The sequence below is a fragment of the Protopterus annectens genome, chromosome 13.part0 (genome assembly GCF_019279795.1).
Source record: "Protopterus annectens isolate FY-2018-M chromosome 13.part0, PAN1.0, whole genome shotgun sequence".
NCBI lineage: Eukaryota > Metazoa > Chordata > Ceratodontiformes > Protopteridae > Protopterus > Protopterus annectens.
In genome coordinates, this window is record NC_056747.1 from 183,757,079 (window position 1) to 183,994,578 (window position 237,500).

At 39.9% G+C, this 237,500-nt stretch overlaps 1 protein-coding gene across 1 annotated transcript; it reads left to right on the forward strand.

Annotated features, from left to right (window-relative positions):
* Positions 1 to 22,350: 22,350 nt before the first annotated feature.
* On the forward strand, positions 22,351 to 192,216 carry IFI30 (IFI30 lysosomal thiol reductase). Its single transcript, XM_044090760.1, has 7 exons — positions 22,351 to 22,569; positions 91,902 to 92,072; positions 112,017 to 112,094; positions 136,982 to 137,077; positions 172,217 to 172,369; positions 183,846 to 183,914; positions 190,298 to 192,216. The coding sequence occupies exons 1-7, from the start codon at positions 22,441 to 22,443 to the stop codon at positions 190,328 to 190,330; spliced, it is 729 nt and encodes a 242-aa protein (XP_043946695.1). The 5' UTR covers positions 22,351 to 22,440; the 3' UTR covers positions 190,331 to 192,216.
* Positions 192,217 to 237,500: the final 45,284 nt, after the last annotated feature.

Consider the following 237,500-nt stretch of genomic DNA (forward strand, 5'->3'; position numbering starts at 1 on the left):
CTGTCCCAATATGATAAAAGCTGATTTGGGTAGTCTTGCGATGGTTCAAGGTCCCAGAAACATTGGTAGAATTGGTGCAGGCTTTGTACAAAGATCCAATGACTCAAGTACAAACAGTGTTTGGACTAACATAGGGGTTCCCATTGGGAGTAAGTGTGCATCAGGGTTCAGCTTTGAGCCCACTGCTGTTCATGCTGTAGATGGACTACATTAGCAAACAGGTCAGAGGGGACAGGTCAACAAAGTTGCTTTATGCAGACAATGTAGCATTACAGGTAGACCAAGCAAGAACGTCAGCAAAGGATAGAGGAGTGGAATGTAAAACTGAAGGCACATGGGTTGAAATGGAGCACAGATAAGACAGCTGTAATGGCAGCAAATGGGGAAATCAGAAGAAGGTGAAAACTGAGATATAAGGGAAAGTAGTGGAATAGGTTAACAGTTTCAAGTATCTGGGAGCAGTGGTTAAGGAGAAGGGAAGTGTGACTGAGGAGGTCAAACCTAGAATCAGAGGGGCTGCAGCCAACTGGCACAGAGTGTCAGGGGTAGTGTATCACAGAAGAATGCCAAAGAAGCTGAAAAGTAAGGTGTACAAAACAGTGGTGTGACCAGTACTATTGTATGGTACATAAACTTGGGCAGTAAAGGTACAGCTACTGAAGAAGCTAGGGGTCATGGAGATGAAGTGCCAGAGACAGGTGTTAGGATGCATACTGTGGGACAGATGAAGAAATAAGCACATCAGAGCAGATGACAAAGTAGCCACAATTGCAGACAAGGTCAAGGAGAACAAATTATGGTGGTTTGGGCATGTGCAGAAAACCAGAAGACAATGTGGTGAAGAAGATTTGGGACAGACAGGAAGAAGGTAAGAGGAAATGAAGACATCCAGCAAACAGATGGATGGACTGCGTATGAGAAGACCTTCGACCATGAAGGCATGAGTGCTAAAGATGGTAGTGGAGTGGAACTAAATCAAGAGAGGTAGTGACGGTTGACATGACACCCCAACCCCATATAGAAAATGGGAAACAAGGGGGTCGATGATGATGTTGATATGGGTGTCTATCATTTCTTTTAAAAGATAAAATAACTAAGCACAATTTATCAAACAGCTACTTCATATAAACCAGCAAAAACTCAAAAAAAAAAAAACGGAAACATTTTTTTTTTTTTAATTTTTTTGCAAGGGGGGCAAGCTCTCATGCATCCCCAAACATATAAACAACAATTCCTTTCTTGCACTACAGTAGAATAAGGGGAAACACTGGAAATGTACAACTAACTCATGCAATCCTGTACATTGTTGCTTTATCCAGGGCTGCAAAGCATATGGTAATATAATATATATATATATATATATATATATATATATATATATATATATATATATATATATATATATATATACACATATACACACACACACACACACACACACACACACACACATATATATATGGATTTACTTTATAATCTCGAAATACTGAAATGTTGAATTTCAGTATATCGAGACCATAAAGTTGAATCTGCAGTATTGCAAAAGTGCATAACCGGGAATCAGGATATGTCGAATTCACGGTTATGCTTTAATGGCATGTGACGAGGAGTGTATGTGTGGGTGGTGTGCAGTTTTGTGTGTGAATTTAGGTGGAATTTAAGGTAAGTGACTAGTTTGTAAGGGTTTTGGGTAAGTGTTTGAGTGTATGTGAGATTGTTTGAAAGTTGTACGTGTGGGTTGACTGTGGTGGTATTTGTATGTATGTGATATGTGTGTGCGAGGGACTGTAGAATGTCTGGTTGTGAGTTTGCTGTCTTTTACTATTTAGTGTGATCTCGGAGTTAGAGTATATAAGTAGGGGAGGTGTGGGGGGTGCAAGGGGGGCTTGTCCCCCTGCTTATTTGTAGTGTAGGTTTGTATATGTGTGCTGTTATGTTTGTGTTTTTTTTTTTGGTAGTGTGGGTAGTGTAGTGTATGTGTAGTGTGGTGTATAGTGCGTTAAGGTTCAGGAGTTTAAGTTTCATGGTTTTAAGTTTCGTAGGTTTGACTTTATAGTCTCGATATACTGAAATTCGACATTTCAGTATTTCGAGATTATAAAGTGAATCCACCAAATCACCTAGAGCCATATTTTACACTGTCGAGTGGCTAGCCTTGCCATGGCGCGCAGTCTGTGATCCGTGTTCTCTATCTTGAGGATACTGCGCACCACAGTAGATGCCCAAAGCGGTTGGTCCGTACAACTCTTCCCCCTATAGGGCACCATGTAGAGTCTGTGCTGCTGCCCACAGCTTCATTCATTGGTGAGTTTGAAACACTCAGCATGTTTTTCAGACATGGGAGAAACCCCACAGAGACACAGGGAAAACATGCAAACTCCAACCAGGCATTGGTCGGAGGTCAGGATTGAACCTTGTACCTTGTGCATGGGAAAGGAAGACTTTAACCACTAAGCCATCTGGACTCTCATATATGGGTCTACTTCAGACCATCAAAACTCGAGATCGTCGTAGCACATATCACTGAGACTAATTCAGCAAAAACGGAAATCATTGAAACCTGACATCATTGAATCTGACTTCCTCGAGCTGCAGGTACATCTTGCTTCTTTGTAGCAACATTATTAAACAGAAGGAGATGTTGTACATGTATACCTCACTGGGCAGCTCTCGGGTAGATGTGGGCATGCCATGGGTGTTTACCCTCATCTACAATGTAGTGCAGTCTTGGATTTGGTATATTTAATTTGCAGGGGGTTTGGGGAGGTGCAGGGAGTGCAGCCCCCCTGCAAAAATGTAGAATAGGATACGTTAGATTTCCATTGTTTTGGGCGGTGGGTATAGTGTAGGTGGAGTTTGTGTACGTTTCTTTTATAGTCTGGGGCTGTTTTTGATGATGTGAGGATCGATGTTTACAGTTTTTGATGATTTCCGTTATTGCTGACTTGGTCTCAATGATGTGTGATTGGACAATCTGGGGTATCAGTGGTATGAGGTAGACCCATAAATATACATGTGTATTATATATATATATATATATATATATATATAGAGAGAGAGAGAGAGAGTTTTCCTCAGTTTGGTCAACTGATATAAATGTCAACAGCATTATTGCCTGCCCAGTTTGGTTGACAAGAAAGTTGTTGACAGTGATGCAAGATCACTATAATTCTGGGGATGGGAAGTTTGTTCTTGAAGTTGGTATGTATATAGTTAAAGGAGAGCAGGAGGTGCAGAGGTGCTTGCTCCCCTATGAAAACATTTGTTTTTTAATTTGATGATCTGAGATTGTGTCTTGGAACATGCACTGTGTGTGGTTGATATAGTTGACATTTTTTTTTAGATTTTTTTCAGTCGATGTTTATGTCAATGTTTTCCGCTGTCAATCTTTTTAAATAGATTTATTAATAGATAATATTTAAATAAATATAATAAAATTTATAAATATATAATATGTCTTTCCCCTGCTATTGTGAAATCTCTGGCAAAGTAATAAACTAAGAAAAAGAAAAGGAATGGAGAACTGGAAGATAAAACTTCCCCACTTTATTCACAAAATATTAAGCACTTTCATCCGAGTGAGCAAGGACTTTTTCAGACTAAATCACAAGCCATACCAGCACCTTTTCATAAATCTATTTAGTCACATGTTCTAAAATCAATTAAGCCAGTTAAGAAAATAAAACAATATCAAAACCTGAATAACAATAGATTTCACCGTACGTATACATATAAATATATCCTAATAGGCTTAAATAAAACCTTTAATTTGCTAAAATAATATCTCTGCCCCTGAAAACTAACTACAACAAAAATGCAGCTTTTAATTTTAAAATGCTGCTAATAGATACTTGTTCGTTGAGCCCAGGGGCTTTTGCGACATTGCTTCTAATCTGCCACCTCAGTTCTTTATACTCTAAAAAATCATCAGAGGGGCCTTGAAAGTAAGGATCTATCAGCATTGCTATGATATTCAGCAAAGAGATTAAAATAAACGTGAAAAATCATCCTGATCACAGTTTTCATTTTTTTGTCTTTGATCATGTTGATTTGGGACCCAGGGGAGGAAATATTATTTTAACAAATTAAGGGTTTTATTTAAGCCTATTAAAATATATTTATATGTATATGTACGGTGAAATCTATTGTTGCTCAGGTTTTGATATTGTTTAATTTTCTTAATTGGCTTAATTGATTTTAGAACATGTGACTACCTGGGTTTATATAAAGGTGCTGGCATGGCTTGTAATTTATTCTGAAGAAGTCCTTGTTCACTTGGATGAAAGCACTTAATATTTTGTGAATAAAGTGGTAAAGTTTTATTTTCCGGTTCTCCATTCCTTTTCTTTTTTTTTAATTAGCAGAGGGTTTGTGGTGTGCAGCCACCCACATGGGATGTACAAGGGGGACAAGGAGATTTACCCCCTTACAAAAAAACAATGTTTTTTGGTGGGGTTGATTATGTCTCAGAGAATGTATGCTTTAGGGTCAATGTTCTGAGTTTGATTTATATTTGTTGATATTATTTATAAATAGACTCTAAATAAACATATTCTTACCTACAGTGACCCACTCCAGTCCCACAATGCATTAGCTTCTAAAGGCAGGTAGAGATATTCATCCTTCTTGGGAGTTCCTTTACAGACATGAAGACCCACCTCCAATAGAGGCACAAGGACAGTGTCCAATCAAACTTCAGTACGGGACAGTAATCCTCCCACTTGAGACTCTAAGGACCTAAATGCTCTTAAAAAAACAGTATTTTTACTTACTATTTGCATCACACAATGGCCATATAGCAATATTTTAATAGCCCAAACATCTAAAATATAGCCTTTTTTACAATATTTGTATTACATACAGTAGACAATATCCCAAAATGCTGCAAGGTCTACAATGACAAAGCCAAGGAATTGATAATTGTAGTTTGGAACAACACATTCAGGAAATGGTCGCAAAGTAACTATGTATTGATGGTAAACAGACAGATCTTAATCTGTAGCTATGTTTGTGTAGCTGTTTTATAGATGTGCACAGATTATAGAATGTAAATCAACATTATTTTTACATATTGTCCTTTATGTTCAAAATGCAGATTAGGTGATGAGATAAATTTCATTTTAAAGGGTACATCTGTAGAGTATGCTGCCTTATTTAGCTATAATAAGACTGTACGTAGTTGTGCTATCTGGAACAAGTTTTATATTACTTAAAAAAATGGAAGAAGATTGACAGTCTGGAAAGACAGGACATGAAACTTAAAATCTTGCATTACATTGCTTCATTTTCAGACCAAATTAATTATCTTTTATTTTTCACCTATGAAATTATCAAGCAAACAATTCATGTTGTGAATAAACACACACACACACACACACGCGCGCGCGCGTGCACGTGTGCGCGTGCACACACACACACACACACACACACACACACACGCACTACACAGATTTAGTTTAGTTTGGAATTCACTTAGGTTATACACCATATTATAACTTTAAAAATGTTGCTGAATGCAACTGTATTGTTGAGTTATGCAGCTTCTATAAAGCATGTGTGATGGATAGCTGGTAAATGCATGTGATGAAGCTATAATCAAAAGCAACAGCACAGCACTCTGTTACTGTTGTTGCTGTAGTGAGAAGTAATGTATTACTAGATGAAGCACCTACAACAATCTGAGCCAAGGTTAAATAGTTAAACAACAACTTATTAAGTTACACAGTTCATGAACTCTGCAATTCATTACAGGTAAAGTCTTGCAAATTTAGGGAAAGATGACCCTTCAAAACAAGGAAACAGGTACAAAATATACATATGAGCTTTCTGTTTTGTTTTTAATGTAAAAACTAAATAAATAGAAAGAAACATACTTAAATCATAGCTCCACACCAAAATATACATCTCAAATGATGGATGACATTGGCATCCAGGGTACAATGGTTCAGATACTTGCTGGAAAGTTGATAATGTAAGGATATGCACACTCAATTCAAAGCGTTTCTGCATTCTGAATGACTCTAAGGAAGTTACTTAAAGCATACTGGTCACTTTCAGAAGCATCTTTGTTTTACAAATAATTTAATTTAATTTTTTTTTACTTTTACTGTTTTTGTCTATCATTACTCTCACAAAATGACATCATGGCAGGTACTGTGCAATTATTTACATATGACTGCAAAACATTATGGATAAGAAAAACAACTTACCTTCTTACAAGAGCAACTTCTCATTTCATTTGTGGTTTTACTATTCTGTCTTTACATATGTTAATTTTTAGCATAAGGTGTTGCACCTCCAAGACTTGTTGGCAACTTGTCTTTCTATGAAAATAAAAATCCACTACTGATGCATTTATCATGGAAATATTGCAGCTTATGCATTTAGGTTTAAGTAATGAGGAATTGTGGGTCCAGTCTTTTATGATGTCATAACAGGGAATTTTCAGCTCTGAGAAAAAATTCAGGGGGCTGCCCTCATCAATAAAATAATATATATAAACAACGTACTTGAGAGGGCATTGGCTGCTTATTTCTCCCTCTTTCTAGCTATCACTACTATCCCTAAGCAACTAGTCAAACACCTACTGCCAGTGACACACCTGTAACTGTGCCGATGAGTTGGTCAGATGCAGTTTATTTGATGCTTACAAATTAATTTTCAAACTGAAACCTCTGCATTTTTTACATGTCAAAAATCAGTTTTAACATTCTCTATGAATCCTTTCATTGCAAGCAATGGAAACGGGGCTGTTGCTGCAGGACACCATCACTTTGAGACTGTTAGAGTGCCTGTATCAATCAGACAAATGCCTTCAGAGATCCAAAACGATATTGAGGCATCATACCATGGTTGCCCTTAATGAGATCTAGGTACTATAAGATGCTCATACTTGGAGCTCTGGGACAATCATTTTCTTATTTTACAAGCTGGTCCTCATCAAAGCTATGACAAGTCTAGACCATAGCTCTCAACCAGTCAGGGACAAATCTCAACAGAGTTAAGGACAAATCCGGAAATAATCAGGGGCAATCAGGAACACATTTAAAATGTTAATACTATTAACTTGAGATGTTTACAGAATAAGAGAATGTAAATTAATACACATTTTCGGAAGTAAAAGAAGTCTATAACTCTTAATTACTGTCATTATTTATTAAGTGTAATTCACCACTTTTTTCCAGAGGTCAACAGTTTTAGCAGAGATTAAGAGGGATACAACTAAAATTTGAGTCAAAATCAGGGATTTGCATGAAAATCAAGAACAGTTGAGAGGTATCTTCTAGTCTGAGTTAGAGTACATGAATGAGGGCAAAAGAGTCGCACATAGCTGGCCGCTTAATGGGATATGTTATATGCTTCAGTCATTTTCTTCAATGACAAGGCAAAATATTCCCCTGCAAATTCAATTTTATTTTCATATGAGGTCTGCTGCACTCTCTTTTAGTGTTCACTTTTAATCATTAAAATTATTATGATTTCAGATGTAAAATCTTTAAACACTATTATAACTGTATATTTATTCAAATAGTATGTGCACTCAAAAGACAGAATGGACATTTTTCTTGTTGAAACTTTGGCATTGTCATCATCTTCTTTCGGCAGTTCCCGTTAGGGGTCGCCATAGTGGATCATCTGTTTCCATTTCTTCCTGTCATCTGCATCTTGCTCTGTCACACCAACCACCTGCATGTCCTCTCTCACCACATCCATAAACCTTATCTTAGGCCTTCCTCTTTTCCTGTTACCTGGTAGCTTCATCCTTAGTATCTTTTTCCCAATACACTCAGCATCCCTCCTCAGCACATGTCCAAACCAACATGATCTTGCCTCTCTGGCTTTGTCTCCAACCCTTCCAACCTGGGCTGACCCTCTAATATACTTATTTCTAATCCTGTCCACCCTCGTCACACCCAGTGCAAATCTTAACATATTTAACTCTGCCACATCCAGCTCTAACTCCTGCCTTTTTGTCAATGCCACTGTCTCCAACCCATATAACATAGCTGGTCTCACTACCCTTTTGTAGACCTACCCTTTCACTCTTACAGGTACTCGTCTATCGCAAATCACTCCTGACACTCTTCTCCACCCACTCCATCCTGCCTGTACTCTCTTCTTCACCTCTCTTCCACACTCACCATTACTCTGAACTATTGATCCCAAGTATTTAAACTCATCCACCTTCACCACCTCTACTCCTTGCATCCTCACCATTCCTCTATCCTCCCTCTCATTCACACACATATATTCTGTCTTAGTCCTGTTGACCTTCATTCCTCTTCTCTCTAGAGCATATCTCCACCTCTCCAGGGTCTCCTCCACCTGTTCCCTACTCTCACTACAGATCACAATGTCATCTGTAAACATCATAGTCCACGGGGACTCCTGTCTGATCTTGTCTGTCAACCTGTCCATCACCATTGCAAATAAGAAAGGGCTCAGAGCTGATCCTTGATGTAATCCCACCTCCACCTTAAACGTATCCATCACTCCCGCCGCAGACCTCACTGCTGTCACACTGCCCTCGTACATATCCTGTACCACTCTTACATACTTCTCTGACACTCCCGACTTCCTCATACTATACCACAATTCCTCTCTGGGCACCCTGTCATATGCTTTCTCTAAGTATACAAAAACACAATGTAACTCCTTCTGACCTTCTCTGTACTTCTCCATCAACACTCTCAGAGCAAACATCGCATCTGTAGTGCTCTTTCCCAGCATGAAACCATACTGCTGATCACTAATCATCACGTCCCTTCTTAACCTAGCTTCCACTACTCTTTCCCATAACTTCATGCTGTGACTGATCAATTTAATCCCTCTGTAGTTACTACAGCTCTGCACATCACCCTTATTCTTAAAAATCAGTGCCAAAACACTTTTTCTCCATTCCTCAGGCATCCTCTCACTTTGCAAAATTTCATTAAACAATCTAGTTAGAAACTCCACTGCCATTTCACCTAAACACCTCCATGCTTTCACAGGTATGTAATCTGGACCAACAGCCTTTCCATTCTTCATCCTCTTCATAGTTGCCCTTACTTCCTCCTTGCTAATCCATTGCACTTCATGATTCATTATCCCCACACCATCTAACCTTCTCTCCCTCTCATTCTCTTCATTCATCAACCCCTCAAAGTATTCTTTCCATCTGCTCAACACACTCTCCTCGCTTGTGAGTATGTTTCCCCCATTATCCTTTATTACCTTTACCTGCTGCACATCTTTCCTAGCTCGGTCCCTCTGTCTTGCCAGTCGGTACAGGTGCTTTTCTCCCTCCTTAGTGTCCAACCTTTCATACACCTCTTCATACTAAATATGTCTATGTTGAAGGTTAAGGACCATTATAACCCACATCTGTTGCACATTTGCAGACTGCATCTCACAGAGTAACTTTAAGTATTTGCATTCTTTTTTGTTTTCCTTTGTATATCATGATTCCTCGACAACTATTTAGCCGTCTGTTTTTATTCCGATTAAAGTATTTTAGCGTTAATCGATGTCTTTACCAGACATTATACTGCTGGGTAACCAGTAGTGGAATTAGGTCTGATTATTCTCTCATACATTTTTTTTTTAATTTTATTTTTCATTTGTTAACAAGGTCAGTGGGCTACTTCAAGGGAACCTGTCATGTATTCTTTGCATAGATTTCCTTTCACACTGGCTATGTCTAAGCATTCCCTATGGTGCTTATGGACAGCTATACTAAACCATTGCGTTGGGTCCACAGTGGGCAACTTTTTTATATTTAAAACGAGGGTATTTTGCAAAACTGGAAGGCTGCTGATTCTTATCTTTTCTGAGAATCTCTGGGTTTTCAGATAGTGACAACAACCTGAAATTAATAGCTATCATTGTAGCTGAGGTAGATGATTACTGGCAGGTAGGTATTTTATTTATTTATTTTTATTTATTTATTTTTATTTATTTTATTTTACATTTATTTACCAGGATGGTCCGACTGGGACAGTGCCCATTTTCAGCGGAGGCCCAGGGAGAAAAGCTGCAGTCTAAGCTTACATACAAATTATCACAACAAGTAATAGAAATTATAAATAAAATTGACAAAAAAAATGAGTGTTAACACATTTACAAGATAAAAGTGTAAAAACTAAAATATATACATAGTATCAAATAGAACAAGACTTTAAATACTTGAATATAGACAAATATGTGGTTGAATTTATATATGTGGAGGAACACAACATTAGTTAGGAAATTAAGCAGGGAGAATCACTTAGGCAAAGTAGTGCATAGTTAGTAATACTTCCATGGTGAGAGTTGCAGCTAGTAATGTAACTACTTATAGAGAAACAGTGTTGTTAGAAGGGATATGTTAACAGAGCTAATACGTACAGACAAATTGTATAAGTAATGCTAAGTTAATAGTTAACCTGGAGTGTTACATGTGCAAAGCCAGGATTCAAATAAGTGTCTTTTGAGAGATATTTTGAAATGATTATTGCTTATGGATCTAATACTATGTGGAAGGGTATTCCAATTTTTAGCAACAAAGTTAGAGTAAAGAGAGTTGCCTGCTGTATTGGATACTTTAGTTACTTGGAGAAAGACTTTGTTAGATGATTGAAGATTACAAATGTTAGAGTAGGGTTGTAGAAGATTTTTTTAGGGAAGGTACGTTGTCAGGATTGTGCATTATTTTGAGAGCCCTTATTCACTGGTTATAGTTCATAATATGAGGTAGTTCCAACCAAGAAAGATTTTTGAGGCATTGACAGTGATGGGTTGAATATGTGGAATCTGTTGCAAATTTGGCAATCTTATTGTAACATGATTCTAATTTACTTAGTTCTGACTTTGAGGTTGATAAGTATGGGGGATGCATGTAAGAGTGAGGAGAGAAGGTGGGTTCTAGCTATGGCTATTCTTGCAGCATCTGTTAAGAATTTTTTTGTTTCTATATATTGTTCCCATTTTCTTGTGAACCTTTTTGATTGTGTTAGAAATGTGTAGGTCAAATTTTAGTCTGTTGTTGATTATGACACCTAATAGTTTTGTTTGGGAATCTGGGAAAATCCTAGTATTATTACTGGCAGTGATAAAAAAGTTAGATGGGAGGTTAGGTTTAGATGGAAGAAAGATCATAAGTTTAGTTTTATTAGGGTTGAGAATGAGTTGTGAGTTTGCTAGCCACATTTCAATATCAGAGAAGGCTTTTTGTGTGACTGTAAGAAGTTGAGTTACTGTGGATGCTGCACATATTAGGGCTGAATCATCTGTGTATTGTATGACAGATACTTGAGAGGAGGCAGTATTAAGATCATCTATGAATATGCTGAAGATGATAACTTAACTTCATTTAACTCTGATCAAGGCTAAGTTATACTGACTGATGTATATTAGACTGGTCTGCTGAATGATGTATATCAGACTGGCCTGTTAAAACAGTGCAGCACACCTTACATTCATTTCTCTAGATATGGCAAAGAAGAAATGGTGTCCTTAATAGTGCGTCAGTATATTTTATGTGCTTATTCCAAAGCTCTTAACTTTAAAGTTGATAATATAACTAGTCTTTCTCTCCTTAGTACATATTTGGCATCAGGTGATATGGTTAAGCCATGCTCACAACTGACATAATACCTTAACCCTTTTACATTGGGTGCCACGTTGTCTCAGCACCTGATAGCACTACCAGTACATTAAGTACAGCTATAACTCTGTTTTCACCCATTGACAAACTGGCAGTGAATTTCTTAAACATTTATTAAATTGGCCCCAATATTTCAATTATGGAGTAAACTATTTGGCAGAATTAGCTAAATAATTTATCCTGTAATTAAGAAAGCTGAAACCCAACATAGAAGCAGGACTGCAGTGCAACCAGTCAGCACTGTAATTCTTCTTCTTCTGTGTCTGACACACAGTAGCATGTGATGTGTGTTAGGCATGCCACATGCTACTGCTCACTACTGCCACTAATGACTGATGATGTGTGTTAGGCGTGCCACATGCTACTGCTCACTACTGCTACTAATGACTGATGATGTGTGTTAGGCGTGCCACATGCTACCACTCACTACTGCCACTAATGACTGATGATGTGTGTTAGGCATGCCACATGCTACTGCTCACTACTGCCACTAATGACTGAGATATTGTGGAAGCCTGGGAAGGCATGACAATTCATGGGAATAGGCTCAGTTATTTTTTTAAGAGATCTTCTGATTTGGGGCTGGAGGATGTCCTTTATGCTTACAATGAACAACTAGTGGGTGTGAGGAGTCTGTGTGTGAAACAAAATGAATGCATTCTTGTGGGAAGAATTTAAATCTCTTGGGTACAGTAAAATACTGGATGTGACCAGGCTAAAGGTGGTAATCTGGGAAAATTAATCTGTATGTTTATGCAACTGAATTATTATCCCTTGAGGAAATTAAACAATCATGGTGGAAAGGGAGCTGTGTGTGTATGTGTGTGTGTGTGTGTGTGTGTGTGTGTGTGTGTGTGTGTGTGTGTGTGTGTGTGTGTGTGTGTGTGTGCACATGCGCACGTATGTATCAAGATGACTACATCAGATATGGGAGCATTTCTTTCACTTGATCACAGTCAAATTTCAGAGATTTATACAGTGAGAAAGTGGCCAGTATATGAGTGTGAAAAATGGTGCTTGAGTGTCCCCTGATCATGCTGAAATGATAACTGGTGGGGGATGTAGGAGTTGTTTGTGTTCATGTTTGCAACAAGCTGAATACATTAGTATTTCTTTCACTTAGTCACACTAAAAAAACTGGGGTCACAAGGTAGCAATTCAGGGAGTTATGGAGTTGTCAGTGTGTTAAAGCAACTAATCAACTGTCACTTGATCACAATAAAATTATTACAAGCCAGAAACATTGTGTGTATTTGTGTGTGTCTCTATGCACAAGCATGCCTGTCAGATTATCTGTCTGTCTCTCTCTCTCTCTGTTTATGACTCTTTGTGAAACAAGCTGAATATATGAATATATGACTGGGAATAGTTTCTATTATGATCACTGTCAAACAACTGAGATGCAACTAATCACGAAGTGGTCTTTGGGAAGTGTATGTGTATGCATGAAAGTAGCTGCCACAACTGTAACTTGGTTGCAGTTAAACAATCTTGGATTTGGATTGTTTGTGAGAGAGAGTGTGTGTGTGTGTGTGTGTGTGTGTGTGTGTGTGTGTGTGTGTGTGTGTGTGTGTGTGTGTGTGTGTGTGTGTGTGTGTGTGTGCATGTGTGTGTATTTGTGTTTGGATGTATATGTGTTTGTGTGAGTATGTATATATGTGCATGACACAAAAAAGTTGAAATACTTTCCAAACTATAGGAAGAATTTAATTCATGCAATCACAATAAAACATTGAAGATGTGCCCACCCACTCACTAACGTGGCTATTTTGGAAAGGTGGGAGCATTCCCCGTGTGTATGAGAAAACAGCTGAACTACTTCTACTTAATCAAAAAACAATATAGCTCTAGATTTTCAGAGACAAAGTGTGTACATGAAACAAACATAATACATTACTATGGGTAGAATTTGTTTGACTTGATCACTGGCAAACAAGTCAGACAGCTGAGCTTTAACAGTCAAAAGGTGGTAATACAGGGTAGAAGTTAATATATCTGAAAGCAATTAACCATAACTGTCATTTATACAGTTAATCATAGCTGTGGAATGTCAAAAGCTTTTTTGTGAGCATGCATGGGGTGCATATGTATTTGTGTGAGAAACAAGCTAAATACAGCACAACAGGTCCAATTTATTTTACCTTATAACATTCAAGTATTGGTGGTGTACCCATTAAAATGGTGTATGGTTGGGATGAAGCAATAAACACAACTGACCAACTGACATTTTTTTAACTTTATTACAGTTAAATGACAATGAATCTGGATTCTTAGAGCCACATGTTTGCAAAATTATCTGTAATGCATTACTATGGACAAAGTTTACTTTTCTTAATCAAAGTAAAGCATTGAAGGTGCAACTTAGTCAGGAAGTAGTTAATCTGTGTGTGAAAGCTGAAATACTGCCTTGTAAAAGAAAAGTAATCTTCACAGCTTTCTTTTGTAGACATTGTATGTGATTTCTTCACAGTCTAATGATATGCATCTAATAAGACAGTGCTTATTATAGGACAGTCTGTGTATGAAAGGAGCTGAAACAATTGTTTAATGGTATTTTGTGAAAGAAAAAAAGACAGAGACTACTTTGGCTTTCATTATTTCTTTATTGTAGTTGCATGGCATAGCTAATACAGTTTTTTACCAATTAAAATCTAATAGCCTGAATTTTTTTCTTTAGATCTGGTTCACAGCAAACATGCACATACACTTTTTTGTTGTTGTTAAAGGAGCAGCTCTTCCATTTTGTTTGAATCAAAAGCACAAGTAAGTGTAATTTATAAATGAATATTCAAATATTCAAATATCCAAATATGCTGTCCAGAAAATTTTACAAGAATATATCAAATTGTTTTAAACTGCCTCTTTGCACTGGTGAGACCTCCCTGTAGACATGTATGGCCATTAGAATGTGTATGGTGACAAACTGTATTATGCTTGATTCTGTAAAGTGTGATATATTTTGCTTGAAAATTACCTTTTTTTGTCTGTTGGAAGATGTCACCAACAAAGCATTCTGTACTGACAAAGGCAAAATGGACCAGCCAATATCACTGCTGAGTTACATATAAGTCTTTATGGATAGAATCATGGCCATAGGTGCAGTATGTACCAAATAATCCATGTGTGATTCCCATCATTCCCTGGGTAATAGGATCATAGGTTACTAGGCTATTGGCCCTGAGGCTCTTATAAGCCTAGCCAAGAGTTTAGCTCATGTTTAGACAAATCATCATCCAATGCCTCTGTCCAGCATGGACATGGGTGGAATCCCAGGGGTATATTTTCTGTTTCCCATCGAGTTATCCAGGTTACGCTTAATAAGGGGTAAAGAGGTATTCTGCTTGATGTGGAGAGGGTGTCTATTCCATAGATGGGGGAGTCTCTGGGACACAAATCTGTCCTGCCAACAAGTCTTGTTGAAGTCACAGAGCAGATTGAGGCTGCACATGTGGGTTACTTGAGTGGAGCTTGACTTGCTGATATGCAGCAGTCCCATCAAGGTGGGGTCCATGATCGCCTTGTATGCAAGACAGAGGTCACATATGAGGAGTCTGTATGACACTGAGTAGAGGAGTAGGGCTTTTAGCATATCTATGTATGGGTAGACGTTTGAGGACCTGGATTCTCTTGGTGAGGAACCTCTGTGGTCTCTCCAGCTGCTGCATGTGCTTTGTGAGGTACATGCCGAAAGGGGCATTGTACTCAATAATGGGCCTTATAAGGGAAGAATACAGGGATGTTATGACCTCCTTGTCCCTGGATGGGATACCCTTACTTATGAAGTGGGCCATGTAGAAGGCTTTCTATACAACGGAAGCAATGTGGTGGTCAAATGTCAGGTTGCTATCAACCTGGGTGCCCAAAATCCCTCATGACTGATTGTGTGCTTAGGATGTTGTTATTAATGTGATAATTTGTGGGGACATCACTCTCCCCAAAGGGGATGATGATGCATTTTTTGGTGTTCAGCTTGAGGCCATGTTTCTGGCACCAGTCATTTTTCTGAGTGAGACCCTCTTGGAGGATGTCCACATCACTAGGGGAATTGAAGACAGCACACAGCTTGCAGTCATCTGCAGACTTGGTCAGCCATAGCCCACCGGTTTTGGCCTATACCTCAGAAAAGTATATCCCAAATAACAGAAGCCCCAAGACTAAATCCTGGGGTATGCCACTTGTTATGGGTCTACTGCTTGAGGTGGCTTCCCATATTTTGACTAGGTGGGTTCTATGAGTGAGCCAGTTTGTTACTCATCTGGTAACATATGGATTGATGCCTAGTTGAGAGAGTTTATCTATTATGTTCAAATGGGGAATAGTGTCAAAGGCTTTGGCCAGGTCAAGGTAGGCAGTATGCACCATCTTCCCCTCATCCATGGCTTTGGTGACTGTCTCAAAGAAGTCGAATAAGTTTAGTAGACATGACCTCTCCTTGATGAAGCCAAACTGTGTGGGATCATGTGTTTGGAGTTTGCCAATGTCCTTGTTAATGAGGTCCATTATAATCCATTCCACGGCCTTGCAGATCAGGCTAGTTAGGCTAATGGGTCTATAATTTCCCAGATTGGTGGATGCTCCACCTTTGTATAAAGGGATGACAGTGGCTGCCCTCCACTCAGCTTTGATTAAGCTAGTACTCAGGCTTTGGTTGAATAGGGTGCCTAATGGTGCTGCAAGTTTCTGCCTGAGTTCACGTAGGATGGAGCCTGGGATGTTATCAGGTCCCATGGAGGCTGTATTTTTTGGCTTTGAAAGAGCAGTGATAACCTGTTCCCTAGATATAAGGGGAGGCGGGACAGGTACTGGAGATGTTCTGATTTACTGGGGGGGGGGGGTCAGAGGGGTAAGGTTTTCACTGAACCTGTCTGCCAGCAAGTTTGCTATATCTATGGCATTTGTATATGTGGTGTTCTTGACCACCAATTCTGAACAGATCTGGGTGCTTCCTTTGAGGTTGTGGACATATGTGAAGTAGGCCTTATGATTGTCTCTAGTAGATGTGGCCAATTTGGACTCGAAGTTTGCTTTGGAGGATTTCACTAGTGCTCTTATTTGCTTGTTCAGGCTAAGGAGACGTTGTTTCCAATTGGGCACCTGCTCCTTCTTGATTTTGGACAACAATTTTTTCCTTTTGTTATAGAATTTATTTATTCCAGATGTCCACCAGACAGGTTTACTCTTCCTTGCAGAGGATGATTTAGTTCTGTTGGGTATTCCTGATTCCATCCATCTATATAAATGCTTGTATAGTGCCTTGGTGTAGTTTTGGATATTGTTGCCAGTTCCTACAGAAGGGGAGGGGGCTGTGAAGCTGTTTATACCATCCCTCAGGAGGCTGTAATCAGCTTTGGAGAAGTTTTTATGTCTGATCCTAGCTAGAGAGGGGTTGGGGGTGATGGTGGCTTTGAAAGTGACTGCTTTACAGTCGAATCTTACCAGGGAGGATGATACTATAGGGATGCTGCAGTGGTTACTCATGTTGGTTAATACCAAGTCCAAGATATTGTCAGCTCTTGTATGGATATTGACTAGCTGTTCCAAGGCATTTCCACTGACAAAATCAAGAAATCTCTGGGAATTTTGTGTTCTGGCATGAGTAGGTCTTACAGTCTATGTCTGGGAAGTTAAAGTCACCCAGGATCAGGATAAAGGCTTGAATATTGATAGATTTGAACAGGTCCAAATAGGCGGATTGGGCATCTTAAGTCAGATTTGGGGGCTGGTAGCTAGCTATGATTTGAATGGGGGTCTTGTCAATGGCTAACTGCACCTGGAGTGTCTCCTATGTGTCATACTGTTTGACCAGCCTGGAGGTGTGCATGTCTTTCATGTATATTGAAACTCCACGTCCTTTTGCTTTACTGCCCACAGTTTCGGGTCTGAATGTATGATAGCATGAGTAACTAGGTAAGGCTGGGGTGGTCTCTGCAGCTTTGAACCAGGTTTCTGTGAGTGCATAGTTGTCAACATTTTCCAGGGTTAGGAATGCTTGCAATGAATGCAATTTCATGTTTGGACTCCTAGCATTTAGCAGCAAGACCTTTAATTTGTGTTTTGTTGAAATGTTTATGTTGGTAGCTTTAACCTCATCACTTTTCCTAAAAAAGGTACTATAGGGGAGACAAGAGCCTTTGCCAGAAGCCTGAAGCCCAGGTGAGACAGATGTAGGCGTTGTGGTCTATTGATCATATCTTCCGAGGCTGTCAGGTACTGGATCCCCCTGGAATGACACCAGAAACTAAGGCAATTGTTAAAGTCAATCATTTTCTTTAATTTAATTTTTAATTCAAAATTTTCAAAGAGTAACTGAGATATTGCCGCATGCATAGGTATGCACAGGTATTTAAATGTGTCATTCTACTTCATGAGCACTAATTTCTGCACTGCATTCAGTTTCCATTAGGGGTGACTATATGGCTTCTGATCAGGGTGGACAATGTAATATATACCTGGAATATATCTGTAATGAATTGACATTTTAATTACATAGATCATATGCTGCTACAAAAATCATTAAATCATTTTTAGACAGCTTTTTAAAAAAGTACTTAGCTAAGATTCCTTCACATATTAAAAATATTCATGATTTGTCTTCAATGGTGAGAGGCATGGAGTGGAAGGAAGAATTTTATTGGGCCACAATAGACATCAAATCTTTATACACCAACATTAGGAGAATATGGGGTCCAGAAGCAGTACATAAACTGTTGGGAGAAGGATCCCATACTTCTTTTTTGATGAAACTGTTGGAATTTGCCTTGACACACAAGTATTTAATTTTCAATAGCGATATTTTCTTACAAAAAGAGGGTACATCAATAGGGGAAAATTTCCACCCCCTCATATCCCATCATTTTTATGTCCTATTTTAAAAACATGTATGTAATCTATGGACTTTTTTCTAAGTTTGTTTTAAGGTACCAGTGTTATATTGATGACCTCATTTTCATCTGCAAAAGTGATATGAAGGACTTTGCAGGATTTGTACAACAGCTGAATAGTAACCCATTTGGGTTAGAATTTACTTTTTTTGTTAACAGGCAGACAATACAATTCTTGGATATAGAATGATATGCTGATAGTGATAACAGAGTGCAGTTTAAACCTTTTAAAAAAGTGACTGCAGTTAATCATTTTTTGCATGCCAGTAGTTCTCACCTCCCCATCTGTTCGAATCTTTACTATATGGAGAGTTCAAACGTGTTTTGAACATACTTTTGAAAAACATTTGTTAGATAGTGAATTTATGCAAGTAACTGAAAGGTTGTTACAAAAGGGTTAGTCCGAAGCTTTAGTAGAAAATGACAAAAATAGAGTAAAATATGGTAGTGGGGGGGGGGGTTCACTACCACTAGGTTGGATAGGATTAGGATTTTTAGGGGAATGTATCAAAAGAAAAAACATTTTTGTTCCCAAATTCTCCCCCTTTTCTACCATAATGAAGCAATCAGTAGAGAGTTTATGGCCCGTGGTTTGTTTTGATGAAATATTGGGGGATTTTATTCCTAAGAAAGTTACCTTTTCTTATGTTACAGGAGGGGGAAACAAGGTATGCATATTTAAATGTGGTAGATGTAAAGTATGTGTAAGGGTAACGAATATTTTGGGTTCTAAGATTAATGGCAGGAAATATGCTGCTACTGACTATTTCAACTGCTGTTAATGTGGTGTAGTTTATATAGTGAGATGCGTTTGTGTTCCCACCACGTATTACATAGGTCAAACTAAAAGAATGGTAAGAGTCGACTTGCTGGAGCAGTTGGGTGATATTAGAAGCAAACATCTGGATAGCCCGATTGCTGATCATTTTTATAGGGTACATGGAGGACTTGATGACAGTCTGCTCTTTTGTGTGTTGGCTAAACCTCATTGGATGGGTGGGAGCAATTTTATATCAAAAATTGTTGGAATCGGAGAGTAGATTTATATTAAATTATGGGACATTAACACCTAGAGGGTTGAATTTAGATATAAATTTTAATTTTGTATAGCATTTACAAATGTTTATGTTTTGTTATTGTTGCCATCAGCACTTTAAAAGTATTTCAAATGCACTTTTATGAATTATTGCTAATCTATTAGCACTTTAAATATGTTCAATTATTCAGTTATTTAATTGTTTGCATTATTTAATTGATGTTCATTTAAAAATGGGGCGATATTGTAGTTGAGAGCCTCACCAGTTCCTTTCACGCAGAAGTGGGCATGTCGCAAATTGAGTGACAAACCCAATCTGCATATTACTTGGGGTTTTCGACAAACTGGCAATAAATTCCATATATATATATATATATATATATATATATATATATTTTTTTTTTTTCACATTTTAGGTCGAATAAAACTTGCCGTTATACACAATATGTGCATATCAAAGTTCAGTCATGCTGCAACACCCTGTAATACTTAAAGACGTAACCCCACAACTGAGTGAAAGAAAGAAGAAGCAGTTACACTTCCGTTACGACTGCGTGCTGTACTGACAGCACATATCCGTTCAAAGTGTCAATATGAGATTTTGGCGACTGTTTGGCTATTAAAAGCACTGTGACAACGGAAACACTTTAGTTTAAATAAGAAGCTATTACGTTGTACCAAATTCATAATTTAGCGGATGGCAGTCCTCTTAAAAAAAACTGAAATACCCCAAGGTCGAGAAAGTGTTTTATTTTTTGTTTAAATGTCGGTTCACGCCATACCGGTAATTTACTTTCAGTTTACTGTTATATTTACTGTCCACAACATCAAGTGCACTTTTTTTTTCCTTCAGTTGTACATTGGGAGGGAATGCATATTCATGAATGACATATCACGGGGGTGGGTTTTGGGCGTGGCTTACTACTGCGCATCTGGTGAAGCCCTCAACTACAGTATCGCCAAAAATGGTTGCAAGGTGTGTTGAAAGTTATTTCTCTGAAGGCAATCAGTCAAGGTACCAGAACGCTAGTAAAGCTTTTTTGCAGCAATTCAGTGGGTCCATTTCACTGTGTTTTTTGATATTCTAATTACACAAATGATATGCTGCTAAAAAAACATTAATCAAAGTTGTCTTCTTAAAAAGATCAATGATTTTAAATGATTGCATTAATTAATGTCTCTAATAACAAGACAGAACTGATGTTCAAATACAGTTAAATGAATAACTTTTATGAGATTTATTGACAAGAAAACATGGGACTTCCTCATTCTGCTGTCTAAAATTGGAAAAAAAAAACTAGGAGAATATAATGCTTCTGTTATTGAAATGTATAAATCAGAATGTTACTGCAAGTTATCAAGTGTCAACAGTCATGCTTACCCCCTTAGTGTAAGAATTCTGAGCAAAGACAAAAATAAACAGGGGAGTGAATAAATGTCCAAAATGCGTCGTTATGTTTTAAATATCGTTCTAATAAACACAGAAAGTTGCTAGATTAACAGGTTTTGCTTGAACATAAATTCTCTGAAGGATGTGAAGTCATATTTTCAAATATCTTGTCGTTATTTAGTGGCATAAGTCCTCAATGATCTTGCCAGAAAACCATAAATGTTATGAGGAGCATACCAAACCCATGAGGCAAAAATATGGACAGTTGAGTGGTAGGTATAATAGTGTCACAAAAACTAAGCAGAGAAATCGTTAAGGTGTAAACAAGTTCAATGGGAGTAAATGCACGATGATAAAACTTTTTTTACATAGGGCTGCCACATTTTCAAATGCCCCAAGTGGGTCATTATTTGTAAAAATGTCAGATTTTGCAGGGCAAAACATACCCACGGCCAGTATAAAGGACAGAACTTCACTTTTTGCCAAAATAAAAGCTTATTCTTGTAGCATTTTAGTCTGTTTCTGATAACATTTAGGTGCTTCAGATACAAAATAACTGTTTTATGCAACTATATAGGAAATATTTTTGTCCTAAAATCTCAAAAAAATTGCCATTTTTTCACTTTTTGTCAGGACACAACTGCCCAAAGAGGGACTGTCCCTCGCAAAGTGGGACAGAAGGTAACCATACAAGTCTCACAAACTAGTTGCGGCCATACGTCTCAATTGTTCATTACGAGAAACGTAAAATGCGGACATTTTGCGAAAATCTGGACAACTGGGCGCTATGAATGGGTTGGTCCTCCTCATTTTGGTGATGGAAGATTGAGCACTGTGGTTGCGGAAAGATCAGCCAGCGCAGGGCTTTTCTTCACCCATATACCATATAACCATCTAGTATACCTTTACTTTATATTTACAGCAGCGATATTTTTACACAAACATACACACATATACAAACTGCCATTCACATCACGTGAGATACCAAAGCTTCCCTGCTGATCACAGCATCACGAGATGCTGAGTTATTCTTTAATCTCATACTTACAAGTTCAAGGGCAAACATTAGTAAACTTAAAGCAGTTTGAAGTTGGTGCTTGTTAAGCCAAAACCACTGTAGTTTACAGTTTACTCATAGTGACTTAGAGACACGTGACACGGTAGTGCGCCAAGTTTCAATTGGCTGCCTAATAATCGTCTGTGTCATTTCTACATCTCCATCCGCTCCCCCCCCCCCCCACGGCCTGGAAGCACGATGCCAAAAAATAGGGTTTTCCGATACTTAAATATACTATTAATAACCATGAGAATATTTTATTCTTGACGAAAACTTGTCTAATTGAGGTTTATTATCTTCATTTGTGTGTCCCCATGGTCACATGATTTTTTCTCCAGAGTAGGCGGGGCGAGAAGTGGGCGGGCTGTAATACTTTTATGTATAAATGTAAGTTTCACTTTATGTTATTTCTTCATTGTGGCATAGTGTTGAAGTAATTTTACCGGCGATATGAAGATTGCTTTGACGCTGCTTGTCGTCTTCTTTTGGGCATGGTGCCCAAGCGATGCCAAACACGTCCCTTGCCCATTCCCAGAGGAGCTTTGGTGCAGTTCCAGGGAAATAGCAACAGCTTGTCAGGTGAGCAGGGTGGTTTCTGTGAAATACCTGCTGTGAGTGTGCCACTCTCGAGTGGACCAAATGTTGGTAGATTAAATTTTGGGACGCATGTTTCATCAGGTTGTTTTAGTGACTGTATATTTTAACATCCTGCCACACTGTTTTCAGTAACACTAATAGGAGTTAAAGGAAGAAATAGGGGTAGGTGTATGGACCTGTACTGTCTTGAAGCAGGCTGTATTTCTTCATTTTGTGTACTTTGAAAGTATAATTGGGATGCTGCTGTACTAAACACCAGGGTAAATTCTCTGGCTTTATCAACAGGAAAAAGACCTTTGGGAAAATGGCTAATTTTGCTATAAACATAAGTGGTATACTAGAGGCTTGTGCCAGGGTCAATAACTTTGATGTTGCCTGTACCAGTTTCTAACTGGGTAACACTATATTTTACTTCCATGCATTCTGGGATACCTCTAGAATAAGGGCTAACACCAAATATAATTGATGAATTTGAATATTTCTGTTCCCTGATTCACTTTCAGAGGTGCCTACTGGCACAGAATTAAGATGTTGCAACATTGGAAATTCTTTTTAATTGTTGATAAAGTTAATGCAAGTGATTTGAATAAAGCTTGCATTCCATGATTAACTTGACACTACAATTACATTAAAATGTCCTCCTCCACTGTACTAAAATCCTAACTTGCATCAGTGTGATGTGTACTGTGGTGCTTTGCATCCACTAAATGATTATATGCTGCCTTCCCTTCATGTATTAGAGAATTCTTTTTTCCAGCAGATTTGATCTGTTGGAAGGTGGGAGACAATGCTAGGACTGGTGTTGTACAGAGTTAAAAATTCTTTCTCCTTGTTTTTTTTTGTCATATTTTTCTTTCCTTTTTTTTTTTGCATGTTATGTATTATAGGAACCAATACTACTCATGTCTGTCTCGCTGCAGCATAAAATTATAACATATTTTTCTTCATTTGTAATTGGAAGTGGACCACAGATGTTTGATTGATCAAGTTGCATTTATTATTTAATTATTTTTTTCTTGTAAGACAATTCTAGATCATTCAAATGGATACCAGAGTGGAAAAGTTGTAACAGCTGAAGCTTCAGGAAAGCTAATAGTTTGGCTAAACTTATCAGTTTATATTTGCAAGTCACCTGAAGTTCATGCATAGATTATTTATTGGGCGATATTGTAGTTGAGGGCCTCACCAGATGCGCAGTAGCAAGCCACGCCCAAAACTCACCCCCATGATATGTCATTCATGAATATGCATTCCCTCCAAATGTACAACTGAAGAAAAAGTGCACTTGACGTTGTAATAGGACAGTAAATGTAACAGTAAACTGAAAGTAAATAACCGGTATGCATGAATGACATTTAAACAAAAAAACACGTTCTCGACCTTGGGGTATTTCAGTTTCTTAGAGGACTGCCAACTGCTAAATTATGGATTTGATACAACGTAATAGCTTCTTATTTAAACTAAAGTGTTTCCATTGTCACAGTGCTTTTAATAGTCAAACAGTCACCAAAATCTCATATTGACACTTTGTACGGTTATGTGCTGTCAGTACAGCACGCAATTGTATGGAAGTGTAACCACTTCTTTCTTATACTCAGTTGTGGGGTTAGTCTTTAAGTCTTAAGTATTACAGGGTGTTGCAGCATGAGTGAACTTTGATATGCACATATTGTGTATAACGGCAAGTTTAATTGACCTAAAATGTTAAAAAAAAATATAGAATTTATTGCCAGTTGTCGAAAACCCCAAGGTAATATGCAAACCGGGTTGTCACTCAATTTGCGACATGCCCACTTCTGCGCGAAACGAACTGGTGAGGCCTTCAACTACAACATCTCCATTGATTGATTGATTGATTGATTGATTGACATTTGTTTACTGGGGAAGTCCAGCTGGGCCAAATTGTACTAATTTTCAATGAAGACCCAGGGTGAAAAGCTGCAATACTATTACAGTGCAATTACAAAACATACAATGAGCACTGTTTCAGTATTGTTACAAATAACCTAAAAAATGACTGGAATACGATCTAAAAATGGTTGAGATGCACAATTAATATCACAATATTTACATTAAAATAATTAAAATACATATTTAATGTTAATAATGTTCAATATATAAAATGTGCAAGAATAGGCATTTGTATTGAGGAGATATGTCATAAGCATCAGAATTATGCAGCTATTTCAGTAAACCCACAAGGTGATTGCTGTATTTTTTAAGTTATCTTTGCATACCAGGTAAGTGGGACCCTTTGGGCCATTGGCAATAAGTATGAAAAAGTTTTTTTTTTTTAAAGTTTGCATTACTACACAAGGTTTTCTGATATAAGTAAGAACTGTAGTTAAATGTCCAACTGTCACTACATCTAACCACATGAAAGTATATATACAAAATGAGAAGTGTGCTCTGATTCTAGATATCGATTCTTTTTTTTTACTTTTAGCAGAAAAAATAATTGAACAGAATTGTTTTCCCTTTTAACTTAATAATACATTTATACCAAGATGTGTGTGATATATTAAGTTACATGGCTGATTATATTGTGTTCCATCTAAAGCTGAGTGGCTAATGGAAAAAAAAAAGAGTGGAGGTGAGCACCAGGTAAAATGTGTTAAAGTTGAAATGCAGCACATTTTAATAATTAGTTATATAAAACAGCATATAGCTGAGAAAGATAGTAATGGTATGTACTTAGCATAATGTTTCATGATTTGGAGTGTGTATAGTGTACAGATTGTGGATAGCTTCAGATTTTATTATTTTTATGTATTATTTCTGACATTGAGAATGTTAAGCCTAGAGAGCAGAGCTCCGAATATAAACAATAGCATGTAGCTGTAAGTTAATAATAAATTATTTAAATGTAGTAACATTTGAAAGAAAAAAATACTTATATAAGAAGGGAACAAATACATTTACAGTAGGTAGTAGCAGAGATGGTAAAGGTGGAAGTAGATAAATATCATGGAATTAAATATAGTACAGAATGAAGCTCAACAAAACAGGGTAGTAAAAAGTCAGATTTTGAGAAATAGGTACAGGCAGACAGAGGGACGGATCCAAAATGGTGGTAGTAATGCAGAAAGAAGAGGTGTAATAAAATAGTACAGGCCAAGGAAATCACAGAGGTTGAATGAAATAGATGTCAGTGTGGCCTTAGGGGTCGTTGTATGTGAAAGGAAAGAAAGTAAGAAGAAAGTCATGATAGAAGATGGCAAAAAAGAAGCACAGCGATTAGTTTGAATAAGGGTAAGGTAGAAACACGTTAGATAGGGCAGGGAGGGAAAGGGGGAGAAATAAACATAGAGTTAGCAGTACTAATTAAAAGCAGCAGGCTAACTGATGCCAGAGAGGCAGCTAGCTTAGGTGCACAGATTTAGTGTACAGAGGTGCTGGAATCATAGTGATATGCAGTCAGTTGTCCAGATCAATCTGGAGGCCCGGAGTATTCGCCTTTTTTCCACAAAATGCAAGTCTCCATGTGGTGACCTAGACAGTCAGCTGTTTTACCAACTGCAGTTAAATGCTTAGGTATAAGGTGCCAGGGTCCTCTACCTGTAGACTTATTAATTCTTACGGTCATGATTACCTGTTGTGCCAGACCGAACAGATTTGTTTGAGGATATAAGTAGTGAGCAGAGTTACTGTATTACTTATATCCTAAAATGAGATGTTTTGAGTTTATATTGGTTATAAGCCGTTGCAGAGAATCTTCTACAAGTATGAAAGCATGTAGTGATGGAACATACAGGCAGATTATTTTAAGTTGTTTGGATGGCTGTATTTGTAAAGACGTAAGGAATGTGTTCTCCAGGATAAGTATTTGAGTAGTGTAGGTGAACTTGATCTTGTATGTCATGGTAACTCTACCTGGAGAATGTCATATGCTGTCAGAGTTAGTTTGTGATTCATAATATGAAGCTTTAGCCAGTTTCAGATAAACTAGGATATCCAGGCGTAATTTTCTGTCCAGTCATGGATACTGGTCACTTTTTTAAAGATGTCTTGAGAAGGGCAAGTTCAAGTGAACTCGCATAAGATTATGGGATGTGGGTGATAAAATTAGGTAGTTGGGTGAGGGGACTGAAATTTGGGCGAATATCACCATAAATTATAATTAGTTATAAGAGTGATAATAGGAATGAGTGAAAGGAAGCGATTCGTTAAGGAGTATACAGAAAAGAGAAAGTAGATTTGAGGCCAAGTGCTTTTTGCAGAAGGGGGGGTGTAGTTATTTATGAAGGTTTGGATGGGAGATGACTGTAAGAATGGTGAGAAGAGAGTCTGAGTTAGCAAGAGAGGCATTTTCAGTTTTGTACTGAGCTGGGTAGAGTTTAGGAACATGAGTACAGGAGTACAGTTTATCCAGATGAGAATATAGTGATGCAGTATGATTATGGTAGACCTGTGGCGAACATGAACTGTAATTGTATGAATAGTTTTATTATAGGTGAGATGAGGGCTGTGTATGTGTTACAAAAGAGTACAAGGAGTAATAGTGTGTCTAGAGATGGGGGAGTTTCATAGTCGCTAATCCACGTGTGATTTGGCTCAATGACTCTGTTTGGCTCATTTAGAGGCATGGCCTAGTTCACTTTTAGGTTCATAGATTAGTACTAAGCTAACTGCCCTTGCGAGCCATTTTAAGCCTAGCCAATTATCTGTTGTAAGACTCAAACCCTGCACCTTGTGCTTGTAAGGCAAACACCTTAACCATTAGGCCACCCTCCCAACCCTATGAGGGTTTTATGAGGGGATGACTCTGGGTGGGCAAGTGGCTGGGGTAGGTGGGAGGACTCCAGTTAAAACATTTTTCTCCATGGAAAACTATCTCCTTTTGACAATCAAGAAAGATCTGTACTGGCTTCATGCAAGAAGCTGCATGAAATAAAGTCAGGACCAGCAAAGACAAATGTAAGGACTGTAGTCCAATATGATATCAGGTTAGCAATCAGCTAAGTGCAAACAATAAAAATAAAAAGCCGGTCCAATTTTGCAATTTAAATCAGTTTCACACAAGATGTATATACACACTCTGACTTTGGAAATAGCAGAAAGTAATGCTTCTTAACCAAGAGGGAGGAAGAGGAATTCGAGTGCAAGCCTGTGTCTCATGTGGGTGAGGACTTCAGGTTTCAGTGATTTTTCGGGATGAGCTTTTTTTTTTGTGAAGGGATGGTACTGATTGCTACTTTTTATCAGAGAAGGAGCAGTAGCCTTATTGCCTGTTCCCAACTTGCCTGGGCTCCAAGCTTACCTGTTGAAGACATTTCTGATTGACTGTTGCCTTTTTATTCAGATATATTTAAAGACAGTTCTGCAGAAAGCTGCACATTCCTGTATCTTAACCAAGAAGGAAGTACTGTACAAGACCTTGTTTCACGTGGATAAGGCAAGCTGTGCTACACAATATTGCAGCACCAGCACTAATCCTGTTAGATTCTCTCCACAGTCATATCCTTTCCTTCTACTATAAATATCTAGTAGTGGCATATGCTACCTCTTAGCCAGTGTATGTTTAGCTGCATAGTAGCTGTACTAACCACTCATCTGGCAGCAAGCTTCCACAGATCAGCTGGCCCACAGCTACCAAACTAACCAAAGGTAAGCATTGTATTTTCACTGACATTCCCTTCAGGATATAGCGGATTCCAATAAAAGGTAAGCATGTTGCATTTTATGACCTACATTAAGACTTCTCTTTAGCACTCTGCTTCCTGTTCCCCTATTTTAGGTTCATAGGTTCATACTAGGCTATCTGCCCTAGGGCATTTATAAGCCTAGCCAGAATGTGTTTGGCTTTCGCCACCCTTTTTAAATTTATTTTGCTATGCCCTTTTTCGAGGTTAGTATACTGTGCCTCTGTCTAACAGTGACACAGAAGTGATACCTGGGGTAAACCTACGATCTCCCATCCACTCATCAAGATTCGTCTTGAAGGGAGTCAATAAGGGACTCTGCCTAACCTGGACTGGGATTTTATTCCAGAGTGAAGGGAGCCTCTGGGTTATGAATCTGTCCCTCCAGCATGTCCTATTTATTTTAGTGCTGAGGTTCAAGTCTCGAGCGTAGCTCGATGGGATTTGGATTTTCTGAGGTGCAGCATGTCCATTAATTCCGGGTTGGACATGGCTTTATACGTCAGGCACAGATCGCCTCTGAACAGGCAGTATGCCACTGAGTAGAGCTGGAGTTTCTTTAACCGGGCAGCATATGGCATCTGTTTGAGCCCTTTGATCCTCTTGGTGAGGTACTTTTGGGGTCTTTCCAGTTGCTGCAGGTGTCTGGTAAGGTACATCCCAAAAGGGGCATTGTACTCAATTATGGGCCTGATGAGGAATGAGTAAAGAGGCACGATGACCTCCCCTAATCTAGATGTGAATCCCTTCATGATTAGGTGGGCTATATAAAATGTTTTTCTAACCACTTTGGCCACGTGGTTGTCAAATGAGAGATTGCTATCAACTTGGGTCCCCAGGTCCCTAATTACTTCTTCTGTACTTAATGGATTACCACCTATGTGGTAATTTGTGGGCACTTTGTTTTTGCCAAAGGGGATGACTATACACTTTTTGGCATTTAGCTTGAGGCCATGGCTCTGGCACCAGTTGTCTGTTTCTATGAGGCCCTTTTGGAGGATGCTTGTGTCAGCTGGAGAGTCGATTATGGCGGCGCCCAGTTTGCAGTCATCTGTGAACTTGGTCAGCCACAGTCCTTCTGTGTTGGCCTGTACCTCCGAGAAATATATACCGAACAAGAGAGGTCCCAGGACTGAGCCTTGTGGGACACCACTTGTAACTGGTTTGGTGTCTGACATGGCTCCAGCAATTCTAACCATGTGGGTTCTGTCCTTGAGCCAGTTTGCAATCCATCTAGTGACATAGGGGTTTATATTTAAGCTGGTGAGCTTATCTATAATGCCCGAGTGGGATATTGTATCGAAGGCTTTTGCGAGGTCCAGGTAGGCTGTGTGGACCACCTTCCCCTCGTCAATGGCCTTGGTGACTGTTTCAAAGAAATCAACCAGGTTTAAGAGGCAGGATCTGCCCTTAACAAAGCCGAACTGGGTAGGATCCAGTGTCTGTAGGTCCCCAATATCTTTATTTATGAGGTCCATGATGATCCTTTCCATAGCTTTGCAGACCAAGCTAGTCAGGCTTATGGGGCGAAAGTTTCCAGGATCCGTTGAGGCACCACCTTTATGGAGAGGGACCACTGTTGCTGTACGCCACTCTTTGGGCACATATCCTGTAGTAAGGCTGAGATTGAACAGTAGTTTTATGTTTGGGTTTAGCTCTTCTTGGAGTTCATGTAGGACACAGCCCGGGACACTGTCTGGTCCCATTGATGCTGTGTTTTTTGCTTTGGAGAGGGCGGCTCTTACCTGAGCATCTGAGGTGTCAGGGGGGCAGCACTCTGCTGGGATAGATATTTGCCCTTTTGGTGGGGAGGGTGGGGAGAAGTTTGCGCTGAACCTGTCAGCTAGGATGTTGGCAATGTCTGTGGGTTCGATGTATTTTTTTGTCATTTTGGACTAATTCTGAGCATGTCTGGGAATTACCACCCAGGTTCCTAACATAACTAAAGAAAGCCTTGTGATTATCCTTAGTGTCCTGTGCAATTTTTCTCTCAAAGCTGGCCTTAGACAATTTTATGAGTGCCCATAGTTTTTTGCTAATACTGATCAGTCATGCCTTCCCTTTTTGGGATTTTGCTCTATCATTTAGTAGCTTCCTCCTTCTTTTGTATAGTTTGTTTATGGCTGGGGTCCACCAGACAGGACGTCTGCCTTTGGAGGATTGGGTCTTGGTTTTATTTGGGATCGCATGATCCATGCATTCCTGAAGGTGTTCATAGAATGCGTTTATAAAGGATTCTGCAGTCTGGGCCATATTTTCCATAGGCCCGGGGGCATTGAAGGATTCCACCTCGGTTTTGAGGAGTGTGAAATTTGCTTTAGAGAAGTTTTTCACTGTGGTTTTCTGGGCAGGGGGTGGGGTCGGGATGTGAATATCCAGTGAGATTAGTTTATGGTCTGATCTTACCAGTGAGGGATACACATCTGGAGCATAGAGTCCCCATGTTGGTGATGATCGGGTCCAGTATGTTTTCCCCTCTTGTGGGAGTGGTAACAAGTTGTTCCATAGCATTTGAGTTTATAAATTCTAGGAACCTTTGGGCTAGGGTGTTGGAGCTAGAGTAATGCTCCCAGTCTATGTTTGGGTAGTTGAAGTTGCCCAATATAATGGTGTTTGTAGAGACCTTCATATTTTCCAGTGTTCTCAGGAAGGCCGAGTGGGGTTCCTGGGTTTGGGAGGGTGGTCTGTAGCAGGCTATAAACTGGAAGGCAGTTTTACCCACTGTTAGTTGCACATGGATAGTCTCTGATGCTTTGTGCTTTGCCACCAACCTGGAGGTGTGGGTATCTTTGATGAATATCGATACTCCCCCTCCTTTTGTGGTTCGGTCCAAGTTTTGGGGCCGAAAAGCATGGTATGAGGTATAACCTGTTAGTGCTGGGGTGCTCTCGGGAGCCCTGAACCAGGTTTCTGTTACTGCACAGATATCGATGTTCTCCATGCTAAGGAGAGTTTCGAGTGCATGCATCTTGAGGTTTAGACTTCTGGCGTTGAGTAGCATTACTCTTAGTTTCTTATCCCTTGTGATACCTATGGAGGGTGGGTTTGTCTTTTGAGCCTTGCCTAAAAAAGGCACTATGGGGGTAGCAAGAGCCTTTGCCAATATCCGAAAGCCCAGGGGTGACAGGTGCAAGCCGTCCCTAGCGAAGCATCGTGGCTTGTCGAGCATATCATCCCAAGCTGACAGGCATTGGATCCCCTTTGAATGACACCAGTACTTAAGCCAATTGTTGAAATTGATCATCTTGTCTTCATATTGTGGCATCATTCTTGGTGAGGGTAAGATGCTACTCAAGGTCAGGGTCATACCAGCCTGGGCTACATGCTCAGAGAGCTCCTCTATGTCTCTTTTCATGTAGTCCAGGGAGGTACGTCTCAGGTCATTCACACCAGCATGGACAATGACTGAGTCATATTTGTACTTGCCTTGGAGTGACCTGAGTGCTTGTGTTATGTGGCGGATCCTAGCGCCTGACAGGCTGCTCACCGTGACCCTCTCCTTGTTCAGCCTGGTGAGCGGGACGTCAGTGTGCCTGACGATAGAGTCACCTATTACAAGTGTATCAGGTGTGTTGTTTAGTCTTAAGGGCTGTTCGGCACACTGGCTTTGTGAGATATGTGTTGCACGTGTTTTGTTTTGGGGTAGCGGTTGCTTGGGTGTCTGCTTTGGAGGTCTCTGCTGCTTAGGCAAATCTTTATTTAGAGCCTCCGAGTGTTTTTGTGTGATTATGTGTTTGGTTTGCTGTCGTGGTAGGTCTATGTGAGACTAGAATTGTAGTGATTGTGGTTTCCTTCTCCTCCTGACTGGTTATGCCAGTACTGAGTTGAGAGAGCTTAGCCTCCAGTTTGGCTATATGGTTGCATCTCTCACATGTGTTGGAATTTGTTGGGAGGAGGAGAGGGTTGTCTGTGTACATGAGGCAGTTGTAACATTGCCTCAAGATTCCCAGATTCACCAGCTGGACCGGAGAGGAGATTGACAACTGACCTTTGGACATGCTAGAATAATATTGGGAATTCCTTTATAATTGAAAACAAGGGCCAGTGGGGAGTGAGGGTGTAGTGCTTTTAATTTTTAGTGCTGATTTATGTAATTGCTTTAGTGAGCAAGTGCCAGGTAACTTAAATGCAATGTGTTACAGGTATCTTAAATGCAAAAACGACAAACAGTAACTTTCTTTCAAGTGAAACAAGGAAATAAGTACAGTAAGCAATGCAGATATCACTAGTGATCCACAGAAGTGCTGAGAAGCCGCGTATTAGGTGGAATTAGCGTTCCAGGGAAATAACAAGCAAACAAACAACAAGCATATAAACAAAGCTAGATTCAGCAGGCCTGGATCTAGTCTATGCTACAGCAAACAAGGTGTACCAATTTCAGTAAGATACAGTTCAAATATTCAGGCACTATAAACCTTTAACCAGAAATTCCCAGCTCAGAAGGGCAGAGTCCAGCCTCTTCTCTCACAAGAGTGCAGACCACAAACCTTCTTAATGTAAAATAACTGGCCTGAAGCCCAAGTGCTTAAACCAGAACTAATGCACTTTAAGAATAACAGACACTGGGCTCTCAATCAGCAGTTCCCAACTTAGAAGGATGAAAGCTACCTGTCCTGCCACCACAGTGCATGCCACAAATCTTCCTAATGTAAAACAACTGGTCTGAAGCCCAAGTGCTTAATCCAAAAGACTTAGAATGATAGCTACACTTTAATCAAGTTACTACCAAGCAGTAATAAATACAATTGAATACTTTAGAGAATGCCTGGATTAGTGCTCAAGTTACACAAACAAAGCTAGATCCAGCAGGCCCGAATCCAGTCTATGCCACAGCAAACAAGGCGCACCAACTTCAGTAAGAAGCAGTTCAGATATGCAGGCACTATAAGCCTCTAACCAGAAATTCCCAGCTCAGAAGGGCAGAGTCCAGCCTCTCCTCCCACAAGAGTGCAGACCATGAACCCTCTTAATGTAAAATAACTGGCCTGAAAGCCCAAGTGCTTAAACCAGAATTAATACACTTTTAGAATAACAGACACTGAGCCCTCAATCAGCAGTTCCAAACCTAGAAGGATGTAAGCTACCTGTTCTGCCACTACAGTGCAGACCACAAACCCTCTCAGTGCAAAACAACTGGTCCGAAGCCCAAGTGTTTAAACCAAAAGGCTTAGAATGAGTTACACCAAGCAGTAATAAATACAATTGAGTACTTTTAAGATGATGCAAAAGTAAAAAAAAGTAGGTAGAAACACAAGTACAGTAAAAGCAGATTACATTTTTTTTTCTGAACAAGTGCTGAGATCAAAGAAACAGATTTGAGTGCTGAAACTAGAAAACTGGCTAGTTATAAGAAAAAAAAACTAAGCTAGAAGGCTTCCCTCCAACACAGAAGGGCTTGGGGGCTCAGAAGCCTACAAATAATCTATACCACTTAACAGGAAAGGCAGGAAACAAGCTTAAATTTTTTTTTTCTGTTTCTCAGATGCTCTCGTTGTACACAGTAGGAGTGCCTGAAATCGGAATATGATCTCACTGCACTCAGTTGAATGAGCAAATGAGATGGTCCCAGGAGTATCCAAACACAAATTTACAAGAGGGGCGGGCAGTTTCAAGGCCACTAAGATTAACACCAAAACAAAAACAGGGAGGGTGGGTGGGACTAACTGAAGAGCAGAGTCAAAACTTCCAGTTCAGTTAATATTCCTGCAACACAGTTAAAATCAATTTAAATACTGTATTTTTGAAAAAAAAGTGCAGATAAAGGTACTTAAATTCTGTTATACGTCCAGTTGAATACAGCTAGTTCTTAGCCGGCCAACGCTGAGGTTTTTAAGCAGAAAATATTTCACACTGTACCACTTAAATAGGCAAGGACATGAAATCAAAGAATGTGGCTACCCCCACACCTGTAATTACTAGCAAATAACAAAATTCAGCAAACACTGACTAACTTCCAGTTCAGTTAATATTCCTGCAACACAGTTAAAATCAATTTAAATACTGTATTTTTTGAAAAAAAGTGCAGATAAAGGTACTTAAATTCTCCAGTTGAATACAGCTAGTTCTTAGCCGGCCAAAGCTGAGGTTTTTAAGCAGAAAATATTTCACACTGTACCACTTAAATAGGCAAGGACAGGAAATCAAAGAATGTGGCTAACCCCACACCTGTAATTACTAGCAAATAACAAAATTCAGCAAACACTGACTAACTTCCAGTTCAGTTAATATTCCTGCAACACAGTTAAAATCAATTTAAATACTGTATTTTTTGAAAAAAAGTGCAGATAAAGGTACTTAAATTCTATTATACGTCCAGTTGAATACAGCTAGTTCTTAGCCGGCCAAAGCTGTGGTTAAGTATCATCTACTGCCAGCAGTCTATCATTGAATATCATTGGCTGCTCAGTTGCTGCTACTTGATTAACTCATTGTTGCTATTTGATTACAATTTTTACTATTTGTTTTACTCATTTGTTTCTATTCTGTTTCTATTTGATTACTATTTTTATACTTTGAACTCTGTTATATTGCTGCACAACTATCAGAAGATGCTAGTAGATTTGCTATTTTCCTGGATTAATTGTTGACATTAATTACCTTGCTCTAATTTATTTTTAGTCAGTGCTTCTGTTTAAACTAGTATCACAAAACTAATAAAATGCAAATTTTTATTTATTTATTTACCGGGTATTGTCCGACTGGGCATGAGTCCCATTTTCAGCAGAGGCCAATGTGTAAAGCAAAAAATCAGTACGATTGACTAAATACAATAATGAAAAACACTTTTAACAAAAACTTGATATTGAGATTAACAGCGTGATTTAGTGAGAAAACTGTGCTATAGATTGTCAAAGAGCAGTGCAGTCAGTATAAGAGTTTAAAGACCAAAAGTAGTATTTGTGTTTACATTTACTAACTGAACTAGAGTGTAGAGCCACACTAGCCTTCAGCAGAATATAACTGTAGTTGAGATAGTTAGCCAGTTAAGGGTGAGATGTAAGGGAGTAGTAGATGGACTAGTCTGGGTGGGATATGACAGGAGCAGAGCCATTGTTTTGCTAGATGCTCCTTGAGGAAGTGTTTGAACTTGTGTATGCTTGGCTTGTTACCTATAGATTGACTAAGAGTGTTCCAGAGTTTTGCAATTTTGTAGGAGTAGAGTGTGGTGCCTTGAGAGTTGTGGGGTTGAGTTACTTTTAACATTAGTTTATTTGAGGACCATAGTGTTCTAGGATTGTTGTTATGTTGTATTAGGTTACTGAGTGATGGGCAGGTTACTGAGTGATGGGCATTTGTTTGGTTTGTGAATTACTTTGTGGGCGAAGGACAGTTGGTTTAGTGTAGAAGGTATGGGAGTTCCAACTATTTGAGTTGTGTGAGAACTGAGCAGTGATGTGCTCCGTAAGGGGGACCTATAGTAAATCCAGCTATGTTGTTATAGCATGTTTCAAGATTATGTAGGCCAGATTTACGAATATTTGTAAATACTTGGGAGCCCTAGAGGAGGGATGAAAGTAGGTGAGTGTGGGCAGTGGTTAGTCTGGCAGTTTCTGAAAGGTAAGGTTTAATTCTATATAGGGTGCCTAGTTTGGAATGGAGTTTTTTGATGGCGAGGGAGATGTGGGTGTCAAACCTTAGGTTTTCATCAGGTGTGATACCTAGAAGTTTTGTTTGGGTAGTGGGTTCTATTATGGTTCTGTTTGTGGACTGGATTGACAGTGGGCTCAGACATGATATAGTAGATGCCCAGTAGAGTAGATTTTCAATTATGGGTAGGTTGTTGCCAGAGGGAAGGTAGGTAGTTATGATGATAATATTTTTGTTTGGGTTTATTACTAGTCGAGTTGTTAGGATTTCGGCATTGAGTAGGTCAGGAGGGACGCAGTTCGCTAGTTCTACTTTGATTGTGCCTTTGTACGTGATGGTGACACCACCTCCCCTTTTGTCTGGTCTGTCTTGTCTAATTATGCTGTATCCATTAGTAATAATTTCATTGTCTTTAATGTGGGGTTTTAACCAGGTTTCTGTTATAGCTGCTATGTCAGGTAGGTAGGTAGGTGCTAAGGGTTGCATGGAAGTTAGTGATCTTATTTACGATACTGTGGAGGAAACCCAGCAAGAGTGCGGTTTCTGTTATAGCTGCTATGTCAGGTAGGTAGGTAGGTGCTAAGGGTTGCATGGAAGTTAGTGATCTTATTTACGATACTGTGGAGGAAACCCAGCAAGAGTGCGTGCCAACAGAGACTATCAGCCGCTCTGAGCCAGTTGGAGGATAATACAATTCATGGTACAGTTTCACAAAAAGAAAAAAAACTTTACTGCTTAATTTAAATTATAGAGGTTGTTGCTACAACTGCAGGAAACTTTACTGCTTAATTTAAATTATAGAGGTTGTTGCTACAACTGCAGGAGTTCGTAGCACTGTCTCAGTAAGTTGTTTGGTCCAGGCTAATTTGAGGAGACCTACTAGCATTGGGTATGCTTTTGTAGCATTACAAATCCTACAACTGGTGGCTATGCAAAAACAATGCTCAACTCTGTGTAATGTGGTCGGTTGCACAAAAGCCAATAGGGGCTGAGTGAAATTGGCAGGCAACAAGAAAAACAGGTGATATGTGGGGTAAAAAGATGAAGGATAAAAAAGGGGGGGACTGAGGGATAAACAGCAGGGCGTCTCGGGCAGCATGCTCACCCTAGAGTGTACAATAAAGTACAATGGCTAGTTACATTTTTGCACAGCACTATGTTGTAACATAGCATCATTGTAAATGTTGTAGATGAATGCTCCCCTTTGCGTTGTTATTACAAGAATGGTATTTTCAACAATTCCATAAGTAAAGATTTTTGGATATACAAGTATGCCGATGACTGCAAAATTGGTTTCATGTTGCAAAATGAGAAAGATTACTTACTATGCTTTGAATGCGTATATGAACACTCTGAAGATATGGGCTACATCCATTGGTCTAAAGATTAGTACTGAAAATATATCCTCATGTGCTGTACTAACAGGCTATTACATGTCCTTATTTATTTGTCTGTGATATCGTTAAAGGAAGCAAATCAATACAAAAATGCAAGTATTATGATTTCCTCAAAATTAACTTTTGAAAACCACACCAAAGTTGTTTGTAATTAGGTTTTGAAGATGATGTGCCATATTTTAACATTAACAACAAATGATGAATAATGCCTTATATCATTATAGTTAGTTTTATAAGACTAATCTTAAGAGTATAACAACATTTTTGTGTGTATACTCTATATGTACTATGTAAACTTGAAGGTGTACAGAGAAAATGTACCACAATGATAATCTTCAGTTAAGGACTGAGGCTATGAGAATAAAAATAGACGGTTAAAATTTTACTCAATAAGTTATAGATATATTTATGGAAAGCTTATATTAGCTTATAATATTTTTCTTGATCCAGTTTTGGAAGCAGTTTTTAATATGGATATATTTCGATGGAGTAAGACCTTAAGACATAATGTGAATTGACAGAAAAATTTATTTGACTAAAATAAAATTTTCATATTGTTATTAAAATGGTCACTTTATGGAACAATATTCCTATTCATTTTCATTTGTCAAATTACCTTGGACACTTTTAAGGAATCATTAAACTGTTGGATGAAAGAGAAAGAGTATGTACCTTATCTAAAGTAATCCGTGATTCTGGCTGGCTTAAGGCCTAAACACTTTTAAACCACTAATGAACATCGTACTTCACCTAGTAGCTGCACTGAATTAATTGTCTTTAAAAATTCGCCAAGATTACTGACAGCTTTTGTTCCTCTCCTTCTATTCCTCACTGTATAGTGGATGCTACACCTGATAGCAGATTGGTCTAGTTCCAGTTTGTACCTACTATAGAGATCATAGTAGCTATGTCTATTCTAAAACTAGATAAAACTTTACACTTCAGTTAAGTTACAGCCTTGTAGCTGTAGAAACATAGTATTCCATTTAAGATTTTTAACTTAGTTACAGAAACCTAGTGCTATTATGCCTGTTACTAACTAAAAGTAGCCTTTCCTATATGTGTCAACTAGTACGCAACGTGTAGTAGTAGTCCACTAATCCACCTTGTGTGAACCCCACTAGTACTGCTGATATTAGCTCATTTGCCTACCTAGTTTACCACAGTTTACTATCATAATCCAGGAGTGCACGCCGTCGATTATTCATGTCGCCAAACTGGAATGTCGAAATGAAAACGTCTTTACATCCCCATTTTGGACCATGTTAATATCGATGGTTCGACATTTGCTGGTATGGAAATGTGGCTGTTGGATTACATGTGCTGTTCGATATTCATTGATGCCAGTTCACTACGTTTCCATTCGTTTCGCCATTTTGAAATGACTTCAATGTTGCACCATTCGATGAAGTGCACTTCTGATTTATGATAGTAAACCATTTACCACATATTACCAATAGCAGGGAAAAAGCCGAAAGACACAACAACTAATGGCATGGAATCTCAGTCTGCTCTAACCCCTTTTGTGGCCTTTGCATTTGCACTTGGCAAATTCAGTCTGCAGTTGATGAGTCGCGTACGCAACCTGAGCAACAAACGTATGCTGAGGTAGTTAAGTAACTCTTGTCTAACCCTCCTAGGCATCATGCCAAGAGACCTCAACTAGCTGTCAAACATACCCCCACATCATATACCTCTCCATCATTTACACACAGTCACAAGCTGACCTGTCTGTTGTGTCCTTTCTCAAAGATACACTGTGTGGCCATTTGATGCGTGTCGGTTTCGTGGAGATCACCATGCCAAGACTGCACAGACCAACTTGTTCTTTAGCTTGATGGCTTTTGTCAGAATTGATTATCTCCACGAAGAGCACCAAACATCTTTTGGCTAGACGGATTTCAAGGAAACTTGGAAAGGTATTTGAAAACTTATAAATGAAACAAAACTGGATGGAAATTACGATATCCTCTCGATAGTTTTGACTCCAATACAGCACCAGCACTACGACATAGAACAACACTTGTGTTGACCAGATGTAAACTTTTTATTATAAAAACAAATTAAAACCATTCGGTTAAGCGCTTTCATCAATTAAGACTTCCTCAGAACAATACTACTACATTAAAACCTTACTTAAATACATTCTGTTTTAGTCACATGGTAGTTCCATTAATGCCTTAAAGTGCTAGTGCATATCTTGAATGAAATAAAAACATTTTTTCCAATTATACACTTCATATCCCTATATTGGTACAATTCTTTCTAAAAAATTATGCTACATTTTATATACCCTAACATAACTGTATATGAAAGACAGAATTGCTATGCATGCATTGAACAAACTTTTACTATTAAACTTATGTCTATGTGTTGTTATTTTAATTTATGTGGGCTTCTAATATAGGTTTTATGGAAAGATATTCATTTATACCTGGGGGGTCTGAGGCATTTAATTTAATTTGCCAAATAACCTCCTTTTCCCCTACTTTCTTCTTTATATTTCCACCCTTAGGATTGGCTTTAACCAATTCTAATATTCCAAAAAGAAACCCCGTGCATTCAGTGTTTTCATTTATATGTCTCCAAAGGGCATTTCTGTCATCTTTCCTTTGTATACCATAAAGATGCTCGTATATTCTATTTCTAAGGCATCTGGTTGTTTTTCCCACATAAAAGGCAGTGCATTTTGTGCACTTAGCAAGGTAGATCAGATGCCTAGACCTACAATTGCCCTTTTCAAACCATACTTTAGTTCTATTAATATCCATTAATTCTATACTAGGGACTGTTATAATGTGTTGGCACTGTCTACATGTCCCACATTTGTACGTGCCTTTAGTATTGAAATCTGTAGGTTGTATTTTCCTTTCCAATAATTTCTTCATGTTGTTCCCATTCTTGTATACACATAATGGTTTCTCCCCCATTATTTTTGAAATTTCTCCGTCAATCCTAGTGATGTTCCAATGCTTATCTAATATTTTCCTGATTTCTCCACTATGCTTGCTGTATTGTAGTACGCAAGCCCTACTATATTCTTCCCCTGATTTCTTATTATCTAAGCCCCCTTCTATTTCTACTTCCACATTGACATCATTAAATGGAATATCCCCATTACCTAATAACGGCTTATACTTCCTACCCCATTCTCTCGTGACATACCATATTGCATCTTCCACTTGTGCTTGGGGGTATCCTCTATCTAAAAAGTACTCCCCTACTTTTTCTAGTTCTCTTTGTAAGTCCTTCTTGGCTGATGTCATCCTAGCCACTCTTATGCATTGGCCCCTAACCAGATTCCTTTTCTGCACTAAAGGGTGGCTACTTTGATAGTCCAAGTAGGAATTGCTGAAAGTTTTTTTCCTGTAGATATTAGATTTAAATCTCCCCTCCTCTAATGTTATCCTTGTATCCAAAAAAGGTATGGAATTTTGATTTTGACTAAAAGTGAATTTTATTTCTTCACTACATCCATTTAAGTAAATCTTAAATTTTTCCAGATCTGCTTCATTACCATTCCAAGTAACAAAAATATCATCAAGGAAGCGTTGGAAAGAAATTGAAAATTTTGAAAAGCATACAGTTGGACAATAGTTATCTAAAAAAATGTATGGATGATGGAATAGTCCCTATGGGGCTAAGATTTTTTAAGATTCCCATGGGAGTCGATTTAGATGACAGTGTCAAGGATGAATGTGCAGAAATGTTTGATCAGTTTGGATTTACTTTCATGAAATTTATCATAAAATGTAATGATAAAAAAATATGTGCACTGTTAATTGAATTAGAGGAGCTAAATAATGTGATACAGAATGATTTAATGTACGAAGAATGTGAAATGATTTTGGAATCACAGTACACCTGGGTAGAGACACAGGTAGTTAAACAGCATGAACGTAAGAGTAAAAAAATGCAAAGAGATGTAGAGCAATATAAAAAAGGCTCCGCATATAGGTGGGAGAAAAGAACTAATAACACTAAAATTAATGGTACATATAGGAAGAATGCCTATAATAGAAGGTATTCTACCAACATGAGTAAACAAGGGTTAAGAGAGGAAGTCCATACAAGACGGGAAGATAAGGAATTTCATCAGGGACAAGGCCATGAAAATGCAGATTATTTTTTAGGAGAGGAATGGGAATGGAACAGAAAAGATCCATTAAGGATAGGAGACAGATGGGAGAAAGTGAGAGGCAACCGGAAAAGACAATATACGGATTAGTGGACAGGAACGATGATGGTATTGTTAAAATCAATGAAATAGTTAGTAAAAGTAATGAATTTTATATATATAATTACACTAATATGGTGTTAAAAAAACAACACTTTTCTTTACTAGCTAAGGGTATGAAATTTATACCGGATGAGAAGTTGAATGTAGTAGACAATATAATAGAGGTAAAAAAATTTGTGAGGAAATTAAATTTAAAACTGTTCTTTAAGGACAAACCTAGCATACAGAAACATGAATTTAGGTTAATGAGTTCATTTACACCCCCCTTGAATAATTTGTTAGGCATATATGAAAAAATGGTGATTGATGAAATCTATAAATATGGAAAGGAAAAAGGAAATAGAAAATTTGGACATAATTTGAGTGAACAGGAAAAAGAAGTATTATATGAAATGCAAACAGACCACTCCCTAAGAATCATGAAACCAGATAAGGGAGGGGGGGTTGTACTTTACAATAAAGAAAAATATATAAGTAAAATGAATGAAATATTAACAAATTCAGGAAATTACGACATCATATCTTTAAATGAGGTGAATATAGGACATCATAAGGTGGATTTGATTTTGGAAGACCTATTAATAGAAGAAAGAATCGAAGGTGAACTTTATAAATTTTTAAAAGTGGAATACCCGATTATAGGGACTATCATAGGGATACCAAAGGTCCACAAGGATATCCAAAACCCCCCTTTTAGGCCGATAATCTCAGGAAGCTTTTCCAAAACATTCCCATTTGGAAAGGTGATAGACAGTTGGCTAAAACCCATTTATAGGAATATCCCACAAATTATAATAGATTCATGGGATTTCCTAAAGAGGTTAAAACCGGAAATAGCAAAAGGAGCCAAGTGGTTGGTCACCATAGATGTGGTAGACCTCTTTTCAAGTATACCTAAAGAAGAGGGAATGGAAAGGTTTCAGGACATTGTAAAGAGAAAAAGTAGTTTATCATGGGAAAGAACGTTAATACTTATGGAGTTCATGGATATAGTATTGTCCTATAATTACATCATGTTTGAAGGAAAATACTATAGACAAAAGAAAGGGGTGGCCATGGGGGCAGCATGTGCCCCCATGTTTGCAAACTTGTTTTTGACAAGCTGGGAAGAAGAGTACATACTGAACTCTGAGTGGTCATCCTTCCTTGGATGTTATTTCCGCTTCCTTGATGATATTTTTGTTACTTGGAATGGTAATGAAGCAGATCTGGAAAAATTTAAGATTTACTTAAATGGATGTAGTGAAGAAATAAAATTCACTTTTAGTCAAAATCAAAATTCCATACCTTTTTTGGATACAAGGATAACATTAGAGGAGGGGAGATTTAAATCTAATATCTACAGGAAAAAAACTTTCAGCAATTCCTACTTGGACTATCAAAGTAGCCACCCTTTAGTGCAGAAAAGGAATCTGGTTAGGGGCCAATGCATAAGAGTGTCTAGGATGACATCAGCCAAGAAGGACTTACAAAGAGAACTAGAAAAAGTAGGGGAGTACTTTTTAGATAGAGGATACCCCCAAACACAAGTGGAAGATGCAATATGGTATGTCACGAGAGAATGGGGTAGGAAGTATAAGCCGCTATTAGGTAATGGGGATATTCCATTTAATGATGTCAATGTGGAAGTAGAAATAGAAGGGGGCTTAGATAATAAGAAATCAGGGGAAGAATATAGTAGGGCTTATGACTACAATACAGCAAGCATAGTGGAGAAATCAGGAAAATATTAGATAAGCATTGGAACATCACTAGGATTGACGGAGAAATTTCAAAAATAATGGGGGAGAAACCATTATGTGTATACAAGAATGGGAACAACATGAAGAAATTATTGGAAAGGAAAATACAACCTACAGATTTCAATACTAAAGGCATCGCACAAATGTGGGACATGTAGACAGTGCCAACACATTATAACAGTCCCTAGTATAGAATTAATGGATATTAATAGAACTAAAGTATGGTTTGAAAAGGGCAATTGTAGGTCTAGGCATCTGATCTACCTTGCTAAGTGCACAAAATGCACTGCCTTTTATGTGGGAAAAACAACCAGATGCCTTAGAAATAGAATATACGAGCATCTTTATGGTATACAAAGGAAAGATGACAGAAATGCCCTTTGGAGACATATAAATGAAAACACTGAATGCACGGGGTTTCTTTTTGGAATATTAGAATTGGTTAAAGCCAATCCTAAGGGTGGAAATATAAAGAAGAAAGTAGGGGAGAAGAAGGTTATTTGGCAAATTAAATTAAATGCCTCAGACCCCCCAGGTATAAATGAATATCTTTCCATAAAACCTATATTAGAAGCCCACATAAATTAAAATAACAACACATAGACATAAGTTTAATAGTAAAAGTTTGTTCAATGCATGCATAGCAATTCTGTCTTTCATATACAGTTATGTTAGGGTATATAAAATGTAGCATAATTTTTTAGAAAGAATTGTACCAATATAGGGATATGAAGTGTATAATTGGAAAAAATGTTTTTATTTCATTCAAGATATGCACTAGCACTTTAAGGCATTAATGGAACTACCATGTGACTAAAACAGAATGTATTTAAGTAAGGTTTTAATGTAGTAGTATTGTTCTGAGGAAGTCTTAATTGATGAAAGCGCTTAACCGAATGGTTTTAATTTGTTTTTATAATAAAAAGTTTACATCTGGTCAACACAAGTGTTGTTCTATGTCGTAGTGCTGGTGCTGTATTGGAGTCAAAACTATCGAGAGGATATCGTAATTTCCATCCAGTTTTGTTTCATTTATCAGTTTGACTGTTCACAACTTATTGGCAATATTTGGTGGTCGAGGGATGGATTCGTTGGACGAATTACCGTCAATCTTTTCTCCAAGGCAGGAGGAAATAAGGGGTTTGCAGTCCGAGATGGCGATCATGCGTGGGGAACTTACCAGGCTGATAGAGATGATGTCACAACCCAACGCTGGAGCCGTTAGAAGGGACGCGATGACATCAACCCGTACATGCGTTCGGAATGGAGGAAGTGAACGGAATGGTGAGCGCGGATCTAAAGAGGCTAGTGCTCGTATTGATTCGCAGGGTAATGAAAGGGAAGGAGACATCGAACCTGGTCAAAGAATACGAAATGAGAGTGTCCTCAATTCACCTTTGGATTATAACATTTCTGGGGCTAAACCGAGGAGAACAGTTCCAAAGAAGACCTATGCATTTGCTACGAATGAGCATTCTACAGGTATGGTGAAAAGGGCCTTGGACAAACCATGTAGAACAGCAAGGTACAATTTAAATGCATTTATAACAGCAGCCTTAGATTTTGAAGGAGGACATAAGAACAGTACCACAATTAGGGTACCCGAGGCGGAAAAAAGGAATGATAAAATCTTAAGGGACATAATATATGATTTTGGAAAGAAATTGAAAATTTTGAAAAGCATACAGTTGGACAATAGTTATCTAAAAAAATGTATGGATGATGGAATAGTCCCTATGGGGCTAAGATTTTTTAAGATTCCCATGGGAGTCGATTTAGATGACAGTGTCAAGGATGAATGTGCAGAAATGTTTGATCAGTTTGGATTTACTTTCATGAAATTTATCATAAAATGTAATGATAAAAAAATATGTGCACTGTTAATTGAATTAGAGGAGCTAAATAATGTGATACAGAATGATTTAATGTACGAAGAATGTGAAATGATTTTGGAATCACAGTACACCTGGGTAGAGACACAGGTAGTTAAACAGCATGAACGTAAGAGTAAAAAAATGCAAAGAGATGTAGAGCAATATAAAAAAGGCTCCGCATATAGGTGGGAGAAAAGAACTAATAACACTAAAATTAATGGTACATATAGGAAGAATGCCTATAATAGAAGGTATTCTACCAACATGAGTAAACAAGGGTTAAGAGAGGAAGTCCATACAAGACGGGAAGATAAGGAATTTCATCAGGGACAAGGCCATGAAAATGCAGATTATTTTTTAGGAGAGGAATGGGAATGGAACAGAAAAGATCCATTAAGGATAGGAGACAGATGGGAGAAAGTGAGAGGCAACCGGAAAAGACAATATACGGATTAGTGGACAGGAACGATGATGGTATTGTTAAAATCAATGAAATAGTTAGTAAAAGAAATGAATTTTATATATATAATTACACTAATATGGTGTTAAAAAAACAACACTTTTCCTTACTAGCTAAGGGTATGAAATATATACCGGATGAGAAGTTGAATGTAGTAGACAATATAATAGAGGTAAAAAAATTTGTGAGGAAATTAAATTTAAAACTGTTCTTTAAGGACAAACCTAGCATACAGAAACATGAATTTAGGTTAATGAGTTCATTTACACCTCCCTTGAATAATTTGTTAGGCATATATGAAAAAATGGTGATTGATGAAATCTATAAATATGGAAAGGAAAAAGGAAATAGAAAATATGGACATAATTTGAGTGAACAGGAAAAAGAAGCATTATATGAAATGCAAACAGACCACTCCATAAGAATCATGAAACCAGATAAGGGAGGGGGGGTTGTACTTTACAATAAAGAAAAATATATAAGTAAAATGAATGAAATATTAACAAATTCAGGAAATTACGACATCATATCTTTAAATGAGGTGAATATTGGACATCATAAGGTGGATTTGATTTTGGAAGACCTATTAATAGAAGAAAGAATCGAAGGTGAACTTTATAAATTTTTAAAAGTGGAATACCCGATTATAGGGACTATCATAGGGATACCAAAGGTCCACAAGGATATCCAAAACCCCCCTTTTAGGCCGATAATCTCAGGAAGCTTTTCCAAAACATTCCCATTTGGAAAGGTGATAGACAGTTGGCTAAAACCCATTTATAGGAATATCCCACAAATTATAATAGATTCATGGGATTTCCTAAAGAGGTTAAAACCGGAAATAGCAAAAGGAGCCAAGTGGTTGGTCACCATAGATGTGGTAGACCTCTTTTCAAGTATACCTAAAGAAGAGGGAATGGAAAGGTTTCAGGACATTGTAAAGAGAAAAAGTAGTTTATCATGGGAAAGAACGTTAATACTTATGGAGTTCATGGATATAGTATTGTCCTATAACTACATCATGTTTGAAGGAAAATACTATAGACAAAAGAAAGGGGTGGCCATGGGGGCAGCATGTGCCCCCATGTTTGCAAACTTGTTTTTGACAAGCTGGGAAGAAGAGTACATACTGAACTCTGAGTGGTCATCCTTCCTTGGATGTTATTTCCGCTTCCTTGATGATATTTTTGTTACTTGGAATGGTAATGAAGCAGATCTGGAAAAATTTAAGATTTACTTAAATGGATGTAGTGAAGAAATAAAATTCACTTTTAGTCAAAATCAAAATTCCATACCTTTTGGATACAAGGATAACATTAGAGGAGGGGAGATTTAAATCTAATATCTACAGGAAAAAAACTTTCAGCAATTCCTACTTGGACTATCAAAGTAGCCACCCTTTAGTGCAGAAAAGGAATCTGGTTAGGGGCCAATGCATAAGAGTGGCTAGGATGACATCAGCCAAGAAGGACTTACAAAGAGAACTAGAAAAAGTAGGGGAGTACTTTTTAGATAGAGGATACCCCCAAGCACAAGTGGAAGATGCAATATGGTATGTCACGAGAGAATGGGGTAGGAAGTATAAGCCGCTATTAGGTAATGGGGATATTCCATTTAATGATGTCAATGTGGAAGTAGAAATAGAAGGGGCTTAGACAATAAGAAATCAGGGGAAGAATATAGTAGGGCTTGCGTACTACAATATAGCAAGCATAGTGGAGAAATCAGGAAAATATTAGATAAGCATTGGAACATCACTAGGATTGACGGAGAAATTTCAAAAATAATGGGGGAGAAACCATTATGTGTATATAAGAATGGGAACAACATGAAGAAATTATTGGAAAGGAAAATACAACCTACAGATTTCAATACCAAAGGCACGTACAAATGTGGGACATGTAGACAGTGCCAACACATTATAACAGTCCCTAGTATAGAATTAATGGATATTAATAGAACTAAAGTATGGTTTGAAAAGGGCAATTGTAGGTCTAGGCATCTGATCTACCTTGCTAAGTGCACAAAATGCACTGCCTTTTATGTGGGAAAAACAACCAGATGCCTTAGAAATAGAATATACGAGCATCTTTATGGTATACAAAGGAAAGATGACAGAAATGCCCTTTGGAGACATATAAATGAAAACACTGAATGCACGGGGTTTCTTTTTGGAATATTAGAATTGGTTAAAGCCAATCCTAAGGGTGGAAATATAAAGAAGAAAGTAGGGGAAAAGGAGGTTATTTGGCAAATTAAATTAAATGCCTCAGACCCCCCAGGTATAAATGAATATCTTTCCATAAAACCTATATTAGAAGCCCATATAAATTAAAATAACAACACATAGACATAAGTTTAATAGTAAAAGTTTGTTCAATGCATGCATAGCAATTCTGTCTTTCATATACAGTTATGTTAGGGTATATAAAATGTAGCATATTTTTTTAGAAAGAATTGTACCAATATAGGGATATGAAGTGTATAATTGGAAAAAATGTTTTTATTTCATTCAAGATATGCACTAGCACTTTAAGGCATTAATGGAACTACCATGTGACTAAAACAGAATGTATTTAAGTAAGGTTTTAATGTAGTAGTATTATTCTGAGGAAGTCTTAATTGATGAAAGCGCTTAACCGAATGGTTTTAATTTGTTTTTATAATAAAAAGTTTACATCTGGTCAACACAAGTGTTGTTCTATGTCGTAGTGCTGGTGCTGTATTGGAGTCAAAACTATCGAGAGGATATCGTAATTTCCATCCAGTTTTGTTTCATTTATCAGTTTGACTGTTCACAACTTATTGGCAATATTTGAAAACTTAGGTGATGTGTGTGCCATTGTCTGACAGCAGCTACGGAGAACTGCATAGAATCTTACAGTTTTTTAAAAAACCTTGTAAGTCAAAAATGAAGTATATTTATGAGTTTTGTCTTTTCCATTTTTTTTACAAATAACAGTTTTTTGGTCTCAATGAGGAGATCTCAAGAAATCACTAGGTGACCATCTTTCTTTTTGACAAATCTGTCAGATACAGTGCTTAGTATATGGTTAATATGTTGAGTGGGAAAATACAGCATTAACTGATAAACAGGCTTTCAAAATTTTAATGATACCATCCACTGGCGCTGCTCTTCAGAGCTTTGTAACTTTATTACACTGTACCTTTTTCCTTCTGTATTTTATATTTTATTTTCAATACTGTATTCTAAACATTTTTATGTTAAATAACCGATTCAGAATATACATAGCTGTAGAGAGTGCAGTGCCAAGAAAGGTGTGTATGTGTTTTTTCTTTGTGGTGATTTAGATGGCTGGCGCACGGAAATTTAAAAAGTACACTCATTGAAGAGTGTTCATTGTAGAGATGCCTCATAATGCCACTAGAATCCCATGCTGCATTAATAGCCTAGGCAGGTCCTGGTTTGCTGACTGAGTGGCAGCTTTGAGAGTCTGTTCTTAGGAACCAGGGTGAGTCAAAAAGGAGTTGGAGGATGAATCACCAAGCATTTCTTTGTCCTGCTTGGGGCAGGGTGAGGTGTGATATTAATAAAGTTTTGCTGTCTGAGTTGACGGGTAGAGTCTTGCAGGCCGCTGTAATTGATGTTTAAAATCCTGCTTTATTTTAAAAATCTGACACAGTAAACTACTGCTGTTTGTCACAGCAGGAAAGTTTATTTTACATTAATCTATAAGATGTTAGTAACCTCATGGCTAACTTGGTACAGCTTGTACATCCATCCTAAAATATGCTGACTGTTCATTTAAAAAAACAATCTAGTATATTTTCTTCACTCCCCAGTCTTGTATTGATGGCTGTTATGTTTCTATAAGGATGAGAATGACTGACTAATCCATGTTGTGATGGAGAACTATTGTGGAGGGCATTATAAAGTAGCTGCCACCCAGAGGAGACACGTGTACAGTTTGTGTTTATGACTTAAATCTTCATTTTCTACTACTGCAAATTGTTCTGCAATGAACTTGCATTGTTTTAAATAAAAACATGGTCCTCTTCATAAGTTTTTCCATTCCCCTTAGTGAACTGTGTCTGAAATAATAGTACTGTGTAATGAAACTTTCCGAGTATCACACGTTGCTGTGTGCTGATGAAGACATGTACAGTTGACTAATACGAGAGAGCTCATTGACTTGTTGTGTAAGTAGTGTCTTATCAGTTGTACCGCTGCTGTGATGAAGTAAAAAATTGTAGAGGTTACGCACTCCTTCTAGTGTGAACCGGCAGTTATAAATTCCTGCATTTCAGCAAATATATATTGTGGAATATTTAAAAGCAGTAGAGACAAAATTATTAGAAAAGCAACTTAGTTTATTCTCCAAAACATAAAGCTGCAGGCTCTTCCCAAAATAAAAGTGTTATGCCTTAATAAAAGTTCACAGCAAGTACCTTCAATACTGCTCCATACAGCTGTGATGTAGTCTCTTTCAGTAGGTTCCACTCTGTTTCTGTCTCTGTCTCATTAGTTTTTTCTTCTGTATTTTTATTAATAGCACAATCCGCTTTCTCCTGTTTCTTTTCCATGTCTTTTTTTTGCTGTGCTGGCTTGTCTTCCAGAGCTATTGCTGGAAACAAATTATCTCATCCAAGAGGGGCAAACAACACTCTTTGAATAGGCTTACTTTAGCAATTCTTATTATACAGCATTAAATGTATTTTGCTTTGTTAAGCAAACATATTGCAGCCATACAACCAAGTATCTTGTGTTAAAGCAACTCTCTAATTTTAAGTTGATAGCAGCATTTTTTATGGCAAAGACAGCAAAAAATCTTAAAGCACTTTAGTTTATATACGTAAGGGAAGTACTACTTTTTTAAATTAGTAGTTCCATTTGCATACTCTGCACACAAAATACAACGCTATTTACAATATTTATATTAATTTGGGCACTTTTTATTTGGTGATATCTTGCCACACTGTGGTACACCTGACCATCAGTTTTATGCCCATTAGATGGCCTGTATCCCCCTGAAAGGTGATCTGTATTGTGGTGTGTCGAGTCAAGCTTGTGCTGTAGTTTACACGGCTTTAGCTGATTTACTGCAGTTCTTACCTTCTCCAGTCCGTGTAGTATTTCCTCAAGTATAGGCATTGTATAGCTGTCAAAGTCCAAAATGCTGTTCATACTCTTAAAATCAGTACAAACCCTGATTGTGTAATTAGGTTTTGGGGCTGACACTATGGGTCTGTTACACTCACTTTTTGACTCCCATACCTTCCTTATTTTATGCCATTTCTTTACTAAATCCTGAAAAGCCTTTATTTGTAACTCAGGACTGAAATTGAGGCACGCAGCACTTGTGTAATAACAAGTGTGAATTTAGCCAGTCTCAGTTTTTGCTATCTTCCTCAATATTTTTTTCTGCATAGACTTTAATATTTGATATAATGCTCTGCTAAGCCTTTTGTCTTGGGGATGATACATAGCAGGTTGATGGGCCTGTAAGTTTTTATATTGTACTTAATTATTTTATTCTTATATTAAGAGTTGACTATGGACCTTGTCCAGTCTGAGGAAATATTACATTTTGTGAGACTTGTAATGAACAGCAGATGATAGGGGTCCTATCAGTTCTTCACACAGAGTTTTTAAGTACTTGCTAGTAATGCTATCTTGAGCAGATACTTTATTCACCCTTAACTATCTAATTATTACTGACAGATTAGTTACCCCAGGTGTGGCTTCATTAGAACTGTTTTATTTGTGTTGTGACTACTCTATTGATTATAGAGCATAAGACAGAAGACTGTACCAAAAGTATTCCTAAGATGTTTTGTTTGTTCACAGTTCCGTAAATTGTCTTATCCTTTTCAGCTAATACCACAGGTGTTTGCTGATATGATTTAGCTTTCTTACTTTACTCAAAGGATTTCTTGTTCTGTTTAATATTTGCAGCTACATCTGTTTTAAATTTTACTGTCTTTCTTTCTTACCTTTTAATTTCTTTAATCATTTATATCCCATTTATATTCTTTGTGATTAAAGATAGCTTCTATACAGTTCTCCCGTCTTACCTAGCTCAATCCTACCTGCTTCTGGCTTTCTTAAAACACATTTTCTTCTTCAGGATTTGCCATGCCTTAGTCCCTTTAGTTTTATATACAGGTCAGCCATCTTGTATCCACAAGAGAAGAAGGTGTGGATAGTAATTAATAAATATTTGAAGGAATTTATCTGGGAAGGAAGAGGGCAAGGATCTAGTGGGATAAGCGGATCCTTCCAATAGAACAAGGTGGTTTAGGATTACCTGATTTGAAGGTTTATTTTAGAGCGACACAATTAAGGCTGATATATATAACATAAGTAGAAATCTATAATTGAGAGTGGAGAGGGATAGTGATGATGAAGCAGGGGGAGATTCAGTAAATTAAGAAGAGAATGGGATTTTGGATGCAGATCCTCAAGGAGAATAACAACAATACAGACTATTACTTTCCTTAAGTAGAAGAAAGTATTCTAAGGACCAAGTCAACTCAAGAATGGAGAAAGGTGATTTTGCCGATAGGAATGACTGCAATTACAATAATGAGAAGAGGCAAGAGAGGGCTGGAATGTACTAGAAAAAACTGGCAAAGGAACTCTGGTATTTGGAGCAAATAACTAGAGAGGATAAGGTAACAGAATGAGACTGCAAGCTAGAGACTGCCTTCCCTATCAGGGATTTATATCGGAGTATAGGCAAAGAGAAAGGGATAGGGGAATCCTAAGTAAAATATCTGCTTTGTTAGAGTTTTTAGTTGAATCTAGAACAGAAGCTGCTGTTAAAAAAGGGATAATTAGCAGAGCATATAAAATATTGCATGATAACTAATGGAACCAATCAGAGGTGGTTAGAAAAGATTGGGAAGAGACTAGATATGAAAGTCACGACAAATTCTAGAAGATTTAGGATTTTTTTGTTTGCAAGTGTTTGCATGGGTATTTTTGTACCTCAAATAGACTCCAAAGAAATTTTCCTCATTTAGATGCTAAATGTTGGAGATGTGATTGGGAAGAAAGAGGTAACTGGTAATATGTTTTGGGAATGTAATGAGTTGGCATTCTTTATACTCTGTCAAATATTGGGTGGGAAATGGATGTAACCTACAAAATTATTTTTGAACTGGGATACAGGATCTGAATTTCCTAGACTTAGTAAGATCCTGTTAAGTTTAATTGTGGAGGCTGCCAAAAAGCAATTACAAGAAAATGAAAATAAGTCTTAACAAACTGTATTTGCACTATTGAAAAATGTAACAGATAAAAGAACTGGAAGTGGGAGCTTTCAGAAAAAGGGTAGGAGACCAATTAATTAGAAAAAAATGGAAATTGTGGGCACAGTACATGCAGAATAATGTTTTGGAGGAGGAGTGAGGTTTAAGGGAAGGCAGGAATTGAGCAATTTATGTAATATTGGATTGATAGTTATACAAAAGAATACATGTGCTATATAATGTTTGTGACTGGGAGCATATTAATATGGTTGTTTTCTTTTTATAAATGTGTATGTTTGCCAATGTCTGAAGTGAAAATTCAATAAAGTTGTTGAAAAAGATTTTGTATCATCCGCTGCATTTTTATTCTGAAGAGATTCATTTTATGTCTTTGGTTTCTCTGTAGTCTCTGTTCTTTTTGCCAATAAACATTTGCTTTTGTTAATGCAATGACCCATATAGAAATGATGCAGTGTCATCATAGACTTAATATGAATTAACATTTTAATGAAATTTAGATCACCAGCTACAGTTTTAGGTTTCAGTCAGCTAAACAAAAGGGAATTCATAAATGAATCCCTGGGATTCGATAGCACCTACACTTAAGTGTATACCATGTGTACACCATTTTGAGTGAACAGACAGAACAGGTATAACTCACACCTTACTTTTAATTTTAATTTTCTTACTGATTTTTTTGCAGCTTTAAATATTGACAGGGATGCATATTGGTTACCTCAAAGTGTAGACTACATATACATTTAGGGTAATCTTTCCGAGTGATTAGAAAGAACAAAAGATGTAGTAGGGATGTTCTTGAATGCAAATCATGTATACTTAGTGTTAGACATTGATGAATCTGGTCCAATATATTTTAGTAGAGCATTTAAGAGTTATATGAATACCAGCTAAAGCCAATTTTTATTTTAAATAGTTTTAATCCATGTGTTATAGTGTCAGTATTGTTTCAGCTATTGCCTAAACATTTAATGTTCAGCACTTTTAAATTAAGCATGCACACTACCTCTGTGATGTATTTTAAAGTTCTTACAGCTATAGCTTTTTTAGGTTCTTTGCCAACCCACTGAAAATGTGTAGATTTATGCCTGATCCAAAGGATGTGAGTTCATGAGTGGCTAAGGATTACTGGAAGTGTTAGATTGACAGGAAAGGGCCACATTTGATGGGTCTGCTGTTTTGATGATTGAATGAATTTTTTTTTTCTTAAAGAGGAAGCACACATTAGACAGTCAGCAAGACTAAAGGTAGTTTATTTTGTTTTGTTTTAGTTGAATGTGTTTACTGGACTAGAGAAGTGTTCCAGATGTACCAATTTCTGTCTGTGCCTCTGGAGGTTACTACAACTTGCTGATTCAAACCCCATCCACCTTCCACATTAGTTGTTAAATGAGAGGTGGGATTTTAGGCTCATACCCCTGTCCATATCTCTCAACTGTCTAAATGTCCAGATGTTTGCCTCTTATTTGTGTTCTGTTCCCCATAAAATTTGTGGTTTTTCTGGCAAATCACTGATAACTGAAGTCACTAAATAATGACAGAGTTGCAGACTTCATATCCTTCATAAAGTGCATGTGGATGTAAAACCTGTTCTAGCAACTTTTTAAGTATACAAGAGCAATATTTAAAATTTGTCCATATTTGGGGCCTTTGTCCCCCCACCATTATTTTTGACTTTGTCAAGATTTCTTGACCTTAGAGGTTGAGAGGTATGCCTCTGTCTGTTACAACAGGTATATACTAGCGTTACTGTTTTTTTAATCTTTGATATTTAATAGTTAAAGTATTTAAAAAATAATGTACAGTTAAAACCAGCATATTGTATACTACAAGATATATGACAGAATACACAATTCAGATAAATTGATTAAAAAATCCAAAGACCGACAAAAATCTTCTTCTTCTTTTGACTTTTCCCGGTTAGGGATTGCCACAGCGGATCATCTGACCGCTCATGATTGGCAGTGGAGTTTTACGGTGTCGAGTTGCTAGCCCGGTGCCCAACCTTCCACAGAAGGCACACACTTACACCAATTTAGAGTGTCCAATCCACCTACTGCATGTCTCTGGGCTGTGAGAGGAAACCGGAGTACTCAGAGGAAACCCATGCGACCACAGGGAGGACATGCAGACTCTGCACAGAAGGCACCCCAGCCGAGAATTGAACTGGAGAACCTCTTGCTGTGATGCAACAACGCTAACCACTGCACCACCGCGGCCTCCCCAAAGACCTCCAAAAATAACAAGCCTAAAAGTCTGAAGCAGACTAGTTTACTTTTTTCTCTTATTGTTTTTAATAATAAGTTAGATACTTGGTTTGAGAGTGTCAGCCACAGTGGTGCAGCGGGTAGCCTTGTCCCCTCACAACAAGAGGCTCTCCGGTTTGATTCTCAGCTGGAGCAACTTCTGTGCGGAGTCTGCATGTCATCCCTGCAATCAGCTCAATTTAGAAAGACATGCAGGTAGGTGCGTGAGTGTGTGTGCCTTCTGTGAAGGTTGGGCGCCGGGCTGGCAACTCGACACCGTAAAAGCTACTGCTAATCATAAGCGGACCGGTGATCCGCTGTGGTGACCCCTAACTGGGATAAGCCACAAGACTTGGTTTGGGAATAAAATTTATTCCTGGAATTTGAAGCCTATGTTCTGATGATCTGTGACCTGTATGCAGTATAGTTAAACTATAAAACTATGGACTTTTAATCCTGGAGACTATGAATTATACAAGCCAGTTGCACAAGCAAACAGAAACTCATTCATGTGTTTCCATCCTTATTCTGAGGCTCACTTGCTACCCTTCACTGGTTGAATGGAGCTTACTGTCAAGCTACTAAGGCATTCATAGCTCCTTCAAATAGGCAGGGCACTAGCTATGTAGGGCATGATAATTTAAGGGAAGGGATTTTAATGCTGACCTTGCAGCCCCAAGAATACAGCTAATATAACTAAAGGCGGGGATGTTAGTCAGAACTCTGGCTGCAGAATTTTGTACCCTATGCATTTAGACAAAGTCACACTCCTGTAGCCCTTGGTAAAGAAAACTACAACAGTCTAGCCTGGAAGAGATTAGTGGAGCTACTAAGACACCAGGTGATATAGAGATATTTAATTTTGGATATACATTGAAGACAGAAGTTTGAAGACTTTATTCTACGGCTCTATAGGTGCTACTTGCTCCCTTAGAAATGGCGTGCTGGCAAAATGCACCCCGCAACTTTTCACCTAGTGCAAACAAGCCAGTGTGTTGAGGGAAGGGCTAGAACACTGTCTTCTGAAAAAAAGAAAGCTATTTTATGTCGAAGTATAAACATTTCAGCCATTAGGTTTGAATGTGAAGCTGGACTGATTTGTTCTTCTTTAAAAGTAAAGACTAATTGTACAACTGTTATTGGTTTGTTTTAGAATTCTGTTTGTGATATTTTCTTTTTTGTGTTTTGTCCACCTGGAAGGCTATTATCCAAAGTACCAGGGACTTTTATTATGCATTTAATAAAAGCTATAATGTTTTAACCTTGCACTATTTCAAAGTGTGCTAGATCAGGGTCTGGTAACATGCGTTACTGTTTCTTCCATTTTGGCTGGCTCAGACCATAGATGGCTATGCAACGTCCCCAGTAGGATACTTTCAGTACAGTCCTGTGTTGTAATAAGGTCAGACATCTGCTTCTAATAAATCATTTACACAGTAATCCTATTTTAGTCTTCTCTTACAGATAGATGATTTTTCATGGTGGAAGCATGTATACAGTAAACATAAGATGTCACAATCATGCCCAGGGAGTATTTTAATAAAAAATCAATCCAGAAACCATTCACTGGCTGCTGACTATATGTTAAGAGGTGAGAGGCAAACCACTTGGGGGAGTGTGTTAAACCACAGTTTAACTGAAGGCATCTTATCAAGCCTCATGGTGCACAATATCAAATGTAGAATACAGATCAGGAAGTACCATACCCCACTAAGGAGGGTTGCTTCATTGCTGTGCATGAATCCAGATTAGTCTTGGGGTTGATGTAATGGTTAAAATAACAAGGCACAGGGTGTGATTCCCTCCTTTGGAAGAAGCATGGCTAGACTTTGGACTGCCTGAGGTTGTTAGGTTCATAGATGATTACTAGGCTATGAACGGTTTGAAGAGACAGTGCGTTGACATCAGTTACGTCTCCAGGTGACTGTAGATTACTTTATCCACAGTCGTTTCAATAAACGAAAGGCTAAAGATTGGCCAATTTCCCGGATCATGAAAATGTAGAGTTAACTTCTTAAAGACTGGAGTTATGGTAACTTCTTTTAAACATGGAAGGACCTCAGTCCTTAGACGTGCACATATGATCTGGAAAATAACAAAACCAACTGATTCACGGTAAGATTGTTGCTGGAGTTATGGTAACTTCTTTTAAACATGGAAGGACCTCAGTCCTTAGACGTGCACATATGATCTGGAAAATAACAAAACCAACTGATTCACGGTAAGATTGTTGCTTTTTGGACCAGCTGACCTTGTCAGATAAACAGATGAGATCAATCACGTTATTTACTCTTAGTCAAAATAATTAAACTGGACTAGCTGCATTTAGGAGGAGACATAAATGTACCATTACTAGAGTTTGTGTAAACATTTCCAGGGTAGATCTTGACTAGTGTGTGCTGCCTCGTCTGTAAAGTCATGCTGCTGCCTTCCATTCTGAGTAGGAAAAGAAAAGCTTTCTGATTCCCAAGATGTGCTGGAATGCATAGCGTATTCATGATTAAGAAAAGTGTAGCATGTTGATTAGCTGTTGAAGAAATATCAAAAGAAAATAAATTGTCCCTTTGTGACAATTTGCCAATCTAAGCCTATCCTCAGGTGTTGTCCTCTTTATATGCATTCCTGACTGAAGTTTGTTTATGCAACCCACAGAGACCTAGGTCATATCAGTACTTTAAAGCTAACTTAGGAACAGGATGTATGTACAGTAGGGTAAATTGCTCCAGAATACATGAAGTTGCCTTGTTATATACCTTCACTTCTGAATCTTCTGCATACTTGAGATGTGCATCAATCATGAACGTCTGTGTAGAATGCATATTTTTCATTTGAACATATATTTGTTATTTTTTAATTGCAAGATAAAAAATGTATTTTGTTGTTCTCCAAGGAAGTAGGAGAAATTATCTACTGCATGTGATATCCAGAGGGACCGTTGCTAATACGCTGTTACTGAAATATCAAGGAATGGATGTAAAGCATATTTTTTTTTGGAATTGAGAAAGAAGCTTCTCCTGATGTCTATTGCAAAGGCCAGAAGAGACTGACATCTGAGGTTAGTGGGGTGGTAGGCCGACAATGAGTCCTTAGGTGGAAGCTTGACCCTACTTGGAGTAACAAATGTATCAATAGAACTGCTGACTGTTACTTTCAGCATTCATTCTTGATGAACCGGGGTAATTGTAAGACACCATAAAGAGTTCTGGCTGTGTCCAAAACCATAAAAAAAAAAAACTTGACAAGATGCAGAAGGTTACTTTTTACACATGTAGTATCACCACTTCCTTTTGGTTATCAGACGTAAGCCTGTTACTGTTGCAGAAATGTATTGCTTAACTAATTTGTGCAAGCTTGTTTATCTGACTTAAAAAGAAAAAAAATGTTTGTGCACGTGTGTATGTGTGTTTATTTCTCCATTATTTTGTTTTGAACAGGTGAATGGGGTTAGCCACAACCTTGTTACACTGAATAAGCAATAAATGTAAACACTGCATTATTTATCCTACATATTTTAGTGCAGGTATGTCAGCGTATAGTAAGAAATTATTTGGGGGGGGGGATAAATACACACACACACACACCTGGTACAGAGGAAGCTTTGCACATATTAAAAATGTAGGAAGAAATACTGCTTTTGTGTTTGCTGTGCATCACCATAGTGTTCTAGAAAAGTTTTTTTAAAGCTAGGCAGCCTATTGACCAATGTCCACTGGCCTACGGGTATAAGTACACAAAGGAAAAAAAATGTTAATATGGAGATTACGAGGCAGATGGACAGGTGATCGGCCTTGTCTAACATTTTGCTGTGGTGCTTTGTCTTTGGATGACTAGCATGTAAAGCAGTGTTTCTTAACTGATAGGCTTTATGTCCTGCTTTGTTATATGATGGTTCTTATTAGAAGATGGAAGTACTTAGACTGAAGGTATCTGAAGACAAAACTACACGTTTTAAGGATGTTGGGCAAATCTCTCCACATGACTACCCCCAATCTCCAAAGCATCTGTAATACAACCTCAGATCCTCCATTCAAGATTCAGAGCTTCTTCCACCAAACTTTAGTTTTATTAGATCTGACCTTCAAAATAGAAAAGGAGGTGGTGTGGCCCTGATCTGTCCAAACTCCCTCAGTATTACTTCATACAAAGACCAGATCCCACTATTCCGTAATGCTGAGATACTGATCTCTCTCTTTTTTAAATTAATTACTCAAAAAACGTTGTATTGTTGTCCTATACATTCCTCCTGGAAACAACATCCCAACTTTAGAAAGCATTTTATCTTGGATTTCCTTCACTATAAAGAATGAAACAATTATCCTTGGGGACATGAATATTGATTGGTCCTTTTTCTCTTCCAATCAGTCCCTCACTTGTATAAACCTATTTAATTTCACCCAACTTATTAATACTCCTACTAGGTACAACACCAAAACTAATGTTTGATCCATCCTAGACTGGATCTTAGTCTCAAATCCTTCTAAATTTATAACATCTGAAACAATGTCCATCTCCATCAGTGAACATCTCCCCGCATATGCTGTCCGAGCATGCTCAGCAATCCCTAAAACCCAGAGTAACAAATCAGTCCAAAATCTTTCCAAATTTGACCCCATCTCCTTCAACAGTATTCTGAATAGCTTTGACTGGAATATCCTTAAGACTGTCCCCCTGGATGATGCTTTGCTGTACTTCAATAATTCCTTTCAAAACATATTAGATACTCTAGCTCCTTCAAGAACTAGAATAACCAAAGCTAATAATGCCTCCTGGCTAACTAAACCTACAAAACAAATTATGACTAACAGGGACAAAGCATGGAAAGCCTGGCTTAAATCTAAAAATACATCTGATCTTATTCATTATAGACAGCTCCACAACCTAGCTAAGAAGCGCATCTCTAAAGATGAGTAGCATTTTTTCTGGAACCAGCAAAATACCAGAAAAACAAATCCAAAGGCTTTCTGCTCTTTCAATAACCTCCTAAACCCTGGTACTAAACCCAACCCCTGCCCATACCCTGATAAACCACCAGAAGAAATTGCAAGTCTCTTTGATTCTTACTTTATTGACACTATCACCAACATTACCTCTGCCATGTCACATCCTGTCCCCAATACCAACACAACTTCCTCACCATCACTCTCCATCCACTCTCTAAATGGCATGCATCTGTCTCCTCCACCACTTTTTGCACTCTCTCATATCCCTACCTACCAGATCAAAAAACTGCTTCTAAAACTAAAGTCATGCTCAAATCCTGCTGAGAATATCTCTGCTAAATTTCTTAAATTAGCAGCAGACTCAGTGGCCTACCCCATCAGCATCTTGATTAATAGATCCATTCAGGAATCCTATGTCCCTGTACTCTGGGGGGAAAAAGCTATCATATTACCTCTTCATAAAGGCAGTCCTTCAGCTGACATCTCCAACATCCGACCCATAGCTCTTCTCTCCCCTATCTCAAATTTCTAGAAAAGTGTGTTCAAAAGCAACTTCTAGACTACCTTCTAAAATATAGTCTTCTCTCTCTCCTATTCAGCATGCCCAGGACATAGCACATCTAATGCATTAATGTCATTCTTAGACACTGCCAACAAAGCTTGAGACTCTGGTAACATCGTCTCAGGCCTTTTCCTGGACTTATCTAAAGCTTTTGATACTATCTCTCACTCTATCCTTCTCTCTCAATGCTCTAGTATTGGCTTATCCCCCCAGTCTCTTAACTGGTTCAAAAGATATCTCTCGAACAGAGAGCATGCTGTCAAATGGCAATACTCCATTTCCCCTTACATCCATAACCCTGCAGGTGTTTCACAAGGTTCAATTTTAGGCCCACTTCTGTTTAACATTTTCATTAATCATCTCCACCAGACTATTCAGCAAGCCTCTCCAGTCCAGTAAGCCGACAATTCTACAATAGTCTGCTCTTCCCAGAACCCAAACAACCTAAAACAAATAACCCAAGCTGGTTTTACCACAGTTGAAACCTGGCTTCGTAATAATCACCTCTCTCTTAATCCCCAAAAAAAAAACAAAATTTATGATCTTCACTCCCAAGAGAAATTCAACCATTAACTTAGCTGACTTTCATATTCTCTCACTAAACTCTACTAAAATTGAGTTAGTTACACACACTAAGCTATTAGGGATAATCATGGATGAAAATCTTAAATTTGATCATCACATTCAAAATAACATTAGCAAAACCCATAAGAAACTGGGGCTACTATATAAACATAGCAAATTTCCCCCCCCTCCCTTCTAAACAAGCACTAGCTCTTTCATACCTTCTTCCCTTACTTACTTATGGTGCTCCCCTATTAACTAATCTGCAGTCCTTCTTAATGACTAAATTAGAAACATGCTATAATAAGATTGCTAAATTTGCTACTAATAGTCACCACTCCACTCACCATTATTTTTCTCACAAGCAAATACAATGGCTCGAACTCCCCCACTACCGCCTCCTCCTCCAGCTCTCAGTCTCTCATAAACTTATATATAAACCTCAGGACTGTCCAGCACTCAGCTCCCTCCTTACCCTTTATACCCCATCTCATTCCCTACGCTCTATGAACCAATACCTCCTCCAAGTACAAAAACCCAAACTACCTGCAGGTCAACTCTTGAACTCCTGGACAAGCTCCAAAACTTGGAATAACCTTCCAGCATCTTTACACCTTCAACCATGACTTTCTATCTTCCAATACGCACTGCATAGTCACTTCTCTTCCATGTGGATCTGTAATTGCTCAGTTCTCTCCTCAGCCATTACCTAAACTCAATCCTCCAATTTTTCTATGTAGACTTATTACACTTCTCTCCTTAATCGTAATATATAATATGAAAGTAATTTTGTTCTGTAATTAACTTTTTGTATCTTCTGTAATTTGAATTTCTTTATCCTAAAATGTCTTTGTAAAAAAAATGTTTTATCCTTTGTTCAAACTTGCTTAGTTTGTTTTGCTCTTGTTTTGTATTCTCTGTAAATTCTCTGGGGCTTTCCCCCGGGCCTCCACTGAAAATGGACCAGCCTGGCCCAGTGGACTTTCCCAGTAAACAAATGTCAATAAATAAATAAGTTCTCCTGAGAATTGTTCACATGCTGTGAAAAAGAGGAATGGATCCATCCCGGTTATTCAGAGCCTAATTCAGAAATGTAGAATGCATAAAATTGGGGAAAGGACATATTCCCCAACCTGAGAATTGTCTGATCTTGCCCACCTGTCAGTCATCTGTTTACTGGACGAAATGTGGTCAAGTAAACAGGTGACAACCAAAAACAAGACTGGGTTATAAATTGACTCTAGATTTGAGTGAGCGTGCAAGTGTATGGTGTGGAAGAACAAGAGTGGCAGGGCTAGCTACCCAGTGGTGCAAACCATGGCTGTAGATTTTTACTGTTGAAGTGACACCCTGACGTGTGAAAAAATGGGAGAAAAAGGGGTAAGGGGTTCTGGGTGTGTGTGTGTGTGTGTGTGTGTGTGTGTGTGTGTGTAATATATATATATATATATATATATATATATATATATATATATATATATATATATATATATATATATATCTCTATATATCTCTCTCTCTCTCTCTCTATATATATATATATATATATATATATATATATATATATATGTATGTGTGTGTGTGTGTATATTTATTTATTTATTTTTATTTATTTATTGCAGTTGGTTTACCAGGATAGTCCATTGGGCCATTGAAGAACCCTTTTTCAATGGAGTCCTGGGGAGAAAAGCTCCAAAAAGAAAAATAAATGTACATTACAGTAAATATAAAGGCACATGCAATGAAGGAGCATGAGCTCCAAAAAGATAAATGTACATTACAGTAAATATAAAGGTACATACTATAAAAGAACAAAAACAAAACATAAATGTAATTAACATTTGACAGTGACAATCTTGGTACAGGCAATGAGGGAATAAAAGCAAAAAACATAAATGCATTTTGATGAACAGACATAGTGGATAATTAGAGTAGAGTGCTAGTACAGGGAAGGTAGAGTTGGTTATGTGGGGTGGGTACAAGAGCATTCCCATTGAGATGCTAGGTGTAAGAAAAGTGACTTCTTGAAGGCAGAGTGGTTGGAAGTAGTGCGGATGTTTGGTGGTAGGGAGTTCCAGAGGCGAGCAAGGCTGAAGGAAAGGAGGTTTTTGCCTGGGGGATGATTTGGTTTGTGAACCTCTAGTAGATTTTGATTATTAGACCTTAGAGCTCTATTTGGATGGTGCATTTTAAAGGCAGAGGAGAGGGAGGGACAGTTAGAGGGGTTTAGAATAAGCTTGTGGGCTAGATTTAGTTGAGTATAAGCAAGATAGTTGGGAAGTTCTAACCATTTTAGTTTATGGAGGGAGAGACAGTGGTGAGTGGAAGACTTATGGGTGGTAGCTTAATCTAGCAATTTTGTTATAACAAGAGGTGAGCTGTTTTTTTAAGGAGCACTAAAGATTAGTAAGTAGTGGGGCACCATAGAGGAGGGAGGGAATGAGGAAGGAAGTAGCTAGGGTGATTTTAGTGGTAGGTGTGAGGTAGGCATTCTGTCTATATAGCATGCCAAGTTTTTGATGTGTTTTTTTGATGTTCTTTTGTAGGTGGGAATTAAATTTGAGTTGGTTGTCTATAAGGACCCCGAGAAGTTTGGTCTCTGACACTATTTCAAGGGGAGAGTTGTTTTGACTGGTAACTAAGAGTGAGTTTATGTTGGGGGGAGGGAGTTTGGAGGGAGTAAATAACATTAATTTGGTCTTGGTGGCATTGAGAGCTAGATGATTACATAGCATCCATTGCTCTGTGGCAGAGAAGGCGTCTTGAGTGAGTTTTTGTAGGGTGGAGATAGAAGAGGCAGAGCAGATGATAGTAGAATCATCTGCATATTGGATAATGCTAGAGAAGGGGATAGATTTGTGGAAGTCATTGATAAAGATGTTAAAGAGAAGAGGGCCCAATATGGAGCCTTGTGGGACTCCGGTAGGGGTGTTTAGGAAGGAGGAAGTTGCTTTTTTCCATTTTACAGCTTGTTTTCTGTTGGAGAGATAGCTGGAGAACCAGTTCAGAGAGGAGGAGGATAGGTAGAGTTTTGAGAGTTTAGTTAGGAGCAGGTTGTGGGAGATAGTATCGAAGGCTTTGGAAAGATCGAGGAGTAAGGTGGAAACAATTTGTCCAGAGTCTCGGGCTTTATTCACTATTTCCAGGAAAGAGAGAATGGCAGTCATGGTGCTGTAATTAGGTCTGAAGCCATGCTGTGTGGGGGTTATAAGGTTGTTGTCTAGGAGATGAGGGAGGAGTTGGATTTGCACACATTTTTCAAGGATTTTTGAAATGGGGGACAGGATGGCTATGGGTCTAAAATTGGTTGTGGTATTATTGTTACCTCCTTTGTGTAATGGTATAATAAAGGCTTGTTTCCAAATTTGGGGAACAGTGCCTTCTAGTAGGGAGCGGTTAATCAGGATGCTAATTGGGTAGGCCAGACTTTCGGCAGCTATATTAAGAAAGTAAGAAGGGATATTATCAGGAGCATTGGTACATGGTTTCAGTTTCTGGAGGAGTTTCTTAGTAGTAGTAGGGATGGGATTTAAAGTGAAGATAGTGCATTTGTGTGGTGTTGAATTTTGGGGTGGTATGGGTGAGGGTAGAGTTTGTGTGGAAGAGGTATTAGTGGATTGGAAGTCGGGAGTAGATCGAGAGATTGTGGGGATGAGTGATGGGGTATTAGAAGATGGGGAGGAGGTGGAGAATGAAGAGGTTAGTTTTGAAATAGAGTCAATAAAGAAGGAATTAAATTGGGTGGCTAAGTCTAGTTCTGGAGCATTTGGATCTGGGGTAGGAGTATCTGGTTTGCTGGGGTGGAGGAGAGTGGAGATTCCTTTCCAGAATTTTTGAGGGTTGTTTTTGTTTTGGTTTTGGAGTGTAGAGAAATAGTTTTGTCGATCGAAAGAGATAAGTTTCTTAGCTTTATTGCGGAGCAGTTTGTATTCATTGAGGAGTGGGGTTGTCTTATGTTTTTGGTAGCGTGCCCATACTTTGTCTCTTTGTCTCATGAAGGATAGAGTAGTTTTAGATAGCCAGGGGGCTGATTTGGTTTTTATTCTCTTAGTCCGTAGGGGAGCTTGTGAGTCTAGTAATTTTAAGAATGTAGAGTTGAAGAATGAGACTGCGTTGTCTAGAGGTAATGTTTTCAGACATGTCCAATTTACAGCATTTAGTGAGTTTGAAAAGGTTATTGGGTTGAAGTTTTTTTGGTTGCGGATAGTAATGATGTTGTGGGTCCGTTGAAGGATAGTTGGAAGTCGGTGGGTAAAGGTGGGTAAGTGGTCACCTAGTGGGTCGGGAAGGATGCCACTTTTGGTAAAGTAATGGGGATGGGAGACTAGGATCCAGTCCAGTATACTCCCATTAGAGGGGTTTTTGGCTGGGTGAGTAGGCACGTTTATCAGTTGTGAGAAATGGTAGAGGTTGATATTAGTGTTGTTTGAAGTTTGTTTGTTTGGAGTTTGGATAAGGGTCCAGTTAATGTTTACGTCTCCAAGGATTATGGTTTCATTGCTAATGTTACTGGATAGCCAAGAGAGAATAAGTTCAAGTGTAGAGATAGTCACCTGGAGGGATATAGAGGGAGGCTATACATATTTGTTTGTGGTTATTGATTTGTAATATAGTAAGGAGAAGTTCAACGTTGTTGAAGTGTGGGATAGGTTTATTGTAGGGGGAAACTACTAGGGAGGAGGAATATATAAGGGCTACTCCTCCGCCTTTTTTGAGAGGTCTGTCTTTTCTTATGATGGAGTAGTTTGGGGGAACTACTTCAGAGTCCTTAATATGTGGTTTTAACCAGGTCTCAGAAATAGTCAAGATGTCAGGTTTGTTGTGTATAAGCCAAGCATGAAGGTTGGGGACTTTGTTAACGATACTTTGTGAGTTTAATGAGGTGAATAGTAAGGATTTAGTTGTGCTGGTTGAAGTGGCAGGTCCTGGGTTGGGATGGATGTCACCTGATAAGAGAGTACTGATCAGGTGTTGTATGTAATAGTTTAGGTTAATAGACAGCAGGGTTGTGAGATTGGGGTTTGTTGTGAAGTGTAGGGATTTGCTAGTGCCTATAGGAATTGAGATTGTGTGATGGGGGATAAGTTTGAATCGAAAAAGAAGTAGGTTGTTTGAGTGATAAAGATAGGAGGAAATGGGAGAGTATGATTGTAGTGGAGGTGAATTGTGGTGGTTAGTTATATGAAAGGAATGGGAGTTGAAGCAAATAGTAGGTTGGGAGAGATGGTGTAAGTAAGATAAGGAGAGGAGAAGTAATAGTGAAGGGAAGATGGAGGAGTATTTAGAGATCATGTTGTGAAAAGTAACAGTAGCACAGTGATAGCATATAGATGTTGGTGTAAGGGAGCTAGTGTTATATAGAGAGAGTGTATGATTTGTTAGATGTGAAAGGAGAGGGGTATTAGCTATAGAGGGTGTGGTCTAGTAGAGGGAATGGAGAGGGGTATTAGCTATAGAGGGTGTGGTCTAGTAGAGGGAATGGAGTACAATTGGTTAATTAGATAGAATGAGGAGGAGAAATAAAGTTAGTTTTGGCGGGAAAGGAGGGAAGGTGTGGTTAGAGAACTGAGTAGTGATTGGAGTAGAATGGAAGTGGGAGTGGATTGTTGGAGGGATAAATGTAGAGGTGCTGGGGGCGGGTGGGATTTGGGGGCAGGGTAGGGGAGCTGAGTGAGCCCGCAGGGTGAACGGAGCGGGTTCAGCCCAACAGCAGAAGATGAGCGAGAGACTATCAGAGAAGCAATAAGAGTGAAGTGTAAGTAGTAGAAGGTGAGGTGGAGTGGGTCTGGACAGAGTGTAAGGAGTGGGCTAAAGGAATGGACGAGGGAGTAGTTAGGGTCAGAATTTCTTCTAGCATAAGGAGAATTGTGCGGTAAACCCTAAGCCCAGAAAGAATGGAGAAGGGGTGTGTACTATTAGACTATGCAGGAGTCCAAGGCTCACCAGTGTAATACTTGGACTAATGGGATGGAAGGAGAAGGGAGCAATAGTAGCAAAGAGCAGTGAGAAGTATGGAAGATGGAGGAGTATAGTAGAGTGGGTTTGGCTGCTGGCAATCCTGACAGGGAGTATACTGCTACTGCTAGGAGAGCTAGAGTACAGTAGTACTAGCTAGCAGGTGTACGTACTTTATGTTCTTATAGAGTCTCTTAGGTATACTTTGTCTTCGAAGGGAGCTGAAGCAGCAGAGAATATTTCCTTGGCAATAGGGAGTATGGCCCTAGTTAGGTCCAAATATCCACCCAGGCAAGAACACAGGGGGAAGAGATTCAGGCAAAAAGCTGGAGGAGAGAAAAGATGGAGAACAAAAACACAGTTAGTAACATTTAAGAAGCACTTTATCTACTATTACTGTATCTTCTACTATTGTTATGTAAGGAGGAGGCTACTAAGTATATGTGACACTAGTATATATGTACAGTCTACATAGAAGGCTAGTGTGTTTATACAATCCACATAGAGGCAGTAGAACATGTAAATGAGGCTAGTGACGCTAGATAAGGCATGAGCATATATTACATATTCTAGTAATGTAAGTAGAGCTAGGTCTAATAGACAATATCTCACAGCAGCGTTCTACAGAGCACGTGTAGGGAAGCACATTGTTTTAAATAAATACAGTTGCTGGCTTCTAAACAGCTAACATACAGCAAAATGCATCAAAGTGGTGAAAACATCCCTTAGCAGTAGCTAATCAGCCTTCAGACATCTGGTAGAGGTAGTCACAAGTGTAACAAAACATGCACAAGTCAGTCGCTATCTAATTTTAAACAAATCAGCCTTTAAAAAGGAAGAAACCTCTAGTACAGTTATCTATACACTTTATGGCCAAAACCCAATTCAAGGGAGCGGAGATAGCGTGTACTTGGGAAGGCAGTCGCTATTTGGATAAAACATTGAACGACAAAATCTAGGCAGCTGTCATACAACCAATTAAACAGAGTGGTGAAAATATCCCAAATAATGAGTTAATAGCTATCAGGCAACCAATAAGGCAGTCGCAAGTATAAATAACATTCATAAGCCTTAGTCGCTTATTCAACAAAAAATAACAGCCTTTGAATAAAGGTAAACCACTGGTGAAGTTAACTATACAGCATAGATTATTGTTGAAGGTAACAAGTAAACAGCCGTCAGGCAAATAATAAAGCAGTCGCAAGAGAAAATAACTTTCACAAGTCTGTCGCTGTTTAACATTTAGCGTAGCAGCCTTGAATACAGGTAAAACCACTAGTAAAGTTAATTATAAAAACCAATTTAGGAAGCAGAGATAAAGTAAAAGTTAACTATAAAAAGTGAAAAGTTAACTAAAAAAACAATTTAGGAAGCAGAGATAGCGTTTGACCTGTGTAGGCAGTCGCAATTTGAGAAAAGAACATTTAGGACAAAAAGCACGGCAACAGAGATTCTGCGAGGAAGGCAGTCGCTAATTAAAACATTGGCAGCTACATCCAGGCAGTCTACCTAGTGCAAACAAACAGCAGCATAATCGGAAGATATGCGTGAAACCAGCATATAGACCGACAAGGGAAAACAGGCTAAAAACGAGTCTAACACAACAGGTACAAGCAGGCACATACAGTTTAGAGCACATATATATATATATAAAAGTAGCATATATATATATAAAAAAGTAGCATATATATATATAAAAAATGTGTGTGTGTATGTGTATTTGTGTGTGCATATGTGTATACATATATATAGGGTCTATGTTAAAACAACGAACGGAATAAATTGCGAATGCTCTGATGAGCGAAAACCCATATGCTCAAAATTGCTATTGTAGGGGTCTGTGCCCCCCCCTAAAAAATATATTCCAACTCCGAGATCACACTGCAGTGAGGAAAGGGCAAATTTTCCAATCTTCACTGTACTGCAGTCTCACAATAGCGATGTCGATCATATGCGTTTTCGCTCATCGGAGCATTCGCAATTTATTCCATTCGTTGTTTTAACATAGACCCTGTATATATATATATATATATATATATATATATATATATATATATATATATATATATGATCTTGTATTAGATCACTGTTTCATAGAAATGTGCTGTAATGAATGAAGAGTTGAAGCTGGCGGGCACCCCGAGATATTTGTTATGCTTGAAAACCAACTTACAACTGTCCAGGATTGGCTTTTTAGTTATAAGAAATACAGTTGGAAAACTGCTATTGAGTGTTTGAAATGTGAGGAGGTTCCGAAAGGTGATGTATTGTTTGATTCTAGGAGGGCACAGTATAATGCGTTGTTTATGTTGATAAAATTATTTCTGGCCTTATGTTGATAAAATGATTTCTGACCTTATATTTAAAATACTAAGAAGCTTTTAAGTGACAAAAGGGATTACGAGGCTGGACTAGCCTATCCTGCACCTCCAATAACAGACAATGATCAAAGCTATAATAAATTGAATTGTCGATACACATTTGGTTAATGAACACACTAATACCTGTCCTCCAAATCATGAAAATGTTAATCAACCTGACCCTTTAGAATTACCCCTCTGAGGAGATCAGAGAGGTTAATGAACCAGAGGGGTGTAAACTGTGGGGTGAACAAAGGGAATGTCAGTCACCCACCACAAGCATATCAACAGAGAGGGAGTGGGAGGGGGAGATGGAATTCCAAGCAGAATAACAATTAGATACGTTCTCAGTGATTTTGAATGCTATTGCAGATTTCAAGATTTATAATTATAGTGATGTTTTAGTTACCCAGGAGTGGGTTGATTTATTTGATAAAGGACAGACCTTGTATTATTCAATTAAAATTGTTTGGGAGAAAACTTAATGTCTCATTTTATTTTATAGATAACAACTTTCTTATGCCATATAATCTACCTACTGACATAAGAAGACCCAGCATGTCTAATCCAGTTTTGCATCCTATGGTTAATTTATATGAGAAATTATGTGCAAGGGATACAAGAAAGTTATTTTGTGGGAGTAATAATGGTATGGGGGACCTTAATTTAACATCTGAAGAGGTTCAACTTATCCGAAATATTATTGCTAACAAGCAAATTAGAGTCATGAAACCTGATAAGGGTAGAGGACTAGTGATTATGAACACCAACGATTATATAAATAAGATGTTGACTGTGCTTTACAGTGATACATACGAGGAAGTATCTAAAAATTAACTAAATATTGCATACCGTAATGTTTGTTTAATTTTGGAAGCTCTGTTATTGAATGACCAAATAACCCGTATGGATTTTGAATTTCTCAAGGTATCCCACCCTAGAACCCCAGTCATTATACGGGATCCCAAACATTTATAAAAAATCTTTAGGATCTCCTCCTTTATACAGTTGTGGATGCTAAAGCATCCAAAACCTTCCCTATTGCAAAATTCATTGACCAGATTTATTAGACTCCCGTTCACAGTTATTTAAAGACTTTTGGGATTTGTTAGCTAAAGTCAAGAATGAGCTCTATCAAGAAGATTTAATTTTTGTTACTATTGATATTTTCCATTTTTTTTTTGTTATCCCACACCAAGAGGGCCTGGATTGGTTTTATGAATTTCTTTGCTTAAATTCTAAATTTGACTCTAAGAACATCCCTGTCAGGACACTAATGGTGTTGGTTCTTGAAAATAATTTTTTCATTTTTGAAAACCAGTTGCTTAAACAAACTAAAGGTGCAGCTATGGGTTGTCTTGTGCCTCCATCTTTGCCAGTATAGACCTTGCTCAGTGGGAGGATGTTTTTCCAAAAACTCTGAAGTAAAAACAAATAGCTGTTTCATGTACGGCTGATTCTTGGATGACATTATCTTTTGGAAAGATAGTTATGCAAGGTTAGCACAGTTTTTTGATTATTTTCATTCGACCACCAATTTCCTGAAGTTCACCATGGATTTACATAGTTAATTTATTAACTATCTTGATGTCACCATATCCAAGAATAGGACACAGCAAAAGTCTGAGTCTAGAAAACCTACCTACTCCAATTCATTATTACACTTCAATAGTTGGCACCCCTTCACCAAAAAAAGTTAGATTAGCCAGGATGATCTCTGATACCCTGTTTTAACAAGAGTGTGACAAGTTTAAGGAAATGTTATTGAGGAGAGGATACCCTGGTTTATTCCTTCAAGATATACAAGAAGTGGTTAGGAAAAGGAATTATGGACAATATCCCCTTTGTTGGGTTATGTTGATTCAGCTAATAATATTTTTAACATTCCTTCTACAACAGATGTAAACAATTGTATGGATTTTCAAAAGGCTATGATATTACCATTTAATATGCATTTCTATGATATTCGGGGAAATTATTTTTAGGAATTGGTGTTTTTTGAGCTAGATCAAGAATCTGTTTAAGATGGTGGGGTAGAAATGCAAAGTTTTTTATAAAAAAGATCTATGTTGTAAAATGTTATTGGAAAGATCTATATTGTTGAGTAAGAAAGGGTATATAGCAAGTGTGGTAGCAGTTCCCAATGTACATTTATTCTAGAGGGGAATAGCTTCAATATAGGAAATGATGGTTCTGTTAATTTGAAGAACAAATATTATTGTTTTTTTTTTCAAAAGGGGTCATATGTTGCTATGTGTCAGGAGTATGATGTCCTTTTACCTAGGTAAGACCAAAAGAGCCTTTAACTCCAGAATAGCTCAATGTATGTATTACATCTAGAAACAGGATGAAAGTAATGCTTTGTTTAATCATGTGAAAATTCACCCAGACCATCATTCTAAGTTTTTTGTCCTTCACCATGTTGATTTGAGGCCCAGAAGTGGACCATCTGATGAGTTCTTGGAGAATAAAGAACTCAGGTGGCAGATTAGATTCAATGCCACCTGTTTTCCTGGACTCAGTGAGCAAGTGTCCATCAGTAGTGTGCTTAAACCAAAATCTGGGTATGCTCTTTGGGGGGGGGGGGGTTATATTTATGTCCTTTTGTGTATATTATGACTAGTATTTTCATTTTTTACTTGGGTAATATAAGTATAAAGAATGGAGGTGTGGTGGTTTTTTAAAATTTTATAATCAAAAAATATGTTGTGGCTTGTGTCTTTAAATCTGATCCTAATTTTCATTGAGTGAATATTCATTGTATTGTTGATTCTGAAGAAGTCTATTGTACCCTGACAAAAGCGCTTAATTCATCTTATTAAAATTTCTCTGTTTCTTTGCTTTCTCCTGCTTGTTTTTGTTATATCAAATGTAGGAATGCATCCCTCCCAGTTGGGGATGCAGGAGTCTGCCCCTTGAAAAAAACATTGTGTTTTGTGTGTATGTGTGTGTGTGTGTGTGTGTGTGTGTGTGTGTGTGTGTGTGTGTGTGTGTGTGTGTGTGTGTGTGTATGTGTTTGTTGCATAGAGATCATGATATATTATTTTGTGTAGTTTGATTCAGACCATCTGGTTGCCATCTCCTGGACAATGCAGAGGGTTAGGGGTGTTTCTTCTGTGCCCCACTATTGAGAGATCTAAGTGTTGGTGTATTTAGAGGTGCAGGGGTGTGGAGGTCTTGTTTGGTGTATTTAGCATTTCAGGGGTGTGGAGGTCTAGTTTCCTTTGTATCTTTGTACGCTTTCAGTGGTTCAAGTTGGAATTTGCAATTGGTGTAACTCCAGACATTCACACGCACATATGTATGCACCCACACATGCGTGCACAGAGTTTGTACTGTAATTTCAGGATGTGGAATATTTGAGAATGTATGCAGCTTATGCGTACACTAGAGTGTATGTTAATTGCTCCCAAACAGAACAGAGCACTTGCACTTTAGTGATCTCTGAAGTATTTGCTAAGACTGCTGGCTGAAGAATGTGGGTTGATTGCCTGTATTGTTTGCAAACAACAGGTGTCCAATGGCATTCCTCTCTTCCTTTACTTTGTCCAAAGGGAAGTGGTGACATGCTCTTTCTTTCTGAAGACAGGGAACCTCTCGGTCAAATGGTTGTGATGAATATAGCAAATGAATATAGCGAAGGAAACTTGGGGGACAGTAGCATCTGACTTTAAGGGTCACAGCACAGGATATCAGAAGGTGGGAGCAGCAGAACAGATCATTTGTAAATATTTGCTTTGTAGTAGCAGTTGCTTGATTGGCTTTGAGTTTTTGTGCTGTCTACCTTAAATTAGATTTGCAGTGGAACCCATCAAGGTTATTTCCAGTGTTTTACTTGGGGGTGGGGTGGGGTAGCAGATAATTCTTCCTGATGTACTAATGTTTACAAGAGGTATACATTTAGCTTCTGTGTCCTATATGCAAGTTTGGCTCTATTGTTTGGCCACTCTGTACTCTACCTTTAATAAACCCATTAGTACTGTTTAACTTTTTTACTGTTATGGTAGAAATAACAATGCACTGCTCATTTTAAGCTTGTATAAAAACAAACCCAAACCTATCACTGCACTTTTACAGTTATAGGTACAGGCTACACATAAACTGTAAAGAATAATACATTGGCAATGTTTTCTCTGGTCCTTACTGTAGGCCATATTTTGAGCCTAACTGATATTATGATGGCAGCACTGTGTGGGCATGTCTTTTTTTGGACCCCTGGCAAACTGTCATGATATAGAACTGCAAAATGTTAAATCAGGTAAATATGGGAGTACCAATTGTTAGAAAGTACCAGGCCTGGATTTATTCCACCAGTCTATATTCAGATTGATTTGCAGTCCTCTTAAAAATGACAGTGGCTGTTATTCTACTCCTCTGTTGTGAAAGCTTGAGTGTTAATACAGAAAAAAAAAACAGTATTATGATTTTGTTGACTTGTAACCATGTGAGATTCTTGTTTTGCTGCTATAACCACAGGCCCAGTATGGTCTGCTTTGTTAATTTGTGTTTTTTAACCTGTTACCAAACACATGAAAGTAATGAAAAAAAGTGCATACATGAGGTTCAAGGCTCCTGAGAGCACCCCGGCACTATTAGGTTTTACCTCATATCATGCGTTCCGGCCCCAAAACCCGGACCACTCCACAAAAGGAGGGGGTGTATCCATATTCATAAAGGATACTCACACCTCCAGGTTGGTGGCAACGCATGAAGCTTCGGAAACCATCCAGGTGCAACTAACAATAGGCAAAACTGCTCTACAAATTGTAGCATGCTACAGGCCACCCTCTCAAACTCAGGAACCCCACACAGCCTTCCTGAAGACACTGGAGGGTATAAATGTATCTCCAAACACCATCATATTGGGTGACTTCAACTACCCGAATATAGACTGGGAACATTACTCAAGCCCTAACTTTCTAGCCCAATGGTTCCTGGAGTTCATAAATTCAAATGCCATGGAACAGCTAGTCACTGTTCCCACGAGAGGAGAAAATATACTAGATCTCATTGTCACAAACATGGGGACAAAATGCTCCACACCGAAGTATATCCCTCATTGGTGAGATCTGATCATAAACTAATCTCACTGGAAATCCACATCCCGCCCCACCCCAAACAAAAAGACCATAGTGAAGAACTTCTCTAAAGCAAACTTCACACTACTCAAGACTGGTGTGGTATCCTTCAAGGCCCCTGAGTCAGAGGAAACCACAACCCAAGCTGGAAGCCCTTACAAATGCCTTCTATGAACACCTCCAGGACTGCATGGATCAGGCAATCCCAAATAAAACCAAGACTCTTTCCACAAAGGGCAAACGTCCAGTCTGGTGGACCCCAGCCATTAACAAACTTTACAATAAGAGGAGAAAGCTATTACATGATAGAACAAAATCCATAAAAGGGAAGTCACCCCTGATCATTATTAGTAAAAAATACGAGCACTCATAAAATCAACTAAGGCCAATTTTGAGAGAAAAATTGCCATGGATTCAAAGGACAATCATAAGGCCTTTTTCAGCTATGTTAGGAACCTGGGTGGAAACTCACAGATATGCTCAGAATTAGTCCAAAATGATACAAAAATCACTGAACCCACAGACATTGCCAACATACTGGCAGACAGGTTCAGTGCAAACTTCACCCCTCTCCCCTAAAGGAGAGATAACTATCCCAGCCGAGTGTAGCCTCCCGGACATCTCAAATGCGCAGGTGAAAGCTGCTCTCTCTAAAGCTAAAAACACAGCATCAATGGGACCGGATGGTGTCCCCGGCTGTGTGCTACACGAGCTAAATGAGGAATTAAACCCGCACATAAGGCAGCTGTTTAATCTCAGCCTTACCACAGGATACGTGCCCAAGGAGTGGCGACGGCAACTGTGGTCCCACTCCACAAAGGTGGCGCCTCACGGACCCTGGTAATTACCGCCCATAAGCTTAACAAGTCTACTCTGCAAAGCTATGGAGAGGATCATAATGGAGCTCATAAACAAAGATATAGGGACTTGCAGACATTGGACCCGACCCAGTTTGGCTTTGTCAAGGGAAGATCATGCCTTTTGAACTTGGTCGACTTCTTGAAATAGTCACCAAGGCCATTGATGAGGGAAAGGCAGTCCATACAGCCTACCTTGACCTTGCAAAGGCTTTCGACACAATACCCCACTCGGGTATTGTAGAAAAACTTACCAGCTTAAATGTAAACCCATATGTCACAAGATGGGTTGCAAACTGGCTTAAGGACAGAACCCACAGGGTTAGAGTTGCTGGCGCTGTGTCAGACTCCAAGCCGGTCACAAGTGGTGTCCCACAGGGCTCGGTCCTTGGCCCCTATTGTTTGGCATCTACTTCTCAGAAGTACAGGCCAACATGGGAGGACTTTGGCTGACAAAGTTTGCAGATGACTGCAAACTGGGCGCCATAGTGGAAAGTGCATCGGACACTGATATCCTTCAGAAGGGACTCACGGAAACAGATAGCTGGTGCCAGAGCCATGGCCTGAAGTTAAACGCCAAAAATGTATAGTCATACCCTTCGGGAAAAACAAGGTAACCCCAAGCTACCATATAGGTGGCAATCCACTAAGCACAGAAGAGGTTATCAGGGACCTGGGGACCCAGGTTGACAGTGGCCTTTCTTTTGACACTCACATTGCTAAAGTGGTTAGAAAGACTTCTACATTGCCCACCTGATCATGAAGGGATTCACATCCAGATCTAGTGAGGTCATTGTTCCCCTGTACTCTTCACTTATCAGACCAATGATCGAGTACAATGCCCCATTCGGGATGTATCTCACCCGACATCTGCAGCACTTGGAGAGACCCCAAAAGTTCCTCACCAAAAGGATAAAGGGACTCCAAAATCTGTCATATGCTGCCAGATTGAAGAAACTCCAGCTCTATTCAGTCGCATACCGTCTGCTCAGAGGTGACATGTGCCTGACATACAAGGCCATGTCCAACCCGGAATTAATGGACATGCTCCACCTCAAAAATCCAAATCCACCAAAACCACTAGAGCAAGCGACTTAAACCTTAGCACGGATATAAATAGGACGTGCTGGAGGGATAGATTTATCACTCAGAGACTCCCTATGCTGTGGAATAAAATCCCGGTCCATGTGAGGCAGAGCACCTCGCTGACTCTGTTCAAGAGAAATCTAGACCTGTGGATGGGAGATCGTAGGTTTACCCCGGGAATCATCTCTGGGTCACTGCTGGACAGAGGCACAACAAACTAATGGGCACAGTATTTTTTCATATAAGGGGTGGCGTAAGCCACAATAATTTGGGCTAGGCTTATAAATGCCTTAGGGCAGATAGCCTAGTATAAACCTATGAACCTATGAACCTATGAACACTGAAATAAAAAAAGTGTATAAGATAACTTTACTCAAAGCAATTGCATGAGGCAATCTGCATATGTGAAGTAATTCCAGAACTTGCACATTTGCATTTGTTGCAGAGGGTTTGGCAGTGAGCACAAAGGATTAAGGCTTTGAGTGTTAAGTGAGCTGCTTTCTGTACTCCAGGGTTGGATTCCCTCAGGCACTTTGAGCAAGACAGTCAACCAGATGTTCTGGGGAAATTGGGCTAAGGTCCTAAATGGTTTCTTGGAGTGCATGCCTAGTAACTACCTTTGAATGTATACTGCAATCAAGTGCCCTTTGCTCTCGTTAAATGGGCAACTAGGTTTTTGTCATCGCTTCTGTTTTTCTGACAAACTTAAAATATGTCCTCTTGCACTATAAAACACAGAGATGGTACCCACACATCTGGACATAGCTCTGTTAGTTAATAATAATTTCTAATTGCTAAAAATAATGTGCTTAACATTACTGTCATCCACACTGATTTCTACCTCTATTCTTGTAACTTTTTTTCAAGGGAAAGTGATATACATTGATTTTTAGTAACATTATCTAACAAGACTCGTTTATGTTTGGCTTTTCCGATCCCCTGTTTGCACAAATATTAGCTGTGGTTCATACGCCATCTTAATAAAATCTCATTCACTATGAGTGAGACGACTTATTCTAAAAGCTTGACTATTCACAATTTTTCCATTCATATTCCTAGAGTGTCCATTCCTTTAGTACAACAGTTACTGTAATACTCTTTTCTGCATAGTCTTCTTCCATGCTTATACCATGCACATTCCTTGAAGATCTCCACGTCAAGGAATTGGACAGTTCTTTGTGAATTAATGATCTTTAATTCAAATAATTTTGTACTTTGATTACTGTATTCTGAAAATTGCAGCAAGGTTTTTGGTTCCTTCCACAGCTTGGGTATCTAATCAGTAAGACAGGAATAAAGCAATCTTCATTGGCAGGGCTAGCTACCCAGTGGTGCAAACCATGGCTGTACTGTCACTGTTGTAATCGTCATTGGCATTGATCCCCTTGTTCCCATGTTATACATCAGGTTGAGGTATCACATCAGCAGTGACCAGCACTTAGAGCCAATGTTCATACCACCGGGTGTGTGTATCATTCATAACTGCTGACAATTTCATCCTCCCAATCAACCATAAAAAGATTGTCAAACATTGTGGCCGTCATGGTCTCTCTAACTCCCTACCTTGCACTTTGTTTAAAAATGTGTACTTGGAACATGAAAGACTTTCAACTATATTCGTAGTGTCAGTGATCAGCCATTTATTTTTCTTTGTAAATTACTTGACTCGACAAATACTGTCTGTCTGAGATGTCGCTGTATATAATGTTTTTTTGCATCTTAGGTTAATAAAAACATTTTTGGGTCCACTCTTGACATTTCTCAGATTATTAATAAAATCAAAAAGAATCCTTCAGAAATGATGGTTTCAGTTCTAATAAGGGATGCAACTTTTTTTCTTTAGAACAATAACCAGTGGCATGTTTTTTTGAATACCTAGCTGAAGTAATGGGTGTAAACTGAAGACTGAAAGAATCCACACAAATCTTAAGTATTCCAAAAACTTTGGGGGAAAACATAGCTGTTTTTTGCGCAAAAAAATATACATTTCTTTAGATATTGTTTTCAATCAACACTTGGGCATTCAGAATTTCAGTATGTTTATGTACCCTATTGACTTCAAATCTAACATTAAGCATCCTTTCAACATACATAGAAAAATTCCTTACTAGAATAGCACCTCTCTTATCCACCCTTGTATACCGCCCAGAAACATTCATTAATACAGTGTGCATTTCTTCTTTCTTCACTTGTTAAATTAAAATATTTAAATCTGGCAAAACTTGACACTTTTTGTAATTTCAGGCTTGCATACATTTTCAAACATTTCTAGCTATAAATGCACTATTAGATTATATGCATATTTTTTTCAATTTCATAACTCCCACCATGATGTGGAGCATTACTTTTGTTCATTAGTTTGAATCCAATTCTCTGGTGAAGAGGATAAGGACTGTAACTGTTTAAACATTAGCACTATTCATTTTAGCTGCACATACTGTCCAGTGACACTACACCCATAATTACACTACACCCATAACTGCACTGTCCAGTGACACTACACCCATAATTACACTACACCCATAACTGCACATACTGTCCAGTGATACTACACCCATAACTGCACACTGTGCCCGATTGCTGTATAGCCATAGCAGTACTCGGTGCCACATGATACTACACCTACAGCTGTTAGCACCATTTAGTGACATTTCCCCTACATCTGCTAACACTGCCCCATTACACTACACCCATAGCTGCATATACTAATGCATGAAACTGCATCCATAGCTGCACACACTGCATTGTGACACTGCACCCATAGCTGCTATCAGTACCCTGTAACACACTACATCCATAGCTGAACATACTGCTCAGTAACACACGACACACACAGCTGCACACAGATTTCAGTGACACTATACCTATAGCTTCACACAGTGCTTAGTGTCGCACTGCACATGTAGCTGAAAGCAGTGCCCAGAGACACTACACCCATAGCCTTACACGGTGCCCAGTAATATGCTGCACACACAGCTGTACACATTGCCCACTGACACACTGCACCCATAGCTACACAAAGTTCCCATTGAAACACTGCACACATAGCTTCTAACTATGACCAGTGATGCTGCAGCTGTTGGTGTTAGCTTGCTCAGTAACACTACATCCACAGTCTCACACACTGACCAGTGACCCTGCATTCATTGTTGATAACATTGCCCAATGGCACTACACTACTCACTGTGACGCTACAACTATAGCTGGGCACACTGCCCAGTCACAGTATAGCCATAGGTGCACACAATACTCAGATAATGCCATAGTTGCTAATGCTGCCTAATGATACTATAACCATAGCTGTACATACTGCCCAATGACAGCATAGTCATGCTGCTCAAACTGCTTAGCAACAGTATAACTATAGCTGTAAACACTGCAGTGTGACAGTACTGCCATAGCTGTAAACATTGCCAAGTGATAGTATAGCCATATCTGTAAACACTGCACTGTGACAACACTGCCATAGCTGTAAACATTGCCAAGTGATAGTATAGCCATAGCTATATACACTGCCTTGGTGTACATCTACACAGTTGGGGTAGAAGGCAGTCTTGCTCCACATGTCACACAGGTCAGGTCAGTAGGGATTCATTACATTGTAAGACAGTGACTGTGCCCACACAATACAAAGGCTTAATGAAATTCAAATGCTGGCAACTCTTGAATGAGTAATGAGACAAATACACTAAAATGATTTCTCAAATTTCTTCTGTCCCGTCAGTGACTGCAGTGCATCAGGACAACAGTCCCAGTCCGTACATTACATTTTTAATGTCTTGAAGCTGCAAAGGTAAGGAGAGACAAACACACACACACACACACACACACACACACACACACACACCCTTCTGTGCAACCTCTTATGTGCATGTCTCACCTTTTATACATTTCCCCCATATGTTACATTTGCTGACCACTGAAACTAGAAGGGCCATTGCTGTCAATGTCTTCTTGTCATGTTTAGATTATGCATTCCCTTGCTATCCTCATAGAGCTCATTTTTGTTACAAAAAACATAACATTCTAAATTGTTTTCTTTTTGAGCCCTATTACTAAACATCACTGTTTTACCCTGGGAAGTCCGTGGTGGTGGTGCTGCGGTAGCGTTGTCGCCTCACAGCAAGATGTTGTCCCGTTCGATTCTCAGCTAGAGCGTCTTCTGTGTGGAGACATGCGTGAATGGGTGTACCTTCGTTGAAGGTTGTGCATCAGGGCTGGCAACTTGGCACGTAAAAATCAACTGCCAATCATTAACGGACCGGAATTCTGCTGTGGCGACCCCTAACCGGGAAAAGCCGAAAGAAACAACAACTGTTTTACCCTGGGAAAAAATCAAAGTGGTAACCTGTAAAAGACAGAGCATCCCTCTTATTAAATAAGTTGAGCTTTTAATTCATGAAAGCTGCAGCCTTTCTTTGCAAAGTAAAGTTCAGATAAGAAGTCGTCTGGACTCGCTCAGAAATCCATCAATCCATCAAGTACAACACTGCATAGACCACCATTTACTTTTGCTAGTGCAAAAAAAAAAATTAATTAAAAAAATGTTAGCATCATTGTCCTGGCCTGTTCACTACAGGTGTCACCATAGCAGTAGTCTGTTTTGTAAATACACACTTTATGAAATGAAATAGCAGTAACAGTACTTCAGAATCTGTGATGCCCTGTGGTGTGTTTTCAAATGATTGTTGGATGCATGCCGTTAGTTGTCATACACTTGTTTGTAATGGTAATGTCATGGGCCTGAGCAACTTTTGTGCCTACAGAGCAGATTTTTATTAATTTATTTTGCTTTAGTTTACCAAGTTTATATAACTGGGTTAGTCAAAAATCCTCTTTTCAGCTGAGATTGGGGAAGGAAAACTCCAACGTACTCCAAATATTTTTAAACAGACACGTGGTAATATACATGTACAGTTAAGTAATATACATAAACAATTACACATTTGCTAATTAGATTACTTTCATATGAAATAAAGGCAACTGTCATAGTTTAAAATATGCTTGTGTATTAGTAGATGTTAATCCCTAAGCACTGAAAGAGGTGTATTTGTGGGCTTGTGAAATAGATAATAGATCAATATATAATAGATCATTTGATTAGTGTGTAGATGTTCAAAGAAATGGAGGTGAGGGGAAGGAACTAGATAGGACAGAATGTTAATAACGTAGTTAAGAGGTTGGGTATAAAGCAGATTCGGACAATTATATATATACGGCTGTTATAAGGTCAATATTAGAAGGATAAGGTCAATATTAGAAGGATAGAGGTGGGGAGGAGTGAACAATCTCAAAGCTGTGTATATGACTGGGAGATGCTAGTAAAACTATTCAGGTGTTGAAGACAGGTTCAGGGGCATAGGATTCTAAAGAGAAAGGGTTTGACAATATAGCAGGCTGAAGTTAACAGAAGCATTTATCCTGGGGATAAACTGGAACAGATCTAGTAATCTGATAGGTGAAATTTTAGTTGTGTTTAAATGAGTTTGCATTTTGGATGGATTTCATTGGTAGTGGGATGTGGTTCCATAATTTAGCTACACTATTTGAATACAGAGAGTCACCTGCAGTATTAGATGATTTGGTTATAGTGATTAGTGATTTTTCTCTAGAGTGTAAAATTCTAATGGGGACTAGTGTCGTACCTAGTTGTTAAGGGCTGGGCAGTTCTCTAGAATACAGAGTAATTAGTCTGTGTGTTGTAATTGATACACAGTGGTGTGTGCTCTGTGGCATCAGCCTGGGCACAATCGATGTACAGCATCTGCAGCATGCCTACAAATCTGGCTGGTCTCCATTAGAGGTTTGTGATGTTTGGCTACTCCCAAAACCTAGTTTAATGGAAATCTTTAAGAGTAACAGGTATAACAATTGGCTAGTGTGAATTTGTCACCATCCCCGTTGTCACAGTGTGGTTAATTAGAGACTTGCTTAATGGAGGAATCCTAAGAATTCTCTCTCACTCTTTGTTTTTTTTTTTTAATGCAGATTGTTTTCCCTCATCCTTCAGGTATAGTGAGCCTGATTTTAGCATCCCCAAGACAAACTCCAACCCATGTTTGGGACTTGTGGGGAGATCAAGACACCCAGGGGTACTGTTATAGTGCCGTAGAAGAGTGTTTTCTCCTATTTTTCTTTAATCCCCAACTGCCCAGTAATAACCTGTAGAAGGGTCATGCATTTGGTATCAGCACTGTTCTACTCCTCACTTCTATAAGGGGAACACTGTTGGCATGATACCCCACACAATACATGCATGCATGCATGCATGAATGTTTCACCAGTCTGCAGCACTGAAATCAACCATACAAATGTGTCCTGTGTGGAGCCCTTCCTCCAGAACTGGCATGCCTATCCTCCCTGCCTATGTTGTCAAATGCCCAAGCCGCTAATCATACCCTGTTCACGTGGCCTGTAGTCAGGGCTTTATCAGACCCTGATCACATGGGCTGTAGTCAGAGCTTTACCAGATCCTGGTCATGTCACGTAGGCTGTAGTCAGGGCTTTACCAGACCCTGGTCATGTCACGTGGGCTGTAGTCAGGGCTTTATCAAACCCTGGTCAGGTGGGCTGTAGTCAGGGCTTTATCAGACCCCGGTCATGTCACGTGGGCTGTATTCGGGGCTTTATCAAACCCTGGTCAGGTTGGCTGTAGTCAGGGCTGTATCAGACACCTGGTCACGTGGGCTGTACTCAGGGCTTTATCCTATCTGTATTTATCATATCATCCCTCTCTGTCCACTGTTTTTTTTGCTGTATCAGTAGGATGTCATTCCAGATTGGAAGTGCAGTCCCTTTTATTGCCATCCCTGGTATGAAGCAAACCTTCCTGATATATTAACACTTTTAGGTGCCACTCATCTCATAAATGCAGCTCCTGGAGAAGTACAGTGGAGTCAAGTGTTCTGATAGATCTTTCCCTGGTATGTTTTAGGAAGCTTGTTAGAAAATGTGCATATTTTTTTATGTTTGGTCCATGATAACAACTGACATATCTTAAATTTAATGGTGAAAAATGGCCTTGTGTGCACCCAGCACCTAACTGTATAATTCCCAACCTCAAAGCTGCACATGTCAGAAAGAAAACTTTGCATTACCATTGTGTTACACTGGAAACATTTTCACTGTCTAATGAGAAGTAAACTTTGATTTATTAATCCCCATTTTCCATTTTGGAGCATTGGTTGTAAATGTTGTCCCAAACTGAATGTTTCTTTAACATGCATAAACATGGACAGACATATGTTAACAAATTTTGAACATAGACAAATGTGCATAAGCAACTGTATACCAAAGTAATCAGTTACTTCAAATGAGGAAGCAAGTTGCCTCTTGTGAAACAAATAGTTGCCATGCATGTGAGAGACATATACCTCTTTCTTTTTTCATGAGCATCAGTCCAACTAAAATCCCCCTCCCCATACAGACTACAAGATCTGCCTTTACCTGTAAAAGCAATATAATTAAATCAAAATCCAAGTCCACAGTATTATTGCAATAATGTCTTTCCCCTTTAAAAAAAATTAATATATTTCAGAATTTTCAGAGCTGGGAAAAACATTTGAAAAAACCTTTTTGTTTCAGTAATTATGAAAGTGTGTCTGTTGACTAGACTGTCTAAATGTGAAACTGTTTTGTTTTTATCACATAAGACACTATCTAAAACCACATATTGGCCTGGTCAGAATAATTATGATAATAATAATCCCATAGCCATTTTAAACATTAATACAACAACCATTTCTATTAATGGCCATTAAATGGTGATGGTCACTTAGTGCAGAACAGCCAACTCACTTGCCCTGAACACAGCAAGGAACATAAATCTCTAGCTTTCAGCTAGCTTGCCTACTCATGCATGTGTGTCTGAGCCCACATAGTGTCTGTTAATAATGTAGCTGTACATCTAATGACTAACATAGTGTGAATGTCAACTCACCCATAATTAATAAAAAAAAAATATATATATATATATATTGTTGTGTTCATGTCCTTCTTGTTTAACCCTCAGTGCACACAAAACAGTGTCACTTTTAGTCTACAATCATATAGTATATTTCCCAGCCAGGAGTGTCCCTATTGACAGCTAATTATGTAGTTAACAGCATGCATGTTATTATGATGTTGTTCTTCACAACTGTACAGAGACCGCGGCTTTCTACCTCTCCAGTAGTCTTTGGTAAAATAAAGGAAATAGCTTTGGGGTTCTTGGATGATAACCATTATCCAAATTACCATCTGCATCCTCTTTAGCACTGATCTTATTTTGAGAGGTTCATTGAGTCTGAAGCTGACTGCCTGAACCTTTGCTTTGTACTTATTGTCAAAACTAACTCCATCAGTCTGCAGTCTTACTTTGTACTGCATAGGTAATGTATATTTCCAGCTTACTTGCTAAAAAAAGTGTATAGTATGCTGAAATGCTGAGTGCTTCAGATAGGTTTCCATAGCATAGTTGTCACAAAGGATCTTCGATTTTTACTACTTATCCAGTTGATTAAGTTGCCAGTAAGGGCTTTGCTTTAACTGCAGAATTCTCAAAGTGAACCAAGAGACATTTGTGCCATTGGGTGCTGTGGAATGTACAAATAAGGAGCCTGATTCAGTTTAAGTTCTTGTATTGGGGCAGCTGGCCAGTCAGAGAGTTTAAATTTCATGTAAAGTATGTAGTGCATTCCTCTGTCCAGTCAGCTTTGCTTTCATTGCTTCTGATAGTTCTAGCTTTGCTTCTGTGGTGCCCTCCAGTAGTGGCCATTCCTGAAATTGGTATCTGTTTCAGCCAAGTAGTCCAAATATGCACATAAGTTGGATTCCATTTCTGCACCTTTTTTATGACTTTTCAGTGCATTCTACTGTTTAAATGTTGATTTTTAATGTGATCAAATCTTGAGTTCTTATTTGGCTCCACCATTGCTTTTTTATCCTGGGACCACAGAATGCTAGATGGGTGGTCCTATTTGTGAGCTAAATGAGAATGCAAATTGTATTGAAATTTTAATCTGAGAGTTAGTGGAACTAATTTTAGTCGTCAGTGGTCACTTTCCCAACTTCATTTGTCTAACTTATTTTGGGAAATCTTAGAGCTTACAAGACAACCTACATTGTCCCCATGTCAATTAGAATTCAGATTTTGCAGACAGTTTTAAGGCATCTTTCATTAAAACCCCCTTCAGTGGCATTGAGATTTTTGGGTCAAAGGTAACTTCAAGAGTGAAAAAGATAGCAGGAAAGCTCACCGTTGTGAGCAGCCTCTTAGAGATGAGATAGAGCTCCTTCATCAAGACAGAGGAGTCCTAGGTAAATGTTGTTTAAATTGAATCATAATCAGCAGCAGCAGCAATACAGCAGAAAAATCAACATTGTAGAAGGAACTAATTCAGCAATGGAACATTCCAGAACACATGCTTATCTGGAGGTAAATATAAGTGAAAGCAGGAATACCATGGCTTCTTGTCTGGAGGACACAGCACTCTCAAAATCCCTGAGGGCTTGCCTGACTGTCCTTTTGTGCAGGGAGTTTGAGTTGCATATCTCTCCTGTGTGTTAACTGTCATCAAGCAAGAGAAGTGGATATGGATCATCATATCCAGATGCTTTTCATACCCCTCCCAAGTGTCACTCTTTCCCATCATCTGTTCTTATAAGATGAGTGCTATAAAAAGTGAGATCATCAGCCTCATTTTGGAATGGGACAATACCAAGAGGTCACACCAGATCAGACTGGGTCTAGATAATATTTAAGGTTCTTTTTGGTACTGTAAACGTCAAAGGACCTAAGAGTAATCTTACATCTTGGTATTCTCAAAAAATTCATTCCCAAGCAAAAGTTCTAGATGGCCTTGGTGCAGTTGATTTCTTCGTTGCTTGTCAGGAAAAGACTAGCTGTACCCTCCGGATGTCCAAGATGATTATTTGCACACAGTGACTGCAAACAACTCAAGGCCATTCCTTTAAGTCTAACTTCAGTATCCAGGATGGTCATGAGATATGTGGCTGTGGTCACAGCACACCAGTGACCAGTGACTGCAAGGGACAAAAGTATCTGGATGATTGTCTTTTAGCCTCAGTGACCAGGCATGAGGATCTGTAATACAACTTTTCCAGTCTTTAGGCATCGCAATGAACACTGCAAAGTCATCAGTGGAGCCATTGCAGGCACTCCCCTACATCTGCTGTCTTCTGGCCACTCTGTCATGCAAGGTCATCTTGCAGCAAACAGGATTTCACCAGTCCAACAAGCTGTCTCACAAGTTCTACAACAAGCATATCCTGAATCCTAGCACTCATGACAAGTGCAATATTTTTAATATCTCATGCCAGGTAACTCATGAGAATCCTGTGGACACTTTAGAACTCAGTGCTGAACAACTTCAGATACCTTATTGCACCATATTAGGAAGTGGAAGGCATGTAAGAGTCATATCTGCTGATGGCTGCATTCTCCCATTCTTTCTCTGTGCAGGCTCTTCCACCGTCCCACCTCCATTGTGACATTCACTAATGTTATCTTGGCCTGGGGTGGGGACACTGTTGTCGAGGAATGGCAGTCCAAGGTGCCTGGACACAGTTGTTGGCGAGTTTGCACAGCAACATATTGAAGATTAGAGCATTCCTGCTTACCATGCAGGCAAGGACTCTCTCCCTCATGGTGCTGTTGCTGTTTACATTGGCAATTTGGTTGTGGTGTGGTACAAAAATAAGTTGGGGGGGGCTTACTCATTTGAGAACTAGGGTTGTCAGCAAACCGATACCAACCTGTATTCCTGGAGAAGACAGTTCACTAGTGCTTCAGCTTTGCTGTTGTCACACAAGTGGTATGTAAGATAATCAGTAACACTGTGACTGTTCTGACACTGGGGGAACCCGTGCTGTGACTTTTCTGTCAAATGTAGCAACTTCTACTCCTGATGCTCTTTCTGGGACAATGGCCAAGGGATGTTATAGTGTAAAAAAGTGGTCTCCAAGACTCCTTTATTTTCTCCCCCATTTTGCCTTATTCCAATTTCTTCAGCAATTGATGATTAACTAGAGAAAATATTTCCTGAGTAATCCAAATTCTCAGGTGTTCCTCCGTTTTGCAGGGGCCAAGTAAACCTGTTCACCCTCCTGTTGCAAGACCTCTTCTCAAAGGATGGCCGTGGGTGGGGGGGTGGGGGTGGAAAAGAGGATTTAGGCTTTTATTCCAGATTATTCCTTGTTCGAGTAGGAACATGGAGGCTAATCTTGTATTTGTCAAGTCTAAGATAATTTCTAAAAGTCCCAAAATAGTTTCTAAAAGTCCCAAAATACAGAATATTAATTACTAGGCCTTGTACCTCTCCTTCTCACAACCATACATGGTCTGCCTGGATCTAAAGATGCAGTTTGTGCGTGTTGTAAAATTAAAGCTTTGTGTTTTTTTTAGGTGACTAGTGGCAGTTGTAATCTACTTTTCTGCTGTTCATTTTGAGTATTTTGGACTGTCTGTTAAATTGGGTGTTGCTGTCCATCACTGTACATGGCTTATTATGAATCTATAATGGTAGGGCTGTTATCCAGCTGAATGCTGTGTGGCCCATATTACTGCCTGTTATACACAAAGTTCTGCTTAAGACAGATATTATAGTGGTGAAAGTGTAACAAATTAGTGACTGCATAAGGAAAATATTTTCCTGTGTTTGGAGACCTGTCAGAATATGAATAAGGGTCAAACTATATCATGTTCTGCTGACACAGTACACATTGGGGGTTGCAGAGACTAGACTTGAAAAACAAGCATGAACAAGCTTAATTGCTTCTTGCTTTCAGGTGATCAATTCCTTTTTTAGTATATGCAACACGCTGTTGGCCACTTTGGACTACCTTATTAATTATCTAGTGCCTTTCTTTTTACAAACTTTAAGTTATTGTGTGCTGACCATTACTACAACCTAAATTTACACTCTTCAGATGCCTCAGAGATGCTTTCAAGCCATGTTTCTCTATCCCATTACCACACTTTAGTCTGTTAATTTAGGAGTCCAATTACAAAAAGCTGCAGTTAAAACAAATATTTAAATTGAAATGTTGTTTACCATAGGCATATCATGTTGTGTAACATGTACTTTGGTTTTGTGGTATAAGGCCAGGTGATTGACATGGAGAGACTTGTGAAATGCCAGTTACATTGTTTATTAAAGCCAGTGTAACAGCAGTAAAGTTATGCATCAGGGTTGCAAGCTCTATTCACATTCAAATAAGTCATTTGTTTGCATTGTTTAATATCTGCAGAGCCTAATATTTACCTTATTTGGGGAGTTTGATAAAATGACAGTAAATAATGTGGATATATAGACAAGCACAATAGTTAGACAGCACAGCGGGGGTGTGTGTTTGTGTGTGTGTGTGTGTGTGTGTGTGTGTGTGTGTGTGTGTGTGTGTGTGTGTGTGTGTGTGTGTAAACAAGTTCTGGTACATCTTCAATCTTAACACAAAATGAAAAGCTAATTTTCTTGGGATTGTTTTATAATCTTGCTAGTGACAAGTTATAATATGAAACATAAAATCCACACTTGCCTTATTTTACATTATGTACATACCCCTCAACCTCTTAGAGCAAGAAATCTGGACAAAGCCCCAAATAATGGTAGGGATAAAGGCCCAAAAATAGGGACACTTTTTTATATTGCTCTTATCAACGTAGAAATTTGATAGAATGACAGGTTTTGTATTATCATGAATTTTCTGAAGGATATGAAGTCTGAAACTCAAATGTCTGCCATTATTTTCTGACTTTATTCCTCAATGATTTGCCAGAAAACCATAGTTTTAAGAGAAACAGATGAAAAATCTGAGGTGAAAATCTGGATAGTTGAGGTACATATACAGTATGTCTTAAGTATTGTTACCTATAAATTGCATTACATGCTCTGTATTCTCTTTGAAATGTATGCAGGATTTTGTTATAATTGCAAAAAACTGAGTAGGCGATTCCTAGAACACTACGAAGAAGACTTTTTATTGCCCTACTGAGTTAAAGCACAGTGCCTTGATAACTTGACTGAGCCAGTGCAGAAATCTGCTACCCCCATCCTGTCTTGTTCATATAACTCCTCTACTGGTGTATTTGCTAGGCTGTGTTATGGTTCAGCAAGTTCTGCATTTGAAGAACAGTGTGGCCTAGAAGATGTTTCTTTTGCATGCAGAACCAACACCATCTGTATCCTGTGTGAACCAACACCATCTGTATCCTGTGTGGGAGGGGAGGAGAGGAGCCCACCCATTCACCTCACCCTGCAGTCATGTTGTGAAGCAGGTGCTTATTAACCTTAATGAGCCAGCTGTCCCCTGCTTCCCCAGAAAGAATTAAATGATTAGACATGAGGAGTCAGTAAATCAGGTCACTAAATGGATTGGTCTGCCTTATAAAAAATATAGTAGTGGTCAGCTTTGTGATTACTTCCTTGCTCACCTATGTAACCTTTACAGATTTTACTGTCATATCACTTGCTAAAATGGCCTCCAGCTGAACTCTTCCATCCTGTGCTAAATATAGCCTCTCTTCTTTTGTAATAAACCCAAAGTACTTGAAGCAAGCATTAGCAGGATTGGCTGGAAACTCACCAGGTTAAAGGTGACCTGCAGAAATAGATAGTGGCAAATAGTAGAAAAATACGAAGACTGGTACATGCATGCTTCATTTGTTGTTCAGTAAGTGTCTGGCACAGCACACTAATCTTGCTGGACTGTCATTGGAATTATGAATTGTACCACATTTAATGTTCCACAGTGATTGGTACTGTATGCTGCCCTGTTGGATGCCTGATTGATATCACAATCTGCAATAATTCAGACTTGCACTAAAATTGTTTCACCCTTGCCATGTCCTATCATCTTTTCTGTGTAGTATCTTAGACCTGAGTTAGATTTGGAAGGCCCTTGCCTAATTTCCTCTTTCTGGTATTTATTGTACACCTTGTTCCTGCCACTCTAGTGTAATTTTCTTACCCTATCCTCATTACCTATTAGCTTTTCTGAATTCCTCTCTCTCACCTCACCAGAGCTGCTATGGGCAAGGGAGTCGTGCTTGCACAGCTTGAATGTGGTCAACTCTTGTTTGCCTGCTCCTCTGTCAAAAACTCATCTAGTCTTCAGACTCTCTTTTTCTGGTACAATCTGCCAATTCATCTCCAACTCCCTGTGTAAAGAACATCAGTGTTTCAGTCTGTGCAAAGCTAAAGGGCTATCAGTTCAAGCCAGAACAAATTTTCTTGGTGGAACAGCCAAGAAGAAAGACGCGCCTCCTGTCTCCTAGTGAAACCAGAAATGTCCTATCTCTGCAAACTCCTATCAAATAACATTCTTCAAACACATTTTCTCTGTCCTTGCCCCCAAAATATGGCAGTCATTCCCTCAGGACATAATGAAAATCTCAGATGGCTTAAACCCAAGCGCTATCTACTTGAGCAGTCAGAATGCAACTGCCTGACTGCTGGGCATATAATTCAGCCAACTAACATTAATTGTAGGTCCCTTCACGCACATTCACATATCCCACTTTCCACTGAGTGTATAGGACCATGAACAAATCATATCCTATCTCACCTGTACTCACACCTCCTCACCTGTACTCACACCTCTATCTCTTCCTCCTCAACTTTTTGCCATTTAACCACTTTCATCCAATCAGCCTGTTTCCTTTATCCTTTTGTAAATATGTACATAAGCTAATTATTCTGTGCTGCTTGTGTGTATCATTTAGGTTATTGTAAACTGGTGGCATTTTCTATGTTAATGAATACTTTTGTTATGGTGTCATGTAACCTGGGCTGAGCCTGCAGGTGGTCATTCTGTGATCAGTGCTCTAAGCCATAAACAAATACAAATAAATAAAAATTATCATGCCACTAGCCGTAGTATTATATCAAGCTTAACAGAAAGATTAACATTTTCTTGAACATGTGGTCCTAAAGTCAGAGTCTATAGGATACTTGAATTAAAATGTAAAAATATCATGGAAGTGAATTAAACAGATATTTCCTCTATGGCTTAGAACCTCTACATCTTCATACTTGTAACAGCAGCTAGCAGCTGCAAAGCGTAGAAGTAATGGTGATAATGGTAGAAACTGGTGACAAATACTGAGTAATGGAACTCAGCTGAGTGATCATGAGCTAAGCATTGACATCTTCAGGTGTACCAGAAAGTTCAGTGCCTCAAGCTGAGACTGTGTACCAAAAAGTTCCGTGCCTCAAGCTGAGACTGTGCACCAAAAAGTTCCGTGCCTCAAGCTCTGACTCTGCATGTTTCTAGGTATGCTGTATATCCCTCCTGCATCATTTGCCAGATCCTTAAATGGTAATACATAACTGGTGGTGATTTGAATTTTATCATGATTTTATTCAAGAAATTACTTAAATGAAGAGGGGGCATCTAATAGAAGGATCTTAGCCTAAGGGAGTTGTTGTATGATTAATATTTTGTCTTATATGATTGATTTAAATATTTTTTGGGGCTTTTTTTTGTTCTTGTAGGCCTCCTGTCGAAATATTCCAGAGAAGAAAAGCAATGCCGTGCAGATCTCTCTCTATTATGAATCCTTGTGTCCTGGTTGTCGTGAATTCTTTGTATCGCAGCTTTATCCTACATGGCTTACGCTGGGTGATGTTATCAATATGACTCTTGTACCATATGGAAATGCAGAGGTAAGTCATTGTGTACAGTGATGTCACAATGAATGTTGCTGTCTGTACCCTCTGTAGCATTTGTAATATTGTTAGCATGCTCAGTACTGAAGACATATGAAATGTGTTACCAGGTTCCATGAGTGCTGTGACCGCCAAGTACTGCTGGGGTGATAATGTGACATGTATAACCAAAAGAATAGCAGCCCTTTTCTTAAAGGTATAGCAGTATATACTACATCCCTCCCCCTTTTCTTTAACAAAAGCTAAAATATTTTATACAGTGACTGCTAAATGCTATTCAAAAACAAGCATGCTGATTGGGCAGCCCAATCAGAGTGCCCTTTGTAAATTGAGCAAATACCAAAAGGAAAATGTCCAGCTGCTGAAGTTCCATTGAGGGGACTGAATTTGTATTGGTGTATACTGGGGGACAGGAAAATATGAGAAAAATGGGTATGTTTTGCAAAACTAAAGAAACAAACATAGCTGATTTTCCTTGTATTTCTCTGCTGTCCATCATAAAATCCTGACTTTTTAAACATAAAAACCCCAGTAACGGCAATCCTGTTTTCTCCATTGCTTATCCTGCACTGCACTGATGTCACGGCCGGCCTTAGGCATAGGCGAACTAGGCGACCGCCTAGGGCGCTGTACAGGACCGCCTTGTAAAGGGTGCAATTTGTGCTTATTTATTTTAATGAATTTACTGTTCTTAGTATGCGAACACATAATAAGAAAGTAAATTAATTAAAATAAATAAGCCAAATAAAATACGCCGGAATCATAGGGAGGATGGGAAGTGAGCGCCCCTCTCACTTTTATACCAGCTGCAGTTTGGCCAGGACTTTAAGAATTAACAAAAAAAAAAAAAAAAAAAAAACTACACTCCACGGTAGTGGAGTCTTCTCCTTTAAGGAGGAACATGCATGACGTAGATGTAAACAAGCGGAAATTAAACAAGCAGAAGAGTTAACGCCATGTGTATGCATGTGGCAATTAGATTAAAAAGAAGGTAAGTGTATGTGTGTGTCTTTGTAGTTTACACTGGGCTTCTGTGCGCGAGAGAAAGTTTATGTGTGTGTGTGTGTGTGTGTGTGTGTGTGTGTGTTTCTGAATTTGTGTGTTTGGAAATAGCAGCTATTCTCTCTCACTGTGCATTTCAGTCCCCACCACCCCCACCCCAGAAGCTGCTGGCACTTTTGCAAGTTGTTGTTGTTTTCGTCTTTTCCAGGTCATTGCTTAGCCCTCAACAAAAATCAAAAGCTGGAAATGTTGCATCATGTGAAACTCTTCCTCAACGGCCACTGGTTAGTCATTACAGCCAAAACCTATTTACTAGCATTCTAACAAATTTCCCATAGACCTTAGTCTCAAAATTAGAACAGCTATAGGACTAGATTTCCAGATTTGGAAATAATCTTCCTATTCACCTGGCAGTATCCCCTTTTGGAAGCTGTCATGGCAAACAGTCATTTGACACATCACCACAATTTCAAACCTCAAACAGCCTATAATATCTGCAAACTTCATTGGTATCCCACCTTACAGTTCTTAATGCAGTGGAACACACCTTCTCCATCTAATCAAACTTACAGCATTTGGTAAAGTCCTTTTGTTTAATAAACCAATATTGCCACTCTATATTCTACAGAGTGCTGTCCAAATACTGGCACAATCCACTTACACAACAAAGCACACTAATTCCAATAATCAGTTAAAAGACTTTAATGACATTCCTTGCATAATCATGGAAATGTAACAATGCAACTGTTTTCAGTTAGGTTCTCTACTTCCTTAACCTCTGTTACTGAGCACCACCGGGCATTTGGAAATGTGGGGATCACTCTTTTGCTTACCGAGAACTGCATCTTTTGGATCTGATATTGGAAGCTGGTTGAGAGGTATGGAGAAATTTCAACATGTTTTATATGTCAGGTGACGGGAGAGGCATATAAACTCCATGCAGGTAGCAGAAATGTATGGCAGCATTTTGTTAATTTCTCTTAAGAGTAAACATTACAGTCTTTCTTCATGGATTGCTGCAGGTGAAAAACTGGCTGTCATTTAAGATTTCCTTTTTTGATGAATCTTACAGTGAGTGGGGCAGTGTATTACTGAAGATCAGCGCTCTCAACCTATTATTTGCCCCCCCCACACACACACACACACACTTTACCCCTCCCCACAGCTATCACTTTTTTCTTACAGCTAACACCCCTGGTCAGCTTCCTTCTCCCAAAAGCTCATGTATCCATTGATAGAGTGCTTAGACACAGATCTCCATTCTCCATAATGTTGTATAGTTCCCAGATTTTGCCTTACATTTTTTGTCTTGTCCATCTAAAATATTTGATCTGATAGATCACTGAGGTGAAATGTCAGTCAATAATGCATTTGATTTTCAGCCTTCATTTCCTTCAGAAAATGCATGCTAAGGCAAATGCTGTTATTCTAGCAACTTTCTAAGTCTATAAGAGTCATATTTATAATCTGACCCTGTTTGGGGGCCTTTGACCCCCCCCCCCGTTTTTTAGGCTTCGTTCAGATTTCTTGTGCTAAGAGGTTGAGAGTTATGGAAGCATGGTATGTAATGTCCTAGTTGCCGATTTAGTTGTTGCATTTTAAGAGGGGATACGGGTTCTGCATTCCTTAGTGTGCCGTCCTTTGTTTAATATCTAGTAACTATGAACTTGTCTGTTTCTCAGTCATTCTCTATTGCAATATTATCAGTGTACCATTTTTTTCTTTAATGCAACGTAGACAATTAATTCTTCAAGGGCAGCAAGCACTGAATTTGTAGATGGAACAGTGGAATGTAAAGTTCTTTGCCAGTAATAGCATCTTCATTAGTTAAAAATCTCTTTAATGTAGAATTATTCAGATGATGTTTACTTCTGCAGAGATTGTGCTTATTGACTGATACTGTTTGAGGGGACTTTTACGGTTAAAATGTTCTGAAATGGGCAAGTGTGTCATTATTGGGTCATACATTTTGTTTCATTACTTACTGGAAAAATGTTCAGAACTACAAATTTAGCACACTGTAGCAAGTGTAAATGTTTTCAGTGTGCAACTAGCTGTTTTTGTTTATCAAATGGCACACTGTGTTGTAGAATGTGAAAGCAGTGTTAGTAGCATAATTGCCTTTGTTGCAGAAGGCTGTGGATTCCACTCCCACACCATGTAGATGGACTGCTGCTATGCAGTGCCTATATGATTGTTTGGTGCATTATAAGGGGTATAGGGGTTCTACACTCCTGAATATGGTCTTTTGTATGAGATACCTAGTGACTGTGAACTTGTTAATTTCCTATTGCAATATTTCTAACTTACCAATTTTTTAATGTAATATATTCAGTTATTTTTTCAAGGGCAGCAGGCACTGAATTTGTAGATAACATTGATATGTAAAGTTAAGTTGTTTGCCAGTAGCAACCTCTTCATTAGTTACAGATTTCTTTAATGTGGAATTCAGATGATTTTACTTCTGTAGAGATTGTGTGTGTTGAGTAATATTGGTGGATTGTAATGATAGAAGTCTTGAGTGGCCCTTTATGGTTGAAATTTTCTGAAATGCATAGTGTTTGGTTCATAAATTTTGTTTCATTGCTTATTAAAAGAATGTTTAAAACTACAAATTTAAAACATATTCTAACAAGTGGTGCTGTATTATACAAGGAATATAATTCGATACAATCAGGAAAGTGAATTAATGAATAAATACATGGTATGCATGGCCCTAAAAAAATATGTGCAAGCAGTCTGTTTTGAAAACAGCCCAAAGGTAAAATTAATTCTCCACCAACCAGATGCAGTTCTATGAATGTGGGTTTTCATGCTTTCAATGAATGTTAAGTTTTGCCATTTCAATGAATGAGTTTCAAGGGCAGACAAGTTTACTGCTCATGCTAAGTCTGTTTTCATTGTGAGACTGTATTGTTTGTTTAGCAAATGGCTATCTGTGTTTGTGCTACTTTATTTTAATATCTGTAATCATTGTAGAAGCAAATAGTAGAACATACTTGTGGTAACTGGTGAGATAACCAAATAATGTAACACTGGAATGGCTGTGGGGGGGGGGGGGGCTGCTGCAGGAGGGGCTGCTCTGGGGTGGCGGTCTATTACCCTTCCTAGAACCCTATTTGACCATGATCTGGCTCTGGTATTTCAAGTAGAAAATACATATACAAAGGTAGTTGCAGTTTAACTACATTACAAGGTATCTTTTTCTTCCTATGCATTTAAATAATTTAAGGAAATGGCTAGAGTGGCTTTCTTAGGGAATGACCCAGTGAATATGGCTCAAATAGGGGTGTTTCATGAGTGTGGTATAGGTGGAGCTTAAGGGGCGCCGGAGCACTACTTCACCTAGGGCGCCATTTCGGCTAAGGCCGGCCCTGACTGATGTACTGTGCAAGTGTGGGAATGCAAGTCCCATACACAAGCTCAGTATATCAGCTTACAGAAGACAACATAGAAGAAGTCTGAAGTACATTTATACAAAGACATTATTTAAGAAAATTTAATAAATTTCTTTCTTAAATAATACCATACTGTAAAAGCAACTGTGTGTGGTATATCAGGATTTATCCATGTCTGGCTTTGTTTAATGACTTGGGCTTCACCCTCATGATCAAACCGCACCAGCTGTGGGTAAATCCTGATATACCCAAGCACAGTTGTGGATTATTGTTTAATTATATTATGAGGTTGTTAACTACATATATAGTCATCAAATACAAGTTTACTGCCTCAGTCTTATGTCTTTTATCTGAATTCTATCATTCTAGCAACTTTCAATCCATGTACTAGAGCTGTGATATAACTGTAAAACTATCCATGTCTTTGGCTGGACTTTTGATTGTGTCATTCTGCCATATTAGGTTGTTTGGACTGTACTAGTAGTACATGTTAAGCTTCTGCTCTGAATTCATTCTGAGACTGTTCTTGTTTCTCAGATGTTTGTGAGGACACTATCATGTACTTCTTGCCCTTTTTTTTAATATTTGTTCTTTTGTTTTTTTAGCACTTTTAGTCGTTACCTGATTCTTGCCTACTTCTGGTTGTGTTTCCATTACCACTCCTTTCCAAAATGCTCCTGCTAAACTAAGCAAAGATGTCATCTTATTCTTTTTCTCTTCATACGTTAGGACTTTCACTATGTTTGGATTTGATGAGGTTAGATGTATGCAGTCCACAACTGCAGACCTGTACATGTAGTCAGTTTTGTGGAGGCCCATATCTCCTTCAGACAGATGGATATAGAATCTGACATGCACTGCTTATGCATCATTTATTAAGCAGGAAGCGTTTTTCTTGTTTTCTTGTTCAGCTGATTCAGTTCTGTCTGGGATCAGTCAGTCACACCAAAGCAATAAGTTAGCACAGGACCAGTAAGTCAGTTTATAGGTTGGACTTTATACTTTGATGTCAAGGCAGTTTTCAGTATTAACTTTAGTCTTAAGTATTTCTTACAAAGCTTTGTACTCATTTGCTCATGTTTTATTGCTGATCTTTCATCTGTTCCTAAATATTTATACACGCCGTCATGACCAAGCTCATTTATATCACATTCCTGTCCCAGGTTGCTATTTTCTTGGAACTGCAGCTTTTTGTGATAACTGTTGCTTTGGTACATTTATCAAGATCAAATGGAATTTTAATGTACAGGGACAGATCATGATGAAATGAGGATCTAGGCAGGGTAATGTACCAAGCTCCCTCCCCAGCCAGTCCAGTTTACCATTACTTGTCTCTCCCGAATTACTATAAACACTGTTCAAACATGTTAATGCACATACTGTTTCTTCTTTATTTTATATGATTACAGAGGTCTGGAATTAATTTAAAACTTGTATTACAAATTTTACAGCACAAACACACTTATGGCCATTTTTCTAAACAGAACAGTCTCACATTGAAAAATGACTTAGTATGAGCAACAGTAAAGTTCTTTTCCCTTGAAGTTCATGTGCATTGAAAATACATTGAAGCTCACATTCATTGAAAATGCATCTGGTCAGTGGGTGGATTAAGTGTACCTTGGATCGTGGGCTGTTTTCAAACTATGCCACCCCCCCCCCCCACTTACACATTTCTAGGACCATACTTAAATGCATTTGTTCTTTGATTCACCTTACTTATTGTTTTAAATTATATTTATTGTTTAATATAGCAACATTTGTAAGAGATGTTTTATATTTTGTAGTCTTGAACATTTTTCTAGTAGGCAGTGAAATAAAAGGTATGAACCAATATCGACAAAAGTATCCAGTTTAGAACATTTCAACCATAAAAGGCTACACAGTGCTGTAGTTATAATCCACCAATGTCCGTACTCATCAGTTACGGTCACTTTGACTGTGTGGCCACAGTGGAGTATTTCAGCTTGCTTTACACAAATGTACACTATTCCTGCAAAGACAGATTAATGACTTTTTTTTACTTTTATCGGCTCAGCAGAGTCAGCCATTTTTATCCACAGACCTTCCCCAAACCCAGCAGTTATAGCTACTTTGTTGATTGATCTCTTTCAGACAAATGTCTAAAAAAATAAATAAAATGAAATAATAACAACTGTCGCATATTTCAAATTTATTCCAAATTAATTCAGACACACATGACACACACACACACACACACACACACACACACACACACACACACACACACACACACACACACACACACACATCCTGCAAAGTCAGATTAAATATTAAATACCATTTAAAACTGACCAGATAAGAGCATAAGGTACTTTTATCCATAGAGAGCACCTTCGCCCACACCAGCAGTTATAGCTACATTGTTGTCTGTTATTAACTGCTTATTGTTATGAAGAAATAAATCACATGTACTTTAGTGGTAGCTTTGGCTTAACTACGTGAAGTTGTACAAAGATCACTAGTGTCATACCACAAGATCCAGCCATGTTTAGCACAGCTTAAATAGAGTGTTTATGACAGCATAGGAAATATTAACCACCTAATAAACATATGCTAAATATATATATGCACAATCTCTGCAGAAGTAAAAGTCATCTAAATAATTTCACATTAAAGAGAGCTATTAATAATGTAGAGGTTGCTGCTAGCAAACAACTTTGCATTTCAGTGCTTCAACAAATACAGTACCCGCTGCTGTTGAAAAATTGTCTATGTTGCATTAAAAATTGGTGTTCAATGATACTGCCATAACATTTCCGAAGCTACATCATCTGTGCAGCAAGGAATGGCTGGCAGGTAATGACAACAGGTTCATAGTTACTATGCATGCAGTCCTGGAGGCTTTTACGGAACCTAGCCCAATTTCCAATTGCTCCAAAACCCTAGTTAAGTGAATTGCTCAGTGTCGCACAGTAAGTAAATGAAGGTGGAAAGATTCAGACGAAGCAGCTCATTAACAAGTCAAGGTTTTAGTACTCTGCACCAACTGCCTGAGTAACAGTTTGTAATCAAACAGAATTTCTTTAGAATCCAATCTTGTAGAGAACTTTATAACAGTAATATGCAACAGTGACTACATAAATGATGCTGAACATCAGAGAATTTTGATCATCACTCCAAAAAATGCAGACTACTTGATGTGACAAATTTCAACTCCTTTGCAGTTAGAGGCGGTAAAGAAGGTAAAATGCAGCATATTTAGACTATATTACTTAAACCAGGCCTGTTAATGAATAAATAAAGCAAAACAATTAAAGAAAATATAAATGCAATGGCAGTAGCAGCTTTTATTTAACAACCTACAAGTCATACAAAAATTAGAAATATTGCTGAATACAACAACAATGTACTCTTTTTGGGGGGCTACATGCTTGCAGGACACCATCTCATTTTTGATCTCCCCTTGTCTTCTCTGTCATCAGGAAAAGCTAGTTTCTCTGACATCACTCAATACTGGTCTGACCTACTTGAATGGCTAATAATGCTGTATTGTTGTAGCAACACCTCCAGAGTCAGAGCTGGATTGTGGACAAATAGGGTCCTCCTATGTAGGGTACTGAATCATGCTTCTGCCAGCCATACTAGTATCCTATTACTTTTATTTACTTTTATTTTATTTATTTACTATTATTGTCTTTAGTCAGTTACCATAAACACTGTTCAAACCTGTCAGTGTGCATACTGTAATTTTATGATTTTATAAGATAGAGGAGAAAAAAAATGCTTCCAAAATTCTTGTAGATACAAAGTCTGTAATAAAACAAGATAAAATTGCACTAAGGGGATAAGGAATATCCACAATAGAAAATGTATTATTTTCTAATAAATTTTGCAGTGTGGATATTCCACGACTCTTCAGTGTGTCAATGTGATTTTATCGTGTTCTGTTCAGGCTTTTAGAGTTATCGCAGTCAAATTTCAATTAAACGTATTTCAAATTTTACAGAAAAAACACTGGCAGGCATTTTCTAAACAAAATACTGATATTGAAAACAGACTTAGCATGAGAAATGGCACACTTCTCATCCCCTGAAACTCGCATTTAGTGAAAATGCATCTGGCAACTCCTTAAACTACAAGAGATGTGCTATGAGTCATACTCACATAGCATAAATTACTAATTAGTGCCTATTGTGAAGGGTGCAGGAATTCAAAAGACAGATATGTAATGACACATTTGCCAACAGCCTGCGACAACCCACTGCACGCAAGTGTCCCTTTTCAGGAGCAGCCCAGGAGTACCGTCTGGAGTAACATGGCAGAGTCACATAGAAGACAAACGAAGGCTGAGGGAATCAAACCATGTACTACTGGTAATCGCTGTTTAACAGCTCATTTTATTTTATTTATTTTACATTTCTTGACCAGGATAGTCCGACTGGATACATGTCCATTTTCACTGGAGGCCCGGGGAGAAAAGCTCCACAAATCAATTACAAGCAATTATAAGGAGTATAAAAGCAGCAATCGTATTTACATAGACAGTACTTAAGCATGAAAATTAAAAATAGATACATAAAATTAAAAAAATCTTTTACGATTTAAAAACATCTTTTATGATTTTTTATGGTTAGAATGAGTCAATACATAAGTAAGAAGAATTACAGAGTAAGATACAAAGGTGAGAGTTGCATCTTTTACAATTTTATACAGTTAGATTGTGTACAAGTTTGACATAGTCAGGTTGATAGTAGTAGTAAGACAACAGAGTTGAGTGGTAAGATGTATAGACTAAGTATAAAAGCAAGTGTAAAGATAGAGAAAGAAAAGAAAATTATAAACTGTGCCTAGCAGTGTTTTAGTGCCCCTATATGTATAGGTACTAACTGAGAGGCCAGGTGTAGAGGTGGCTTACTCATCTGTACTAAATGCCAAACTGTTGTAGCACAAACTGTGTGCCTTTGTCTTAAATAAAAATGTATTCATAGCTAAAATATTAACACTAAACTCATAGACTTCATGGCATCCAGTTTATTCACAGCTAAATATTAAACATATATTTAACGTTCAACAAAGCGGAGAAACCAAGGATCACATCCAATGAACATGGCTGATGTGATTATGCTCCTGTTTACTACAGTCACTTTCCTTTTGTGCCGTAACTAGTCTTGATCATAGGTAGTTACTAGGCTTGCTGTCCAGGTTATCTTGAATAGCCTATCCCAGATTTCCAGTTGCTCTGACGCATTACTGGTTAAGAGACATGCTGAAGGACTGAGGATAAATAGGAGGCAAAAAGAAGAGATGTTCTGCAAAAGTGGAGACAGATAAGAGGAGACTACTCTAAATCATTTAAAAAAATAATAGAATAACAGGTTTTGTATCAGCATGCATTCTGTGAACCACAAAACTGAAATTCTAATAATTGTAACCCTTTTTTCCTTTACTAAAGAGAGCAAAAAAAAAAAGAACGTTAGTGGAGATTTGGCCGTTATTGTGGAGGATTAAGACTCTTACCTCTAGTACCTGAGATACAGGGTTCAACTGTGCACAAGTAACTTAACCAGACAGCCACCCCTAATTTATGTATTTTATACACACACACACACACACACACACACACACACACACACACACACACACACACACACACAAACACACACCATTTCCCATTTATTGTACCTAGCTAGCTGACTTTTATTCACCCCCATACCTGACTTGTATTTTCCATTAATGCACGCAGCTCCTGCTGCAAAAGAAATAACCATTTTACCTGTTAACAGGATGGAGCATTAGTTATTAATGTTGCAAAACCAATGCTTCATCCTACTTAAACAATCACACCAGCTTCTGGAAGGCTATCATTTGGCTGTATGTCCAATGAGGGACATAGAACCAATGAAAGAGACTGCAGGCTGAGCAGCAAGAAATCTTAAATAGCGCAGCAACAAAATTTGCTCAGTCAGTGGTTAAGGAGGAAATCATTCCTTTTAAAACACAGCAGGAAATTTGGTTTCGACTCTATTGAAAAAAATAAATAAATAAAATTTGCATGGCCTGGCTGGGCCCCCCCCCCAGCCAGCACCTGGACCTAAGCAGCTGCCTAGGTCACCTTGTGCTGGATCCAGGCCTGCAAGTAAGAATATTCTATGTATTTCTAGTTGCACTTTCAGATTATCCTCCTCTCTATACAGTTTTAAGTCATTAGTGAAAAGTGTATGAGATGCCTTTGAAAAAGGTTGTTTTTTTGGAAGTTAAGCTTCCTCATACCCTTGTCTATTAAGTAAATATCTTAATGGTTAAGGACAAGAGAAAACAGCAGTGGTAGCAAAAAAAAAATCCCCCTTTGGATTTTTATCCATGGATGATAGTTTGCCCTTTATCTTGACTCAGCTGCAAACTGGTTTGCCACTGTTCATAGTCACCACAATGTAATTGATCAATGTAAGATGTATCTCACACATATGTAAGCATTCCATATTCCATGAATGCAGAATGTTGTCAGATGCTTTTTGGTAATCTATCTATGCCATAATTAGGTTCTTCCCCTTTTTTACATTCTTCTCTTATAGCTTTATTTAACAGTAGACGATCCTTTGTGCCGTATGACTTTCTTTTATAACATTGCACAGTTCCACAAGGAGATGATGAACAGTATGGGTAAGGGCATCGAAGTCTATCCCAGGGAGTGTGGTTAAAGAGAAGTAGATTGAGAGTCATCAGTGCAGTCTTGTAGGATAATCTTTTTTTTCCAAAAAAACAATGTATTGCTTCAAATGGAACAGTAATGAAAACCATATATACATTTATGTCATTTCAGTGTGCACCTTGTTGAAAAGTCCATGGACAGTATCTTATTCACAATGTGTACTACCGGCATCTTCGTTATCCCTTTATAAACTAGTCACCTTTATTCGTTAATTTTAGGTCCATTGACTATCTGTCATTTAACAGCACAAATAAATATAAAAATCAATAAATAAAAACAGAATAACAGAACATGTAATATTTTCACAAGAAAGATAACATTGGAGCATAAAATTAACACTATTTTATTTTGTTATTCATGCCCCTTGTAGTCATTCTCTTCCCTGGGAAGATCACCTTCCATTTTTACATGCCAAAAACAAATAGAAAGTAAAAAAATAATTATTATTGCTATCCGCGGTGGTGGTGCTGCGGTAGCGTTGTCGCCTCACAGTAAGACGCTGTCCGGTTCGATTCTCAGCTAGAGCATCTTCTGCATGGAGACATGCATGAATGGGCGTACCTTCGTTGAAGGTTGTGCGTCAGGGCTGGTAACTCGGCACGTTAAAATCAACTACCAATCATTAGCTGACTGGAGTTCCGCTGTGGCGACCCCTAACCGGGAAAAGCCGAAAGACACAAGCAAACATTGTTATTACTATTATTAGTATTATCAATTGTTATTATGGGCCAGTTAATTCCCCAATATTTCTCTGCCTAGTTTGTAGTCAGTCCTCAAAACATTTTCCAGAGGAGTTTTAAGTTTAGGGACTGAGAGGGAGTATATGGATAAGAAGGGGGAATGGAGTTTTAAGTTTAGGGAGTAATTGGTGACTTTTTATGTTTTGGGGGTAATTGAGTTTTAGGGTCCAGCAGCCATTGTGGACTTTAAATTTAAGGATTGAGAGGTGTTTTTTTTTGGTTAGGGTTGAAGGAGTGGGTGGGAGTTTTAGGGTTAGAGTTTTAGGGTTAGAGTTAGGGCTTTGGTAGAATTATACACTTTAGTAAGGTCAGAAGGTGGGAGTTGGGGGCACTTGCTGTTTAGAGCAAGTGGCAGCAGGCAGTTATTTCACAAGCTATTTGTGTGTATTTGAAGTAAATCCTTGAATTAACTAACAGGGCATTATATCTTGACTTACTCCCTTCGTTCCATCATTAGCTGTTCCCTCTCGTATTTCTTTTCTCACATTTTGGCAGAATGCATCTGATAAGTGTTATATACCAGTCCAGATTTTCTTGCTCCATCAGATACGTGGACTAACATTTGTAACTGATATTTTCTTTTAATGTAGTGCCTTATAACTGTTTTAAGTGTTTCTTATTAGTGTGTCTTGCATATATATATCACTGTATGCATCTCACCTTCACAAGCTGTTTAGAATGTGTTTTGCTGCACAGCATATTTGTGTTTGTACCCTATGCCTCTTCCTACGATGATATATAACCCTATGCCTCTTCCTACGATGATATATAACCCTATGCCTCTTCCTACAATGATATATAACCCTATGCCTCTTTCTACGATGATATATAACCCTATGCCTCTTCCTACCATGATATATAACCCTATTCCTCTTCCTACGATGATATGTAACCCTATGCCTCTTCTTACGATGATCTATAACCCTATGCCTCTTCCTGCGATGATATATAACCCTATGCCTCTTCCTGCGATGATATATAACCCTATGCCTCTTCCTAGGATGATATATAACCCTATGCCTCTTCCTAGGATGATATATAACCCTATGCCTCTTCCTAGGATGATATATAACCCTATGCCTCTTCTACGATGATATATAACCCTATGCCGCTTCCTACAATGATATATAACCCTGAGCCGCTTCCTACGATGATATATAACCCTGAGCCGCTTCCTACCATATAACCCTATGCCGCTTCCTACGATGATATATAACCCTATGCCTCTTCCTACGATGATATATAACCCTATGCCTCTTCCTGCGATGATATATAACCCTATGCCTCTTCCTACGATGATATATAACCCTGTGCCATTTCCTACGATGATATATAACCCTATGCCTCTTCCTACGATGATATATAACCCTATGCCTCTTCCTACGATGATATATAACCCTATGCCTCTTCCTACGATGATATATAACCCTATGCCTCTTCCTACGATGATATATAACCCTATGCCTCTTCCTACGATGATATATAACCCTATGCCTCTTCCTACGATGATATATAACCCTATGCCTCTTCCTATGATGATATATAACCCTATGCCGCTTCCTACGATGATATATAACCCTGAGCCTTTTCCTACGATGATATATAACCCTATGCCGCTACCTACGATGATATATAACCCTATGCCGCTACCTACGATGATATATAACCCTATGCCTCTTCCTACGATGATATATAACCCTATGCCTCTTCCTGCGATGATATATAACCCTATGCCTCTTCCTACGATGATATATAAGACTATTCTTGGATCTTGCAGTATGGCTCTGCATTATGTTGCAGTAATATTTGCTGGATGGCAGAAGGAAGCAGTTGGTCTTTATAGTCTTCCTCTTTAATGCATTCAACATCCTATCTCCTTTGTTTTAACATTCCCCTCACCCCATTTCTAGATGGCTTATGCTCTTTTTGAATGCCTCTGAGTTCCCTCTCTCTTGCATATTCTGGTAGACTATTCCATGGGTCTTCATCCTCTCTCTCCGATACAGGAATAGTTTATCCTTTCAGTATGTTTACACCTACTCCACACTCTTATTTAAGGGCAATGTTTTCCCAAGCATAAGGCAACATAAACTAGACAGAGTACATACGTTGTGCAGTCCATGTGCACGGTGCACTTTTCTTACTTCTTCAATGGGTGATTAGTCTATGTCATGTGATTACAACACCAAGAGTGTCAGAAGGTCTTGCCTTAGAAATTTAAACCATCGTCTCCTCCAGAAACTGGTATTTTTTAGGGTTGGGTGTTTGTCCTTTTGCAGTTTGGAGTGATTTCAGAACTGGTGTATGTAATATGCATGGGGTGTCGGGGTGCCCCCCTGGAAAAACACTTTTATTTGTGTTGCTGGCTTCCAGAGGATAAGAAGTTCAGTGTTCTGAGGCTCTGTCTTCTGACACTCAATCATATGGTCTTTCAGTTGTGTGACATAGCTCAGTGGGGGATTGATGTGACACTCTTATCTTCTCCTCCATTTATATCACTGTAATGTTTAAACTACATGCCAGTCTGACCCAAAAGCAGTGATTACATAAAAATTGTCAATATATCTGATTTTCAAATATATTCAATGGCAAACAGAGTTGTATTTGACCCAAAATTAGATGTGCAGCTGTCCTTCATATACTTCTACATCAAGTTCTCTCTCTTTGTTGTTACTATATTTAGACATCATTTAATAACAACATGTTGGTTCAATGTGATAAAATCTCAATTGTTTGTTTAAACTTACCCTCTTTTAATGATATTAGCTTTAATTGTCTTACGTTATGCATGATTGCTATTGCCTCAGTTGCCCTGGGTGTTTCTAGAGATTTCCATTTTAGTGATATATTTTTTCTCCATTAGCAGAAATACACATTATAATTTTTTCTTATTTTATTTGTCCTTAAACCAAGTTTCCAACTAAGTAGAAAAATATCCTTATTAAAAATTATTTGCTCACCCAGTATTGTATTTACCATTGCCTTTATCGCCTTTTTAAATCCCATCACCCTTTGATATTCCCAGAAGATGTGATCCCAGTTACTATCTTCCTGCTCATTGTATCTCCAACTAAATCTGGGAACATTTGGAAATGTGCTGCTTAGCCTAGCAGGTGTATAAAAACAATGATGTATGCATTTCCATTCAAAAATTCTAAAATATTTACACTTAGCTGGCATACTGTGGGCCTTGACAAATCTCCTGCCATTGCTTGATAGTGATCTGCTTGGCTACATTTTTTGCAGTTTTACGTAATTATCCACTTAGCCTTTATAATTTTTGTAAAGGGTGTTAAATCTCCCTCTTATTAATCTCTTAGTGGAAGCCAGTGAAGTTCGATGTTTTGTTGCTCTCAAGAGCAAAGGAGGTTATAACCCGTCTATACTCACCAGTAATCAGGCCCATAATTGAGTATAATGCCCTTTGTGGCATATATCATACAAAGCACCTGCAGCAGTTGGGGAGACCTCAGAGGGTTCTAACCAAGAATATCAAGGACTCCAACACATGCCTTACACAGACCGACTAAAGTCCCTCTCACCATACTCAGTATCGTATAGACTTCTTAGGGGAGAATTATGCCTGGCTTAAATAGCAATATCACACCCAAATCTAATGAATTTGCTGCACATTCGTAAATCAAACGGGGCTAGAGCTGCCTGTTCCAGGGAACTAAATATGGCCTGCAACTTGAATAGGATATGCTGGAGGGACAGATTTGTCTCCCAGCAACTGCCACATCTTTGGAATAGGCTGCCAGTTCATGTGAAGCAGAGCACCTCTCTGATAGTGTTAAAAAGGAACCTGGACAAGTGGATGGGACACCAAAAATTCTTACCGGGAAAGTGCCCACAGCCCTCCTGGACATGGGCAGTCATTACTAAATACAGTCCTGGGTATTGAGCAGAGTATCTATGGTATTACGTTGGATGAAAAGGCTAGGCTTGAAATGAAATCCGGGTCGATAGCCTAGTAACCTCCTATGAACATATGTTATGAATGTTGCTAAATTTGGCATTTCTTCCAATTCTCCTGTTTTCTATTTGCAGTGTTTGTATACAGTGACTAGTCTTTGGTCTGGTCAATAGTACCTGTCCATCAGACTGAGTACATCTCTAGCCTCCCTCCATTTTAATATATTGCCAGCTCTAAACACTTTTCTTTTTCAATATTTGGGCTCCTTTTTCTGTTTCATCCAAACACAAGCTGCCTGCTCCTATCTTTTCATTTATTCCCTGGTTATAACTGGGTATATGCTTTTATATTGGGAGTGATTCATTTCTCCAGACTCTCTCAACTGTGTAATTCTTTATAATTCTCACTTTGCTTCTTGTTGAAGAGTGTTCAAATACCTAAGTTTTCACTTTCTCAGGGATTATCCTTAGTTGAACTTACCATCATTTTCCATTTAGGGCATACTTCCTCATTGCATCAAGTACCACAGTAATATTTGGGTGGCTTCAAAGTGTTCATTTAAATCTGTTACGGCTAACCCTCTTCTGTCCAGGAGATACATTAACTTCTCCCATTTAATTGTAGGCATTTTTCCTTTCTATACTGACTCCTTAAGTTATTTTTCTTTTTTTATCCAAATCTTATCTTCTGGAGTATAAAAGCAATATTTTCACGACCCGAACCTTACCATCCAAATCAGTTTAAAGATTTGCTATCTCTAATTCTTTTATGTTTTGTTGATTCTCTGCCCACATTTCTTTTGTGGCTTGTTCTGAATTTTTTTTTTTATCTACTGCCCCAAGTATTTCATTCTCATATGTTGTCCTGAACACGGAAGCTGCAGGACTACATCCTAAGTGGGGCTATAGCTTTAGAAAGTGGGGGATGTAACTGATAACTATAGCTTTAATTTTTTTCTTCATTTATTTTATACCTGGAAATGATGTGAACTGCCTCAGAATGTCAAACAATTTCAACATGCACATCTTTAGAATTGATAAGTAACGTCATTGTTTCTGTTGTACCCTGTACCATTCATACCCATCAGTCTGAGCTGTTGTTTTATCTTTACTGCTAGCGGCTCAAGATAAACTGCAAAGTGCAAAAGGAATGGTTGGCATCCCAGTCTAATGCCTCTGGATAACTCAAATCCATCTGACATCCAGTTTCCTATGTTTAGCTCTTGCTTGACAACCTCCAAAATCATTGTGTGCCATTTTTGTTTTGTTTAGGAAACCACATTTCTTCAAATCTAGCAACATAAATGTCCATTTGGCCCTATGGAATGCCTTCCCCACATCCAGAATTATCAGTAAAAGGGGTCTGTTATTCAGTTGTACCTCTTTCTGTAGTATCAGGGTCTTATTAATGTTCTCATAGGTTTGCTTAAACCCATATTGATCTCTCTGCCTTTTTTTGGTTTGGTTAGAACTTTGGTACCCCCTTTTTTGAGTCAGGCACATAAAGATCTTCTAATCGTTAGTTAGGACAGATATCTGATTGTAAGCGGACATATCAGTGGAATATTTGCTCTCTTTGTATTAGTGCAGCTGCTGCTTTTTTATGGTTTGGACTTCTTCACCTTCCCATAATTTATTTAATACCCCCCTCCCCCCCATACTTCAACCAGGTTAAGGCAGCTTCCAAAGATCCACTGGTTAACCATCCAAGCCTGGCAATTTGTCTCTTGATTGCTTGGCTGTTATTTCCTTCACTTCATCCTGCTCTGTTATCCGTACTGATTTGTAACACTTCTTATTCATCCAGCTGTTACTAATATATCCTGTTTGTAAACCTTTCCATTTATTCCATTTCCCCTGTACTCAATTGCTCCATTTTATATAACCTTGTATGAAAGCTCTTAAAGATATCAAGACTTTTTTATGGATGTCTGGTCAGTTCCTTGTGTTTGAATATCTTAATTTTGCTACTGATCTCTCAGCCTTTTGCTCTATAACCAGTTTTGCTAATAGTTTTTGGACCCTAGATTCTTTCCTACTTCTTTCATGTATCTCTGTGTCCTTTATCTGTGTTTTCAATTTAAAATTCAAATTGAGTGCATACCATTTTCTCTGTTAATGTCCCACATTTTGATTACTTGCTAACCTTTTAATTTATGCTGTGCCCATTATTTGAAATCATTTTTCTTCAGCAGGTGCATTGGAAAACTGCAGCATCATTTTATTTGATTATCTACCCTGTTTTCATTTTCAGCTCTACAGAGGCATAGTCTGAGATTGCTTCTGTGTGTTTCTATCTAGTCAGCTAGATACGAGTGCTCTTGTGACGCAGAAATCCTGTCTAGTAGAGACCAGTCCTTAACTTTGGAGGAATAGGAGGTATATTCAGAGTGTTTTTCCACTACACTGTGTACGTCATCATATCCCAACAGTTTTAAGTAAACCTACCATTCTTTGTAACAGCTTTACTTCATGGGCCACCCATGACATCTTTTAACTCGCGTACCAAATTTCAGTCCTCTCTCCTTCATATCTTTACCTTGCTGGAAACTCACCAACTCACTCATTATATTCCTTAACTCATACTTATTAGTTTAAGGTGGAATGCACACAGAGGAAATAGTAACCCTGTTCCCCTTTTGTTAGAAATCTTCCATTCTTGCTGCTCAATTTGTCTTCCACTACTAAGGGTTTTCCATTTGTAATTAAGATTAGTGCAGGGCTGGCCTTTGGTCAACTGGTGCCCTAGGCAAAATGGCTCCACAGGCCCCCCCCCCGCCACTTATTGCCCCCATCCTGGTCTGCCTACATCACCCAGATTACTGGAAAAGTGCCTCTGCTAGAGCGGTGCCCTAGGCAGCCGCCTAGTTGGCCTATGCCTAAGGCCGGCTATGAGTACCCCCCCTTATAATGTGGACCCAATTCTGCCCCATAGCTAACCCTTCTTTGGAACTGGCAGTTCTGAGCTTGTTGAATGTCTCTCTTGCAGTAACGCTACATTCACCCCACTGCCTTTTATATATAAAAACATTCTATTTGGTTTAACAAATGCAGTTAGACAATTAACATCCCATGTGAAAAGTTTAAGGTCACTCATTCAGTTTCACTGTGTTTTATCCACTGCTGATATACTGTTCTCCTGACCCATCACGTTGTTTACTGTGCTCTTCTTCACTTTAACTCTTTCCTAAATCTGTCCATGTACTGCCACATATGTAGCTATTCCATAATAGTAAACGTTCTGTTTAAACTTTTGCACCATCAAATTCTTTATATTTACCTGAATAAAACATACATTTATTCAAAGTCATATAAACATACACAAAAATGTTAGTATGTACAGTTATATTGCTAATTAAAAATCTAATTATGTTATATTTGTCTGGAACCATTCATAAAGATTTGTATAGAACTAACTGAGTGCATCCTGTATTATTGCATTGATTGCAGCTGGCTTTTCCCCGCACTTGGCTAATATTGTCTGTTGAAAGTTCTGTCCCCCACCACTTGGAAAGAAATATCCAGAAACACCAATCTCTGTTAGACCTGTAGTCAGTCCCTACTTGTGTTCTTCCCTTGTTAGGCTCATTTTGGGATAAATAAATCTAATTTTCCTGTCAGCCCTCATTGCACAACCGGAACAAGTGCTCTTAATATTGCAGTGTCATTTTGCTTTTGTTAATGTAACTGAACCGATGCAACGTCTGTAACTTCCTTTCAGCTGTTGATAATGCACACTGCTGGTTTATTTGTCCACTTAAAGTATATTTACAGTTTTTTTTTTTTTTCAGCTATACTACCAGAAAGAATACATGCATATGATATGAGTGCCAGTGTGTAGTGGGTATATGAGCTTCAGAAGATGCAAGTTCTTTATAAGCACCAGATACAAAAACTTCCAGGAAGTGAACATCATTTATGAGGTGTCCAAAGGACTAGATGTTGTATCTTATATTTTTCTAATGTATTAAGCAAAATAGGACCATTCAGCATTCTCTGCTTCCAGTGCTGATGTGACCATTTGCTGGACGTTTTTTATCCCACAAGAATTTTTTAGCAGAGAAGTAAATTTAGAGATACTGAATGTGTCTTGAGGTGTTTGTTGGTGCTCCCTAAAATGGTCATGCATCCTTGCCTCATTCTGTGTCATTGTTTTGTTAAAATGATGTTTACAGCCGTTACTAATGATTGCTGCTGTTTTTTTTACTTTCAGGAGAGAAATACCTCCTCTGGGAAGTGGGAGTTCACCTGTCAGCATGGGGAAAGTGAATGTCTTGGAAATATGATTGAGGTTTGTACATGATTCATTTTATTTTTTTTTTCAAACATCTTTATTTAATTTACACATATAACAAAGGCAATCTTACATTTATATAAATGAAAAACATACAAAATGATATCACTTTTGTTGCAAACAGTTTATATCACAGACATCATTGAAACAACTGTACTTGTAAACATTATCCATCACTTATAAACCATCTGTCAGAGGAGATTGGACTGACTTGGGAGATTATTTTTTTTGAGTAATGCTGCAGAATCGGAAATGCCTAGACATAGTAAGGCCTTGGCTGAGTCTAATTATGGTGGCAGCCAATAAAGCAATTACTAGAAAATGGAAATCAAAGTCTAAAACAACTGGACTAGAAGTAGTGAATATAGTAACAGAGATAAAACAACTGGAATTGGGATCTTTAGAAAAGGGAAGGCGCAAACTGTGTAGGAAAAAATGGGAATTGTCGGGACATGATTCATTTTATTGTACATAATTCATTTTATTCTATGTATTCTGCGTATATTACATACTTGTTTGTAAACAAAACTCCTATACAAACAAATCAAAACAAATCACTCTATTATACCACTCTATTATACAAACTCAGACCCAAGATGACCTCCAAACTTTCAGCCAGTGGCTAATAGATCAGGAACTTATACGCAGTCCCTCAGAAACAAAAGCAATGCTTTTTGGAACCAACCAAAAAAAAAATAGCCAAAGCACCCAGTTTCCTTAATATTAAAGATGTTATCAGTACTGCCATAGAAACTACCACATCCTTCAGATATTTTGGCATTTGGCTAGACCAATCTCTTAACTTTCAACTACACATTCAAAATGCATGCATAAATATCAATACACTATTGTTCTGGCCAACAGGTTATCACCTCTTCTGTCCAAGCCAGCCAAAGCTGCCAAAGACAAAAAGAATACTGTTATCTCAACTCAAATATGGACTACCTATTACAGTTACATCACCTTACAAACCATCCCCAATAAAATATGCCCCTTCATTACCAATTCTCCCAATAATGAATACTACTTCCTAACTCTCATCAAAGCTAAATGGCTCTCAGTGCATTTGAGAGCCAACCTCCTACTAGGATCACTAATTTACAAAGCCTATTCTCCTGAGACATTGTCCCCTCTCACTCATAAGCTTTTCAACAAAGCCCCCACATATAATTTCAAGAGTATCTTTCTGTCTCAGTCCATCCTACAAATTCCAAAAAGTAAACTTTACTGCAGTCACTGTGCATTCTCCATCCTAGGACCTTAACTATGGGACTGCATTCCTCTTTCAATCCGAGACATCCAAAAGTACTCGGACTTCAGACAACAGCTCAAGGAACACCTTTTCACCCAAGTAAAATGCAGCTGCACTCATTCAGGTCACATTACATGAACCCTGCAGCTCTCTCACACACCCATTTATTCCTGTTTCATCCTTCCTTATCTTGTCATACCCTTATTTACTGTCTCTCATTTATCCTACTTCCCTCTTCTCTTTCACACTTCTTTCTACTACTCTTCCCTCAGTAAGCCTCTCACCTTCTCTCTGTCTTCTCCCCGTGCATCCTGTCTTGCAACTATTCTCACTTCCCTCTTCTAAAGTCTTTTCATACATGTCTATGTAATGATACACTGCAGTCCCTGCAGCATAAGCCATCTCTGTCATTATTGCTGCATTTTATCCATGAAGCTCTGCTAAGCATAATTCCATTTTTCCATCCATGTTTTGACATTGTAAACTATTTCTTGGACTAGATGTTGTAGCATATACTTGTATCTGTAAATATGTTTTGTTAATTTCTTATGAGATCCTATTCACCCACGCTATGCCTGCAAATGGTCCATTGAGATCACTGCACTACCCCAGTAAATAAATACACACATTTTTATTTTAGCTGACTCCAAGTCAGACTGCCGACTAGTGACGAGTGGAGTCCCATAGAGTTCGGTGCGGAGTTCTCTCCTGCTTGGTATCTACTTCTCTGAAGTCCAGGCCAACATGAAGGGACTCTGTCTGACAAAGTTTGCAGATGATTGCAAGTTGAGAGCTATTATTAACTCCCCAAGTGATGCTGACATCCTACAGAATGGCCTCACTGAGATCAATGACTGGTGTCAGAACCATGGCCTTAAGCTCAGTGTAAAAAAAATGTGTCATCATCCCCTTTGGGGAAAACCCGGTTCCCATGAATTTATCACATTGATGGTAGTCCACTGAACACAGACAGTGTTATAAGAGATCTGGGAACACAAGTTGACAGCAACATGTCTTTTGATCACCACATTGCGACTGTGGTCAGAAAATCCTTCTATGTGGCACATCTCATTACTAAGGGTTTTGCATCCAGGAAAAAAGAGGTCATTGTCTCCCTCTACTCTTCCCTCATTAGGCCAGTCATCGAGTACAAAGCCTCATTTGGCATATATCTCACTAGACACCTGCAGCAACTAGAGGGGCTACAAAAGTACCTCACAAAGAGGATCCTAGGCCTCAAACACTTGTCCTGTATGGACAGACTCAAAACACTCCAACTATTCTCTGTCTCATATCGCCTACTTAGAGGCGATCTCTGCTTGACTTACAAAGCCATGTCTGACCCAGCTGTGTTACAAATGCTACATCTAAAGAAATCCCAATCCCTCCGCACCACACACTCCAGAGACCTCAACCTCATTACTACAATCAACAGAACATACTGGAGGGACAGGTTCACAACCCAGAGACTGCCCATGCTATGGAATAGACTTCCTATACATGTCAAGCAGAGCACCTCGCTGACCCTCTTCAAGAGAAATCTTGATGAGTGGATGGGAAATAGAAAATTCACCCCCGGGGATAACTTCAGTGGCTCTGCTCGACAGAGGCACTGGGAACTAAAGTCGGGTGGCACAATGCCAGGGTAATCCTGTGGCTAGGCTTTTAAAGGTCCTAGGGCCATTAGTCTAGTACACAACTATGAACCTATTTATTTGTATCTGTATGTCTGCATTCACTGAAAATATATATATAACAACAGATTCTTGTAGTCAGGTACAGTAGTTTTCCAGTCATATGGGTAAGACTTTTTTCACCCATAAGAGAAAACATTACACTAGAGGGAAAACTGATACTGCTTGGACAACCAAGGTGCAGTCTGCAGCTCCTTAAAACTGAAAAAGAAAGAACCACAAACTGTAGATGAGCTAAGTAGTGACTTTAAAGCAAGCACTTCTAACTTGTTTAGAAATGTGTACTTTTTACTGAAAAATAAGATATTACATAGATGAGCTAAGCACTTTTCAAACTGCATTTCATTGGATCACTTTAATTCGAAAGCAATGCAATCTATAAGAATGCATGCCAATTATATCTATCTGAATGTATGTATTTAATCTTTCTTTGTATGTATGTCTGTGTATGCTTGTTTATATATCTATGTTGGTGTACTGAAATTGAATAAAACTCCCAAATGTCAGCATTTACAAAGTGGAGAGCAAAATGTCAACTTTACAAACATTGATATGCTGCTATGCAGGCACCAATCAACAGTCTCAGTGCATGCAAAACTTAACATAAAAACAATGTTTCTGTAGAAGGGGACTGCTTATTTATATAATAACTGCAAGATCACACAATCTCAGGGAGAAGGCATATTTCCCTACCCTGAGAATTCTGCATTCTCACACATCTGTCAATTATCTGTTTATTGAGTAAACAGATGTCGACCAAAGGTAGAGTCGTACAACTTTTGTTGACCCATATATAAATAAACACACACATAAATTATATAATATATTCATAGATATGCATGTACAAATACAACGTGTGTGTGTGTGTGTGTGTGTGTGTGTGTGTGTGTGTATGCGTGTGTGTGTGTATGGATGTATGCGTGTGTGTATGTGTATGTGTGTGCATCTAGACACATACATACGCACACGTATATATCCCAACCAAAGGGTAAAAAGGTCATACGGACAAGCCATTCAGTAAAAAAATGCAAAAAAACCCCAGCAAAGCTATGTGCAATTGTGCATGACCCCTTAAGGGCATACCAGAGTTTCAGCCACATGGCTTCTGAATGCCCGTGACTTTTTAATTTTTAAGTCTTTATGGGTACATTTAGGCAAATAAAACCAAGTCCCACTAGCTGTAAACATGCCATGTTTCAGCCTTTTTTTGACTTCATCAGTACAGCATAAGTGGATTGTTTGGCTACAGTTTAGAAACATGTAGCTTAAAATTAAACCTGATACCCATAAACATTAGGGCACAGCAAAATATTCCAAACAACATTTTAGCGAAAGAGTAAGGTAATTACACAGTGGAGATTCTAGTTATGTGGATCTAGTGGTATTCGTCCCATTAATGTTACATTGACATGGCTAACTTTGACACAGTAATATCAAAATGCAAAATTTAACACGTTTCTGCACGTGCACTGAGGTTACTCCTCAGAACATGCAGAGTTGGAGAAAGGGTCATATTCACCAACCCTGGGGATTTTTCAGTATTGCAAGGCTGTTGACCATCTGCATAGTTGACCAAAGTGTGTTGACAATGCAAAGGTCAATTTTATTTACGCTTGACCAGTAATACGTAAATCATACATGTAAATAAAATGTGAATATTTATGTCGAGATATAAGCCTGGTGGCTGTTTCATGTATAAAAATAGTGGCAGTTATAAAAGCAATGTGTACAGTACATGTTATGAGAAAAAAATGAGAGCCATAACCTTAGAGACATTTGCTTCTGCCACATAGGGAATTTTTGACAGTGGAGTCTTTTGGGAAGCCTTGAGTGGAAGGATCTGTTGTGTGCCAGAAACATATATTTGTCTACTGCAGGAATGACATCGGCCTAATTGTGTATATTGAACGATTATCGGGAACCTGCTTCTGGATGTACAGAGTTACAAGATAGCTTAATAAAGGTGGAGCATCAGGTCTGTCTACTGTCAGAAATTAATGCATTTTTTTGAGAGACTGTAAGTGAGCAGAAATACCTAGCACAAATATCTTGATTTTAAGTTGGAAGTGAGCTTCAACTTTTATTTCTTTGCTATAAATAAGTTGTATTCAAATCAAAGGGAATTTCTCCACTGTATGCCATATGCTGCATTTATAGTTTCAGCAGCACATGCTGGTCAGTATATACTGAACTACTCTGTATTTTTCCATGCCTGTTTTGCAGCCTGCAAATACAAAATAGTTCAGTTAATTACCCCATTTGGGAAGACAGGTTTGTATTAATTCTCTATGTTTGTGCCATCAGAAAAGCGATAAGAGAACTAGTCTCTGTATTGAGTCAGCATGTAGAGGCTTTTCAGGAGAGGAATGAGGCTACTGAAGACATTTAACCACTGTTCAAGAACAAATGATTGTGATAGCCACTGTGCTGACCAACAAAAGATCACCATACCACTATAGAAACTGAGGATGACAGCATTGAAGCATACGTTGTTGCTTTGTTGCTTTTGAAAGATATGCCACCCATGAGAATTTGGCACAGTATGACCGGGCTAAAATGGTGTTCTATTAACTTACAGGAGAAGCATCAATGAAAAAAGCCAAACTATAGCACTCCAGAAGCAGGACTGACCACAAAAATGTTGCAAAACTCGAACTTTATTAACAGAAAATAACAAGACACAAACGCTTAACTGGTTCACTGCATTTTTTGTCTCAAAAAACAAAGACTTCTTCAGCACCAATGGCCATTTAACCCCACAAACATTTAAATACACCTTTTGTTAATTGATTAATTAATAAATATAGAATTAATCTAATGCTGCATTCCATTTCCAAACTATGCAGGCAAAAAAATAAAGCTTAAAACCACATATTACCTTATATACATCCTTTTTTAAAAAATCCTTTCTAAATAAAGTAAATTAGAGAATTGTAGAAGTATATAATAAAAATCTTCGTAATATAACATTATACTATCCGCTAGTGACCTAAAAACTGAATAACACCAAAACACTAAACTTGCACAGAAATCACATAATAATAAAAATAATAAAACATCGATGAACATAGAATGTTCTGACTGCATGGTGTATCAAAAATTAAAGAAAGAAGTGCTCGTTAGGACTGGTGTGTCTTCTGAAATACAAGCTATGCAACTTCATAACAAGATGTTTAGTTCATGTGACATGTATGATTTTAAAGCATCTTTAGTTTTGTGGTATTACATTATAACTCTTTCACTCCAATGAAGGGCAGGAAGTTTGCACTTTAACTTGCAGTGGGAGGAGCCTAAGCTTTCTGGCAGAATCAAATGATGTCCTTACATTTCAAACAAATATTCATATCTCTGGAGCCATAGGGGTTATGAAAAACTTATAAATGGTAAACTCTTCAGCACAAACTGTTTTTATAGTGGCAGTATTCTTTAGGATCTAGGCCTTAAACCAAATTTTATAAGTCCCAGTAATCACAGTAGCTATTACATTTGTAATATTTTGTAAACAACTTAGTATCTCAGCAACCATTCAAGTTATATACATAGTGTCAGCAGCATTTTATTCAGTTAGCTGAGCGCTTTCATATGAGACTAAGGAGTTCTGTTACCTGGCTGTTGAGATATTTAGAAAAAATGTGATAATTATATCTATATAAGATAATATCATAAAAACAACAGTTAATATATATTTACCTGCACTAGACAGAGGTAAAATATTAATGCAGTTGCGTTTGCATTGTGTAAACTTTAAGATGAAATCTTTTAAAACCTTGTATATAATATGGTTTTGGAATTATTGATGCAAGTACGAACAAGCAGTATTTGACACCTAGAGGCTCATGGGAGTTAACTGCAGATGCACCTGGAGGAGTCACTCGGATGTAATGAGTTAAAATATAAGGTGCTTCTGCGGTCAATAAATTGTCTTCTGTGTTATCTCCATGCCACGTGGATGAGTTATTCAAAACCATACATTCACTAGCAGCTGGATTATCCACGTCGTGATCTTATCACGTGTCTAGCTACTGCACTCCAAGGTGAAGGAGCAGTTATTTCTCTCAAATCTTGTTTAGCAAGTATGTCATACGTTTGGCATGTAATTACAATAAATTCCATTGGCAACATGTCTGGTATTACAATCACATGTTTTGTTCAAAAATGCAGGATCCTGATTATTCATCAAGAGTGACCAGTTCTCGTATATTTGCATACACTGCAGTGATCAGATAAAAACATATCCACTTCCTGTTTTTTTTCTTAGTATCATATTATTATTAATCAACATAGTATATAAACTTCTTACTTTAAAAGGAAAAAAACAATAATTATCTTGATTCATTTAAGGTGATAAGATGCAAAGTTTTACATATTAAACATGTTAGAAAAAGAATTGTACAAGAAAAAGGAACAATTCACTTACTGTCTCTGCTACTGATGGGCAAAAATTTGACAAGCAGATTATTTTTCAGATGCTTTAAGGATGTCTGAGAATCAACGTAAAAGCAAACGAAATGCTGGAGAAAATCGGCATAAACAGAGCTACTGCTATGACAGAAACTGTAGAATATTGTCTGATTTACAGATGGTACTGCGGTAGCGTTGTCGCCTCACAGTAAGACTCTGTCCGGTTCGATTTTCAGCTAGAGCGTCTTCTGTGTGGAGACATGTGTGAATGGGCGTACCTTCGTTGAAGGTTGTGTGTCAGGGCTGGCAACTCGGCATGTAAAAATCAACTGCCAATCATTAGCGGACCGGAGTTCCACTGTGGTGACCCCTAACCGGGAAAAGCCGAAAGACACACACACACACACACACACACACACACACACACACACAGAGTGCATCCAGATGTCATGAAAATGTATAGCCTGAAGCTGATTTGGGTGATGCACTCAAGCCAAGATCATATCCATCCATCCAGCCATCCATTCATCCCAACCCCTTTTCCCATTTTGCACATGGGTTTGGGGTGTCACTTCAACAGTAACAATCATCTCTAGCCAAGGTCTATACCGCCATGTGGCTAGCCCTGCTGCTGTAGATCATCCGTACCACTCGCTCGTTCACACACTCACACCTACAGCCAATTTAGTGTCCAATCCACGTGCTACATGTCTTTGGAATATGGGAGGAAACCAGAGCACCCGGAGGGTACCCATGCGATCGCAGGGAGGGCATGCAGACTCCACACAGAAGGCACCCCCAGCCAAGATCATATGTAGTGTGTGAAAAAGAGTATAGAAGAAGTTGATATGTATCACACATTCACCTTCTGTGAAATAGCAATAATAGGACTCACAAGCAGCCGGCAGAAAGGTGTTTTTGATGGTCTTGTGGTTATGTGGTACGCCTATCTATTAATATCCAGTACTTGCCTCTCAGGCCAGTAGGAGGTCACAAACTCAAATAACCGTTCGTGTTGTATGAGAACTAGCAAACTCATGCAAGAGTCACAATCTTCAAGACAAAATAAATGCAGGCAGTGTAGCTAGAAAAGTAATGTAGTCACTTCAATCATCTGTTATTATGCTGGTTTGAATGCTGCTTGAGGTCTGAGGGTTGTAAGTTTGCGATCCCTGCCACAGAGTAATTATGCTTTCACTGGCCAGGGAATGAATAGGACATGGGGTTCTTGCCCTACCCAGGATAACGTTTAAGAGATATTTCCTTACTACCACTGTGCATTAACTCCAGAGATGAATGTATTAAGGTAAGGCATGGAGGGATACCACATTTTGAATGGGGTAAGGACAATATGGCAGAGTTTTTTGTGCCTTGAGTGAACAATGGATCCAATTTCAGTCATGTTTTTTTAAACTGACATACTATACAAGGTGTTAGTGAACTATCTTGGAGCCTTTTGTTTGGTGAAAAGCTTTTTATTAATGCATTAAGCATAGAATGAAGGAATAACGTGAGATTTGAACAAAAATGGGTAATGCAGTTTTATGTTTGATCAAAATATGTGCTTGTTGTTTAGTAAATCAAGAGACAATAAGTGTAAGTGAAGCCCACAGTATGCACAGCATTTGCTATTGTGCTGAACCAAGTACAGTAACAAATTGTTTCAGGTCCGTAGCCAAGATGTTCATTTGCTGACTGGTGAACTGACTGCTGAATTGTTCCATTTGGCAAAACCCTTTCAAAGCAGGTATGTCTGGAATGGGCCGGAATGGTATTCTGGTTACTTATTTGACTTAAGAGCCAAAATCTCCATTGTCTTTGTTTTCTTTGTATTAATTTACCTAATTATAATTCACTGTAATTTCTATACGCATATTAATAGCTGGTCTAACTGCACGCTAGTCTGGTTCACTGTCTCCTAAGTGCTTAGATTTTTTTAAGTTCCCGGAGTGCATGAACGTTGATAAAGTTATTCTCCTTAACTGAGTGTACTGTTGTGCTTGGTGATTCCTTTAACAATTTGGTGCCTTGCATTGTTTAGCTGCCTGTCTTTCATTTTGGTGGGTGTCACACTGAACTGCTTCATTACCTGAGGAAAATGAACGTTATTGTTCTTCTCCTGAGTCTGCTTTCCATTGTGGGACAGCTGGACATCAGAGCACCTACTAGCATCTGTCCTGCCTTTTTTACTTTGATTACATTGATTAAAGTGATTTACTTCTACATCTGTACCAAAGAGTATTTTACTACTGTTATTGTTGGTCAATAATGGAAACTGCAACTGCTTATACTTGCTGTGGACTTGCTTATACTTGCTACTGGACAGCTTGCCCTTTTCTATTGCATTTTTCCATCAGACGGCGCAGTGGTGCAGCGTTAGAGTTGTCGCCAAACAACAAGAGGTTCTCCAGTTTGATTCTCGACTGGAGTGCCTTCTGTGCAGAGTCAGCATGTCCTCCCTGCATTCATGTGGGTTTCCTCCAGGTGCTCCGGTTTCCTCCCACATTATAAAGACATACATCTGGAGCATTTCTCCCTGGGCCTCCGCTGATAATTGGCTTTGTTCCAAGTCAGACTTTCCCAGTTAACCAATGATCTGAAGTAGGAGATTCATTTGTCTGCAACCTGTGGGTTATGGATCCGATATCGGATCCGAACCAGCATGGTTTTACCAGCTATGGATCCGAGCTCCTAGCTCCTCCCCTCACCCATAATGCCCTGCTCTCCCTACATGACCTCAGATCTAGTTTGCCGCGCTGGTAACCAGGTCTTGGATTCTGAGCTCTTCAGCTAAGTGATTTTTGTATTCAAAGAAAGCGTTTTATTCAATAGTTATTGTGTTTTTTTGAGTGATTGTATTAGGTTCCCTTTCATAATTTGTTAGTTTTAGCTTAAAATTCTTAATTTTAAGAACTTTAGTTTACCCTCCCCTCGCTGGTCGCAGTTTCTGTGTGAGTGTATTGTGTGTGGCCTTGTGTGTGTGTGTACTAATTTAGTACCAGTTTCTCTGTCTTTTGTTTTTTTGTTAAAAAAAAAAAAAAAAAAAAAAAAAGACTTTACCATGTCAGAAGCCCCTAAGGCAATTTTCTCCAAGTGCTCCGAGTGTGGCCATAAGCTATTCCCCTGCTGATGGCCACACTCGGTGCGTTCGATGCCTTGGGGTTGAACACCTCACTTCTGGATGTTCCATTTGTGCAGGGTTCAACCCCAAGGCATTGAAGGAGTGGAGGTCGAAGCTGGTCCTGGCGGGACTTCTGCCCCCGGACTCGGCTTCGGCTCCCGCTCCTGTGGTGGGAACCATGGCTTTGGTTCCCGCCTCTCCTGCTCTCCCTCCTCCACCTGGGACTCAACCTCCCGCTACTGGGTTGGAGGAGAGAGCGGCAAGAAAAAAGGACCGGAGGGAGAAGCACCACAAGCGGCGGGCCGAGACCTCCGTTTCGGCCCTGCAAGCTAAGCGGGCTTCTCCTCCGGCCTCCTTGGCTACTGGCTCTCCCCTCCCTCTGCTCCGGTCTCCAGTCTGCTTTTCACCGGGGCCTGAGGAGGAGGAGACCCGATCTCCGTCGAGGCTATCGAGGAGGCACTCAAGGCCTACCTCGGTAGCCTCTTCGAGATCCACTTATTCTCTTTCTGACGCTGATCTGGACCGGATGATAAGGTTCATCCAGGCCCAGATGCAGATGGGAGTGCTCCTGCCTCCCCCCCCCCTCTGGGGGGGAGCTCGACCCCATTTTTCAAGCCTGTAGCTCCATCTCCGACCCGCTACCCGGGTTCGGAGCGTTTGGAGCCGGGCAGCTTCGGAGCCGGGGGTGGGTCGGCGCTGATAGTACTAGGTACTTCGGATCCGAGCTTGCCCTCAAGTGTTTCGGATCCGACCTCTCGGAGCCTGGCTCCGAGCTTCGGATCCGGGGGATTCAGTGCGCCTTCGGCGCTGTCTGTATCGGAGCGCACTGGTCCCTCGGATCCGAGTGTCTCGGGGCCGGCTCCGATCCACTCTTCGGATCCGAGGGGGAGCCGACTTTTGGATCCTTTGGTCGAGGCTGGCTCCCCCTCGGCTTTTGATGTAGTGGAGAGGGCTCTGTTGAGGGCTTCCGGACCCCCGGCACTTGCTTCAGCTCCGTCCCGCGCTCCATCTGCACTGGGTCAGGCTTCCACCATCCGGCCACTGGGACAGCCCGCTTCAGTGCCCCAAGCTGTTCCTTTGGAACAAGACACTGCTTGCGAGCCTCCTCGGACAGCCCCCCCAAGGAAGCCCCTCGCAAGCATACGTGTAAAAGGAGGCACATAGACTCCCCCGAGTCTTTAACTGAAGACACAGATTTGGAGGAAGGGGAAGGCTCCCCAAGATCACCCCCCGAGGATGTCTCCTTTGGAGACATCCTGGAAATGCTTCGCATAAGGGGGGGTGGTCTGCCCCAAAGTCTTCCTCGGACGAGACCGTGTTCTTTGAGGCATTCGAAGCGGGCCCATCTACCTCTTGGGTGTCCCCTCCTGCCGACCCCCTGGTGGACCTCATTACCACCAGGGCGTGGAAGGAACCGGACACCATGGAGCCAATCCCCAAAAGGCCAGACCGAATCCTTAGCCCCCCTGCAGACCGTGCCCACTGGAGTAAGGGGCCCCCTGTAGATGCCATGTTGACGGCAGCAGCCACCAAGAGGGAACTCACTCAGGAGAGTCCCTCAGTCCACCCTCCGAGCAAGAAGTCTCGGATGATGGACCGCTTAGGGAAGCGAATGTTTAGTTCTGCGACCTTCTCAGTGAGGGCACTCAACTACTTGGCACATGTGATCAGGATGCAGCGCAATCTTATTAAAGAATACGCTGCACCCCCCCCCCCGAGTCCATGTCGGAGGAGGACAAACTCTTGCACTCTACCCATATGGCCACTCTTCGATCCGTAACAAATACCTCTATGCGGTTGCTGTCCCATGCTACTGAGGGAGCCGCTAGAGCTGCAGGAGTAGGCCTAGTCACAAGACGCCAGGCCTGGCTCCGCCATTGCGATTTCACGGAGCCCTTCAAGGCATCCTTCGCGAACGCCCCCTTCGATGGTTCTGCCCTTTTTGGCAAGACGGTTCGCGACACCTTGACCCAGAGCGAAAAGGACGGGAAGATGCTGTCTGCCATCTGAATCCGCTTCTCTGTGCCCCAGAGGCCCTACTCTAGGAACCAAAAGGGCCAGAAGAAGATGTGGTTCCAGAAGTCGCAGCAATCCCAACCCGCTCCGGACAACCAGTACTTCCGTGGCAGAGGAGGACAGGGAGGATGCCGCCCCAGAGGCAGAGGGGCTCCCAGGAACTTCGGGTCCAGAGAACCTTTCTCTGAACGGCCCGCGCAGCAGCCCTGAAGGGTTGCCCGACTGCTCCACTCTGGAGGCAGTCGGGGGACGTTTTTCGGAGCACCTAGCGGCATGGGAGTCCATATCATCAGACCGCTGGGTCCTCTGCATTATATCCAGAGGATACAAGATTCCTTTTCATCACCTTCCAAAATTAAAATCCCTCCCCGACGTTCCACCCGGTCAGCGGGAGGCCGCTTCGGCAGAAATTGGCCATCTGCTGAGGAAAAGATCCATCCAGCACATCCCCCCAGACCAGATCGGATCAGGGTTCTACTCCAGGTTCTTTTTAGTGCCAAAGAAGACGGGGGACCTAAGACCAATTTTAGACCTGTCCCTGTTAAACCTGGCAGTTCCCAAAGAGAAGTTCCGGATGGTCACCCTACAATCTATCCTTCCCCTTCTGGGAAAGAACCACTGGATGTGCTCTATAGACCTCAAGGATGCGTACTACCACATACTAATGGACAGACGTTCCAGAAGGTTTCTTCGCTTCCGGCTGGGAGCCAGTCACTACCAGTTCAGGGTCCTTCCCTTTGGACTCACCACAGCCCCCAGGGTGTTCACCAAAGTATTAGCAGTGGTTGCGGCCCACCTGAGGCTTCAGGGGGTGCAGGTCTTCCCATACCTGGACGACTGGCTCCTTACCCCAACAAGGCATCTACTATCATTGGCGCGAGACTCCTTTCTTCATCTAGCTCCCCGCTTGGGCATCACGATAAATGTAGCAAAATCCAACCTGGCCCCTACTCAGTTGATAGATTTTATAGGTGCCAGGTTAGACACGAGGGAGTTAAGAGCCTTCCTCACAGCCGACAGAGTTCAGAGTTTGCGACTCCAGGTGCGGGCCATCCTCCACTCCAGCTCTGTTCTGGCAGAATTGGTCCTGAGGGCTCTAGGGTCCATGGCGGCAACAATATCTCTTCTTCCTCTCGCCAGATTCAACATGCGGGTCCTTCAGTGGACACTTCAAGTTCAGTGGTCTTGCCTTGCTCTACCTCTGCATCATCCCATTGCGATCAACAAGGCTTGCAAGCGGTCCCTCTTGTGGTGGCTCCACTCACAGGATCTCCACGGAGGCCGCCCTTTTTGTGCTTCTCCCCCTCTCACCACGGTGACCACGGACACCTCCCGCCTCGGGTGGGGGGGGGCATATTGCAGGCAGGACAGTCCAAGGCACGTGGAACGACTCAGAGACCTCCCTGCATATCAATGTTCTAGAGATGAGAGCAGTGCTCTTGGCGTTGTGAGCACTTCAGGCCTTTCTTCTCCTGGGAACAATTGCGATTCAGTCAGACAACATGTCGGTGGTCTGGTACATCAACAAACAGGGGGGAACCAGGTCTTATCCCTTATGTCGAGAAGCCATGAAAGTGTGGGAATGGGCGATCTCCACCAACCGCTTTCTCATCGCAACGCATATTCCGGGTCGGTCCAACATCCTGGCGGACAAACTCAGTCGCACCATTCTCTCCCCATACGAGTGGTCTCTCAATGCTCAAGTAGCGAAACGTATCTTCGCACGGTGGGGAACTCCTTGTTGCGATCTTTTTGCGTCTCCCTTAAACACCAAGTGCGACAGTTTTTTCGCTCTAATCCCTCCTCCAGGGGATTCCCCGAGAGACGTTTTGGTGCATGCTTGGCCTCCCGGTCTTCTTTATGCTTACCCCCCTTTTGCCTCTGATGCTCCAAGTTCTTCAGAAAGCCTCTCGGTTGGGGTGCAGAATGATCCTCATTGCCCCATTCTGGCCTCGACAGATCTGGTTCCCTTTCCTAAGGTCTCACTCGGTGAATCCACCTTGGATTCTAGATCCCATTCCGGATCTGATTTCGCATCCATCGAACCTACCAACTCTGAATCTGGACAACCTGAAGCTAACGGCTTGGCTGCTCCAGTTCCACTCCTAATTAGGACTCCCGGTATCTCGTCTCCCATTAAGGCCATCTTGGTAGCGGCTCATAAGCCATCTACCAGGAAAGTTTACCGCAGTAAATGGAAACGGTTCTCCATTTGGGCGGAGCGGCAAGGTCTAGATCCATTCACGGTTCCCCTTCCTCTGGTGCTAGACTTCCTCACCACTCTTTTTAATGATGGTGCCAGTAGTTCCACGGTCAAAGTGCAGCTTGCGGCCATTTCTCACTATCATGTTGGTCATGCCTCTGGACCACATATGTCTGCCAAATTGTGTAAAGTCTTCCTTAAAGGCACCTTTCTCCTTAGGCCCCCTGTCAAGCAAGCGGTTCCTCCTTGGGATCTGTCCTTGGTTCTTCAGGCCTTGACCGCTCCCCCATTCAAACCTGCGGCCACAGTAGATCTTAAATTTTTATCCCTTAAGACTGCTTTCTTAGTGGCCATTACTTCGGCCAAAAGAGTTTCGGAACTTCAAGCCTTATCTTCAAAGCCTCCTTACTTGATTTTCCATCCGGACCGCGTATACCTCAGGACCAATCCCTCCTTTCTTCCTAAAGTGGCCTCAGAAACAAATATTAATCAGTCCATTAACCTCCCTGTTTTCTTTCCTAAATATCAAAACAAGGGTGAATACAAGCTGCATTCCTTGGATGTTCACAGGCAGCTTCGTTTTTATGTTAACAGGACAGCTGGTCATAGGCAATCCGACCAGTTATTCATTTCCTTTGCCAAATTCAATCTGGGTAAGCCAATTTCCAAAGTATCCTTGTCTCGCTAGATTTCACAGTGTATTCTTCTAGCTTATCAAGCCTCTGGGAGGCCCGTACCGGAGGGAGTCCATGCCCATTCAACTCGGTCAGTTTCTACCTCAGCAGCCTTTAAGGCTAGGATTCCTCTGGATGACATTTGTTCAGCAGCCACTTGGGCTTCATCCCATACCTTTATTTCTCATTACAAGCTGGATATCACATCTAGAGGTAGAGTATCCTTTGGCTCCACGGTGCTCCGGAATATCCTTCCATGACGGCCGCCCAAGATTCAGGTTGCTGGGGACTCTGTCCCACAGGTTGCAGACAAATGAATCTCCTACTTCAGATTTAGAAGTTATGTACTCACCATAACGTTCCATCTGAGTAGGTGGATTCATTTGTCTGCAACCATCCCGCCCTCCTATCCCCCTGGCCTTGTCAGTTTCCTGCATATTATATGTTACCCCTTTCAGGGTATTTTGATTCAGGGCAAACTTGAGCTGAGGTCATGTAGGGAGAGCAGGGCATTATGGGTGAGGGGAGGAGCTAGGAGCGCGGATCCATAGCTGGTAAAACCATGCCGGTTCGGATCCGATATCGGATCCATAACCCACAGGTTGCAGACAAATGAATCCACCTACTCAGATGGAACGTTATGGTGAGTACATAACTTCTAATTAAATAAATAAATAATTTTTATTAGCTTCCTTAATTGTATCAGTTTTATTTCTCCGCCACATTTTGTGTCACTAGCAACTCACTACTTCTTAGGCCTTCTCAGGTATCTTTATTTCGACTGCAGATGCTTAACCTGCTGTACTTTTTCTTTAATGCTGTACCAGCTAACTTAATAGCATTAAATATTTGTCAGTGTATCACAGTATTGCTGATAGTCTATGTTGTGATCTTCAGCTTGATACACTTGATTTTTCATCTTTATCCATCACAGTTATTGCTTGACATGTGTGTTCCAGGTAGTAATTGTGGCTCCCTAGAGTTGCCAATGAATATATTTTTTCTGACCTACGTTTTTCACTACCTGAATTTGCAGGCATCTGAGCTGCAGTCTTACTGAATGAGTAATTGTATTGCACTGTATTCACTACTGTCTTACTACTTGGCTGTGATTGCTTTTGGCCTTCATGGTTTTCAGCCAGCTCTGCCCTCCCCACTTTATCCACCCTAGGAAAACATGTCTTATACGGCAACTATTTGTGATACAACTTACTGTTTGTCTCCCAAGAATGTGTCATCAATCACACCCTCTCTTAAACGTTATGGTGCTTTTCAGATTTTTGTAGTGTTTATTACATTTCATTATCACTTCTCATTGTCTTCCTGTTGAAATTTAAGGACTTGATTGCCATGTCCTGAAACACAAGAGGAAAAAATAAGACTGGAAATACAGGAGATGAGTGAATATTGAACATCACTTTTCTCCTTTAAACTTGTAGTTTGCAGGAGGGCAAGCCCCCTTCAACGTCAAATGGGGGCAAGCCTCCCATGCTCCCGAACTTATATACAACTCCCTGAACATCATACCTCTGAGAAAAGTGAATATTCTGACAAATAGCAATCTTCGACTTAATATACATTTGTATAGATTTTCAGTCTTTCAGCCTCCTTATTTCAGGGCTCCGCAATCTGAGCACTGGCATTTGTAATTGTTATCCTTCTCATCTCTTTCTCTTTCTATTGCCTGCTTTGCTTCCGTTTTTATAGGTTTACCAAATGTGAATGATCTAGTAGGCTGTACTGACATTTGCAGAATTCAGAAAGGATGTGGTTAAAACTAGAATATGTTATTCCTCACCATATATTCTTTCCAGATGTAATACTTATCAAAGTCAAAGACTGAGAATAAGGATTGGAGGAGTACCACTCCTAAAAGACAGCGATGTTAATCTCTGCATGGCTACTTTCTCCACTAATCTTACTGACTTAGATTCTAACTTGTTTTTAGGCTGCAAATATCTAGTTAGGCCTGCTGTCAAGCTAAGGATTGTTGTAATTTACCAGCTTCCCTTTATCACCCATCTTGCTGTGAGGGGGGTATTAATTATATTGTGTACACTGGCCTGCAGAAGCTAGTGAGAATCCAAAGCTTCCTTTCTTCTTTTCTTTGGTCTACTTGAACATGGTTTCCAACAGTTGATTTCTGAACCGACTCTTCCAAACTTGCTAACTGGCAGTCATAGCCTACTTGACTGATTTTGTACTAACTAGCCTCCAAGGTTCGTAACCTCATTTGACTGTCCTTATTTTAGTAACCAGTGTACACTCTGGTGCATCATTTCTTCCGTCTATCTGTAAAACGGGCACTTCATTGGTGCAACGCTTCTTCCATCTATCTGTAAAATTGTCATTTCTCTGATGCATCATTTCTTCCCTCTACCTGTAAAACTGTCACTTCTCTGGTGCATCATTTCTTCTGTCTATCTGTAAAACTGTCACTTCTCTGGTGCATCGTTTCTTCTGTCTATCTTTAAAACTGTCACTTCTCTGGTGCATCGTTTCTTCTCTCTACCTGTAAAACTGTCACTTCTTTGGTGCGTTGTTTCTTCTCTCTACCTGTAATACTGTCACTTTTTGGTGCGTTGTTTCTTCCCTCTACCTGTAAAACTGTGACATGCCGAGTTCTCACAGTAGAGTAAGAATTTCACCTCTTGTATGCGTAAACCACTAAGGACAATTCACAAGTGACAAGTCAGACTACCTGCAGCAAGGTTTGCTTGCTTTTCTTAGTATTCTCCTACCACGGCAAGATAAATACTGCCCTGACAAAATCTGCCGACTAAGTGGAAATCCCAACTGCCTAGTTATCGCAGGAGATGAAGGACTTTGAGTACATGCCCTTGGAGTGTGAATACTGTTTGTTCTGTAAATGACTAGCAAGCAAAACAGTGAGCAGTCTTTCCGAAGATATTCTAAAGATGATTTGTAAAGAAATCAGTAACTTATTTGGAAGGTCTATACAAAGTCAGGCAAACTCTGTAGTAATCAATGGGCAAGTGATTACTGATCCAAACTTTATTTCAGAAGCTCTTGCAGGTTGCTTTTTCTTATTTCTGCACCCCCCCCCCACAGTTATCTGACATCTCTCTGGTATTAGCTGCAGTACGTCTATCTTTGATTTCACCACTGACTGTTCCCTTTAGTACCACCAGCAAGAGCAAATAGATGTCTTAAGGAAGTCCCCCAGTTATGGTAAAACTCTCTCTGATGCTCTACTTCGTACATTAATTAAGGCATATAACACCTTCAGTGTCATCCCTTTGAGGCAAATTATTAATACGTCCTTCTCTTCAGATGCATTTCCTAACTTATGGAGGATTGTTGACATTGTTCCTATTCAAAACCATGGCTCAGCTTTGAAACCTGTCTGCATTTTCTCAGTTGCATGACACGTGATGGCTATCTGTATGAATTGCATATATATGCATAAAGTTCCCCTGCAAAGTACTTTAACAGAAATGCAAAGAGGTTCAGAATTTGCTGTATTACTTAGGCATCCACACTTTGTCTTGTTGTTGTGGGCCTTACAGTTGTGGACATACACTGCTCTGTGGCAAAAGTCAGTGATACAGAAGTGCAAGTCCTAGAACTGCAAGCACTAAAGTGCAGTCGCCTTTAAAAACATTGAAACTTGCTGTAATCCTAGTTAGCGTTTCTGCAAGCAACCCAGACATGGGAATTGTACCCCTCTTCTTCCTTACCACTTGTATATACTAACTCAGAAATCGCTGCATCTTGGAGTAAGGGGGGTGCTGTTAGCTATGGTAGCCTTGACCTTAGTGTACACACAATAACTTTTATACTTTAGTGAATGTAGTTGTTGAACTTTGTGTTTGCAAATCACAAATAGCACCCACACCGAGCAGTACTTTGCATTAATAGTAGTAAATATTTTCTGCACTGTGAAGTGTGCAAAAAGTGATTCTGGACTCTTAGTTTTTGATTCAGTAATTGGATTGATATCCAGCAGGTCTAATAGCAGCCTTCAAATTGCTAGCTGGAGTTAATTGCAGTTTGGTAGTATGCTAATTTATTTATTCTTTTGTTTTCATGCTTGTCCAGTTTAACATAGCCCATTTTCACTGGGAACTGAAAGATAAAAACACAGCAATTAAAATGTCATGCTGCAGATAAGAAATAAGTGGTAACCAAGAAGAATTGCAGTCTGCCAACCCGCTACGGTACGCGGACCAAATTAAACATGCAAAAAAACTCCAATATACAATGTAAAAAAAAAACAAAACAAAATATACATTTCTTTATTCACTGTATAAAACATGAAGAGAACTATATTATAATGGTTTGAATAAATTTTGTCTAAAAATTTTTTATACAATTTATTGTGTAATATAGTATTTTAAACATTTAGTTTTTTTACTGTGTTCCACTTTGAAATGTTTTTTTATAATGTATGTTTATGTACCTTTAAATATTTAATTGAATTAATTTAGGATGATTGGAAAACTTTTAAATATGGATGGATTAGTTTAGCATTTCAGTTCTGATCAAGCCTTTTATCAATGATGAAAGAACTCAGGTTCTTAGGTTCATAGGTGTTTACTAGGCTAATGACCACAAGGGCTTTTTTAAGCCTAGCCATGCATCTTAAATCTCTGTCAGGTTCTTGTACCCTTGATAAGTGTAAGTAGGAACCTGAGAGATTAACCATTTATAGGTTGCCTGTGTCTATTAGTGATACATGTCCCAAGCCAGGGATGAATTTCCTGTTCCCTATCCAGTTGTCCAAGTTACACTTGATTTGGGTTAGGGAGGAACAACTCTGTTTCATATGGATGGGGAGCCTTTTCCAGAGATGGGTTAGTCTCTGGGATACGTACCTGTCTGTCCAGCAGGTCCTATTTATATCACAGTCAAGGTTTTCAGTCTTTAGAATGAGTAATTCTGGTGCTGTTTGTTTTGTGGATATGCAGGAGGTCTATCAGAGTGGGGTCTGACAATGCTCTGTATGGAAGGTGTAGAGCTCCCCTCATGAGCCTGTAGGAGACAATACAGGGATACAGCCTCAAGGGGGAATGCATAGGACATTTTACTTAAGCCCTGTATTCTTTTAGTGAGGAACCTCTGTGGACATTCAAATTGTTGGTTATGCCTGGTTAGGTAAATACCAAAGTGGACATTGTACTCCATGATAGGTCTGATGAATGCCAAATACAGTGGAACAATGACTTCCTTGGAACTAGACACCATACTTTTGTTTATAAGTTGAGCAGCATAGAATGATTTCCTCCGTAGACATGCGATGGTCAAAGAGTAGATTACTGTCTATGCGTGCCCCTAAGTCCCTGACTGCTGGGTCAACTCTGAGGAGTGCTGGGTCAACTCTGAGGAGTGTTGTTAATATGATAGTTATCAGGGGTGGATGACTTCCCAAAGGATACTGTTATGCATTTCTTGGCATTTAGTTTTAGTCCATGGCTCTGACACCAGTTGTTTTGTCTGTGTCAGTCCTTCGTGGAGAACATCTGTGTCAGTGTGGGATTCAAAGACGGCTCCTAATTTGCAATCATCTGCAAATTTAGTCATCCAGAGACCATTGGCATTGACTTCGAACAAGTAAATGCCAAAAAGGAGTATGTCCAAGGACTGATCCATGAGGGACTCCACTTGTGACTAGCCTCTTTGTAGAGGTGGACTCCCCAGTTGTAACTTCCTGGGTCCTGCTTGCTTCCTGGGTCGTGTCTGTGAGAAAGTTGGCTATCCCCCCAGGTTATATATGGGTTTGTACCTAACCTTTTGAGTTTGTGGGTATTGTGTCGGATGCCTTGGTCAGGTCAAGTTAGGCAGTGTGAACCATTTTACCTTCATCCATTGCTTGGTGACCTTCTCAAAGAAGTCCACCAGGTTAAGTAGGCATGACCTGCCCTTGTTGGGTTGGGTCCAGTGTCTGGAGGTTTACTATATCATAATTGATCATTTCCATGATAATTCTTTCCACAGTTTGCATATAAGACTAGTGAAACTTATGGTTCTGTAGTTTCCAGGGCCTGTAGATGGCCTGCCTTTGTGCAGAGGGATGACTGTTGCTGTTCTCAATTCATGAGGCATGAAGGTTACTTGGAGGCTACAGTTAAATAGAAATTCCAGAGTGCCTGATAGGTCATGTTTCATGTTATTTAGAAAGCATCCTGGGATATTGTCTGAGCCCTTTGATGCAATGTTCTTGGCCTTAGAGTGAGCTTTAAGGACCTCTTTCCTAGTGATAGCGGGGGGGGGGGGGTTATATCTTATGGCATTTCTAGAGGGAAAGTTAATAGAGAGGAGAGAGAGGTAAAGTTGGAGCTGAACTTGTTGGCCAGTAGGTTTGCTATATCTTCTAGCTCAGTATAGGTGCCTCCATTTACAATGAGCTCTACCCACAATTGTGTATTGCCTTTGAGGTTGCAGACATAGCTAAAGAATGCCTCGTGGTTGTCCTTGACCCGAGAGACCAAATTTACCTCAAATTTGGTATACTTTATTATTTATTTATATCTAACATTTATTTACTGGGAATATCTGACTTGGAACGAAGCCACTTTTCAGCGGAGGCCCGGGGTGAAACACTCCAGACGCATGTATTTGTAATGTGGGAGGAAACCGGAGCACCCAGAGGAAACCCACATGAATGCAGGGAGGACATGCAGACTGCAGAGAAGACACCCCAGCCAAGAATCAAACTGGAGAACCTATTGCTGTGAGGTGACAACACTACCGCTGCACCACTGCTCTGAGATGTTTTGTTTAGTTTGAGAGTGATTTTATACTGCTGGGTGCTGCACCTTCTAATTTTCACCATGATTTTCTTCCTTCTGGTACACAGCCTATTGATTTTGTGATTCCACAAGGGTGGCTTGATTTTTGAGTTAGTTCTGTACTTCCTGGTGGGTACAGCTGCCTATATGCAGCTATTAACATGTTTGCATAGTGTTTCTGTGAACAGTTTTGCATAGGCAGCAGTGTTTTCAGGGTTTATGTGGGCTTGAAATTTTGACAGGTTAGCACTTATTAGCAGTAAATTAGCTTTAGACTAGTTCCTGAATATTCCAGGTTTAGCTGGGGTCCAGGTTTTATTTTTACTTCAAAGGGGACCATTTTGTGGTCAGATTTTACCAAGGAAGACATTACACTAGGGGTGTGCAGCACTCTTCCATATTAGTGAAGACCATATCCAGTATGGTTACACTCCTGGTTGTTGTATTGACAGTCTGGTTCAGGGAGTTCATGTTTACAAAATCCAATAATCTCTGTGCCTGTTCATTTGGTGTCATATAGAGGGGGGACCTGTAGCTTGCAAGGAAGTGGTATTGGATGTTGCCTATGGTGATTTAAACATGGAGTAGCTCAAGTACATTGTCCAATTTGACCAGTCTTGAGGTATATTTATTTTTGATCTAAATCAAGACACCTCCACCTTTAGTCCCTGTCTGTGTAGTAGCTGGTCTAAATGTGTGGAAGGCATTATAACCTTGCATTGTAAGTGTGCTGTCCGCAGCTTTAAACTACGTCTCTATGACTGCACAGACATCCGCATTCTCTATGGTTAAGAGAGCTTCTAGGAAGTGGAGTTTTTTGTTTAGACTCCTAGCATTGAGCAGTAATAACTTTAGATTTTCCTTGTTTTGATTTTCTATGTCGGAAGTACTTTCGGCTTGGCATTGCTTGGGGAAAACAATGTTTTAGGTAATATTCAAAAGCCTAGAGGGTAGAGGTGCAGACCACCCCTGGTAAAGCAGGTCCGCTGACCATCTCCTTCCATGCTGACAAATATTACACCCCTTAGAATGACACTAGAAACTAAGCCAATTATTAGTCAGTCATCTTTTGTTCATATTGTGGCATCATCTTTGGAGAAAGTAAAATGCTGTTCAGTGCTAGGCTCATACCAGCCTGCGCCACATTTTATATTGGAGGTTGTGTTTTTGCATGTTTAATGTGGTCTGAGTACCGTAGCCCGTTGGCGAAGTGCAGTTCTTGGTTGTTTTTTTTTTTTTTCTGCACTTCAGCTGTGTGTTCTTCCTTGGTTTGAAGAAATAAGTGGTAGATGAAGGTAACAGTTTGATATTTAATTCATAATTCCAGAATCATTAAAACATAGAGAGTGGATAATAGAATGGTGTGTAGCAGATGTTATTTGGAGTTAAAAACTAACAGGGGACATGTAATATATAAACATATAAAACTGAAACATTATTGGTAAAGTTGCAACAACACCTCCAACACTTCCAACTTAACAAACTCCAAAACTACAACAGGATTCCGAATGTTATAATCTAGCACCTCGGTGAAACCACCTTCATGGTGGGAAAGAATTAGATATTTTCTGCAAGTTCTGTGGTCATACAGTTTTCCATTACAGGAAATGTGGTTTTGTTTAATGTACCTTTACCTTCAAATATTAAAACCGATCAGTGTTATATAATATAGACTATTCTAGCTGTTGCAAGAAAGACTGTTACAAAGAATTGGAAGAACAACTCATCTCCTCACTCTTAAGAATTTCTACAATTTCTGGACAGCATAATTAATATAAAGAGATAGAAATGAAAAAAAAAAAATAACATCCCAGAAAACTATTGATCCTAATCCATGGTTTAAAGTTTAACATCTACTGAAGAAAATGAAATTTAAACAATGATACATCTCCAGCATCATTATAAACTTCAAGAAATCATAACTTAAAAAATGGGAAGCTATTGCAAAAATACAAAATTGATTTCAGGCATATCTGTAAATATGTAAATAGTTTTAATAAATGTTTTGTTGTTGATTTGATACAAAAATTGTTGTAATTTTATATTCTCTTTGCTTATTTAATAAAAACTAAAAAAAGTTATTTAATGATATTCTGTTATGATTATGTGAAACAACCAATAAACATTCTTAAAAAAAGACAGAGTGGGGTACTTATTTGCAGTAGCAGCACTTAACACATCTGACTCGCAGATGTCTGAAAAGTCTGCTTCATATACTGTTTATGTCAAACTCCATTATGGAAGACTTGTATGTAGAATTTTCTTGGTGTTTACTGGAAATAATAGTATAGGGTAATGTTTCTGTAGCCTTACAGATAAGTATTTATGTTCTCTTAAAAAACGTTCTGCTATGAAACTCCAACTTTCCCAGAAATGACATGCTGAAATTTTGGAAAATAATGCCCAAACACAGAAAGTAAGGAAAATCAACTTTAAGGGTATTTTGCACAGGATCCCCACCCCAATGTGGGGTGCAAACTCCTCACACTCCCAAGATCAACACTGTGTATTTTTTCCCCTGTTGGCTACTGGTGCTCAAGGAATTCCTGTTCAACCACCTGTAGAGGAGCCCTTAAGTGATGGGCATGTGAAAAAATGTCTGGAAAGGAGTATGCCCAAAATATTGGGGGGAGGAGTGTGCAGAATAGATAAGATTCCACTAGTGGAGTGCAAGAGACTATAGGTTAATGGTTAGCTATTACTGACAAGTATGCTTTCAAAACCCTCACCTGTTGAAATGTAATAGTTTTGTTTATCCATGTTTTTTTCAGACTTGCATAATGTATTATTTGAAGGATGCCAGCGCTTATGCCAATGTGATCTACTGCATGGAGAGTTCTGTGGATGTCCTCAAATCTGCACCACTGGTATGTGTTCGTTTTATTTTTACTGCACGAACGCTACAGTAAATACTCTTTTTTTTTTTTTTTTTTTTTCTTTGAAGAAAACTCAGTGGGTCTAAACTTTTTTTTTGAGGCATAATATTGAAGGATTCTTTCTGGAGCATACACAAGCTGATGCATTTAGGGGATGTACGGACTTGCATGATGCATGTGTCTTTGTGGCTCTCTTTTGCATCTTTTTTTTTAAATATAGGCATACTTATTTAAATTTTTTTTCTAAATGTGAGAACATTTCTGTTTTTAAGGCTTTAATTATTGTGATTTCATTCTTTGTGCTGTTTGTGTGGTATGTAAAATAGGGTATATGTTCTCCAGGCTTGGTGGGTATTGGGCACATTCTTAAGAATGAAATTAGAGCAGAGAAGGGAAGAAGCTTGGAGCTGCCTTGATGAACGTCATCTTCAAATGAGATAGGGTTTTTTGTCTGTTTTTCTTTTATTAAGATATATTTGTTGTCTTTTGAACTCTATGCATATTAAGAAAATGATGCTATGTGAACAGTTTACAGCTACTTTATACTACTGATGTGCAGTTGTTTTCAGGTATCTCATAGATTAACTGATTTTAGTAGTAAATTAGATCTATAGACTGTAGATTTCATTACTGACTTGCAACTGAGGTACAACATGTGAAAATATATTTAAAGGCATATTATTTTAGGATTATTATGTGCTTTTCTGTAACTACTGACTCAAGCATATATTAAGAACTAATCGTTTTTTACTTTAGTTTGTCGATTTGTAATTTCTGGTTTGCAGTTCAGATTCTAGCATCTTTACAAAAGAGTTCATTATACATTTGTTTACATTTTTTGCAGGTTAATTTCCTGATGGACAGTGTATAGCATATGAAAAGATAAAGCACGTATTATTCAAGCCTTTTAGACTTGTATATATATTTTTTTTTTTTTTTTTTTTTTTTTACTTTTGGGGTTAGGTTAAGACAGAAGGCATTCTTTGTCTAGTATCTCAAAAAAACTAGGTGGGAATGGACTGTTTGCTTTTGAAAGATTGGTGAATCTCTCTGATTATAAAGAACTACTGGTGCATATTTTGTTCGTTTCACTGCATTTGGCAGTTTTAAGGTAAGTTAAATGACACTTAGTTACATTTTTATTTATCCCTTGTCTGTCATCTACTTGGCAGGTAAGGGATTCAGTCTGAAGCAAAAAAACATAATACGGTTAAAAATGCATATATAAATAATTAAAATACGATAGAATAGGAAATGGGAAAATGAGGGGTGCAAGAATGGTAAAGCGTGCAAGGCGTGGTTTAGCCTGCACAAGAGGAGTGGACGAATGAGTTGTGAGATGCTGAAGATGTGGGGCAGCTGGTCTGCTGTGGGTGTCCTCAAGTGGCAGGAGATGTGGGATCTGTACCAGAATGGAGTAACCTTCATGTGAGAATCGGTAAGCTAGAGATGGCAATTGGTTATTTAGGTGAGCAAACAGAGAGAGACGCTAAAGAGGAGGATGTAGCAGGAGGCCATTGACTGGATAGTAAGAGAAAAGGTAGGGGGAGGAAAGGCAGAATGCAGAAAGGCATGGGCAGAGGTTGACAGAAGGAAACAGGCAGTGGGGTTAGCAGAGAGCAGGGTGAAGGAGAGAAAATGGGAGAAACATTCAGCAAAGGAGGAGGAGAAGGAAATGCTGATGCAGACAGCAATGAAAAAAGAAGGGCAGATAGAGCCAGCTGTGGCCATGCAGCAGGCTACATACAAGAAAACAAGAAGGATGTGGGCAGAGAGAATATTCCAATAGATGGGTGAGGCAAAGGGCAAAAGGTACAAAGTGATGGAGAGGTCTTATAGGAAGACAAAGGAAAGATGGAAGGGATCAGATGTACCACAGGGAAGGGAGGCTGCCATCACCAACAGTGACAAAGACTGGGATAGTGAAAGTTAAGGAATACGGTGGCAGATAGGAGTGGTTGTTGTTGTATGGGACAGGAAGTGAAGGGGATGAGAACCTGTGTGAAGACAGAAATGAGGATTTTGTTGACTGGAGACTCTTATCACCAAGGGTATGATGAGAAAAGAGAGAACATATTTCAGTGAAATTGTTCTCCGAGCTTAGACTTATCAGAACATGGAAGGAGATGAACAGGATGGTAATTAAGGAGAAGGGTGCGTGCATGTCATGGTGCATATAGGATTGAATGACCTCTTGGTGGAGACAGCTGAAGTGACATGAAGCAAGGCCACGGTGGTGATAGAGGAATGCCAAAAGAGGGGGTTCAGAGGTATCATATCTGTGCTGGCAGCCAGCTTGCTTAGGAAGAGAAGGTTTGGGAGTATGACTTTCTGCAGCAGTGGACAAGGCAGAAGAGCTTTGGACTGGAAAAGGATAGTAGAAATCTGGCAAACAAATCAGTTCTGTCCCTGGAGAAGCCTCCATCTTAACCCAGAAAAGACAGCAGTGCTTAGTTCTTGGTTGAAATGGTATATCTCAGCGATCATAACTTTAAACTTAAATGGAAATGTTAGAGAAGTAGAAAAAGTATGTATTCTGACAGTACGCAATAAGCAAAGCAGATACAAAAACCATAGGAGGAATAACCAAGGTGGCCTGGAGCACAACTGGACAATATTTTATATTGCAGTATCTGTAGTGTGGGTAGTATGACCTACATTAAAATAAAATCAAAACAATTCCTGCTTAATATAAAATCAACATGAAAGAGAAAAGCATACCATCAAAAAACAAGTCACTTAAGGGAAAAAGTGAAGACCCTCAGCCAATAAGTTAATACAACAAATACGTCACTCCTGCTAATTGTTTTTACAGTCATCAAGATGTATGTTTTTTCCTATGTTTATAGTCAGTTATTCATTGGATGGCCTCAAAAGTTTATAAACCAAGTTGTGAATAGAAAGACAGTTGTTTAATACTGAGCAGACAACTTGCTTTTTGTGTTTGCCACCATAAAACCCTAACCAGCACTTTGTAGGCACCATAGGAATAGCTCCTGTTTATATCCTGTACCCCATATTTCACATTTTCATATGCAGTTATATTCCATCCATTTTCTGTGTGATAGTAATTAGTGTCCAAAAATAAAGGCACATTCAAAAAACAGATGTGCAATAGTATCTTTATGATATGAACAGTCATGTGAACTACAATAAGTACATCTTGCTGTTTGTGTTGGAATATAGGTTAGGTCAGAAGGCATTCTTAGTTTGTCTAGTATCTCAAAAAAAAAATAGGTGGGAATGGACTGTTTGCTTTTGAAAGATCAGCCAGTTTGTCTAATAAAGAAATACTGGTGCATATTTTGTTCTTGTTTCACTGCATTTGGCAGTTTTAAGGTAAGTTAAATGACATTGACTTACTCTATCCATTTATCATTTGTTTTTACTTATTCTTTTCTTCTCTGGATGTCTAATTCCATGAATAAAACAAATATTTCAAACCTCTGTTTTTCATAAAGCTCTTTCCAACATCCTCTCTGTCTCTCCCTTCTGTGTTGCCACTTACCATATCTTAATATTTACCCTCAGTTCTTTCATCCAGCCTTCACTGTCACTCATATACAATCATTTAAATATACCAGTCTTCCACTATTTACCAGTGAGTCTCACATGTACATTGTAGCATCTTTATCAACTTGTTAACATTTTTCACTAAGAAAAGTAAGTAAATAAATAAAACACCAATGGGTTCACCATATCGAAACCCACCTTCACTCATTGAATTAAATATCTTACTTTGCTTCACTGGATTTAATTCTGATTTCAGCAATACAATAAACAACATGTGCATTCACCTCCCTTAAAAATGTGGTGGACATCCCCTGTCCCTGTGGCTTACATGGATTAAAAGCCTTGATTACAACCAGACAACCTACTTTAGAGTAGGTATTGGGTGTTGGAAGAGCTGGGGAGTGTCAGAGTAAGCAGCAAGTGCTGGATGGCCCACTTCGGGGGGGGGGGTTCCCATTTATCAAGTAAAGGCTTGCTGGAGGCCATTGAGCAAGACGTCATCAGCTTGGTATCCTAAGTCGTGATTGTAGCTGTCAGGAGGCCACATGTCATCAGAGAACATTGGATACCCCACTGTGATGTGGTGCTGATGTCACCACCTGGGATGGGGTTAGGGTTTAAAAAAAACACTCATCCATCTGAGTGAATAAGAGGTTCACTGTGGACCAGTCAGTTGGTTTGGAGGCTGGTTGTAGCAAGGAACATTCGAAGCTATTCATTGGGCATAGAGACTGTTGAAGTGTTCACTGATGATATTGGACCCCCCCACCTCCTGTGGGACTACATGCTAGCAATCAGAACACCCTGTGGTGTGCCATTGTCAAGCCACTCCGTGGGTAACTTGGCTGTAGTGAAAGCTGATGGTTGCAGATGACTGGAATAAAGCAACCCTTATGGCTTCCTGGATGACACTCCCATCTTGTATGAGGAGGCTTTATAGTCATTAGGTACTGGCACAAAAAGTATGTAGAAAGCAAAATGTGATTGATGTAAAACTATGTGTTGTATGCAAAAAATAAAACTAGGAATGCTTTAGCTAAAATTGAAATGTCTCCATACTTAATGCCTAGCTTAACACTGAACCACTCTTTCAGTTAGCTCTAACTTAATTTCCATTTATAGTTTCCAAATCCACAGAAATAAAAATGCTTGTCACAAATTGCAGTATCCTAAGTTCCTCCACACAAGCCTTCACACTTATCTTTGTTTATTGTAATGTCTCTTTGTTTCCCATTCACTTCTTATTGTCTGCACTCCACTGTGTATCCTCTTGACTTTGTTTAGTAACTGTGGGTGGGGACTGGTCCAGGGACCCTTTTCAGTCACAGCCTAGGCCCAAAAGCGCACAATGGCTGCTGTAAACAGTAAAATCAACATCTTCATGCAACACAAGTAATGACAAAGCACATATACCTCTTAATTGAGACAAACATTGTAGAATTGCATATTGGGCGGTCGCGGTGGTGCAGCAGTTAGCGTTGCCGCCTCACAACAAGAGGTTCTCTGGTTCAATTCTCAGCTGGGTTGCCTTCTGTGCGGAGTCTGCATGTCCTCCCTGTGGTCGCGTGGGTTTCCTCTGGGTGCTCCAGTTTCCTCCCACATCCCAAAGACATGCTGTAGGTGGATTGGACACTCTAAATTGTCCCTAGGCATGTGTGTGTGTGTGTGTGTGTGTGTGTGTGTGTGTGTGTGTGTGTGTGTGTGTGTGTGTGTGTGTGTGTGTGTGTGTGTGTGCCTTCCATGGAAGGTTGGGTGCCGGGCTGGCAACTTGACACCAGAAAAACTCCACTGCCAATCATGAGCGGACAGATGATCTGCTGTGGCGACCTCTAACCAGGAAAAAGCTGAAAGAAGAAGAATTGCATATTCAGTGCATGGGGAACAACACAAAAATCATTTTATATTATATGACTAAGACACTCATAAAAAAGTTTGTACAAATCTTAAAGGAAGCAAACATTGTAGAACTGCAGACTCAAGATAGGGGAATAATACAAGCATTTTACCGTGTATGATAAAATTGTACAGTGTATGTTCAAGGCAGGGAAATGACACAAATGTTTTACAGTGTATGGCTAAGACCTGTATGTACAGAGTATAAATTAAAGAAAAGATGAAGAAAAAATTATATATATATTTATATGTGTGTGTGTGTGTATATATGTGTGTGTGTGTATAATATATGTATATATATATATATATATATATATATATATATATGTGTGTGTGTGTGTGTATAATATATGTATATATATACATATATGTGTGTGTGTGTGTATATATATATGTATATATATATATATATATATATATATATATATATATATATATATATATATATATGTTTATTTGTTTAACATTTGATCTGAAGTAGGAGATTCATTTGTCTGCAACCTGTGGGTTATGGATCCGATATCGGATCCGAACCGGCATGGTTTACCAGCTATGGATCCAAGCTCTCAGCTCCTCCCCTCACCCATAATGCCCTGCTCTACCCTCATGACCTCAGATCTCGTTTGCCGCGCATGGTGACCGGATTGTTTCTCAAGCTCTCAAGCTAAGTGCTAGTTTTCAGTGTTTAAATTGCAAAATTTAAGAGATTTTATTGGTTTTTTGTGTGAAAGTGTAGGTTTCCCCTTTGGTATATTTACTTTTTTTAGAGTTTAATCTAAAAGTTATATCCCTCCCCTCGCTGTTAGCGTAGTGTGTGTGTTGGGCCTGTGAGTGTTTTTGTGTTCTTTAGTTACTTTTTAGTTTTAGTAACTACTGTTATAGATTGGGATGTCAGAGCAACCCAAATCTATTTTTTCTAAATGCTCCGAGTGTGGCCATAAGCTTTCCCCAGCTGATGGCCACACTCGGTGTGTTAAATGCCTGGGGGTTGAACACCTCACATCTGGATGTTCCATTTGTGCAGGGTTCAACCCCAGGGCATTGAAGGAGCGGAGGTACAAGCTTGTTTTGGCGGGCCTTTTACCGCCGGACTCGGCTCCGACCTCCGCTCCTTCGGGAGTAACTGCACCCACAGTTATTCCTTCTGCGGCGCCCCTCCTCCTCCTGGGACTCAACCTCCCGCTTCTGGTTGGAGGAGAGGGATGCTAGAAAAGGACCGGAGGGAGAAGCACCATAAGCGGCGGGCCGAGACCTCTGTTTCGCCCCGCCAGCCAAGCGGGCTTCTCCCGGCTCCGTCGGCTCCATTGTCGGCTCGGTCTCCTCCTTCTCGGCCCGGTCTCCAGTGTGTTTTCACCGGGACCTGAGGAGGAGGAGACCCGATCTCCGCCGAGGCTATCGAGGAGGCACTCCAGGCCTACCTCGGTAGCCTCGCCGAGATCTACGATAGCCTTTGATGCTGATCTGGACCGGATGATGAGAAGGTTTATCCAGGCCCAGATGCAGATAGAGTGCTCTTGCCTCCCCTCTGGGGAGCTCAACACCCTTTTTCAAACCGATTGCTCCTTCTCCGACCCGCTACCCGGGCTCGGAGCAGCTGGAGCCGAGCAGCTTCGGAGCCGGGGGTACTTTGTACTTCGGATCCGACCCTGCCCTCGAGTGCATCGGATCCGACCTCTCGGAGCCTGGATCCGAGCCTCGGATCCGGGGGGATCAGTGCTCCTTCGGCACCGTCTGTGTCGGAGCGCACTGTCCCTTCGGATCCGAGCGCTTCGGCGCCGGCTCCGATCCACTCTTCGGATCCGAGGGGGAGCCGATTGTCGGATCCTTTGGTCGAGGTTGGCTCTCCTTCGGCATTTGATGTAGTGGAGAGGGCCCTGTTGAGGGTCTGCGGACCCCCGGCACTTGTTTCGGCTCCGTCCCGCGCTCCCTCTGCACTGGGTCAGGCTTCCACCATCCGGCCCTTGGGACAGCCCGCTTCTGTGCCCCAAGCTGCTCCAATGGAACAGGTTGCTGCTTGCGAGGAGTCCTCTGACAGCCCCCCAGAGGATGTTCCTCGCAAGCATACGTGCAAAAGGAGGCACATTGACTCCCCCGAGTCTCTCACGGAAGACACAGACTTGGAGGAAGGGGAAGGCTCCCCACGGTCACCCCCAGAGGATGTCTCATTTGGGGACATCATGGAAATGCTCCGTATAAGGGGGGGGTGGTCTGCCCCCAAGTCTTCCTCGGACGAGTCCGTGTTCTTGGAGGCATTTGAAGCGGGCCCGTCTACCTCTTGGGTGTCCCTCCTGCCGAACCCCTGGTGGACCTCATTACCACCAGGGCGTGGAAGGAACCGGACACCGTGGAGCCAATCCCTAAGAGGCCCGATAGGATCCTCAGCCCACCGTCCGACCGTGCCCATTGGAGTAAGGGGCCTCCGGTAGATGCCATGTTGACGGCGGCCACCAAGGGGAACTTGCTCAGGAGAGTCCTCAGTCCATCCACGAGCAAGGAGTCTCGGATGATGGACCGCTTGGGGAAGCGGATGTTTAGTTCAGCGACCTTCTCGGTAAGGGCGCTGAACTACCTGGCACACGTCATTAGGATGCAGCGAGATCTCATTAAAGAATACGCTGCATCTCCCCCAGAGTCCATGTCGGAGGAGGACAGGATGCTGCACTCCACCCGCATGGCCACTCTTAGATCAGTTACTAATACCTCTATGCGGCTACTCTCCCATGCTACGGAAGGCGCCGCTAGAGCCGCAGGGGCAGGCCTAGTCACTAGATGTCAGGCCTGGCTCCGTCACTGCAATTTTTCTGAGCCCTTCAAAGCGTTGTTTGCGAACGCCCCCTTTAATGGTTCTGCCCTCTTTGGCAAAACCGTTCGCGAAACCTTGACCCAGAGCGAGAAGGACGGGAAGACGCTGTCTGCCGTCGGAATCCGCTTCTCTGCACCCCAGAGGCCCTACTCTAGGAACCAAAAGGGTCAGAAGAAGATGTGGTTCCGGAAGTCGCAGCAATCCCAGCCTGCTCCGGACAACCAGTCCTTCCGTGGCAGAGGAGGACAGGGAGGACGCCGCCCTAGAGGCAGAGGGGCTCCCAGGAACTTCGGGTCCAGAGAACCTTTCTCTGAACGGCCCGCGCAGCAACCCTGAGGGGTTGCCCCACTCTGGAGGCAGTCGGGGGACGTTCCGGGCACCTAGCGGCATGGGAGTCCATAACATCAGACCGCTGGGTTCTCCAAATCATATCCAGAGGATACCGCATCCCTTTTCTTCACTTACCAAAGTTGAAGTCCCTTCCAGACGTTCCACCCGGTCAACGGGAGGCCGCTTTGGCAGAAATTGGCCATCTGCTAAAGAAAAGAGCCATCCAGCCCGCCCCCCCAGACCAGATCGGATCAGGGTTCTACTCCAGGTTCTTTTTAGCGCCAAAGAAGACGGGGGAACTAAGACCAATTCTAGACCTTTCTCTCTTGAATCTGGCAGTCCCCAAGGAAAAATTCCGAATGGTCACTCTGCAATCTATTCTTCCCCTTCTGGGAGAAAATCACTGGATGTGCTCTATAGACCTCAAAGATGCGTACTACCACATCCTGATGGACAGGCGCTCCAGGAGGTTCCTCTGCTTCGGCTGGGAGCCAGTCACTACCAGTTCCGGGTCCTTCCCTTTGGTCTCACCACAGCCCCCAGGGTGTTCACCAAAGTATTAGCAGTGGTAGCGGCCCACCTGAGGCTTCAGGGGTGCAGGTCTTCCCTACCTGGACGACTGGCTTCTTACCGCCCCAACAAGGCATCTACTATTATTGGCGCGAGACTCCTTTCTCCATCTTGCTCCCTTTCTGGGCATTACAATAAATACAAAGAAATCAAACCTGGCGCCCACACAGCTCTTAGATTTTATAGGGGCCAGGTTAGACACAAGGAGTTTAAGAGCCTTCCTCACTGTGGACAGAGTTCAAAATCTGCAGCTCCAGGTGTGGGCCATTCTCCACTCAAGTTCTGTTCCGGCGGAGTTGGTCCTGAGGGCTCTAGGGTCCACGGCGTCTGCTATAGCACTTCTTCCTCTTGCCAGGCTCAATATGCGCATCCTCCAGTGGACTCTCTTAGTACAATGGTCATACCTTGCTCTCCCTATGCATCATCCCATTGCGATCAGCAAGGCTTGCAAGCGGTCCCTCCTGTGGTGGCTTCACTCCCCAGATCTCCACGGAGGCTGCCCATTTTGTGCTTCTCCCCCTCTCGCCACGGTGACCACGGACGCCTCCTGCCTCGGGTGGGGGGGGGCATTTTGCGGGCCGGACCGTCCAAGGCATGTGGAACGATACAGAGACCTTACTGCATATCAACGTTCTAGAGATGAGAGCAGTGCTCTTAGCATTGCTAGCACTTCAGGACTTTCTTCCCTTGGGAACAATTGCGATTCAATCGGACAACATGTCTGTTGTCTGGTACATCAACAAGCAAGGGGGAACAAGGTCTTACCCCCTTTGTCGAGAAGCCATGAGAGTTTGGGAATGGGCAATCTCCACCAACTGCTTTCTAATAGCAACACACATTCCGGGTCGGTCCAACATCCTGGCGGACAAGCTCAGTCGCACCATTCTGACCCCTTACGAGTGGTCTCTCAATTTTCAAGTAGCGGAACGCATATTCGCATGGTGGGGAACTCCTTCATGCGATCTTTTTGCCTCTCCCTCAAACACCAAGTGCGACAGTTTTTTCGCTCTGATACCCCCTCCAGGAGGTTCTCCAAGAGACGCTCTGGTGCATGCTTGGCCACCCGGTCTTCTGTACGCTTATCCACCCTTGCCTCTGATGCTCCAAGTTCTTCAGAAAGCCTCTCGGGTGGGTTGCAGAATGATTCTCATTGCTCCGTTTGGCCTCGACAGATCTGGTTCCCCTTCTAAGGTCTCACTCGGTGAATCCTCCTTGGATTCTAGATCCCATTCGGATCTGATATCCCACCCATCCTGCATACCTCCTCCGAACCTGGACAACCTGAAGCTGACCGCTTGGCTGCTCCAGTTCCACTCTTGATCAGGACTCCCGGTATTTCGTCACCTGTTAAGGCAATCCTGGTGGCAGCTCATAAACCGTCCACTAGGAAAGTCTACGCAGCAAGTGGAAACGGTTTTCTTTGTGGGCGGAGCGGCAAGGCCTGAATCCCTTCACGGTTCCTCTCCCTTTAGTGCTTGACTTTCTAACCACTCTTTTTAACGATGGTGCCAGCAGTTCCACAGTCAAAGTACAACTGGCGGCAATTTCTCATTATCACGTTGGCCATGACTCTAATCCACTCATGTCAGCCAAGTTGTGTAAAATTTTCCTTAAAGGTACTTTCCTTCTCAGGCCCCCTGTAAAACAAGCGGTTCCTCCTTGGGACCTCTCCTTAGTTCTCCAGGCCTTGACCGCCTTCAACCAGCGGCTACAGTGGATCTCAAATTCTTGTCTTTCAAGACAGCCTTTTTAGTAGCCATTACATCGGCCAAGAGAGTTTCAGAGCTCCAAGCATTATCAGCTAAACCTCCTTACTTGGTATTTCATCCGGACCGTGTTTACCTCGGGACCAACCCGTCCTTTCTTCCTAAAGTAGCTTCTGAAACAAACATTAATCAGTCCATTAACCTCCCTGTTTTCTTTCCTAAATATGAGAACAAAGGTGAATACAAGCTTCACTCCTTAGATGTTCACAGGCAACTTAGATTTTATCTAAACAGAACGGCTGGTCATAGGCAATCCGACCAGTTGTTTATTTCCTTTGCTAAATTTAATTTGGGCAAGCCAATTTCTAAAGTTTCTCCGTCTCACTGGATTTCACAGTGCATCTTATTGGCTTATCAAGCTTCAGGAAGGCCCGCACCGGAGGGTGTACACGCCCATTCAACCCGGTCAGTATCTACCTCGGCAGCCTTTAAGGCTAGGATTCCTCTAGATGATATTTGTGCAGCAGCCACGTGGGCTTCATCTCATACTTTTATTTCCCACTATAAGTTGGATCTTGCATCTAGGGGTAGAGCATCATTTGGCTCCGCGGTGCTCCGGAATATCCTTCCATGATGGCCGCCCAAGATTCAGGTAGCTGGGGACTCTGTCCCACAGGTTGCAGACAAATGAATCTCCTACTTCAGATTTAGAAGTTATGTACTCACCATAACGTTCCATCTGAGTAGGTGTATTCATTTGTCTGCAACCATCCCGCCCTCCTATCCCCCTGGCCTTTCAGTTTCCTGCATATTATGTGTTACCCTTTTCAGGGTGTTTTTGCTGTTGGCAAACTCGATCTGAGGTCATGAGGGTAGAGCAGGGCATTATGGGTGAGGGGAGGAGCTGAGAGCTTGGATCCATAGCTGGTAAACCATGCCGGTTCGGATCCGATATCGGATCCATAACCCACAGGTTGCAGACAAATGAATACACCTACTCAGATGGAACGTTATGGTGAGTACATAACTTCTAATTACATACACACATAATATAAATATATATATTTATGTGTGTGTGTATATATATATATATATATATATATATATATATATATATATATATATACAGACTTTGTAGTAGTGTTGCTGTATTTTTTTGTATAGCATGTGGACCATACAATAGTGTTTTCTAGTTTATGGCTAGGACATATTTGTATAAGATATCTGTATCATAACTAAAGCAAACTTGCTCATCATATTGGGGCAATGTAGAAATTGCCTCATGTACACAGATAACCCTCTCCTCCTACCACCCAACACTACAACCTGTGAGAGATGCACTTATCTAGCCAAACTGGAGGTAAAGCTTTCTCCAACCAAGACTGAACTTGACATTCAAGAGGAGAAGGTAAACACTTGCTCCACACCACACTTATCACATAGTCTCACTAAATCTACACCACCAAAATCCACACATAGAAACACAAAAACATTCGTGGGGGCTCTCAATAATAATCTGCCCAAGCAACAGAGACCAAAGCAGAAACGCAAGCAATTTCCTCCCCCCAACACAACCCAAATGACACATAGCCCACACAATCAGTGTGCCACTCAACCACAACCAATAAGGCAAAACAACGTATCCAACACACTAGTCTTAGGTGACTCGTCGGGCACACTGATGTCCCACTCAACAGGCTAAACAAGGAGAAGGTTACTGTCAGCTGCCTGTCAGGTGCCATGATCTGCCACATAACCCACGCGCTCAGGTCACTCCACAATAAGTACAAATATGACTCTGCCATTGTCCATGTTGGTGTGAACGACCTGAGACGTACCTCCCTGGACTACATGAAAAGAGACATGGAAGAGCTCTCTGATCTTGTAGCCCAGGCAGGTATGACCCTAGCCCTGAGTAGCATTCTGTCATCACCCAGAGTGATACCGCAGTACAAGGACAAAATGATTGACTTCAACAATTGGATAAGCTTCTGGTGTCATTCTAAGGGAATCCAGCATCTGTCTGCTTGGGATGACATGGTCGACAGACCACAATGCTTTGCCAGAGATGGCCTGCATCTGTCACTCCTGGGATTCTGGATCTGGCTAAGGCTCTTGCCGCCCCTATAGTGCCTTTTTTAGACAAGGTTCAAATGACAAATTCACCACCGTAACAGGGACAGGCAAGCAAAAACTGAGGATAATGCTACTCAATGCTAGAAGTCTAAATCTCAAAATGCACTCACTCGAGGCACTCCTTAAAATAGAGAACAGCGATATCTGTGCAGTGACTGAGACCTTGTTCAAGGCTCCAGAGAGCACCCCTGCACTACCAGGCTATAACTCATACCACACATTTCAGCCATGTAACCTGGACAGGAACACCAAAAGTGGAGGTGTGTCCATATTCATTAAGGATATCCACACCTCCAGGCTGGAGGTAAAGCTTTCTCCAACCAAGACTGAACTTGACATTCAAGAGGAGAAGGTAAACACTTGCATAATGCATCCGAGGTTATCCCAGTGCAACTTACTCTTGGCAAAACTGCAATCCAAATTGTAGCTTGCTACAGATCCCCCACCATGTCCCAGGATTCCCACTCCTCTTTTCTTGATGTACTGGAAAATATTAGGGTTCAACCAAACACCCTAATAATCGGCGATTTCAACTACCCCACCATTAACTGGGAAGACTACTCATGTACCAACTCCTTCACACAACGCTTTCTGGAATTCATAAACTTCAATGCCCTGGATCAACTTATCCACACCCCCACCAGGGCAACAATATCCTAGACCTAGTCATTACCAACATGAGTGAACGCTGTTCCACACCTGAAGTCAACTCCTCGTCGGTCCGATCCGACCATAAGCTAATCACCCTTGATATCCACATCCTGCCCCCACCCCCCATTAATGAAACCACAGTAAAAGATTTCTCCAAAGCCAACTTCATGCTTCTTAAGACAGAAGTGGTGAACTTCATGACACCCATGCAGATGGACAATACAGTTACGACTGCTGAATCCTACACAAATGCAGTCTGTAAGCACTTACATGAGTGCATGGATCATGCTATCCCAAACAGAACCAAAACGCTATCCTCCAAAAAAAGGAAGCCAATCTAGTGGTCCCCTGCCATAAACAAACTGTACAACAAAAGGAAGAAATTGTTGCAAAAGAAAGTAAAATCCCATGAGTGGAGGAGTTCCCTGGTCAGCCTCAGTAAGAAGCTGAGATCCCTTATAAGATCCTCCAAAGCTAGCTGTGAAAACAAAATCACCACTGATTCTAAGGACAACCACAAAGCATTCTATAGCTATGTCAAGAATCTCAATGGCAACACCCAGATCTGCTCAGAGTTAAAGCACAACAGCATGAAAATTACAGAACCAACTGATATTGCTAACATCCTGGCAGATAGGTTCAATGCTAACTTTACCCACCCCTCACCCCCTAAAGGGCCCATGTCCATACAGGAAGAATGCAGAGTCCTTGTAATATCACAACTACGCAGGTAAAAGCTGCACTCTCTAAAGCCAAAAACACAGCATCCATGGGACTGGACAACATCCCAGGCTGCATTTTACACGAACTTCAGAACAAACTGGCTCCCCACCTAAGCACCATGTTCAATCATAGCCTCACATCAGGCTTTGTGCCCACTGAATGACGTACAGCAACAGTTATCCCACTCCACAAAGGGGGAGCCACCACTGATCCTGGGAACTATCGCCCTATTAGCCGGACAAGCCTGGTCTGCAAGGCCATGGAACATATCATCATGGAACTCCTAAACAAAGACATTGATAACCTGCAAACTCTGGATCCCGCCAAGTTCGGGCTTGTGAAAGGCAGATCATGCCTCCTGAACCTGATGCACTTCTTTGAGGCAGTCACCAAAGCCGTAGATGAGGGTAAGGTGGTTCACACAGCCTGTCTTGACCTCGCCAAGGCTTTCAACACCATCCCCCATTCGGGAATTATAGCTAAACTCACTAAACTGAGTGGATGGGAAATAGGAAATACACCCCGGGGATCACTTCTGTGTCTTTGCTCGACAGTGGCACAGGAAAGTAACTTTCTTGGGTGACGTAAGCCAGGGAACCTTGTTGGCTAGGCTTACGTAGGCCCTCGGGCCGATAGCCTAGTACCTACCTATGAACCTATATGACACTCTGTGATATAATTACAGTGTAGTTTTTTTGGGAGGGGGCTTCTTATTGACTCTTTGAGTCACAGGTCATCTGAAATGGAGTTTTGGAAAGGTGGGGGGAGTAAACAGAGTATGATCTCTGCAATACAGTGAGTTGTAGCTTTGCTGACCTTTGCCATGATGACTCATTAGGTTTCTATTTTTATGAAAAGGTATGCGTACAACATGTAGCTGCATTTTACTATATATGCCTGATAACTTTGTAAGTAATAGTTCTGTCAGATGAATTAGCATGAGAGGGGTAGAGGTAAGTTGGGTGAGAGCGATAGAGGCTGTTACTCGTGGTCTCCAAACCAGTTGCATGCATAGGTTTGTTTGAAATGTAATATTAACTTGCTTCTAAATTGTATGTCATTTGGTTCATTTTTTTTATCTGCTGCAATGTGGTTACCTTTAGCAGAGGCAGTGTTACAAATGCTTTATGCATTCAGGGATAGAAGATAGAGAGAAAGAGAGATAGAGACTGGGAGAGTGATGATTTTTCAAGTGTGAGAGATCCTACAGGCTTTTGCTGTGAGAGTTTAATAGCAGTACATAGGCAGATGCTAGGCAATCAATATGCAGACTGTTATATGCCTAGCCACTAGCTAGTAAGTAATCAAGAGTGACAATCAAACCCTGTACCTTGTGCCTGTGAGGTAAACACCTTAACCATTATGCTAACTCCTAACTCCATCTTAATGATTATTATGAAGTAGCTTTATTTATTTATTTTATTTATTTGACATGTGTTTACCAGGAAAGTCTGACTGGGTCATGAGGTACCCATTTTCAGTGGAGGTCCAGGGAGAAAATCTCAAGATACATATGGTTAACAGAGTTAAAAAACAGACCGACATAAAATCATAACGTTCAGGCAAAAAAACACAAGTTCTCACTCTGACAAATTAAACAGACATAGTAAAGGTATAACATTCAAGCACAAAATTTGAAAAACTGCACATTAGTTTGTCAGAATAAAACTCAAGAGATATAATAAAGTCATAATGTTTGAGCATAAATTATGTGGAAAGCCTGATAATAGGAAGATGCAGCATTATTTACATAATAGTTGACCTCTAGAATATTAATAATTATTATGATGAGCGTGAAATATGGTACCAGGTTATATTGGTGAAGGCATAGGATTGTATGAGTAAAGAAGGTTGGGGTGTGATAGAGGGAATAGTAGGAATAGATGTGGAAAAGGCATGAGTTTGACCTCAGGGGAGTATGTGTAGAGGAAGGGAGGGCAGGGTTAGTTAGTAGTGGGGATAGAGCGAGTAGAGATAGAAAAAGGTATAAGAGTACCTCAGCCTGGGCTCATACAGGAGCAAGTCCACACTTTGTTGAAGTATTCTTTTATAGAGATTTGAAGGAGTGCAGGTTAGTAGCAGTTTTGATAGTTAAAGGAAGGGAACAGGAGTAAAGGCTTAGGCCTGGGGTTTTGTTAGGTTTATAAGTTGTGAGGAAATGTTTGTCTTCAGATCCGAGATGTTTATCGGATATAAAAATTGATTAATGGTTCTTGAATTATAAAGAAGGTGTGAGAGTTGATTGAGGTCTAAGACATTGACAAGTTCAGCCAACTTGTGTATGACATTACCAGAAAGGCTAAGGGTTCTGTACTGGATCTTGACTGAAACAGAGGGGATTGTAGATGTTAAGGTGAGGGTTAATCTAGGAATGTGATGGGCAGAAATGGCTGATGCTGGGCATTACTAGGAATGATAGACTTCTGGATTGGGTGTGGAACAAGGCAGAGGGGATCAGATATACTGAGGTCAAAGCACCAGTAAACAACATCATATTGTGTAGTTTTGAATGGGGTAAAGATTAAAAATGCAGAGACAAAGATGAATGTGTGGGATTTTACAAGAGTGGAATATGCTGAGCTGGGTGAGGGAGTCAGAGATGAGACAGGAGACTTGGAGCAAATTGAGAGAGTAAACAAGCTATGGCAGTGGCGCATGCATGAAGTAGCAAGGGCTTTGGACAAGACTTTGAGAGAGTCAAAAAGGCACAAAGAGGAGAATGTCAGCATGGCTAATGTGGCTACTTAGGAATGTGAGGATAGCAATTAAGGTTGAAGACAGACATACAAGAGGTGAAAAAGAAAGGATGGTGAGGTGGAGGAGGAACTTTACAGGGAAGCTAGCTGAAGGACAGTAAAAATGGTGAAAGCGGCAAGATTCCTTTATGAAAGGTCAAGTCATAAGTTGCCCTAAACAAATATCTGAAAAATTGCGACAATGAAAAATTTACCTGTAAGAGTTTCTGCAGTCAACACTCTCCCATGCACCTTCATGTATGAAGCAAGTCTTTCACTCTCCCCAAACTTGGACATCAATTCATTGCTGTCTGTGTGCTTTCACTTAGCATACTTTTCACTTTAAATTTGCATTCATTCCTGCACCTATTGCACCCTGTTTAACATTTCTCCTTTAACTTCATTAGAAGTTTTGGATACAGCATCTATTTTCAAAAGATGAAGCTTGATATTTAATCAGACAGATCATTCCTTCAACTCCTTCCCCTTGTCATCCATTATAGCTTGTCAGTGAGTAATGCTTTCTGCTTTAAGCCCCATTTGTGACTATAGCAGATCATCAAGCTGCTTATAAAATGTTGTGGTGCAGCAAACACTAAACCTAAAGTTACAGTTCTGAGGATTAATTTAATCATTATTCCCCTGAATGTTACTTGCATACAATATTAATTTCATTTTTCATTCATCTTTTTTAATGTTTCCAGTTCATTTTTTTTATGGACTCTTCCCCCTAACCTATTTGTTTAACTTGTGTACAGCTAGCAGTTTAGGTATCTTATTTCTGAAGCTGTCGGTATATTCCTGTGACCCTAGGCATTCATGCATTGTTATCCACGTGCTTTCAGTTAGCATAGTTGTCACTCTAAAATGTATTCATTGTTGTATGTGGTGCATGCTATTTAACATTTCTCCTTTGACTGCATTAGAAGTCTCAGATGTTTCAGTTAATTTAAAAAGGTCAAAGTTTAAGTGCCTAGACAAGGCATTCCTTCAACTCTATCCCCTTGTAATCCATTATAGCTTATCAGTAAGAATTTGCATGTCAAGCAGAAACATGAAAATACGTTATTTGCTGGGACTTTTGAAATAAGGAGAGCTAATACAGTGAATAATGAAAAGGTCCTAGAAACATCAGGACAAGAATGCAGTCTAGACTGCTGGGAAGAAATGGTTAGAATTAAGAGAACAACTGAATTTGAACTAGGCACAGATAGAGTAAGAGAAGTTCCAAATTTAAAATAGACACAGGTATAGATTGCAATATTTTATCTGAAGGCTCTTTTAAAGAGTGTGAACAAAGCTGTTGAAAATTCCAGCTGCTGAGTGGAGCTACTGCACAAAAATAAATTCTGACATGTTAATTTAAAAAAAAAATGTAGGATACTTTTTTTTAAATCCTAGCACTTAATGAAGTTAATTTTCCTAATATTTGGGGTATTTTGGCTTATGGCTGTTACGTTATACATTACTTTGAAAATGAAGACTAATACAGTTCTTTCTCTCTTTCAGTGGTATTTATTAACTACAGTACACACATGTGGGAGCCTCATGGAAAGCACCAGGGAGATTCCCAGAACAAAAGAATACACAAGCTTATATACTGGTGATATTGCTGACAGTACAAAAAATATAAAATGAACCAATTAGATCATTATACAGGGCAATTAACCAATCAAAGGTTTACCCGTAAACATAAGGCAATTCACATCATCATATCGCTAGGCAGAGAAAGAAAATCGGATACACTTCCAAGAAAAGGCACATTTCATGTTTTCATCAGACTCTTGTTTTGTCAGTATTTTTCCATTGCTCATAGTTCATTCAAAGTACACAGTACATCTTAATACATGCAGACTGTCACATACTCAATTCCCTCAAACACATGCTTTGGCTGTTCATATTCTACAATCCCCCATTTAATGCTGTGTAAGCATCACAATTTAACCTATCATACATTTGCCCCAAATCTAACATAACCATGCTACTGGTCTTTTCATCATTGGAAAACATTGTCATTTCATCGTCTACATTAATAGCAGCAGGCATATAAAACTTAGGCACTTTCTTCACGGTTTTTGAAAACATTAATTTCAAGATCAGTGCTTTGATTAGAAATAAGACAGGAAAAGCAACAATTGCTAATACTGCAATTAATAAAATCAACTTCAACAGTCCACCACCCCAGCCTGAGAACAGGTTGGTTAACCATGCCCATGTTGAACTATCGGCCTCTTTGGCCTCCGAGAGTTCGGAAATTCTTTGAATCAGTTCAAGATGGCTTTCAATTTCGTGCTGATTGTTAGGAATAAACGTACAGCACTCCACCTGGATTAAAGCGCAAGTTCCTCCTTTCGCCGCTAGGGTGAAATTGAGAGCCATACGGTTTTGGAGTACTACAGCTCTCATAGCAATCACTTCATCAGTCACTAGTTCTAAGGCAGAAAATGTAGCATTGCTTAATATTTCAAGCAATTTAGATAGCTTTCTCAGTTCCCAAATTGATTTCACTGCTCCGTATGATGGAATTATACCAGCCCATGATATGACATCATCACCCAAGTCCATATAGGACAGTCCTTTGGTGCCAGCATGAGCTAAATCATGGTGATAGATCCATGAAGCATCAACTTGACCTACCGGATTGGCAGGCTTCTTGACCTCTCTAACGTTCCGAATTTTTACTTTAGGTAATGCAGATGCATGTTGAATAGCTGGGACTAGGTAGCCCAGGAAGCAGCTGCCAGACCAGTTTCCTGGTAGCCATTTATATGCTTTTCTTCCGCACACAAAATAACAATATTCTACTTTAATGGTGATGTTGATGGACTTGAAGCGATAAACCAAGAAAAAAGTTAGTAGCACCAAAAGCACAGAACAATAAATTCCACGATGGCTGGTTGAGCGGAGGCAATAATTCCAATGCTGCTAGTAAAAATACGATCTTTTATTCCACCAAAACACGTAAAACACAAGCGCTTTCACTCAGTTCCTACAGAGCTTTGTCAAGTACCATGAAAGCTGCATAAATGGCAGTTTATATACATTTACTTAATTCAATTGAATTCATTACATATGCAAATACTTTCTTAAGGTAATACCGCTTAGTATTTAAATAAAAGTCAATATTTGAAAATGTGAATCTTATTCTATACATTATATCATAGTGAATTAAAGTGTTACTCTATTTAAAATTAACATGAGGACTTTCGTTTTTTAAAACCTAACATGCCACAAAACTTCTAAATCAGTGCAACATGTGCAAATTGTGCCTTTATGGTTGCAATCATCTTAAAAGGTGGAAGAAATGAAACAACAGGAAAGGAAGATGATTGCAACCATAAAGGCACAATTTGCACATGTTGCACTGATTTAGAAGTTTTGTGGCATGTTAGGTTTTAAAAAACGAAAGTCCTCATGTTAATTTTAAATAGAGTAACACTTTAGTTCACTATGATATAATGTATAGAATAAGATTCACATTTTCAAATATTGACTTTTATTTAAATACTAAGCGGTATTACCTTAAGAAAGTATTTGCATATGTAATGAATTCAATTGAATTAAGTAAATGTATATAAACTGCCATTTATGCAGCTTTCATGGTACTTGACAAAGCTCTGTAGGAACTGAGTGAAAGCGCTTGTGTTTTACGTGTTTTGGTGGAATAAAAGATCGTATTTTTACTAGCAGCATTGGAATTATTGCCTCCGCTCAACCAGCCATCGTGGAATTTATTGTTCTGGACTTGAAGCGATCCCCGGCATCTTGCAGTCCTTGGAATATTTTCCAATAGACAGTTTCTATTTTCTGGGAAAAGTCAGCTATAGAATTTTTAACAAGTTTTTTTATAGGTGAGAAATCTGTTACACAACCCGAATTGTCTGCAGTGCAGTTATATACCACTGTTTTGTTACAATGGCTCCACCCTACTCTAGTTTTACCAAGTTTTTGAAAACACACAGTTCCGTTTTGGTGGAGGGACAACTGTAATGCTATCTTGTCCTTTGAAATAACATTTGATGTATCGTAGATCAGATTCATCCAGGTTTCATTAACCTCTAAAGGGACTATATTTATCATCAATCCCCCATGAACAGTAGGAATAGCAGTGCAAATCCAGCAGTCTGCGACATTAAAGGATGACGCATAAGCATATTTAATAGTTGGTAGGTGTTGAAAGGTGGATGCCATGTAGCTCGTTTGGCATGAGGTGTAGGTGGAGCAGGAAATAAAAATGGCCACAGTAAAAATAACAAAACGACAAGAATAACCACCAAATTAGCTGTGCAGTACTTTTGTGGAAATGGTGGTTGCACTTGTATCATTTCGGGAGGGTGAGGTTGTCCAAATGGATAAACGTCAGGCATTGTCAGGTGCTGGTACAGTATGGCTTCGAGTATGAGTAGCAATAGTTGGAGAATCAGGAGTTGCAAAAGGTAGAGGCTGTTGATCTTCAGATGGGATGACCTTTTTGACGTGCGATATGTGAATCCAGGTAGGTGAGCCTTGTAGTCGCACCGCTGATGATGTTGTCAGTAGAACCAGGAAGGGCCCCTTCCAGCGTGGCTGAAGCGCTTTTTTTCGAGAGAATGACTTGACATACACCCAATCTCCTGGTTGCAGTGCGGAAGACTGAAAAGGATCAGGGATGTGTTGAGCCGCTGCTACCTGGCGGTGATGAAACTGTAAAAAAGAGACAAGAGAAGTGCAATATACAAGGATATCATGATCAAATGCATCGTACTCAGAAAATGGTGGTGGTGGAGTCATGGGCATACGCATAGAGTGGCCCATGAGGATTTCATGAGGAGAAAGACCTTTAGTAGAGCTAGAAGTAGGGCCTGTACCCAAGTGAGGCCCGTTTCAGTAGTAATTTTAGCCAGTCTAGTTTTCAGTGTCTGATTTAAGCGTTCAATAATACCGATGCCTGTGGTCTATATGGAAATTAAATTTTAAAGTGATGCCTAACATTATATACACAGTGAATCAATCAACTGAGCAGTAAAATGTGTTTCACGGTCCGAATATATTTGACAGGGAACACCAAAACGAGGTATCAGTTCATAACAAAGTTTCTTAGCAACTGAAATAGCATTATTTGTTACACATGGGTAGGCTTCTAACCACCCAGAAAAAAACATCAACAACAGTTGAAACATATTTAATACGTGCACAAGGTGGAAGTTCAATAAAATCCCATTGCAAAGCGCAAAATGGTCCCAATGGTTTTGGCAGTGGTTGTGCGGGAGCCATAGTGCCTTTTGAAATGTTACACTGTAAACAAATGGAGCAAGTGCTTAACAAATGCTGTACAGAAACAAAGTCCTGGGGCAAACCAATCTTTTTGGATTTGTTTTATTAATGTTTGTATCCCGACATGGGCTGGCAAATGATACGCTTTAATAAGAGAATTTAACATGGACATTGGGCAGACCAATCTGCCATCTGGATGTTGCCAAATGAGATCAGAGCGTTTAAAACAACCTTGAGCCAGCCATGTTCTCCTTTCTGATTCTGGGACTTCATCCTGTTAAGCTTTTAACACTGTGGTATCAAAAGTAACCATTGGTTGCAGGGGCTGTAAAAAAATGTCCCTGAACAGTTTGTGAGAGAGCAGCCTGTTTAGCAGCCCAGTCAGCTAAATTATTGCCCTTAGTTTCAAAAGAGTCATTAGATTGATGGGCTGCACATTTAACAACAGCAAGTTCAGAAGGTAACAATAAGTCTTGTAGCAAGTTATTGATATAAAAATGTATTTTAACGGGTGCCCCGGAAGACGTTAAAAACCCTCGTTCCTTCCACAATATACCAAAATCATGAACAACACCATGGGCATAACGGGAGTCAGTATATATAGTAACAGACTTGTCCTTAACTATTTTGCATGCATTCGATAATGCCACTAGTTCCGCAGCCTGCGTGGAAGTGCCTGGGGGTAATCGTGCTGACCTTAAAACTTCAGTTGGAGTACAGACTGACCAAGCAGCTTGGAATTCACCAGAGTTTGTTCGTAAGCAGGATCCATCAACAAAAAGAACTAAATCAGGATTTTGCAAAGGAGTGGCATATAAATGTAACCTAGGAGAAAGAACAGAGTTAACTACAAGCACACAATTATGTGGGTTGCCCTCATCCGAAGTTGGTATTAAAGAGGCAGGGTTCAGTGGTGGGCAGCGTATGACTTGCAGGGCAGGATTATTTATTAAACTTAGTTCATGCTTAGTAAGGCATGCATTTGAAAGATACTGTGTTTTTGTTTTTAGAAGTAGCACTTGAACAGCATGTGGGTCTGCTAATATAGTATCATGTCCCAAGGTTAGTGGGGCTGCCATATCAACCAAAACAGCAGCAGCTGCCACAGCCTGTAAGCAAGCCAGGTAACCAGAGGCAACCGGATCTAGCTGAGTGCTATAGTAAGTAATAGGTCGGTAGCCTCCAGTGCGTTGCTGGGCTAGAAGACCCAAGGCAGTCTTGTTTCGCTCACAGCAAAAGAAAACAAAAGGTTTGGAATAATCTGGCAACCCTAAGGCAGGAGGATTTACCAAGGCTGTTTTGAGAGCCTGAAAAGCCTCATCGTGTTGTGACATCCAGGGTAAAGGTTCCGTAATATCCTTTTTTAAGAGTTGTAACAGGGGGTCTGAAATTTTCGAAAAATTAGGCACCCACTGTCAACAGTATCCTGCTAGGCCAAGGAATCCTTGCAGCTGACTCTGGGTTACAGGGCGTGGGGCACTTTGAATAGAAGTTATACGATTTGGGAGTATTTGACGAGAACCCATTGCAATAACATGTCCCAAATACTGCACCTTTTCCTGACAGAATTGTAATTTTGATCTATTTACCTTAAACCCTCGTGTAGCTAAAATGTTTGACACTAGAAGGGAATCTTCCCTACATGAGTTACTGTCTGGTGAAGCTATAAGAATATCGTCCACATATTGGACTAGAACTGAACGTGATGGTAGTTGCAGATCCTGTAACTGTCTATGCATCTCTCTAGAAAATAAGGTTGGGGATTCTACGTATCCCTGGGGCAATCGAGTCCAAGTATACTGCTGACCTTTGTAGGTAAATGCAAACAAATACTGACTATCGGGATGTACTGGAATAGAGAAAAAAGCTGATGAAATATCTATTACCATAAAACATTTTGCAATAGGTGGGATATAGCTCAAAATAGTAGCTGGGTTTGGTACAATTGGGAAAACAGGCAAAACAGCTTTAACTTTCCGCAAGTCCTGCACAAACCTGTAAGCTTGTTTACCAGGTTTTTTCACTGGTAATATTGGGGTGTTACATGGGCTTGTGGTGGGTACTATGATCCCTTGCTGTTCCAATGCAGAAATAACAGGGGCAATACCAGATATAGCCTCAGCTGTCAAAAGAGTACTGTGGTACTCGCGGCAACTTTGCTCCTGGTTTTAGGGTTATTTTTACAGGAGTAGCTGAGGTCAAAAACCCTACATCATTGTCATGAGTAGTCCACAGGTGAGAGGGTAGGGAATGTAAATACTCGTTTCTGTTAGAATCTGACTGAATACACATTGTCTGTAAAGTGATAGTGTCATCTAAGGCTGCCAGGGTACTATCCTGTTGGTCTGAAGGTACTTGGAGATAAACTCCATCAGCTGTGCAAAAAATGGTGGCCCCCATTTTGCAAAGCAAGTCTCTTTCTAATAGATTTAAAGGTGCTGAGGGTCCTACTAAAAATGCATGGTTATCCTGTAGGGGTCCCAAAGTTACTGGGACTGGAACAGTTTCGGAATACTCAATAGGTATACCAGAGACACCCACTCTTCTAGTTATTTTGTCGGAGAGGGGAACATTCATGGCTGCTTTGCAGGTTAGCATGGATTTAGTTGCTCCGGTATCAATTAAAAATGGATAGGGTTTATTTTTAACCAGTAACATAACATGTGGTCTGTCCTGATCTACAGGAATAAAAGGGCACAATTGCTGTTTCTGTTCAGGGAACATTCATTGTGGTTGCTGCCGATTGGCCAGCGTCCAGTTAGAATTCCACTGATGCGACGCATCAGTGTATGGTGCAGGTTGCTCAGCCAAATATGGACACTCATTTTTCCAATGGCCTACTTGGCCACAGTTGAAACACTCTGATTACTAGAATTCTGGGGTGGGGCTGACTGTATTCCCTGCCAGTTTTGTCTATTCTGATTTCCTGCTCCTTGGCGTCCACCCCTCCCTCTCCCTCACCCTCGTCCTCTACCCCGTTGACCAGTCAGTTGGCCAAAAGCACTCCACATTTGGATTTGTGCTTTTACTAATTTCTCCTGTAAATCCTTCTTTTCCTTAGCCAAATGGTTAGATAGGTATTGTACCTGCTGAACTAACTCATGTAAGCCCAAACTAGGCCAGTTTAAGCATACTTCCTTTAACATGTCCCTCACCTGAGGGCGTAACCCATCTACAAAAGCAGCTGACAGTCCGCTTTGTGTTGGTCCTTCGATGGGCTCTGGGTACCCAGAATATGCCTTGAAGGCTTCAGTGATCCAATTTAAGTATTTGTCTACAGGTTCATCTTCTTTCTGTATGACTGATTTAATTTTCAGCCAATTGGGGTTAGGTGGCACTATTACAGTGATAGCATCGACTATATGTTGCCTAACCGCCTCAAACCCATTTTCCCCTTGTATGTTGTGCTTCGGTATTGGGGTAGGAACATTAGCATGATCTCAGATACGTTTCATCAGATCAGCTGGGACAGCATATTGGAGGACAGCTCTAACCTCTACTATGGTAGGGTTTTAAAGACAAATATGTCCTGCCAATACGTGTTGAAACTTTGCTGGGTTAGTACGAATGGGCGGGAGTGATTTAGTAATCACTTGAAAATCAACTGCTGACCACGCCCTAGGTACCACTACAGTAGCCGGTTGTCCCACATCCCTAGCATGTGCTGGGTTTGGGACTTCTCTCAATGGGAATACTCCTTCTTCATCTGATGGGCTAGTGCCAGATTCAGAATCCAGGTTAGATTTGTCCGGACCAATATAGCCGTCATTGTCTTCAATCACAATTGGGCATTGCTTGTAATATTTACCCTTGTGTAAACATCCGGCTTTTTTATTTTGATATATTTGCGGCTGGCTAGATCTAGGGTCAAAAAGCATTTGTGCTTTTCATTTTTGCTGTTTTTTTGTCTTAGAACAGGTTAGTCTAGGTGAAGGTTTACCTGTATCTATTTGGCCAGGTTGTTCTATAATCAGTCTGCTAGATTGGCCTCCCATTGCCTGATCTCCTCTTCCAGAGTCGGGAGCGGTCTGCTCTTCTCCCCGCCAGCCTTCACTCTCTGTTGTGGAGCTCACTGCTCCGTCTTGAACCTGTGAAGGCTAATATTGTGGTGGAGGAGCCGTAGGGGGTGGGGGGAACCATGGGTTATCATCCTCAGATGATTCAGTTATTTGCAATTTACTTAAATCCTGTACAGGATATAATGCCTTAAAGGGTGGTTCCCTTAAGCGTTTACCGTCTGCTACATCTAGATTACTCGCAGTATGCAGCAGTTCCTTTATCTGCTCTTTTAGTTTTTGTTGATTATCCTTAAGACTACTGAAGACTGAGTCCTTTTCCATTTCTTTAGCCTCACACATCCAATCATTAAAAGCTGCCCAGCACAACCCTGGTATTTTTCCTTTCTTTTTTAATTTCTTTCGCAAGTTAGTCAAAATATCTTTATTAAAACTACCATTTTCGGGAAAAGCAAGGTCACCGTCATTTTTAGTAAGGGCGATCCACTGATTTAAAAACATGCAACTGTCCTGGGACACACGGTAAAACATATAACCAGCTGGTGTACCTCTTTCTGGCTCATTTATTTTTCCCTTTTCGCTCCCATTTTCACTCAAATAGAGCTATACTTGTGTAATACAGGTTTAGCTAAGGCGTTATATAAACGTCTTGTTACCCCACTGTCATACCTCCTTTCATACGTATGTCGCCAGTATTTTCATATTAACCCACACTCATTCTGCGCATTCAATAGCAGAAAAGAAATGCATGCCACTTACCTCAAAACAACTGAATGAGAGAAATCATAGCATTTTCTGCGTAAAAAAAAATATTTGCAAATCTTTAAAGCAGACAGGTGCAGAAAAATGAAAGAAACACTGCAGAAACAGAAAAGTCTGTTATGGGCCCTTTTGTTAGCAGTATTTCGTTCAGTTCCTGACTGCTGCAGCTTGTTCTTAATTCAGATCCGAGTAAACGACACCAATTGTTACGTTACACATTACTTTGAAAATGAAGACCAATACAGTTCTTTCTCTCTTTCAGTGGTATTTATTAACTACAATACACATGTGTGGGAGCCTCATGGAAAGTACCAGGGAGACTCCCAGAACAAAAGAATATACAAGTTTATATACTGGTGATATTGCTGACAATACAAAAAATATAAAATGAACCAATTAGATCATTATACAGGGCAATTAACCAATCAAAGGTTTACCCGTAAACATAAGGCAATTTGCATCATCATATCTCTAGGCAGAGAAAGAAAATCGGATACACTTCCAAGAAAAGGCACATTTCCTGTTTTCAAGCAGACTCTTGTTTTGTCAGTATTTTTCCATTGCTCATAGTTCATTCAAAGTTCACAGTACACAGTACATCTTAATACATGCAGACTGTCACATACTCAATTCCCTCAAACACATGCTTTGGCTGTTCATATTCTACATGACAAATTGGGAAGGGTAAAATGAACTTGCAGTGTAAAAGCAAAGAGTACATATGCACAGGATGTGTACAGAATCAGTCACACAGTTTATAGTGGTATCTGAGATGCTCTGCAGAAACACACCAGTGCTGCACAAGCTGATTTATTTACAAGCTTAAGAGGTTTGCCAGTAGAATATTGTATAAAAATTAAACTGTATGTTATGCCAGTGATGTGTGCTTCTCTGGAAGTACCACCATCTCTCAGGAGTAAATCAGAGCTGGAATTAAAGCAAATGGAAAGCTTAGGTGTCACTAACAAGAATTTATAGTCAGTGGAATGGGTGATTGGTATGGTTGGTGTTATAAATCAAACAATATTTGAATTTGTATTTATCTTCAAAATCTGAATAAAGTGAGTAAAAAAGTCATTATCCATTGCTCACAATTGAAGTGGTTTCCAAAGTGCCAAAATGCTAAGTTCTTTTCAGTACAATATGCAAACTAGTATTTCTGGCAGATGAAATTAAATAACATAGGATCCAAATTGCATGCATTTAATACTCCATTAGGAAGGTACAGATTGCTTAGAGTTATGTTTAGCATTTTACCAGTATCAAACAAATCTTTTTTTTTGTCCTGATTACCATGACCATAAGGCCTTCCTCCCTCTCACTGTGTTGGCCAGTTTATTCTCCTTGAGATGAGAGGCCTGAGCCCTTTCATTCACTTGGGACAGAAGTTGAACAGAGATAGTGCTACTAATATCTGTTGGTCATTAGAGGTTTTATCTTAAGTCCTTATGTATCCTGAAAGTGTGCCTGTGGAAACATTAGTAGTGGATGTGCAGTTGGTGCTGTGAAAGCATATGTTCCACTTCAGCAAGTGGTATCATCTCAGTTATTGCTACTTCTGAAAGCAAACAGCCTCCACTAGAGATTCTAGGCTTAGCCTACACCCTGGACACACAGACCCTAACCACTCCCAGAGAGATTTAGGCAGGCTACACCTTATCACTCCTCTTTCTGCTTAGCCAGCACCTTTGACAGTCAAAACTCCAAATCAAACTCAGGATGTCTGGGTCACACTTAGGGCTTTATTCCTGTATGCAGTGGTGCTGGCTCTAGGGCAAATGTATGTTAACAAGAAATCTAAAATACATGGATCCTAATCTAACATTAACAGGACTAATGCCAAAAATCAGTCATACAGGTGCTATGGCCAAAAGACAAACAGACATTACAGAGGTTTCTAGGAATGATTAAGTATCTTGCGGTGTCTCTCCCTAATACGTTTGTAATAACTGTGCATATAAAAAAACTGTTTAGTGCAAGATGTGTGGTGGAAATCGAGCTATGGACATTATATGAGTTTTGAAATACTAAGAAACTGCTTATTGAGGCATCCCGATTTTAACATGAATAAGCCACTTGTGTTGAAAGTAGATTTAGTCTTAATGAACAAGGAGTCATGATCTTACAAGAAAATAAGACAGTTGCCTCTGGGATAAGAACATTTAAAATGCAGAAAAGAGATGCTTTTATAGAAAAATAACTGTTAGCAATAATTTATGTAAGTGAGAAATTTCAAGTTTATGTCTATGGTAATAGTGTTCAGATGGAAACAGACCACAAGCTCTGGCAGGGTATATTTAGAAATCTTGTACAAGCTACCTTTGAGATTCAGGGGATGTTACTCAATTTAAGTATGATCTGTGTGTAAAATTAGGTCCATCAAAGGTACAGTGCATGTGGATATATTGGGTAACACATATTTATCAAAGATGCATGTTGTTGGAAGAATGTGTGATTATCTGGGTAATTCCATAGTTACTAATGGCAAAAGAAATTTAGAGATGTATTGACACTGGCTTTAAAATGCAGTTACTGAAAGTTGTTAGAAAGAAATTATGGCCTTAGTAAAAAATCACTAATAAGGAAAAATATTCAGCTGTCCTGTTCATTCAAGGTAAAATGAGATGTGCCCAGAGTTTAGTATTCAAAACTGACAAAACATTGCCCAAGCAACTAAAAAGACAAAAGTCTGAGAGAAGATATGAATCACATCTTGGAACAATAAAATACAGAGTAAGATCTAGACATATAATGTGTTGGCCAGGATTTTGTGAAATCATTTAGAACAAGTAGTGCACGGATGTACCATCCGCAGTGCCTCCAATAACAACAAAGTCTAGAAGAAGACATGTTAACTGATATGCTGTATTGTCATACCGATAGTGAAGAGAATCCATCCTCTGCCAGATGATGTCAAGGAGCAGATTATTCCTGCCTTGACATATGTGTTATTCACCACCATCCCAGGACATTTTTAAGAAACTTTAAGTTGGGAAGACAGTGCAGCTATTGAAACACCTATTCCATTTACCAGTCACCAAATGTTATAGGAATTTTCCTACTATGTAGTAGCCATTTACATAAAAGCAGATACATTCCAAGTAATTCAGCCTAAAAAAAACATCTTTGATACAAAGGCCTGTAAAGAAGATACAGAGGCCAGAAAATACAACAGGGCAAAGGTGTACATATCATCCTTACTCGAGAGTGTCTGCTATCTTTGAATATTTAACCCATCTCCCACCCCTACCTTCTTCCTCTCCTTACCATTCCTGTATTCTGGGAGAAAGATTTAACCATGTTCAGTGACCAATGGCTCAACCTGACCAGTGGCGTCAGAGTGAGGAGAGGTGATTACTGAAGGATACAAGATCAGGTCTGTTTGGCAGGCCCAATTCCGAAACTCAGCTACATGGCTTCCACTGCCATAGAAAGAGTCCCCCCCCCCCAAATGCAGATGTGCGCGCACATACACACACACACACACACACACACACACACACACACACACACACACACAGGAAGAAGGGGCAGGCTGTTCCTGGTCCTCAGAAAGGATTGGCCTGTGAGAGGCCTAGAATAAGTCTCAAAGTTAGTTAGAGATGCATGATCTTAAAATAGTTCAAGATGTTGACTTTTCAGACCATATACATCCTACTACAGCAGAAGTTGTTCTGTTAAAACTGGATGTGAAAGTCCCTTACCTTCACATTCCTGTATATCAGGAATGTAGTAGATTCCTCAGGTTCCTACCTGGATATTAGCATTTCCAGTTCACCTACATATACTTTGAGTTCTGCACAGTTTCCAGAAGTATTTAGCAATTACTTAGCACGTTTTTGCTCATCTTCAGCTCAAAGATGTCCATATTGACCCCTAACTGCCCAGTTGCAGATTCAGGTCCTCACCCAGGACAATGGGCAGTGGCTGTAAATTACACCGTTTCTTCACTGTCAAGTTTCCATAAACTACAAAAAATTTAGCTTGATCCCTGATGACTTTGTCAGGGTAGTCAGGAACACCAGAGAGAACAGGTTATTCCTTCCGCTAGAGTAGACCTGAATTCTAAATTATTTTAATACACCAGCAAGGTACTGCATTATAGTAAGGAAATGATAAAGGTACTATAATATGATGCATGTCAGCATCCATTAGTATGGCTCCCTTTTCCAAACTGTGCAAGAGAGGCCTCCAGTGCTAGCTGAGGGATTTATGGCAACACCATCTATAGCCACTGAAACAAGTTTTGCCTGACATTACTGCTGTTCAGAAGGAATTCATGTGGTGGGCACACCAAGTACTATGCTATCCAATGATTTATTTTGTTCTTCCTATGGAAACTAGACACTGACAAGAGCTGTATCATCACCTGCAAAATCCACACAAGGTCCATAAAGTCCAGGGAAATGGAACCCTGATAACAGGACCAAACACATCAGTATTAAGGAAATGTTGGCCCTGATGTATGCACTTCAGATTTTTAGGACTGCTAGGAAATTAGGACCCAAGGAATATGACAAAAACATCTGGACATCATCATCATCATCATCAATCTCCCCTTTTACTATTTTCTACATGGTGTCAGGGTGTTGTGTCAACTGTCACCACCTCTCTCAGTTCAGTGCCACTCTCCTGTCTTCTTTGACTGTCATGCTTGACTGTTGCAGGTCTTCTCTGATGCAGACTATACATCTCTTTGGACATCTTCATTTCGTCTTGTTTTGTTCCTGTTTCTTCCAAATCTTCACTAAATTGTCTTCTGATTTCCTACACATGTGGCTGAGCAACCATAATCTTTTCTCTTTGACCTTCTGTGCAAAAGGATCTTTGGCTTCTGCTCTGATGTTTTCATTTCTTCATCTGTCCAATAGTGTACCCCCTACCATTTGTCTCAGGCACATTATCTCAATCACCTGCAGCTTCTTCAGCTGCTCTGCCTTCACAGCCCAGCTTTCTGTACCATACAGAAGTACAAGTCACACCACTGCTTTGCAGAGCTTGCTTTTCAACGTCTTTGGCATTCTTCTGTCACACACTACCCTGAAACTCTGTGCCTTTTGGCTGCAGTTCCTCTGATTCTAGCTTTGACCTTCTTATTCAGACTTCCCTTCTCCTCGGCCAATAATTCCAGATACCTGAAACCGTTCACCTGTTCCTGTTTCCCTCTCTGTCACTTTTCAGCTTCTTTTGATTTTCTTATTTTCTGCCATTACAAATGTCTCATTTGTAGTCAGTTTCATTCCACGTGCCTTCAATTTTGCATTCCATTCCATTGCATTCCCTTATAATTTGCTGAATGCCCTTGTTAGTGTCTGCTTGTAATGCCACATTGTCTGCATGCAGCAGCTTTGTCGATCTGTCTCCTCCTATTTGGTAATTTTTCACCAGTATGAGCAACCCTGGGCCAAAATCTGAACCCTGAGAGGTCTTAGGTTCCCTTAAAACATGTGTGGCAAAGGACAGGCTTACATTTCAGTTACAATGCACCTATCAGATAACTTTCAGCTGTTTTGGGCAGATTGTTGCCTACACATAGAACGTCCTTTGACACCCAGTGCCGAATGTCAGACTGTTTATGAAAGGAGTGTTCTGTCCAAGTCCCCCATAAAATCCTTTATACCTCCCTGGGACAATACTTGGTCATTAAAGAAACTAACCTTGGCACCTTTTGAATGCATCAGCTCCACTTCTGTTAAATTCCTGATTTAAAATTCTTCTTGTAGCTGTAACAACTGCATACAGAACTTCTGATCTGCAAGCTCTGATGGCTGCAGAACTTTAGATTATCTTCCAAAGAAGGCAGGGTGTCATTAAGCACTAATTCCTCTTTTATGCCTAAAATGGTTCTAGAGCTAGCCTTTAATCAAATAATTATTTCCCTAAACCTGCAATTTTATTTCTTTCAATGTACATAAGCAACTTTGATGCTATCAAGAGCACTAAAGACTTTGCATAGCCTAAAGAGCTGTTTGAATTGTACTGCAGTAGTGGGCACTGTGAGTATAGTACAATTGTGTGATCAACGCAGTATAACCGTAGCTGTTTGAATGCAGGATCACTGCTGCAGCACAAGCTGCTATTTGTTTCCTTAAAGCCATAAGGATGGACCCTGTCTCAGTCTACCCCTTATTCTCCTTCCAGTCTCTGCACCATTTTTCACTTGCCTGGGCAGGGGTACTCCTTTTGGCAAACATCTTCTAGAATCACCCCACAGACCAAAATCTCAGACCTTTCTTAGGGATTTGTGTTGTGGGGTGTGTCTCTGTCTCTTTTACAGAAAAGAGAACTAAAGAAGGTGCTGGCTGCTTTTCCGTTTCTACCTGGCATTCTGCTGACACCTTAGGCATAGTGAGGACACTAGCCTTGCTCTGAGGATGTTGGAAACTGTACATGTTTGGCCAGCTGTTGGACTTCTGCCTGCAGCTAATTGCCATTTATGACAAATTACACTGCAATAGTGATTTCTGTATTTGAACATCAACTGTTTACTGAGTTCATTAACCAACTTTACAACTTTAGTTTGATAATCTGTTCCGAATTCTTTATTCTTTTGTTACTTGATAGAGTTTCTTCTGCTAGACCCACGAGTCCATTATTTCTTTTGATATTAACTGCCGCTGCATTAGCCTAATTTACTAACTTGTAATATACAATGACTGCTCAGCTGTGCAAGCTTGATATTATTAAAATATACACCGATGTTTCTTAAAATAATTTAAAATTGCCACTGTCATTACATGCCTATAACACTAGACATTGTTACTCCAAACATTTTTTTGTTTACTTGCCCTATTAGAACTGTATCCTTCCTGTGCTGTAACTGACTGTTCATGCTCTATTGTATCTTGCCAACAGACTTCTTAACTGTCCCTATTTTGGGGGAATGTCCCTATAATCAGGCTTGATTATCTTTTCACACACTTTTCTGACTCCCCTTCATCATTTGATTTTTGAAGATGTTGACTACACAGAAAACCATACTACATATAGTAGTGGCAATTCTAATTTAAAGGGCCATACATTTTTAACTCCCTTTTTCTAAACCAAAAATAAATGACCTTGCATGGTAGAATTTTGCAATGCAGTTAGTTAAAATCTGCAGATTATACACTCTGGTAATGTGCTTATATTTTTCTATAATTTTTCACAGTTTTTTAAAGCTTGTTCTGAGTAGTATCCCACATTCTTACTTGAAGACAGAAGAGTTGTATGCTACTTGGTATTCAAATGGTATGCTGATTAGATGTCCAGATTTTTAGCTGGATGTTCCTCGTTTTGAAGGACATCTGTTCCCATTTTCAGTGTCCGCAAGTTGAGTGATATGCTTGTTAGGTTCAGAACAGCTTACTTGGTGTGCTTGCTTGCTTACTCCACTCACTAAATACTAAACAACCAACAACTGCAGTTACGTACTGTTCACTTCTGCCACCATCATGATTAAAAAGCTGACATTTGCCACTAATAGGGTGCACATGTTTAAACAGACAACACTTAATTAACATACATCTCTTTGTTCAATTCTGAAAAAATAATTGGTAACAATGTATCACATCACTGTGCATAATGGGTTTCATATTGTAATAGGTTTCATTTACAAATTATTTACTTATTGGGCTTCTTTTGAGCTTGCAGGTGGTAGGGGTCACTAATAAACATAAGAACATCACAGTGGGATCAAAGTAGCACATTTTCACAAATTTTCCACTGTATAACTATTCAGGTGATTAAGCCACCATTACTATTTACATCTCAGTTTTTATTCACAGCTGTTTTCTTCCACGGGAGCAAATTTCTTTGTTGAATTAGGATTTCTGGTGGCATTAAGAATCTGTATTAAAATACTTTCTCTTAAAATCAATTTTGCAGCAATCTACATATCTAACCAAGTGCTTTTTGCCTTTTTTTTTTTACTCCATATAAGGTTATTTAATGTTCCTAGCATATTACAATTTGGTATGTAATAAATGCCACAGATTTCACCACTCAGGGTTGTTTTAATGTCAGGAAACTAATCTCTCACTTGGTTGTTCTCTTTGCAGTGCCTTCAGATATATTCAAAGGATGTTACCTGGGATAAAGTACAGAGCTGTGTCAATGGAGACTTAGGAAATCAGCTGATGCATCAGAATGCTCTTATGACCGATGCACTCAGTCCACAACATGAGTACGTTCCATGGATCCTGGTCAATGGGGTAAGATGCTTTTGAGATTACTAATACTGTTAGTCAACTTCCCTGTAGAAGAAAGGTGAACCAATTTTAGGTGACAGAGCATTCATTAGAACTTCAGAAAGGTTTCGTAAACTTCACTAGAAACTGTTTTATCTCCTGGTCACTGCTTTTCACCAAGCCTTTTGTAGTATGGCTCCAGTAAATTTAATTTGAAATGAATTCCATGTCACCGATCAAGGAAACGTTTAAGTAAAATTAACAAGGACCTACGCCATGTAGCTCCTGGATTTTGAAGAATTTGTTGCTTTCTGTTTTAAGTACAGTGCCGATTGTTTAATTTGGTCCTTTTATTCACAGATAATTAGTGTAAGTTTTTATTGCATATTTTTATCTTGGTGGACCAGTACTTTTCTTTGTTTTCTTACACAGTGAAAAAAAAATTAAAAAAACTTTCAAAAATAAAAAAATAAAAGACAATTTTAAATGATGAAGTGGTATCTTGTGTGTTTTCTTGTATCACTGTCCCCCTCCACAAGAGGAATTGCAGTTGCTCCTTTACCTGCACCTAGTGGGCCCATTTGTTCCATGGTCAAAACAGTTGGGAATCCCTGAGTGAGATGTGAGCCCAACATCCCACTCATTCCTGCCTGGGAATTCCCAGTGAGCTCATCTACTCCACAGCAGCAGTCAGGTAGTTGGGAGTGGGTTAACTTTTCAACACCCACTTATGGTGGCCCTCCTGAGATCCACCAAAGCTGCCCTCCATGGGAAAGTATGCCTCCACCCACCAAATTCTACTCTGAGTAAGTTGCAACCTGCACATGGCAGTGCAGGCTTGTTAGGCTCGAGCTCCATGAGGTAAACATCTACTGCTCCCACTAGTTGTCCCTGATGTGGCAAGTCAGAAAGAGGGCAGAAGTAAAGCACACACTACAGAGGTCTCTGTTAGAGATCAGATTATCTGGTGAGTATGCATAAATCTGTTTCTGTTTTAATTAATTTCATTGCTTTTTGTATATTCTTTTTTAATTTCTTTAGATTTTAGGAGTAAGAGTTGGATAGTACTGTGTTCTTCCAAACTAAGAATAAGACAGCCACTTCTTACTAGTTCATCATAAATATGTTTTAATGGGAGCTACAGCTTAATATATCTGTGTCAGGCATTGAGATGAGGACAGCTGCATGAAGGATGCAATAGCAGTCATAATGTGGCAGATGGTGCAGAGAGCTAAAGCTGTGAGTGGTAGTTCCTTTGATATAGGGATTATTCCCTCGGCCCTCCTCTGTCTAATGTTTGGTCTAGAGCAAATCACATAACCAGAAGTTCCTCCCAGGTTGCCCCTGAAAAGAAACTGCGTGTTCAGTGGATGTAGCTGGTTAACAAACTGTTATTATTATTATTATTATTATTATTATTATTATCGGTTACTGCTTTGGGAAAGAGATGAGTGAGTTCTGCCGTGCTTGTTCAGAAACTCAATGCTGCAGGTAGCCTGACCTCCAGAGCCTAGAGTGTAAGCAGAGCTGCTGTCATCTCTACCTGAGTTTTAAGGAAAAACTTCTTCACTGGACTTTATTGATATTGAGCCAGGGGGAACCCAATGTAAGAGCTTCCTAAACCTCAGGTAAATTACCACAGCGAACCCTTTGGTGAATAACATGGAAGTGGAGGACATGCAGAAACGCAGCATTCTGTACTGAAATTGGGAGTTTATTTGATTGATCATGTTGCTTTATAGAGAATCTCAATCCTATGTGCCTGCCCTATCAAATGGACTTGACCCTGCAAGTATTATAACTAACCCCAAAGTGGTGAAATCTCAAAGATGGTTGCACATTGAGCAACAGCTTATTTCTAGCTATGCCAGTGGAAAAACCAGAAACGCAGCAGAGAAGGCTAGTAGACTTGTATTTATGGATAACTTTCAGTAATTGGCTAGTAAGTGCACTGCCTGGATGCCAGGAATAAAGAAATGCAGAATACCTGAAAAAAAAAATCACCTACAAAAAGTGAGGAAGAAACACTGACTGGGGAACATTCTGCAACTAGTCAAAAAGTGAGGAAGAAACACTGACTGGGGAACATTCTGCAGCTAGTCAGCAAACAAAAACAATGTAACCGTCAGACATGACTTCCAGTAACCTACAGGAAGATGTAAGACAACTGCATTCTGACCTGGTTAAAATAAACAAAACACTGATCACTGATGGAGTATATCAACACAAACAACAAAAGGCTGGAAAAATGGAAGTAGCAGATATTCAGATGAAATGATAAAGCTGCAAAAATCAGAGGTTGAAATAAAGAAAAGGTTGGCTGAATATGAGATGTTTAAAAAATAATAGAATTAGAGGATAGAGCACGTAGGGAAAACCTGAGATTTTCAGCTATACCAGAGAAGGTGGAAGGAACAGACTACATTAATTTTATGAAAGCACAATGGTATTCCACAGCAGTAGTTATTAGTTAAAAGGGCACATCATGTGTATGCTCCAAATCTGGATATAAAAAAGCAACCTAGACCTTTAATAGTAAAGATGCACTCCTACCAGCAGAAAGAGTTGATTCTGACAAAATTGTGTCAGAAGGACAAAGTGCTAAAAGTGGGAGACAGCAGAGTGTTTGTGGAGAATGCCTTTCTTCTGTCTGATGTACAGTGAGTAATCAAATGTATTCCACTATTCAGGGGATGTTGAGATGCAGGTGTAAGATTCAAACTGCTGTACTCAGCTGTCTTCAAAGTATTCTTCCCTGGAGGGACAAAATCATTTTTGATGAAGTACGTGCTAAAGACTAAATCCAAATTTTGTCCAACAAAAAGTAAGCCATGAAACAGAAATAGATTCTGCTGTTTGTTCTTCTGGTAATAAAGACCACAGAGGGTCTGCACCTGTGAAACCTTTTCAAATTTTTCAATGGAAAATGTTGGAGAGAAGAAAGGGAGCACTAGAATCGAGAGTATGTTGGAAATGAGACAGACAGGATTTTGGAGATGAGCAGTAATACAACAAGTAACTTAATATGGGATTACAGTGCAATAATTATATTTTTGGAATATGACAGAACATGAAAATCTGGAAATATTGGACTTTTTCAGAATTTGTTGGACTTGTGGTGGACTCTAAAGCATATGCCCTACTTCATGTCATTAATGTTCGGAAAGGTGCTTTGGGGAGTGGATATTGTAAAAAGGTGCTGCTTTTTTTCTATTCTTTTCTTTCTCCCTTCTCTCTCTCTGTCTTCTTGTTCAATTTTAAGAAATGTAGGTACTGTAATGTAGTTAAAAAAAGCCAGGTAAAAAAACATGATAAAAGAAAAATTAATGTGCTTTTTCTCATTCTTGCATGGAGAAATGACTGGATTAAAGACCTTGGATTGATTTAGTAACAAGTTTTAAGAGAGAACAAGTAAATGAAAAAGAACATTGAATATAATGAGGCTTTTTTCTAGCAAATACATGTATGCTCAGTAACAGTTCTTCAGCTGGTCTTCATGTTTTGGAAACAATCTGAAAGTGAAACTGGCTACCTGGTTCTCATGGCTCCATGGAGACAATCTGAAAGAGAAATTGGCTACCTGGTTCTCATGTCTCCAGGGAGACAATCTGATAAAGAGAAACTAGCTACAGTCTGGTGGGGAGTGATTGGCTGAGGGAAAAGAAAAGATAAATTGGCAAAAAGATAATGTTCTGTGAAAACATTCATGGGATTTCCCAGCTGGGAGAGCTAGAAAAAAAACAATTGGCACTTAGTAGAAGCACAGGCAGCACCATGCATGTTAGCATGGATGAAATTCTTTTAGGTTAACTCAAGTCTGTGAGTGTGGTGGGACTTTTATTCCTGTTAGGAGGGTAAAAACTTCAATATTTGAAGGTGTAAATAGTTTTTTGGGTTAGGTTTTAGGGGGGTTATTGGTGGTATGTTTGTTTTTTTCATTTAAGGGTTTTCAATAAAACAAAAAGTATTATAAGAAGTGACATGGGCTCAAATGTATATGACAAGAAACAACTGTATAAAAGTTCAACCTGCCAAACAATGTACACATGTAACACAAAACCTGGAACTAGACATTCAACAAAAAAGGTGTTATACATAAAAGATGGGAATAATAGCTTTTTAATGCAATGATGTTTTCTTTAATGTCTTTAAATGTAAATACAAATGAGAAAGAGTAGTATTAAAAATGTAGAGTGCAAATAGCTATGTTACAGGAGACACACTTAGAAAGAACTGAACATGTTAATTTGATAAAGAAAGCTTTTCAGGATGGTTATTCAGCAGTATACCTGGGACAAAAGAAAAGAGGAGTACTTATATTAATTGCAAGAAGAGCTCCAAAACTGACAGAAGATAAAAAAAGATAATGGAAGCTTTATAGTGCTAAGAGGGTACTGGCAAGGGAGGAGGATTATACTAGCATGTCTTTACATTCCACCTAAAACTGCTATAATGTAGCATAAGAAAATCCGGGGAGAAATAATCTGTTTTCAGCAAAGAAATTTACTTATAGATGGGGACTGGAATTTGATTTGCAGCAGTGAAGATGTGTCTGGGGGGCCCAGAAGGGTAAATATAACAAAGGAGGGTGGATGTTTGAGGAAATTTATGAAAATATTTGGCATGCAAGATGTGAATTCAGTAATAGGAGTTCAGATTGAATGTATGTATTATTCCCCAAGATATAAAAACTGGGCTAAGCTAGACAGAATTTACATTTCATGAAGGTCTTGATACCTACCCAATAACTAATTCAGATCATGCGCCAATCATAGCTAAAATGAAAACAGAGGGTAATGAGATGAAAATGAGCCATTGGCGTTTTCCCACCTACATATTGAAAAAAGAGGAATTTAAGGAATGGGTAGTGGAGATTATTCAAGAGTTGTTATGGAGGACAGAAATGTCTTCTGAAAATATAGCTGGGGAGTGGGATAAAATTAAGGTGGAGTTTAAAAATATGTATGAAATAAAAAAGGGAGCTATGGTGAAGAAGTAACAAGACTTATTTAGAGGGACTGACAAATGTTAAAGTATTGCAGAATTGGGGATCTCACAGAACAGGAAGAGTATCAAATGCAGGATGCTAGGCAGAAAATAAGGGATTTCCTTGATAATATGCAAGAGCTAAGAAAGATTGCTGTTAAGCAATTGTATTTTTTTATAATAACAGAACAATGACTCAGACAACAGAAAACTGAAAGGGCTGTCGCCAAACTTAGGGAGTCTATAACAGAAGCTAACGAGAGATCTTGTAGAGGTATTAGAAATATTTCTAAAATTCTATGAGAGTCTCTATAAAGCAGAGAAATATGAAAATTGGGAAAAGATAGAAATGGAAATGTTTATGGAAGAATTAAATATGCCAAGGTTAGAGTTTCGCTTACTAACAGTTAGGACAGGAGGAGATGAGATAAAAACTGTGATGTATAACCAATCTACAAAAAAGTCCCTAGGAATTGATGATATGCCTGTGGAAGTTTGGAAGCTAGGAGGAAAAAACTGATAAACATATGGAAGTTTTTGTTTAACAGTATCTTAAGGGGAGGAGAAGTGCCACCATCCTGGAAGAAAGCAAGGGTAGCTGTAATACCTAAAGAGGGTAAGGATCCATCATATCCAGCTTCATACAGGCCTATTTCAATACAAAACCATGATTATAAAGTGTTCATGTCTATAATGGCTAAAAGAATGGCTAAAGTAATACCAAAACTGATAGATATGGATCAGGGTGGTTTTATGGAGGGGAGGCAAACATGTGACAACATTAACAAAACATTGATTATCCAGACAGAAGCAGAATGTAAGAAAATACCACTGTTGTTGGTGGGTCTTGATGCAGAGAAAGCATTTGACAGAGTAAGCTGGGACTTTACGAGCAGGGCAATGGAAGCATTTGCATTTCCTGCAAAAATTAGAAGGTTGAGTACGAGAATATATGAGGGATTGGAGGCAAAAATTTAAGTGGGTGGGGTCCTCTCTGATAATTTCTGCTTGAGCAGAGGAACCAGGCAGGGGTTTCCTCTTTCCCCTTTATTATTTGCATTATATTTAGAATCATTGGCAAAGTAAATAAGGGATCAGAAATTCAAGGATATAATTGGGATGGTAGTCAAGAAAAGCTGGCTTTATTTGCAGATATTATTTTGTACCCGACAAAACCAGAAAAAGACATTACAGAGGTGTGGAACATTTTGAGACAGTTTTAGATCTTTTCAGGATACAGAGTTAATGAAACTAAAACAAATGCAATAGCAGTAAATTATGCACTCACACATGAACTGGTTCAGGAACCCATATTTATGGGGACATGATAAAATGAAATATTTAGGAGTATGGATTAAAAATGATTCTATTCTGGCAGCTAAGGATATGTGGGAAGAGACTAAACAAAAGATAATACAAAAACTGAGAAAAATGGAAACTTTGTTATATGGATATGGATAGTAAGTTACAAGCAGTTAGGGGAAGATGGAAAGAATCAAGTGGGATGAGCTGATTCTTCCAGTAGAACAGGGCAGATTGGAACTACCCAGTTTGAATGGGGTATTTTATAGCTACACTGTTAAGACTCCTATACATAGCACAAGCAGAAAACTATAATTCTAAGTGGAAAGGGATGATGATGAAATATGGGAGAAGCTCAAGAAACAAGGAGAGACTGGGATTTTGGATGCAGGCTTTTAAGGAGAATAACTTATGCAGAGTATATCCATAAAATAGCAGAAAGTATTCTAAGAACTAAACCAACATGGAAATGGAGAAATGAGATTCTGCCAATAGGGGTGACAGCAATTAGGGATACAGACTATAGGCAAAAGGGGACTTGAATTTATTGGCGAAAACTGGCAAGGGAACCGAGGTATTGGGAACCAATAACTAGAGAGGGAAAGCTGATAGAATGGGAAGACACCAAGAATGTATTTGGACTGCAGGCTAGAGATTGGCTTCCTGATCAGGGATTGATATTCGAGTATAGGCAAAGAGAAAGAAATATGGCGGTCCTAAATGAAAGCAAACTGTAAGAAGATAAAATCCAGGGAGATAGGACTAATAAAATAGGATGGCATTCTTTACTCAACAAAAAGGAAAGAAGTTGGATTATTAAATTAGGAGAGTTGTTTTCCCCAGGTCTTAATGACCATTTATAAGTATCCAATGAAATGGGCGTGTCATTAACTGATGATTATATATAAGGTGCTTATGTTGTCTTATTTATTTGTATTTTGTCACTGTGGAAGGCAAGTTTTGCCAAACCAGTTTGACTATTTTTTTGGTGTTGCCACGTACAATAAATTTCACTCATTTGGTGCTGGCCTTTTTTACTGTTACAATTTTGGTCCTAAATGAAAGACCAGCACTGGTAGAGTTTTTAATAGAATTTAGAACAGAAGCTGCCATTAAAAAAGGAATAATTAGTAGAGCGTATGAAATATTGCATGATAACTATACCAATCAATCAAAGGAATGGGTGGATATATGTTTGTCTCCCAAATATGTAACAAAATATAGATTTAGGATTTTTGCCTGGAAATGTTTACATAGATATTTTTATAGCCCAAGTAGACTCCAGAGAATTTTTCCTCAGGCAGACAGTAAATGTTGGAGGTGTAAAGGGGAAGAAAGAGGTAATTGGGAACAAATTTTCTGGGAGTGCAGTGAGTTGGTGGTCTTTAAGGATTCCCTGTGGGATGCACTGTCAGATGCTGGGTGGGCACATTGGTCTGAGGAGGGATATGATTTTTCTGAGCTGTGATACAGAATCGGAATTGCTTAGACATGGTAAGGCCTTGCTGTGTCTGATAATAGTGGCTGCCTAAAAAGCAATTGCTAGAAAATGGAAATCAAAATCTAAACCAACTATACTGGAAGTAGTGAATATAGTAACAGAGATAAAACAACTGGAATTGAGATCTTTAGAAAAGGGTAGGAGCAAATTACATAAGAAAAAAGGGAATTGTGGGAACAGTACATACAAAGGAGGAATGAGGTCTAAAAGGCGGCAGAACTTAAGTGAGCTATGTAATGTCTGAGTGGGAAAGATTGGGTAAATTATAAGTGATGTATAATGTTTGCAACTGGGAATGTCAGTATGGTTTGTGATGTAAAATGCTTGTGACTAGGATTGTGTTGGTGTGGTTTGTTTTCATTTATATAAATGTATGATTGCCTATGTAGTAAGTGATGGTTTAAAAAGATGTTTCTTGTTTTAAAAAAAGGCAGGAATTGAATAATTTATGTAATGTTGCTTAGGTTATATGATGTATAGCAATATATGTGAAGTATAATGTTTGTTATTTTAATATAGTTTGATTACTTTTATATGAATGTAAATTTGCCTGTGTCACAAGTGATAATTCAGTAAAGTTGTTGATTGGGGGGGGGGGGAGTAGTGAAACCTCAAACCAGGTGTATGCAGAGAAAGTCTTCTTCATGGAGGCATTGTTAGTCTCTCATCGGTATTAGCTGATGTGGCTGAGCTTCTTGGTATTTTTGGTCAAAACCTTCGTAAGAACCTATGAACTTAAGTCCACTGCCTGAGCTAGCAGGCTCAGTGGCTTTAAATTTCATTTTTTGGAAAATGTTTTTCATTGTAGTTACCATCATTGCTACCAAATCTGTGATTGAGGTCATTTTTTTAAGAAGCATATTTAATATTTCACAAGGGTCAGGTGTCTCTTCGAACTAACACATTTTTCCTCCCAAAAGCGTTGTTAAAATTGTTCTTATCTCTCCATCCACTGGATTTCATTCTGGGTCAGAAAATAGGGTAGAAAGAATCCTTCATATCCTGAATGTGATCTGTCAGCTCAAGTTGTACTTGAAGTGAGCTCATGAATTTGAGTACAACTGTTTGTTTCCTTTACTCCAAGGAAGGAAGAACTCACAGCTATGAGACAAACCCTTTCCAAGCTGATTGCATCATTTTTTTGCCATTAATTGGTGAATTTCCCACTTGAAAATGCTGCTGTTTAAAAGCAAATCTACCATGGGAATGCCTGCTTCCAGTACATTCTTCAAAACAACTCTTCATTGTGGCTATTTTTGCTATGACCATTTTGTTGTTGGTTCACATTCAGCCTAATTTTCTACCTGGCAGTTCATGGTTCACCCTTCATAGCCTTTGCCTTTTGGCCATCCTCTGGCTTCTGCCTTCCAGGAGGGTTTAATGCTGTTTGGGATTATTCACATTCATAGTCCCACCTAGCAAATATGTTACCATTATGTCAGGTAATATGTGAGGGGACCCTCATTGGTGGGCACTATTACTTTTGTCCCTTCCCCCTCTGCCTGTTCATCCAGAGGCCGATAGTTTCCTGTAACTTGGACAGATGTGTTTAAACATCCTTGTACACTGTAAATGGCTTTATCTTCTAGATTTTCAAAAGTGAGCTCTCCGTGATTAGAAGTGAACCGATACATGCAAAGGCTAGGTGGTCCTTCCCAGTGTTACACTCAATATATTACCACTGCAAGTGAGAGTGGAGAGCACAGGTACCACCAGGCATGGGAGCTTAAGGAAAACCTAGCTGAACTGAAGATGGAGGGCAAAGGTACTGTAAACTGTAGACAGAGAGGACTGCCTCCTTCTAGATCACTGATATGGTGAGCAAATATCTGCTGTTTATTGATACATTTTGGTGGAATCCAGGGCTTTCATGTAAGGGTGGAGGAGAGTTGCTTTATAGAAAGGCAGATAGTACTTTGACAAGAACCCAGAAAAAATGGAGAAGAGGATGCAATAGGATGATTTTGGGGGGTATCTCTGTTTTTTTCTTGGGCACTAAGTTTATTCAGATCTTAGCAGGCTTCTTTTAGACCTTGTTCAGTTGTTCAGTTCCCTTAATTTATTTATTTTTTCTGTGTTTTTTTTTCCTTAGAGTTTTCTGTGGGCTACCCTGCTGTTGTATTACCAGTAGCATAAGAACATGGTGTCTGTATTCAGTTTCCATGCATGTTGGTTACTGTGCAAGCCATTAATTTCTACAGTAACAATTGTACAACAAATGAAGAAAGCTCATCAAAACAGCGTAATAATGCAATTCGCAGTAAAAACCAAACGGTGCTGGCAAGAGTTACCTCCAACAACAATGAAATGAACAGTAAAAAACAAAGCAGGAGGTAGCAGCCACGGCTATATAGAATAACAGCTTTATTAGTAAAAGAGGTGAGCGCCTTCGTGACACCAGCCACTTTATCAGACAATCAAAGAACAGTAAAACACAGCATTTATACCAAGCTTATCATTGCCATCAACTACCCAATTAATCCTTAAAACCATATACCTAGTATAAAACGTTTTATACCTAGTGTGAACATTTTTAAAAGCTTAAAATTAAAAACAGCTTGACAACAGAAACAGCATATCACGTCATACAACTTAATACATGCAATATAAAAGTATAAAAATATATAAAAGTATAAACACGTATAAAAGGTCAAGGGGGGAGGGGGGTACTACCTACTATTTCTTTAAATCTCTATTTTTCACACTGATATGATGATATGCTGTTTATGTTATCAAGCTGTTTTTAATTTTAAGCTTTTAAAAATTTTCACACTAGGAATAAAACTTTTTATACTAGGTATATGGTTTTAAGGATTAATTGGGTAGCTGATGGCAATGAAAATCTTGGTATAAATGCTGTGTTTTACTCTTCTTTGATTGTTGAGCGCTCACCTCTTTTAATAATAAAGCTGTTAATCTACATAGCTGTGGCTGCTACCTCCTGCTTTGTTTCTTACTGTAATAATGCAATTCCTTTTAATGGCTCATCAGGCATGCTGAGATTAAAAAAATATTGTAGTTTTCAGAGTAGATGAATGTGATTTTCTGATGTAGATTATGTGTTGCATTGGCTGTGCATCAGTTAACACATGCATTACCTAGATCTGCTGTGAATGGTTAATGAAGTGGCAGTGTTTAGAATACTGCATAGGTGATTTTGCCTGGAAATGGTACAGATTATATAAAAGTATTAAGGGTGTACCCTGAAAGACATTCATTGTGACACCCTCAGATTAAACCTGTGTTTATGGGGAAAGGGTGAAAGATACTAAGAAAAGGCAGAATGTTGCAGGATATGTATTGTAGGATGTTATATCCCACACCAGTATCTTCCTAGTCTTCTGTTAATGTCACAGTACTAGAATTAACATCCCAGTCACCAGTGTATATGGTATTCATTGTACAAAGACCATAATCTACATGACTGCTCTTTGTTGCCATCTTTGTGAAGATTTTTATGAGATTTCTGAAATGTCACTGTATGTCGCAGTGCATCTGAGAGAAAGCCCTGTATCCACTTGGAATGCATGGTCAAAGAGAAAGAAATATGGGTCTGTGAAGACAAATAAACAGACAGGCAGCTGAAATAAGCATGTCTTGTGCATGGCAGTGCTAGACTTAACTTTGTATATGGAATAGTAGCATGGTTTACTGTGTCCCACAAGACTAATGGAATTTCTTTTTAATCTTTTTTTTTTTTCTTCTCTGTAGAAGCACACAGACGACCTCCAGAAGCAGGCTCAAAGTGCACTATTCAACTTGGTGTGTAAGCTGTACACTGTAAGTAGCTCAAGGACAAGCCCATTTGAAACTCACTGATAAAAGGAACTGTGTATTGTAAACATTTGGCTGTATATTAGCTGGCTTTACTTTGAGATGTACCATCCTGTTTTAATGTTCTCCCTACTATTTGTTTATTCCACATACAGTATTGGCCCTTTATCTTTTGACTGACCACCAGTGCGTTACACAGCTGGCTTGTGTTTTTATTTTCCTTCTTACTGTACAGATACGGTCTTTATCTCTATTTCATATGATATCTAGTACCTCTTCTCTTGTTCTGTCTTCCTTACCCTTCTGCTGCCCCCCAACACTTACTGTCTTTGTGCATACTTCTGCCCTTCCATCTGAATTCTGCATGACCTTTGTATATGTTATCATTTTTATCATCAGTGTTATGTCATACATTTGTGTTTGTTTTGGAAACAAAATAATTAAGAAAGATACTGAAAGTCAAGTAGGATGGGGCAGCAGGAGATGGGATGATCATGTTCTGAATATCTGACATCTCAGTTGTCCCTCATTCTACACAATATTGCAATGTCCCTCTTTAATGTTTTTCTGCCAAATAATGTGAGAATTACAGTCACCAAATAATCCCAAATGTCTTCCCCAGAAATAAAAGTTCATACAAATAAGAGCAATATATACAAACTGTTCCTGAATGTGGGCCTTTATTCCTGTTTGGCTGTGTCCCTAATTCTTGAGTTAAAAGATTGAAAGCTTTGCAAAAGATACTCTAAATGAGAACTTATTATTTATGCCACCAGATAGTAACATTGTAAGAAGACCTTACACTGATGGAACCTGATTACGGGGGGGGGGGGGGTCATGATGGAAAAGAAGTATCCCTACATTGTTAAGACATAGGTGGAGCTCTGCAGCAAGAATTGAGAAGATTGTTCAGCACCAGCATAAACGGATGAAGTTGTATGGACAGCTGAATCAGTGTAACATGAGTTATAAGTCAATACAAAAATTCATAAAGCAGTCTTTTTATTTTAGACTTACTTATAGGATATATTGTCATCTTTTAAGAGCGCATCGCAGCAAACAATGTGTTAATTGCTACGATGCATCTTGCAGTGATCGTTTTGTATTTATTTGGGCTCTGTTTTGAATAAAAACCTTCATTAACATTTTATTCAAACCTCGGCTGAAATAAATTTAGAATTTGAATAGAAAGGTCATCTGGAGCGTTTCTCCCCGGGCCTTCGCTGAAAACAGGCTCTGTGGAACCTAGTCGGACATTCCCGGTCAAAAAATGTTAAATAAAATAAATAAAATAATTTGCCTCACTGATGTCAACTAAGTTTTAATGGGCGCTTTTCTGCACCTGTGCATAACACATCCATTAATGTCTATGGAAGCATTTCACATCTTTAACTTTCATTGGCATCAACGCAGGGAAAACAAATTTAAACGAGTGCTGGAATTTAATAAATGTTAGAGGAAAAACATTCAACATTCAGGCAAAAATGCTGATCGGCACTTTATGCACCACATAGGATGGTGCTAAAAGGTTAAGTGACCAAATTCGACAGTACTCTTAAGTGACATGCATGGCTACATGTGGCATTTTTCAGGTTATGTAGATTAACTTGCTGGTGAAGTCTGCAGTCTAAAATATTGCATTTTGTGCTGTTTTCTTATAGGTTCATAGGTTCATACTAGGCTATCTGCCCTAGGGCATTTATAAGCCTAGCCAGAGTGTGTTTGGCTTTCGCCACCCATTTTAAATTAATTTTGCTATGCCCTTTTTCGAGGTTAGTATACTGTGCCTCTGTCTAACAGTGACACAGAAGTGATATCCGGGGTAAACCTACGATCTCCAATCCACTCATCAAGATTCCTCTTGAAGAGAGTCCATGAGGGACTCTGCCTAACCTGGACTGGGATTTTATTCCAGAGTGAAGGGAGCCTCTGGGTTATGAATCTGTCCCTCCAGCATGTCCTATTTATTTCAGTGCTGAGGTTCAAGTTTCTCGAGCGCGTAGCTCAATGGAATTTGGATTTGCTGTGGTGCAGCATGTCCATTAATTCTGGGTTGAACATGGCTTTATACGTCAGGCACAGATCGCCTCTGAGCAGGCGGTATGCCACTGAGTAGAGCTGGAGTTTCTTTAACTGGGCAGCATATGGCATCTGTTTGAGCCCTATGATCCTCTTGGTGAGGTACTTTTGGGGTCTTTCCAGTTGCTGCAGGTGTCTGGTAAGGTACATCCTGAAAGGAGCATTGTACTCAATTATGGGCCTGATGAGGGATGAGTAAAGAGGCACAATAACCTCCCCTGATCTAGATCTGAATCCCTTCATGATTAGGTGGGCTATATAAAATGTTTTTCTAACCACTTTGGCCACGTGGTTGTCAAATGAGAGATTGCTATCAACTTGGGTCCCCAGGTCCCTAATTACTTCTTCTGTACTTAATGGATTACCACCTATGTGGTAATTTGTGGGCACTTTGTTTTTGCCAAAGGGGATGGCTATACACTTTTTGGCGTTTAGCTTGAGGCCATGACTCTGGCACCAGTTGTCTGTTTCTATGAGGCCCTTTTGGAGGATGCTTATGCCGGCTGGAGAGTCGAATATGGCGCCCAGTTTGCAGTCATCTGCAAACTTAGTCACCCAAAGTCCTTCCGTGTTGGCCTGTACCTCCGAGAAATATATACCGAACAAGAGTGGTCCCAGGATTGAGCCTTGTGGGATGCCACTTGTAACTGGTTTGGAGTCTGACATGGCTCCAGCAATTCTAACCATGTGGGTTCTGTCCTTGAGCCAGTTTGCAACCCATCTAGTGACATAGGGGTTCATATTTAAGCTGGTGAGCTTATCTATAATGCCCGAGTGGGGTATTGTATCGAAGGCTTTTGCAAGGTCCAGGTAGGCTGTGTGGACCACCTGCCTCTCGTCAATGGCCTTGGTGACTGTTTCAAAGAAATCAACCAGGTTTAAGAGGCAGGATCTGCCCTTAACAAAGCCAAACTGGGTAGGATCCAGTGTCTGTAGGTCCCCAATATCTTTATTTATGAGGTCCATGATGATCCTTTCCATAGCTTTGCAGACTAAGCTAGTCAGGCTATTTTGGATGTCCAGACTTGTCAACCCCAGATGTGATATACGGCTTTCAGAGTTCATTTGTGTTACAGCAGACAAAATGTTTCTAAGATGCTGCCTGTTTACAGATAGAACCATCAGACCTCTCTTTCATTCTAAATATACTGAAGAGACATAGGTGCATGGAATATGTTTCATAAAAATGTTATGTAAAACAATGTGAAAATCACTTAAGTGCAAATACTGTAGTGTTTGCTTACAAAGCAAATATGATATACAAATGCATCTTTTGTGTGAAGAATGTCTTGAAAAAATCTAACTGTTCTAACTCAAGACAGATCTCCAAATTACCTGCATCAGTGAGAGCAATCCTGTTAGCTTCTTTTAAGTTCCAGAATATTTGCACCAACATTACTTAATACAAACTTTAGCAATAAGTGTATTATTTATTGTACTGTTGGGATAAACACCTGCTCAAGAGATCTTAATCTCTTGTGCAACATAAATATAACATGCTGGAGGGGTTGATAATGTACCACAGAGAATACCACTTCTTTTGAAGTGTTTCCCCTCTACTTAAAGCAAGGTACTTCACTTACTCTATTCAAACATAATCTGGATGAATGGATAGGAAAATGGAAAGTCAGCTCTTTTTAGCACTCTCATCCCATATGAACAGGGATAACGTGTAAATATAGTACCCAGCTCTGGGTAGCTCATTCTTAATTACAAGGGCTAAAAACTTAATGGAAATGCAGACTAGGCTTCTTAAGGTCCTCATAGATGAATAGCCTAGCACATACCTATGAACCTAGGAGTCTGTGTCATGAAGCTTAAGAGAAAGAAAGAACTCTTAATCTGATCATAAAAGACTGAGTCTGTGAGTTTTTAACTGATTACAGTCAGACTTGCTTTAGAAGGTTACTAATAGTTGCATGGCTAGATTTGTGCTTTTGTTTATCTTTTGATGCTGAAATGTGATTTGATTCAGTACAAAAGGCCTTCCATCAGCACTTCACTGCTTATCATCACTCAGTCAGTTTGTTGGTACTAGTAATCTAACTACTCTTGTTTCACACTTGATTTTTTTTGTCCTTTGTGGTTTCTGCAGGTAACTACATCAGTCCTTTCCCTGTTTGTCCTCTGCTTCCACCTGTCTGTTGCCTTTCACATTATCAACACCTTGCATTTTGACTATGCATGAGCTTGTTCCTGCTGTATCAGATGAGGTCGGAGACTCACCCCCATCAGTTTCTTTTTAGGAGTCTGAGCACCCAAAAAACATTATCTGCAAGGCAAATTAAGACAGTGACTCTTCTCCACCTACATTTTCCCACCTTAGATGACACCTTTGTAGAGAGGCCTTGCAGCTGATTAAGTTTTGTATCCACTGACCTGCAGTTCCATTCCTTCTCTTCAGATGTGCCTCATTGAGTATCTTGGGGGAAAAGATCAGACACCTTGGGCCATCTTCCCTATGGAGCAACTCCAAGATTCCATGTATCCAGATACTACCCCTGTAGCTCTCAAGAAACCAATGTTCAGTATAGGCCTTGCTTACTCCTCTGCCTATCACAGGACCAAACACCATTATACCTAGTGGCACATCAGTGCAGATGACTAAGACTACAATCTGCTAATGAGCTTGCCCTGTAGTGTAAGGTTAGAATCCTTCAGACTCCATTTTCCTACTGTGCAACTATTAGCCAATTACTTAACCAGACAGTGCTCCCAGGTCACCCCTTGAAAAAAGGCGTGGGTACTTTTAATGCTTGCTTCAAGACTTTCTCCACTAAATAAGACATAACATTTCTTCTTTTCCCTCCCTGGATCCAGCAGTGCTTACAGAGAGCATCTATGCACAGTATGCAGGCCAAAATTAGGAGACTACTGTTTCTCCAAATATGTTTAAATGTGTAATGTTTTCTTTTCCATTTCTGTACAATTTTATATTTTAAATGGACGTGCACTAATTTTGTGTAATTTTGGATGGTGTTTTCTGTTAGCTTTATTACAGTGTGACTCAAGTTTGTGGATAATAGGTCAGATTGTTCTCATACTAACCAAGTCGATTTTGGTTACTGCTGAAGACTGAAAACATCCTCCACCTTATCAAAATACCATCTTCTTTAGAAATATTGTCTTTCTGAGAAAGTTTTTAGATCAGATGTGGAACCTCATGGCCTGACAACTGCTATTAATATTCTCCATATTTTGGCAGATGTAGTGGTTAAAAAAAACTAAAACTGTTATGTTTGACAGCAGTAAATTCAGTGAATCGCTGAAATGAATTTCGTTGTATGAGGGTCGATGATTAGGTGTTTGCTGCAGTGCAGTTTTGGCAAACTAATATAGACCCCTCTGCTTGGGATGAACACCAATTTGTGTGGAGGGGGATTTTATTTTATTATATTTTAAAGCTGTAATTTCCTTATATTTGCATTTCTGGATTATTACAGAATATTTAATATAACATTCCCTGAAAACTGCAGTTAACTTCAATGTATTTTCTTTATATATTTATTAAAATGTTATTTCCTGTTGAGAATTTGAAGAGATGGCTTGGTAGTATGGAGTTTGTGATGGAGTTTTTTTTTTTATCCTTCAATAGCAGTAGAAGTGTTTATCTGTTCCCACAAGTTGAGTGTTAAAAATGTCCTGAATAAAAGTAAGATATTTAAACCCCCATTTTGTAAATCTGAATTAAAACTAAAGGCTGAATTCATAAAGGTTACCACAATGTGTACACTATGTGTACACTTTATGTAATCTTTGAGTGAACAAACAGCACAAGCATTGTGGAAGGGCTATTCTTGAATTCAGAAAGTGTACACAGTGTACACATAGTGCATACTTTGTGGTAATCTGTATGAATCTGGCCTCATGAGTGTAACTCGCCTTCTTTATTTATTTTATTTATTTAACATTTGTTTACTGGGATAGCCCGTCTGAGCAAGTAGGCCATTTTTAGACAAGGCCTGGGGCGAAAAGCTCCCCAAAAGCAAAAATACAGTACAATACAGATGATATACATACAGTAGTAGCAGTCAGTACAATACCAGAAAGAACCAGAATAGTAGATTTCCATACAATATAATGCAAGTACAATATATGCAATTACTGAACTAGTGTATATTTAAAGTTGCATACAAATGTGTTTGATTGGATACTTTTAATTATGCAACTAAAATTTCTAGGAGTAACACTTTTTCATTTAGTTAGTTAAGTATATTTTCTGTAAGCAATTCAACCTTGTGATTCTCTATTTTTATATTTTAGATTTTACGTACACAAATATTTTGACTTTTTTTTTTTTTTTTTTACAGGGAGAAAAGCCAGATCCATGCCAAGCAGTCTAAGCAGCTACTACAGACAAACGAAGTTTGCAAGATTGAAAGCTAATTATGATTTTTAAAAAAAGATTGTCAAAGTATACAATTTAACCAAATTGTAAATGTTCAGATCAATCCAGAAAGAAAATATTGATTTGCTCCTAATCAACAGTCAGCACTTTGATGTTTAAGACTAGAAAAGAGTCTTGACAATGTCTAGACTGCAATCCCAGAGTACTATACATTGTGCTTTGTATTCTATACCCGCAGTTTTCTTAGTGGGGTAGAAAAGCAGTCCGTTTCCATTTTTGTATTTTTGTTACTTGTATATTATCTAGGGTTTCCACCTTTTGTTGTGGCTAAAACTGGACCAAAGCCACACCCCTTGCAACTCACATAACCCCTCCCATCTCCCACCCACTTTCCACATATTTCGTGACATCATTGTCACATTAGTTGACATTTTTTCCATTTGTGATGTCTTCTTTTTCTGTAAAAAGCATAGTAAATCCACTGATTTAACAAAACTCTGGTGTTTCTTTTTTGAATACCAGAGATTGTACAGTGTTTTCCAGACTACTGGACAATTAGTTTGATTTCTGGATAGTCAGGAAAAAAATGGATAGGTGACAATGCTAATATTATCTATAGATTCCCTCCTTGTCAGAGGAAGTTTGCAGACATAAAAAGTTCTTTAAAAGAACACTATATATTGCAACTGTTTTGTAAGTGTTTGCTTTTGACTTGTGTTGCTATGGATACCACTACCACATGCTGATGAATATGGTTATCAGGTAGAGAGAAGCCTCAAGGAGTCAGTATTTTGCTTTTTATGTAGTGAGAAGTTATAAATAAACAGAGAAGAAACACTGAGGCAACTTATTTTTAAAATTAAATTTATTCAAATTAGCTTTATAAGTTCTGAATTTAGTTATATACTGGAATGCATGTCATGATTAGAAAATGTGGATAATATATAAACTATGCAATGAAATTGCAAAATATACAACAATTCTGTAAATAGATTACAGTCTAGAAAGTTGCATGTTATTTTATTGTATTTCTGCAACTATCATTTTAAAAATGACAGATATATATCTAGATATCTCAGGGGCACTGCTGGAGAGGCTTTTATTATAAAACTCTGAAGGAATAAATTTCTGTTGCTGTTGACCATTCATTTAATCACATTCTGTGCAGGGTCATTTTGTTTCAGATTATGTGGTCAGGCCTAACCAGTCTGTAACATACATCTTTTTGTGTATAATGTCATCTCCCAAGGACAAGTCCCATACAAAAATTGCATTGTGTACCTTAAAGAAAAGTGAAAAATCATGTAAATGCCATCTGTGGCACAAAAATGCCTCAGTTTTTTTTTTTATCTGTGTACTTCATTTTAAGAACAATTTTCACCAGCATGTATGTTTGTCAGGTAACAAAGATAAAATTTTTATTTTCCTTTTTATAGGCTACAGTACTAGTGGCGGTTCTGAAATGAAATTACAGTGTATATGTAGACTAAGCCATTTTTGTGTACTATGTTACCTAGTTTTACGTAGGAATGTATTATACACTTAGGAATTTAATAGTGTACATGCATTTAAATATGTGATACATTGAAAATAAAAAAAAGTTTCATCTGCAGTGTGATGTATACAATTTAGCTACATTTTTTGCACACAACACTGCAAATTTAGTGGGTACATTGTAAGTGATATAACTCCTGTACAGTGTATTTCCAGGTATTAGAAATGTCTGAGTGTCCATTTTGCTTGTTTGCTATATTTTGCAAACTGCATTTACAGCTTACTTAAATTACAGAACTGTTTTATTAGCTATATCTGTGTTGAAACATTTGCTGTATTTTCCAAACTGCATTTACAACTCAATAAATTACAGAACTGTTTTAGCTACATGTGTGTTAAACATTTTATTATAATTTTAGTTGCAGTGTTTGCCTTGTGTATGAATGTACATTGGAATGGGTAGTGTGTGTAAGCACAGGGGCATTCAGTCAGAAAACACAGATGTTATCCTATATCAGAGAGGGTGTTATGTGGCTGTGGGTGCTTACTCACAACAAGCCGATGTAATGATGTATCAGAATGAGCGATGTGTGAATGTGAAGTACTTTGTTTTAACACACTGATATTAGTATACACTGGAATGTGAGTTGTGTGAGTGACATGCTGAGTCACAGCATACTGATGTTAACGTTAATCAGAGTGGGTTGCATGTCAGCATGAGATATTTAATTACACAGCACTATTACCCTACATCAGAATGGGTGGTGTTTGAGCATGAGTTACTTTATCACAGAACACTGTCACCCTCCTTCAGAATGTATGATGTGTGCAAATGAGATAATTAATCATAGAACGCTGTTACCTTACATCAAAAAGTGTGGTTGAGCATGAGATACTTAATTACAAAACACTGTTACCCTACTTCAGAATGAGTGATGCTTGAGCATTAGATATTTAATGATAGAATGCTGTGACCATCAGAATGGTTGGTGTTTGAGCTTGAGATACTTAATCAAAGAACGCTGTTACCCTACATACTAAAAGGTGGTGTGTCAGCATGAAATACTTAATCACAGAACAGTGACACCCTACATCAGAATGAATCGCAGAACAGTGACACCCTACATCAAAATGGGTGGAGTGTGAGTGGAGTGTGACATAGTCATGTAACACTGATGTTAACCTACATTTGAAACAGCAGTGTATAAGAGAGTAAGATTTTTGATCACAGTATGAGAACTTGTGTTCTGTAATTGTGACATGTTCAGTCACACCTCACTGGTGTTAAATCAGAATGCATTATGTATGACATGAGATGGTTAATCACAGTACACTGATGCCACACTGCAAAATAATGGGTGATGTGAAAGAGGAATGTGACATAGTTACAGAACACTAATGTCACCCTACATCAGACTGGGCAGTGTGTTTGTGGAATGTGATATAACTGCAGAAAACTGACATTACCCTATATCAGTATAGGCAGTATGTTTGTCAAATTTGACATAGCTGCAGAACACTGATGTTACCCTACATTAGAATGGGCAGTGTGTTTGTGGAATGTGGCATAGCTACAGAACACTGATGTTATACTACTGCAGAATGAGTGGTGTGGGAATGGAGTGTGACATGAATACAGAACACTTATGTTACGCTACATCAGAATGGGTGGCATGTGAGTGGAAAATGACAGATATAGAATACTGATGTTGCACTACATCAAAATGGGTGATGTGTGACCGGAATGTGACATAGGTATGGAATACTGATATAACCTTACATCAGAATGGGCAGTGTTTGTAGACTGTGACATAGCTATAGACCACTAATATTACTGTACATCAGAATGGGCAGTGTGTTTGTGGAATTTAACATTTATAGAACGCTGTTGCCCTACATCAGAATGGGTGGTATGTGAGTGGAATGTGACATAGATACAGTACATTATATGTTACCTACACTAAAAAGAGTGATGTGTGTGTATGAGGGAGTAAAGAGCTTGGTCACAACATGAGAAAGAATGTTATCCACTATAATAGCTCCATTTTCTTAGACCACAGCGGTCCCATTGGTACTCCCTCCCTTAACTGTGATCAATTCATTGTTTTTAGCAGTCCACTGTCTCCCTTCCTTAAGTTTATTTCTGTCATGTGTAACAACTTTTGAGTTCTCAGCCAGTATTTTTTCCAGGGCTGAAGTATTGTATTCTGGTTTACTTTATCTCATTGTTTTGCTGGTCTTTGGGAGTTGAGGTAGGCTTTAGGACTTTGCATTTCAAAGTCCATTGAAACTTCCTTACATTACACAGTTGTTCAAACACTCAAATGTAGTTTTTTGCTATTATCACCATTAGGTGACATTGGATTAACTCTCCTACTAAAACTGTGCCTAGAGCAACAAAATCAAGACATTCATCTACTAACACCTTTACTTATCCCTCAGCAAATTTGTGGCTGTTTACATTAAGTCATTGTTTTTATGTCTCTTGACAAGTTTTCAACCCGCTTCGTTCACCCTTGCTAACACTGAGTGTCACTCTGCTCCCCTACCCTACCCCCAAATCTCACACACCCCCTTTTACTCTACATAGCACCACCCACATATTCCTCTAACCAATACCATCAGTTCCCTCCAGTAGGAAAACAGTCAATGCAATTAGTATCATTAGTAACACCCACTCTAGTTTACTACCCAAGACTGTCACCCAAATTGTCTTATCCTTGCCTCCTATTAACTATCAAATTACACCTCTAAAACCAACATTTTCTTATCCTAATTTACAACAAAGATAAAACCAAAGTTAAGTAAAATGCCCCTAAGTCAGATTATTTTACTATTTCTCCTCACACTACTAGCCTTCTTCACCAATTATCAAATCCACCTCCTTCAAAAACTTACGACTCCAACCAATCTTCACAAAGAATATCAACATCTACCCAGCCTGACTTTCTCCGTAACACCCTGTTTCTATAAACAAACCATATCTGATTTATTTTTCTATAAATATGTTAAAACTAAGCATCCAAATTTATGGTCAAATATAAAGCCACAACCAAAATATAACTGGCCACACTTCCCTCTGCAAAATATCAATTCAAAAAATTAGCAGAGATATTCTCCCCAACCTAGGTCCCACTGTTCATAAAACCACCACTTCCAACCTCAAAATAAACCAGTCACCTAATAAATCTCACAAAAAACAGAACCTAAACTCACCTTACTAAATATGAACCTAAGAATCGTATGCAAGAAAATCCATGACATACATGCTTATATTGCCACATACACTCCTGATGTAGTCACAGCTACTGAAACCAACCTGGTTAAAAAAAGAAATAAAGAATATGCTCAGGCATGACAGACAAAACAAGCCTGCAAGTGGGGTACCAATCTTCTATAAAAATTCCCTAACCGTTACCTTACTTTCACAGGAAATACCTAGATTTAACAATGCTGAACTACTAATAACACTCCTAAAAATCAACAATAGGAAAACTATGTTTAACAGCAATATCTGATGTTATCTAGTCACCATTACTTACGTTATGGTCTTGGATCTGGCAGACACAAACAGCTTAGCTCAAGCTCCTCCCCTCCCATAATTCTCTGCTGCCCTCTAATACCTCAGATCTTGTTTGCCACTTCAATAAGACAGACGCAGATTGCTCAGCTCTTTAGTCATAAGTGTTATGTTCGGGTTGTTTTCTTTATTTTTTATTGTTCGTGATAGTTATCTTGCCCTTTATATCCCATCCTGGCTTGGTTATTTAGTCTTTCCTTTGGTGCCCTTTTCACGGGCTTGTTTGAGTTATAGTGTACTGTGTTTGACTTAGGTAGAGTAGGTTAATCTTAAGTCTCTAAGTAGTTAGTGAGAGTTTCAGACTTTTTTTGTGTGTTTCCGAACTTTGGCTTGTTTTGGACGTTGAGTAAAGATTTTCCCTAGGTATGGTGATGTGGGATAAACCCCTGGGGTTTAAGAGATGCTCCTTGTGCGGTTGGAAAATGCCTATTTCCGACTCACATGAGGAGTGTCCGTATTGTCTTGCCGGCGACCACATTGAGTGCACATTTGTGCCGCCTTCAACCCTAGAGCTCTGGTCGACTGCTGGAATAAGTTAAGGTTTGGTTAAGGGAGGTCCCTTGGTTATTGGTTCCCCGGCCAAGGCTGGCTCCTCAGGGGTGAAGAAAAGGATTCCTGTGGAGGTGGCCCTGTCCAAACGTCCCAGGCTGTCGGATCCTAAGTCCTCAGATCTGGCTTCAGCCAGGGCAGTTTCAGATCAGAGATCCTCAGGTCTCAGAAGGTCCAGGGAGTCTACTCCTGGATCCAAAGGTTTAGACCCAAAGCCTACAGATCGGACACCTTTGGCTCCCTCTCCTGGATCCAGGGCTTCAGATTTGAGACCTTTGAATCCGAGAATAAGAGCTGTCCCCAAGGATCGAGGGCTGTTATTTTGGATCCTTCATTGATATCAGCTCCGAGTAGGTCGAATCTGAGAGTTGTGCAAGAGCCAATTGTAGTGGAGGACCTTCCCTTGGATCCCTTGATTTCAGTGCAGGCCTTTTCCTCTCCTAGTAGGTCTCACTCTAGGGAGCACAAGAAAAGACCTTCAGGTTCCAGGCAGGGCTCTCTCCCACCAGGTCCTCCATATCCTCCTGATCTTCCAGGACTGCCTTTCCTATGGATATGGACAGGATGATGCAGGCCTTTCTGAAAGCTCTGATGGAGTTGGGGCTTCTGGCTTCCCTGGCCCAGAGGTCGGGAATCCAATCTCCCACTTCCCATTTAACCACTCTTCATCCAACCATTGGCATGGATTCTCAGGGACTGATGAGCGGGGTGGAGGCCAGGGGAGTGTTGGGGTACTGTTTGGGCCCTTCCCTAGTGGGATTGGTGGTTGGTGCTGTTCCTGCCCCCCCCCCATGACAGAGCATCCCTCCGGTCAGAGCTATTGACCCGGGGTCCATGGGGTTGGATTCAAGTCTGGGGTTTTCAGACCAGTCTCTTCCCCTGGGTGCTTCAGCCTTCGACAGCTCTGGCCTGGTGCTGTCCAGTGGAGCGGGGGGTCCTGGGGGTCTACCTTCTCTTCTGCTAGAGTGTTATTGGAAGGAGAGGGGGAATGGGACCTTCTCCAGTCCTTCCACTTTCTGGGCTCCAAAAAGATCCTTCTCTACGATCAGAGCTGCCTCCCTCGTACACAGTCATCCTACCCAGCCTCAGTATCTGAGCGGGCCGGGTCATCCTGCTTCCAGTCGGCCCATCTGGCCTAGCCTCCAGGGGGGTGCCCCCCCTCAGGGGTTCCCTTCTCTTCTGAGTCTTCCCCCGCAGCCTCCAGCGGAGGAAGTTCCCAGGAAGAGGACATATAAGAGGAGACATCTAGACTCTCCTGTGGAGTCCTTAACCGAAGATATGGATGCTGATGAAGGGGATGGGTCCCCAAGATCTCCACCAGAGGACGTCTCATTTGGAGACATACTCGAGATCCTCAAGGGCCAAAGGCGGTTGGTCTGGCCAATCCCTGTCCTCAAAGGAAACCATATTTCTGGAGGCTTTCAGTACGGAACCATCTACCTCTTGGGTGTCCCCCCCCCCGCTGATCCTCTTATTAATCTCGTGGCCAGTAGGGCTTGGAAGGAGCCAGATACCATGGAGCCAGTGCCAAAGAAAGTGGACAAATTTCTCAGTCCCCCAGCAGATAAAACCTTTTGGTCCAAAGCGGTCCCGGTTGATGCTATCGTGGTGGCCGCTGCCACCAAAAAGGAAATGGCAGAGCAGAGTTCTTCTGTTCACCCTCCCAATGCAAACCAAGAGCTCTGGACAGATTTGGAAAGCGAGTGTTCGCCTCGGTTTCCTTTTGCCTGAGAGCATTAAATTATCTTGTGCATTTCACCTGTCTCCAGAGGGATTTGATAAAGGAACTGTCTACTTCCCTCTTTGGGTCCATGTCTGAGTAGGAATTCAGGGTGGTTTCTCCTAAGCTGTCAACTCTTCATTCAGTTACAAATTCGTCCATGAGGCTAATTTCCAATGCTGTGGAAGGGTCCTCACGGGCGGCGGGCTCAGGCATCATCATTAGGCGTCATGACTGGCTGCGCCTGAGTGGGTTTGCAGAGGCCTTCAAGACATCATTTATCAAAGCCCTTTTTGATGGTTCCACTCTTTGGTCCCACTGTGAAAGAGATGTTGACCAGCAGTAAACAGGAAGGGAAGACCTTGTCGGCCGTTGGGATCAGATTTTTTTGCCCCTCAGAGGTCCTTTTCTAAGACACAGAAGGGGAGTAAGAAAATGTGGTTTAGGAAGGTGCAGTATTTCTTCCAGGATGTTCAGGAGGATTCCTCTTCCAGGGGACAGGGAAGAGGTTTCAATGGTAGATGTCCCCCTAGGGGCAGAGGAGGCCTGCAAAGTCAAGGTTCCAGGGAGCCCGTCTGTGAGAAACCTTTTCAGCATCCCTGAGACATTGCCCAACTTGTCCTTCCCTGGGGGCAGTCAGGGGGCAGTTATCTTTGCACCCTCTAGCCTGGGCAGGCATTACAAATGATCGGTGGGTGCTAGCAATTATATCCAAGGGATATTGAATTCCCTTTCCAGAAGTTCCCCCAAAATCCAGAACCCTTCCGGATGTGCCACCCAGTCAAGGAAGAGTTGGCCCGATAGGAGGTTATGAACCTTCTTCAGAAAAGAGCCATCCAAGAGGTCCCCACAGGGCAGAGAGGATCCGGAACTTATTCCCGCTTCTTTTTAGTTCCAAAGAGAAGAGGGGACTTATGTCCTATTCTGGATCTCAGTCGCATGAACCTGTTCGTACAGAAGTCAAAGTTTCGGATGGTCACTGTGCAGTCAATTGTGCCCCTTTTGCACAGCAATGACTGGATGTGTTCAGTGGATCTCCAGGAAGCATACTACCATATAAAGATGGCTTGATGGTCCAGGAGGTTTCTCTGCTTTCGCTTGGGAGCCGATCATTTTCAGTTCAGGGCCCTTCCCTTTGGCCTCACCTCAGCCCCCGTGGGTATTCACCAAATGCATGGCAGTGGTGGCAGCTCATCTCCGGCTACAGGGAATCTAGGTTTTCCCTGTTTGGACGATTAGCTCCTGATGACCCCTACAAAGCATCAACTATTGGACAACATTCACATTTTACTCTCCCTGTTCCATCAGTTGAGAATTACAGTGAACATGGCCAAATCCTCTTTGATTCCAACCCAATGTCTGGAATTCATAGGCACTCTGTTGGATACCACCACGCAGATCGCAGCCCTCCCTCTTCACCAGGTGTCTCTTATTCGTGCCCAGGTTCAGGTTCTGCTGGAGCAAACATGTCTTCCAGCTTCACACATTCTCAGGGCTCTAGGGTCCATGGCAGTTGCCATTTACTTAGTACCTATGGCTCGGTACCACATGAGAGTTCTTCAGTGGACCTTTGCAGTTCAGTGGTCAGCGTTGTTGCATCCTCTGTCATTCACCATTCATCTCACCCCAGTGTGTTGAAAGCATCTTTCATGGTGAATTCACTTACTGGACCTCCTAGTGGGCAGATCGTTTGCTCCCCCAATTTCCACAGCAATGGTCACCTCAGACGCTTCCCTACTAGGGTGGGGGGACATTTCCAGGGATAGATGGTCCAAGGGATGTGGTCACCATCAGAGACCAAATTGCACATCAACATTCTGGAGATGAGGGCAGTTCTTCTGTTGTTGCAAGCTTTTCGGGATTGCCTCCCTCAGGGAACGATTGCAGTTCTATCGGACAACATGGCAGTTGTTTGGTATATAAACACGCAAGGGGGCACACGTTCTTATCTGCTTTGTCGTGAGCACATGAGGGTCTGGGAATGGGTGATGTCCATGGGGAGCTTTCTCATTGCAATATACATTCCCAGAGCATCCAATGTGTTGGCAGACAAATTGAGCAGGGCTATCTTGACCCCTCTCACAAGTGGTCCCTGAATCCAGTGGTGGCTCAACAGATCTTCCTTCGGTGGAGATTTCCAAGGTGTAATCTGTTTGTATCTCCTCTCAACCACAAATGCAGCAACTTCTTTGCATTGATCCCCCCTGAGGGGGAATCCCCCAGGGACATGCTCACCCACGATTGGCCTCCGGGCCTCCAATATGCCTTTCCTCCTCTGCCTTTAATTCCCAGAGTACTTCAGAAAGCCAGATGCCTCAAGAGTCAATTGATCTTCATTGCCCCATTCTGGCCTCGGTAGGTGTGGCTCCCCCTTCTACGGTCTCACTTGAGGCATCCACCCTGGGTGCTCGATCCAGTTCCAGATCTTTTGTCTCATCCATCTCTGCTTCCGATCCTGAACCTTCAGACTTTGCATCTGACAGCGTGGTATGTCTACTTCCAGTGATTTTGGCTAAGTCCAGGCTAGCTTCACCCGTAAAAGATATTATCCTTACTTCCCAGAGGTCTTCCACTAGGAAGGTTTATACCAGGTTTATACCAGTAAATGGAAGAGGTTTTCAATTTTGGCAAAGAATAAGAATCTGGACCCCTTTTCAGCTTCCATTCCCGAGATCCTTCTCTTTTTTACTTCTCTTTTTAAGGAAGTGGCCAGTTTCTCCACAATCAAGGTTCAATTGGCAGCAATTTCAAATTTTCATCTTAGTGGTGATTCTACCTTTTCTTCCCGTCTCTGCAAGGCCTTTTTAAAAGGTGTTTTTCTCTTACGACCTCCTGTGAAGCATCCATCTCCTCCATGGGATTTGACTTTGGTGCTGCAGTCATTGATGAAACCACCCTTCAAACCAGTGGCATCTTGTGATATCAAATTTCTTTCTTGGAAGACTGCCTTTTTGGTGGCAGCAACTTCGGTGAAGAGAGTTTCAGAGCTGCAAGCTTTTACAATTAAGCTGCCCTACTTAGATTTCCATAAGGACAGAGTGTCTCTGAAACCAGATCCATCCTTTATGCCAAAAGTGGCCTCAACAACTAATCTTAATGCATTCATCTTCCAGTATTTTTTCCTAACTATACCAATAAAGGGGAATATATCCTGCACACCTTAGACGTTCATCAACTTCATTTTTATCTACATAGAACTCAGGAGTTTAGATGTTCAGACCAGTTGTTTGTAGGTTTTTCTATGAATAGAAAGGGCAGAGGAATTTCGAAAGTCACTGTCTCCTGCTGGATTTCACAATATATTTCCTTCATTTACTCTTCAGAAGGTGTTCCTTTATCTGCACCAGTAAGGGCTCATTCCACCAGAGTGATTTCTACCTCAACTGCTTTTGCAGATCATCAATCTTTAGATGACATTTGTGCAGCAGCAATGTGGTCTTCTCCTCACACATTCATTTCCCACTATAAGTTGGATTTGGTTTCTAGAGGAAGGACTTCCTTTGGCTCCACGGTTCTTTGGCATGTCCTTCTTGAGGCCTCCCAGGATTTAGGTAGCTGGGGACTCTGACCCTAATGTGAGGAATGGTGACTAGATAACATCATATTTGTAGTTATGTACTTACCATAACTTGGCATCTGTGTTATCTGTAGTCAGCATTCATCACGGTCCCACCCACCAGCCCCCTTCCTGGGAGATTGTTTGGATTATGGTGGTTCTATTTTGCTGTTAGTGTTTTGGTCTCTTTTTTCCTTATGCAAACTCGATCTGAGGGATTAGTGGGCAGCAGACAATTATGGGAGGGGAGGAGCTTGAGCTAAGCTGTTTGTCTGTGTCTGCCGGCCCGGATCTGATATTGGATCCAAGACCCTAATGTGATGAATGGTGACTACAGATAACACAGATGCCAAGTTATGGTAAGTACATAATTATAATTATATACCACCAGGGAATACCATTGATACTGCTGAAAGTATCCTGTATTGGATATCCTAACAAATTAACCATGAAACTATATTACACCTACTAGAATCAATAAAGTTTCAGGGAGAGACTCAACATTAGATTGTATTCTTACAAACAAACCAAATGGACAAAAGTAGGCTGCCTCTCAGATAGCATAAGTGATCACATGCCAACATCTGCTGTCAGAACTCACCATAATCTAGATAAACATATTATGTATAATCAAATACAAAATACAACCAATTTCAGCAAAGATATTTTTGATGAAACACTAAAAAATATAACTGGAATATATTTAGAACAATGGAGCTAGATACTGTTGTAGAACACTTTAATAATGTATTCTTTACAGACCATAAATAATTTAGCACCAGTGTGTAATAAAAGAGTAAAGTCCAAATCTGCACCATGACTGACTAAAGAAACAAAACAAATGATAAAAAGGGATAATGCCTGGAAAATTGGTATAAGAATAGAATTCAAAATGCTTTCTAACAATTTAGACATCTTAGAAACCTTGCAAAGCTCCATGTCAAACAGGATAAGCAAACATACTGTACCAACCTACAAGGCAAACATATAAACAACCCAAAGCTTTTTTTGGTCTTCACTAAATAAACCATTCCACCCTGGCAAGACTACCAGTCCCTTTCCAAAAACAGATGATACAACAGACTCTTTCACCACACAGTTTAATTCCTACTTTATGCAATCAATATTATTTCTCTTAAAAGACAGTAACACATCTGCCCCCCTCACTCTACCCCTGTCCAATCAAAACCACCCACAGCTCTTCAACTTTAGTCCAGTACTTATCTTGCTCATAAGGAAGTTGCTCCTTAAACTAAAGACTACTTTTGTAACTGTAGACCAACTACAATCAGACTACCTAAAAATGGTTGCAGAAGTCATAGCCTTCCCTGTGTCCATACTAATTAATAGGTCCATAGCAGAAAGATACTTCCCATCACTGTGGAATAAATCCTGCATCATGCCACTGCACAAAGGGGGCACACTATAGAGTCTAATAACTACAGACCAATAGCGATTCTCTCTCCCCTCTCCAAAATATTAGTGAAATGCATCCATTTGCAGCTGATGCAACACCTAACCTCAAAACACAGCATGGCTTTAGGCCCCAGCACAGCACCACTACTGCTCTACTACATTTTACCGATATAATAAACCGACATAGAAATGATGGTCTGCTTGTGTCCACCATGGTCTTACGCTTGTCAAAGGCATGTGATAGTGTCTCGCAGCAGCAATTGCTCATTCGACTCTCCTCGAGAGGACTTTCACAATACTCCTTTTTGTGGTTCATTAGTTACCTGTCTAGAAGGCAACAAGCCATTAAATGGCAACTGACCTACTCATCCTTTCAACCAGTTACTATAGGTGTCCCTCAGGGCTCTATCCTGGGTCCTCTACTATTTAATGTATTTATTAATAACCTCCACACCTCCACTCACCATGCTAGTTTAGTTTAGTATGCAGATGACACATTAATATGTGGTGCCTCAACAATAAATAAGCTCCAAGACATTAACCAAAAAACTTTCTCCTCTGTGCAGACCTGGCTCAAAGAATCAAACCTACTCAACTCCAAGAAAACTGTTAATGCTTTTCACCTCAGAAAGTTGCCAAAATCAAAAGCAATTTTTTACCATAAAGTCAGCATATAATAATGTTACTGAAACTGTAACTCACAGTAAACTACTAGGCGTTATAATAGATGACAGTCTGAAATATGATCAGCATATACTGCACACCATTAAATCTACACCAGAAACTACCTTTATAGGATCTATGGATTCCTTACAGATACTGCAAGAAAAACTCTAGCCACCACCTTCTTATTGTCAACCCTCAAACATGCAGCTCCTATCCCAAGAAACGAACAATACTCAAAGAAAGAAATTTCCTCCAGCTACGATAAAATAGCTAAATTTGTCATCAGTCTCCCTCATAGGAACTACCATTGTCATAGCTTAAAGCAATTAAACTGACTTGAACTGCACAACTGTCTAACATATTCACAGCTAACTACAGCACACAAACTCATTCATTATCCAGAAAAATGCCCTGCACTACAAAACTTATTACTACCCTACTCTCCAGCAAGGGACCTCCATTCTAGTAACACATTCCTATTGCATACAAATAAGTCAAATAATGTTGCAGGAGACCCACCCTACTCCCACTACATTACTAAACTCTGGAATAGTATCCCCATGCAAATAAACTCCCCAACAAACTCAGTAGTTTTAAACCACTGCTTAAACAACACCTTAACCAATCATGGTCCTGTATATGCCCATAAAACTTTGTGTTCACTCTATGATGCTCTCCAAATACTCTCCTTAAACATAATGTGGAGTCTTGCAGGAAACTATCTGTATTTTGCTTATTTATTGCTGCGATCTTATGAAAAGCCACCTTAAGTCTGTTTCATTGAAAATAGTTTGCTATTTATGATTCAAACAATGTGTTTTTAAGCCTATATTTGGAGGACTAAGATTTCTAGGCTTCCAAGGCATTTAAGGCTGTATTAACACATAGTACACTGTCTAGTGAACAATTGGGAGTGTTTCCCTTCTTCTGTTTAGCTAATATGTGGCGGGTGACTCCTGTACTGTTTTCATAGACCTGCGTGCTACATTCTATATACCATGTGCACATACTAATGCTAATATTGCATATGTGGGCAGTTTATCACATATTAGTATTGCTCTCATCTATTTGTGCTGCATTTATTCATTAATATGCTTTACACTTCTACTAAATGTTAGAATTGCACTCTACGCTGATAGTAATGTTTTTGTTTCATATTTCATGATTGCATTTCTCTGCTATGGTATTTTGTCTCTCCTGTACTTCCCTCCATCTTCTTCAGTGACCCTACTAACTGCAGTTGTTTCTTACTCCAATCTTATTTTTAGATCTCCACAGCCCCTGTGAACAGGTTTCCCAGCCATTCTCCTTCTACTAGTCCACGGCAGTGTTTACCTGGTCTAGCAACTTCATGAACCTGGCTACTAAACAATAAAAGGAAACAATCATCCTGAAAGAAAAAGGACAAAAAAAGCATTGTAGGTGCACATGAATTCCACAATATTTTGAGCTTATCACTGTATTAAGTTCATAGTGTATTTTGTTAACTGTAGGCCAAGAACGGCAGCTGCCCCCCCCACCCCCATTCACAAACTAGCATTTCTTGTAATCTTTAATTACAAAATTCCTTAATATACACTCACATACCCTTTTAGTAGTTGTTCCTGACTCCCAGCTAAGCCAAACACACTAAAGTTAGCATAAGTATAAATGCACAGCACAAGGTTTCTGAATTGGCTAAACAGCACTTTGTAGGCAATAAAGATATTAGTTTTGTTCTGTAAAGTCCTGCATATATTCTACATATATCTTACATTGATTGTTTTGTGAGCTTTCTTGCATCTATTCTTGCATCTCAGGTGTAGTCCTGCTCCGTTCACCCTCGCTATGCCCAGGCTCACTTTGCTCTCCACCCACCCCCATATCATTTCCTTTATACATAACCATTATTAACACCAATGCTGCACTTTACTTCCCCTTCCTGTTCTCCACACAAACCAGAACTAATCCCTCCCCTCTTCCACACTACCCTAGCAAACTATTACTTCTCCTTCCACTACCCACATTACTCCTACTCTCCTACTCAAACACCACCTAAGCAACACACTCACTCATACCTACCAGCAAAATAAATCTACTACTCACTCCCCAATTACCAGTTTCAGTACTCTAGCACTTAATACTCTTATCCATCATGCCTTTCTCTACTACCCTTTTTTCTTGTACTACCTCCATTACTCCTCCTTCACACTCTCACTTCACTTAATATACAGTTATCTCCTATTCTCAAAGATCCTACAATACCTTATACTAGTGATACCTCATTTTCTTAGCATTAATTTACTACTTTCACTTCTATCTTTTCTACTGAAACTCCTCTTCCTAAAATCAAAATTCCCCCCACCTACACCACATTCCCTAAAAATAAAACAAAGTATTTTATCTTTAACTTTTACAAATATAACTGCCACTACTACCCGAATGTTCTTCTACTTGCAGGGGATATTCATCCCAATCCAGGTCCCACTCAACACAACTCCACTGATAATTATACTCTCACTAACCTATACAACTCTGCCCCCCAAAAACAAACAAATCTCCTTTTACTCAATAAACACTAGAAATATATTAAACAAGGTTAGTGAACTCCATGCTTGGATCTCAAGCCACATTCTTGATGTTATCACCCTAACAGAAACTTGGCTAAAACCCCAACACCATGACAAAGACTTTCTCCCTCCTGGCTATAGTATACTGCACCTTGACCGTCAAAAGAAAAAGGGTAGTGGAGTTGCCATTGTTTACTCTAACCACCTTACTCTGACAACTCCTAATAAAACTATCCCGTCCTTTTCCGCTGCTGAAATACTGACAGCCAACCTTGTACTTAACACCTGTATCACCATCACAATTGTAGCAATCTACATTTCCACAGGGGATAACTTACCTCTGCTGGAAAACATTCTCTCAACATATTACTAATGAAACCATTAATGTTATGTTGTCCCATTTCACCTTCATTCTTGCTGGTTGAGTGGGTTTAGAACTAAGCATTGGTTCCGACTCTGCCTATTATTAAAGCTCGAGAGCTCCACTGGCTCGAGGCTATACCCTATCCCATCATGCTCAGGGAAGATTACCCAGATCTCGTTTGCTGCTAAACTAGATTGGGTGCTTCTCACTAGGCTCAGGCTAAGTGAAAACAGTTTTTCAATATTATTCTGTCTTTCCATAATATTTTTGGATAAATATTGTTGTTGTAGTTAGTTTGTTTTAGGTCTCACCTTGTGGTGAATTACTAGTTTTTCACTTGTTGTATTTGTTTGTGGCTGGCAGTCATTTTTGTTGGCCTACAGCTCCTTCCCTATCCCGTTTTCACTAAAAACTTTCTCTTATCTTTAATGATCCCCTTTAAGTTAGAGGGTTCGCCTTTTTCTTTCCTTAGCCCATTTAAATTAGAGAGCTCCCCTTTCTACTTCCTTCCCCTTCCTAAAGAGATTTTGTTGTTTAAATTAGAGAGGTCTCCTCTGGCTAGAGGAGACCGTCATTTTACTTAGAGACCTCTCCTGTAGCCTTTTTCTCTTCCCTACATGACTGTTCAAAAAAAAAAAAAAAAAAAGCAAAGTAGAAAATATATATTTACAGCTACTCATTACTAGTGCGGTGTGTTAAATAGTTTTGATAGTTTTTCATAGTTAACCTTGCTATTATTACTAGTTTCCTGGGCAGTGTTTGTTGTTATTGTTGCTTACCATTGTGTCCAAGGAAGGAAAAGACGTGAAGCAGTCAGGCTTCAAAAAGTGTGTGATTCCTGTTCACAAAAAATGTCATTAACCCACAGGCACACTAGTTGTGTCTACTGTGTGGGTACAGTACACCTTCAAGACTCATGCTCCATTTGTCACAGTTTTAGTTCCAGGGTCCTGTTGGAATACTAAAACAAGCTTATAGTCAGGGGATTGCTTAAAGTTCCTCTTTCTGCGGCACTAGAAGGGAGCCAGACCTCCACCAAATCTTCTCAATTCCCAAAATCAGATAAGTCAATTAAGAGAGCATCTTCTTCAGCTCCTACTTCTGAGCCGGTAAAGAAGCTAGCTAAAGACATGACTTCAGATCTGAAGGCTTTCGGGCCTGAAAAGACAACTCCTTCGGTTCCACCAGTTTCATTGGAACCGACTAGGAGCCATAGATAAAGCCGATCCCCAACCTTGGAGCCGATATCCTCAGTTCCACAGTCACCTATTTTGCAGTCGATGGCTGGAAGCGTCAAATCCTCAACCCATCCTCTTGATCCTCCAGGAGTCTGTCGGATGATGACGTAGAGTGAGTGGTCAAGAGGTTGCTTCAGACTCCAGCTCTGGCCAAGATCCTTTCGAGTCCAACCCAGAAGGAATTGGAACTGACAACTGCCACTGCCCCTTCTATTGCTCCTCCAACCTGAGTGGTTTCAGAGCCGGAGTGCTTAGATGTGTTTGTGGTGGAACCGTCTGGTCTGAGACCTACCCCAGGTTTTTTGATCCTAACTTCTGCTCCGACCTCTTTGGTGTCATCTTCTGTCGAATGGTCTGGCAGCCGACACTCCCCCGTTGGGTCCGGGGAAGAGAGTTGGATTGGACCTTTGTCAGATCTGAATCTGGCATTGGCGCGGGTGAGCTTGGTGCCTACATCGGCCTCGGAGCACATCTCCTTAGTACAGGAGATGTCTCCTGGCTCTTTGGAACTGGAGGCTTCCTTGGGCCAGGGTCATGGTGCCTTTGAGGTCATGAGGAGTGTGCTGTCACCCCTGATGGTTCCACTCTCGGATCCAAGCACTCTTCCCCCAAATGTACCTGTGTCTGCCTCTCTACCATCCCTCCCCCCAGGCGTAGAGAACCAGTGCTCCAGTATGCCCCATTGTGCGAGTCACTCTCTTCTGAAACCTTCCTAGAGGACCCCTCCAGAGAGGTCCCTCAGAAGAGAACATGTAAGAGGAAACATCTAGACTACCCTGAGGAGTCTGTCACTTCAAATATGGACTTTGATGATTCAGAAGGGTCCCCACGGTCATCCAAGAAGTCCCCGCAGACCAAATCGGATCTGGAACTTACTCAAGGTTCTTTTTAGTTCCAATGAAAACAAGGGACTGGCAACCCATCTTGGATCTTAGCAGGCTGAACGAGTCCATAAAAAAAACAAAGTTCTGGATGGTGACACTGCAGTCTATACTCCCCTTTCTGGGACAAGACAATTGGATATGCTCAATCGATCTTCAGGATGCATACTACCATATAAAAATGGGCAGGTGATCCAGGAGATATCTATGCTTCTGGCTGGGAGCCAGTCATTACCAATTCTGAGCTTTGCCCTTTGGTCTCACTACAGCCCCCAGAGAGTTTACCTAATGCATGACAGTAGTCATGGCTCACCTGAGTTGTCTAGGATTCCAGGGGTTTCCGTACTTAGATGACTGGCTCCTGACCACCATCACCAAGCATCTACTAACCAAAGCAAGAGACACCACCATTCATCTATGCTCAGAACTGGGCATTACCATAAATTATGAAAAATCTTCCTTGTTGCCATCACAGCATATTACATTCATAGGAGCACACTTAAACACAGGATGCATGGTAGCAAAACTGCCTCATGACAGCGTACAGACACTGCACCAAGTGTCCATCTTGCTCTTGAAAAGAAAGTACAGGCAAAGTTTGTTCTAAAGGTCTTAGGCACTATGGCAGGTGCTATAACATTAGTACCTCTGGCACATCTACATATGAGAGTCCTACAGTGGCTACTCTTCACTCAATGGTCCATCCAGGAGTTACCCATGTCCCAGAAGATCTTCATTACAGAGTCCTGCAAGAAAGACCTACGCTGGTGGCTTCAATCCATGCAGGTAACTCTAGGCAGGCTAAAAAAAAAACTCTAGGCAGGCTGTTCACTCTCCCTCAACTAGTAGCTATAGTGACCACAGAAGCTTCCCAGATAGGGTGGGGGGGAGCATTACCTGGGAAAGACCATCCAAGGAACTTGGCAGGAACATGAGTACCACTCATACATCAATGTTGATATCGATGTCAGTCTGTACCCCAAATTCTTCCTTACACATCAGCTTGTACAGCTTTACACAACTTATCACTGATGCCACCCATACCAACAACTCTCATACACACAGCACCCTTATCAATGGATTTTAGTCTCTCATCCCTCTAAATATCACAATCCTGAAACCCTTCCCAACACACTAAGTGATCACTCCCCAATAAAAGTACTTAGATATATCCCTCACTTTACTAAACAGCATAGATTTATCACATGCCGCAAGCTTACTAACTTCCACCTTGACACCTTTAAATTTCTTCTCTCTAAAGGTAACTGGAATTTCCTTACCCAACTCTACCTTGACAATGCTGTCCTGTCTTTCAACTCCACCTTTCTCAGTATTCTTGACTCATTTGCCCCACTTCGCACAGTCTATATTAAATCTAATATATCTCTATGGCTATCAAATTCCACCCACATCCTAATGAAAAATAGAGACAGAGCATTGAAAACATCGACCAAAACAAAGCTCCCTGCAGACTTGCTAAAATACAAAGAACTTAGAAATCAGACCAAAAAGCGTATTAATAAAGATAAAAGAGACTTCTACTATAATCCAACCTCAGCCTTGAAATCTAACCCCGCAAAATTTTGGAACTCCTTAAATCACATACTACATCCTGGTGGTCCCTGCTCCCCCAGTCCTTGTCCTGATAACACTCCCAAAGATACTGCCTCCACCTTCAAAACATTTCATTGACTCTATAGCCAAACTATTTAACTCCAGTACCAATTCATCTTCCTTTAATAATATTTCAAACCACTCTCTATCAAATCCTTCTATACTCTCATCAAATTATTTTTCCCTCAAACCTGTACCCACTAGCTACATCAAATCCCTACTCTCTAAACCCAAACCTTGCTCAGCTTCTACCGACAATATTTCTTCCCTTTTCCTTCAGTTAGCTGCTGACTCTCTTGCTCTCCCTGTATCTATCTTAATCAACTGCTCCATTTCAGAGTTCAAAGTCCTTCTGTATGGAAACAATTCTTCACTCTACCAATACATAAAGGAGGTAACTCCTCAGACATCACTAATTTTAGACCAATTGCCATCCTTTCTCCTCTCTCTAAAGTTCTAGAAAAAACTCCTTGATCTGTCTCTCTTAAAACCCGGCTGCCTCGTGGTTTTGGCGTCTTTTCAAGCTTGCTAGTTGTTGCTGAAGCACCTACCAAGGGGCGAAAACGCTGACAGAAGAAAAGGAGCCACTTCTGTGATTTTAAGTATTTTCTTCTGATTTTTTGTTAAGTTTTACTGCTTTGCCGCCTACTTTTTGGCATTTTCCGGCTTGCTAAAGTTTATATCTGTAACAGTAACAGTATTTGGAACACATCTAGAGCCTGTTTACTGCATTTCCTGTGTTGCACTTAATTTAAAATCGTTTTTTTCTCTAAAACTGCATTTTACCTGATTTTGGCCTAGCACTCAAGTGTGGGGTCATTTATTGCACTGTTGTGATTATTTTGCTGCTTGTGTATCTCTGCTACCTTTAAACTACAACAAAAAAAAAAAAAAAAATCTTGCTTTTTTCCCACTTTCTGAAAGTTAAGAAAGTTCAGTTACAGATTTGCTGTTCTGAACAGTTTGGAAGTTTCTAGAAGGCCAGTGCTTGCTTGGGCTAAAGGGAAGTCTCTGTGTTCACCAGTGGGAGTGGTTAACACTGAACAGCCTGCCTGTCCCTGGAGGAGTGGTTACTACCTAGAAGATGTAGTTTTATTGGCAGTTTTGGGTCAATTATAAACTCCTTGATCTCTCTCTCTTAAAACCCTACAACTCTCTTTTTGCGGTTTTGCGCACTGAGCAGCGCCGGGCAGCGCCGCCTAAACAGGTTTAAACTATTCCAGGCTCCACAAAGTCTGCTCTTCACTTTTTCCCTTAGAACTGTTCAAACTCTCAAAGTAATCACTCTATTCTCTTTCTAAAGCCCTGCACTTGCTCAGCTCTTATAAGGAAACACTAACTAAAGCACTACACCCTACTTGACTTCTCATAAGTATTAGGCTCCCGATTGGTCCTTCCTGATCAAGTGAAAAATCAGTTCCCTTCCCTAATCTGATCAGTAAAAAAACAGTTCCCTATACTAATTTGGTATGTCCAAGGGTCAGTTTCAGGGTTACTCTCCAGTCCAGCTGGTGAATCTGGGAATTTTGAGGCAATGTTACAATTGCCTTATGTACACAGACAACCCTCTCCTCCTTCCAACAAACTCTAATACATGTGAGAGATGCAGTTACACAGCCAAACTGGAGGCAGAGCTCTCTCAACCCAAGACTGGCACAGTCAGTCAAGAGGAAAAGGTAGCCACCCACACCACAAATCCAGTCTCACACAGACCTATTGCATCTGCATACCCAACACATAAACACACAAAAACATACTCAGAGGCTCTAAATAAAAAATCTGCCTAAACAGCAAAGACCTCCAAGGCAGATATCCAAGCAACAGCCACCCCTCAACAATACCCACGAATCACATATCTCACAAAATCAGTGTGCCTCACAGTCACAGCCCTTAAGGCCAAACAACACACCAAATACACTTGTTATAGGGGACTCTATTGTCCGGCACACTGACGTCCCACTCACCAGACTGCACAAGGAGAATGTCACTGTAAACTGCCTGTCAGGTGCCAGGATCTGCCACATAACGCAAGCACTCGGGTCACTCCAAAGCAAGCACAAGTACGACTCCGTCATTGTCCATGCTGGTGTGAATGACTTGAGACGTACCTCCCTGGACTACATGAAAAGAGACATAGAGGAGCTCTCTGACCATGTAGCCCAGGTTGGTATGACCCTGACCTTGAGTAGCATCTTGCCCTCACCAAGAATGATGCCACAGCATAAAGACAAAATGATCAGTTTCAACAATTGGCTAAAGTATTGGTGTCATTCAAAGGGGATCCAGTGTCTGTCAGCCTGGGATGACATGCTCGACAAGCCACGTTGCTTCGCTGGGGACGGCTTGCACCTGTCACCCTTAGGCTTTCGTATACTGGCCAAGGCTCTTGCCACCCCCATAGTGCCTTTTTAGGCAAGGCTCAAAGGACAAACCCACCTCCATAGACAACCCAAGGATAAAAAAACTAAAGGTAATGCTACTCAATGCCAGAAGTCTAAACCTCAAGATGCACTCACTCGAGGCTCTCCTCAGTATGGAGAAAATTGATGTCTGTGCAGTAACAGAAACCTGGTTCAAGGTTCCTGAGAGCACCCCAGCACTACCAGGTTATAACTCATACCATGCGTTTTGGTCCCAAAACTCGGACCGAAGCACAAAAGGAGGGGGAGTATCTATATTCATCAAAGATATCTACACCTCCAAGTTAGTGGCACTGCACAAAACCATCCATGTGCAACTAACAGCGGGCAAAACTGTCTTTCAGTTTGTAGCCTGCTACAGAACACCCTCCCTATTACAGGAACCCCACTTGGCATTCCTGAGAACACTGAAGAATATGAAGGTCTCTCCAAACACTATGTTATTGGGTGACTTCAACTACCCAAAGATTGACTGGGAAAACTACTCAAGCCCAAACACCCTCACCCAATGGTTCCTTGAATTTATAAACTCTAATGCAATGGAACAACTGGTCACCACTCCCACAAGAGGGAACAACATATTGGACCTGGTCATCACCAACATGGGGACTCTATGTTACACACCAGAGGTAAACCCCTCATTGGTAAGATCAGACCATAAACAAATTTCCCTGGACATCCATATCCCGTCCCCACCCCCAGCCAAGGAAATCACTGTAAAGAATTTCTCAAAAGCCAACTTTGCACTTCTCAAGACTGAGGTGGAATCCTTCAAAGCCCCTGGGCCAGAGGATAATATAGCTCAATCCGCAGAATCCTTTACAAATGCATTCTATGAGCACCTGCAGGAATGCATGGATCATGCTATCACAAATAAAACCAAGACTCACTCCTCCAAAAACAGGAGACCGGTCTGGTGGACCCCGGCCATAAATAAGCTATACAACAGAAGGAGGAGGCTACTACATGACAGCAAAATCCCAAAAAGGGAAGGCATCTCTGATCAGTTTTAGCAAGAAACTTCGATCCCTCATAAAATCATCAAAGGCCAGTTTCGAAAGAAAAATTGCCCTAGACACTAAAGATAATCACAAGGCCTTCTTTAGTTATGTCAGGAACATGGGTGGGAACTCCCAGATATGCTCTGAATTGTTGTATAACGGTAAAAAAATATACCGAACCTACAGACATAGCCAACATTCTGGCAGACAGATTCAACGCAAACTCCCCCCCCCCCCCAAAGGAGCAAATGCCTATCCCAACTGAATGTAACCTCCCTGACATCACAGATGAAAGCTGCCCTCTCCAAAGCAAAAAACACAGCATCTATGGGACTGGACGGTGTCCCAGGCTATGTCTTACACTAGCTCCAAGAAGAACTGAACCCTCACATTAAGTCACTGTTCAAACTTAGCCTTACTACAGGATATATACACAAAGAATGGCGTACAGCTACAGTGGTCCCACTCCACAAAGGTGGTGCCACAACGGACCCCGGAAACTATCGCACCATAAGCCTAACTAGTCTGGTCTGTAAAACTATGGAGCGTATTATCATGGAACTCATAAACAAAGACATTGGGAGCCTCCAGACACTGGACCCTACCCAATTCGGCTTTGTTAAGGGCAGATCTTGTCTCTTAAACCTAGTTGATTTCTTTGAAACAGTTACCAAAGCCATAGATGAGGGAAGGGTAGTCCACACAGCCTACCTGGACCTCGCAAAAGCCTTCGACACAATACCCCACTCGGGCATCATAAATAAGCTTACCAGCTTAAATATCAACCCCTATATCACAAGATGGGTTGCAAACTGGCTCAGAGATAGAACCCACATGGTCAGAATCACAGGTGCCATGTCCGAATCCAAACCAGTTACAAGTGGCATCCCACAGGGCTCAGTTCTGGGACCTCTCTTGTTCAGTATATACTTCTCTGAGGTTCAGGCTAACACGGGGGGATTATGGCTGACAAAGTTTGCAGATGACTGCAAACTGGGGGTCATAATCGAATCTCCAGCTGACACAAGCATCCTCCAAAAGGGTCTCACTGAGACAGATGCTTGGTGCCAGAGCCACGGCCTCAAGCTAAATGCTAAAAAGTGCATAGTCATCCCCTTTGGGAAAAACAAGGTGCTAACAAATTAACACATAGATGGTAATCCATTAAGTACAGAAGAAGTAATTAGAGATTTGGGGACCAACGTAGATAGCAATCTCTCCCTTGATAATCACGTTGCCAAAGTGGTTAGAAAGACCTTCTATATAGCCCACCTTATCACAAAAGGGTTCGCATCTAGATCAAGAGAGGTCATTGTGCCCCTCTACTCGTCACTCATCAGGCCCATAATTTAATACAATGCCCCCTTTGGGATGTACCTTACCCGACACCTGCAGCAACTGGAGAGACCCCAAAAGTACCTCACCAAGAGGATCATGGACTACAAACAGATGTCCTATGCAGCTCGACTAAAGAAACTCCAGCTCTACTCAGTTGCTTACTGCCTACTCAGAGGCAATCTATGCCTGATGTACAAAGCCATGTTAAACCCAGAATTAATGGACATGCTCCACCTCGAAAAATCCAAGTCCCTTAGAGCTACACGCTCCAGGGACCTAAACCTCAGCACAAAAATAAATAGGACATGCTGGAGGGACAGATTCATTTCCCAGAGGCTCCCCTCACTCTGGAATAGAATCCCAATTCATGTTAGACATAGCCCCTCGCTGACCCTCTTCAAGCGAAATCTGGACGCGTGGATGGGAAATTGCAAATTCACCCCTGGGATCTCTTCTGTGTCCCTGCTAGACAGAGGCACAGTAAACTAATCTTAAAAGGGTACCTTCTGTGACCTACTTTACAGAGGCACAGTAGGCTAATATAATAGGAAGGCGGAAGCCAAATACACTCTGGCTAGGCTTATAAATGCCCTAGGGCAGATAGCCTAGTATCGACCTATGAACCTATGAACCTATGTTATGCACTACCTACTCTCTGAAAATCTGCTTACACCTACTCAACATGGCTTTAGACCAAAGCAGAGTACTACTACTGCCCTAGTATCATTCTTTAATACTATAGCCCTTGGCAGAGATAACAACAGACTTGTCTCCTACCTGTTCTTAGATCTCTCTAAAGCTTTTGACATTGTCTCGCACCCTCTCTTTCTGCACAAACTAACCAACCTTAACCTCTCCCCTGCTACTGTTGCATGGTTGTCCAGCTACCTCATTGACAAATCTCAAGCAGTGAAGTGGCGATCTGCACTCTCTCCTCCTCTCCCAGTTAAAATGGGTGTCCCTCAGGGTTCCATCCTTGGTTCATTACTTTTCAACATCTTCACTAATCTTCCTTATTCTTCCAGTCCTCAGTCATCATCACTGGTCCAATACACTGATGACTCTACTGTCATCACTATTGCTGACCCTCCAACTGAACTCATCTCTACAACACAGACTACCATTAACTCAGTAGAAAACTGGCTCTCTGATAAGCTTATCCTTAACCCCCCAAAAAACTAAGCTACTGCTTTTTCTTCCTAAAAACTACAACCACATTAAATCCACTTTCACAATCCTATCCCTCAATAACACAGACTTTGAGGTGGAAACTAGCACTAAACTCCTTGGTGTCATCGACAACCAACTTAAATTTGATCTACACATTAAAACTATATCAAGAAAACTCATCAGAAATTACGGCTCCTCTACCACAGCAAAAAGTTTCTCACCAGTGAAGCTAAAGTAACTCTCTCTTATGGCTGCCTCCTACCCAGTCTATTTTATGTCTCAAATTTTTACTTGCCTCAACTCCACACTCCTTGCCAAACTTGAATCTACCTACAACAAGATAGCCAAATTTGCAGCACATCAAACTTACAAGTCACACCACTGTCTCTCACTCATACACCTTAACTGGCTTGAACTACCTCCCCAACTTCTTCTCCCTCAACTCCAGATCATCCACTCCATCCTTTATCAGCCTTCTTACTGCCCTACTCTATCATCTGTCATCTCCCACTATTCATCTGCTAGATACCTCTGTAGCTCTAACCTAGATCTGCTACAAATCCACAAACCTAAAACTAAGAAAGGATGTTTCCTTTATAGCTATAATCCTTCCAAGGCAGAGAACAAACTCCCACTACAGATCAGGTCACTCAAGCAACTTAGTCAATTCAGACTAGCCACTAAAGAATACCTGTTAAGCCAATGGACCTGCCCCTGTACCCACCCCCCTTAAACAGCTTATCAACCCTAACCTCACACCTCTATCTGCTCCCAACCTATGTAACGTTCTCTAACTCTCTAGACCTTGTCTCACATTAACTTCTCTACCGTAAGCACATTACATAATTCTTATCTGCATAATGTAAGATTTTACGTCTGGTGACAAAACAATTTTTATCCTTCTGAATGATGTAGGATTCTAAATCTGACAGACATAATGATTAGTTTACTGTAGTAAATCCTTGTTTTTTATGTATATGTTGCTTTGAATATTTTTTGTAAACCAGTTGTTGATTGTTTACTTATTTTTGTAAATTATAATCTGTAGAACATGTGGAGCTTTTAGGGTGACCACGGTGGTGGAGCGGTTAGCGTTGTCGCCTCACAGCAAGAGGTTCTCTGGTTCAATGCTCGGCTAGGGTTCCTTCTGTACGGAGTCTGCATGTCCCCCCAGTGGTCATGTGGGTTTCCTCCTGGTGCTCCGGTTTCCTCCCACATACCAAAGACATGCTGTAGGTGGATTGGACACTCTAAATTGGCCCTAGGAGTGAGTGCGTGCATGCATGTGTGTGCCTTCTGTGGAAGGTTGGGTGCTGGGCCATCAACTCGACACCGTAAAACCCTACTGCCAATCATGAACAGACAGGTGATCTGCTGTGGTGACTCCTAACCGGGAAAAGCCGAAAGAAGAAGAACATGTGGAGCTTTTCTCCCCGGGCCTCCACTGAAAAAGAGCTACTTAGCTCAGTTGGACAAACCTGGTCAACAAATATAAGATAAATAAATACTGTATTCAACCTCTTACTGAAACAACAAACCAGTTTTTATAGATAACTGCTGCCTGTACAATCTATTAAATTGTACATGTGCTTTCTCTTTAATAACTTCCACTGCCGTAAAATCTTAGAATGTTTCATGTAACTACTGTTTGTATATAAATGTAAACAGAAATGTATTTACTCTGTGTTTGACTGGAACTTAGAATAACTTAATGTAAGCAAATGAAGCTTTTCTCACTGGGCCTCTGCTGAAAATGGGTATTACCCAGTATGACTTTCCTGGTAAACAAAGACAAATACATAAATAAATGAGAACTTGTGGTTCATGATCAGTCACATCTCACTGGTGTTAACTTAAATCAGCATGAATTGTGTGTGAGTGAGAGATGCTTAATCCCAGGACATTGATGTCATCTTACATACAATGGGTGGTGTTTGACAATGACATAGTCACAGCACCTACAACACAATGACACTACCCTACATTGGAATGAGCCCTGGGTGAATGTGACATGCTTAGCCACAGAACTGTGGGAGCTTTTATGAATTGGACTGTTTTCTTCTAGTAACATTCAGAAGACTGTGTTGTAGAGAGATATATATTTCATTGATGGAAATAGCTTGCCACAGGTTGTTTGTTACTCTAAAAAGGAATAATTTATTAAATCTCTATCATATCTTTTTCTCTGTTTATAAGCAAACCATTGTATTACTTTATTTTGTGAAATGTAAAAGTTAATGAAGTAGATACAAAAAAGTCTGCTAGTTACACTAACCTGGGGTGCAACCATACTGGATCTGGTCCTAACTAATATCATAGAGTGCTGCACACACTCCTAGTGTAATGTCTTCCTTTGTAAGATCAGACCAAAAAATCGTCTTGTTGAAGTAAAAATAAAACACGGACCTCCAGCTAACCCTGGAGTATTCAGGAACTACTCTAAGTTTAACTTCCTACTACTAAGTGATAATCTGGCAAAATTGCATGCCCCTATAAACCCTGAAAACACTGTTGTTTATGCAGAACTGTTCACAAAAACTATATAGCTGCATAGGGGCAGCTGTACCCACCAGAAAGAAGTACAGAACTAACCCAAAAAAATCACCATGGTGGAATCACAAAATCAATAGGCTGTATAACAAAAGGAAGAAATTCATGGCAAAAATTAGGAGTTGCAGCACCCAGCACGATAAAAGCACTCTCATCAAACTAAACAAGCAACTCAGAGGACAAATAGTCTACCAAAGCCAAATTTGAGGTAAATTTGGCCTCCCAGGCTAAGAAAAACCACAAGGCATTATTTTACTATGTCTGGAACCTCAAAGGCAATACTCAATTGTGTGCAAAGTTCATTGTGAATGGAGCCACCTATACTGAGCTTGAAGATATAGCAAACCTACTGGCTGACGAATTCAGCTCCAACTTTACCCCTCTCTCCCCCTCAACCTTCCATCAGGAAATACCATCAAATAGATCTTCCCCTCCTATCACTAGGGAACAGGTCCTTAATGCTCTCTCTAAGACCAAGAACACTGCATCAATGGGCCCAGACAATATCCCAGGATGCCTTCTTAGCATGAAACATGACCCATAAGGCCCTCTAGAATTGTTATTTAACTGTAGCCTCCAGTCTTCGTGCTTCATGAATGGAGAACAGTAACAATCATCTCTCACTCTCTCTGCACAAAGCTGGGTCACCTACAGACAATAGAAACTACAGACCCATAAATCTTGTATACAGATCCAGGGAAAGAGCTATCATGGAAATGATCAATGATGATACAGTAAATCTCCAGACACTGGACCCAACCCAGTTTGGTTTCATCGAGAGTATGTCATGTCTACTTAACCTGGTGGACTTCTTTGAAAAGGTCATCAAAGCAATGGATGAGGGCAAAATGGTTCACACTGCCTACCTTGAACTGGCCAAGGCATTTGATACAATACCCCACTCAGGCATTGTTGACAAACTCAAGAGGTTAGGTAAAAACCCATATATCACCAGGTGGGTATCCAACTGGCTCACAGACAGGACCCAGGAAGTTAGAATTTGGCAGTCTCCCTCTACAAAGAGGCCAGTCATAAGTAGAGTCCATTAGGGATCGGTCTTTGGACCGCTCCTTTTTGGCATTTACTTCTCTGAAGTCAAGACCAATGTTAATGATCTCTAGCTGAATAAATTTGCAGAAAATTGCAAATTAGGAGCTGTCATTGAATCCCACATTGACGCAAATGTTCTCCAGGAAGGGCTGACACAAACAACTGGTGTCAGAGCCATGGACTGAAATTAAATGCCAAGAAATGCATAAAAGTATAATTTGGAAAATAATCACTCCTGGTAACAATCATATTGACAACATACCCCTTAAAGTTGACCCAGTAGTCAGGGACTTGAGAACACAGATAGACAGTAATCTAATCTTTGACCATCAAGTGTCTACAGTAGTGAGGAAATCATTCTACGTTGAAGAATTTATAAACAAAGGTATGGCATTTAGGTCCAAGGAAGTAATTGTTACAATGTACTCAGCATTCATCAGACCTATCATTGAGTACAGTACTCCCTTTGGTATGTACCTAACCAGGCATATCCAACAAATGGAACATCCACAGAGGTCCTCTCTAAAAGAATACAGGGTATGATTAAAATTTCCTTTGCAGACTCCCTCAAAGCCCTATCCCTGTATTCTGTCTACTACAGGCTGTTGAGGGGAGATCTATGTCTGGCATACAGGGCATTGTCGGACCCCACTCTGGTAGACCTCCTGCATATCCACAAAACAAACAGTATCAAAATTACCTGTTCTACAGACTTGAACCTTGAGTGTGATATAGATAAGACCTGCTGGAGAGACAGGTATGTATCCCAGAGACTACCATGTATGTGAAACAGGTTCTCCATCTATGTGAAGCAGTGTTCCTCCCTAATCCAATTCAAGTTTAACTTGGACAGCTGGATGGGGAACAGTAAATTCATCCCTGGCTTGGCACCTATGACTGTAGTGGACACAGATAACCACGTATAAATGTTTCATCTCCCAAGCCCCTGTTTGTAAATGTTTCATCTTCCAAGCCCATGCTTACACTTATCATGGGTACCAGAACTTATCAGAGATAACTGGCCCTTGTGGTAGTTAGCCTAGTAAATACTTATGAACCTTACACATGACACACATACCTACTGACAGTTGGGAGGATTTTGAATTCACATATGGCATGTCTTTGGAATTTAGGGGGAAACAGGAGTACCACACAAAAGGACAGAAAGACTGAGGAAGTCCATGTAGACTGTACACAGAAGTCATCCTATTCAAAGGATATATATATATATATATATATATATATATATATATATATATATATATATATATATACATACACACACATACACACACACACACACACACACATTATATATATATATATATATATATATATATATATATATATATATATATATAGAGAGAGAGAGAGAGAGAGATGTGTGTGTGTGTGTGTGTGTGTGTGTGTGTGTATATATATATATATATATATATATATATATATATATATATATAGAAAGAGAGAGAGATAGATATATATATATAAAATCTTGCAATAGTTTATTTTCATCCTCTAATGTACTACGATTTTACTAATGTGGTTAGTAGCATTGATTTAGCCTGATTCGTTTGTAAATTGACATTACTTCTGGATTATGATTGCTTTGGAATACAGCCTTTTAACAAAAATAAAATAAGTCCTAATAATAGGATTATAATAGATATGAGCATAAAGAACTTCAAAAATACCTTCCCACTGGTGACTATAAAGTTCTTTAGCACATGGCATTTCAGCAAATTTCTGAACTATTTCTATGTGACTACTACTACAAATACCTCCAGTATTATCACAACTATTTCTATGTGACTACAAATAGCTCCAGTATTATCAGGAATAAATGAGTAGCACTCTGTTTTGATAAGTGCACACATACCCCCTTTAGAAGCAATGGTGAAATAAAATGCAATTTGGTTCTGTAGCAACACACTGTGCATGGCAATCATCTCTTGAGTACTCAGATTAATGGACTCAAAGGTGGAGTTGCTTCAAATTTCTAAAAGCTAAGTTTCCGCAGTTCCTAGATAGATTTGAGCGCTCCCTAAACCTGCTCCAGAAATGACCCCATCACCAAGATTCATGTGAATAAGTCCTTTAAAAGCAGTCTTTTGAACAGTATTATGACAAACCCAGGAGGCATCTGTTTTTTTTTTTCAACTGAGCTCAGAATGATTTTAATGTCTCTCCTGCAATAAGCATTGCAAAATTTTCCTTCAGGTAAAAACACTCTATGTCATATAGCTGGTATAATGACCTTTGTAACAACCAGACCAGCCTGTAGGTAATCAGAGATAAGCTTGGTCTCTGCAAATATAAACATACTCATGAAATACTGTATTACCCTGCCCTCTAGCCCTGTCATGAATTTCCAAGTGAAATTGCAAGCACTGTTTCCAATAAAAAAGTGTTGAATTTTTATGACAGCAAACATGTCCTTTAACAGTCATTGATAGTTGAAGTAGTTTTAATGTAAAGGAGCCTTTCAATTTTTAGTGAGAAAAAATAGTACAAAATGCAGTATGAAGCTCTGTATCAGTTACTGGTATGGGAATCAATGGAATACCCCCATCATGTGCAATATGCACAAATCCAGCAGTCACTAATATTGAGAGTCTATGCATAGGTTTATAAAGCAGCAAATATATATTAAATGCAGGATGCCATTCATCTGGGTTTATCATAATGCTGTTCAAAAGACTTCTTTTAAAGGACTTGTTCACGTGGATCTTGGTGATGGGATCATTTCTGGGACAGGTTTATGGAGCGGTCAAATCTATCCAGGAACTGCGGAAACTAAGCTTTTAGAAATTTTAAGCAACTCCACCTTTAAAGCATCAGTCCATAAGTTACCAGATGGGTTGCCAACTGTCTCACTGATAGAACCCACCTAGTCAAAATAGGGGAAGCCACCAAAAGCAGTAGACCCTTATTGAGTGGCGTACCCCAGGGTTCGGTCTTGGGGCCTCTGTTATTTAGATTCATAGGTTCATAGGTTGATACTAGGCTATCTGCCCTAGGGCATTTATAAGCCTAGCCAGTGTGTGTTTGGCTTTCGCCACCCTTTTAGATTAGTAGACTGTGCCTTTGAATAGTAGGTCACAGAAGATAGCCCTTTTACGGTTAGTTTACTGTGCCTCTGTCTAGCAGGGACACAGAAGAGATCCCTGGGGTAAACTTACGATTTCCCATCCACTCAACAAGATTTCTCTTGAAGAGGGTCAGTGAGGGGCTCTGCCTAATTTGGACTGGAATTTTGTTCCAGAGTGAGGGGAGCCTCTGGGATATGAATCTGTCCCTCCAGCCTGTCCTATTTATTTCTGTGCTGAGGTTTAAGTCCCTGGAGCGTGTAGCTCTAAGGGATTTGGATTTCTTGAGGTGGAGCATGTCCAATAATTCTGGGTTGGATGTGGCTTTATACGTCAGACACAGATTGCCTCTGAGTAGGCGGTAGGCAACTGAGTAGAGCTGAAGTTTCTTTAGCCGAACTGCATAGGGCATCTGTTTGAGTCCCTTGATCCTCTTGGTGAGGTACCTTTGGGGTCTTTCCAGTTGCTGCAGGTGTCGGGTAAGGTACATCCCAAATGGGGCATTGTATTCAATTATGGGCCTGATGAGTGATGAGTAGAGGGGCACAATGACCTCTCTTGATCTAGATGTGAAACCTTTCATGATAAGTTGAGCTATATAGAAGGTCTTTCTAACCACTTTGGCAACGTGATTGTCAAAGGAGAGATTACTATCTACTTGGGTCCCCAAATCCCTAATTACTTCTTCCGTACTTAATGTATTACCACCTATGTGATAATTTGTGGGCACTTTGTTTTTCCCAAAGGGGATGACTATGCATTTTTTGGCATTTAGCTTTAGGCCATGGCTCTGGCACCAGTTATCCGTCTCTGTGAGACCGTTTTGGAGGATGCTTGTGTCAGCCGGAGAGTCGATTATGGCACCCAGTTTGCAGTCATCTGTAAACTTGGTCAGCCATAGTCCTCCCATGTTAGCCTGTACCTCAGAGAAATATATACCGGACAAGAGAGGTCCCAGGACTGAGCCTTGTGGGATGCCACTTGTAACTGGTTTAGAGTCTGACATGGCACCTGCAATTCTGACCATGTGGGTTCTATCCCTGAGCCAGTTTGCAACACATCTTGTGACATAGGGGTTGATATTTAAGCTGGTGAGCTTATTTATGATGCCCGAGTGGGGTATTGTGTTAAAGGCTTTTGCGAGGTCCAGGTAGGCTGTGTGGACTACCTTCCCTTCGTCTATGACCCTGGTAACTGTTTCAAAGAAGTCGACCAGGTTCAAGAGGCAAGATCTGCCCTTAACAAAGCTGAATTGGGTAGGATCCAGTGTCTGGAGGTTACCAATGTCTTTGTTTATGAGTTCCATGATGATACGTTCCATAGCTTTGCAGACCAGGCTGGTCAGGCTTATAGGGTGATAGTTTCCGGGGTCCGTTGTGGCACCACCTTTGCGGAGTGGGACCACTGTTGCTGTACGCCATTCCTTGGGTACATATCCTGTAGTAAGGCTGAGATTGAACAGTGACTTTATGTGAGGGTTAAGTTCTTCTTGAAGCTCATGTAAGACGCAGCCCGGGACACCATCCGGTCCCATTGATGCTGTGTTTTTTGCTTTGGAGAGGGCAGCTCTCACCTGTTCATCTGTGATGTCAGGGAGGCTACACTCTGTTGGGATAGACATTTGCTCTTTTGGGAGGTTGATGGGGGGAGAAATTTGCACTGAACCTGTCTGCCAGGATGTTGGCAATGTCTGTGGGTTCACTGTATTTTTTGTCATTTTTCACTAACTCAGAGCATATCTGGGAGTTGACACCCTGGTTCCTGACATAACTAAAGAAGGCCTTATGATTGTCTTTAGTGTCTTGGGCAATTTTTCTTTCGAAGCTAGCCTTAGATGATTTTATGAGGGATTGTAGTTTCTTGCTAGTACTGATCAGAGATGCCTTCCCTTTTTGGGATTTTGCTCTATTATGTAGTAGCTTCCTCCTTCTATTGTATAACTTATTTATGGCCGGGGTCCACCAGACAGGTCTTCTGCCTTTGGGGGAGTGAGTCTTGGTTTTATTTGGGATAGCACGATCCATGCATTCCTGTAGGTGTCCATAGAATGCATTTGTAAAGGATTCTGTGGTTTGAGCTGTATTTTCCACTGGCCCGGGGGCTTTGAAGGATACCACCTCAGTTTGAAAAGTGTGAAGTTTGCTTTTGAGAAGTTCTTCACTGTGGTTTCCTTGGCTGGGGGTGGGGATGGGATATGGATGTCCAGTGAGATTAATTTATGGTCTGACCTTATCAATGAGGGGTATACCTCTGGTGTGGAACATAGAGTCCCCATTTTGGTGATGACCAGGTCCAATATGTTTTCCCCTCTTGTGGGGGTGGTGACCAGTTGTTTCATAGCATTTGAGTTTATAAATTCTAGGAACCGTTGGGTGAGGGTGTTGGGGCTTGAGTAGTTTTCCCAGTCAATGTTTGGGTAGTTGAAGTCACCCAATATAATGGTGTTTGGAGAGACCTTCATATTCTCCAGTGTTCTCAGGAAAGCCAAGTGAGGTTCCTGAGTTTGGGAGGGTGGTCTGTAGCAGGCTACAAACTGAAAGGCAGTTTTGCCCACTGTTAGTTGCACATGGATGGTTTCTGATGCTTCGTGCAGTGCTACTAACCTGGAGGTGTGGGTATCTTTGATGTATATGGATACTCCCCCTCCTTTTGTGGTTCGGTCCAAGTTATGTGGCCGAAAAGCATGGTATGAAGTATAACCTGGTAGTGCTGGGGTGCTTTCAGGAGCCTTGAACCAGGTTTCTGTAACTGCACAGATATCGATATTCTCCATACTGAGGAGAGCCTTGAGTGCATGCATCTTGAGGTTTAGACTTCTGGCGTTGAGCAGCATTACCCTTAGTGTTTTTTTCATTGTGTTGTCTATGGAGGTGGGTTTGTCTTTTGAGCCTTGATATAGTTTTCTGAAGTACAGGCCAAAACCAGTGGACTATGGATGACCAAGTTTGCAGATGACTGCAAGTTGAGAGATGTCATCAATTTCCCTAGTGATGTGGACATCCTCCAAGAGGGTCTCACCCAAACAAATGATTGGTGCCAGAAACATGGCCTCAAGCTGAATACAAAAAAAATGCATCATCATCCCCTTTGGGGAGGGAGATGTCCCCACAAATTATCACATTAATAACAATGTTCTAAGCACACTGTCAGTTCATGAGGGATTTGGGCACCCAGATTGATAGCAGCCTAACTTTTGACCACCATGTTGCTTCCATTGTACGGAAAGCTTTCGACATGGCCCACCTCATAAGTAAGAGTATCTCATCCAGGGACAAGGAGGTCATAACATCCCTGTATTCTTCCCTTATAATTCCCATTTTTGAGTACAATGCCTCATTCGGCATGCACCTCGCAAAGCACATGCAACAGCTGGAGTGACCATAGAGGTTCCTCACCAGGAGAATCCAGGGCCTCAAAAATCTACCATACACAGATAGGCTAAAACCCCTATGCCTCTACTCTGTTTCATACAGACTCCTCAGAGGTGACCTCTGTCTGGCATACAAGGCGATCTCGGACCTCGCCTTGATGGCACTGCTGCATATCCACAAGTCAGTCTCCACTCGAGTAACCCACACACGCAGCCTCAACCTGGTCTGTGACATCAATAGGACTTGCTGGCGGAACAGATTTGTGTCCCAGAGACTCCCCCATATATGGAATAAACTCCTTTTTCATGTCAAGCAGAGTACCTCTTTACCCCTTTTTCTGCACAATCCGGATAACTGGATGGGAAATAGAAAATACATCCCTGTGATTCCACGTGTGTCCCTGCTGGACAGGGGCATCGGGTGCTGATTTGTCTATGCATGGGCTAAACTCTTGGCTCGGCTTATGAGGGCCTCAGGGCCAGTAGCCTAGTAACTTCCTATGATCCTATGATCCTATGAATTAAATGTTAACCAAATGCCTGACTCTGTTCTTAGCAATGCATGTATTTCTATTAAGAAGTGGTTCAGTACTTACAGTTATAATGGTTGCAGATGATGATGCATTCAGAGTGCAGGATGGCAAAAGCAAGTGAAACAAAATAATGATAAAAATTACAGTGGCTATCCCAATTATAGGTTCTTAAGAAAAACAAGCATGTTGGGACTTGAGAGGGTTTTGAAGAAACTGCAAACATGGGTGTTGAGTTGTTTGTTCATAGCCCATGCAAAATCTATCACCAAATAACGTCTGACCAAAAGAATCAACTGCAGATGACTTTGCAAATGAATTCTGTTTGGGCAACACATTGTCTATGTCAGTGTCCAAAAGGCACAATGAATCTTTGGTGCTGGATTCAGAAGCATGAGAAAATGCTGCTGATGTTGAAAAAGAGTCAGTAAGGTTCCCTTCAGGCCAGGATGAAGTAACGGAGTCACATGATTTTCCTTCCTGGTCTGGTACAAAGGGTAATTCAGTTCCAGTCACTTCTGGCTTCAATCTGGATGGCAAATTGATCACATTCAGTTCTGGATTTGGTCTGGATGGAAAAAACATCATTGGCTGTCACTTCGGGATCTAATGGTATCCCTGTTTTTTCATCTGGTTCTGCTGATTCATGTGGAATGACATCAGTGGAGTCTCGTTTGTACTTGTCACAAGGCAGGGTTTTTTTTTAACCATGTTTATGACTTTCCATATTAGACATGAGTTTCAAATTCCATAAAAGAACCTTCTACAAAGAACAGAACTTTCTACACTTTGACATGCTATTTGGCAGGAAGGGAAGGACCTCAGCAGACACATTTTGAAAAACCCTTAGCAATCAGTTTTGTAATGAAAGAATATTAAAATGAAATATGCGTATATGCTCACTTCATTTTTCCTTCTTTGTACGCCTCACTTTTCACAGCATGTAACTGGCTAGGGAACACCGAATCTAGTCCAGATGCTGAGAGCTTACATTAAACTATGTAAATAAACACACACACACACACACACACACACACATATATATATATATATATATATATATATATATATATATACATGTATATAAAATTATCTGAATGATCTAAACATAAAAAATCAGCATAAAGAAAAGGTTGACATAAAGTAATCAACAAAAAAATTGAGTCTTATTTCCATACTCCAAAACAATCTTGGAGCACATACCCAAAAACAACATTTTTTGCAGGGAGAAAAGCCCTTTCCAATCACCCCTGCTAATTAAGTATACACATGGAGAGACTGGACAATCCTAAGGAAAGGCCATATTCATCAATCCTGGTATTATAGCAAACTTACACAAATAAAACATCTAAACCTCAAACATTCTACATGCAAAAATCATTATATTTTGTTTGCAAATAAGGCTGTCAATGTTATTTTGTTTATTATTTTCTGTTTAGATCATTTTAGCTGGACCCATATATATTGGAAGTACTTACATCAGTGTTATGGACATTGTATATATGTGTGTATGTGCGTTGCACTGTACAGTGAAAGAATAACATATTGACATCCGTAATGTAAAAAACAGAATATTAACAACATTAACCTCAGGGCAGACAAAACCGAAAAAAACAGTAGTTTTGTATGGGGGCAAGCACCCTGTGCACCCCCCTCCTGTGCTAATTATATATACCAACTCCGAGACTGCACAGCCCTCAAAGAAAGAACATATTTCCCTATCCATGGACTGTTGCTCTCATGGATGCATCAGTCCTCCAACCATCAATGTTTAAGCTTTTTGCTCAATAAAAATATGGATAGATATAGATATAGCTATAGATGTAGGTTACATAGATTTAAGCGACTATTAATTAAAAGTAACTGCGCAGACTGAGATACTATACCTGCCATAGCCATTCATTTTGTTAACGAGTAGCAGCGAGAATGCAGATGACTGTTCAGTCACATGGTGTGATGCATTACTTGTACACTTTCCTCCATGTAACTGAAATACTTGTCTTTAGTGACAAATGCTTTTTGGGTGATGGTCTAGGATTACAGAAGCATTACAGTGAAATTCATTCAGAGCGTATTGGCTACAGAAGGTTAAAACAAAAATGACCTGTAAACAGAGTTCACAAGAACATCACGCATAGAGTAAAACTACTGTCCATACTATGCACAAGTTGCCTACCCCAGCACATCGATATTGAAATTTATTTTTTTATTTTAATTTATTCGTTTACTGCCCTGATTTCTGCCATCATCTGAGGGCAATGTATTAATTTAGTCTTATTTAAGTGCTTACTGCTAAGCACATCACAGCATATAAATAACAGTCGAAGAAGAAAGTAAACATAAAGAGATATTATCTTCCGTAATTTGCTCTCGAAAGCAATAATCATAAAGCACAAAGAAAACAAAATTTGTTCATCAACATAAATTGATTGTACAATGGTATCTACATAAAGGTTACCCATAATACAAACACAAAACGAAGATGGTGGTGATGATGAAACAATTTCCCAAAAGTATGAGAGACTCCTCCAGGCTTCGCTTGTTGATCTAGGAAAGGAGTTCTTTACTAAGTTAAGGGAAACGATTTTCAACTTTGGTCTGGAGAGAAGCATTGGGTCTCCTGGGACAAACTAGTATTAGCAAAAGATAGAAGAGTCTTTGGAGTCAGGATTTCTGCAAATACTGAAGGATGGACAGATGAAGATCATTTTTCTCAGTGGAGTGCACTAGACTTTCAAGTAGCCTGGCAAACCCTATTGGAAATTTTAATTGACACTTGAGGGGGGGGGCATTAGATGCAGCTGTTCTGAGACAAAAAAAAAAAAAAAAAAAATCTGAATCACAGTTACTATCAGCAGTGGGATGGATCCTTAAATGATCAGTATCTTGACTAATGGTAAGATAGTGCAGTTCTTAATCATCTCTGATTCATTGGCATCTTTGACACCATCAAAGGTATGATCGCCTATGGGGATGGATAGTAGCACAGAACAAGTTAAGATATTGGGAACAATTAATGGTAGACCCATATGTCTGACAATGGGAACTATCTCACAAAAATGATGATTTTTCAAATCGGTCAAGTCTGATTTACAGAGGTCGATGGTAATAATGAAGAATATCTGAAGGGTGACTCCTCTTAAACAAGGTGAGACAAAGTTGATGATTTTTGAAGGGGGACTAGATCAAATAAAGAAGAAGGAAGAGGCAGGGGTAGCAAAGAAATTAACATTAAAAGTGAAGCTAGTAGATGGTCACTTAGCAAACAAACAAATGAAGCAGATGGTAAGATATTAGACTTGGAAGGTTAGGAAAGGTTAAGAATCAGTACTGCCATGCAACTGTTAGTAACAAAAGTTGATTTAAGTATCACCAAGAAGATATTATTTTGGGTTTGAAAATGGTGACGGTGTTATTCAATGCTTCTTATTAGTTTTAAGGTATATATGCATTTTGCAATAGGGTAGAGCGTAAGAAAGGGGGGTTGCATGGAAAAATGTATTCTAATTGAGGTGTTGTAAGCAACGACATAAGACAAAGAATAGTATTCTGGACTGTTTTAATTTTACCTTGATCTTGTCATGTTTGTTTGGCAAGTACCTAGAAGAACAATTGAAGAGTTATTAAAGAGAACCATCTTTAAATTTAGACTTCTAAAACATCTAAATTTTGAGTTGCAGACTGGTTATAAGGATTGCAAAGATTTTGTGTAAGAGCCCCTTATATTTTCAAACCCTTTTAATCCCATTACTTTACAATGGGAGTGATCAGAGTTCAGGATAACATTTGTCAGTTTTACGATCACACCTAAATGCATAGCTGTATGCATTCTTTTCTTGCATATGCTCTACATAGTTTTGCAATGTTATTTTCTTTGTATTCAAAATGTTCTGAAATGGATTTGTTTGTTGGTCTATCCACCAACATATTTTTTTTTATTGTTGGCAAATAAAATTAGTTTTGATTTTAAAACGTGTGAGAAACCACATATTTCCAAATAAACACAAATCAACAAGTAAGAACCATGAAGGTAACTAAAATATATATTTACACCAACAGCTCAAAGAAAATAGCTCAACAAATTTAATTGGTCCACAGCAAAAATGCAAACGTCCCAGTCTGAGTCTCCTCACCCAGTGAAATCACAGTCAGAATGTCTCAAATGAAGAATCTGAAAGTTGGGAGAAACAATATGTTCACAGTACACTGTACAGGTGACATTGCTGCATACAAAGAGTATAGGAAGACTACTGAAAACATGTAGCCAATAATAATTGACTGAAAAACAAATATGTGACATGAGTTGAGAAGCAGAACAAAACCAATCGTAGGATTGTTCTATAACCTCCATAATAAATATATTGTCATACCAAAAGTGCAATCTGGCAATATGCTTTCCTTCTGTTTCACTTTCTGCAAGTCAGTAAACAGACCACCCACCATCTTCTTGACAAAGTCTTCATTGTATCTCATAGCTGTAGGACAGTCAAAGCTCTTAACAATCATGCAGTTTTAGTGAAGTAACTAAAGATGTAAACTAAAAAAAAAAATCAAAATTTTCATGAGAAATATATTCTGAATTAAAGGAAAAAGTGAAAATTTCTGTTACCAAGAGTAGGGATTGAAATGAAGTAAAGCAATTTCTACTGCTGTGTCCATTTGGTAGCCACCTTCCCATCTGGTAGCCATTTGCTGGCAGAAAGGAAAAAAAGGTACTGGGTGCCTTATGTTAACAGGCAGTACTGCGAGTGGTTGTGAGGAACAAAAGCTTAAGTGCAGTGGTGCAAATTTTGTAGTGACTTGTGGTATGGAGAGGTAAAATATGTATCTTTATATATCTTAACTCTTAATGCATACTGCTGGTTCTTTTTTTCATGTATAATAAATGCAGACATTTTATCTTCTGCATCATTGATTATCCTTAAAAGTGCCTTTTTGTATTATGTTATGCTGGCATCTATTGTTCAGTAATTCAGTGCCTTTACCGGCTTTATTGCTGGTTTTAGGATTAGGTTTGATTGTAGCCCCAGCTCTGTGGCATATAGAATTGGAACTCTGACTGTAATCCAGATTATCCAAGTTTGATTAGTGGCTGTACTTGTGGAGGAGCTGGGCAGGTGGTGGGAATGAGCAACATAAGTCAGTTTTGTCATCTCTGGAGAGGGCACGGGTTTCTACTGGCAAATAGAGCATCCCGTGTTGGGTGCTGAGGCATGATTTTCTAGTTTCTGGCAGTCCACATTTTTCAGGAGGACTGGGGGCATGAGCAAGCTGGCATCAAGTACTTTAATGCCTGAGACATCATTCTTCACCCCCCAACTTGGTGTTGCCCACCTCTGCATCTCAAAATTAACCACCCCTGCAGCATATATCATGTATGCCAACTAGCTGTTGCCTCTCTTAGAGGGGGAATGGCACTGTCTGTGCTATTAGAACACAAAGTTGTTCTCTCCTTAGAGAGATAGGGTCCATCTGTGTGGATGCAGCAGGATTCAGCAAGACCCCTCAATGGACAGATGGGAGGGGCAGTTCAGCAGACTTAGAGTTAGTGGACTGCAAGGACAATCTTTCCCTGGAGCAGAGGACCCACCTGCAGTGTTACAGCAGAATTCAGCTGTATCCGCTCTGGACAATAAAACTAGAGAGAGGAATGATGGGCCAATATAGGGTAGGCGAATATTAGCAGCAAATGGACAAGGGCCAAAAAAGGGTTTGATTGTATCATTCACTTATCCGAGTTCTCCTCTATAATAAATAAATGATTTAGGTTTCAGTAGATTTTCCAGCCGCTCTGAGACATTTTTAATATGGTCTGCTTAAAAATTTTATTAACTGGCTGTCGGCATCATTGTATCCTTTGTACTAATTTCAATTAAGACATTAGGGTGGTTTACTTGTGTTTATGTATTTAGTGATAATGGACAGATTTGCCAATGCTTGCTGGAATTCTTCAGTCAATAGAATACTTTATTGTGCAAATATCTGTTTTGAGCAAAATGAAAAACATATTACAATGTCAGTTAAGGTGCCTGTGAAGCAACATTAAGTTAATAACAGGTAGTTGTTTCAGTACTTTGTCTATCCCAAACATCAGTGAATGAATGTATAATTTATTCAACTGATGATTTCTAGTTATTAATCTGATAGTCAGCATTGATTATGCCTCACTCAATAATGTTGTGGCCTCATATTGAATAGCTCTGTATAGTCTGACTGACTCTAGACTAGATTCACTGTCTACTGCCTTTCCCATTTCTATATTTAAACTTTTAAGAAGCGAAAAAATTTGCAGAAGAATTTCACAGTTTCCCCATCTCCTTCAGTCACAAGTGCATCAAAAGTTAAATGTAAAGCTCAAGAGTTGGCTGCATTCCGCCACTCCTTTAGAACTTTCCAGGCTCTTCTGATTGTACAGGAGAACTTAAAGATGTCACGTACAAAAACCTTTTCGAATGTAGGTAAGTCTCTGCTGAAGTAGCATTTTGTGTCTGTGACAGGTATCTACAAAGTGTCAGTCCATTCACTGGCAGGTTTGACACTTATTCTGAGACATTCAGCATGCACAACCTCTAGAAGATACAGTTCTGAAAGAAAGAGCTGTCAATAAGTTTTTCTGATTTTGTTCCCCTACTCACAGGCAGTTTCTGCTAAGTATGCTTTTTTTCTTGCTAATGATCCATCTTGCTTGATCAGAATATTTATTTATTTATTTATTTTTATTTATTTATTAATTTACATTTGTTGACTGGGAGTGTCCGACTGGACGTAGGTTCATTTTTGGCGGAGGCCTGGGGAGAAAAGCTCCACAGTTAAAATATACAGACAGTAGTTACATTGGATTTACATAGGAATTAACAATTTGATCAACATAGTAATTAACAATTACAAACATAGTTACAGATGAAGAACATAGTACATCAGTAGACAACTAGAATCTTCATCATCTGCGAAGTACATAACATACATTAACAATTGTTACAATAAGAAGTTCCTGCTGTATAATAAGTAGTTAGGCTTATGAGCATCCAAGCTTGCTATAATCAAGGTAGTTAGTGGGGTGGAAAGAAAGGTAGTGGGTGGATGGGGTGAGTGATATTAGAGGTGGAGTTGCAAGGGTATAGCCAGCATGTTTTAGGTGCACTTTTAGTAAAGTTTTGAAGTGGGTGCATGATGGTACGGAGGTAATTGTGGGTGGGAGGGAGTTCCATAATTTGGCTATGGTGTAAGAGAATAGTGCTTCACCAGCAGAGTTATTGGCTTTAGTGACCTGTAAGTGATTTTTGTTGCTGGATTTTAGTGGTCTGGTGGTGCGACAGGGTTGGGGTAGATTCTGGAGGGATGGGACTTTTAGTGGATGGTTTACTAGTTTGTGGGTGAGTGTGAGTTGATACCATTGAAGGAGGTGAGGGAGTTCAAGCCAGCCCAGTTCAGCAAGTGAGAGACAGTGGTGACTACTGTAGGATGCCCCTGTGGCGAATTTGGCGATTTTGTTGTAGCAGGTCTCTAGCTTGTTTAGATTGCATTGCCTTAGGTTGGTATATATTGGAGAGGCATAAAGTAGGGTAGAGATAAGGTGGGAATTTGCTACTGAAATCTTTGCTGCTTTGGTGAGAAGTTGCTTATTTCTGTATAACGCTCCTATTTTTTTGTGGACTTTTTTTATTGTCATGGATATGTGAATATCAGATTTTAGTTTATTGTCTATTTTCACTCCTAGCAATTTGGTGTGTTCTGTTGGGTGTATAGTGGTGTTGTCTTTTGCTGTGATGTTAAAGTGAGAGTTGTTTTGAGTATGTTTGGTGGGTTGGAAGATGAGTCGTTTAGTTTTGTTTGGGTTGAGTATTAATTGGGCATCGGATAACCAAGTTTCAACAGAGGAAAAGGCTTCCTGTGTGACTTTTTGCAGTTTGGGTAGGGACTGGGCTGAGCAGATGATGGTTGAGTCATCTGCGTATTGTATGAGTGTGCCATGTTTGGTGGCAGAGGCTAGATTATTGGGGAAAATATAGAAGAGTAAGGGTCCAAGGATGGATCCTTGGGGAACCCCTATGGAGACAGGTAGTTGGGGAGATATGTCATTCTGCCATACAATTGATTATTGGTGATCAGACAGGTAACTCTGAAACCAGTTGGTGACTGATTGAGAGAAGGATAGGTTATTGAGGACAGAGATGAGTTGTTTGTGTGGGACCATGTCAAATGCTTTAGATAGGTCTAGGAAAGTAGCAGAGGAGAGATAGCCATTGTTTGTATGCTGAAGGATAGTGTTAGTAAAGGAGAGTAAGGCAGTGGTGGTGCTATGGTTTGGTTGGAAACCATGCTGAGTACTGGAAAGGAGGTTGTTAGTAAGGGGGTAGTCTGAGACCTGAGAGTGAATGCATCTCTCTAGTATTTTGGAGAGTGGAGAGAGAATAGCTATGAGACAGTAATTGGTTAGTTCTGTGGAGGGGCTGCCTTTGTGGAGGGGAATTATATGTGATATTTTCCATAGTGTGGGAATGTAACTTTCTGACAAAGATCAGTTAATCAAGATGGATACTGGGTAGGCTAGAGCATCAGCTGCGATTTGTAGGTATTCACTTGAGAGGTTGCCTGCTGCTAATTTGGTGGGCTTAAGTTTAGTTAGGAGTTTTTTTTTATGTTGAGGTAGGAACAGGAGAAAAAGAGAAGACAGTGGGGAGATTACTAGTTGAAGGTATGGGTTGGAGGGGAGGGGGGTTGTATTGTCTAGCTAGTGACAGTATGGTTTGTGTGAAGTGTGTGTTAAATGAGGTAGCAATATTTCCGGAAGAGTGAGGGATGTTAGGCGGAGGGGTACTGACTTTACCTGGGTGGAGGATGGAGTTTATGGAGGACCAGAATTGTTTGGGGTTGTGTTGGGAGGAGTCTAGGGCAGACTGGTAGTATTTGTCCTGTTTTATTATCTTTTTTACTCTATTGCGTAGTTCTAGGAATTTCTGTCTAGTTGAGTGGGTTTTGGTTTTGCGCCATTGTTCCTAGGCTTTATCCCTGTTTTTCATTTCTGACTTAGTGGTTTTCTGTAGCCATGGGGAGGGTTGTGATTTGGTTCTGGAAAGTCTTATGGGGGCATGGTAATTAAGGATGCTCAGGAATGTAGTATTAAAAAATTCAACTGTGTCATCAAGACTGAGGTACTTTAGAGGATGCCAGTTACATTCTTTGAAGGATGAGATGAATGTGAGTGTGTTAAAGTTTTGTTTTTCACGTATTTGACGGTAGATGACAGGTTTAGCTTGGTATAGGTGTTTTTTGAGTAGGAATGTTGGGGAGTGATCACTGAGGCTATCTGATAAGCAGCCTGTTATATATGACTGGGGGCTCTTACTGACTAGTATCCAATCCAGGGTAGTGTGCTTGCTGGAGTTTTTATTTATCCTGGTTGGCGACTGGACCAATTGGGTGAAGCCATGAAGGTTTAGATGATGGGTTGGATGGTTGCCAGAACAGGATTGTCAGTCAATATTGAAATCACCTAAAATGATAGTTTCTTGGGGGAGATGGTGGGTAGACCAGCTGAGGAGGTTTTCTAGTGGAGAGATGTTTTGGCCAGGTGGGAAGTAGCATCCAATTATGTTGATGGTTTTATTATGGTTTATTTTGAGGTTGGTATATATTATTTCTTCACTGCCTATTAGTGGAGCTGATGATTTTAAGATCTAGATGTTTAGATGCTGTTTAAATATTATAGCTACACCGTCTCCTTTCTTGTTTAGCTGGTCTACTCTTAGTATGCCGGAACCGGTAGGGAGGATTTGCTCACTGGTAATGTGAGGTTTTAGCCAGGTTTCTGTCAGGATGATTATATCTGGGGAGTACAAGTCTATGGTGGCATGGAGTTCATGGACCTTGTTGGATATGCTTCTAATATTTTGGCTTAGTAGATGGAAGTCACTTGGCTTTCTATTGGCTGTGATTTGGGAGAAGTTGTGGTTTCTAGTCTAATTATGAGGAGTGGGGTTGGAGATGGTAGGGCCATGGTTGGGGTGGATGTTTCCACTTAGGGATAGTTTTGATATGCATGAGGTTATTAGTTTTCACAGTTTTTGAATGTGTTTGTTTATTAGGGAAACTTTATGATTGTGCTCTGTGGGTAATAGGTATGGTGGGAGGGTTACTATGTTAAGTTGTTTTTGTTTGAGTAATATAGTTGATAGAATATGTGAGGGGTGCATAAGGATGGTTCTTGAGTTGGTGGGAGGGGAGCTGAGTGAGGGTGAGACATGAGTGCTGGTGTGAGTAGTAGTACAGTGGTAGTAGTTGAGTGGGGGAATGATGGAGTTTTGGTAGGATGTAAGATATGCAAAGAGAGTACATGCAGTGAGCATAGGTATGGCATGCTTATACATGTTAGCTGAGGAGGAGTGACAGTATTGGGAAGATGGAGGAGGTAGTGTTGGGTTTAGTGCCATGGTTGGCTGTTAGAAAGATGAGAGGGGTTTGTGTGTGTAATAAAGGTAGGACCACTCGGGGTGGGAGGGAATTGGTGGCAGGGTGGGGAGCAAAGTGGGCAGAGACCCTGTTAGTTGCTCTTATGAGGGGGCTGGGAACAATCAGGTAACAGAGTAAACTAATAAAAGAACATATGATAGTGAATGTGGAGACTCAGGTAGATACTCTGTATTTCCACGATCAGTTAGCTGTGCCCCAGTTCAGGCAGTTTTAGTAAATTTTATGGCAGGGCTGAGCATAAGGTGCTCAAAGAGTGGTTGTAGTTTTAAAAATAGTGCCTGCCACAGGCAATATTTATTAACTTTGGGATTGGCTTAAGGTAATAAACAGGAAAGGGGTAGGGGGAGAATAAGGGTGTGAGCAGGCAGTTTTTTTGTACTGCTGCTAATGAGCCAAAGCAAAGACAAGTTTGTGTTTAAGAAACAATCAGAATTGACCAAGGACTGCTTTGAAGCTGTAAGTCATTTCTTAACCATTTCTCAGGTATGGTATGCTATGTGTGTTAAGGTACAGACTTGGTTCTTAAACTGCTGAATTTATCAATTCATTGTTC

Excerpts from the sequence above, each read along its gene's own strand:
- IFI30 (XM_044090760.1), top strand. The coding sequence starts at position 22,441 with ATGAAGATTGCTTTGACGCTGCTTGTCGTCTTCTTTTGGGCATGGTGC. Across the intron at positions 92,073-112,016 it reads TACCATATGGAAATGCAGAG|GAGAGAAATACCTCCTCTGG; the intron begins GTAAGTCATTGT and ends TTTTACTTTCAG. Across the intron at positions 112,095-136,981 it reads GTCTTGGAAATATGATTGAG|ACTTGCATAATGTATTATTT; the intron begins GTTTGTACATGA and ends TGTTTTTTTCAG.